The following is a 288,358-nucleotide window of genomic DNA, read 5'->3' as shown; positions in this document are numbered from 1 at the left end:
CTGCTAATAGAAAGCATGAATCAAAGGCGCTTTTGAGTCTCTGGTCCTCTGGAGGTCAGTGAAGGGGTGTCGCATCAAAGCTGCTGCCAAAGGAGCTCCTGCAACAGGAAGAATGATCATTAGCCTGGGCCCATTGTAAAATGTAAATAAGTGAGATTCAAGAAGTTTGAATTGGCTTTCCAGAGATGTTTCCATTATCTATAGGAACAGAGGTTTCAGTGGTGTGGATATCCTACAAAACGAAATATTATACCTGACAGTCAATTATGGAATGGATTCTGTGACACTTTTTGTTTGGTTGTTTTTAACTAAAAAAAAATTTTTTGAAAAACTGGTTATTTGACTACCTTTCTGACTGTATTTTGAATGGATGAATAGGAAGATCAAGTCTATACCTAGGCACACACAAGCTGGGTGTCAAATGGCAATGGAATGAATGTTGGCCTAGGATTGACAATTCACTGTGATGACAGAAGTGACATCTGCCCAGGAGTGTGGTGGTAAATGTCTAACAATTGGCTTCCTAAAAAAAAACGCCCTGATTTGTAGTGTTTGCCCCTTTTAGTGGTCTAAATAGTCTTACCATGGCTGATTCCAAGGTACCAAAATGACATCACTGAACACGAGCTGGGAAGAGAGGCAGTCTCAACACACCACTGCATCTACTGGAACAAGGTAAATCCAGGTGACAGAAACCAGAAGACCCACCAGCTTTAATGGGGGGCTGAATTTTACATTTTTGTATATCTCGTGTCATGGCTACATTCAAAGAAATTAATTTCCTTTAATAATAATTGGTATATTAAAAATAATGTCAAGTAACACCTTAAGGATAATTGTATGGCTTAGTTAATCATCTTGAAACAAAATATTTGTCAGTAAAGTTTTCAGATCGACATATTATTGATTTCTAAAGGCTTTCAATGACATCTGACATGTAGTAGAAATTACAGTGCTGAAAAATTGCACTAAAGTGACCTATCATTAACAGAACTCTAATCTCAACTCTAAATTTACCTTAACTAAAAACCTTAGAGATTTTGAGAATAACAAGAATATTTTAAGATCTCTTAACTAATATTTTATTCTCAATTTTATTGACTAAGCTTTTTAAAAGACTATGCCTTTTCTCATAGAATTCTCTGAGAGTATCTGATAGTGTTTTTCTGCAAAGAAGAAAGGTAAAGAGGCAGTTTCCTCTCCAGAAGTCAGATACAAATATGACTCTAACTTAGTTTCTTAGAATTCTAACTCAGAATTCTCCATTTATTTGTATTCTATATTTTTTGATCTGTAAAAGTCTCTTTCAGCTTTAGAACTCTGTGAGTCTCCATTTCTATTTGAAGGCCCAAGAAATGTCTTTTCAATGCAGTGCTAGCTGAAAGTTAGTTTTGGAAAACCTTTTCTTCACTGATGGCTATTTTCTCTGTCAGGTTCTATTGGATGCTGTGGCACCAAGTGCACAGTAAGCTCAAAATACATAAACGAGCCTCTCGTGGACCTTCTTCCTGGGATATACACAGGATTTTCCCTTTTCTAATCAGACGGTCATCATCAGAGATAAATTATCAGTCTCGTGCTGTTTCCTCTATGCCAGGGAATATATGATGTGTAATCTCTTGGAGTTAACCAGTAGAAGCTGGTGATGTGGAGTAAGTCTCTAGGGTTAATGCCCAAATGACTCATTTCCCCACCTTTAGCTCTAAGAACTAAAACTTCCCGGGCCATATGCGCCTAGGAAATTGCCTGATTCCTGATTCTATACTTCGCGTTGGGTTCTGTTTCCTCTCTCTCTGTCTCTGAGTCTTTCATTTGTCTCTTTACTCATCACTGTCCAGCCCCAACTCTTGGGAAAATTCACATGCTCAAGTGCTTAAATCAAGTGCCACCTCCTTTGTTAGCCTCTGGGAAAGGAAACCATTTTAGATCTTTGTGCAAAAGTTGTGTATTTCAAATATAGTTTTACGTGGTGAAATTCTACCTTAAGCTAGCATTTATTTAACTCATTTTTCTAACAAAGTCTGCTTCAGAAAAGCAGAGTTAGCTGATTCTCATCTAGTACTGGTTGCTAGGAAACCATTCTCCGGCAAATTAGAATCACATAGGCTCTGACTTCCCTATCTTGAGAACTCCTATAGAATTAATGTAGGCATGATTTATTCGATGATGAATCAGCACGATCCAGTGATATCTTTTCTCTCTTACTATTAAACTGTTATTTAAATAATTAACTTTTATCTACAATTTATGTTTTAGCTTCCCAGTTAGTCTTTAAACTTTCAGAAAATAAATATTTTTGCACGTATACCTTTGAATCCCTGCTCCCAAATATCTAGTCACCAGAGCATAAATTAACAAACATGCACTGATTGTACTTGAAGGGAAGTGGTCTCCTGGGAGAAACAGCTCCAGATTGGGGGGAAAAAAAACAGTCTGAGGTAAGTTCCAATGATAATTAAATGCATTCTCAAACCTATTTTCTTTCTTTGGTTTTTATATTTCTGTTTTCTGCTCTTAAATTTGAGGCCACAGAAGGGAAAACTTGCTGAAATGTTCAAGAAGTAGTTATGGGAATTGGTACAATTTCTTTGTAGAATAATTTGGCAATATTAATTAAAACTGGAGACGCACATATACTATGACCCATAAGTGCATTGCTTGATACATAAAATTATCACACTGCAGGAGAAATTCACCAAAAACTTCATTTCAACATTGTTCATAATAGATTAAAAAATGAAAACAACTTAAATGGCCATTAAAAATAGAGTAGATAAAATTGGGGCTACATTTCTTCAACAGCATACTATTAATACTATACTAGCAACACTATATTACCATGCTCTACTATACAACACTGTATCACACTATGACCTACTACATAATAGTTAAATGAGCTGGAGCTACATATGCCAATATGATAAATAAGTCATGAGCAAAACAAATCTATTTGCAGAGAAATGCATACCATGTGATACCAGTTATATAAAGTTTCAAATATGTCAAACCAAATTGTGTATGAAAACATTATACAGTAAAAATATACAAATATTTATGGGAATAAAAATCACTAAATCCAGCACAATCGTTACCTTTGGGGAGGAAGAAAGACAGACAGGTGAGGAAGGGCTACATAATTTTTCTATTCTTTCATTAAAAAATATATTTGAAGAAAGTCTAACAAAATGCTAGGACTGGACAAAGTTGAGTGGTAAGAGCATATTACATTATCCTCCATGCTTTTTAATGTTTGATATATTGCATTTTGTTTTCAGAAAATTGTTTTAGAATGACAACAGACCGAAGATTCTTTTGCTAGGGCAGGTCACCATTGCACAAAGTGGGCTCGACAGAAATTAGAGGCATTTTCAGTTCACAGAATTTGGCTCCAAGTTAGATGGATTTATTGCGTTCTATCTACACATTAGAAAGTTCACATGAATTAGATCTTTTAAATACTGGCAATAGAACAAAGAAATGTCAGACGACGAGGCATGAAATTTTTTAAAAATGGTAAATAAATCTTTCTTTGTTTTACTTTGTTTGAAGTTAGTTATAGAAGCAGTGCATCACTTTGGGCTGCTAAAAATGCCTAGAGCAATGATTCTGAAGCTTTAATGAACATAAAAATTACCTGGGATACTTGTTAAAATGCATATTCCCTAGTCCAACCCCTTACCTACCCCCTCCCCCAATCCCTCAGGTGCTAATTCAGTACCCCAGGGTTGGGGCCCTATCATTTCCACTTTTAGCAATCACCCCAGCTAATTCTGACGAACCTGGTCGGTGAACAAGGTGACCATAGAGTAAACTGGGACTGTCCAGGCGGGTTATCCCACCTGTGAACCAGAGAACACTAGTGATGCTGATTATGAGGACACACTGCAAGCATCGTAGGTGTCATTAGCTAATAAATAGCTCCTTGAAAATCCAAATTTATAAAATTAAAACATACAGCAAACCATTTAACACTCATTCATTCACCAGATACTTACTGAATGTCTTTTATGTGCACAGTACTTTTTTCTTCTTTAATTGTGCCCTATATTAATCTATTGACACCCATACGTACGTAAAATTTTACATAAATGCATAAATATGCTCTGCTGATTCATCATCTTGGCTTTCTTCCTCCATCTCCCAAAGTTGAACTGATGTGCCAGGAATGTCTTTTCTTTTTAAATGTGGTCTTTTTTTGTCCTTTTTATTTGTTTAACCACCCCTCCCACTCTTCTTCTTCCATCTATATTAGTTACCCCTTGTCCAGATAATACACTTTAATGACCTAACATGTACCTTTCCATATACTTCTTTATGTTCATATAATCTTATATAGACATATATGCACATACATCTAAACATAGCATATCCACATGTATAGATGACTTGACATGGTAAAATATATAGTCTCTCTCTGCCAGAAGCTTATCATTTCTTGGGGGAGACAATTCACATATACAAAAATGTCGAGACAAGGAAGACAAAGGAGGAAAGTTCACATAAGTAGTACAGTGTTATAGTCATATAGTGAAAAATATAAAGAAAAGGCCTATCATATGTCGTAGGCTTATGAGATGCAAAAAAAATAGAAACTATAAGGGTCACTGTCATTGCTTCCATGTCATGAACTACCCAGATCAGAATTAGTTTAAAATCTGGACTCTGTGTGTGCGAGAGATGTATTCTCCCAGGTGGAGAAGAGAATGTCTCACCCTCAGAGGACAGACATAAGGGGGGGTCCCTCCCTAAGGTGAAGCTTCCAGATACCAAGAATATCTCTGGGCGGGAGCAAGGTGAAGGTCAGGCAAGCAAAGGCGCTGTATTTAATTTAGCAAATGCCATGGTGATATTTGCAGGCACAATCATGCAAATGTTATTTGCTGTGAGGAATGCATTTCCAAAGCAGATGCTTCTCACCATCTATCCACTTGGCTGCCTCGAAATGAAGCAATTCCTTTTTCAGCCTCCCAGGAGATGTTAGAGTGTGGGGGCCTGGGCCTGGACTCGGCAGCCAACCTAAAGGAAGACTGAAAATCCTCCTCTTTGGCCAGTGAGGTGGACTTCTGCCCTGGGGATGGCAGGGCCAGAACATGCAGGCTTTGGAGGACACAAGTCAGTCCCCACCCTCCACATCGGCCCTGTGTCCTGAAGGGCAGTGAAGCTTTGGGTAGAAACTGACCACCTTATTAAAATCAGAATTAGAGCTTAAGGTAAGCTAAGGAGTACAAAAAGTCTAGAAAGCAAATGGCACAGACCAACAAACCAGCAAAACTCAAACGCAGCTGGGATCAGTAAGGCAAAAGGAGATGGCTGTCTGGTTGACGGTTCCAGTTCTCCCGTATGCTGGCTGCTTCGTTTACCCAGGGTGCCTTTTATTTTATCGAACCTCTTGGCAGAACAGGAATGTAGGGTCATAGGGCTCCCCAGTCCTTGGCTGGCCCAGGCATCATGGAAAAATAAGTCAGCTAAGCAAAGAAACCTACAGCATGATCTTTGCTCCCACTACTAGGGGTACCCCCAAACTCCCTCAGCAGGAATAAGAACTCACTCCAGTCCTCTGAGAAACACCCGTAGCAGTCTTATCAAATAAAGAGATATAATTTAAAAGCCATTGCACTTGGAATTGAATACCTAGAAAGACAGCATCTAGTATAGTGGAAAGAAAATGAGATATCAGTGGTTCACATTCCAGATCCCCCACTCATCCACTGGTGACTCTAAGTAGGCTCATGAAGCTCACTGAGTCTCCATTTCTTCATCTGTGGAATGAGAATATTAACATCTTCCCACTCACCTCACCTGATTGATGTGAGGATTGTGCATTGTGACGACTGCTAAAGCATTTCTGAAATACTAAATGTTATAAAATGACAAGGTCTTTATGGCACTATTTCAAATCTGCAGCCACCAAAGATGTGAGAGGAGCCCACGACGAGGCCTCAGGAGAGATGTATAACACAGGAGCTTTTAATGAAACACCAAGGCAGTGCCTAATTACCTGTTAAACAGGGTGGACAAGAAAGGGCCACAGTCATTCCGGGAAGCAAGCACTGACTCTGGTCTACAAGATACAGTTTTAGAGAGAGGTTGGGAGTTGTCAGTCTTTCAAGATTTAAATAACCGAACAATTAAAGAGTCTAGGTGAACAGAAAGCATACAGATGGCTTTATCAGAGAGAAGAATAAAATTGTCTTTACCCCCACATTGGAAAAACATCTGTGAAGTGAACCCAAGTCTCCCTGCTACTAAGAGGTTTCTAGATGTCCTCTGCTGACTCTCAGCCTCCACCTACATTAGAGATGAGAGGTAATAAAGCACAAAGAGCCTTCCAATTTTTCATGCCCTCATACTGCTTTCATTAGGTTTTATCTACACAAGCCCAATGTTGTGAAAGGTGTTCTATAATTAAAAGAAAAAACAAGCGGGAATTCAGCCACCTCCAATGTGCTCTGTAACAAGACAAGTAAAAATGACAAGTGTACGTGATTATCTTTTTTCTACTTATTATTTATTCAAAATACAGATGGCTGCCAACCAACTTTTCAGATTAGCATCAGATAACCAGTGTTACCACACCAAGCTAATAATATAGTTCTAACAAAGGCAAAGAAATTTGACATTTTTGTTAGCATGTGCATGATCATCTGTATAAATGTACAATTTCCAAGAGACTTTCTTAAATGTTGAAACCGGTTCAAATATTTCTGACGAGATCTGGAAGTCTAGATCTCTAGGCTGGCAATCACTTTTTTAGACAATAATCCCCTGACGCTCTCCTCTATCCCATACTCTCCAGCCAGGGGCCTTAATCGTCTCCTAGCGCAAGCAGGAGTACATGCTGAGCCTCTTCCAGGCCAAGAAGTAAAAGGGATGGATTGGATGCTCTCTAGTTCTCCCACTCATGAGGCTCATTCCTCCGGGACCACACGGCTTGCCTGGAGCTGAGCTGACGTTGGCATCCAGCCACCTTTTCTGCCTCCTGATCCACTTCTCTCTCTCTCTGTCTCTCTCTCTCTCTCTCATGTCCTGGTATAAAATAAAATTAATCTCAGAAATTCTACCACGGTTTTCTTAAAGCAGTATTGTAATGACCGAAGATGTGGGAGCCTAAGGAGGAATATTAGAAAATAAAAGTTGGAGAGCACGAATGTATTGCAACATCGCCAGTAAAGATCAAGAGAATACTTTGAATTCCAAAGATCAGTACTAATAAGCCAGGCAGAAGGATCCCTGGAAAAGAGTATTTCATTGGTGGAAATATCCCCTGAGCAATATGCGTATCTGCCCGGTAGTCTCCTGAGCAGACTGTTTGCCAAGAGAAACTACCATACAGATAGATAGCTGGCACGAGTTACCTGTAGGTGAACATCTGCATGCCCATGTCCTGAGTCCTCTCCAGGATCAGTAGGAATTCTCTCCCCCAGGCCCAATTTCCTGAGATAACTGACAGCAGACTTTCTAAATCTGCAACACCAAGACCCAGACCTTGGACCCAAGGTCCCTTGAGGTGCAAACCCAGTCTAAAGGTGGGGCCGAAGCAGCCTCTCAACTGCTGTCCTTGGGTCCCCTTATCTTCATGGTCGGGGGAGGTCCTTGGCATCGAGAACTCATGGGGAAGGCAGTAGAGTGCCGTGAGGAAGCACATGGGCTTTGGTCTCAAAGCCTGACACTGCTGTGTGACTAGGGCAAGTATTTTAGCCTCTCTTAGTCTGTGTCCTCTTCTACGAAGTGTTGGTGGTGATAATAGTAATAAGACCTACTTCAGAGGGTCATTGTGAGGATTAAATGGTGCTTAGCACAGCAGCTGGCACACTGTAAGCACTCCGTAAATGTTAGCTGTTGCTATTAATACCCAGTGGGCTTCCACTGTGTTGCTTGGCAAGGACACGGCCCTGTGCTTTACAAGATCCTGACAGTTTTCCCTCTTAACATTCCGTCCTTCAGCACCCTGGCCAGAGACAACAACAGCGTCTCCCATGATGTCGTTTTACTGAACTTTACAAGACAGAATCAGAGAACATTCTGCCTGCATCATGGTCTTAGGTGTACACCACCAGCTCACGGGCTCGCCTGTCTCTCTAGGGTACTGGGAGCTCAGAACTTCAATCACCTATAAATGGCACTAGATCAGGAAGCAAAACCAACACATCCTCTGTGACTGTGATTCTTCCAAGAGTAAAAAGCCTTTTGATGGCCAAGGGGAAGCCCTTGCTTCTAACCTCTGTTCTGGCCAAACCCCATGTGGTGGGGCCTCGTCTGCTAATGCAGTGAAGATACGAGATCAAACCAAAGAAGTGTGATTGAGAACTGCCCCGGCCTCTCACATCTCTTCCCTCGCCTCTCTCGGAGGGGAATCCAGGTTGAAAAACATGGAGTTAGTATCACACCCTGGTTTAATGAAGGCTCTCAGAGACAGCTGAGGTAGCTTCAACTCCACAGCCCTCTGATAGAAAGGGGAGCCAACACAATGCCCCCTAGGCATCATTTCAAGTTGTTTTCTTGAAGCTTCCAGAGCAGTCAAGCAATTACTTCTTTGCAAAATCCAGGAAAAGCTAGAGAGATAAACTCCCTGGGTAAACAGGACTCATTCTGCAAAAATGCAGGAATGAGATGAGCAAAGAGCATGAAAATTACCATTGGAAGGGAGCTATAGAGGATTTGTATTTTACAAATGAGGAAACAGACTTAGAAAGACTGCATTTCCCAAGTCACAGTGAGTCAGAGGCAGACATAAACCAATAATAGAAACAATATGGCAGCTAATGTTTATCTAGAGCTTAGCGTGTTTCAGGGATGGCATTTAGGGCTTTACGTGGACCTTGAGCACATCCTTTAACGTCTGTGCTTCAGTTTCCCCACCTGAGAAACGAGGATAATAGTAGTGCCTTCCTCAACCTTATAGGGTTAGTGTAAGGATTAAATGGTTCTCCTTGCAAAGCTTTTAGAACAGTGCCTAACACACCTTAATTGTAGTCTGTGTTAGTTCTTACTACTATTATTATGAAAACGACTATCATTACTGTCTCTCAGAAGAAGGGCAAGGTCTGTGGCTAACCCAAAGACAAAGGCAGTGCCTTCATCATCTAAAATAAGTGTGGTTAACACCTCTGGCAAGAAAATAGCTGTGACCTTTCATAGGAGGGCAGGAATGTCACCTGCCAAGAAGCAGGAGACTCCAGCCAAGCTGTGGCCACCACAGCCACTCCGGGCAGAGCAGAAGTTCCATCTGGCCAAAAGGGAGTCGGTAGCCAAGATGATGAACAAAAGGAAGGCCAAGGAGGACCCAATGGAGAGGCAGCAAGGGCGAGGATAATAGCGACTCAGAGGAGGGAACGCGGAGGAGGAGGGAGCTGCAGGTGTGACAGGACCCAGAGAGGCGAGATTTCCTGCTGGGAAAGCTTACTGTTCTACAGGAGGACAGGAGGAGTCAGGATGCTGAGGGATATGGCAGAAATGGCCAAGATGAGCTTCAAAGACAATTCAGGCAATCGGTATAGGAGTTTACCTTTGTGAATTTGTGTAGCGTTATCTCATTTATTAAAGCATTTTTTTTTCAGCATGTCTGTAGAATGTCCTTGATATCTGCTTCAGCGGCCTGCTTTGGGATCCATTCAGGTGCTTAAACTGGTTAAATGCTGAGTGGGGTGTCCCTGAGCCCATGCAGATAGGGTTTACTGCACTCTGCATCTGTGCACTGTGCGCCCTCAGGTTTTGGGGTGGGGCCTGGTTGGGTTACCCCATTTCAGTCTTCAAGCCAAATAGGGTGTTCCATTAAGGCATCAGCAAGCCGCTATGCCAAAGCTCTGTCCTAGACACTCTCTTCTGATCCCACAAAGCCTCCTCCTCATCTGGCAGGGACTGGAAGTCAGTTACTTCCCTGGCTGGAAGCAGAGACTCTGGCCTGAAAGCCTGGCTGTGCTGGCCCTGGCAAACCCTCCTGCTCTGCATCTAAACCCCAGGGTCGATTAGGGGGCATTTTAAGGCAAAAAGCGCCAGCATCCTGAATCCAGGAAGAGTTTCCTTAGCACCTCTCCACATATGCTTACGTGTCTGGGCATCTGCAGAGCAACAAAAATCCCAAGAGTCCACAGGGACCAGCCATCGATGTCTAGCAACTGGCATGTGGGCTTTAGGTCATTTTCTGAACCTGACTGATTGGAGGTGGTGTAAGTGGGAGGCTATATTTACCACAGGCTGTTTGGCACATGAAACTAGATATTTGCAAAAAGGCCGGAAACATTTAGACCTAAGGAGGATAAAAACAAGTACAATTTGATCTACGATAGCTTCAATGCACAGATTGCTATTGTCTTCGACCTTCTCTTCTTCCCTCTCCTTCTCCCTCCTTTTGTTTCTTCTGCATTCTTTCCCTTCACGATCTCATCCACTCCTCCACCTTCAACCATCATCTGTATACACACAATTCCCAAATTCACATTTCTAGCTCCTCTCTTTCCTTGATCTTGGTTCCACAATGCCAAACTTCTCCTGATCATCTCCCCTTGAATGTGGTGCCAGCTTCTCAAACTCATTACTCCAGAACTAAATTCACCAACTACTCTGCTGAAGCCTCTTCTTCTGAGCTCCCTTCTTCTACTGGAACTATCATACTCTCAGCTCTAAGGCTTGAGTCTTCTAAACCCTCTCCTCTCAACCCCCAATATTCCATAAACCTTCAAGTTCTGCCAATTTTATCCTTAAAAGATCTCTTGCTTCTGTCCTCTCCTTTCTGTTCTCATCATCATTGCCACTTCCTTAATTATGGCTGTTGTAACTTCTTACTGAATTATGGCAATAGCCTCCTAACTGGTCTCCCAGCCTCAACTCCTCCTTGCCCCGCATCCCAGTCCTTTCTAGGCTCTGTCATCAGATGATTCATCCAAAGATCATGTTTGATTATATCACCTCTTCAGCTGGGGCGGGGAGCTGTTTCCTCCAGTTGTTGTCTCCAGAATAAATTGCTAATGCCTTGGCCTTCAAAAGGGCAAAGAGGGATGCGGAGTGAGTTTTTCCTTATAAGCCAACTCTAATTGATTGGTGGTGGCTCTGTGAAATGCATTGTGGAAAAGGACTCAAGGCTGTATTCAGAGTTAATAGAAAAGATTCCCAGGATCAGTGGGTCATGTCTTTCATGAGCACTAGAAGAGGTCGATGAGACACCTGCCTTCCACGAGCCACCCCACTTTTAGCCCTGTCATCATTTGACCTGTTTTCATCATCTATTTAACATTAGAGCTCTCCAATCTCAAACAAAACAAAACAGAACAGAACAGAACAGAACAGAACAGAATACCACACTGTTCCCCAAACCTACCATTTACCCACCTACTTCTGTGGTTTATTCGTACTGTCATTCCCTCTCCATAATGCCGTTAAGCTGAGCATCTATAAATCCAACCTATTTCCCAAAGCTGTACTCAAATTCCATCTCCCCGCTAAAAGGTCCTTCTTTTTCCCCAAGCTGAACAAGATCTCCCTCAAACTTCTGAATTTGTAGTCTCTCTCTAATATTACATCTTTCTTTCCATAAGCAACTGGACAGCAGAAGCCATACGGCTTATCCAGTATTTTATAGATGGTGGACAAATATTTGTTAAATGAATGAATGGATATCCAAATGTGATATGTATCCCTAATAATGACGCCATTCATCACTTATTTTTCAATTAAGTTAATAACGCAAGTATCACAACTGAATTATTGGCTATTATTAGCAGTCAAAGCTATAAGCAAAATGCAAGCTGAGTTCTGACTTTCCTGCCCTTTATTCTTAAACCCTGGAAACTTTATTATTGAACATTCTAGTCGCTTCTCTTGCCGGGCTCCCTAATAGGACATGTGCAGAGGATAATTGAACCTCTCCAGGGCCCATGCTCTACCGAGGCAGACAGAGAAGGGCTGGAGAGTTGTCTTGGCAGCATGATGCCATTTGGGGAATTTCTGCTGATTTTGTTGCAGATGGTATGTTGTTTCAGTTTTTCTCCTACAAGTTCACATTCATTGTTCTCCCTCTGGTTTTCGAAGACTCAAATATTAGTTGACTCAGAGCGCCCCCAAATTAAAAAGAAAAAAGCACATAACCTGAGTAAATACACTGAAAAAACAGTGGATTTTGATTTTCAAGCACTAATTTAAGAAGGGGTCACCTATTGGTGTCACCTGTATGTGACACAGAGCAGACAGAGCTCAGTGGTTCCTTCAACTGACTGAGCATCAAAGTCCACTGGGGAAATTTTTTCTAAAAATACATAGTAATTCCTGAGCCTCATCCTATGAGATTCTATTTTAGTTAGTCTAGGATAGTGGCTTGAAATAAATTTTTAGAAAAATTTTCCTAGATAATACTGGTGTGCAGATATGTTTGGAAGCCAACTGTATAGCAGAGGAATGTGTAGAAAACAGGGTCGTTGTTTGGTTACAAGCCTACAGGTTGGCTGGGAGGTCTTCTGACCTTAGCTGGGCTCACTCGTGCACGGGCAGTCAGCGATAGGTGGAGTAGGCAACTCTCCTTACCTTGGCTGGGCTCTCATATGTGTCTGGAAGTCAGCAGGTTGTGAGACAATCTAGGATGCCCTCAAGCTGAAAAAATTGGGCACTCTCCCATGTGCCCTCTATTCTTCTGACAGGAAACAACACCATCCTGGACTTCTCCAGGTGATGGGGTTCCACAAAAGAGAGCAGAAGTAGTCAAGGCTTCTTGAAACCCAGGCTCCAAGCTGGTATGCCATCATTTCCGCCACATTCAACTGGTGAAAGAAGTCACAGGACCAGCCCTGATTCCAAGACAGGAGAAAGAGATTCCTTCCTTTCAAGAAGAAAGCTGCAAAGCCATATTAAGTATTATATATGAATATGGGTGAGGAGAAAATTGGGGCCTTTTTTGACAACAATTTATTTCAATGTGGAAAGATTCAGTATTGTAAAACAATTTTCTTTAAAAGCCACAAAACTCTCTTTGCAGTAAATTGCCATTATTAGAATGAATTTCTAATTATGTTAATGTTTGATAAGTGACTGAGTAAAGAGTGAGTGAATGAATGAATTTTAGAGACTTGCATTAAGCACCATTCCATCCCCACTCTTGCATAGTTCAGGATTTCATTCTAGATGCCCAAGCTTCTCCATTTTTCCGTCACAGAATCCCATCATAATGAAGATCCTGTGAACCAGGGCTTTCCCAAGGCCAGCAGGGTAAAGTCCCGTCAGCAGGAATCAGGCCCAGACAGTGTAACCTAATGCCAGAGAGATGCCGCAAAGTGCCCAGAGCCCACAGCATTAGGCCTCCTCCCTGGGGCTTCATAGCCCCAGAAGTTGCTGAGCCTGTAGAATAAGTACACGGCGATGTCCTTTTTAAAAACAAGTGGTACCAATGAGGCCAACAAGAGAATGTAGGACATTAATATGAATGTATCTGGAAACATGATCCTAAACTGTCTGAGTTGCCAAGGCAATGCCAGCAGGTCAGAGAATGGGGGGAGGGGTGCCCATGTGCGGATTCTAGAGGCTTCCGCACGCTCTGCCTTGCCCCCTTGGCCAAAGAACCAGAGACCCTTCAGCTGTACGATTCTAATTCGCACTCTTCAGTGTCTCACTATTGAACGGTTACCTCCATATTCTGGTTTAGCAGTGAACGTCCTACATTCCCAGTGTGGATGTAGGTTTTTAATCCTGGGGCCGCAGGATGGTTCCATCTAAAAGATGTGACTGCTCAGTGTACTACATGGCAGGCCTCAAGGGACCTGCAGCCACCAAACCCTCTCATAAGCTTGAAAACCTGCTTTCCCCCTCACTCACTATGTCCAGCCCCTCAGGGAACCTGGCAATGATCACCTCTCTCTTGGTGTGTATTTCTTCAGTGCCTCAGAGAATCTGCCCCTTGCTCCGAGCCCAGGCAGCTTCCCTTTTCTCTTTCTAAAAAGCCAGCAGGGGGGAGCAGCAAAGCCCCCAGAGCCCTGTTTTTATTTTTAACATCTGTCTCCTGCATACATTATACATAATCCCTTCATCTCCCACAGAACTGTGATCAATTTGTTCTTTTTGGAAACAAGACTGTGGCGAAAAAAAAAAAAATCCAAATACTAAATAATTAACTCAAGGACATCTTCCAAGAAAAATACAAGAATTCAAAAGAATAATCTTCCACCTGAATGATTTAGGCCTCTATTAATGATAACTTCTGAGTCATTGTAATTAATGATTGCCAGGATGGCATTTAGAATGGAAAGTTGGGAAAGACTAAAAGGGGAAACGTGTCTGTGATAAGATCTAACCATGAAATCTTTCCCAGGGGAAGGGGCAGGACTTCATTTCAGGATCCTTTTAACACAAGTCTTAGCAAAGCCTGAGAGAATACTCTAGAAAGAGCAATTGTCCTCTAGGGAGAGATCAGAAAACCCTAAACAGTTGCTTACATCTTGGCTTTACAAAGTGATTGACAGCTGTGAATGGTGAACAACAGCAGCAGCAAATATGGACAACACAAATTAGGAGAAAAGTTCATTTTTGAAATGAATTAATGCAACCAGCTTAACAACTTGTTAGGAGGGAGCCACTGGTGAGCAGTGACTACGCAGCAGTTTCATGTAGGGAAGCCTTTCCCTTGTGTTATTTAGATCTATTCCTTTATCTCTATGGGCCCAATTAACACATAATTTGGATCACCTGTTAAACCCACTACCGAATGTACCACATACTTCAGATGACAGTGTATAATTTAGGAGAAAATCCTCTGAAGATACAAGTGTCATGATCTGTTGGAACAACGCTACAGTTCCATGGTGCCTTATTGGGACGGTGAGGCACTGTTGATAACTCAGTGCCACTGAGAATGTCATGTACAAGATCGATTTGATATTTAGTGGCAACAATTGCAAATAAGAATGAAGTATGAGCACTCCAAAGCCCGGAAACTCTACCCTCTACTCAATTTCCCAGCAGGATCCCCAGTCTTTGCCTGGTTTCTGAGGGTTCCCTCACCATATCATAGCCTATTGGAGAGCCAAGACCCCAGAGGGACCCCTCAAGCCTGCACATCCCAGACATCCACATCAGCTCTCCAAGAGATTCAGTTACTCAGGTACTACCTCTGCCAGCAAGAAATGGAGGGGTCTGTGGAGATGGGAGCAGCATTCGGGGTCATTCCTCACTCGGACGTGGTTCACCCAGCTGCCTAGCCCCCATCTTCTCGATTTAGACTCTACCACTGCATTCGGGCTGCACAAGATACTGCTCAAGGCTCAGGGCACAGCTCTTTCCACTCACACATGTGTGGCCATTTTACCTCTGACACATTCTAGTCGCTGAGCAGGGCCACCCCAACCCAGCAGATATGGAGGGGGTTTTCTTCACTACATGCTAGTAACACACGTTCTGCTAAGCTCACCATAGAACGAGCCTCAATTCCCAAGGCCCGACCAGCAGAGCTTCTATCCCACCTCACCCCCCACCCGCACCGAATGGATTTCCTCTCAAAGATGGTTGAAGCCAGTCAAACAGTCAGATCTGGCTTTCTATCTTTGCACACCTCGGTATCAATGTTGTGTGCATGTGTGGCCTGTGTGTCGCGTGTCGTGTGCGTGTGTGTGTGTGTGTGTCTGTCTGTGTGTTTTAGTGGTGATGATGATGAGGTCAGGGCAACAATGGCACTCTTAGGACTCTAACCTTTTTTCTCCCAAATGTGTCTGCCTCCATATAACTAGATAGATGCAGACAGAGGCAATTCCAGCGAGCCACAGATGCAAACAGGTACATGCAGAATAACCTACTAAGAGATTAATTTACACTGGTTTTGCTTCAGTGGGAGTCAAAAAATGAGGAGTGTTTATCTCTCTCCTATCCCAAGAGGCCTTTGTGTTGGACAGCTGGGCTGCCTAGTCTCCAGGGAGCTTTCCTGGCATTTGCAGCTCAGGTCTACAACCAGAAGTTGCAGATGTCCAGGAGATAGCCATGCACGTGCTTGTGTGACACATTTCCTCTCCTCCCCCATCTATAACAACCCCCCTCCACCTCCGCCATATAGAAGCACTTGGTTTCAAAGACTAGGCCAATTAAGGAAGCCTGGTTCAAGGGCAAAATGGGGAGAAACAGCCTATTTCAGGAAGAGAAATTTCTTCAAGGACAAAGAGTAAAAAAAAAAATGATGTAATATTATCCATGTGGCATGGACTGTGCCGCCCTCCCCGCCCGCACTCCCACACAGCACCCAGAGGTGACTGGGCCTCTCTCTAAAGAAGTGCCATTGTGTAGATGCTCAAGAGGTGGACATTACTGTGAGAACTGCACTGTGAGAACTGCAGCCAAGATCCCACTTTGCCCAGAAGCCGCAGTCAACACCATTTCTTCAGCAGTGACCCTATGTGTGTGGTGACCAGAGGCCCTGCACCAGAAGATCATGCTCTGCCTGGGTCCTCTGGGATTTCCACAAGATCCCAGGGAGGGGTGGGACTAAACCATACCCAATCTTGACTTCTTACCACTGGTAAGTGGGGGCTCAGTGGCTGATTTGATTTTCTTCAGAACAAATAAAGTAGCGTGACAATTATTATCCTCAAAAGTGGTGGAGGAATTAGGGGAGATATGATATTTAACTTCGTCCACCCAAGGAGTCTGAGTCCCAGAACTGAGCACAGCAACTTGTCCTATCGCACGGTGACACTGAGCCAACTACTAGGTTCTATGCAGCCAATAAAAATCAGACTCTACCTCTTGAACCCTGCTGTCTTCCTTCCTTCCTCCCTCCCTTTGGCCCAGTTGGGTGGGCCTCAGCTGGGCCCAGGGAAGGGTAGCCAGAGAGGGGCTGGAATTAAAGAGGGGAGGTGTTCTGGCTTTAACTTCTTCCTCTCATCCTTCCTGCTGAGTCTCACTCAGAGTAGGCTCTCAGTGGGTATTGTGAGTAAGGAATTAGCCAATTTTTCTCTTTCCATCTTTAAAACCTAAGTCAATCTCCTTGCCCTTTCCCCCAGAAGCCAGCCTAGATGAGCCCCACTTCTCTTCCCTGCCTCTCCTCATCCCACCCTCCCCCACCCCCCCGTCCTTCATTGGACTGTCCAGGCTGCATTAATTTAGTTTCTCTTATGTCAATAAATAGGAGCACTTATAGGTATTTTTGACATGGTTTGATGTTGATTTGTTAGTTGACTATATGCTCCAGAAGGGCAAGAACCATGCCTTCTACCCTACTGACATCCCCAGCTGACACCAGTTTAAATGCTGGTCTCTATTTCCAAAGGCCCCAGGCTACCTCGTGTACACTGTAAAATCCCTCCCCGAGAGGCCTGGGGTGGAACTAAACACTCACTGTCTGCCTCCCCCATTCTCTTTGCCTTTACTGCTTAAAGCCAAGGTTCTACCACCTCCTCATGCAGGGTTGAGAGGAGTTTGGGAAATCAAAAATGCCTTAAATCAGTATTTTGTGGAAAGACTCAAGTTCAGGAATGGAAGCAGCCAACCAACGTCAGTCTATTAAGGCCCGACTTGCTTGGTTTGGTGCTATAAGTGAACAGTTTTCTCAGCTACATAGATTTACTGCCCTGCCAAGGACTTACACAGTGAACTCCACGAATCTCTGAATCCCTTTCTGCTTTTGAGTCACCCCAGGGATTAAGCCCTTCCTGTGAAGGAGATGAGATGATCTACTTTGTCCCCAAATCATGGTTCTAGGTATTTTGTTAAAGCATCCTTGCCATAGATGTCTTTGCTACAAGCATTTCACAACATAACTAATTGCCCATAAAGCAATTTTACTGTAAAAAAAAAAAAAGATAAAATAACTGGTTGACAGTTTGGGGTTTTTGTTTGGTTGGTTGATTGGTTTCATTTCTCCACTGATGAATCAAGTGCCGTAAAAAAGACAAATGACTGGTTGACAGTTTGGTTTCAACGGGTTGACAGTTGGGTTTCTTTTCTCTGCTGATGAAGTACAATCGCTTTTACATTATATAAAATCTTAGTTCCACGTTTCCCATAGAACTTCGGAACATCTATCAACAGACACGTGGCCATCCGCCAAGAACAAATAGAGTAGCAGCACAACGCAACACAAAGCTCAATTACAACTAAGCATCTCAGCATTAGGAAACTGATACTTCCTGTAATAAAGGAAGAAATTTTAGCAGAAAAAAAAAAGTGCAATTCTGAATGAGGAAATGAATCAACAAGCCAAAAAAAAAAGCATAATACTAAGAACGAAAGACATCGAAGACGAGTGCTTAGGTACGACCCAGAAAATAAAATGAGTTATTTACACAGTATTGCCATGAATCAACACAGATCTTAAATGCATTCAAACATTTTGTATTTTCAATAAAGTCATGACTTTTCTCTTTGGGGGCAAAATTGCCTCTAACCAATTAGTTAGGCAGCAAAAATGCTTATGGCTAAAATGCCGGACCCACAAAATCAAACTCTCTTCTGAAGCCAGTAATCTCCTTTCCGATTGACTCAATTCGCAGCCTGAACTTTTTTGCCAACCCATTTTTCCGAACATTATGTGCTGAGAGGAGGGGAGAGTGGGTCTAAAACCACATCCAGGCTCCCTAAAGATGTTTTCAGGGCACGTCATTTTCATCATTTTCATCCCAAGAAAGACACTGGTGGACCAGCGATTTCAGCAATTCAATATACTGAATTTATAGCACACCCCATGCTGAGAAGCTCAGGGCTTATCCAGTGTATTCCCAGCTCATCGGCATTCATTAGAAGGCTTTTTTTACACCTGACCCATTAAGGCAGTAAATCTCAGGTGACATCCTATAGCCACCACACATCTGTGTATTTTTAAAAGGCTCCCAGGCTCCCCGCAAAGGTGTCTGCTTTCTACAAATGAATTCAGCCCACCCTTCTCATGCTGGTCAAGCCAAAGGGAAGGAGAAACTGTCAAACAAAAAAAAAGGAAAAACAGGCGAGAGAGAAAATCCCCCACAGGCAGATTTCTCGTCCACAGTGCCCAGACGGATGCCAAGCTGAGCCTAGTGTGTGCAGGATTGCTGGCTAGTGCTGCCTCATCCTCCTTTTCGCCATGTCTGCTACCAGCTCTGCTCTACCAGGCGCTGCTTTGCAGGCTGCCTGCACTGATTCCCTTTCAGGAGACCGTGCATCACCAGAAACATGCACTGCTTGTGCATCTTCACGAGTAGACAATAGGTGCCTGGGGTCCAGCCTTCCCAGGTGGAGCGAGAGGACCTCTCTTATGCCAGACTGCGTGCTTGAAATGTCATCTCCCTGTCACATCTGTTGCCATTTCATAGTTTCTAATCTGCATGTCCCATATTTTTGTATTCTGTGCTCAACCTGTTACAGCCATATTGCCTCCGCCTTCTGTGTAGTCAGAGCTTTTGGTCTCCCAAAGCTTCTCCTGTCCTATGGGAATCATGCATGTGCAGTTAGCAAGCAGCTCGTCCATCCCTACTCCTGGGCCTGCAGACAGACACAGATCAGTTCTGACCTGTTACAGGGCCCATTCCTCTGGACACAATAATTGATGTTGGGGGTGATCTGGGTATTGGGACACAGAGGGCCATTTTCCTTCTGCATTGTGAGAACTAAGGACCTTGCAAGCCTAAAGATCCTAAGGGTGGGTGAGGTCAAGGTGGGGGATATTTACCACCAGAGAAGAGAGTCACACTGAGCATAAAACCAAGTCTGAGCAAGGTAGAGCAGAGGGTCGGAGAAATAGTGGAGTCCTAAAGATTCCACTTGAGTATCTAAAATGAGAGCCTCTCCTGGACATTCCGGTGCTATGAGCCAATACATTTCTTTTATGCATAAACTAACTAAGGGTGGAATTTCATCATTTGCAATGACTTCCTCACTAATGCATCTTCAGACCTAAAACCCTGGGGTCATGTCTGTATCACTCAAGGATCTTTCAGTTGCAAGTAACAGAAATTCAATTCAAGTTAACTTACACCAAAAATGGGAGAAAATAGTAAGTTGTAAGTAAGGATATGGCTGGCCTTGGGGACAACAGCTTTGGGGCATTCTTTCCTAGATAGCCATCTCTACTTCTCTCTGCATATCCCCACAAGGCTGGTTCCTTGGCTGCCAGCATTCTGGACTGAGGCCCTTACAGCCTTGTGAAGAAAGGCTAAGCTAAGGAAGACCTTTGATAACTCTGTCTTATATCTATCCTTTGACCCATCACAGCAGTTGGAGATAAGGGCCTGTGATATGTCTGTACTAGGTCACACTCCCATCCCTACAGGCAGGGAGAGGATGTCTGTCACTAGAAAAAGGTGGCAGGGGACACACAAGCATAGAAAACAATAGCTACCTTGACTTTCTCCCTCAGAAGTACTGGAACCCACCCTAAAACATCCCTGATAAAGCCGGATTTGATACCAGGCAAATGCCATTCTGCTGAGCCCTGGGCTGCCGGCTCATTCTGGTCATTTCATTAACCTGTCAATAAACCACCCACTGCAATTTACGTGATCAAATTGTTTGGACCACGCTTAGACTGTTAAAGTAGGGTTTACTTTTTATTTTAAAACCATAAAAACATTTATTTGCAGCTAATTTTTATCTTTCTGTTATTTGACAGTTTCTCTTAAAGAGAGTTCAAGGTGATCAGAGTGTGTGCTCAGACCACCACTGCTGAGCAAGCAGGCATGGCGCTCCACAGCCTGCGCCCACCTTCTCCTCCAAGCCCCGGCTCCACCGTCCGCCTTGACTCTTCCTCTCCGTTCAGCCTTCAGAACGCATGTGTGCACGTGCATGCACGTGTGTGCACGAGTGTGCATGGTATGGTGTGTGTGTTTCTAGACAAGGAGGTGTGTGGAAGAACAGTAAAGAACTGGCAGATCAAGGCAGGTGGCAGGAGGAAGGTGTATAGTCCCACCTCTCCTCACTGAGCATATTGACCAATTTGTCACAGACTGACAAGAGCTGGGAACATGGTGGCAGGCTCTTACGTGCAAATATCGCTCAAACTTTTGTATAAATATTTTAAAGTCAGGAAATGCGGGCCAGAGTTTACAGACTTTGTTAGCAACTTACTTGTCTTACTCAACCCAGAGCCTTTAAGCAAGACTAACAGAGTTGTGAGCATTCTTGCCAATATTTCACACACTAACTAGGGGTCTGGCTTGAATACTGAAATTTTAAACAAGCTTCTTTCAAGGGAAAAAGAAATTATAATGAATGAGGGCTGAAACACATATATGTCAGAGAGAGCAACATAAGACTAATGAAAAATTATTTACGATTACTGTATAATTTAATGAATTAATCTATTAATAGTACCAAAATAAAATGTTAATTTCTCAAGTCATTTGCAATCATATTTAGTAATTATCAGTATTCCAAGTAGTTAAAGTAGCAATTAATTCTCTTAGTGAATCATGTGTTAGTTTAATTGGCCTACTGCCTTGAAAAATTTATATCTCCTTACAATTAAAACATTTCAATTAGTTATAAGTGTTTTTTATTAATAACAGTTTAAAAACCAAACTTTAAATATGTTCTCATGTTAATCACAAAACTATTTTAAAGACTTTTAAAATTAATATCCAAGTCTTTACATTAGCCAATTATTCCTGTTGATATGAAAACATTCTAATTTCCTCTTGATAACAGCTGCTGATATAAAAAACATGCCAGAAAATTTTAATAAATAATATATAAATATTTTGTACCTTGTGCATGCAGCCTGTTGGCACACATGCAATAACAAGAGGTGGACACTAGAGGGAGGTAGACAGAGAGGGCGAGAAGGAAGGAAAAGATGGGATATCATATAGATACTGTACTTGAATGAAAAATGCATTGGTTTGACCCCTTTGATGCTCATTTACTGGAGGCCAGACCAGGGAATCTAATTAGAAATAGGACATGTGATTCATGTAACATGAATCTACTTCATTTGGAAAGAGGCATGAGCTCGTCAGGCTTGTCCCTGAAGAAAGCTCATTATCACGCTCCCTCTCCTCACCCAATACTTGTATAATGAATTCCAGTTTTCAAAATGATTTCATAGATAGTATCTTATTTTGGAGGCAATGTGGTATAGCAGAAAGAAAATTAGACTTGAGTCAAGAAACCCGAATTGTAGTCTGGTCTCTTCCAGATGCCGATGACCTTGGATGAGGTACTTAACCTGTCTGGCCAGAAGCTTCCTCATATGTAACATGCCACTGTTAGAACAGATGATCTCTAAGGTCCTTTCAATTCTAAAACTCTGTAATTTTATCATATATCCTGAGGATGAGCAGGGGGAGAGAGAGGGACAATCTATAGTGTGTGTGTATGTATGTCCTACCTTAAACAGAATTCTTTCAAATAAAAATACTATTCTGCTTCACTGAAAGCATTTTCTCCTTCTGCTTTGGAGAAATAATGCAAACGCCAGGGAACTCCCAAATAGTGAAACAGCCCCTCCGGGACTCAGCAAGTACCAAGACTGGGGTTCAAAACCTAATGTGAATGTGAAATGTTTCCATTAACTTATGAAATAAAAGTCCAATAAAAGCAGTGGCTTTTTATTATTATTTAGATTTAGATCATCCCCTACAGTGTTGAAAACCCAAAGGCCACCTCCTGAGTTTAGTAGGATCTCAGAATGAAATGAAAATGGGATGTAGCAAGAAAAACGGAGGCATTAGATATTATCACCTTACCTAAAAGTCAATTCTTATTCTTGCATTTTAGTATGTTTCTTTAAGCCCAGCACACAGCACTAATGCTGAAAGCTCATTAGAATTTTAAAGAATTCTTAACCTGCTGATTAATTTTAACTTTTAGAATTTCTGAATTATTTTTTATCTAAACTCTGGCCCCTCTGTGTCATTTTCATTAAATTAACACAAAACATCCCCAGCCCAGAAGAAATCCTTTAAGCTCTCTTGTCTGGGAGTGTGCGTGGATGCACACCCCTCTTCTCATCTGTGTTTCTGTCTCACAGTTCTCCAACTTCTGGCTCAAGGGAAAAAAAAAATAGAGACAGACCCTTGGATAGCTAGGAATTGGTAAGGAGGCCTAATCAAGGATGGGGAGGACTCCATTTCGTGGACTATCAGATCAAGGCATGGGCAGGAGACCAGGAAGCTCAGAGAACCCAGGCTGGGAGAGACCATTGCAGGGGTCCCTAAAGCAGCAATGTAACCTGGCCAAGGTGAGCTCCAAAGGGGAGGTCACTGGGTCAGTGCAACCCAATCTGGGAAGGTCGGTTGTAAGGTCGTACAGAGGGCATCTGGATTCTCAGTGCCGTGGCTATACAAGGATTAAATCGAAAGCATTCACACTGAAAGAAAGACTAGCAAGTATGAGTGTGAGAAGCATCGAAAGCATTTCAGGTAGATCTCTAGAGCCCTCTCTGCAAAGGAATTACAACTTAGGGTAAACATTTCATTCTGCGCTATTGGTTAAGCGCCTACTGGTGCTGTTCTAGACACTAGAGATATGTCAGTGAACGAGTCAGACAAAATCTCTGCTCTCATGGAGCATATGTCCTTGTGAGGGGAAAGACTGATGTATGAACTAAATACATGGTTTAATATGTTAGATTCTGGAAAAAAAAACTGCTTCAGAAAAAATAAGATAAGGGAGATAAGAATGATTAGGGAGCAGGGAAGGACTGAGTGCAAATTTGAAAGCATAGTCATTCACGGTCACTGAAAAGGTGACATTTCAGCAGAGTTTTAAAAGGCGAGGCAGGGGGCCAAAAAGGGTACATAGAGAAAGAATTTAGGCAGAGGAACAGCCAGTGCAAAGGCCCTGAGGCAGCAGCGGTATATCAAGGGATAGGAATGTGGCTGGAGTAAAGCAAATGAGGGGCATAGTATAAGGATATGAGGTCAGCCAAGTAATCATCATCAGCTCTGATGCCGTTGTGAGGACTTCGATTTTTTCTGTGAGTGAAACAAGGAACCATGAAGGATTTTGAGCAGAAAAGGGATGCGATCTAATCTATATTTTAATAGGATAACTCTGGCATCTATGTCGAGATTAGCCAAAAAGGAGCATATGATTAAATGTTGAATGGGACTTCCCATCCGAAATGCTCTCCCAGCTGGGGAACCTCCTAGAACCCCTCAGATGTATCTACAATGTCCCTGTCTCTTAGAGGAGTCCTCTGTGCCACAGCAGGACCACAGATCTCCCGAGAGGTGATCCTGCCGTGCGATGAGGGAGCTCATCCTTCTTGGCTGGAGCCACTCACTGCAAGGTGGTGTTGAAGCACATATCATTCCTTCCCAGAATAATTTCCATGCACTAGACCTTCTCCAGGGCAAGCCCTGAGCAGACCACAGCCTCAGACAGCAGCAGGCCGAAGGAAGACAGAGGGCGCTTTACCTTACAATGGAGATCCTTCACGAACTTGATCTTTCGTGAAGGCCCCTTTCCCCAGGCCTCCATCTCTCTTTTCTACTCCATCCCCACCTTCTTCATGCAGCTCTCTCCTTCAGATTCTCAGTCCAGCCTCCTCTTCCTCTTCTTTACAGTAGAAACCCCACCCATGCTCACAAGAAGGGGGTGCTATCCCCTTGGTCCCTAGCACCTCGGCCTTCAGCAAGATGTGTGGTCCTTGGTTCTCAAGCAGGGTGGGAGAATTGGGAAATGGGGAGGGGACACTTGGGTCAGTCACAATAACTGGGCACGCTATTGGCATGTAGAGCCTCAGGGCCAGGAATGCTAAATATCCAGCAATAGCCAAGACATTCTTGTTCCATCCTCAATGCCAATAATCCCAAGAAGAGTCACCCAAGCGCTTGAGAGCGAGAGAGAAACAAGAGCCAGAGCCTACATTATTCCCACCGATGAGACTTGCAGCTGACTGTCTCACTGATTTACCTAAGAAGCAACCATGTTTCTCCAACATGAACTTTAGTTGACTAGGAATCATTCTTATAGAAATTATACTCTAGTCTCATATGAAGAAGGCTTATTCCTCCAGATAGCATGCCTTTGACGTTGGCCTGACAGCAGTAAACCCCAGCATCACTGTGCATAGCACAGGAGGAGGCGCTCGGGTTCCAAGGTCGAGCTGCCTGATATGAACTCTCCCTGACTCTACCACTGATTAGTAGTGTTGCCTTGAGCAGGTTACTTAACTCAGTTTTGTCGTCTGTAAAATGGGGAGAATACCAGCCCCCACCTTGGGTGGCTGTGAGAGACTGTGTGTCAGGGCTGAGCCCTGTAATGCTCAGGAAATTAAATTCTCTCCTTGGAAAGAGGAGTGCTTTTGTTCATGCTGTCCCCCAAAGATCGTAATATGTAACACAAAATACACCAATAAATTGAGCATGTGTATTTTTCGCACTGTCTGGTTAGTGACTGGGACCCGAAACCGTAATTCAGTGTGAATCTAAACATGTTGCTATTTCGCCAAAGCTCATGAGGTTTAACAAGAGCAGATGGCTGTCAGCTGTGACACCTCCCAAGAGTTGCTCCATAATCACATAACAACATTCAAGGCATTCAGAAGAATATAACACTCAATGCGGTTTTTAAGGTGATACTTCTATTATGGTTCTTATCTCTTCCAGCGAGCCCACCTGAGTAAAACAAGGAGCCAACTTATCTGTGAAAAGAACAGACCAATAATTTCACCCAAAACTCTTGCTTTTTTTTTTTTTTTTTTGACATGCTGTTTCCTAAGACCTTTTGGCCAGAACTACAACCGAATAGCAAAGATGGTGGATTTTTTTATAAGTTTTTTGAAACTCTTCCCTGAATTGTTGCTTTGTTCTTTCTCCCCATTTAGTTCCTTGAACCTCTCAAATAGAGTGGTAAAACTGTATATTTTTTCCTCCCAGTGAAATCAAAACGGCCTTTCAGATGTTCAAATTATAGCAGACAGTCTCTTTTTATACCAAGTCAGCTGAGTAGATGAGAAACCAACCTAGATATGTGTGTATGTGGGGTACATACATGGGGAAGGGAGTGTATGTGTGTGTGTGAGCTACCTATGGGGAGAGTGCATGTTTGTGTGTATGGTGTGTATATGTATGTGTGTGAGATGTGTGGGTGTGGTATGTATATGGCGTGTGTATGTGTAGTGTGTGCATAATGTGGAGGTACACGGGGGGAGCGCGGTGTGTGTGTATGAGTGTCTGTGTGTTGGGCAGCACAGTAAGCCGGAAATGGAGGTACTCCGAGTCCACTGCTGATCTGGCTTTGATAAGAGCAGTGCCTGGCTTTTTCATGATTTACATACATTATCTCTAAACTGCAAAACGACTCCATAAGAATTATTTACAAATGAGGAAATTGAGGTTAAGGGTAGATAATGTGCCCAAGTAAAGCAGATGAGCTGGAATTCAAAAAGGCCGGGATAATTCCAAAAGCATACACTCTTTTCATGATCTCAGGTGTGTCAGTATTTCTTTGCCTTTCAGGGTTCCTTTTCCCTAAAGTTCTCTCTGCCCATTAAATGTTCCAGTATCAATATTTAGCTGTGTGAGTTGGTTTAAAAGGAGGGAACTAGAGCTGCTTCTTACAATCCTGGTTATTGTGGGAACCAGTCAATAATCTTAATTCTCCACTCTGGACCTTAAGAGTGAGTGAAAGATGATGAAAGGGAAGGAGAGAAGAGACAACTCACACAACCAGTTCAAGGAATTGCGTGGAGAAGGAATTGGACCCAGAGCAATTATGTTTGGTCATATTTATTTGTAAACTAGTGGTCATGGGACACTAGCCCCAAAGAACGTGGAATGGAGAATTTATGGGAAAAGATGATGAGGGGAAGAAGTCTGAGCTGAAATGAATGGGATTGGAAACAGAATGGCTGACACCTACCAGATGCTTGACAGATTCACGGAGGCCATTTGGCCTCAAATCTCTCACAGGTGAAAAGCTGAGGATATCCTGGCTCCATTAACTCATTCAAACACAAGGTCTGAGGTTTGGTTCCTTGTGGGGCAATTAGTAAAGGGAAGAGATGCAAAGCATCTGTCGACCACAGCAAGTCTCCAGCTCTACTCTTTCTCGCTCTGCCACAGAGGTTGTCACGCGGCCCAAGAGACCCCGGAACCATCTTGACTATGGGGATATAGCCCCAGGGGACAAGTGTTGAAGCACATTTGAAAAGATATTGGAAGGGCTTAAAATATTCAGGAAGAAAGAAAAAGCAGGCATTAGATACAGCTTCAAGTCCTAAGTGGCAAGAAGCATTGTAATCTGTTACTATTGAATGAAAGAACACATGCAAGGGAGTATTGAAAAGTATTTTGAGCTTGATAGAACTGCAAAGTAGAATTATTTTTCCCAAAGAAATCTGCGGTTTGGTTCAGATCACTTACTGATCCAACAAATATTTATGGGTGCCTACTATGCTAAGTGTGATTTCAGGGTTGGACATACAACAAGGACTGGTCCCCTTGCTCTTTATGTAGCTGATATGTCAGTTACAAAAGACAGAATACAAGTAAACATATAAATAAGATAATTCCAGCTCGCGTAAGTGCTGTGAAGAAAAACAGAGCAGGGCGATGTACCTGAGAGCAGAGGCGGGGAGAGACGAGCTCCTCCCACTGGACTCTGCAGGCACTCAATGTCTGGTTTGAACCCCAGCTCCACCACTTGTTTTTGGCAAGTTATTCTTTCAGGCCTTGGTTTCCTCTTCTCCAAAACAGGCCTAATAATGCTTGCTTTGCAGAGTGTTAGAGAGATGGCTAGAGATAAGTAGGTGAAGCACTAGCAAATAGTAAGACCTCAGAAAGGATGATGGGAATTCTTAGTCTCAAATAGAATTCACTCTGGAAAGTTTAAGCAGCAAAGGAACTTAATAAAGGATAGCTCGCGGAATATGTAAAGGGGCCAGAGAATTAAGCTTGCATTCTGGAAGAGGGCACAATTGCACCTCTAGACTGCTCCACTGGAAATCCTTTCTTGGCAGCAATCACAGTTGAGTTTAGCTGTAGGGTGCTACCATTGGGAGCTCCATCGCTGTGGCTTCTGAAAGCAGGATGTCTCTCTACTCTTTCACTAGACTAACACAGCACCTCCTTCCTTACATTCCTAAGTTGTCTTATATGTCTGACTGGTAGATCGTGACCCCTGTCTAAAATCTGGTTCCTTAGGAGGTTAGTGAAGTGGATTTGTGGTTTCAATCTAGAGAGGCAGAATTCATAATATGGGAAATTCTTCAAGCACAGGAAGGTTGATCCACAGTGCTGGTGCTATATATTTCAAAGTGTCCATGACACAAAGCAAAAGACCACATGATCGGTTCAATATAACTCATGCCCAGTACTGCTCCTTCTCTCTCCTAAGAAAATAAATCAGTACATAGATTATCTTTGCACGTGTGGCATTTCTTCTTCTGAAGTTTTTAAAGAAGGGGGCAATGGGAATGGGGAAAACAACAGATACCATTTTACACCATTGATGAGAAAAGAAATTTTTCATATGATGCCAATAGGAATGTGGATTGAAGCAGCCATTTTGGCCTGTAATTCAAAAATAACCAATGAAATTAAAGATGTTCATGTCCTATGACCTAGAAATCCACTCCTAGAGAAATTCTCAAATAGAGACACATGTAAGAATGTTCATTGCAGCACTGTTGGTAATACTGGAAAAACGGAAATAACAGAATGCACCATCAACCAGAAAATGGATAAATAGTGGCTTATCAAATAATAAAATACTATGCAGCAGTTATAATCAATGAACTACAACTACATTTAGAGCAACATGGATAGATAACGAACACATGAAAAACTGAGTAAAAAACAAGTCACAGCAGGAAAAATGAAAAGCAAATCACAGTCTGATATCAATTAAATAAAACTTTAAAATGCAAAACACTGCAGTCACACATTGGTGGATACATTTAAATGGAGCGAAAGTGTAAGTCACACTTTCTGATGTACTCCGCAGTCAGATGGTGCAGCTCTCTAACGAGACAGGGAAGGAAATTGAAAGAGGTCTTCAATTACATATATGAGATATGATATCTACATAAATATGCTTCTGTGTGTGATTAAAAGGTTTTACAACTGATAAAAACTAAAAGAGAGGGGATTTGAAATCACTCAACACGGTAGAAACTCTGACTCTTCCTACTTAATAGGAAAAAACATAAACTAATCTGAGCCTCATTTTCTTTATCTGGAAAATGGGGCTAATAATACCTATGAGGTTGAACTTCACGAAATCGTCTCTTTTCCAGGACAAAAGCAAAGGCATATCAGAAGTTTCATAGGTCCCATCTCACTTTACCCAGTAGGGCTGGGGTGAAGACTAAAGAAAAGTAGAGATGTAAAGGGCCACCCATTTGGTATTCAATATGCTGTCACCCTTACGAAAAGCTGAGACATTTGGTTGGAAAGTTTGGGTGTCTCCCCTGCCTAGAAGCAAAGGAAGATCCAGATGACCTCTTGAGGGCTGCTCATCTCAGGTAGGCAGGACCCTATCAAGTGGGCCCAGAGTCACCCAAATCATTGGAATATGGGCTCTGAGATGAGAGAAAGGTTCTTTCTATCAATTCTTTAAGCTTAGCATTTTCAGCATCATTGCAAATACACACACATATATGTATGGGTTAAAGGAGGCTTTTTAGAGACAAATGAGGCTGGTATCAGATGGAGAGGCCTGCAGAGACACATCTGTTTGGCTCAAGTGCAAGGCACAACCAGCCAGGGACCAGGCTATGATTTCAAAGCCAATCAACTTGGTCAACCTGCAAAAAGGGCTCTGAATAAGCCCTGCACCAACCTTAAAAAGAACACACTGGCACCTTCTTCATAGAATCAGCCTTCAAAACATTGAATGCATATCTTCATTATACTCAAGACTGAACAAATTGCCTAGTAAATGTTTGTAGCGGGTGCCAGAAATGGCAGTGCGTGGGGATTTTTGCTTGATTGTTTTTTTCTTTTTTTTCTTTTTTGAGGTGGGGATGACAGGAAAGAACTGAAGACGATTAATGATCAAAGCCTAGGAAAAAACCACTCCAGCCAATTTGTGCTGATTTTCTTCTGCCTGAAAATGGGGAAAACCCATGGATTATTCAAGCTTAATTGATGTTTTTGCAGCAAAGGAAATGAAAGGTGCTTAATTCATATATACACTCTCAGAGGTCCATTACCAAGCTGTCACCCCATCAGCCAAGCCAGCAGGTTTTCCTTGGGCTCTCCTGTCTATGCTCACACAAATCTGCTTCCAGCCGTATGTCAACCTCTGGGCAACTGTCTGGTCAGGTTGTTTAAGAGGAGAAAGTAGAGATGAGAAAGAGCTGGAAAAAATAATCTGGACAGAAAATCAACACCTTTGGTCTTTGCAATTTAACAATTAAACAGTTTAATTTGTTCTCTTCGAGCTGCAATTTCTCTGGCCCTAGCCCTGAGGTAGTATTTAAAGACTTATCCAAAGTCACAGCAACTCTGGTTACCAAACTCAAAATTCTCGGGCAGGTACTTAACCTCCCTGAGTCCCAGTTTCTTCATCCATCTACCAGGGACACCTGCAAAGTAGGGCCAATGCTCTCCTCAGAGTCGTGGTAAGGATCCTGAGTCACGGAAGATATGTGAGTGACACAAACTGGACGTTCCATAAATGTTATTCTTTTCTTCCTGGCATTTATGCAAACAGGTAATCTCCATGTATATGACCCATAGCACTTAACAAGCTCAGGAGGAGGGAAAAGGTACGAGAAAATGTGTAGCATGCAATAGCAGCTGGGCTTTGTTAACTACCTAATTCTTTCTCCTTTGACCAAATGAATGTAAGTATAATATCCTTGCATACTCAGAAACCAAAGGGTATACCCAATAAAATCAGCACACGAATGAACTACAAAATTTTACACAGTCGAGGTAGCCTTTCAAATCCCAGGTGAACTGTCCAAGTGAAGAACATGAAACTAGGAAGCGGCAAAGCCCCTGCAAGACCGTATTTTCTGGTAAGTCAATGCGTTTTAATTCCAGCTGTTGTTGCTGAAAGCATATTTGAAAGGGAAGGACAAAAAACAACTATAGAGGAAGGATGTTTGCACAATGAGAGAGGTTTTCCAGGCAGCACTCAGCTGTGAATGCTTGTTTCCCCAGAAGCCCCTTTCACTGGCAAAGGCTGTACAGAATGTATTTGCATTTAAGGAGAACTGCCCCTCCAGCATCTTCCAAATTGCCCAGACAGGCATTCATAGGGAATACAAACTTAAAATAAAAGCTTTAGAAAATCAATCGCATTCTACAATGGGCATGTATTTCTCTTGTAATCAGAAGACAATAGATCTCACAAAAAAAAAAAGAAATAAAGAAAGCCAAATTGATTAAGGCTACACTACTGAGGCAGAAGTCTATGTATATTGAAGCTTAATCTTAACAGTTGCAGACAAAGACACTAAGAGTACACAACAACCCTTCTACAAGTTTTGATGTAGGGAGCAACCAATATAGCGCTGACCAGCAGGGACCAGCAACGGACATAGGTCATTATGAGACGGCAACAAATAGTGGAGCTAAAGAGAAGACAAATGAAGAGATTTGGAACCAGAACAAAACCACCTTAGCACTAACACCCCCTAGAGAACAAAGGAGACTGGTTGTTATCAACAGAACTGCCCTACAGAGACAACACTTATAAACCAAATACCCTCTAGGTCCTATCCTAGGCAAGGTCACTTTAGTAGTTTGCACTATGTCCTCCAGATCAATTTCTGCCACCTACCCTTCTGCTTTCTCGTGTTTCCTTAAGAATCTCCAAAGGGATGGAGGGCTTTTGGATTACATAGTACTTCCATTTATAATCAGAGTCTCTCCCCTGCTCCAGTCTCTGTCCACTCCTCTACGCCACTGTGTGCTGTCACTCTGCTGGCCCTAGCTAGTGACACATGCCTAGTGCACCTCATTCTATCAGGCTGCCAACCTGGATGTTCTTCATGGCCACAGCCAATTGCCTCCAGAAGGCTAGTCTCTGCTCTACTCCATGCTATTACAGATCAGATGCCACAGTTCAAGACAGCTGATGCTCCTAACATTATGCCCAGTCCACCCACTCCAGAACCCTGATCCCCCTTGACTCCCAACCCACCTCACAGTCTGCTCCACCTGACACTGGTCCTGAGCTTTATCTCTGCAACTGCACTGCTTGCCTGTGTCACCGGCCAGTAAGGAAACACCGCCCCCTCTCCACACTCAGCACTTTCAGAGAGATTCCCAAACGGGAGTTGCTCAGACACCCAGTCATATGGTTCTTTTTGTTTTGTCACACAATCTTTACTGCAGGAATGTCTCCTACACAGATTCAGGGTAAACAAAGATGAAAAAATAAAAGCATCCTACCCTAAAGAAGCCCACAGTGCAGAGGAAGGAACAGACATGCAACTAACTGAATATGCTACGAAGTGTCCATTATAACATAAACAAGTTGACGCATCAGTACTTAGGCTAAATACATACATATACACACACATACATGCATATATAAACAAAACAAAACCTAGAGCCATCCTTCAACCTTTTCTTTGGATCCAGTCTATCAGCAAATCTTGTTTTGTCAGCCTCTGTTCCTGTCCAGGCCACAATCGCTCCTGCTTCTGCATATGGCTCCTGTAACCCAGTATCCAGAGGGATCCTACCCAAATGTGAGTCAGATCATGCTGCTGCTCTACTCAGAGCCCTTGAATGCTCCCACCTCACACACCCTCACTCTGACCCCCACATGCCCGCATGCTCTAGGCCTGCTTCCCTTCAACTTCATCTCCTGCTGCTCAGCCTTCCCCTGATCTTGGCACCAGCTGCTCCCCCTACTGCAGAGGTCCCCAACCCCCGGGCTGCGAACAGGTGCCAGTCTGTAGCCTGTTAGGACAGTACAGCAGGAGGTGAGTGGCAGACAAGCGAGGGAAGCTTCATCTGCATTTGCAGCCGCTCCCCAGCACTAGCATCACCGCCTCAGCTCCACCTCAGATCATCAGGCATTAGATTCTCATAGGAGCACTGGTCCCTGGTGCCAAAAAAGGTTGGAGACCACTGCTCTACTGAGCACTCTTACCAGATGTCTGCTCAGATACTTCTCACTTTCCTTAGGTCTTTGGTCAAGAATTGCCTCTGTGATCACCCTGTCCAAAATCTCTCAGTCCCCCCAAACATTTATCACTATCTATATTGCAAATTTATATTGTTTGTTGTCTACTTCCCTCACTAGAATGTAAGCCCTATAAGAGCAGGAGCTTTTGTCAGTTTTATTCACTATGTGTACCCAGGGTTTCGTAAATAATCATTGAATGAATGAATGGGAAAAAAGAAGGAGACATTTCAGATGGTTCTTGAAGGATGAGGAGATAAAAGTGTTCTGATATTCACACAGCTACACGTCATTACCAGTCTGTTCTTCAAGAGAAAAGGCCCAGAGGCTGCAGTTACTACTCTGGTCAGTTTTCCACAGTCCAGAATCTGACCCTCAATCTTTCAAGCCAGAAAACCATCTTCCGCCTTCTCTAAGGAATCAGGCTCACAGTGACCAAATTATAAAATCAGAAAACCCATTTATTTCCTTACGATTAAAAAAACAACAACAAAAAAAACCCCTCTTGTTTAGATGGGAAAAGTCTGTGAACATACGTTATCACGTGATCAGTATATTCACTCCCACTTGGACAACCAATGATAATCAGGAGGCAGCTTGGTAATAATGAAATGAAATCGAGGAATGTGAGGAGAAACAAAGGTGCAGCTGCCATCAGAGTTAGATGGCCTGATATACAAGTGCCATGAGACTATGGTTGCAAGTGACAGAAAACCCAGCCTAACTGGCTCAAGCCAAAAAGAGATCTACTGGTTCATACAACTGAGAAAGCCAGAGGTAGGTCTGACCTCAGGTATGTCTTAATGCAAAGGCTTAAAAGGATTCAATTTTTCTCTTTATATCTCTTATCCCTGCTTCCTTACGGCTGACTCCATTCTCAGACAAATCCTCTCTACATGGTGGCAAGGTGGCTGCAGCAGCTCCAGCCTCACACGCACAACTCCAAACTAAGAACAAAGCCTCTTCTTTAGTAGATCTGCAAAAGTCCCATGATTCACACATTGTAATCAGGGGGATGAAGCATGCTGATTAGCTTAGGCTTATCCCATGTTCTTCCTCCTGAACTGGGTGGGAGTCAGACCATACCTAAAATAGGTGGCCTTAGAATGAGGGAAGGTGAATCTCAAACATTAATGAGGACTATTAATGAAAATGGGATGAGCAGATACTAAGAGGAAAGATTAAAACCGTCACCTGAAACCTATAACTTACCCCTACATGTTCTTGCTGACGGTGTGGGAAGACTCATAGTTGGCTAGATATGCCTCCTGCACACCTGGTCTCCATGTTATGCGTGCCTGGATATCTGCTGGCCAAGCCCCCTCCTTCCTGGGTTAGTGTGCAGAAAAGTACACTCCTTTTCTGGTGCTCTACTGCTGACCAACCCCAGCGAACACATTCAGTCAATTACAGTCGAGGCATGCTGGCTGGGAACTCTTCATTCTCTCTCTCATAGATGACTTTGCATGTCTATTCAAGGTAACTCAAGTCCTTTATGGGAAGAACAAATCTGTACCCCATTGAGAACTGGGGGCATAGTCTGAGGCAAATCTTGCAGACACATTTACTTTTAAAGTCTTAAGTTCCATCTTAATTTTTAATTTAGATTTTGCATTCTGTTCTATAGTATTTTACTTACCTTTCGGGAAAAAAATGGAATCTCCAGGAATATGCGTTATGTCCACACACTGAGCTCTATTCCTCTGAGTCAGCTCATAGACTTGGATGAAATACCACCTCATGAAATCTGGCTCCTAAATGTAGACCAAAATGTAGGAGAAACAACGAGTTTGGTCTGGAGGTTTGGGGCATGAGGTTTATGTGGGACATGCAAGCGAATCTGTCTAGTAGGTAGTTGGAGATATGGGTATGTAGCTCAGAAGCGAGGTGGGGGTTGGAGGTAGGAATTCAGGAAGCATCGGCATGATGTGATGGTGAAAGCCTCGGTGGGGGTAGGATTGCCCGTGGACCGTAAGGGTGGAACTCTGAGTGTAGCCCACACTGGTGAGTGATGGAGAAGGAAATGGGACCAGGTGGGCAGAATCAGGACTATCTGTCAGAGGACAGAGAATGACTCAAAGACTCCAAGCAAGAGCCCAGTAAAGGCAAACGAAGCTTTGATGCTGGGTAATTTGAGATTTCCTGAGTCGGTGCAAAGCAGTAGCCAGTGTTGAGGCTGATCTAATAAAGCAGGATTTATGGCCTGCTTGGCACAGAACTTGCAGCACTCAATTTCCCAGTCACAGTGGAGTGCTGGGTTGGTGGGACTACTTGACATCACCTCCAGTTGTCAGTGATGCAGCTGCTCTGCCACAGAGGGGCCATCTTAGCTTGTACAGGTGGGCAGAGTTGCTTATGGGAGGCAAATTTCTGAGGGTCCTCTCTGCTGGCCTCGCCCCATTTGTCACCTGTTCTTCATTTGCCCAGATCAAAGGCCTGGAGAAGAGGAGGGAAAGATGAGGGCAGACTGCTGTTTGCACTCGTTTGCTAAAGAACCATCTCTTTAAAGATATCTATCTGCTTGTGAATTGCTGAACTGGACAAGTGACTGAAGGCTTTTTTAATTCTTAGATCCTCTTCAGAGGTGACACTCACCAGTGTGTTTATAATGAAGTCTTTCTCCAGCAAGGCTTCAGACCTTTCTTATAACTGAGCTTTGAACCACCAGAAGAAAAGGAGGAACAAACATAGATTCTGCGTGCACCATGAGCCTGGCCATATGAAACACTCCATGCACAGCACCTCGTTTCTCTGCAGAATGACCTGCATGGCAGGTGCTGTCATTATCTTCATTTTACAGATGAGGAACAAGGGCTCAAAGAACTAATAAGTGGAGAGCTACATCAGACAACATTTTCCAGTTTTTAATAACGACTTTAGAGTTGACAAATCTCTTCCACGTAGAATATTTCCTTTTGACTCAGAGACTCACACTGAGTATTAACCCCATTTTACAAATAAGAAAACTGAGGCCAGTTTAAATGACTTGTCCAAGATGCAAAGTTTGGGCCACCTGACCTCCAAGTTATTTTCACAATACTTCCTCTCCCCTGCTGCTTCTTATCCATTCCAAGAGAAAGCCTAGAAGACACAAACAGGTGATTCTCCTATGATTAAAGAACAAGTTCCTAAAGCAGAAGCCTCTTTCTTGAAAGACTTATTGGGACATTGTGAAATCCTCCAAGCCCCAGAGTTCTGTGAAGTTGAAGCTACAAGAGGGCATTAATAGGGAGGAAATGACCTCTGGGCTTAATGGAACTCATGGCATCTCCCTTCCTTGTTAGCCAGCCTGGACCTCTGCTTCTGAGAGACCCAGAAAGGTTGCCATTTGGCCGCTTACTATGTGTCCTTAAACCTCAAGCTTCATAATCTTGGCTCCTTACACCTCTGTCCCTACCCTCACAGACAACTCTCTGTCGCTCATCCATCAATTAACCATAGAATGCCCTGTAGATCCTACGTGCTTTGCATTATATTCTCATCTAACTTCCTTTTATTACTTGCTTCACGCTCAGGTGTTCTTCCCCAGCACAATCTCGCTTCCCTCTGCAACCCTGCATGGGTCCACACTTAAATTTTTTATCGATCTAGTCAAAAGTCAGATTAATCTTTTTACTATAATACCCATTCCTTACTGAAAATATCCTTTTTGCTGTTAAATGAGTTTCGATAACTTGTCAGGGAAAGATGCTGGCAATTTCTCTTATGACTCTCATTGCCATGGAAGTGTCTTCTGCAAGCAGGTTGTCATAATATTGTTCCATGGAGAAACAACTGGTCAGTTGTAAGCTCTGAGCTGCCTTGCTCTCTTTTGCTAAGCACCGGCCAGTGGCGAATAGCAGGTTGTTTAGTACCTTAGTGAGATCTTTAGTTACTACTTGGAACAATAACTATAATGATATTACCAGGTATTTATACCATAACTTTTCATTTTTTTAAGTAGCTATTGGATTTTAGAGCTGGAAAGAGATTGTGCCATATTCTTTCATTTACAGATGAAGAAACAGATGAAGCTCAGACCACCTAATATTCTGGCTAACCCTCACAACACTCCTTGTGGGTGGGCCAGCTCCTACTTCACAGGTAAGGAAATGGACTCAGAAAGTGACTTGTCCCAAGTGACTGGGTCAATTCAAAGCAGAGCTGGGCCCTGACTTCCAGTTTCCCCATCCCCTGGTCTGGTGCTCTTTTCCCTCAGCCATAGGTTTACTTGGCCAAGGAACCATTGAAAGAGGAACCTAAGAAAATGGATAATCTGTGGCACTGGGTCTGACCTGAGCCTGTCCCATTGTGGAGCCCTGTTTCCAAAGGCCACCCTGCACCAAGGGGTTGTCTCCGCTCCCACTCCCAGCCCCTTTTCCTTCCCAGTCATAAAGTGTGAAAACCCTCAATACTCTAAGCATCTGTTAGAGACAATGTTGAGTTGAGGGCTGAGTTTCCTGTCATTTTAATGAGAAATACACATTTAAGCTCCCCATAGCAGCAATTCCCATACATTTGAAGGTGTTTTAGCTCTAAGTGAGGGGAATCATTATGCAGCCCTGTGTGGCCCTGTTTGACTGGAGCAGCGAATGAGAATCAGGGACTCATCAGGAAGTGGACCCAGCTAGGCCTCCAGAGACAGTTGCTGGCTCAGTAAGTCAGTGAGGGCGCCCCCTGGTGGAAAGGTACAAGGCACTTGCTGTCCTTGAGACACGAAGGCACCAAGGAGAGCTGGTGAGAAGGACAAAGGAGGCTGGACTTCGGGGGTAACTTCCCAGCCTCTTCTCAGGCAAGTTCGTGCTGACGGCTGCTTCCCAAGGGCCACACTCTGCAGCTGAAGACCCAGGCTGACTCCATGGCGAGTGTTTGCCTTGGAGGAGTCAAGACAAATCTCTGTCCCAGGTTTCAGCTCAAGGAACTTACGTCTTGCTGGAAATTCAAGAGGTAAAATCTGGTATCATTTTGCCTGCCTGGCATCTAGTTTCCTTTTAGTAATAGCACCTTGATTTTCCCCAAGGGCCCCCCAACTTCACTCTCAGTCCACGTGATCCAGCTCCCCTCTCTTAGGCTTTCCAATCTAGACTTGGGAAGTACTCATGAGTCCTTTAAGACCCAGATAAACTATCTTAGTCCTCTCCTAAAAAGGCTTTCTTGACCCTGAAAAGCAGTTATCCACTTTCTACTGCAATATCCCTCATCTCCATCTTTGCGCTCATCACACTGTACCACAACTGTGTGCATATATGTCAGTCTTCCCTTCCACACTCTGGGCTTTTAAGAGTTGGGGGTGTCTTTTAATTATTTTTATATCAGCATCTTCTAGCACAGTGCCTGACACATGGTAGGTGCTCGATAAATGTTGGATGGAGGAATAATGGACAAGAGTCACTCATAAGCTATAAATAATCATGTAAGTATCATATAGGCACATCAGATTCTCCAGGCTCGTGGACATTTTATCAGTCTCAAGTGCCACAATCCAGGACCCGCAGAGGTTTTATTGCATTTATTCATGAGGCAAGATAAACCCCATCTGACAGATCTTCCTACTCATATATCAGACAGACAGTGCAAGATTAAACAATCAACCCTGGCATGCACCCATTGTGACCCTGAGGCCAAGCTACATCTGGTTCTAAGGGGCTGAGTAAGAGAGCTGCAGCCCCACAGCCAAATGTTCCTCAAGGTCTCACCCTGGATCAGGACTAGGCTGGGGAAGAGAGTGTGTAGAGAAGGAGGGTTGCACATCTGCCCTAAATGTTCTTGGTATCTGGTTTATAAAAACAAAATACTTGCTTAAGGCAACAGAAGACCTGCTGCTTAAAAAGAAAATTCTTTGCTATAAGAAACAGTTACACCATAAAAGAGATTTTGAGCAATTCAGGACATTTCTCCCCTTGCAAAATGCATGAATTCAATCAATAAACTTTCTTCCTCCACGTGTTAGCAGCCCAGGACAACCTTGCCTCAGTGGAAGAAATTCACCACTGGTAAGAAAGAGCTAACTCAGCGATGTTCTCAAGATAAGCAAATTCCAACCAAGATGCAGTTTTTCTTCCCCTTCCCTACTCCCACATCCAATTTAGAACTAGTACAAGCCTTCATACTCACTCATTGCTTATTCACTAATTCACCCAGAGCAAATTCCAGTCCAGCAAACTCAATTCACGACTCCTCGTTCACCCTTGCTTCAATATCCTCCTACTCTGTAAAACAAGCCTAATAGACAGGGGTCTTCTGGTCAAGATGGCAGAGTAGGTAAGTGGGTGCTCGCCCATGACCTCATCAAAATTACAACTAAACTACAGAACGATTATCATTGAGAATCACCTGAAGTCTAACCAAACAGAAGTCCTGTAACTAAGGAAATAAAGAAGCTACTTCAAGACTGGTGGGAAGGACAGAATTGCAGAATGGGCTGGTCCCACACTCACACACGGCAGTTAAAAATTGGGAGGAATATCTTAGCTGCGGAGGTACTCCCTGAGGATTGAGCCCCACACTGAGCTCCCCAGCCCAGAGCTGCAGGCCGGAAAGAGAAATCCTCATAATCTGGCTCAGTGGAGATTGTGGCTGAGTGAAATGGAGGGTTGCTAGAGTCTCAGGTATTCCTCTTAAAGGGCCCACACCCAGACTTACTCACTGATGGACTCACTTACTCTGAGCTCCAGTGCTGGGGCATCAGCTCAAAAAGTGCCAGGGACACATGAGAAGGATCTGAATTGTCTAGCTTCCGGGCAAGGGCCAGAGGGTCAGCTTTCTTCCAGACAGAAGTGCTGGCAGAAGCTATTATGCCTTTGTTGAGCCCTCTACCCACCAAGCATGCAGACACAGGGGGGGTGCCATATCCATCAACTTGGCTAACATTGGTCACCTTGTCCTTATGATTCCCTGAGACCCCGCTCCACCCAACTTGTGGGCCTACCCAAGCCGCTTCCAGTGACTTTTCCATAGAAAAAGCCTGTCTTGACTGATGCTATGGACTTTCCTAAAACCTCTCAAAGATTCACAAACCTCAAACAAGCACCATCTGACCTTGGCAAGCCTTGTACCTCTTGCTAAGCAGCCCCACTAGCGGCAGCCAGCCTCAGTAGTTTAGCCTTTCCCAGGTACCTTCAAGACCAGGACAACTGACAATCATCTGCAGATCACTATGTAGCCCATACCAAGTGGCCCAGGGCAGGATACAGGCAGCAGCTGATTTTGGCCTGCACCAAAGCTTCTTCCAAGAGGCCCCAGAATCAGCATATCCAGTGGCTGGCTTCAGACCACAGCAGAGCACCACTCAACCACCTCCACAAATGACACATCCAAAGGGCAGACTGGGCAGGCACCAGAGCCCCTCTGAAGTGAATCCTGCTCCACAGGATCAGCCCCTGCACAGCAGCTCCTTCACTGTAGTCACAACCAGTCCTCACAAACAATCAGCCTGAGGGTCAATCCCTCCCACTGAAGGGCCAAAAGCAATCAAGGCTCATTTATAGCAGGAGGGCACACACAACTCACACAAGGGCTACATCTGGAGCACCCAGCTCAGGTGACCAGGAAGACTGCACAACTGGACCTAAAAGATACCTTCTACAGAAGGCCACCTTACCAAGACTGAGAGACATAGCAGCCCTACCTAATACATAGAAACAAACACAGAGTGGCAGCCAAACTGAGGAAACAAACAAACAAAAAATCCCAAATGAAACAACAGAACAAAGCTCCAGGAAAAAAAAAGAAAAAAAAACTAAACAAAATGGAGACAAGCAATTTACCAGACGCAGAGCTCAAAACACTGATTATAAGGATGCTCGATGATCTCACTGAGAACTTTGACAAAGAAATAGGAAACATAAAAATAGCAATAGAAAACATAAAAAAGAACCAGTCAGATATAAAGAATATAAAAATCGAATTAAAAAAATATATATTAGCGGGTATCAACAAGAGACTAAATGAAGCAGAGGACTGAATCAGTGATTTGAAAGATAAGGTAGCAGAAAACACCCAATGAGAACAGCAAAAAGAAAAAAAGAATTTTCAAAAATGAGGACAGTTTAAGGGGCCTCTGGGACAATATCACATCATAGGGGTACCACAAGGAGAAGAGAGAAAGCGACGAATTGAAAACCCATTTTAAGAAATAATGACAGACGCCTTCCCTAAGCTGGCAAAAGAAATAGATGTACAAGCCCAGGAAATGCCGCAAAGAACAGCAAAGAGCCACAAACAAGATGAACCCAAAGAGACTCATACCAAGACACCTCATAATTAAAATGCCAAAGGTTAAAGATAAATCTTAAAAGCATCAAGAGAAAAGCATCCAGTTACCTACAAGAGAGTTCCCATAAGGCTGTCAGCTGATTTCTCAACAGAAAATTTCAGGCCAAAAGGGATTGGCATGAAATATTCAAAGCAATGAAAAGCAAAGACCTACAATGAAGATTACCCAGCAAATCTATTGCTTAGAATCGAAGGACAGATAAAGAGCTTCCCAGGTAAGAAAAAGCTAAAGGAGTTTATCACCACCAAACCAGTATTGCAAGAAATGTTAGAGGGATTTCTTTAAGAAGAAGAAAAAAGACCAAAGATGTGAATAACAAAATGGCAATAACTACATATATATCAACAATTACTTTTAATGCAAATAGATTAAATGCTCCAATCAAAAGACATAAGGTGGCTGAATGAATAAGAAAATTAGACCCTTACATATGCTGCCTACAAGCGAGTGATTTCAGAATTTGAAAGATGCACAGACTAAAAGTAAAGGGATGGAAAAAAATGTTTCTTGGAAACAAACAAACAAACAAAGCTGGGGTAGCAATACTTATACCAAACAAAATAGGCTTTAAAACAAAGACTATGATAAGAGACAAAGAGGGACTCAATAATTCCACTTCTAGATGTTTATCCAAAGAAACCCAAAACACTGATTCAAAAGAACATATGCACCCATACGTTCATTGCAGTATTATTTACAATAGCCAACTTATGGAAGCAACCTAAGTGCCCATCAATAGATAAATGGATAAAGAAGTGGTACATATATACAATGAAATACTACTGAGCCATAAAAAAGAATGAAATCATGCCATCTGCAACAACATGACCTAGAGGGTATTATGCTAAGTGAAATAAATAAGATAGAGAAAGACAAATATCATATGATTTCACTGATATATAGAATCTAAAAAACAAAATAAATAAACAAACAAAATAGAAACAAACTTATAGACGCAGAGAACATTTTGATGGTTGCCAGATGGGAAGGGCATTGAAGGGATGGATAAAAAAGGGGAAGAGATTAAAAAGTACAAATAGTCATAGGGGTGTAAAGTATAGCATAGGGAATATAGTCAGTAATATTGTAATAAGTATGTATGGTGTCAGATGGGTACTAGATTTATCAAGGTCATTACTTCATAAGTTATATAAATGTCTAATCACTATGTTGTACACTAGAAACTAATATAATATTGTATGTAAACTGTAATTAACAAATAAAAAGTATTTAAAAAAATAAAAAGAACTAGTGCATTTGCTACTTCCCCAAATCAGAATTCAGAGAAAGCTAAAGTAAAAGTTATTTCTTCATTGGGTTTCAATATTCCTCTATATCTACTTTTTGTTGCCCTAAGCCAAAGCCAGTTATCTTCTGATGGAAAGAAATTGTTTCAGTGTTATATGATTTGTATCTGGTAAATCCATGCACCCTGCTAATTATCATCATATTCCTGTCCTTTAGCTATTTTCAAAATGACAGTCTATTGATCCAGCCATTTCCTGGGTTTTGAAGTTCATGGAAAAGGACATCCGCACTGTATTGTTCATTCCCCGCTCTTCCTTACCCTGCAGTGTAGAAGTGTTGTCTTTCATATTTTATGTACTTCCCTGCCTCTTTAAATGAGGACAAATCACCAAGAATCTTTCGATGCCTATCAGGCACAATTCCAGGCACAGAGTTGGCCCTCAGGGCTTGCTGAGCTGAGTGGAATTGAGTATAACTGTCTCTTCCAACGTCTATTGAGACTTTGCCCTTTAAATTTAGAAGAGATAGCATGTTGGGGGGTACGGGGGGCAGGGGGGCGGGGGGAGAGCCTCCCTGTATAGGAAGTAGGTATAGCAGGACATCCCGCACTACCCATGCTTTCTCTGTTGTTTGAGCTTTACAACCTCCCAGTGAGGCTGAAAGAGAGAGTGGCTACTGTCAACAGTTTACAAGGGTGAGAATTGAGTTGTTTTGAGAGGTTCCGGGAGTGACTGAGCTGGGATTTGGCCCTGAGTATGCTGGCTCCAGGCCCAGTGCTCTTTCCTCTCTACCTTGTCCTCGAGTCCCTCTCAATCACCATTCCACTGCAGGCAGTGCAGCCCCACCGTTGCTTAAACAGCACCTTGGCTTTGCCTTTCAGGAGCTGTAGGAACTTGAGCACATTTTATCTTTTTAAGCCTCCGTTTCTTCATCTGCTAACTGGAGCTAACTGGAGGAATGCCCCAGTTAGCATTCCTCAGGGCTATTGTACTACTTAAATGAGATGATGCAGATGAAGCTTCTAACACAATGGTTATCCCAGAGTTAGTGCCCAATAGCTGTTATGCTTATGGTTATTGATATTATTGTTATTTGGCAAAAATTGTTCTGATTCTGAGCCAAGACAACTCATTCAACCAGTAGGTCTTTTCTCACTCTTGGTCTTGACATCATTGTTCTTCCATTCACATTCCCTTGTTATTCTATAAAGAACCCAGTCCTTTCAGCCAGAAGCATTTGTGAAATGTTACTTGAGCTTCTAAGACACTTGGAAAGCTTCTTCCAGGGAAAATCCTTAGAGGCAGAGAGGAAAAGGAAGATTCAGGCCAGAAACCTGTGCCATGAGGTCAGGCCTTACTTACTGAGACTCTCTTGGTTGAATCCCAGGAATCCACATTTGTAAAATGTATTGCAGGTGAGTGACACACAGCCAGGTGTAGAAACCACTGCCCCACCCAGCTGCCAGGTAGATCTGTGCCCGGCCCCCCGCATTCACTGTGCACTCCTGCCTCGGCACATGCCACCCTCTGTGTCGCCAATCCAGTCCCTGCCTGCTAAATTATCTCTGTCCTTCAAGGTCCACATTGACTATCCATTCCTCCAGGAAGTTTCTCCCGATGCCTCTAGCCAGAACTATGCTCCCCTCTTCTGAAAGCCCATAACATCTTGTCTCTCCTTCTCTGCCATTTTCTAGTCATTCCTTAAATTCTTCCCCCATTGCCTTATCTCCTGGCCCCTAGATACAAATCTGAGATGAAGCCACTCTCCATCTCCTCCCCATCCATTTGGGGATAATATTAGTCCTTACTTAATAGGATTGTTTTAAGGATTAATGAGTTATCCATGTACGGCACTTCAAATTGTGCCAAGAAATGTTGGCTATCATAATCATCACTGCCATCATGTCACCTTCATCTGTATTTTTATGGTACATGGTTATGATTAATTATGTGTGTGTGTGTGTGTGTGTGTGTGTGTGTGTGTGTGTGTGTGTGTGTGTGTGTGTGTGCTTTCTCCCTGGATTTCCTACTGAGAGCAATGAGTACATCTTGTTCATCTCCATTCCCTTCGTGGCAATTGGCACAATATCACATGCCTACAGGACTCAATAAATGTTGGATGGATGGATGGCAGACTCTGATATATATAATGGCTTCCCCTTCATCTTCTGTGTTCTCTCCACCTATCATTACTATAGTAATTCACCCTCGAAGAACTTATCACTCTCAGAATTTATAATTATATATATTTTTGCAATTATTTGATTATCGCCTGACATCTCCACCAGGCTCTAAGTTCCTGGAAGGCAGGAATTTTATCTTCTTAGCTCATTATTGTGTCCACAGGGCTTAGCACATAGTAAATATCCGAAAAGATTTTAAATTAATATATTAGCAAAACTTAATCGAAAATTGATTCATTAACCTATCAGTGGACTTTTTTTTAGTTCTCTTAGTTATGCTAATATAATTGATTGTTTTCTGACTGTTAGAGCAGTTGTGGTTACTGAGTTCTACTAGCAGCTGGAACTATTCAGTGATCCAGCTGTTCAGATGGGTTAGTCCGGGACACTGTCTTATTACCTGTGTGACTATCAACAAGTGAGTGACTTTACCATTCTCATCTATAAAATGGACATACAAGTAGATTCACTTCATAGTGTTACTATGGAAGTTAGTTATTATGACAATAAGAAAGAAAAAGCAGGCATTAGATACAGCTTCAAGTTCTAAGAGGCATAAAGCATTATAATGTTATAGACTAGCCTAATTAAACTTTTATGGGTTAAATCGTGTGCTTTAATTTTCTGATCTATAAAATGATGCACTTGAGTTCTTATTTATAATAAAAATGATGAGCTATTTATAGAGAACAATAATAATGGAAATTTAGGCCCCATGTAAGTACATCCTAAGCCCTGGCCAGAATATACTTACCTTCTAGAAAATAAAGCCATTACAGGTTTTACTTCCTTAAGAAAAGTTTAAGCAGATTTAAAATTTCCCTCATGGAAAAACTAAAATGAGTAATTCTAGAACTAGGACAAAAAAAAAAAAAAGGAAGGGAATGAATCAATTCAACCGCATTCATCTGCCTGCCCTTCTAGCTGTAGTCACTCACTTTCCAAGAATTTTGATGACAAACACTAAACATTATTGTGACCCTAATAAAATCTAGGGCCCTACACGATCCATCTATGAACAAAGTCACATTCAAAATCACACAATCCAGGGCCCACACATCATTAAAAGGGAATTGCTAACCTTCACTTGTATCTCATAAAGTACATTAAAAGTTAATCAATTCATAACTCACCACAACACGTCTCAGAAGCACCTCCTCTCTGCCCTAACTGATGCTATTTGGGCGACACTCCAAACCCTAAATTCTTTCTCAATCCCCAGCACCTGACGAGGCTTACAGACCTTTTCTCTCCTCCCCACTGACTCCCTATGTTGACTGACTTAATCCCTCTATCACTGCTCCCCATCCCCAACACTTATCCCAATCTTTCCACATCACAAAAGCCTCTGGACAGGGGCTGGTAGAAACTCTCCTTTACTGGGGATTGCCTGAGGCTGGGGTAGTCCAGGTGGGGGATAGGTGTTTTCTTCCCAGCATCCAGCTCTCCCTCTTTTAGCACCTACAAATTCTGTTCTCCTTTTCTGAGTGCAGGTCACTATACCAGGACTGTCAGCTACGCCCTGGCCAAGGGGACAGTACGTGATTCAGATTAGGTGGATCAGACCCTCCTGGGACCCTTCGTTCTAGCAGCAGCACCCCAACACCGCCACTGATCGGTTCCTGCCTTCTCAATCCCTCTAGCTGCCATTGTCCAAGCCTACCCAGTTCTTCAGTCTTCTCTTCGACCCTGTGAGCTGCCCGAGATCTTTCCAACGAGTTTATCTGCTTAACTTACTCAAGTTTATTTCTGTTATTTGCAACCAAAGAACACGAGCTGGTTACCTAAAACTCACATATTAATAAATCTTGCCACTCTCTCCATTTGTGAGAATATGGCTGTAGCCCCGGACCAATGAACCTGAACTTAATCTCATAGTCGAAAGTTAGCCTTCATTAAATTTGCTTTCTACTACTGTTGTCCATTCCCCTACAAAATCATTTGGACACACCCAAAATTCCTAATGAAGACAGGAATAATGGTTACTCAAGCATTTTGTAAAACCTATGTTTACCATCTAGAGGCTACTCATAGTAATAAAAATAACATGTTGCAAAGAGTCAAAATAGCCTCTCTCATTTACTGGCTGGCTATATGTCTTTGGCTTAAAATCGCTAAATCTCTCTGAGCTTCATTTGACTTCGTTTATCATCTTCATTGTGTACGAAAATGCAGGTAAATATGCCAAGCTTTTCTACTCCTCAAGGTTGTTGTGAGGCCAAAATTAAACAATCACATGAAAAAATTCCTTGGGAATCATTAAATCTGTGGCCCAGGCCAGTATTAAAGCCAACCATGGCACTGCCTTCTCCTGTTTCTTCCTCTTCTTAACCACACGGCCTTACAGAATCTGTCCCCTTCGTTTCTTCCCTCACAGTTGCTGCAGTTCATGTAAGTAAAATTGTCCTTTCTCGGTTGCCGTTACAGGTCTGAATAAAATGCAGTTCCAATAAGTCTATAAGTGTCAATGCTGTCATTCTTTTAAAATGCGAATTCCTAGTTAGACTGTGTCCATTCCCATTTTCCTCTTGACGAATTTGCAGGCAATATCCAGCCCAGGACCACAGCATGCGGGCATGTCCTCGATGCCTCCAGGATGGATGCTCAGGGGCCCACTCGGAGTGGATTCCCCCGGGTTAGTGAGAACTGAAATTGCCTCAGCTCTTCGCTTTTTCTTTTTTCCTAGTAGAAATCAAGCTGGAGGCAAAAGGTTCCTCATTCTACACGCTCGAAAGTAAGGAATCATTGAAAGTACACCTTGACTAGGTAGAGATCTTGACAAAAATCTGTAACTATAAATTATTTCTGCTCGAATTTCTGTTTATATATGTATACACAGACACACAGACACACAGACACACACACACACACACACACACACACACACACAGAGGAGCGCCTGGAGGAGAAAGGAGCTGAAGTGGAAATGTGAAAGATGTGGGCAGCAAAAAAGGGAAGATGCTCAGCCAGGAAGCAGGCCACGCTGCAGGGGTGTGGGGAACGGGGACAGAATTTCCACTGCTTTTTCTCCTTCCTAGTGACAAACTACTTAATGAGAGTGAAGGGAGCTTTTCCTAGATGCAGCCAGCAAATTGCCTTCCGGGGTGCTGCAGACTGTTAATAACAGTAACAGCTATCATTTCTGGGCCCATGTGGCACTAAGTGCTTCTTAAGGCCTTGGAGGTAGGTGCTGGCGCAGATCATAGATCCCATTGTTCAAATAATTACTGCCCTTCCCTGGGGGTGGTGGGAGTTATACTCTCCTCTCCCATTTACTTGGGCAGCGATCAGTGATAGTCTCCCTCCTTCCTTCCCTCCCTCCCTCCCCATCTTCTGCCACTGAAGGCAAAGCCCTAGTCAGGCCCTGCTCTGTCAGCCTAGGCCAGAGTGAACATGACATGGACCAGCAGAGCTGAAACCAACCCACGGTGAGCATGGACCATGGAAAAGAAATCAACTTGTGTGGGGGTCGTTTAACACAGCGTAACTTAGTTGAAGCCGGCATGATAACAAAGGAAATGGAGGCTCAGAGACTGTAATTGTCCACGACACTGCCAGCAGGCGGTGGTGGCCTTCTAACGGCAGAGCCTGAGCTCTTCGTTCCTACAGCCTCCCTTCGGCCTCTTGCCCTTTTTTGTCTTACCCGGCCCCCTGTGGCAGCAACGAGGTCCCCTGGCCAACGACAGAGGCAGCCTCTCACTTCTCCCTTGGTTGGCTTCTCTGTCATGTGGGCTCTGTGAGGCACTTTCTCATTCTCAGACGAGATAGTCCCGTTTGGGGACTTCCATGACCTGCGCCCGTCCCTGCCTCCTCCTTCAGCATTTCTCTTCACCCCCCGAGGCAGCCTGGCTTGGTAGTTATAGCACAGGCTTTAGAATCAGACAGAATCTGAAAGGTCAGATCTAGGCTCTTCCAGCTTTGTGGCCACAGGCAAGTTGCTCATCCTCTGTAAGCCCCGGTTTTTTAAGTAGAAGACTAGAATGAACACTATTCCCTCACAGGCAATATACTGTGAGCGTCATTAAACCAGCTGGCATAGATGAAGGAAACATGCCAACACGGGAGCACTCACACCCTTCCTTATTTGAGAATCTTTCCTTACGTGCTGAAGGCCACTTTGTTCCACTTGACTCTACCCTTCTCCCTCTATGGTCAGTTTGTCCACAGGCTGCTCTGGGACCATAAGATTCTCTTTCTCTCTCCACAAGTTGAACTAAAAGATCCGGAAACAAATCAGATCCATCAGCGATGGCTCGACCTTCAAACTTATCCAGAATCTGATCTCTCCGTGTCACCTCCTCAGCATCCACCTTAGTCCAGACCACCATCATCTCTCATCTGTACCACTGCAATAGCTCCCTAACCGCTGTCCCTGGTCCCACCCTCACGCCACAGTCTTTCCACACAGCGTCCGCAGCGCACCCATTACAACGCAACTCACACCAGGTCCCTCCTCTACTCCTAGCCTCCCGTGACTTGCAATGCTGATAGGCTTTGCATGAACTGGTCCCCTCTGCCAACTCCCAGAGCTCACCTCCTCTGACTCTCCCCTCACCCACTCACATAAAGCCACACTGGTCTCCTTGCTCTTCTGTGGACACCTTCAAGCAATGCCCCCATCTCAGGGTCTTTACCCATATTCTCCCACTGCCAGAAACACTCTTGCTTCAGATATCTGCATGGATCATTCGATCATTCACTTCCTTCAAGTGTCTGCTCTGATGTCACTGATCGGAGAGAAGCCTTCCCAGAGAGCAGTTACAGAAACAGCACTCTACCCCACCACCCCAAAGACACTTTCCAGACCCTCCCCTGGCCTTATTTTTCTTCATATTACTGCCACCTGAAATATCATATCTTTATTTGTTTAACATGTCTCTCCTACTACAATGTAAGAAACTACTTTGATATCTACTGTAACCCCAGTACCTAAAATTACTGCCCAACACACAGTAGGTATTCAATATATTTTATTGGACTAATGGTTGGATGGATAATATTGGACTTGAACTAAAAAGCTAGGGTAAGGCTGCAGAGAAGCAAGGAAGGTATCCTGTCTCTGGGGAACAGACACATAGAGAAAAGCGGAAATGAGAGACTTTGCGCCCCAAGAAAGATGGAAGAAGAGTCTGCCATTCTTGACTGCTAAGGTCACCACCCAGGTGGTCCAGCTGATTTATGCCCTAGGATATAACACTACAGACTGCACACACATGCGTGCACTCACACATATACCATACATACACATATATTATACCACATACTGCACCACATCCACCCACATCCACACACACATCCCTCGCACACACGTACTTCACTGAAATGACCTTGAGTGAATTTCTGAGTCTTGCTGCCTAATGATCTCAGTCAATGGCAGTGTATAAATACCCAACACAGAACCAGGTACATGATACGTGTTCACTGGTGTGAGTTCTCTTTCTGCCTTCGAAAGCCCTAGCTACGAGCAATTTCCAAAGTGGAGCACTTGCCTCAGAGTTCACTTCTCTGTCGTCTTTTTCCCTGTAGTCACCCCTGTCACAGCCCCAACGCTCCTCCACCAGGCTCCCCCACCCGCCTTCCCGCCTTCCCACCTTGCACTGCATTTCCAGTCCCTCCATCTGCCCTTTGAACTTGCCTGCTTCTCTGCAGCTTCCTCTGAAAAGCTGATGCCCCCTTCCAACTGTCCTGTCTGACAAGAGTGACTCTGATTTCCAGTTATTCTAGTCAGAAACTTAGCAGTTCTATGAACATCCATTTCCTTCTGTGTCTGTCCACATAGCTTGTTAATTCTTTGCAAATACTTCCTACAGTAACCTTTCTTTTCCATTTCCACAATTAGATCTTAGAGCACTTCATCCAGGAATCCGTCTCTAAGCCCAGAACAAATCAGGTCCCCAATTATGCTCTAATAGCCTCGGTGTTTTTCTTTCATAGCGTTGGCCATGGTTTGTAACTGCTTATTCGTGATAGTATTAGATTACTGTCGCTCTCCCTAGCTAGACTATAAACTCCACAAGGACAGTTCTCAATAAATGCTGTTGGATGGACAAATAGAGCTATTTTTTTTTCTCTCTGTTTCCTTGTCCTTGTCCCCATTTATCATGTAAGTTTCCCAAAGGATGGAGCTGTGTTTATTACTGCTTGTATCTCCCCCGCCCCCAGTGCTCAGCGCAAACCAAGAGCACACTAGGTACTGGATGAATAAGGGCATCCTGACTGCTGTGTCCCTGCCAGTTATTCAGACGTTGAGTTTGTTTGGGGAAAGGCAAGATCTCGTTCCCAAGTGACCGGTCAGGTAACCAGGCCCTGCTGGCCCCAGAACCTGATAACCAGAGATGTCAGTGTTTCCACAGCGGCCACCAGGCTGGCGGAGTTTCTTCCCTTTGCCTCCTGATACAGCAGTAATTAGAAACAGCAGTCATCACCGCGTTGCATTCCCCGGAGCACCCTGTTGGATGCGAGGAACACATGTAGCTGCGAGACCACCTGCTGGGAAGAGAATAGAAGAATCATTTGCTGAACATGGCAGGGGTGACGGCTAAGGGGATGAGCTGCTGCATAGCAAATAGCTGTCCCATCTTCCCCAAAGCCCTAAATAATTTCTCCACTTGAAAAAAAAAAAAAGGAGAAAATGCACAATTAATTTTTCATGTTGCTCATCCCACTTAGAAGCGTAGGGAAGGGCTGCGCATACAAAGAGCCAGACTTGAGAGGCCATAGTCAGCCAGCTTAGACAAAGCCGAGGAGAGAGAAGCAAAGGACGAAACTCTGTGGCTTTTACTGGTGGCACCTCGTGGACGTGGAGTGACAGAATGGAGGATGTCTGCTTGTTCTCCCTGAAGTCTAAGGTCCTGCTCTGAGCCCTGACGCGGTCACTTTCACTGCGACATTTGCCACAACGACACTGGGGGACGGACTTGTCCTCCTTTTCTACATGAGGAAACTGAGGCACAGGAAAGTCAGGCACTTCGGCCAAGGTCACCCAGCCCATGGGAGGCCGAGCAGGATTCCAAGTCCAGCAGGCTTCCCCTCCCGCACGCCGGCCCGTGGCTCTGATTCCCCGCAGGTATTTAGAGAGAAGCTGGGTGGCCATCTGTCAAGACAGTGTGGCAGGCTGGCCTTCACTCCAGCAGAGTTGCTCAATCCAGACTTTCCTGCACATGTTAACCATTTGCACTCTCTGCCTTAGCCCCAAAGTGAGGAAGAGTGGACAGGAGCAGAGGAGAAGACGCCTGGCCATCGGGCTAGGGGTCCCTTCCAACAAGACATCCAGCACTGCTGTGGCACGTGTTACCACAGAGAAGAGGGTCAAAGGAGCTCAGAGGCACACGCCCCCGGCTTTCATTCCCTCTACCACCTCGCGAGCTGTGTGACCGTGGGGAATGGCTTAACCTCTCTGTACTCATTCCCTAGGGCAGCCGGACAAAGGTTCTGCAGATCGGGTGTCTTAAAACAACAGACACTTATCATCTCACAGTTTCAGAGGCTAGAAATCTGAAATCAAGGTGTCAGCAAGCTTGGTTACTTCTGAGAGCTCCGAGGGAGAAGCCGGTACACACCTCTCACCACACCTCTGGTGGTCGCCCGCCCTGCTCTGTAGATGCATCGCTCCAGACTCTGCCTCCGTCTTCACGTGGCCTTCTCCCTGTCCCTCTTCTTGTAAGGACAGCAGTTGTGTTGGAGTAAGGGCCAACCCTACCCTAGTAAGACTGACTAATCCTAATTAATCACATCTGCAACCATCGTACTTCCAAATAAGGTCATTCTGAGGTACTAGGTGGTTGAGACTTCAGCATATCTTTTGGAAAGACATAGTTCAACCCTCTGCACCTCTGTGTCTCCTAAAAGACGAAATTAATAGCACACATTTCATAGGGTGTTTGTGAGGACTGACTTAGTACTTGGAAAGGACTCCTAGGAGTGCCTGGTACATTGTAGGTATGCCACAAATGTTACTTGTGGTTAATGTCATCATTACAATTTTTTTGTGGAAGGGATGGAAGCGTCCCTTTTTTCTCTGAGGCACTAGCCGAATGAACTGTATTTTCATATGGAAACTTGCTTTCCCCCCCACAGCTATATGTCTAAATATTTAGTAGCTAGGACTCTTGGTTGCATGTAAAGAAAATCTATTCCGGCCAGCATTGGCAGAAGGGGGAGAGGCAGTAAAAGGGAGGAAGGTCATTATCCTGGAACTAAAGCAAGAATTCCAAGAAGGCCGGAAAACCAAGGTCTGGATGGCTGTAGGGAATTCAGGAGGCGGAGTCCTCTAGCTTTTCTCTCTGCATGCCTTCTTTCCTCCTTCACCTGTCTCGGTGCTGATCTTTATCACCTGCATGATCTGGAGGCAATTTAACCTCTCTGTGCCTCAGTTTCCTCATCTAAAACAGGGTCGTCGTGAGGGTAAAGTGAGTTAATATATCTAAAGCATTTAGCATGGCACAGAGGAGCCGGTGAGTGTTCGCTGTTATCGTCTCTGCTTGGCTATTCCTTGGCTATTCCATCTCCAGGTGGAAAACACAGCTGCTGGCCACTCCAGAGGTTTCCCAATCATCCTCTCAAGAGAAGAATCCAGGCCGTGACTGAATCTCCTCTCGGCTCCTCGTAGTTGCTGAAGAAGTGCTTCTGACCAGCTTGGGTGCGGGACCTGCCCCTCATGGCCATGTGGCAGCCTGATCCATGTCCAAGATCATCTCCTCCCTCCTCCAAACTCCTTCTGCTGGAGAGGGCCCCACAAGTACCAACTATAAGTTTGCTGCCTAGACTTTCAATGTAAGGCAGATCCTGCCCCATCTTGACTGGTTTCTCACGACACCCAGATTAAGCCCCATATTCGTTACCCTAGATCACGAGGCCCTCCCAGATTTAGCCCTAGCCTGCTTCTCAGACCTTTCCCAGGCTCCCCTGGCCTTGCTAGACATGTTGGTCTTTTTCTGTTTCTTAAGCACAGCAAGCTTGTGGCTTCCCCAGGACCTTTGCATGTTCCATTCCTGCTGTCTAGAATCTCTCTCCCCAGCATTTCCACGTGCCCATGTCTTTCTCACTATTCAGATCTCTGCTCAAATGCCACTTGCCTCCCCGAGAGACACCTGCCCTGACCTCTTTATCTAATGGCTGCTCCTATCATCACCTCCAGCCACACTATCCCATTACCTGGTTGTCATTTCTTCATACTAGTTACCGCTATCTGATTTTATCTCATCTGTTCATAGGCTTACTTGCTTATTTTCAATCTACTCCCCACAGAAAACAAGCCTCATGATAGTAAAGACCTTGTCTTATTCACCTGGATGTCCCCCATGCCCAGGGCCAAGCCTGATATAGCCCAGAGACTAACAGATATTGAGCGAATGAACAAATCTATGAATAAATGAATTCTAAACCTAGTACCATGCGAGCGGGAGAGTCAGCAGTTTCTCTTTGCTTTGGATAGTGCCATTAGCGACTCTTCTGAGCTTGTGCCACCCACCCCAGCACGCCCACCAGGCGATGTCAGCCCCTGCTGCACTGTTGGCTTCTCAGACCCCCGTATTTATGCAAGGCTTATATCTTTTGGAAATTTAGTACCAGGTTTTTTACCCCTTATTTCCCTAGTTTTACTTGTTTTACTCAATTGTCAGTAGTATAGTTCTTCATTTACAATTTTAAACATCACTAATAACCTGTGAACATCAAAAGAAAGCTAGGCTTCCCCCGGCTTTAGTCCTGTGCAATCACAGAAATCCTTCAGTCTTTCAGTTTATTAAGTAATTTTATCATCACCCAAGAATGCAAGATGATTTATTTGTTTACATAGGTTCGGATTATTCAAATCTTCCTTTATCTGTTCTGTAATAGCCATTATTTTTCTATTGCCTTAATTATATCTTATTAGGCATTTTGGTTTTGTTTTATGCTATATGGCCTTAGGATATACTGATGTGTTTAAACATCCTCACACAGACTTGAATGTATTGTAAGTCATTGAAACTCATTGTAACTTGTCTACAAGCTAAGAAAGCAACATGGATTACTCTTTTGGGAAGAAAAGCTAAACCAAGTGCATTTTTCCTGCATCCTAGAGAATATACGCCCAGGCTTTGGAAGGCTCTCTTCCTGCTCATCTCCTCCATGCTGGGCCTACCCTAGCACCCTTCAAGAGAAAGAGAAGATGAAGTAGAAATCTCTTCAACTACCAAAGAGGTTCTGAGCAGCACAGTGGCCGGAAGTGTCCAGGCACCCTCAGAAAACGGTTTTACAAAATTGAATTGCAATGTTAATTGGTTTCTGGTCCTCATAGCATGGGAAAAAAAAAAAAAAAGCATTCTAAGGAATTACACTACCCTCGTCTCACTCTAGCTTATTTTCCTTAGCTACTTTTTGGAGTTTGGTCTCTGTGGGTTTGATTGTTGAATGTTTCCTCTCTGTGTAATCTACCTATAAAATCAGAGTTGAGCTCATGTTGGATTACTATTGGAAAGAAACAGACTCCTGCTAGAGTTGTGGAGGTCTCAGTACCTTCTGTCAGGAGAAGCTGTGCTGTTCCTGTGAATTCTTCTCCAGCCTTGCACCTCTCTGCAGCTTTAGTCCAGAGAGCCCAGGATGGCTGAGACCTCCTCAGGATGGAGTCACTTCCCTGAAGTATACGTAGAAATGGATGGGCGTCCTGAGCAGCCACCCCATTTCAGTAGAGAAGACCTGAGGCAGTTTAATCTGACCTGAAATTAAGTCCCTTCTTTAATGAATTGCCCAGGGGACTTTTCTTTTTCAATTTCCCTTCTGGTTTTCTGGTTTTTCTTTTAGATTCCTTTCTGTTCATTGTTCTCTCCATTCCCCCCCGGGTCTGGAGCTAGGGAAATTGTTTCTCTTCCTGCTGAATCCTCCCAGTTTATGGTCACTGGTACCGAAGCTCCCTGTGGCTCCTGAGTTCCCTGCTCGCTTCTTCCATAATAGGAAGCAGCAGGCTTAGAGTGGTTGCATTGTCTTCTTTCCGAGTCATAAAATTTTCTTCCTTTCTCTAGGATGCTGCATGGGTCTCCCAGTAGATAACTGTGGTTAAACCCTCGCACATGTCCTGCTATTAGGTTCTGTGTTTATGGTGACCTGTGACCCAGCAGACAAGCCATCACCAGCTGGCTTGAAGAAATTTTCAGAACGCTTAAAATATCCAGCTCTCGCAACACATCAGTGCGGAGTTGATTAATATGACTAACTTTAGTGTAACCGATAAAGGCCATCAAAGCCACGTAGGTCTGTGTGGCTGACCCAGGGCCCCGTCGTGTTGCCCAAAGACAGTCAGACGGTTTTTGCAGTATTGCGAGCTCTGTAGGAGGAAACAGGAAAAGTTTTATTCTCTCCGTCCTTGAGCCATTTGGAGTTTGTCTCTCTGTCTTTGCTCCCTTTGTTCTACTCCCTCCCACTCCCAACCTCCGCCCCGCCCCCCCGCCCCGCCCAACACACACACACTGCTGAAATACACAGGATGGAAAGCATAACTTTCAGTTGTAACTAACACTAAGAAAAATATGTTGATATGGATGCAGTGTTGTCTGAAGAGTGCCCTTCTTCCTTGAATGCAAAGCCGTTTCCAAAATTGCCATTTCCTTACATAGAAGAGGAAAATGGTTTATAAACGTGAAAAAAAATAAATAAACTAGGCATAGATAGAAGATAAGATAGCTCAAGGTCATATTTGGGCATCAGGCATAGAATAAAAATGGTCGCCGGACTTCCCCAGACTGCGATGCGTGTGGTGCTCGCTGCAGCGGCGGTGCCGGGAGCAGGCCAGGCCGTGGTTGGGGGAGTGGAGAGAGCTGACCTGGAACCCTTCGTCGCTTCGCCTTTTCTCAGGGCTCTTAGGGCTGTCGAATGAACCACCAAGTCGCCACTCAAACCTGGCTCGCAACGCCGAAATCATAATTACACCAACACAGGTTACCCTGGAGGACCCGGACTGGGATGCCTGACATTTACAGATAGGAATAGACTGACAGCTATGTAAATTGTGTCATAAAATGCGAAGGAATTTAATTATTTGCTGTTGCTTTGGCAGCAACACGAAATGATTTTTAACAAAATATTTAACAAGGATTTTTTTTCTCATGTTGAGTGCTAAGAGATTTATTTTCTGGAGTGGCTATCCATTCACAAACAGTTAAAAGACAATTTATGGAAATACAACCTAATATGCATAATTAAAACTGAGTAAAAAGTTGGTTTGAAAAACCGCCTTTTTAGTGTGTGTAAGCAACATGTAGTGGTGTATGCAAAGCAGCTGCTGTGCTCTATCTTGTTGACACTTTTCATCACAGTAGCATAATGAGTAAGATGAAGACAGTCGATGTAACGGTGCGAAGCCAGGTTTTGAGTTCAGTCTCCTAGGGTCAAATCCCAATTTGGACACTCATTAGTTAGTGATGGGGCCCTGGGCAGTGATGTGGCCTCCTTGAACCTGTTTTGTCTTTTGTGAAATGACAATAATCAACCTCTACCCTATAGCACGGAGGCTTAAATTAATTAATTTATGCGAATCTCTCTGTTCCACGCCCGTCACAAAAGCACCAGAGAAACAATAATGATGATTATGAAGAGGAATGTGACAAATTTCAAATATGCCCATGCAAATCACGACGGGGGGTGCAGGTCAGGGAGGGAGAATCTGCAGGCGGAGTGAAAGATCACCAGCTACACTGGGCAACTGTAGTTGGAGGAGAGGATGTTTTATCTATGAAATGTGGACAATGCAAGAGAAGGACGGGTATTGACTTAGAAGAAAGTACCATTCAGTAGTTAGAGAGACAGGCTGCCGAATTCTTTGGAAGCCATAATCAGAAGTCCTGAGGAGGTCTTACGGAGAGGACTCTAATTGTGTAAAAGTGAGAGAGAGAAAGAAAATGGGAATCATTGCTCAGACCACTCCAGCCCTTCACTGGTGTCACAGTATTTGTGTGGCATCTTGGCTAAAGCCAACATATTTGGAGACTTCTCTACTTAGGACTATAGGCTCCTTCGTCTATCCTCTGGAGCTCATCTTGGGAGCCTACCTGTCCTAGATGACCCCATCTTATATGGCTAGAGCTGGATGTCTGCAAGTCCTCATGTGAGAGGATTTTCAAGGATGTACCAACATCTCTTGCCCCATAGCCTACAAGTGAGGCAAAGAGATGCGCTATGGACAAAATGAGGTGCTTGAAGAAGGTTCAGAGCTCACTGGTTTGAGTTGGTCATGGAAAAATTTTCTTCAAGAGAAACTGATAAGAATATAAATTATTTTTGTCCCTTCGTTTAGAATTCTCAAAGTTAAATTTTATTCATCTGTTTACCACTATGTTAACCCCTGTGGTTAGAATATTTGCTTTTTTCTTTCCTTGGTCCTGATTTTCTATTTTCTTAGTCGTATCTTTTATGTCCTTGATTGTAAACTTCCTGGAATTCCTGTTGGAAGAGGTGAGATGCAAACCATCAAATAAAAATAAAAAGAAGACACTCCATAAAAGTTTGCTGAATTTATTGAATTGTCAAATGTTTCCTCATAAACCAGACTGCTTCTGAAAAACAAGCAAGCACAAGAGAGAGCAATAACTGAAAAACGTTCTTATTTTCTTGTTTATATATCAAAATTCTACCTAGGAAAGCAATCCCATTTCTCCTATTTCCTGAAGCCATAATGCAAATCCCCTTCTCCCTGTGAGAAGATCTGAGAATCTATGTGAGGGCAGATGCTTCAAGAGGCTGATAGTACAAGTTACACACCATCTGTTCCTCCTCTGCCTAGAGGTATGTGCCATTTCTTGTTGGAGTGAGCAGCTTCAACAGCTAATTTCAGTCCTAACTTTTATCATCCTTCTATCACTGCCCTGCCCTGCCTCTTGGGGTGAGGGGTGGGGAGGGGGACAGAAAAGAAAGAAAAGTACACCTGCATCCTCGAGGATCAAAGCGATCTCATTTGAAGCCATTCTTGAGGTTGCTATGGTGATGGACAATTCTGATCATTGGGGTGCAGGCATCACTGGTGCTGAGGAAAGCATTGACTGGCGGAGTTATGGCCAGATATGTGTAGAGAGAGCCAGAGTGGCTCCCCGTTTGAGAAAATGACTTGCTTGTTCAGCCCACTCTCCAGACTCCTGTAAAGCCTTTCTAGCGGAAAGTCAGCCTCTCCACACTCAAATGAAACATTACCTGACACTTCTCAGTATGCTCAGGGGCTCCAGTGGAGTCCTTTTTCCATTACTCTCTAATGGGCCCTACGATGATGCCCTGAAGAAGTCAACAATTTGCCTCTGAGGGTCCTGAATTCAGTTGATTTGAAGAGGAGCCAAATTTCTCCTCTGATAGACTCCTAGGGGACTGCCTTGCTCCTGCACTCCCAAAGCTATAAGCTTCTGAGTCTGGTTCACACCAGGACAGGCTTTCCTCGGAGAGTGAAAACAGGTATTCTAGGCTGACATGGTTCAACTGCACTCTGAGATCATCTTCCTTATACAACTGTTTTCTCATTTTGGAAAAGGTTTGTTAAATCCATTAGATAAAATTCACAGGGTCTAAAAACCGAGCCAACTAGTTTGTGCTGACGTAAGCGAATGGCAAGGTGAACAATAAACCATAAACAGAAGATAGACAGAGAATGTCTCAACCCCAGGGCTGTGGGCTCCCATGGAAACCCGAAGGTTGATGGAACTCAGTCTCCCACAAAGTTGGGAAGGAGAAAGTCTCCTTTTTCCCAGTCTCCCTTGAAAGTAGTAATGGTCATGTGACACCATTCTGAACAACAGTATCTGCTAGGGCCTCCCGGAAAATTATTGTTTTTCCCAGCAAAAAGTACCACCATTTTATTCCTTCTGCCTTCTTATCTTGAGTGAAGAACTGATGAATTGAGCACCCATGTGACAACCATAAGAGAAGTACCAATTGATCACTGAGGCTTTAGACCTGGCATTGTCAAACCTCTGAACCTATATCAGTGACAGCATATCTCTAGACTTCCTGTTTGAGAGAAAAATAACCCCTATTTACTTAAAGCATTATGGTGAAATTGTTTTTTTACTGGCAGCTGAATGCTTTCATCATTAATATGGGCTCTCTCATTTCCATACTCTGACTCTCTCAAAATGCAAATGTATAAGGAGAAGCAGACATCAGAGCTAATGAAGAGCCATTTCTTAAAAAAATTTAAACTCAAAGTTATATAACTTAAATCATTTGGCAGTGCTCGGGGATGTTCTATCTATCATTTCTGCTGTTTCTAAAAGTTGGCTAGTTAGGGTTTTCTTATAGAGCCTCAGAAAGTCTGCTGTATGCTGTAACAAATGGAGCAGTATTCTATTTTCTTCTGACCAAACCATTTTGGAAGGGAGGTGGGAAGAGAGACGGAAAGATAGCATAGTAGAATGATAAAGTAACTTAGCCCTACGATTTTCTGCAGGCATAGATGAAAAGCGTCTAGGCAGGGAAAGCTCTTAACCCCCCTCTACCCTTTTCTCCTCCTTTTCTACTCTATCAGGAATCTCCAAGACCATCTCAGGTTCAATGTTTTGCCAGGAGGACTCACATGATTCAGTAGTTGGTCATTTTCATGCCTAAGATTTATTACAGCAAAAGAATAAAAAGCTAAATCAGCAAAGAGAAACCAGGCAAACTTTCAAGAGTCCTCCCTCAGTGGAGTCATACAGGACACACTTAATTTCCCCAGCAATGAATTGTGACATGTACCATACAATGCTACCAGGGAAGCTTGCTAGACACAGTGCCCAGGGTTTTTATTGGGGGCTGGTCACGTCGGCACCTTCTGCTTGGCATGCCCCCCACGAAATTCCAGACTCCCAGAAGGAAAGCAGTTGTTGAGCATAAACCACAATGCTTCACACACACAGTGTAGGCACAGTGACTCACTCTTATCAGTTAGGGTGGAGGGAACTCTCCTGAAAGCCCGGTTCCCAGAGGCCAAATTTGTAAGCAGGGCTTTCAAAAGATAGTAGTCGTAGGCCTGCTATGTTAACTCTTCTGTATACCTTTTGGGGTCTGCTCAGTGTCCTCTGAAACAACACTCCCAACCAAGAGTCCCACTCAGAGGGCTGAGGCCACGGAGACCCCTCAGAAGAGGGCAAACAAATCTCATTAGCAAAGTCATACATCTACATACACATAAACTTCAAGTGACCTTCTCTTTCTAGGTGTCAGAGCTTCTGACAAGAATTCTTTGCCACATTTCACCCAGCCCAGCTTCTCCCTGCCTCCCTTCACTCCTCCACTCCTGGGGTCAGGCGCACTAGCTGGGTAGATTTGATGTTCTGCCTGGCTTCGGGGAGTGAGCATAGAAGCCCCCTGGGCATTCCTACCCCAGAGGAGGAAGAGTTCACTCATCAGGTATTTACTGGACATCTCAGGACACATAAATGGGCCACAGAAGTCAGAATGAGTGAGGCGGATACTGCAAATAGCCCTAGCAGGAGGAACCCTGATCTGAGTGTAAATCACTCTGGAAATCACACCTAGAAACATAAGGAGGGTTGAGGGTGCAACTCTAGGTCCGGGTCCAGGTTCTGGCCCTGTTCCTTGCTAATTATGGGACTCCAAACTCTATATTTGCAAAATAGTTGTGATAAACTCCACCTCATATTTGTTGGGAGTGTTAAATGAGACACCCAACATAAAGTACTAGTTTTCTTGCCTTTCATCTTTTCTTCTGTTCTAAAGGGCTCCAAATCATTCCTACTTCTCTCGCTAGCTAAATTCCAAGGTTAAAAATATTAGAAGACAGATCTGGAGTGTAAACAATAACCCTGCCTTGCCCTGTCAGCAAGGATTATCGACCCAGACAAGGTCTGTTTGCTCAGCAGGAAAAAGTTCGAATATAAAGGCTCTCACAGAAATCTCAGAGCCCCAGAAAGTCAGACTAAAAGAGAAAAGTTGAAATAAATTGAAGTTGAGAGTTGATCATAATCAACAAATATTTATCATAGCTCTAGTCCTTGGGTGGGTACAGTGGGGACTATAAGAGAAGGGAGTGGCGAGACCTGCTTATCTGTGCTCCTACAAAGGGAAGCCTCAGACACTTGGGGGTCTGAGTATGACAACTGTACAGAATAGAATAAAATCAAAAACTTGGTAACAGGGAAAACAGACTCTATAGTGTGCCAAAAGAATAGCTAGGAAAGGGGCAAAATGTTGGCTGGGCCTTAGTGGTGGGCAGCTTCTATGACAGCACCCAATATGCCCACCTCCTGGTATCCAAATTTGAATAATCCTGGTAATCCCCACTCATATGGGCTGGACTTAATGACTTGGTTCTGACAAACAGAACACAACAGAAGTAATGTCACTTCTGACACTAGGTTATAAAAAGACAATACCTTCCATCCCGAGTGTTCACTCTGGCTTGCTCTCCTATTTGGCCACTTGCTCTGAGAAAAGCCAGTTGCCATGTTATAAGATGCCGTAAGGAGAGGCTTGCATGGCAAGGAAGTGACGTAGGCCTCCTGCCAATAGCCAAAAGGAACTGAATACTGCCAATGACCATGTGAGTAGCTAAGAACTGGTCTCCTTCCCTCCTGTCGAGATGAGACTGCAGCCCTAGCTGACAGTTTTCAATCTGATGAAAGACCAGAGGCACCCACCTAAGCCACACCTTGATTTCTGATTCACAGAAGCTGTGGGATAATAAATAGTTGTTGTATTAAGCCACTAAGTTTGGAGTTTTGGGGTAGTTTGTTATGCAACAATAAGTAACTACTACGGCTGAGAAGAATGAGTAGGATTGCAGTTGTGGGGAGAAGGAAGTAAAGGGTTAGAGGGGTAAGGGAAGAGAGAGGAAGAGAGAGAAAGAGAGAGAGAGAGAGAGAGCGAGCGCGCGAGAGAGAATTATGAATGAATTTCAACTGAAAACTTTGGTAAGAAAAACTATGGAGGAGTTCACCACCTAGTTAAAACCTACGTGTGATTGTGTGAATTTTTTAGGCCCAGTCAATTACAAAGGCTTTGCCTGGCATGCCTGCGGGGAAAAGCCACCTTTCCCACAGCAGCCTTGGCGCACAGCCCAAGAACTTCAGTTTCTACAGGGAGGTGCAGTCAAGCACTCAGGTCCCCTTGTTGGTCATGCTCTTTACACATTTACATGCCTAGCTTTGAGGCACCTTCATTCGTAGAGCTATCAGAGGCTTGGTCTGAAGTCCTCTTCAGGTACTCATCTCTCCTGAGGCTTCTTTATGGGGTTGGAGAATAGGCATGGAAGGAGAAAAGGTGAAAACTTTTCCACTTCTAGCCCTTCTCCCTCATTCTGCCTGCAACTTCAGGGTCCATAAAACTAAAATCTTGTTCTTGAGCTTGTTTCACTTTACCCCTTGGAAATGCACGCCAGTTTAGGATCAGGTGATATCTCGTTATCTTTTCCAGTTTTAGACTCTTGCTTATACCATCGCAGTAGTTGATTAATCGCTTAATTCTTTCATTTTTGGCCTATTGCTTTAATCAGCTGCTCTGACACCTCAGTGCTCTCTCTCTCAGCTCGACTGAGCTCCTGACAACTATCACAAAGACATGGAGGGAGCAATGTTTGTGGCCTAGGCTGAACTCCAGCTGGAGAAAATGAGAAATAAGAGCTCCAGAAAAGCTCAGCCCATCAAGGAGATGAATCCCAGAGGAGACCCAAGCTCCTGCATGGGAATGATGAATACAGAGTATGTTCTTTGTCATCTAATTGTCATCTTCAATAAGTCTCCACTTGTTTTTTTTAGGGCTTTACACACTTATAGAAAGGTATATCCTCTGCCCTCTAGGACCTTGCCATCCTGATGACTTTGCTGTGCAAAATATGCTCCTTGGACCAGCAGCATCGGCATCACCAGGAGCTTGTTAAAATGCAGGCTCTCAGGCTCTAGTCAGACCTACTGCATAATCTGAATGTTAACAAGATTCCCAGGTGATTTGTGTGCATACTGAAGTATGAGCAGCCATGGTCTAAAACAGGCTGACAGATTCACACACTTAAAAACAAACAGAAGCAAAACCCTAAAATGATTGTTATTAAGGAAAGTTGAGGACTGGGTTCAATGAATTAATCACTTGTTCAATTATTTAATTATTTATTAAAAAACATATATTGAGCATCTGCACTGGATATACCAAGCTGAAAAAAATATGTCCTTGCCCCAAAAGAACTTACAGCTGGAAGGAATGTCTGACACATAAAGAAAAACAGGTGTTACAGGTACTACTATGGAAGTATTTACAGGTACAGAGGGGTACAAGGAAGGAGATATTCCACTCTACAAAAGGTGTGAAGTGTCAAGAAAAATTTGAGTTGAGTCTTATAATACAAGTAAGTGTTAACTGGGACAGGGAAGAACATTCCAGGCTGAGGCTTATAAAGCTTGACCCATTTGACAAATAGTTTGTTGTCGCTGGGCAATGGGAAAGCAAGGTGAATTAGGCACAAAAAAAAAAAATGATGCTTGAGCAGGATAGAGGGCAAGCTTATGAAAGCCTATGTGCCCATGCTAAGGAAGTTGGACAAAGTCTTAGGTTGCTTTTGCCTATAAGTGACAAAAGAGGGCCTATCTAAAAGTGGATTAAATTACAAGGACATTTAATTTTCTCATACAATAAAAAGTCCAGCAGAAGAAAGCTTTAGGAATTCATCTGTGTAGGGTTCAGGTCACCTTTCCTCTATGGTCACAGTACAGAGTCGTGGTCCAAGCATCATGGCTTCAACGCACAAAATCCCAAAGCAAGAAGAAGGGAATTTCTCTCCTGTGTGACTTTTCTGCTAAGGAGGAACATGTTCTCAGAAAACTTCAGACGTCTTCCCTCAAGTCCAGTTGGTTAGAACTGGGTCAATCCCTATGCCCTAGCTGCAAGGGAGTCTGGAAGGGGGAATATTTGGTGCTTAGAGCATCTTTCATAGGAGGCCAGCTCTGCTAGCAAGGAAGAACTGTGTCGGGAATGGCTGAGGAACATCAACTAATAGCATATGCCACAGATAGGTGTTAAGCAGGAGACTCAGGTGACAAGATTTGCACGTGGAAGAGGGCTCTTGAGGCAGCACAGAAGGACTGGAGGAGGAGGAAAGACGGTAATAGAAGGATAGGGATAATGTAGATCAGTGGGAGATGGAGGACTGTTAGTGATCCCTGGAGGAACAAATTTCTCCACGCACCCAAGTGAGACATCCCCTGGAACCCACAAAAATAGTAAAGGGGCACTTTCAGGCCCTGACGTTCTACATGAGCCAGTGACGTTTGTGGTATTACCACCCCTGTAATCCCATCTCAACCTGCCAGCAAAAAAGGCCTGGGGAAATTAAGACTACATAAGACACATCGGAATTCATTTTTCTTAAAAGTATAATTACAGTTAATACTGCATAGCTTTATACTGGAGAGCTCAAAAAAGGCTTCCTTGGGGCCAATTGATGTAAATGTTTAAAAAGGTTCACGGAACTGGATTTCCAGAAAGCTTTTCAGCCCAACCTTTCGACAGCTGTCATATGTATAAGTTACCTGGAAAGATTTTTCAAAAAGCTAAGATATAAACCTTTGGCCTTTGAGAGAGCTTGTTCCTTGCTTGAGGAACAAGACTTACACATGTGGATGGTACAAGATAACGTTCTGATTAGAGATCTTGTGGTTGTGAGGGACCAAAGTCAATACAAATAAAAGACAGAGGATAGAAGATTGTGAAAATCCACGCCTGGCAAGAGTAGGAAATGAAACAACACAGAAAGAGCCTCATGACTCCAGAAATCACCAAGAGCCGAAGCCTTTTTTTCCCGTTTTCTGGGGAACATGGTAGCTCATGCCCATGTGTCTCTGTATTGAGTCCATGCTCTTGCTTCTTTTAAAAAACTAGCCTTTCCTGCTTACTGCTTCTGCACAAAGCCCGACATGGCCACCCTAGGACCCAGACCTGTGCTGCCTTCCAAGTTCAGTGCCTACTGCCAACTAACCACAGTTTCAACGTTTGGAAGTAAGCCATGATATTGGCAGATGGCCAGTCTATGAATGGTGCTCTTTAGGGTCCGGTGTCTCTCTCTGCCCCTATCAGCTATACCTGGGGTCTCAATTAGAGTGGAAAGAGAAGCAACACCAGACATTCCTCATATAGCCAGCCAGGTTCCAATACATGTGGACATGGATATCCAGAAAGCCTAAGGAACTAGGGATGGAGAGTTTGAGGACCTGGCCAAGGAATCCAGGAGGAGTTTTCTTATGAACTCTGAAGTGGAAACATTTCTCTCATTTTCACATCATCTCTATTCTATGTATGTTTTTCCAAAATGACAGAGCCGTACCCCAAATGCAGGAACATGAAGAGCATCTAACGTCCCAGACCACAGAGGAGGATGAGTGGGGCCATGGGGAACCAAGTTTCTGAGTCCTTATTTTCTGAGTATCCAAGTCACTTCGGCCCTCTGAACCTTATTCACTCATCTAGAAAATGAGATGATCTCATTTTCTACACTGCATGATCTCTAAGGTTCCTTCCACTAGGTCGTTCTGTGACTGCGGGCTTTTTTTCTTAAAGAGAGGTGTTGGAAAAATAAAGACATGAGGAACAAGTCTTCTCATCAGAGAAAGAAGGCATCATTACTCATTTGCTATAGTACAATGTTTTGTCAGTATTAATGACCTTTCATTTTTAGAAAATAACGTAACCTAGAAGGAACTAAGATCTTAACTCTGAAATGTAATTAAAAAAATAAATGACCCAGAAGGAGACCTCTGTTCCTATTGCAGTCTTCTGGTGCCAAAAGAAGAAGAGATGATGAAAAATCCTCTGTATGTGACATCTGAAATGATAACCTTCCTTGGCACCAGCCAGAAAACGCTGAGGGCAGCTTCAAGGTTTGGAGCCGGAGAGAACTGCAGTTAATGAAGCTGGGTTGCTCCCAAGTGACTCAGGAGGTCGATGAAAGAACTGAGGACTGGAAAGATTGGATTGCAGTAAACTAATCATCAGGAGGGTTTATGGAGGGACAGTTATCGCCATGGGCCTCTGAACTGCCACTTGGATTCAATCTCTCAGCCTGAAGCAGCCAAGCCCCCTGGCTGCTTACCTAGAAGAAGCAGGTTCCTACCTCCGAGCTATTGCAACCACTTGACATCCATTCAGGGCCCAGTCGTCATTCAGGAGAAGCACACTGGACTCTGTCACACTGGAGTAAATTAGTTTGACCTTTAGGAGAAAAGGGAAATATGTCACCTTCGTAACACAGGCAATAAGCAGATGGCCCTTGTTATGAAGAATAACCTCATTGTATGTCTTTTCCAGGAGGTAGAGAAGGGCCCCGAAAAAGAGCTGAGAAGAAAAAATTGAGGTCGGAGCAAAGGCACACGGCGCAAAGTTTCATTCCCATCGGCTTTCCATGATCTCTCACAATACCATTTTCTTGATATCTGATTTGTCTCCTTTCCTTCCAACCTTTCTTGGACATCTAATTAGCTTAGAAAGAGAGCCAGAGTCTTTTGCATTATTAAATTGGAGTTGGCAGGGAGGCCAATAGTGCTTGACAGTTTGGGACATTTTAGGGCGTGGGATGTAAAAGGATAGCTTTCTTTCTAAGCAAGCGTCCAGAGCCTTTGGCGAGCCTTTGTAGGAATGAAGATAAAAAAAGGAATGTCAAGTCCGGTGAATATGTTCTACCCACAACCCCCTACTCAAGAATAAACAGCATCCTTCAGGAAGAACAGTGGGATCCAACCCTGGTCAGGAGTCTAATCCTTGTTTCAAGACAATCTCTCCGGTCTGATGAGAGACAAATAGAAAACAATCCCTCCGACTGGAAAGGCCTACCAACTAGTTTATGGCAGAGTGGCACTAAACTCAGGTTTCTTGATTTTGTAGTTCCTCTTTGTTACGTAGCATATATTGTCATGGATTATCAGTGGTCTTTTCATGTGTGCCTCATCTCTTGTTTTTTTGTATAGTATGAGGGCCTTTGAAGAGGCAAAGGAACCCTCTATAGGCCTGAGGTGAAAGGTTTATGTGATGAAAACTCCATTCTCAGCGTGGAGGTGAAGAGAACATCAGAAAGCCTCTGTGTCGCCTCCCAGCAAGACTAAGTTGTGGCAGCCTTACTCACTGATGCCCTGAGAAACATCAGATAAAAAGCTCACTTCCCTCTTCACCCTGGCCTTCTAGGGGGCCCCCATCTCCCTGTGGCTGCCTGTCTTTGTGTTATGTTTGGATTCATAATCTTGGAAGGCATGGGTTCCTCACCCATATCCCACTCATGGGAAGGGGAAAAAATGCCCCGCTCAAGGTCTGGTTTATCTCCTTTCCTGGATTTTGTGGGCTATTTCTATTCACTAAAGAAGAAAAACTGTTCTGGCCTTCTTTTCCAGAAGAAAAGGATTTACTAGTTTGATCCAAATGAATTCCATTATAATAGCTAATCTTTAGCATCCTATATGTTATAAAGACTTTACATATATTAACTCACTTTATCCTCCAACAACCCTCTGAGGAGAATATCATCATCTGATTTTACAGACAATGAAACTGAGGCTCAAGGATGTGAACTTGCCCAAGGTCACACATTTGGTAAATGGCAAAGCTGAGATTTAAATCCAGGTTGTCTGGTTCCAGAGTCTAGTGGTTTAAGTAGATACTGCCTTGCAACACAATGCACAATAATAACAACATACATCTTCATATGGCAGGACCCAAAGCTGCTTATTTTTCCACTCCGAAGGCTATTGGGATATTTCAGTTCTTTTCTTGAATAAGGGCCCAGAGAGTACTTCTGCATCTGGCGTCACGGATCAGGTGAAGAGTTAGTTCTTAAATGGCTGAGATGACAACTGACATTTTCTGAGCACTTACAGTATGTCAGGCACTATGCTTAGCACTTTACAGAAATTGTTTCATTTACTCCTTACCACAATTTTGTGAAGGAAATTCTGTGTAATTACCCCCATTTATGGATAGGGAAACTGATGCTTAGAGAAGTTAAATAACTTGTCCGAGCCTCCACGGGTAGGAAATGTCAGAGTCGTGCTCTGAGTGCAGCCATTACATCTGCCCCTTCCAGAGCAGCATGCTGAATGGCAGCATTAAGTCTGAAGAGAGAGTGAAAGATCCCATAGGTTCAGGATCACCTTTCATAAGAATGCTATTTTTCACTAATTCATTGATTTGCCCACCCATTTTCTGGGCTGGTTACCCAGCAGGAAGGGACAATGATGTTTATTATTGAGTGCTCCTCTGACTGCAGTGGAGATCAGGCAACTGATTCTAGCTATGGCTGTGACCTTGAATAGCATCACATGCCAAGAAGAGAGAACTGATTCAATGGGGATGGGCCAGGTCCAAGAGTAATTCCGTTTTGGCTATGATTCATTGAAGGTGGGTAGAGGGAAAGCAGTGATGCAGGGAGGCAGTATAATATTACAGTTTAAGTGTAAGGATTCTGAAGACAGACTCCTTGGGTTGTAAATCCTAGATCTGCTACTTAATAGCTGTATGACTTTGGGGAAATTATTTAATCTCCCTGTGCCTCAGTGTCCTCGTTTATAAAATGGGAGCAATAATAGTTTCTACCTAATAGGATTGGTGTGATGATAAAATGATGTCATGTTTATAAAGCTCTTAAAATATTATATGGCATATAGTAAGTACTATACAATGGTTGTTAAATAAGGATGGACAGCAGACTACATCGTAACTTAAAACTTTACATGCTGTTCTTATCATTGGTCTTGTTGGGGTGGAGGTGGGATGCTGTTGAGAGGGTGCAGAGAAAGGGTGAGAGAGAAGTAAACCAGCTCATGCTTATGCTGTGTGGCCATAAGGAGAAGAGTTTAGAAAAGACAAGCTTTCCTTGAGCGAGTCATTCCTCAAGTCATATTCCAAGCATCTAAGAGGTAAGAGTTGTGTTTCTTATGAGTTTTCATCCCTCACAGTAACTAACAGATGGAGAATAGAGTAGGTACATAGTAAATAGATGCTGAATGACTCTCTCTGGCGTTCTTTACACGCTCATGGCTTCTATCCTAGTTTAGTCCCACATTAAGGTTTTCCTAGATGGCTGAAGGTCTTCTAATTGACCTCATCTCCATGGGCCGCTGCCTCTGACAGGTGCTGAATACAGCTTTCCGACTAACCACTCCTTAGAAACCTTTGATGACCTGTCTCCGTCCTCATCACAAGCATCTTGAACTGGGATTCAGGCTTTGTACCATCTGTTCTCAGGGGACATTTCTAAAACTGTTTCTTTCAACTTCCCTTCTGGCAGCTATGTTCTAGCCAGTCTGTTAGCCACCATTTCCCTATTAGTCTTTTTCACTTTCCCATGTCTGACCCTTCATCTCCATATGTTCAAATCCTACCTTGCCTTCCAGATTTACTCAAATGCTCCCTGATCCCTGCAGCCAGGATGTGTTTCCTTTCCTTTGAATTTCATAGCACTTTGTATCTTGCCTTCCATGCTTATCATATCCTGGTCTAATAGTTATTTATGAAGATAAATTATCTTCTATTCTGCAAGAATGTAAGCTCTTCAGGGCAGGATGTATCTAATCCATCTGTGTATGTACTACAGGGACTAGAAGTGTTCCTCACCCATGCTAGGCACTAAACAATTATTTTTTGGATGGATGGATGGATGGATGGATGAATGGACATATAAATCCTCTTGATGCTGAAAAAGTTTCTGTGGGGAGTCCTTTCTCTTTACTTTTTCAGAGGACACTTTAGTCCCAGGATCCATAGTCAGTTATGAAGTAAGGATGGCACTGTGACTCTACAGTCTCAATTTTGCTTGGCTTGATCTTGATACATGAGTTAGGTAGCCTGCAAATTTCAATATGTGGCCCTTGAGGGCAGAGAAGTGAAAGACAACGTCTAAGTCCAAGACTTAAAAGAAACCCCTCTTTCCTGATCGATATTCAAACCATTTAGCAGGCTGCTCTGGGATGCTCAGGATAATGTGAATTGTCCTCTACCTTTAGAGGTGAGGAAATAGGTACACCGACAATTGAAATGATTTACCAGTTACTGAAACTGGATTTAGAATTCACAGCTAAAAGAGGAAAAAGAGGGAACTTTTATTGAGTATCAACTATTATTTTATAAAAACAAGTCATCTACCAACAAAAGATCCTTATGAGACAGGTATTATTTCCCCCATCTTACAGATAAGAAAACTTAAAAGGGTGAAGGGACCTGTCCAAAATCACATAGCTAGAAAGTGGTGAAACCTGGATTTAAACTCAACTCTGACATCCAAATCTCTGTTCTTTTCACAAAGCAATATGTTATTCTCTTTGTTAACATTCATCGTGGTCTCACCTAAGTTAGAAGACTATGTGCTTCGTTATATCCATACCTTGGGTACTCCATTGCTTTAGGTGATCTCTTCATGCAACACTTCCACTGAATTAGTCAAGGTAATTAACCCTAATTGCAGTAATAAACCATTCAAAATCTCAGCGCACAATACAATAAAGGCTTATTTCTCACTCATGTTATAGCTCAATGGACTTGGGCAATTTTCTTCCAAACAACAACTCAGGGACCCAAAGTTCTTCCACCTTGAGACATTGTAACCTTAAACACATAGCTTCCAATGTTACCTTAAAACAGGGAAAGGGTGAGGACAATTGCACAGGGGATTTTATGGCTAGGCTTGGAAGTGCTACATATCATCCATGGGTTAGAACCCAGTTGTATAACCTCAACCTAAATGCAAGAGAAAATGAAAAATATAGTCTTCCTATGAGTCCAGGAAAAGGAAATGGAATTAGTAAACATTAGTCTCTGAAACATCCATTGTATCTATTAGAGTTCTCACAGGAAACAGATGGCACTCCTAGCTAGGATTTTGAATTTAATGAAGGTACTATTTATAGACATATGAATGGGGTTAAGGGAATCTATAATGGACTTTGAGACGTCCAGGGACTAGCAGAAACAGGAAGCTTAGACCATCCCTAGTCCAAGGACAAGGAGAGGAAGACATATTATTAGAGCTCATTAATAGCTACAGCCATGGAAGAAGGGCTTCCTGACAGAAGCCAGAGTTGCAGAGGATACAACCACTGTCAGAACTGCAGTACCTAACCAGGAAAGGAACGGAGGAAGAAATACCCTGACTTCTCTCTCTTACCTTCAGATTTCCTGCCAAAGCCTCTCTATGGTCAAAGCCAATTGGAAGCCACAGGGCAAGAGAGCCTGGGTGATGCAGGCCATAGTGGTCAGCCTCCCAGGGTACAGAGAATGGCAGACGATGGATCTTGGGGTTAGGGATTCAAAAGAATAAACAGCACACTACCCATTCCATGTGAACATCTCCCTAGGAAGTATCATTCCCCCTTAGATCCTTCCCTGTGTGCTCCTTCCCCCGATTCTGCCTATGCAGATTCATTTACCCAAGCTGGGCACCCTGTATCACACACCCCACCCTCTCCCCTGCCCCTGGCAAACCTTTACAGATGGGATGGGGAGAATGCAGAATTACAAAGAATCCTTTGTTTTTTTCCATATGACTTATAGAATCCAATACAGTGTTTTATAGCAATTCATATTTCACTCCGTAAGCCTGGAACGCTCTGAGGAGAGAGGAGAGAACCAGGCCTGAGAACTCCCGCTCTTAGAGAGCTTGACACTTCAGGCCCTGAATGCCTCACTGTCACTCCCTTTCCTGCCCCTCCGTCCTTCTCCACCTTCAGTAACCACCTTCCTGGAACCTGCATGGGACTTGGCTGGGTGCTGACTGTGATTAACTGTGCAGATACGTTCACAGGAACTCAGTTCTCTTGCAGGGCTTGGAGAAAGAAGCTGTGGTAATTACAGTGGATTTCTGGAATGGAAACTAATGGTGCAGGCTCAGATCTAAAATGCCTTTGATCCTCTTCATCATTAAAAGGCCATTAAAGGTACAACACATATATTACTGGACATCAAATCTACATTGATGTAAAAAGAAATTAGGCCGATAATTGTACCCAAGCCCATTATCTCCAGTGAGTGAGGGCACGTGGTACCCCGTGTGGTTCTACAGAAGGACTTTCATTGACCCTGATCAGTTCAATTGAGACAACATTGATTAAGCTCGTTCTATGTGCCATCCTAATCAGATGTCTACTTCTGTAACTGCTCTGATTTAAACTGTGACTTTCAAGGACTTGTACTCTGGTTTATAGTCTGAGCCCCAGGGGAAAAGCTGGAAAAGTTTGCAGCAACAGCAACGAAAAGGACTGCTACTTAGTGACCCCAGCAAGAGAGGCAAAACCGTAATGTGAAAAATGATAAAATAGAGACTACAGAACCATCTAACAGAGCACTTTGCATGTAATGGGTAGTCAATCAATATCAGTTTAATCAAGAAATTAGCCAATGACCCAAAAGATTCTCTCTTTACAGCCTTCTTGTAAGGACAGGGATTAGGCTGTTCTTATTGGCTTAGGTCCTAACTACCTCCCCGGAACTACTACCAAAGAGATTCTCAGGAAGATTTACAGTAGGCTAAGCCCTCTTCACTTAACCATGTACATCCACATTCAAGATCATCTGGCAGGGCCCAGCAGATCCAATGTCCACCCCCTGCTATCACCATTGTACTCCCTGGCCTGGTTCCTCACTGTCACTACATCCCATTTGTCACCAAGGGTGTGAGGTTAGGTGACAACACCAGAGTCCTCTTTCCAGGCACTCCAAGATGGTAAAGTGGATGAGAGAAATGGATTCATGGCTCACTAACTTCTCCAGAGGAAAAACTGAGGGTGGGAGACAGCGCAGAAGTAAACAGTGGTGTAGAAAGAGCACCTCCCTGAAGGAACCGATTATTAAATACACGACACATGGCTATTAGCTCTTAGATCCTAGATAAAAATATCTTCAGAACCATGCCAGACCCAATCACTGCCAAAGAAAGAAAGAGGAAAAAGACTGTGACCAGAACAGGTTTGAGCTACAGGGTCTCTTGGAGCCCCTCAGCCTCAGAAGCGAAGGCCAAGACATGAACGGAGTTTACAGAGAGGGTGATGATTGCAAGCCCAGAAAAGACCAGAGGCAGGGAGCTCATTCCTAAAGTACAGGCCATCCTCATGTCTGGGGCCACCTCTAGAAGATATCATTGGGTTTAATGTCCAGCCATAGGGACTGGTTAAATATATGATGGTGCAGCTACAAATTATTATAATATCTACATATACTGACATGAAAAGATCACCCATAAAATGAGTATAAAATAAAAATTCGAAGAGGCATAAACATAGCTTTATACCATTTGTGTAAAAAAAGGAATGAAAAGAACGCATAACTTTGTTTGCCTATATATGCATATATTTTCTCTAAAGGATATGTAAGAAACCAATAACATTGGCTGCCTATAGGAAAAGGAAGTGAGTGGCTGGAGGTCTGAGGTAGGAGGGAGAATTTTCACTTTCATGGTTTTAAATGTTTGAATGTGACTATTATTTATTCAAAACATAAAATAGTCTAAAATTATTTTTTGTGAATGAGAAAGGAAATTATCATTTATTGAAAGTGTATCGGGAGCTTTACACAGTGTCCAATTTACTTCTCTCAGTCCTAATAAATCCTACTTTTTATTTTTATATAATTTTTAAACTTACAAATATAATACTCAGTGCAGAAAATCTGAGAAACTCACATATAATACAAAAAACAAACAAAAAAACCAAACCCAGATGTAATCCCAATTACCCTCAGAATTAACTACCGTCAAAATTTGGTATAAAGCCTTTCAGCTATATAGTTGTATTCATAAAAATGGAACCAGAGTGTTCATACTGTTTTGTAACTTGTTTTTCTTACTTCCCACCATATCATGAACATTTTCCCATGTCAATGATTATTCATCTACAAGATAATTTTAAGTTTATTGCTTAATGATATTGTTTAATATTAAGGCATCAAATTATTTAATGAATTTTGGATTTAAAAATACTGTTTATGAACATTCTGTTATGAGGGTGGTGGATTAGACTCCTCTCTCTTTGCATTCTACACATCCAATCTGTCAGCAAATCCTATTGGCTCTACCCTCAAAACATTCCTCAAATATGACCATTTTTCTTCCGCTGTGACTACTCTGGCCTGACTCACCATCATCTATCACTCAGAAAGTAATAATAATGTTAACAATAACATCAAATACAGAAGAGACATTTGCTATGTGCTGTTACAAGTGTTTAATTCATTTAATCCTCGCAATGACCCCTCTGGTCAAAGTATTTCACATTTATTCATTTAATACTTAAAAAAAAAAAAAAACTATGAAGTAGGTACAATTATCCCCATTCTTCAGATGAGGAAACTGAGACACAGAGAGAATATGTAGTTTGCCTAAGGTCATGCAGCTAGTAGGTGGCATAGCTGGGATTTGAACCCAGGCAGTTTGGTTCCTGAGACTGGTCTTCATATGTAAGTTCTATCACCCCTCTAGATGACTGCACTGTCTCCTAACTGATTTCCATGCTTCTACCTTTATCTCCACAAGCTGTTCTCAAGGCAGCTATCAGAGTAGTCACTTTTAGTACATAAGTCAGATGATGTCATTCCACTGCTGAAAATCCTACAATATCTTTCCGTTTTATTTCAGTCTTTATGCTGATCTTCAAAGTTCAGTCTTCCATGACCTCCTTTACCTCTTCTCCTGTCACTCTCCTTTCCAGTCACACGAGCCTCTCTGCTATTCTTTAAACAGGCCGGGCATGCTCTTGCCTCGGATCCTTTGCATTTGTTGTTCCCTCTTCGCCTAGTTAGCCATGTCCCTCACTCCCTTATGAACTTCAACTCTTTGCTCAAATGTGAGGCCTTGTATTTAAAACATTAGCCCTCTGTCTCTGCTGTAGTACTCTTCAGACCCCTTTTCTGCTCCTCTGCTTCCTTTCATAATTCTTATCATTTGACATACTGTAAGTTTCATGTACTTATTTATTATCTATCTCCCTCTTCAATTGTAAGTTCCAGAGGGTAGGAATCTTTTTCTGTCTTCTGCTCTATCTCTAAGGCTTAGAACAGTTCCATTCAGCTGTTCCTATGCTCTGCCAGCTCATCTGGGCAGATGCTCAAACATGGGCAGCTTTGAGAGGCCTACTCTGATGGCCAGTTGCCCCTCGCCCCCACCTCTCTCTTCTTTAATTTTCAGGTCTTTCTGTCTTTTTTTATTTGTTCTGCAACTTGCTAGCAGTGTGAGTTTGAACAAGTTATTTATATTCATTGAGCTACAGCTTCCTCTTCTATATAATAGAGTATATTAATACCTAGCTCATGGGATTGTTGTGTGGATCGAATGAGATGTGTGCAGAGCAAACAGTAGGTACTCAGTCAGTGAGTGGTGGCTGATGATGATGATGATGATGATGATACCAGGCATAGAAATAAGATAGAAGGGGCTGTTTGACAGAAATGACCTTAGGGTCTTCTGGAGTCTCACAGCCCCAGGCCATAGACAGGCCACTTTGAGTTAAGGCTGAGGACACCAAGGGAGAAATGCCTGATGATGTCATCACCCTGATTCCCTGCCTTGGTCCCTCTGCTACCACACATATGCTCTGCACTGCTCTGCACTGCTCCATCTCACATCTTTTCCTCTCCACTCCATTTCCCTATGAAAGCAGCTGAAGATGCTGATGTTATGGCCCCTTTGAGTTCAGTCTAATTGCCAAGCTCATAAGTGCTCAGCACCGTGCTGGCAAATGAGGCAGTGGGGATACATAACATTTAAGCTCTGGTAATAGTAATAAGAAGACACGGCCAAGTGATAAATAAGCCAACTCAAGATGAAAAATAATGTTAGGGAGAATAATATGGAAGAATAAAGGAAAGACTGAGGTAGAGAGGAGAGGAGTGGAATAGGAAGGTGGGCTGGGGTGCAGGTCTCGGCTTGCTTCAGTGGGAGCCTGCAAGGACAGTGGAAAGAGCACAAGATAAGGAGTCAGGCCCAGGTTTGAACTCTGTCTCAGACACATCAGCTCTGTGACCTTGGAAAAGTTGCTGAAACTCAGTTTTCCCATCTAGAAAAAGGAGACTAACACAAGAATATACCTCCACCAAACCTCTCTGAGAATTAAGTTCTGTAAAGAGCCCAGCACTTTTCCAGGAACATGATAGGTGCTCAGCAAATGTTATTTTCTTCTGCCTGCTCTGAATTCTCATAGCCTCACAGCCAGGCCCTGAAGAGGTGCCCTGGACCTGCCCAAACTCTTAACTTCATCCTCATCTTGAGACAGAGAAAAGGACCAAGCCTCTGAGAAGCGAGGCAGATAGGAAGGCCAGGAGGCAGCCATCAGGATGACTCTTTACACCAGACAGAGCCACTGTTGCTCACCCATTCAAACAAACTGCAGTGAGCACTTAACAGTACACCAGGCCCTTGGGACACGAAGACGAATAAAATGTGGAGTCTGCCTTAAAGGAGCCAGGTTGAGACGGAGAGACAGACACATAACCATAAGAGCTATGGAAGGAGTAAGGTCTTCACTTAAGGTATCTATTAATCCTGATTTCAAAGAATCTGCTTTATTGTCCCCACCACCTAATTTGATCTGGAGTTTTAAAAAAAAAAAAGGCCCTACAGGTTCATCAGAGGTCTGAGCAAAGTGCTGCAAAAGTGAAGAGCTGAGTAATGAATTCCGCTGGGAGAGTCAGGAGGCAGCATTCGAACAGGGTAACAGGATGAAAGCTAAAATTTATTAATGTTTACTGCCCACTAACATGTCAGGCACCAAGTGCTGAAGTGCTGTACACATATTAACTCATTCAACCTCCCAACAGCCTTATGAGGGAAAGACTGTTTATATTTTACAAAGACAAGGTCACATAGTTTGAAAGTGGCAGAGCCAGGATTTGGAGCCAGAGAAGCTTATTCGAGATCCCATTTATAATGTCTATGCCATATTGCCTCTGTGAATCTTGAAGAATAAATACCGTGGCCATTCTGAGACCCAAGGCCAGTTTACCCCACTGCAACTACACCCAGACCAATAGAGATTGGCTCATCTATTTATGCCATGTTCATTAGCACTTTCTCTATGTAAGGCTTAAAACTGGGGTTGTGTAGGGAGCAGCACATAGTCCCTCTCTCTACGCTTGAGCTCTGTTTTGCTGTAATTTCCCTTGGCTCCAGAGCCTAGAGAGTGAGATATTTAGAGTTGGGACAGTCAACTAGGATTCTTTTCTACCGCTGCTGCTGGTAGGCAGGAATGGTGAACCTGAGAGGTTTAAGACATAAAAGAGGGCCGAAGGTTTGGAGATTCAAAGGATCTTCTAAAGCAAGGGGTTTTGTTTGTTTGTTTGTTTGTTTTTCTTTTTCCCTTCTCTCTCCATTTCGAGAGTGGAACAATTCTCCAAATGCAATCTAACACTGAACAGATAAAGTGGAAAGGCTATGATATAAGTTGGATTGGGGGTTTTAGCATCCTACTCATTCGACATTTTCTGTGTCCTTTCCCATCTTCTCAGGTGACTCCTGAAGCCTCTCTATGAAATGCAGTTTGAAACCCCTGTCCTAGATAAGAGCACTGGCAAAAAGCTTGATGCTACTTGAAGCTTGTTTGACTTTAGGCAAGCTACTTATTCTTTCAGTTTCTCCCTCAGAGGGATGTTGTGAGGAATAAATGGGTTAATACATATAAAGCACTTAAAACAGTACTTGACATACAGTGGTTATTCAATAAATGTTAGTTTTATTATCATCGACATTATTATCATCTTCAGAGGTACTTCATTATAGATCTCATACCGCAAAAGGTCAAATAACTACTAAAAACCTTCTCCCATGTCTAGCCAGGCTCAAAACCTGGTTTGCCAGATTATGGGAAATTCGATACTATACTTAAATGCGCGTGCATGCGTATGCACACACACGTGCGCACACATACACACACACACACACACACAGAGGCCTATCTCTGTCACATCACAGTCTATTTCAGCAGAGTGTAGGTGGTGGTTCTGTTCCATGAAGTCATTCAGAGATCTAGGCTCATTCACCTAGGTTCCACTATTGCCTAGGAGTTCAGAGTTCTTCACTAATTTTTTACATCTAGCCTAGAGGGAAGGGATGAGAGGAAGCTTAGAGGATAATGCCGAATAACGGTCACACTTGCAAAAAACTTACATCACTTCTGTCCACATTCTGTTGGTCAGAACTTAAGTCACATGGCCCAACTACAAAGCGCAATCCAGTTATGTGCCTTGGAAAAAGGTGAGACTGTGAAGAACACTGGGCCAGTCTTTGCCACATCTTGCAACATTTTTTTATACAGAAGTCAGATATTAATAAAAACTTTTTATTATTGAATATATTGAACAAGACTAGAAAGATTAGTGTAACAAAGCCCCATGACATATTGCTCAGCTTAAACAGTTTTCATCTCATGGTCAATTCTGTTTCATCTATACTTCTACCCAATTCTTCCTTCCTCCCATATTCCTTTAAAGCAAATCCAAGATATTGCATCATTAAATCCATAATTATTTCAGCACAGTACATTTTCAAGCACTTACTGTGTGCCAGTCACTGTGTCTGCACTAGAAATACAATGATGAATAAAATATAATTTTTGTTTTTAAGAAGCTACAGCTGAGTGAGGAGCTTATCAACTAAAGCTTTTTGAGATAAGCTTGACTAAATCACAGTGAGAAGAGAAAACAGAATTCTTATTTGGAATGCTATATCCTCCGGCATGGGCTCAAAAAAACCCCTCAAAACAAACAAACAAACAAACAAACAAAAAACAAAAACAAAAAAACAAAAAAAACCTCACCATTGAAACAGCCAAAGTGACCACGATAGTTGATATCTTATTTTCCCCTGACCTCCCTACCTCAGCAGTGGATTTCCATAAGCATCTTTACTCTTTCTTGAGAAGCTGCTCCCCTGAGAGTCGTTTTAGCTTAGGAGCTCTGTGTATCACAGGGCATGAGCTCACCTGTCAGTAGAGGAGTCTGATAATGGAATGACTGCTGACAGAGGCCTTTTCTGGTCCAATCAGCTCCTGGGGCTTCCACTAAGCAATGACCTCGGGCTTTAACTCTGTCTTTTCTTAGAGGTGGGAAGGATAAGTGGCCTCCAGGGGTTACGAGGCAGACCTTAATCAAAAAGAAACAGTGCTGACAGCTCCGCTGGCTCCAAGCTCTCTCTAATCAGAGCTCAGGACACCTTAATGGGTCACTAACCTTGCCTCAGATGTCCTGCCACATATCACCACCTGCACACCAGTCATTCAGCATGCCAGACAAAGCCAGGAATAAAATACCATCCGTATCTTCAAACTCCTTCAGCTTTCCCCTCCTTGCAGAAGCCTGGAGTTATGAAATTCAAATGCAAGTGGGCTTGGAAATTAGACAAACCACCATTAGGTATAACACACATGAAATATCAAGCTTCATATTGAAACTATATGTATATATATATATATTTCCAACATCAATTTCAGGCATAGAATACTCACCTGAACAGGGAGGTGATCTGAAGCACATCAGGGAAATTGTTTCTGCTCAGAGGTGTATCTTGTGAAGCACAGAAGTCAAATAGAATCACATCTAGAGTTCCTCCTGCATTTAGGGGTTGGGTGATAGCTTAAGTAGCCATTTATTATAATCTAGCATCTCTGTGTGAGCAAAGCAGGCTGAGTTGAGAATGGATACTTCTAAAACTAAACTTCCTGTGAACACAGGCAAACAGAGGCTCAAAGAGAATGAGCCCGAGCAATATCTCCAGAGCACAGGGGCAGCCTGCTATCTCTCAACTCACAGAATCTTCACTTGTCTCGCCTGCTCATCTATTTCCTGTTATGACTATGGGTAGAGAATGAATGGAAAGGGCTATGGAATGCTAGTTCTAAAATTGTTAGAGAATTGGGTAAGGGAACAAGGTTGGTTGAAGAGCATGGATAATAAGTTCATTCTTAGAGTAAGCCTGGATGTTCAAACTTCAAATAAAATACCCTTAAAGATACATGAAGTATGGGTCACACAGTTTGGCTTGTCACTGGAGAAGGGCAAGATTGTACAGAGGCTAAAAGAATAGACTTAAAAGCCAGAGAGTCCTGGATGCAAGTCTTGGTTCTACTCAACCACCTATCACACATTTGCCTTGCCAGTGATTTAAGTCTGAGTTTGCCAAGCACCGATAGGTTGCAGATGCACCAGAAAATGCTATTGGTTGTAAATTCTCTTATGATAAAATATTTAAAGCAATATTTTAAATAATTTTATAACAGTTGAAGTTACTTTTGAACACTATTTGTATGGTTCCCTGTGAGATTTCTTAAATATAGTCTTTGTCATTTTGTTGCATACTTTACACTTAGTACCCACTCTTCTCTGGGCCAGAGAGTATTCTGAGTTGCCTATATCACGTATACCTCTCCTAATCCTCCACTGAATCATCTCAAATTATTAATATAGATGTGTTGAGTTTCTCACAAAGCCCCGTATAGGTGCCCTAAATACCCTCAAATTTATCCTGGGATGCCAAACAAATATTAGAATTTTCTGTGTGCAATCACGTGGGAAAGATTGGAAAGCACTAATTTAATCTCTGAATAAGTTTCCTCATATGAAAAATGGGAATAATAATAGTACATATCGCATAGTATATTATGAGGATGAAATGTGTTAAAATATATCAAGCACTTAGAATTGTATTTAGAACATAGTAAATGAATAACAAATGCTGGTTATTATTTTTCCTCATCTCTAAGATTGGGATAATAATAACTACCCTCATATGGCTGATGTGTAGAAGCATGTTTAGGGCTTAGTACAACATCTGGCATACAGTAGGAGGTCAGTAAATGCAAACCAGTATTACTAATGTTCTAATTATTCAAAAGTACATACTTTTTTATGTTAGATTGTAAGTTTTTAGTGCAGTTCACATGTGCACAACTTTCCAGTTAGATTGTGAGTTCTTTAAACTAATTTAATTCTCTTCAGGACTAATTACAGTTCTAGAACTATAGAAGCTGTCCAAAATATAATTGTAAGTATTATGTCTACTAAATTTCTCAAAATAACTTTCAACTCTTTCCATTTTAAAGATAAGAAAACTGAGGCCTAGACAGATTTTATGTGGCTTGCCTATGACATCAGCAGGTTAGTTTCAGAGCTGGAAGTAGAACTTAGGTCTATTGACTCCAAGTGGTGTTCTTTTTACCAGATCATATTACTATATTGGGCTGCTGCATACAGTTAGACAGAGGAGTGCAATTCATATTTTAGACATTATAGATTTGCATATTTATGAAGTAATTTTTATGGCAGATGGTAAGAGTCTTGTTATAAATATATGAATATTACAATAATTGTCTAAAGGAGCACCTTTATCCAGTTTGCACAAAGGCACCACATAGAGTAATACAGGCCTTAATATACTACTATTTCTAACCAAATTTTTCTGATGATTCAAATGGTATTCAAGATGTTGAGCCCCTTTAGACTGTCAATTTGAATCTAAAAGATAGGACTACTTATAGTAGGAGGTTTTTTGGGTTTTTTTTTCTGTAAAAGGCAAGATAGTAAATATTTTAGGTCTTGTGGGCCTTAGTCAGTCTGCCCAATCTACTCAACTTTGCTGTTGTAGCCTGAAAGCAGCCATAGACTCTATGTAAATGAATGGATGTGGCTGTGTTCCCATAGAACTCACTCAGGAAAAAAAAAAAAAAAGGTGGTGGGTAATAGCTTGCCAATTACTGACTTACAGAATTACGGTTATTTGAACTATCAATAAGAATTTCTTGAAAGAGCATTACGTCACTTAGATTGAACCTGTTGATACTCAATAGGTAAGAAGCCAAAACTTGAAAACAGAACTGATTTCAAATCCCTTGTTCTTTAATTTTAACACACATCAAATGTTCTCATTCTTGGTTTGGTAACCTACTACTATAAAGTGATCAATTGTGAGGTATGTTTACAAACAATCTCCAATGTTTATGGATATTACTTAAAGAAACAGATCCGAAGGGACTCACATTTGTTTTGATTTCTTGAATGGGAAAGAAGAAGTTAGATCTAGTCCAGAGGGTGATATCACCCCCACTCTTGATCTCTAAGGAAACTGACTCCTCAGTTCTCTTGGCTTTTGTTTCTACAAACTCCTCTTCCCTTAGTTTAGATGAAAACAAACTTTACCAGGAAACAAAGGTGAGAAATAAAAGAAGCAAGAGTTACCAAATTTAAACAGGTAGGTTTACAAAGCCTGTCACATTAGGTAAGAAATGAAGTTTATTGATTGAAAAATGGAGATCTATAAAAAGACCTAGTCACCTAGTCTACCAAACAGGCCCTTGTTCCTCTTGCTGCCAGATCAAGCTGTCCAGGCTTCTAATCCAGTTAGCTTCAGGTTGGCACCACTCATGACGTTGTTGAAATCTCAGTCTCTACAACATGACCATAAATCCATGATCTTTTTTAGAAATTTAGGGCTAGAAGGGAACTTGAGGTTATCTAACCTGTTACATGCTTAAGGTTCCCTTTGGCATCCAATTTTGCTTGGATTTCCCTGCAAGGACAGAAAGCTGTCACCTATATTAGCTTGTGTCATTATCAACAATTAGGAAGTTCTTTCATATGTTGAGTTAAACTTACTCTCATTGTTGCTACTTCTGCACACCACAGTCACATAAAACAACCCAACTGCTTTTTCACATAGCAGCCTCACCAATATCTGAAGATGCTATCATGGAGTACCAAGCACAGTATTCAAGGTAAGGTTCAAGAGTCCAATATCTTCCCTATCTGAAGACTTCTGTTTTTTATGGGGTAGGATAGAGTGGGAGGGGGAGTCACAGCACATTACTGGCAATACTAAGTTTATGAGCAACTAAATTCTTTAAGTATTTAGTTCCATCTCCCACAGTCTGAACTGAGGCACGCTTGGCTTTCTGGATCTAAGAATAAATGACATTTGTAAGCTGTACAGTATGTTAAGTACTCCAGTATTCATTATCTAATGCAGTGATTTTCAGCCCTGAGTATATGTTAGATTTACTACGGATCCAGATCCTCTCAAACAATATAATTTACTATTATCTCAGCTTTTGGTCACTAAAAAATATAATAACAATGTAATAAGAATAGTGACAATGCTTCACATTAGTTGAGCTTTGTGACAGGCACTGGGCTAAGAGATTTTTATATGTTAACTTTTTTAACCCTCACAAAAACCTTGTGCAGTAGTTACTATTATCATTTTCATTAAATTGATGGGCAAATGAAGGTATAGAATGATTGTTATTTGCTCAAGGTCACAGTGTCAATAGGAAGAGGACCCAGGATTTGGCAAGAGAACTCATACTTTTAGCTATATTATATTGTTCCCATCGATGTCCTTTTTCAAAGCATTAATAAACTATGTGTATAAGTAGGATAGTGCTTTATGGCAAACCAGCAGAGACTTGAGTTAATGAAAACTTTTGAATAAATACAGCTAATCTTAATTCAACTACCTATGCTCATGCAGTCTCAGTTATTCTCTCTTGTCCACAATAACGTCATTAATGCCATGCTGAAATCCTAGAGGCAAAATTCATAGACACCGTATTCCTTGAAGTGGTTAAAAGCAAGGTAATCTGCATCCTGGCTCTACCATTCTAACTTTATCATCATGGGCAAATTATTTAATACTTATGGCTTCAGTTTTCTATTCAATAAAATGAAGGTAATAATAGTATTTACCTTATGATTATGATTATACAGTAACTCAGGTAAAGTGTTTAGACAAACTCTAGGTACATAGAAAATGCTTAATAAATATTAGCCATTATTATAATTCTCATATGGAGAACAAGAAATGGTCTGGTATGTCTGCTTCTTACATAGTTAATCACTGTTAATTTTTTAATAATCTAATCTAAAATCTCATTTATGACTAGTCAAACTTATCAATCTATATGTTGGTAATCTATCTTCTCATTTTTAAAAAAGTAAATATCTGCTCATATTCAACCATTCAGCATCTTCAAGTCCACTATACTTTTTTAAATACCACCAAGAGGCCTGACACTGTTCTGTATACTGAGACCCAGAGACCTGAAGCATACTCTAATGTCCTGATATTTGGGTGCAATGGGTATAACAGTAGTAACTCCCTAAGCAGGGGGCACCTCACCTTGTGGCCTGTTGACATCACCAGTCTGTGAGCCTGAGTGTAGGAAATCAAGATTGGTGGTCAGGGCAGTTGAAACAGAACTACTTTGGATTGTCAAGGTCAAGTCTGAGAGGGGCCCAGGGTATGAACTACCATGGCACTGCTGTCCTTTAGCATACTAAGTTACTTCTGAGCCTAGGATGAGAGCCAGCCAAGCAGACATTTCCAAAAAATTGGGACATGAACTTGAAAGCATTGTGCAGCTGTTATCCATCTTACCAATCTTTTCCATGGACAGAATCTTGAAGTTAGAAAAGAACCTTCTAGATCTAGTCCAGAGGCTGTAAACTAAGGGACCATGGACCAAAAGTAGCCACAGATGTCTTCTTTGTCCTCCTTAGTGTTTTACATATTTTTGAATTAGCTAATTTAAAAAATCTGACAATTTGTCATAAAAATAGATCTTACTTATCTTGAAAAAGAAAACAAAGATTTGGCCATATTATGTCCTTAGAACAATAATCAGCTCAGTAGTAACTATCCACTTGAGACACATGGAATCCATCCAGACAATAACATTTGTGAACCCTGATTAAATCTAACCAATTCATTCCATAGATGAAGAAAATGGAGCTCTGAAAAATGATTTGACCTGTCTACATTTAATGGCAGTCAAAATTAGAAGGCCAGGTGTTCTGAATCCCAGTTCAGTGATCTTCAGTGTGTGCTGTTGATCTTTGCCCTAGAGAATCTGAGATACAGAGACATCACCTGCTTAGAGGAACTGTGTGAGACAAAACTGAGAACTGGGCTTGCTTTTGCACTCACTACCCTCCATTGCCTTTGTTGGGCCAGAAATTCCCAGGGAATGCAATCTACTAGGGAAGTTAGAACTAGCCAGAAACTCAGTCCCAGTACTCCTCAGGCTGCTGACCACACCCACAGTCTAAACTATCTGCACATTCCCAGCCTCCACAGATGCTCTCATACCCAGCTGGGTAATGAATAAGCATGCTGCTTTTTCCTTTGTCAATGGCCTTTTCTCTACCCACACAGGCAGTTAGGGAACAATAGCCTCTATGGGACATTGACTGGGAGGGGAGGTTATAGAGAACAGTTACAGATGACAGGAGGTCAGTAAGATCTCAGAATTCCCTTCCTGGCTTTCTTCTCAAAACATCAAATGACTATGGCTATGGCCTTCAATACATTGCTTTTAAAAAAGTGTAGACTTTGTCCAGATTGACATAGTTTTATACAAAAAATGCCCTAGCTATGTTCCCCTTAAGTGTAGTTGACACTGATTTGTGAAAATCTTTGAAATCTTTAGCCTAAATCGCTATGAATACATAGTATCTTAGCTTCATTATACCTCAGATCCAGGAATATCTTATCTAAAACTGTCCAAAGGGATATTTAGTTCCCTTTCTATGCCAATGACGAAACTAGTCTGTGCAAGTAATTATGATAGGAATTGCATGAGGAATGGAATACTATTCACGAGATCATCCTCTGTTAAGGTAGTAGGAATACAAAATCAAGATTATCTTATTTAAGGCTAAAGAGAGCAGAAAGCACATAACAACTGAACTGGATTGGAGATGGCAAGGCTGAGTGGGTACTGAGTCAGAGATTTTGACTTGTATAAAAAAACAAAAGGCAAGTGCTCAAACATTTTTAATGTCAATGACAGTTAAAGCCAAAAAACTTGCCAAGGTCTGCCTCTGACCTGCCAAGAATCCTGGAGCTTCTCCATGTTCCCACGAGGAAGACTGCTGCCAGGAACCAGTAAATATAGAGGCAAATTCTCCTTTGAGCTTCCCTCTGGGCAATGCATTTAAAAAAACCCCTAGAGCCTGCATCTGGCATAAATTAGGGTGGTAAAGCCAAGTTTCAAAATTAATCAAACCCCAAAACACACATCTATTTTGTTACAGGTGTACCAATCCTGGCTATTGCATGGCCTTCTGGGAGAACAAATGAAATATCAAGCAGTTAGCTACAGTCAAAGAGGACCGGTTTGTTTCCCCCTGAGTAAGGGTACAGGAGATTGAAGCATCATTTAGACTCCAGTACTTTTCCCTCTTCCTGAATATGCAGTGATTATATTTTCTCAGGACTAAATGATGATAACAATAATCACTCTACGAGATAAATTTTTAAATGTGCTTTTTCTCGTTTAACCCTCCACTCTATCAGAAGCTGAGTCTGTTCATGTTCTCAACCTTCTTAAGAGGGAACCCAGGAAAGAGGCGAGGCTCTGTATCACAGAAAAAAAAACAGAGAGGGAAGCAACTAGTCTCTTATTCATCTAGAACACAAAGAAATCCTGGACAGGGCTCAGACAGGCATGAACTCTATAAGTGCCACCTCAGCACTGAATCAGACTTGAGTGGTAGGACCAGGAAAGCCTTAGTAAGACCTTTTGTAACTGCTCTGTCATTAATACACAGGATTCTGCTACCCACATTCAATGAGCTCAGGCTAATAATTTGGTTTTATGTAATGCTCTTTTAGAAATGACCTTTGTAACAAGGAAAAGACCCAAATCTTCCTAATCTAGCACTGGTCACTCAATTCAAAACCATGCAGAGTTTTTAAGTTCCAGGTCCTCATCAAAAAAAGTACAACAGTGGTGAGAAAATGTCAGCCTTACCAACATGTATATGATGATTTGCAAAAAAAGTAGCTCAGAAAACCTTTTAAGTAAGATGTGGTCAGCAGTATTTATTAGCTCTCCACACCTGCAGGTTTATCAGTTTGGTTCATTCTTTATCTTCCTTCCTGCTTGACGCTACTGGCTCTTTTGCTATTAAAGCCAGAGTCTAAATGGAGGCTGTTATAGGACTAAGCTCCTCCTTCCCCTATAATGCTTTTTCATTTTAAGTCTCTGCCTCAGAGTTTCACTTCCTGTATGGTGATGTTTAAGTGCCTACTGCACAGATCTTCCAATGGATAACAACTACAAACGTTTGACAAAATACAAAAAACTTCTCGATGGTATTGGAGACTAAATAAAACAAGAAAAAAAAAACCAAAAAAAAAACAAAACAAAACAAAAAAAACAACCAAAAAACAAAAACCAGGTGAATTCTAGAGAAAGGTTGAAACTCAGAAGAAGGGAATGGCACAATGTGTTTCCCATTTTTATGGCTTTTAGACTGATAGAAAACTGCAGTCTTTCTGGTTGAAGCATCAGAGTAACCGCAAATGTTGGAAAGCAAAGGAGGAAATCTCAGAAGATAGCCAAAGAAAGAGAGCCCCAAATTCTGTGCATAAACTCTACCCACGTCTCTGGCTTTCTCTTGAAGCATGTATGGGACAGACTCCAACTAAAGATAAAATAGCTGAATTGAGATTTGAGCTGCTCCCCAAGACACAGTTTACAGTTTGAGTCCAGTGAAATTAAATGCCTGCTAACAAACAACAACAACAAAAAATCAGCACTCTTCAGAGAAATATGACAGAATCCACAAACATAAACATTTATAGCATTCAAGAAACAATCTAAAATTACTCAACATTTGAAGAACCAGAAAAAGTATTACTTTCTCTAGAGAAAAGACAAACGATGGAGCCTAACTCTGAGATGATTCAGATGCTGGATTTAGCAGATAAGGATTTTTAAAAAGTCATTATAACTATGTTCAATGAAGTAAAGAAAAACATACTTGCAATGAATAAAAACAAGAACTCTACAGAAAAATATAAAGCAGTTATTATCAGTAACCCACAGTTACCGATGTTCTGATGACAAGTGAGATGCGAATTAGAAAATGACTCATGTTCAAGAGTACCTCTGCTCGGTTGGAGATTTTTGTTTCAAATGACTTATTTCTACCAGAACTAAATTGAAAATTGCTTAGTGACACGAAAGGTAGTTTTAGCTCTTTGACAGAGTTGATTGGAAAGGGAGAAAGAATTTAGGGAAATTTGGTGGGGAGATTTTGCATACAGGTATTTTCATTTAGTGAGGATGTGAAGAATAGAGCTTTTCTCTCTGGGATTCCTAATATTCGACAACAGAGCTGTTACTGGTTCCCGCACAGATCAATTTTTTCTTTCAGAAGGTAGAACACACGCTATGAAATACTCCTGTCAGGCATCCAAAGGAGGCAGGGAGGCTACATAAAATAGAAAGTGTTTTCACATGGAGAAAAGTGATGTTCAGAGAGAGCACAGAGAGTGTCAGTTTTGTGTGCTGAAGTGATTCTAACTCAGAATCTCTAAAATGAAGTATTTGGAAGACCCATCTTGGGTCTCACATTGGTTCCTCTCTCCTTTGTTCACCGAACTCTACATACTGTGAGACATGTGTTTCGGAAACAGAACCATCTTCCCAACCCCAAAGATTCCTGGTACTCTAGGAAGCAGGATGTGATATAAAAGGTCCAAATTGGTTCCAGGATAAAACAAGAGGACTCAACTCACAAAAAGTGGCAGGAGCCATAGTAAGAAAGGTTATCAACAAGCCTGAAATTGTTAATTTGTAAATGGAGGTGACAGTTCCTCTGAGGGCAAGGAAATATGATTATTTAATTCAATTAAAACAAATAAACAATTTCCGAAATAAGAATAAAAGCTCCCAAAGAGTGTTCTTAGCAACTGTGTACTATGCACCAACTAAAACAGTTTTCAGTGTTAAAAATAGAGCAATGACTCTTTGATCTAAGACCTGATTAGTAACTCAAACAGAAACAGAAAAAATTAAAGCAGAAAAGCTATAAAACTCCTCTTTTACCATAGTTTTCCCACTATTAAGCTGACCACCACATCATCCAATATGTAAAATTCTAGAAACTTTACAAAATTCCTCTTTTTAAAATTTATTTTTTGTTATCAAAGAGAATGTCCAGGAACATTGAGTACTAAAGAAATATGTTCACATCATTGTTTTACAAAAGTTCCTGATGGAGTGTAAATATTTCATTTTGATGTATCCTTCACTTATTAATGATGAAATGGATGAACTGATGCAATTACTTAAAATAAAAAAATTCCTGACAAAAACATCCATTCTCATTCTGAATCTGCTCACCGGAGTGAATCCAGCAGTTACAATATCACCACTGGCTAAGAATCAACCTCCCCACAGTAGGGAGCTATTCAGGTTTTCTCCTTAGGTCACAGAGGTCTCTCAGATATAGGCACCATGTTTGAAGTCTCACACAAAATGTCTGTGTCACTTAAATTACACAATGTGGCAGTGTTTTTTCATGAGGACATAATCTGAAAGAAGGGGCAAAGTAGAAAACCGGTTTGCATGTTATATGTGAGTACATTATTGAACTGTGCATGAGTTTGAGGGCATTGTGGCCCTTGTTAAAGATGAATTCCACCAACGAAGCCTCTGTCAGTTCCCAGTTGCTCCTGGTTTTGAAGGTATCTAGTCATTTAACCATGTGTTGTTTGGTCAGGGCCTTCTTCATCTACTGTTTGGCTCAAATGGTTTGAACTGAGTTTAGTTGTCCTTCTCTTCCATCTTAAGCTTTATTTCTCAGCCTCGGGATATGTGGGATACTTGACCGTTTCTATCTTCTCTCGGACTTTATAGGAGGGATACAGGCCCGTCCTTCCCAGTTTTCTGTTGACACCTTTAGAATAGCCATCCCAGTGATTTCCAGCCACACCAATGATATCTCCAGGTTCCATAGGGATTTCGTCCGCAGTTCGAGGTTGGTGAGGATAAATGGCGATCTGGTTGTGGGCATTCTGGCCCCCAAAATAGTAGATGTCATCCAAAGAATGGAAGTTTGCAGAGGCATCAGGATGCAGTGTTTGCATGATTTCATAAGCAACTCGACAGACCTTGGGAAAGAATTAAAAAAAAAAATTGTTGGTATAAGTAAGATCTCCTTCAATCTGAAAGCCCTTGGCCAGAGGCTAGAACTAGATGGGGACTAGGACTGAGAGAATGAGAAATAGTGGATTTGTGTCACAAGTTTTCAGTCTATTGTCTCTCAGATGATGGTATAAATCATTCTTCATCTCTGTGCTTGTATCTTTTTTTTTTTTTTTTAGCATACAAGATTATTATAACTAAGGTCTCTGGGAGAAAATAAATGTATACAGTGCAAAGTACTTTAAGAATATGAATCAATTAATTTTAATAAACACTTATTGAGAGCCACACAGTGCTCCATGTTTGGCACTGGAGGTACAAAAGAAGTAGGGCATAGTTTGTGCTTTTGAAGAATCGAAGGTTCAGAATTAGGATTATACTCTATAAAGATGCTGCTGCTCCCTCACCTTCATCCAGTGTTAATCAATCACATACTCGTTCCTGCTAATGTGGACTCGGTCTCAGAACTATTCTCAACAGAAATTCATGTAATTACTGACAATCAATTAGCAATGGCAAGTGAGCTAAAACATATCTGCCATTTCTATTCTAAAGAGTTTTAAGTGTGCTATGTAGATAGTAGCATTCTAGGACTGAAATTAGATGGACTAAGCTTTGGGGAAGATGCATCTACCTGATGCATTTAAGGCTACTTAAAAGATTCCACTGTTCAAAGAATACCTACCATGCCCACTGGGAGGCAGCTGAAATTCTACAATCTGAGCTTCACTCTTTGGGCTTACTGCTTGGTGATAAAGTTAGACTGTAACTATCTCCATGGAAGAATAACATTTTAAGCAATTAATAAATACATTCATTATAGCATATATGGGTTTCAGAAACTTTTCTAAGAAGTGAAGAAAGATGAGGGAATATTATAATTTTGCTTAGAAAATCCTTCCATCATACATTGTGAACAGAGAACTCAACTCAGGTCGCATTTTCCTAAATTTCCAGTTGTGGTTATCTCAGTTAAGGAAGTTTTATTGCTCTTATACCAATATGCTTGCATTTATTTAAAATGATACTACTAATACTAAGTGTTAATCTGCTCGGAGCAATTTAGGATTACCCAGAAATCCTTTAAAATTTTGGCATCCATGAAGTCAAAAACTGAATGGAGATGCTCATTCCTAACTGTTATAAGCAAATGGAATCTGCATCTTAATCAGAATCTTAACTTCTTAAAGAATCTGAATTTTAGGAACTTGAGGGGTGCTTTTCAAAGGCTGTATATAATATAAAAATGAGGTTCAGAGAGTGTTTTTAATTTTGAAAATAGGGACTAAAATACAAGGAGATTAAATGATCTATCCAAATTCTAGTGCTAGAATTTCAACTAGATATAAGAACCAAGAAAATGACTTTGCATTCAAGTTTGCTACTTCATCAACAAACTAATTTCATAATAGGAATGTCATGGTACAATTAAAATAACTGGTAGAACACTGAGATTATAACAAAATGAGGCTCAAAAAGATTTGGAACTTGAACTTTAAATTCAGCCAAAGGCTGCAAACAAAACCAAGTAGAGACTCTGGAAAGGAAGAAACTAAATAATTAAAAAGCACTCCAATAATAGTGAAGTCTAATAAAAATGATAGAGGCTAATATTTACTGAATTTTTGCTGTCAGATATTGTTTTTAGGTATTATCTAATTCAATCCTCTCAGTAGCACCATATAATTCTATTATGGCCATTTTACAGATATCAAAGGTCAGTTAAGGAATTTGCCCAAGGTGCAGGTTTTGAACCCAGGCAGTCTGTGTGTGCTAGTTAACTGCAAAGCATATTTTCTCTTGTAGACCCTGTTCTCCATGTTTGGATTGTTAACACCAGAAAGATAAAATATGAGGCCAAGGCCAGCCTCAGACAAACCTGAGAGTCTTCTTTTTAGGGCCCCTCGACCCACTCTTCAATTATCCCTAGCCAGAAATGCATGACCTTGTATTGCCCTTGGGGTGACCACAACATCCACTGTGGCAATAAACTCTAATGTGTTTCCTTCTCTCCACTATTAAATATCTCATTCTCATAAAGAAAACATTACCCTCAGTCCCACACTCTTAGAGACCTCCTTTTGGGGGAATATTCCTAATTATCAGTTTACATTTTGATATCAATAGTTATTGATGTGTTAGTCTGCTGGATAACACATGTATTTTCCTAAGCCAAAGAAATAACAAATTGTAGAAATTTCAGACACTGAGGTGAACCTGTGTAAAGCCCTTTATCCTTCTCATAATGAGGATAATGATAGCAGCTGAGCTTAATGAGCACTGACAATGGTACAGGCACTGTTCTAATAGTGCACTTGCGTGTGCTCTCTCTTCAGACTCAAAAACTCATAAGAACACTATGAGGTGGTTATTATTATTATTCACATTTTATAGTCGAAGAAACAAGCCACAGAAAGATTAAATAAATTTCCAAAAAATTTTTTAAATGAAAAAAATGAGCTAGTAATGGCAGAGCTACAATTAACACTCTTTCTGGCTATCAACCATACATTAAACTGCCTTAGGATAAATACTTAGAACAGTGTCTGCCACATAATAGGCACTCAGTAAGTATCTGTTGAATGAATACAGCTCCATGCATAATACTAACTTAGTAGTGGAGATGTAAGTCCACAGGGAATATTTAAGATCCATATATAATATTCTGAGTACCAAATTTTCTCTATATTAAAATGGGGCAATTTATTGCAAAAAGCTAGAAAGGTTACTATAATGTTGATGTTTGCATTTAATCTTCCTTTCTGGGCTTTACAAATCCAAATAATGTGGCAGGTAAATGAAGGCTTTCAGCTGATGTTAAACTCAGATTTGACACTTGAGAGGTGGCATGACTGAGAGGGGCAAACTCTTTAGTTTATGAAGCAGTGGCTGGCCACATGTTATATGTTTTATTTCATTCTGTGTTGACATGGCACTATATTATTCTTAGAACACCACTAGGCACACAGTAATAGCAAAGAATAAAAATTCTGACAAAGGATAAAATACAGATATGACTATTAAAAAAAATTAAAAAGAGTGTGAAGTCCATTAGTCTGAATTTTATCCCCGAGGAGCAACCAGCTGAGTTTACTTGAGCCTCCAAAGCTTTCTCAGAGCAGATGGGATCTTACTTTTTTGTCAGAACAGACAGGGCCGGGAGGGTCTCCCAGTGTGAAAAGTTAGAAGTGGGTTCTTGTCTCAATGGATGATGATGGGATATCCGTGCACTTTTCCTGTAAACTCCTTTGTTTTGCTATTCAATGAGAAAACAGTATCTATTGTTGTTTCATGAGCCATACCTCAATGAAAATTCCTATCCAGAGCCACCTGTCTGGAATAAAATGAATGTACCTTCTGGTTTTCCCCTCTGCATTTTCTAAAATCTGATTCAAAGTGTAGTGAGGCCTGTTGTGTTGAGTGTGAATTTGGAATTCGACAATAGAAAGCATCATAGGGGGAAAAAAAAGAATTAAAAGAAAGTAATTTTGTCCTATGGTGACTTTAATGCTGGAAGAAGGAAAACAAAGCATAGAACACATTCCTGTAAGTCTCAGTGCCTACCTACCTGTAAGGTTGGTAAATGTTCCAACATGTATATATTTATTTAATTTTAAGGCTTATAACTAGAGCGATGTTTCTCAACAAGGCCGATTTTGCCCCTGGCCTCCATCACCCCAGATATTTGATAATGTCTGGAGACATTTTGGGTTGTCAGAAATTTAGGTGAGGATGCTATTAGCCAGGGATGCTGCTAAGTATCCTACAATGCACAGGACAGTGCCTCATAACAATTTATCTGGCCCCAAATGCCAATATTGGCAATATTTTAATTAAAACTATTAAATTTTAAAGACAAGAAATCTTCTTTGACTAGAGGAATAGAGGAATAGAGGAATAGACTTTAGACAAGCCTAAAGTCTGGGCCTACAGAAGAGGTGGCATATCTGGGAAAGTGACTCTTGATTTACTTATTCTAACAAGCATTCAAAAATGTGTGGAGGTTGTTACTAGTTATATGCACCTGTTATATGCATCAGGTAGGCACATAGCCAGATTGTTAAAACAGTTGATAGAGACCAAGTAGTTATTACCCCTCCCCCACAACCTGAGCCTTGAAAATGGTAAAGGGAGCTTCTCAAAGACAGGCTCGTCACCCCAATTAAGGAGAAACATCAGCGGTGGATGCCTTCATGGGAACTTGAAGGCCAATGAAATTTTCCCATCTAACTAGGATTGCTGCCTATGTGACTCCTGATCTGTGTAGCTCTCTTTTTGGGTAGTGAGTTGTTTTCTTACTCCATACTGAAGAAACTCGTATAGGCTTTGCTGGGGTAGGTATCCTTTCAAAAATCATATCACCATCCTATTGTGACAATGTGCACTGTCACATTATAGAAAACTGTCCATTTTTTTTTATATTCTCTGAAGCATATTCCCATGAAAATGATGTGGCTTTCCTACTCACATTTTCTTTTCTCTACTTCTTCTAAGCTTTTAGGCATATATCATTCTTATGTGATTTATATTTCTTGGTAATTGTTCTCTAGTTATTTCATGAGTATTTTTCTCACTAGATTCTGGACCAAGGCAAGATCTGTATCTTCATCTCCTTTGAAATCCCTTCTGCATCTGGTATAATTCTGAGCACACAAAATTTAACAAATTACTGAATGAACTAACCAATAATATGCACATAAATGAAGGAGCAGAATAATATCCACAGTAAACATTGCTATGCTGATATTCCACTGGGAATATAAGGCTGATTGTACTACTCATAAAAATACATACACCAAACCCATAACATGTAATTATCTGCAAGAATTAAACTCAAAGAATAATTGTAATATGGTATTGCTTAAATTTAATGTACAGTTTCTTGCTTGCTAGAAATGTAATAGGACTTGAGGAATTATATTTATTCTTTCTTATTTTCTATAAAGCAATCAAGTAAAACAAAATGCTGGGCATTTAAGCCTCTCAGTATCAGTGCATTGATGTGTAGAAATGGATGGATTCTGGTTACATACTGATTGTATGCAAAAATCAGAAAGTATTAAGTAAGCTTAATTACTTGCTGTTTCTGTTAAATGCTGTGAACAAGCCAAGTACTTTAAACAACCCCAGGAGCTGGCTTCAGTGGAGATGTATTGAACCATTACTTGTAAACAACTAAATATTCAGTGCACATAAGTAGCTATCTTGGGGGAATCTTCTCATGCTTTCACAAAAGGGATCATTCCCAAATATTAGGAAAATTGCACCTGAGTCATGATAACTAACATTAAAAATAAATACAAAAATAAACCAAGAACTTCCAGACCTCAGTATGACCAAAAGGTATTGGCCACTTAAAAATACTCTACTATCACTTACCTGGGATGAAAAAGTACACACTAGGAAGTCTGCCTGGGAGAGAAAGTGTATATCCAGAATCACACCCCGAAGTGAATTTTCCGTGTATCGATTGTGTAGTCCAGCTGACCAAGAGATAGAATTATCACTAATAAATTCATAATTGGGATACCTAAAGAAAAGAAATTTATACATAGTCACTGAAATCACAGTATTCCACCAAGAAGCAGTACCCCATCAGCAGGAGGCAGACCTGCTCCTGTGACCAAGAGCACCTCTCTAACAGTAAAGAGAGCTTTAATATTATGGCATTGAAGAGAATAGTCAATGAAGCATCTCTGAATCTATCAGTGGGGAAGAAACCATTCTGGAGTGCCTTGTATGTTAAATGTTATGGACATGTCACATAAAATACACATAGATGCATCAAAGTCCCTTCCTCATTCATAAAAGAGTTGAAAACAGAAGGCTTCTTATTTTCTTTATAATGAGTGACCTCTAAGAGGTCGAGCTGCTTTCATTTGCTCACTGAGCTTTCCTTTAGAATATAAATATCATGATTAAACTTAATTAAAATTTTTAATTCAGAATTCACCATAATTCAGACGCCTTCCCTAACCGCCATCCTTGAAGCACCACCTTAACCAATAACAGTAATGGAAAACCATTCTAATACATTTATGAAAGCAAATTTCTCGTAGATGTCCAACAATTAACATTTTTGTAGTCTTGAGATAGAATATTTAAAAAATACTAAAACAAGATGTCTTTAAAAAGTCCACCATGTTCAAATGATTGTACTCTGAATTAGAGGTTTAATTACACTCTAGTAGAGAGTGAATAAATTTTCTCAGTGCGTGACGTAGAGCTTCGGAATTAAGTTGCAAACTTTGGGAAGTTATATGAAAAGGAGATAATCATTGTACCTACTTTATATAATTTTGCAAGAATTAAATACATTAAGTAATGTAAAGTGCTCAGAAGAGCATCTGACATGTAGTAAATGCTCAAGAAATACTGGCTGTGGTTGTTAAATATTTTTCTCCCAGACAGCCATCTTGTTTTATTCCTTACTTCCTTTGGGTCACTGATCAAATACAGCCTGGTTAGTGAGCACTTTGGTAACTTCTATCTTTTTACCTGCTTAATTTTTCTGCATGGCCCTTATCTTATTATCATTTGACATAATACATATTTACTGTTTATTTACTGCCTACATGCATTCCCGACCTCCATCATCCCTAACTGAAGAGAGGCATTTCATCTTCTTTGTTCACTCTATTATTATCAGCACCTAGAAAAGAATCTGGAATACAATAGAGGATCAATAAATATTTGCCGGAAGAACAATAGTTCCTATTTATAAACCCTGAAACATTAAGAGTTAGTTTACATGTTTGTTTCTCACATGGCATTCCACTCAAATTGGGACTATATCTTATTTTTCTTTGCATCACAATGCTATGTGAATAAATACATGCTACCTGTGTCTGGGATTTTTTCCTAATCCCCTAACAGCTGCTTCAGATTTCATAGTCACCATAGATTTTTTCTCATTGCCTCTAATAATGAGTGTGAAGGCAAACTCTCTGAGCACTGTTTCAGACTGGTATTCAGTGTTCAGATCCATTTGGCCTCATTATTTTTGACATTTTGCCCTCCTCAGCTCTGAATTAGGGACATGAAGGAAATGTCACATTTATTCTAGAAAGAAAACAACCTAAAAGACTTTTAACGTGATTCCTGCAAAGTTGCATACACAGGCAGGGGCCAGAAAGAGCAATAAATACATATGAAAAGGCTGGAGGGTGAAGGAGAGGGGGAATTGCTAAAATATACCTTTATTCAAGGGTTTATCCTTGAATAAAGACCGACTTTGTCAGCAAGGGTTGGGTGCTTCAGTGAAACAAAGAAGAATGATCCTTTTGCTGAGAAGGGGCACTAACATTAATGTCCTTCTTAACTTAAAAGCCCCTCCCTGGAACTACACCATCAGAGCACTTGAGTTCCTCAGGCCTTATCTCTGTATGCAGAAGACTCTTGAAGAAGGACATTGAAAGTGGAAAAAAACAAACTGAAACAATGTGAATAATGAGAGAGGGAGATTTTGCATCTCCAGTAATGAGCATGGAACTTCCTGTACAAGCATACTTTTTTCTTGTCTTTTGCCCATAAGTATGTTAACAGAGGAATTCTTCCACTGTGAAGTTAAAGAGATTGGTAATGATAAAATTTTTTTTCTTCTTCCATCTTATAAAACTGTATTTTTATATCACCCGCAAAGGACTAACTTGAAATTATAAACTAACATCAAATTCTTCTTTTCTGAAATCTTTCTCCAGACTGAGGGAGATAGTCTTCTTCATGACTTAGAAAATTAAAGGATTTCCAAAGTGGAAAAATATGCATAAAATGCCACATTTATAAAAGAATATGGAGGAAACTGCTGCTGAACTACCATGAGGAGAGGAGTTACCAGCTGCTGACCACAAAAAAAGAAATTCAAGTTTTACAACTCCTGTAATCCAGTGCTGCCAACTGTACTACAAGGGTTGCTTGGTATAAATATATAATGCTGTTTTATGGCTCAAAGTTGTAAGAACCTCATATACTTTTATCTAAATACTTCCAAGTCTAGAAATCTAGCTTAAGAAAATAATGTGGATAATTTTAGGCACACATCATAGCATTATTTGTAAGAGTAAAAAATTAAATAATCCAACTATCCAATATTAGGAGAATGATCAAATAAGCAATGGCATATCCATATAGTGGATATGTAGTCATTAAAAAAGATGTTTAAAATGTTTTTTTAGTGACCTGAGAAAATGGATCTATTGTTCTATTAAGCAAAAAAGTTCAAGTTATGTAGAATACAATCAACTACTAATATGTGTAACTAAGTGACTGAAGGGGATATGTCAAAATTTAGACAGTTGTTGCCACTGAGTAATAGGATTATGAGTAATATTTTTTCCTTGCTTGTATTCTTACTAACTTATATATTTTCTAGAGTATAAATTATTTTGCTAATTAAATAGGAAAAAAGCTTGTGAGGCATTCAAGAACAAATGAGAGTCGATAAAATTAAAGTTTTCATATTTTTTTAACCAAGCTACAAATTCACTTTGCTATTTTAAAAGAAAGGAGCATGGTCAACAATTTCTACTTTGTTTCTCTTTAATAGGTTTGGGTATCGAATTGGAAAAGTATTTGTGAAAATTTTTATTGTGGTTTGTGACCAAATGTTCATTTAACCCCTGACTCTTATATAAGAATTATAACTACATAACTTGGTTTATTCTTGGCTGATGAATTTCTTGGCCCTTTGCTTATAGTGTGTGTGTATGTGTGTGTGTCTATACTCAACAGAGACTTAAGGGAAAAAGCAATTTATATATCAGGCTAATTTGAATCTTAGGAGGTAGAAATAAGATTTAAATTATTATCCAGTGAGTTGGATAAACACCTGCATTATAGTTCTCATTCTAAATTTGTTTTTCTTCCCATTTGTGACATAAAAAAGGGACCAAGAAATAAATTAAATAGTCAAATAGCTCAATGATTAACTGCTAATAAATGCTTTCAAATTGATAGGATTCAAATAAACATAATTCAATATTTACTGGGCACTAGTTACAAGAGCTAAGTACTGTTGTCTAAAGTATTTACAATTTAGTGAAAGGGACAGAAGTAAACAAGTGCTACACACTAACAGGAATACACCAAGGAGAGACACTTAGTCGAGCACTTGGGGATGATTTCTGGAATAGATGATATCTGAGCAGAGCGAAGACTACATTATTCTTCTCACTCATTCTCTACTTTTACATATATTTATACAGCCTTTATTTATTGATGGTAAATATAGGCCAACTCTAAGTTCATCCAGATCCTATGATAAATTCCCAATTAGGATTGCTGCTTTATGTGTTTTCATAACACCCAATATTAACTCTATAGTAGCACTACTCATACTGTAGAGTAACTATCTGTTCCCTTGATAGACTGGAATTCCTTGAGAACAGAGAGTGTCTTGCTCATCATGGAATCCCCAGCACCTAGCACTGTGCCTGAAATATGGGCAAGCTCAGTAAATGATGATTATTGTTCAATACATACTAGTATTCCTTTTTCTGCACTTACAAAACTCATCTTCTGATTCTGTACCTTTATTTAACATAACTTCCAAATTCCAGAATTTTTAATAAGATGAAAACTTCTATTTTACATATATTTTCAGCTTCCCATAGGTAAGCAAGGGCAAGCACCTGCTAAGTTTTATTGCTAACAGTCCTGTCCAGTGGTTAGTGTTATGGACTGAATGTGTGTCCCTGCTCTGTTTAAGCCCTCTAAATAGGATGGTATTTGGAGATGGGGTCTTTTGGAGGTATTTAGGGTTGAATAAAGGCATGAGGAGCGGGGCCCTCATAATGGAATTAGTGCCTTTACAAGAGACACAAGAAAGCTTGCTCTCTCTTTTAAGCACACAAAGAGGTCATGTGAGTACACAGTGAGATGGCCGCTACCTACAAACCAGGAAAAAAGCCCTCAAAATGAAATCTGCACCTTGTCAGCACTTCACATATGCTTTGATTATATTAACAAGTTACACAGTTGTTTGAATTTAAAAACCTCGATAGTAATAATATTATAACAAGAATCACAGGCCTAGGAATTAAGGATTCCTTTCAAATAAAGAGTCCCACTCTAGAATCACTAGTTCATCTAACTTACTTTGTTTTTGCCTCTTTTAATAAAGAAGGGTCATCTGTGGCCAAATATACTCTTTTTTTATCCACTTGCATTCTGCGAGCAAGAAGCTGAAAATGTTCCTCAACGTGCACCATGTATTCCTCAATGGGATGGAAGGCCGCTTCTGTTCCCACTTTGTCTGTGCGTCTCACATGGACTCTGGGGGGCAGAGGGAGAGCGTCAGATTCTGATGATAATGCTCTGATCCACTGAGTGCTCTTAGGGTACTCAACTTTATACCCCTATTCATGGTGGCATTTAGTACATTTTAAACCAATTTTTCTTTCATTTTCACCATTAAAAAAATAAAACAAATTGTTTAAGAATTCAAACACATATATTCTAAATACATTGGCATATTAACACAATACAAGAAAAATGAAAAAATAAGTAAAGCCTGTGAAGAATGCTTTCTTATAGAGAAAGTAATTGGCATATCAGGAATAAGTGGGAGATTCCAGAGTTATGCTCTATACTAGGCAGCAAAATTCCAACCAGTGTTCCAGAACAGACTGGATATATTTTTGATACCAAGATTCACAGTTGTTATTATAGAACATTGAATATATTGTTTGTAACATTTTAATGCCAAGTTTTCTTTTTCTTCATTTTACGCTGTATAGCCACAGTAACTGCCAACTGCTAGAATTAAAAGCTGCCCAAGGAAAACACAAACCTGCATGGATTCTTCCTATAACACAATCAAGCAGGCAAACCTTTTAAGGGTTCTTACTATCTTTAAGTCCATGGAGCCATTCCAGCCCTTTTGTTGTATGCATAATGAATTCCTTTTCTCTGTTTTTCACTCTATCAAACACAAGCAGATATAGATTTCATCTGTCCTATTTAAGAAAAGCTCCAAAACTGTAAAATTGAGGACAGAGGTTTACACTGTCCTGTACTGAATAAGGCATTGACTTTCAAAGTATTCTCCTCCCATCTCAGGGCTTCTGAAGTAATTTAATGAAAACAAAAATAATTATAATTATAGTTTGTTTTCATAAATTAAAACTCTCCATCCTCTCATACACATTTCAACCCAATCTTTACAAAAGTAAAAGATTTGCCATTTCTGTATACCCTCCTCCCCAAATTACTAAACTACTATTCATATGTTGAAAATGGAAAAAGGTAGATTTGTCCCTTTAGGTCAAGCAAAAGCCAGCTTTTTATTATGAATCTGGAGTGAGGAGTTGCTTTCAGTGAAGTCATTCTGACATCTTCATGACCAGTCTTTCCTTTGCATTCCAGACTAAAGTCCACATGTGAATACTATTACACGAATACATCTATCATCTTTTCCTCCCCACACCCTTCTCAAGCACTGCTTCTCTCAGAAAATCAGAATTGTTCACTGTGCTCCACAGAGATAAAGAGGGACAAAAATAACAATTACACTTTATTTTAATGAAAATTTTCATGAGAAGAAATACTATCTGATATTCTGATTTTACCACGTACTTTCTTTAGCTCTAGCTTTTCAAATAGGGGTCAATAACTTATATACATAGGAAGACTAACATGCAAAGGAAGAAGTGGGGTGGGAGAGATGAAAATAAAAATAAAATCGAAGAAGAGCTATAATAATAGAAAGAAGAATAAAAGGAAGAAGAGCATTTGAGACAGTGGCAGAGTATTACTAAGCAATTTTCTCAATCTTCCAAGTACTCCTGAAATTAGGTCTGGATTAATAATTTGACAGAAGACCTTAATAAAATCTCTATGGAAGAATCAGAATGTTAGACCTGCGAAGGATGTTAGAAGTCATTTAATTTAATGTAACTCTTTCATCTGACAGTTAAGGAAACTGATGCTTCTGAAGACAATAAAAAGACAACATAAGGTAAAGGGAGGTTGGTTTCTCTCATACACATTTCAACCCAATCTTTACAAAAGTAAAAATCATGTAGCTAACTGATTTTCACTATTAGATATCAAACTCTTCAAGGGCAAGGAATCTGATTTTATTTATTCCCATTGCACCAAACATAATAAAATAAAAGAGTGAATGAATGATGAGTAGATGCAAAAATCTAATTCTTTAGTATTGTTAGCAGAAACCTTATATACTCCCCCTCATCTAGTTTCTAAAAATAGTTTTAATTTAAACAAATGAAGAAAGGGTGGCAATTAATGAAGGCCCAGAATGATCAAGTCAGGTAAATTGTTAGTGATGAAAGCTAGATGGGACCCCCAGATTTCTGAATCCCAGTGCACCCTTCTTTTGTTACAGTACACTGCCTAATGTACAAATAACTGAGTTGTATATGGTATTTCAATTTTCTGTATTGGCCAATTCTCAGTATGGTGGATGGTCCAAGGAAAATTCATAAGGGTTGCTTTCTGATATGTAAAACTACAGGAAAGCCAAAGTTAAGAAGGTTCTGGAACTTTGGGCAGACATTTTCTTTCCTCACTTGTAAAATAATTCTCTCTGCCCACTTCAGAGGACTGGGTTTCAAGATTGATGAGATAATGTACTTGAAGGTATTTTGGTAATTTAACTATTATACTGTTATTTTTCTCCATCTTTCAAAATCCTGTTCAAACAATGTACTATGAAGCCTTTCCTGATCCAGATGGAAGTACATTTCTCCTTCACTGACTGCTCATAATATTTTTTATGCTTCCCTTAGGGTATTTATCGCATTCTACCCACATAATGTTAGTTGTGTAAGTCTCACATCTCATAGACTGCAATGAGCCGGAAGAAGCCATTTAAAAAAATTAATCTCTGTCCCCCACAGTAGCAGGTATTCAATAAATGTTCTGCAAATAAGTGAATGAATCAACACATGTGTCAATATTAATCAATAGCTGACTTTATCACAAACAGGATAAGCCACAGAATGCCATAGTCTGGTCTACAAGCATATTTTCAGAAATTATTTAAGCATCAGTCTCTCTGAAAGGTTATATTTTACAGTGCATTTTTTCTCACAGAACTGAAATCTTCTTTTAATCCTTATATTATACATCATCATTTTTAGGGCAGGTATTACATACCCTACTTTGCAGATGGAAAAATCAAAACCCAATACTATTATTAAGTTGGCCAGAATTAGGAAAAAGCCAGGAATGTTACCCAAATCTCTTACCTCTTAGTCCAGTATTCTTTCCATTAGGCAATGAATATTTCCCATAGTGTGAAATCTGGCATCAGGACCTGGGAAAACTACTCTTCCATAACTTTTTATGTATGTGTAGAGGAGCACATGCTTGTGAGTAAATATGCTCTTTTAGATTTTTCTTATTCTCAGAATTTCCTGACATATATCTCCCTTAACATAAGCATGAAACTAAATACACATGTATATTGTAACTCACAAGTAGGCCAAGAGATCATTCTAAATAATAATTTTAACATTATGTTACAATACAAATGATAGTCTCATTCTCAAAATAGCTTCCAAAACAGAAAAGAAAACACAATATCCAGAAAGCAAAGTAATCACCAGTGGCAATTTAATGAAGCCTAAGAATAAGATGCAATTAAAAAGGTATAAATGTGACAGCTATATCTCAAGGCCCTGCTACAGTAAGGCAGGAGTCATATATAATATCCAATAAAATAAAATTTTGCTGGTTTCCCCAGGAGAGACAGCTAATTTCAGAAATATGAGCTTAATATATTTGTTGAATGAATAAATAAAATAATGAATAAATAAATTGAATAAAGTATGGTGACTCAGCTATTCTAAGCGAACAAAGGAAGAATGGTCTCCCTGTGGCCTAAAGTGAACTCTAGATGCTCAGATTTTGGGTGAAGCTATGAAAATTAAACTATATATTGTAAAGCTCACGGTATATATTGTATAAGTATATATCCCTGCTACATATCACTTTGGGAGGAACAAATCAGATTCTTACCCAATAACTGGATGTTTGAAGCCAAGCTTCTTGGTGGCCTCTTCTATTTCCTTTTCCAGCCACGGTTGTGGGCGGATCAAGTATTTGACAAACTGAGACACCCACCACACTGCAGGATCTCCATGGACTCGAACAAGTCGATCTGCAAGGTCTTCTGGTACAGCCAGGGGTAAATATGGAGGACGAGGATGAAGACTGTCTACAATGGGGAGCTCGACCACCTGAACATTTTTGTCTTTTATTTCACCTGAGAGAATATCAAAACATCATCATCATCAAACTGTATTCCTTGTACAACTACCATTGAATGAGAACTCACTCTGTGTGCTTTCATCCTCATAGCAACTCTAAAGAAGTATTATAATTTTCACTTTACACAGCAAGTTTAGTAACTTGCCCAAGGAGTTAGCGCAAAAGTGGCAGAGCTGAATTTCACATTCAGGTTGGTGTGCCTCTCAATAGCCTTTTTCTATCATAATATGATGCCAATCAACACATCATACCCTGGATAAGGATGGTATCTACCACTAAAAGTATCTAATCAGAGAATAATCATATTGCCAGTTAACACAGCCAGCTAGGCAAAGTTCTGTTTTGTAATTGTTGTTTTTTTCATTAGACAATAAAGTGTTCTCAAAACTTTCAGCTTGTCATTACAGCAAATGGCTCTTGTATTACTTTTATGACAGAGCAAATGACTCTAGAGATACCTAAAGATTATAAGCTAAGTATCTGTATCTTTTAAAGAAAAAAATTAGATAATTCTAAAGTCCTTTTTTCTTGGCCAAAGTAGGCCCATTATATTCACAATTATGATAATAGAATCTGTGTTTCGCTGGAAATTAATTTAAAGTTAGAACAGAAATTAGATGCTAATTTTTGTAGATGATGATTACTTTCAGAATCCAACTTCTATATATCATTAATGTTACTATTCAATCAATTACATAAGATAATAAAAACAAACCAAAATGTGATAGCCAGCATCCCTAATGTTTACATATTAAAGACCACATATTAAAACTAGAAGACACAAAGATAGCAAGCAGAGAGATTTCATAAATATAAAATGTACTGAATTAAATTTTAAGTAACAGAAAATATTAACCTGTACATACAAAATAACTCTAGTTAAGATGCTGTCATTGTGCATAATAAATTAGAATCACAGTTAATCACTGGACCATTAAAGAAAAAAATGTGCTTATAAAGAATAAACATAGGATTTATTTAAAATGTATTCACCAAAATAAAACACAATCCTCAAGTTCTGTTTTTTTGCACATATGCAAAATGTTTTGAAATAAATTATACAATCTGAGAATATAATCACTCAAATAAACTGCATGGTTATCATAAAGTCAGTTGGTATAACTAAAAATTAAAAACATCTGGTTAATATTCTTTCTGTTATGTAAAACTCATTTCAGGATTCTTAGTAGACAGTCCTTGAAACATAAAATTTGGTGCATGAATAAGTGGCAATAAAAAAACTTACCACCAGTATTGCAGTTCATCTAGGGTGCCAGTTAAGAAAGAGCTGGGCACCTTTATCAGATGAGAAACTGTAATTCAGAGTCTTTGAGGAAAAAGTGAGGTACATTTTAAATTAAACTCTAAAGTCTCCCTCGGGCTGGGAAAACTGGGGTGCTTTCCCTAATGTGGAGATGATAAGAGAAGTAGTACATGAATCAGAGAGAAAAAAAGGAAGGGAGAAAGTTAGTTCTTTTTTATAAACAAAGAGAGAAAGAAAAGAAGACCCTAGTCTTTCATACATTACCATAAACAAAGGCAAAATTAGTACGGCTACCTTCCTTTTGCAATTTCTTCCTAACAAGGTTCTTCTAATGTTCCATGTAACTAATTCCAAATTATACTTACATGAAAGTGTTACCCTCTAATTGACCCAAGGCATCATCTTCCTTACAAGCTAGCCCTAGTGACAGCTTTCAGAAAGAAATGGAAACTACACCTATACCTTCAAGACAGAGAACTCAGTTTATTTTTGTTGATTCTTTGTCATTCATTCATTCATTCATTTGTTCAGCTATTTATTGAATATTACTATGTGCCAAATACTGTACTGAACTAAGAGGAATATACAGTGATAACATAGTTCCTGTTCACAAAAACCTCACCCAGAACTAGACGGCTTTCAGTGAAAGAAAAATAAAATAGAATCAGCAACAAACATGCCATAAAAAAAGATATCGATACTTCACTGCCTAGTAAAATATTAAGAAAAGAATATTTAAATTTATAAAAGAAAAAATTGGCATAGAATAAAAGTTTAGCTTCCTCGATAATGATATGTTTTGAAATGAAAGAAAATAACACAGTACATGCTAATTAGAAGGTCCTTTCTTTTACTTAGTTTATCGCACATTTTTTATCCAATTGGAATATACATTCAAAACAATTGAAATCCGTAATAGATCCTAGAGATAATCTTATTCAGTGTTTTCTAAACTTTAGTTATTTACATACCACCTTTATAATTGTTACCATATCCATGTCCCATCTGTACTATTTAATGTTTTAAGAATTCACTTTTTAAAACTTAAATGAATTTATTTTATAGATGGTAGCTATAAATATAACTACACTGAAAACAAAACCATGTTATTAAATTCTATATAGATATGTTGCTATTAAAGGGCTCTGAGCTCAAGCCAGATTTCTATTAAAAAAGGAGATTACTGGTGATATTTTAAGGGCTAATAATTGCTTTCTCCTTTATATCTCTTATGAGTTTAAAACTAAATGAGAAACAGAGAGGAATAAAATGGCAATCAAAATATCAGCTTGATTGCCAATAAGGATGAATTGAAGAATGCAATTTTTTTTTTTATTTTTGGCCTCTCACCCTCTTAAGTAGAGTTTGTCAACCAAAGCCTACTACAAGGTGGAGGAGGAGGGACATGTCTTCTGAGAATGGGCCACACCACGAGAGAAGCCAGAAAGGGCTGTGCCTCACATGTTTGGTTCCTCCTCTCAAATTTACCGGTTGTATAACACACTACTTTCCTTGCAAGTGGAAGGGAAATGAGGTAGACAGAAAGAGCAAAAAAGCACTTCCATATCTTTTCTTTCTCAGGAGCGGAATTTATTTTCTTTGTATGGAAACTCTTGAGGAATGAAAGATTCATAGTACATGCCCCAGCCCACTCTACCCCCAACCCTAATTATCCAGTATTAAAGAACTATTAAAGATATCTTTATACCAAACTGAGACTTTGTTTTTGGCATAATCAGAAAGACTGAAAAAGGAATCACTTTCTCAACTTTGTGATTTAATGTTTATTTTAATGTTTTATCAGGAAATTGCCTGAAATTATCTCATATGCCACCTAAAATCACCTCTAGTAATCTGTTTTAAGTTTCAGTTTGGGAAACACAGATTTACTTAAACTCCTTCATTTTACAGAGGAAACAGACTAAGAGAAGTTAAGTGAACTTCTCAAAGATAATACAGCTAATAAAAGGGCTAAGATCAGACTCTAGTGTTTACTCCATTACTTATATTACATTCTGCTTTCTGGAACCTATATATATTTTAAAAGTCATTTAAGTATGGTCCCTTTGATCAATCAAGAATATCCTGCCATTCTATGAAGACTTTAGTGTAGTAAAAAATATGCACTGCATCAACCTTCCAGCAAGAGAATGTTTTATAAGTTTAAGTCATACATAAGTCGACGCTATTAATTTTTAAAGAATCAGTGCAAAGTAGCCTGGTCATCACACAATTGAGGGCCCTGTTCAATTTGAACTGACATGATCCTTACCGATTATTTCAGGGACTCATTTTCAAGACACCTTCCTCTTGTTGATAATCCTGTTTCAATATGGTCATTCTCTTTGCTAAGGGCAGATAAGACTCAAAAGGCTTGTTAGTATACTTATAGCTCCCTTCCAGAAGCATAGATAGCTCTTGGAAAGGGAGGATCTCCACAGTTGCAAGCAAGTAACTCTAGAGAAGCGCTTTTCCCTACTACTCAATTCATAACAGCTCCACTTAAAAGCACTACTCTGTCATCATTTCCTGTGACAAAAGACAGAGACATTAGCCCTGGAGCTAGTCAATTAAAGTTATTAGTCTTCAGTAGACTCAACAGAAAGGGCTTGAGAAGCTCAATATCTACAAGGAATGAATAGATTCTGCTATAATGAAAAATGTTTCGAGGGTGGAAAAGATTTTGCGTCCCCAGTCCATGGAATTTCTTCTGCATTTACTGTCTTGTTTCTTCAGTTGCTACTAAGCAACTATTATCATTCTGATTTGTGAGAGAAGCAGAATTCCTGAAGACAGAACTCACAGAGCTCAGAATGATCAAGGCAGAGAGGTTTGTAATAGGGTTGCCAGTGGAGAAAAATCTCCAGCAAGACATCACTACCGGGAACTTAAATTTCACTTGCGGGAAGGAAGAGATTATGAGTAACTTTTTGGCAATACCAAACCAGAAAAGCTGTCTGTTTTTTGAACTCAAGCCTCTTAAAGCGGTTTCCTTCAATCTCCCCCATGGGTCCAGACTTCCTCCAAATAGGTACAGAGGGATAGAACGAGTTTTTAATTCCCTTTCTAAGAGTTGTCTTGAATGGTTATAGCTGCTAGGTGCCATCACACCTAAGTGCCATTCCAAGGACTGTGCCAACTGCTGAGACTCATGGCCCTATTTGAGGCTAGAGCAGGGACAGACATCAAACAAAATACAGTAAGCAAATGTCTATTCACAAAGTACCATGACTGTAATGCATAGTGATTATGAGTATGGACTTTAGAATCACAAAAACGGTGTTCAAATCTTCTATCATTAACAATCATTAACAGTTGTTACTTTGAATAAGCTATATTTAACTTCACCCGGTTTCTTCATTTGAATAATGTCATTGATAATAGCACCTTACTCATCGAGTTATTCTAAGGTTAAGATATTGCATGGAGAAAGCTCAGCATGATGCCTGATGCATAATAATTCTCAAAAAATATTAGTTCTTTATCCTGGGATAAATTCTGCTGAATAATTCTCAACAAGCTGGCATAGTTGGTCCAGGAAGTGATTTTTTGGCCAAAATAACATATTCTACAAAAAATATATCAAAATGCCCCATTTCAGTGAGCCAAAGATAAACTCCCAAATATATTAGATATAAGGAGATATAAAATATACACCCAAAGTAAATCTTATTCATACTGTTATCACAGGCAATAGAACAATGAGCAGCTTTTATTCTTTCAAAATATTCAACAAATGTTCAAATTGAAGAGCAGCGATTCTGAGCTATCTGAAAGTTCTGATAGAATTATCATCACTAATGATAAAAATTCTATTCTATACTGAAAGTACAGAATAGCATTAAGTTGTCTACTTCCTGCTCATATTATGGCAAAGAATTTGTATCCTTAAATTATATCCACAAAGACTATTGGGACTTCTGGCATTTACATTTTCTTTAACTCCGTGTGGCCAAATATGATGCTGATTAAGTTCTTACTAAACTCTCTGAGACTTGCTAGAAAAGACAAGAGTAAAGGAAATCAAGACTGAAAGCTAACTAGCTGTCGTGAGACCTCTAGAGGCATGGAGGAGCTTTCCTGATTTTACTTGGACACAAAAGATAGCTGTTAAAAAAAAAAATCACATAAATGTGTGAGGTCTCTTCTTTGAGATTTTAACAATTATGACATTAATATTTATATCCTCATTTAATGACTGAGCTCTGTTCTCATTTAAAATATGGAAGAAAGATATATTATTAAAAAGTGAACATCTGGGAGACTTTCCTTTTGTTTTTCAACCACTCTACTCTGACGGAGATCTCTTCTTGAACTTGAATGAGGAACTGTCGCCTGCCATATGAATTTTATCACTGCTCTACTTAAGCCAAAACTTAAAAGACTGTTATTACTGCCAGTTTGAAGCCTTCAACCGACTGAGTGAAAAGTTCTAAATTCAATCATATGAAACACAGTGCACTGTTAGCAACATTCTTGAGAATTAGCATATCACACGACGGGAATGATTGTGCAGTATTCTTAGGAGGTGTTTGCTGCTTTTACTAGAAAGAGAAATGCCTTGCAAAGGCAACTACACTCATGGTTCACTGACTCAATGATATTCTGACAGACTTAACTCTAGAAAGGAGACTAAAAGAACGACTAATGGAAAAAATGTATTATCTTAGTGAGTTATGCAGATGAGGATAAGGCAAGCAGGATGGTGTCAAAAGAGAAAAGACCAAAGAGATTTGTTTGCTTCACACAACTAAACAGAAGGCTCCCAGAAGTCATTCTTAATGTTTCTGAAAGAAATTTAGTCATTTACTTTTAGATATACATATATGTTACTTTGCCAAAAGGTTCCATACAGTCCTCAGACAGCTTGCTCATGAAGGGGATACCGTCAACAGTTTCTTTGATGATTCAGATTATATAGGCCCTAGAACTCCATGGTTACAGGGTTATGTTACATCTCTAGGGAGTTGTTTGTTTGTTTGTTTGTTTGTTTAATAATTTAGTACTTTCTCCTAACTTAGAACTTCCTTCTAACCTAAAGGATCCCAAAAAAATCTTAGAACAGCTTTTTCTCGTTGGCAAGAAACAAGAGAGTAGAGGAATGGAGAGTAGTGGAAAGACGAGGCTTAATTTCATCAGATTTATTAAAGAGCCAAACCCCAACCTCTCTTCTCCCGTTCTCACAAAAAATCACAACCCCACTTTCATATTCCTCTTATTCTTTCATCACATGCCATGTTCCCTTGAAAGAAATAGCCAAGAGGAAGGACCTCAAGGTAATAATGGTCTTTTATTCCTTGAGAATCTCTGAAAGGTGTAACTGATGTGCAGGTGTGCCTCCAGGATCTCACAGGATAGAGCTGTCAGTTCGCATATGCTGCATTCTCTTTTGCTTAGGGGAATTTTATACTAATAATTTCTCTGTTAAGTTATCATCTAATTATGTTAAATCAGGAAGACCTGATTTGGGTTTCCTGATGATAGGTTAACAGTCAATCCTAAAACCCTAAGGTACAAGAATCATACTAGAAATTCTGGCTCTACCATGAGAGAAAAAAAAATACAGAGTCATTTTGGAAGAAGGAAATAGCAAAACAGTTAAGACTTTTGTGAGATATGCAAAGAGAAGACAATCAAGTGTAGCACTTTGCTAAAGCACTATACAAAATGCTGATAAAATAGACATCTTAACCTACTGAAACAGGGATCAGAGAAACAAACCTCCCTTGTATAAGTTGTTTAACTTCATCTGTCAAATGGAAATAAGAAAATAGCACTTCATAAAGACTTTGTGGATTACCTGGGATTATGTATGGAAAATATTTAGTGTAATACTTGGCATATAGTTGCTAAATCAATTCATAAAGTACCAGCAGCTCCAAGAATCAAGGATGCTGCCATCATTCTCATCTTTAATTCTTGCTGCCATCTCAGACTATAAAATATGTCTTCTTTCCCAGCTGTCTCCTCTTCCACCATGGAAGAAAGAAGATGAGGGGTGGAATATGGCTTTACGTGCCAAGCCACAGCTCCTACTGTCACTGCTGCTCTCAATCTGGTATGTCACCTGACTTTCCTTTCTCCTCTTCTGGGTTATGTTACATCTATAGAAGGAGAGCTAATACTTTATAATCTATAGCCTCTGGTGTCATAAGTAAGATAAATACTGTAAAGACATTATTCAAAAAAAAAGGCTATATTTTACCCTTTTTGGTTTAACTGGGGGAAGAGAAGGGGATATCCATAAATGAAGAAAAAGAACTTTGAGGTAGAAGTCATGAAACCTTAACAAGTGAAGCATAGAATAGGGGAGAAGGGGGAAGATAAATGTAGCACAGGGCGAAGAGATATCTGAGATGTTGAAAGTAGTCATTTGCTTGTTACTGTTTTAAAAAGATAATGCTTTGCATAGATTTGATACTTTGCACTATTGTTCCCATGATATTTTTTATTTATGCTTAAAGCAGGAACAACACCGCCCCACCCTTCTTTAGAAACTGAACTAAAATTTGCAAAGAAATAACTCTGTCACTCCCTTGCCCGGAAAGTTATCTACTGTTTCTCATCATATGCAACATATTTTTCAACCTGTAGTTAGTGACTTATCAATAGGCCACAAAGTCTTACCTGGTAGATCTCCAAAAGAGGTCAATATTTTATACAATCTTATCTTCATTCCAAATCATAAAGATTCTGGCAGGAATGAGGGTCCAGAGTCTATTCTTTTCACATGTTTTAACTCCTTTTCAATGAGCTATGCTATAAGCCATTTTAAAAATAGTTTCTGCACCCACACCCTCCTGTCCCACCTCCCTATCAGCAACTTGAACTAAGAGCTAACATTTATTCAGCATCAACTATATGTCAAGTGCTAAATGTTTTCCATACATTGTCCCAATTAATCCACAAAGTCTTTACGAGGTGAGTATTCGCTTATTCTCATTTTACAGGTGAAATTAAGTAACTTGTTCGAGGTCACCCACCTAGCAATCAGAAACAGGAGTTGAAACTAGACATTCTGATTGTAGAGTTTAAAGTCTATCTCCAATCCTACTCTATTACCTTCAAGTTTCACATAAAGTCAGTCTAGATCTCTCTCTACAGTATACACTAGATATAGGAATTTAATATTAAGTGAAGGACATAAAACAGTGATCATGCGTACCCACAAAAATCAATTAGTAGATGTGAATTGTGGCTTAACAAAACAAGTTCATTCATTGTCATTTTGGGTTTGTACTGGGATCCTTGAAGAAAAAATAATAGCTACAGACAGCTTATCTCAAATTTAAATTATTGGTATGAAACAATTAGGGTGCTTTTTAGTTAACTTAAAGCTCATGGTTAAGAGTTAATAATACCTTCACAATTTGATTGTAAAGAGAGAATGTGAATTAGCCAACCTATGACAGTATTATTTCCTAATAATTATATAAGAAGCTTCCCGTAAAGGAGAAATAGCCTACCTTAGAACAAAGAATCTAGAAGCAAAGTTATCATAGAGATTTATTAAACTTATAAATCATTCTCCTTATTATGTCTCTATATACCTATTTAAATTATTAAACATTAAAGCAAAAATATTTTGCAATCTAAAATATTTTTGTCCTTAAAAATATTTCCTCCTTTAACTTCCCTTTTGATATATTTAGGGATAAATAAAAATACACAAATTTCAATTCACTCATGAAGACCTTGTAAGTTAAAGTATCTACTTCTGACTATACGATCCAAAATTCAGGATATAATAACTGACGGAATCCAAGATGAATCACACAATATTTTCAGAAACAAATTTGAGCCTTGATTATTATAATAATTAACTTTATTGGTATCAATGGAATTTCTAAACGATTTTTAAAAATTACAGAAAGGACTTTTAGAGATTATACAAAGTAATTTTTAAGTCAATTCAACATGAATGGGGATGATCACATTGTGTTTACATATGAATAAATTTGTATAATTCAATTACTACATCTCAAGAATAAAGGGAAATAATATTATTTAAGAGGAGGAAGATCTTCCAAATGACAACAAGATGATTCCCTTCCATCTAAAAAGATGAGAGCTGAGAGGGGATATGTTCAAACTATAAAATCATTAAAGATTTAGATAAGGTGTCCAAGAATGTGTTCTCCAAATCTTAGAATTAGGGATCTTTTGTTGATGCTTGAAGGAAGTAGTTTGAGAATAAATAAAATAAAGTCTTATTTTACATAACATGTAGAATTCTTACCAAGCTCATTATCCCAAGAGAAGGTAAAAGCCAGAAATTATATGTTTGTGCAAAAATATGAATGCTTAGACCTTGACATCATGGATGGCAATTATAACTCCCATAAAATGTCACTAAGAACTACTGTTAAATCAGAGTACTGAACTGGATGAATCAATGATGTGACCCAAAACGCCCTTCTTAGGCTTCAATGCACAAGAAACAACTATATGAGATAATAAGACTGTGTTACATTTTGTCTCTAAAGGATGCTTTTTCTTTGTGTACCAACAAACTCTTATTCCTTTTCCTTGAAGCATGGAGATAAGAGGCAGCTATGCCACAAAACAAGAAAAGGATAAGAGGATGAAAAATAGAATATTACTTATGCCTGTGGATACTGCTTGCTTGGTTAAAGTAGAATATAAAATTCATAAAATAAAGAGTATTGTAATTCTGAAGCTACTACTATATAGTTCAATTTTGTTAGAATAAAACTTGTACATGACTATTCTCTCAACAATATCAGGCAACCAAAAAATACTTATTGAGAACTGTTTTAGTCAAGGATCAGTGGTTGCAAGGACTAGAAACCTAGGCAAATTAGTTCAAGTAAAAAGATTACGCAAAGAATACAAGAGAATTGCCAAGAAACAAAGAGCAGGAAGTATAACTGCATCTTATAAGAAATAGGAAACCTGCAATTCTTACCATTTCTCTGTGGCCACATGGTCTGTGCAGGTCAGCTACACTTTCCTTTCTGCAAAGTGACTTCTCTCTTGCTCAGGGTCCATCTTGGAAACATCGGCTTCTGGCTACAGGATTTTATAACTTAAGTCTTACCCTCATATAAGCTAGAGTCTCTGTCTTGTAATTACACTAACATTTACTGAGACCATGTGCTGAGTGCTGTGCTAAATGCTTATAAATATTATATATATGTATGTATATATATATATAATATATATATATATATATCTTTTACTTACCAAAAGGACCCTATAGAGCAAGTACACTTATAGATGACCACAGAAGGAGTTGGAATCCAGATCCATCAGACTCCAGGGATGGTGTGCACAATCACAAGATTAGATTACCTCTCAACAGAGAATCTTATTGATATTGCCTAGCCTAAAGGATTAATTTCCCAGAGTCAGGTAATCACTTGACCTATACAGCTGTGAATATCTGTGTGTTTGAGGGAGAGGGGAAGGAGTGGTTACATGATATACGCAAGACAGCAAGGGCTGTATTCCCCAAACAGAAGCTATTAGATGCTGTGGGGAGTTAATAACTGGAATATAGCAAACCTTTGGCTTTCAGAAATTTAAATTTTTAGAATTTTAACTCTCAGAACATAAGGTAATTTTAAGAACCATCCATATATATATATATATCTCACTACATTTAGCAAACTGTATTATAATTATATTTTTATGTATATTTGTCTCTCCCACAGTCTGGAATGAAGATGTAAACCCTAACCTATTCGACCTGTTGCTTCAGCAACTATAAATATCCCAGGCACATAGAAAGCACAAAATAAGTGTTTAATTGAATGAATGAATTTAATATATAAAATACTGTAATTAACACAGATGCCACAATCTTTGGTAGGAAATAATCGCATAGTAGGTGAACTCACCATTCAGCAACACAATCACAATGTTATGAGTAAATTTTGAGATCTGAGAGTATCAACTGCTTTAAGATGCAAAACGATCGATACTACTCAAATACTGCCTTTAAAGACTTTTCTTGTCATTTAGATAACAAATATCTGGAAAATAGTATATAATTACTTGCTAAACTATATCTCTATAACACTTCTATTCTTCTTGTTACTTCAAAAAGTACTTCAGAAATATATAGGAATTCAGCCTTAGATCCGTTAACCAGTTTTTAAATCTGTACAACCTCAATAGGACATGATAAGAAATATCCTTACTTTTGTTATTTTGTTATGATTTCACTGTATGCTTTTCTAGGGAGCTGACTCTAGTTTCCTGAGCTTAAAGAATTATCTTTGAGAGTGACAAACACTATAGAATCTATTTTAGTTATTAAATAATATCAGAACTTATAGTTAACTTTTACATGATATGCTGAGCCTGATAAAAAGAAAATTATGCTAGGCATGATTTTGGCATGTTTTATTACTAGAACAAAGTCTATCCCTTCATTCAGAATTTTATAGGTTTCACACTGTATATTAACTTCAAGTAGATAATGAAATTAATTTATAAGAATCTCACTTAGAATATTTCTATACATAACAAAATATAAAAATAAATTAAACATTTTTCAAAACTAACATTTTCATATCTCGTTATTGCTGTTTGTAATCATTACTATCATTATAATAAAACATATTGTACCTTTTTTCATTTTCAGAGAATTTTCACATATTAGTTCAGTGTACTTGCAACAGCTCTCTGTTCTCCTTAAGGCTTACCATCAAGGGAAACTATTTTACTAGAGCCTAACCTATTGAGATTTTACAAAAGCCTAACCAACCAGAGGAAAGGATATACCAATCTCAGATTCACTAAAACACAGTCTTAATCATAGGAGCATAGAATACTTCCCTTTCCCCATACAATACCACCTATTAATAGGGCTACTGAATAATAACAAAGGATTACAGCTAAAAGAACTGTCTATTTATGAAGTCTACAAGAAAATCCCAAAACAACCGAGGAGACAAAAACAAAGATACTAGAGGAAATATTTAGCATCTGATACCATGGCTATAGCTAACAGTTAACACAGCCAAACTCCTCGCCAGATAAACATAAAACCTGACACTAAAAGCATATCTACCTCAGTTTCTTTTTACCTTATACAGCAAGTCCAGTTTTCAACAAAAATTACAAGATATGCTAAAAGACCAAAAAAAAAAAAAATAGAGGCTGTAGAGACAAAGCAACCATTAGATCCAGACTCATATATGGCAGCGATTTTAGAATGACCAGACTGAGAATTTTAAGTAACTGTGATTAATATGTTAAGGACTCTAGCGAAAAAAGTGGACAATATGTAAGAAGAGATAAGTAATGAAAGCAAAGAGATGAAAACTCTAAGAAAGAATCAAAAGCAAATGCTAGAAATCAAAAACACTATTACAGAAATGAAGAACGCCTTTGATGGACTCATCTGTAGACTGAACATGACCAAGGAATGAATCATTATCAAAATATCTGATAAAGAATTTCTGTCCAAAATATAAAAAGAGCTTTTAAAACTTAACAAGAAAACAAAACAAAACAAAAAACCTTATTACAACATGGGCAAAAGATATGAACATATACCTCACCAAAGAAGATTATAGAGATGGTGAATAAGCATATGATGACCAACATTATAGATTATTAGTGCATTGTAAGTTAAAACAGGATTTCAATATATGTCTATTAGAATGGCTAAAATCTAAAACAGTGATGACACCAAATGTTGAGAAGGATATGGAGCAACAAGAACTCTTCTTCATTCCTGATGGGAATGCAAAATGGGACAGCTATTATGAACTGAATGTTTGTGTCCTTCCCAAATTCATATGTTGGAACCCTAACCCCCCCCATGTGATAATATTAGGAGGTGGGGCCCTTGGAAGGTAATTAGACTTAGATGAAGCTATGAGGGTAGGACCCCCACAATGGGATTAGTGCCCTTACAAGAAGAGGAAGAGACACCAGAACTTCCTCACTCTTTCATCTGAGAAAATAGCAAGAAAAAGGCCATCTGCAAGCCAGGAAAGGGTCCTTACCAAGAACTGAACTTGCTGGCACTCTGATTTTGGACTTCTCAGCCTCCAGGGCTGTAAAAAATAATGTCTGTTGTTTAAGCCCCCCAACTATAGTGTTTCGTTATGTAGGTCAAACAGACTACAACAGCCACTTTGGGAGACAGTTTGGCAGTTTTTTACAAAGTCGAACATAGTCTTGCCATATAACTCAGCAATCTCTCTCTTGGGTAGTTACCCAAATGAGTTGAAAACTTTATTCATAATTGCTAAAACCTGGAAACAACCAAGATGTCCCGCAATAGGTGAGTGGAAAAATAAACGGTGGTACATCCACACAATTCAGTATTATTTAGCAATAAAAAGAAATGAGTTGTTGAGCCACAAAAAGACATGGAGAAACTTTTTTTAAAAAAGCAGACAGAAAACACTACATAATGTGTGATTCGAACTATATAACATTCCATAAAATGAAAATTATGGAGACAGAAAAAAGATTAGCCATTGCCAGAAGTTGAAGGGAGGAGGAGGGGTGAACACAGATTTTTTAGTGCTGTGAAGCTATTTCATATAATTATGTAATGGTGGATGCAAGACATTATGTATTTGGCAAAACTCATAGACCTATATAACATAAAGACTGAACCCTAATGTAAACTGTAAACTTTAGTTAATAATAGTTTATCAATATCTGTTCATTGATCATAACAAATGTACCATATCAACGCAAATGTTAATAATAAGGGAACTGGGCCATGGAGAGGGAGGGAAGGAGGAAGAAGAGGAGGAGGGAGTATATGGGAACTCTGTACTTTCTAATAAATTTTTCTGTAAACCTAAAAAATAGTCTATTAATTAAAAAAAATACATGCATTCAAAAAGGCTTAAAGAATTTGCATACACGCATATATTTAAGTAGTATTTTAATTTTGTTACATTTTTTACTCTTTCTGGTTTTTTTAGCAATAGGTATTAATTGCTTTATATTTTTAAAAAATTTTAAAAATAATTATGCCAAACAGAATGAAAAAAAATTGGCATTAACAAACTGATAATATGATCCAGATGAAATTTTAAATCCAGAAAATTGTGATCTCTGACAATGTTGTCCAGTTAACACAATCTCTAATCCCTGTCTTGTCATATATTAATTAAAAACCATGCTACCCACTCCCTCTTGTTTTCTAGAGAGAATAAGTGAGGGATGCTCTTTAAAAAAAAAAAAAAGATACCATAGAAACTGCTAAAAATTACTAATGATGAGAAAACATAAGGTGTTTCCTTTGACTGAAGAGGGAGCTAGGCCTGGAAAGGGTTTCAGTGAAACCTCTAACAAACTAACAAAGGCTAAACTTATCACAAATTAGAAGCACAAAGAGTTTTCTATTAAATCAAAGGCCTTTTCAGTCCAACTGTAAAGCGATACGGAGAAACAGCTTAAATTCAATAAAGTATGAATCACAGGTTACCTGATATCTCTCCCCTGGGCAGAAACTTGTTCTATCTAAATGTATTTAATTTCTACTTCAGTGTAGATATATATTTTCAAGTTCACAACTGTAAGAATTTTCTGGTCAATATTGATATGAAGGGTATAATTTGATATAAGTATAAATATAGCTTTTTCAAAGTTTTCTTTTATGGCAAACAGGTACATAAAATGTGCCCTCATACATAAGTTTCTTACTCTTTGCTTATTGATGAGATTTTAAGTCTTAAAATAAATATAATATATAATATATATTTATATATGACATATAAAATATATAATCAAGCCCCTTTCCCTATTTGTCTTCAGACTATTGTTAACAAAACAAAAACAACTCTTAACAATATTAATACAATATTTATTGAAATGGCTTTGGTGTAATAATATCTCATATCCATTAACAGGCCTCAACCTTTCACTTAAGCCCATCTAAGTAGCTTGATCAGTTTCCATTATAATAATGTACACTTTCTTTCATTCCAGCATGATATGGCACAGAGATTTATTTCATATTGAACTTTTTTTAAAAAATGGATTCAAGAACAGGTGTTTCAGGCTAGACTTGGAACTGCGTAAGTGAGCTTTGTGTCAGAGTATGATAAGAAAACATTTAAAATTTTAATCAAAGAATGCCAGGCACCAGAGGCAAATAGCATGCAATTTTTTAAAATGCTAAATAAAGCCAGCTGTCAAAAAGGGCAAACTCACTGCTGCTTACAGCTGTTCACCATCATGCAACAAAATATAAAGGCTCTCTATTTCTTGAGGTGTGCCTTATCCACGTGAGCCTCTGCATATCATTTCCATACTCTGGGGTTAAGTTACCATAGCATGGGCATAAGACTATTCAAAGTGAAAGAAAAGTGACTTTTTGGTTATCTATTGTTTTAAATTATCTACAATTATATCTCTTTTAATTAATTTAAGAGAGAGTCGATTGATCATTTCTTACTGTTCTATGCAATGGCCACTGAGAGAAAGTAAGCTCTTCCGTTTAGTGCCGCTAGAGGAAAATGTGTCAAAATCTCTTTTTTGAATTGGGATACTGAGTGCAGGTTGCAAACACGTGTTGTCTCACATCCAAATGACAAAAGAGGTTATAAAACGACAACTAAGGAAATAAAAAGGAGGCTGAGATTTTACTTTATTTCTTCCGGTAGTCACTAACCTAAACACAGAGAGGAGAAAGGACAGGAGAAAGAGCAGTGGCCTTTTATAAAAAATCCACAAACTGAAGAGTCTTCTCTAAGTATCTCTTAGCTGTGGTTCCTGATGCGAAATAGTATTTGATTAATTTAAACTAAACTAATTAAATGTACAACTGGATAACAGCATATTATGTTTTACAAAAAAAAAGCAATAGTTTTAACATGCTAGTTTGCCCTTGACAATAGTTAATTATGTCAAAAATATAGCTGTAAAACGATTTCTTTTGCTGTTATTTTTAAAGAATAACATGGCTAGATAAAGAGCTCAGGCTATTTTTTAGCCACAATGCAAAGACTGCATTCTAACCATCTCCAAATGATTCTTTTTTACCATTTTTAAAATCTGCTTAGTGTAGAGACCCAGGCAATTCATTTCAATGAGACAGAACCGTGAGGTGGGCTTTAAGAAATAGTATAGCAAACGCATTTATAGAAATGTTTTCTTACATCCATGGCCATTCTGTTTTCACTCAACTATATAGATAATGACACTACTAAAATGAAGAGAAATATGTATAAGTAAAGAGTTAAGGGCATATTACAGTTGTTGTAGTAAAACATATGTTAGTCTTTTTGTTAAACAACTGAAAATGCCATCAAATATACATTTTCATACAAAATCAATGTCAAACAATATATCTGCACCAACACAGAACACAGAGACTAAAATTATTATTCACCACTAAAGTATATTTCTTTTCAGACTAAGAAAAATGTTCAAAAAAGATTTCATTTAATCAAATGAGAAACATTTAAATTATATATCCACAGCAGACCAAGATACAGTGATTTGTCTATATATACGTTAATTAGTTCAATAATTACATATCAATATGATATTCAGAAAAAGTAGCTAAAAGCTTTTATATTTTTAAAGATGTCATGAATATACACATAACATTTATTACTCATACAATGAATACTGGTCTGCACAAACGACAAAACTAGGGAGTCTTATACCTCTCCTGCCTTTATTTTTGTTTGAAATACTGTTCAGTTGACAGGGGGTAACTTATCCTTTCCTCTCTTTGAGAAAAATGCCTTCATATCTAACCATTTCATTAATTATTTAACTGTCACATTCTATATTATTTTAGCAGAAAATGCATCTCTCGATGTGGTTCAATACTTTCCTGTGTACTTAATTTAGAAAGTATAAATATTTAGGGTGATATTCATTGTTTATATCCTTGCCACTGTTTACAATGAAGGGTCGAGTAATAATAACAATGTTAATTTTATATCATTTTCTCAATTCAATTCAAAATTTCCTAACAAGGAATTCTCTATTAACTTGACTATTTTTGACGATATTCTTCAAAAGCACAGTTGCATTTGTTTACCTTTTCCCCAAATCAGGTGCAATAAAATTACATGTTGAATTCCTATGAATAAGAAATCTATCATAAAAACTGCAATTACTCTCAATGTAAATGTTGGTTTACAGTTTTGCCTGTTCACCTAAGAACCCTCCATCAGATTTGTTTTGGAGTCCCTTGAGAAATGCAACATAATTAGCTATCAGACAGATTTTTAAGTCACATTCTATCAAAGGATAACTGAGAAGTAAATGATTTAATGCTCTCTTCCACATAATTCAGCAAATTAGAGGCAGAAGAAAAAAATAATGCACAGGAGTTCTGATACTTTGGCACTATTCTGTGTAAGATATGACAGGCACATGAAATTTTTATCATCATCCATCAAGCACCCCAGGTGTGCAAAATTCTATACTAAGATTGCTGGTCATTTTACAAGTTTTTCAAGACCAGTTCAAATGCCATTTCTTTTTATTTTTCTGGCTTGGATAACTGTAACTCTCAATCCTTTGGAGTTCTTATTTAAATCTTTATAAACATTACTAACCACATTTTGCCTCATGAGATAGAATTTTTAAATGTTTGTGCTAATTTCCTATTTAGACCGGGAGCTTCTTGAGAACAGGGACTGTCTTAACCATCCATACAGAAATTGGCAAACCTTTTCTGTAAAGAGCCAGATAATAAATATTTTATGTTTTGCAGGCCACATATATCTGTCACATATTCTTTTTTTTTTCTTTTTTTTTAATAACCTTTAAAAATGTAAAAGGCCTTACAGAATCAGGCTTTGGGAGTTATGGTTTGCTGCTCTCTGAGCATAATGTTTAAAGATCAGGTTCTGAAGTTAGAACCTGATCTTTAATAAGAAACTAGGGGTTTCTTATTACCTCTGGCAAATTATTTACCTAAAATGTGGATAATGATAGCACTTAACTATATAAGTTTATTGTGACTATTAAATAACATATGCAAAGTTCTTAAGCACTGTTACATAGTAAGGTTCACTAAATGTTAGCTATTGCTGTATATATTACTTTCATAATACCTGAACTGAGAAAGTATTCAACAGATGTTTACTGAATCAAAGATATCCAAAGAGATAGACACACATACAAACAGCTGAGATTTTGTGTAGGAAAATATTTTATGTCAGATAAAAAATTAATGTGTAGGGATAGACATAAATGGAGTAGTTGAACAGAATGGAGAGACCAGAAAAAGACTGATATATTGTCAATCAATTTTTGACAAAGGCACGAAACAATTCGATGGAGAAAAACAAGGTTTTCAAAAGAGAATTGTGGAACAGGTGGATAAACATATGGAAAACAAAGAATCTCAACCCTTACCTTACACTATACATAAAAAATAATATGAGAGGGATCACAGATAAAAACATAAAAGCTAAAACTATAAAGCTTCTGGAAGAAAATAAAAAAGACTATGTTTGTGACCTTAGGATAGACAAAGATTTCTTAGGACACAAAAAGCACTAACTTTTATAGTTACAAAAAAAACAAAAATCAATGAACTGGACTTTAACAAAGTTAAATTTTTTTGATCTTCAAAAGACACTGTTAAGAAAACGAAAAGGCAAGCCACAGACTGAAAAGAAATATTTACAAATCATATTTCCAATAAAGAACTTATACCCAGCTCTTTTCCACCTGGAACCATGAAGGGTGCAGAAGAGAAGAAGAATGTTCCTGCTGTGCCAGAAACCTTAAGAAAGAGTAAAGGAATTCTGCAGAGCTGAAGATCAAGCGTCTGAGAAAGAAGTTTGCCCAAAACATGCTTCAAAAGGGAAGGAAGAAATTTCTCTATGAAAAAGCTAAGCACTATCACAAAGAATATAGGCAGATGTACAGAACTGAGATTCAAATGGCTAGAATGGCAAGAAAAGCTGGCAACTTCTATGTACCTGAGGAACCCAAATTGGCATTCGTCATCAGGTTCAGGGGCATCAGTGGTATGAGCCCAAAGGACTGAAAGGTGCTGCAGCTTCTTTGCCTTCGCCAGATCTTTAATGACACCTTTGTTATGCTCAACAAAGGTTCAATTAACATGCTGAGGACTGTGGTACCCAAACCTGAAGTCAGTAAGTGAACTGATCTACAAGGGTGGCTATGGCAAAATCAACAAAAAACAAATTTCCCTAACAGATAACACATTGATTGCTCGATCTCTTGGTAAATGTGTTATCATTGGCATGAAAGATCTGATTCGTGAGATGTATATTGTTGGAAAATACTTCAAAGAAGCAAATCATGACACAAATATATAATAAGATACAATAGGTAAATGCACTAAATATACTTAACACATATATAGTTCAAATCAGTGCCTCTAAGATAGTCATTCATGGCAAGCCATAGTTAATCTTTCCTCTGACATAGAGACATTATATCATTTTTAAAAATGTCGAGATTATATTCCTAAAAGGCTTATCTAACCCTCTGAACTCAACCCAGATACTAATGACTAGACATTTCCAAAGGATACAGATGGACTGCCCTATAGATTCTAGAATCTCAATATGGGTGGTTCCATGACTGGCATTGGATATAATCTAGAAAAAAGGGACACAGCACAATTACTTTTGGCAATACTATCACTGGATATTCTGAACTGCATGGATCAAGATTGGCCAGAGGTAGCAGCAGAAGCAACTACTAACCCATTCTACCCCCTAATTCCTACTGTCCTACTGTCCAATTTCAGTGGACACAACAAGATAGGCAGTGGCAGCAGAAAAAGGAAATTGCTGGTGATTTACCTTTTATCAACTGCTTTTTCCATCATGCCATAAAATCTCATTGGACTGTTCTAGGCTAGTTCATTCCTAGCCATAACCTAAACATACTATATTCTCCTAGAATAAAAATAGCTTCGAATATAATATTTAATGCCCAAAAGGAGAGGAGCATGCTACGGTGCTTCAATACTATGTTTTGGGTTGCTTACCTAAACAAAATCTCTTCCGGTCTGGTACATGTAGTTACATCTAGTCAACAGACAGTTTCCAGAGGGATGGTCAGTTAAAGGCTCTCACTTTTATGGGTTTCTAATATTCAGATCCCTAGAATTTGCTCAACACATAGAGCAAATTTAGTATTTTGAAAAAAACTCCTCACTAAAGACTACTCTTCACTTTTAGGCAAGTTACCTGGAAATTCATGCCTTGGGTGTGTTCAGATTCCTAGGCATTAATTTTGACACAGCTCTCACAAAGTAGAAACTTCATAGGAATTTATTTAGTCTTGTTCCTTAGTATTACCTACATAGTAAAGATCCAAGATAGCTTGTTTTATTCCAAGTCTCCCTCCTGCCTCCCCAAATCATCATCCCGTCAGCTTGAAGAGCTATAGAATTAACTGAAGACTAAACACTTGTCAGGAAGTTCTCTGATTTGGGTCAAGGATGGCTCTAGCTAAGAAGGCAACTCAGTCCTCAAAACCAAAGAGGAATTGGTCTAGTTTCCTTGACCAGAGCATACTTCTGGTACCCAATCAGTCTAGACACTGAGATTTTACTGGACAATCTAAATAAACCCCAAGAGAAGTGGAGCTAAAGCTGGCTCTCTGTGGGAGAACAAGCAAAGGGGATGGTTATCCTCACCTTGCCCCTCTATAGTAATTCACTTCTCTTTGCATTTACATTTCTGAATGAATTTCACAAAAAGCCATCAAGTACTTCTAAGTTTCGTCAATGCTGGTTGCAAAATTTCTCAAGAGAAGCCTGGCTGAAATCCCATGACCCAATTGTGTTTTTATTGTTATTTTGTTCTGTTCTCACAAAACCAAAGTGGTAATAAGAACATGTTGGTTGATTTAGAATATATAAAGCAGTGTCAAATATATTATCAATTTGAATCCTAATGACAACTCTGTCAGGTACATAGAACAGGTATTAAGAAAGGTTATGGGACACTAGTTAAAGTCACGCAGCTAATAATTTCTGATTGCAAATCAATGACATTGATCTGTTCTTCTATAGACTATGCCTTTCCTCATTCTTCAAAGTACCAGCTTATGCTCCCAATAATGCCTTTAATTCAGTCAGGAACAGTTGCTCTATCCTCCGATGACCTACAAAACTTTATATTTCTCTTATGACACTTAACATATTTCATCTTTGTTACATTTACAGATTTATGGGTCTTAATATTACTCAATGCAAGTTCCTGAAGGGCAAGGACTGGACATTATTTATTTTTATATCCCCCATAGCATCTAGAAACTCTCAAATTTTTACTTGATGACTAGTGCACTTCCCTACATATGTGGGTGACCCACTTTCTTAGAAACTTTACACTAAAAAATATTATAAATATAAATGTTACACCTAAGTAAATATATATAGTAGTTGTGTAGTAGTTGTACTTTTAAAAAAATAAAGTTGGACATCAGACTTTTGAATTGTAATATATCTTTTGAAAAATTAATTTGATTTATAGTATTATTATTTACAATTAATTGCTTCCAGGGAATACAACCTGCATTGCTTAAAAGCTTCTTGTATTATACTAGTAAATTAAACGTTACTTGAATCAAAAGGAGCACCTCTTTAGGAAAAGGTGGGGAACTCAACTCTAATCCTTTTCAATACTGCCAGGAATATTTTTATTCTTTGAATTCTGAGAAGAAAACAGGAGAAAGAATCCTGATCTCTAAAGTAACACCTAGAGATGTTTGCAATTCTATCATCTGATTTTGGCCTTCTGCTAAAGGCAAAGAAAATGTGTGAGAAAGAGAGTCTATTATTTAAATAAGATATCTCTATCTCTATCTATCTATCTATCTATCTATCTATCTATCTATCTATCTATCTATCTATTTTATACCGTTGCCTAATGTAGAAACCTCTATTGAACTTTCTTATGATTAACATACTTTTAAAGGGAAAAAAAGGATATATATAATTCTCTTTATATATATATAAACTATTTCTCACTCCAAAGAATTAGCCTATATTTATATAAACCTGAGGAAGAATGATAAGGAATTCTAGATTTGTATCTTACTCAGAGCTCTGACATATAAAACTAACCAAATGGACTAGGAGGCATTATTAACTTTCTTTAGCTTTTCAATAATTATCTTTTTTGTAGAATCATTCTAAACTTGAATGTGATCTATGTGTTTTAAACAAATAATACTTATTGAAATGCTACTGAGTGATTGCATTCTTCCTTTTATATATTTTGATGTTTGAATCAAAAGCCAAATGTGACTGAGCCTCAAAGACTTACATAGGTGTGCCTCAGGAAAACAGAAAAATCCAAACATTTAAAAAAGGGAGGGGGAAGAGAAGGAGGGAGGGAACTAGTGATCAGAGGACTAATAGCTCATATTAGAAAACGGATTCTTTACTCTATGAAAGGATTTCCTTTCTTTACATAGCTCTACTAGACTGTTTAAAACATGATGATATATAATTCAATGTATAGCAAATCTTTAAGAAACATATTTGTAACATAAAGGTATACCAGTATTTCTAAAAACACTGATAATTTGTGATACAGGTAGCAAGGCTATGTGGCCCAGAAATCCCACAGGAAAAAGAGCACCTATATTCTATTTCTAGCTCTAGCAACCTTAGACAGGTTCTAAAAAGACTTAAGAGGATTTTCTGAAAACTTTTCAAATGAAATTGTTTCTACTCCGCAATAACTTTGATGCTAAATATATATTCCTACTTCCTAAATCATACCTCTTTTTATCTTTAAACTTATCCTACCAGAACCTTGTCTGAAAAGGGCAGAATATATTACTAAAAAGATTCATTCTTAGCAAGAGATTTTTTTTTTAATCTACAATTTAGTAAGAGTGCCTCACGCAGCTTGCAAAATAATTATTTGCGATGTGGACTGGGATACAGGAAAGGTGAGTTTTATGTTTCTTTTATTGCATTTATTGTGCTCTGGTCAAGTGCTTGGTATTGTGTAAACAACTGAGAACATTTAAGCCCTGTTGCCATCTGGAGACTCCCTCAAGATAAAATCAACAGCTAAATTTAAATACAGTTTTCCACCAAAATGTTTCCAATAGCAGAAAAGGGTAAACTTACACTACTGAGGGTAAAACCAGTGGGCTAAAGTTTGATGTTTCATCAAATTTTTTATTTAATGCCATTATCCTGTTTTAGTATTTGAAAATAATCTAATTTACATATCAGCAAATAAAACTGTTAATCCAGGAAAATATACTATGTTTATCCTGGAAGTTTGCAAACCTCTGATTTGCTTTCCCCGAGTTTACTCAAAACTTAATTTGAGAAGTACTTATAGGATAAACATGAAAATAAACATTTATAATTGTGTTTCAGAATGTGGCTCGCTCTGGGCAAGACTGTTGTGTGGACAAAGCTTCAGCTCCCAATTCACATATTTTGTAACTACAAATGAGATACCATAGACTTCTATCTCCCTAAGTGGGAAGCTGAAGATAAAGGAGATGTCATAGTGAAAAGCCACTTGAGTTCTGAGACATACATATATTCTAATTGGTATTTTACATTCCTGAAACAAAGATCCTTCTTTCTTATACAGACCATGAAGAGCAGAACAAAAATCTTATATAGGTTGAAACAAAAGTCCTTATGTACCTGCAATGATACTTGCTTAGATCAGTCATTCTCAAAGGAGTGGGGTGCAGGGCAGAGAGACCTGTTAGAATCTTGAAGCGGGGATAGCTGGCTTTTCAACTACATATGGTACCAACTCATTCTCCAGATCTTCTCCCTGTACCACCACTCTTTACCCCAAACACCACCAGTTTAAAAGTCACTAACTACAGAGAGCCATGTTATAGGTGGAAGCATATATACCTTCTCTCTCAAGTGTGCTCATATAGAAAAAATATTGAGAATTGATGGAGGTTTAGGGTAGCTGTAGAGAGACTCCCTGATCCAGAATTTTATTATGATTAAATAATAGATTTATTAAGCACAGATATTCTAGCGTCTAGAAGTTATTCTCAGAAGTTATTTCTTCTCTCTTGATCTCTTTAAATTTTTCCATTTAACTTTGTAATTTTAAAAAGAAAAAAATGTACATGAAGCTCTTATAAAGGCCTAATTTTTATCTTAGAGTAGAAGAATAATTTTCCTGTTGTTGCGGGTTATAATCTAATAATATATTCCATTATCATGTTTGTGTTTTAAAATCTGGAACTAAATATAGAGACAATGAAAATAAACTGTATGCGAAAATCATCTAAGTACCTTTTATAGCTGTTAATCATTTTCCCTTGGGATTATAGCCCTATAAAAGTGGATAGGGAGGCAGGTACTAAGTATCATGAGCTTTTTTTAGAGCTAAACTGAGGTTCAGAAGCTATAACTGAAGTTCACAAAGCTAAAAACAACAGAACCAAGATCAGAAATGGTAAAATTCAGTTCAGTATTCTTTCATCTTCCCTTATATTACCTACACAGAGAAATCAAGATTTTTTTTTCCAGCATAAGGGATCTAAAATATTATATGCATCTATTTCAAGTTTTTATTAATTAATCACCAAAGGCTGAAAATATTACTGTAAAAATATGACATGCAAGCATGTCCATAGCCCATCTTAATAGGTATATTATGCCTATAGAGTCTCAACCACATTATTAGTTTACCAATTAGTGCACCTAAGATTAGCCATTATTAACAATACAAGCTGGTTAGAATGTTTAAATAATTCCAACAGACAGCTTAGTAATTTTGTAAATGTTAAAAATATTAGTTTCACTGGAAAAATTTTAAACAATTTATTTTTGTGCTCTGATTGATAAAGATTTTCTTTTTGACATAAGTGAAACATTTGCTTAAAGAGATTAATGGTTAGAACTACCATATGATCCAGCAATTCTTCTGGGCATATATCCAAAGGAAATTAAACCACTATCTGGAAGAAATATCTGCATACCCATGTTCACTGCAGCATTATTTATAATAGTCAAGACATGGAAACAACCTAAGTGTCCATCAATGGAATAATAAAGAGAATATAGTAAGTATGTATGTACATAGATATCTATCTATCTATCTATCTATCTATCTATCTATCTGTCTATCTATCTTTTGATATATACACATGGCAACATTATTCAGCCATGAGAAAGGAAATTCTGACATTTGTGACAACATAGACCTGAAGGCATTATGCTAAGTGAAATAAGTCAGACAGAGAAAGACATACTGTATGATTTCACTTATATGTAGAATATTAAAAAAATGAATTCACAGAAACAGAGAACAGTTTGGTTTCCAGAGCATGGAGGGGTTGCAGGTGTGGGAAAGGGTTAAAGGTGGTCTAAAGGTATAAACTTCCAGTTAAATGATAAGTAAGTTCTGGAGATATAATTTACAGCATGGTGACTATAGTTAACAATACTGTATTGTATATTTGAAAGTTTCTAAGAGAATAAAAATTCTCATCATATGAAAAAAATCTGTAGCTACATGAAGTGGTGGACTGAACTAAACATATTGTAATAATCTTTTCACGATATACATATATCAAATCATTGTTTTATACTTTAAATTAATACAATATTATATGTTAATTATATCTCAATAAAACTGGGAAAAAATTTGATCAACCAAGTTTGAACACTGAATTACCTTCTTATTATCTCTATGTGAAACAGTAATTCAAAATTGTTGCCATATACAGATTATCCAAATTTTAAAATGTAGGAAAAACAGGTATTATAAAGTGCTTTAGGCAATTAACTTAAAAAATGTCATGTTGCTTTTTTCTGGATTGTATGAGTTTGTAGTATTTGTCAGCTTTTAAAAATTTACCAAGAGTGAACTCTAAAAGATATTAAAAATGAAATAAAACTTTTTAATAAAAAAAAATAAAAAGAATTTAATAGTTCCTAGATAACACCAAGAGCCAGTCGAAACGATTTGACTTCTAACTTTACTCTCTGAAACAAAAACAAAACAAAGAGCTTTTGACCCCTGATTTAAAACCTATTGTTTTTAGGGAAGAACAAAATCACACAACTATCCAAACGCAAACCCTATAAGTGACATGTGTTTGCAAAACAAAATATTAGTCTCTCAATATTCAAACTTACTATAAACTACTTTTACTTCCCCCAATGACTCCATGCTTTCTTGCCTCCCTTTTCACATGTGCCCACCGACAAAATTCTTCTACCACATCTCTACCTGGCTGACTCCTACTTATACTTTGAATCTTAGCTTAAAAATCACTTCTTCCAGAAGAATCCCTGATATGTATTAGCTTTGTGCTTCAAAGTACTATCAAACTTACCCACATCATAATATATTTTAATTGTTCTTCAGTTGTCAGCCTTTCCCCCTAGCCTGCCCCTATATTACTATGCTCATCTCCTTCATGTAGTCCAACATGGTGCCTGGCCAGGAAGTGTTTTTTATTAAATTACTTTTATTTTAAGGTTGCCTCCATGTAAGGATGCAAATAAAACTCTTTGACCAAAAGCTTTTTAAAATGAGATGTGGAGAGAAGGTAACCATCCAGTTTAGATAACTGAATATAGCAAATGGCAGTCTACCTAAATGTGTACTTAAATTAGGCGACTCTACGGTATTAAATTTTATCACATTTACGAACACTATTTTTTATTAGTCATTACTTTCATTTAAAAGAAAGTTTTCCAATTAGATTTATCAAATTGAGTAACTCAGTTCAATTTATTACGTATTTATTAAGACAGTGAGAAAAAGACAAGAAGGAAATACAAAATAGCCAAAGTGGTTTAACAGCTAATCTGAATAAATGTTCAATTTTTAGAATGAAAAAAAAACAGCAGAGAATTGAGTTTAAATGGTTGAGGTTCTCTATTGCTAAATCATCTATTCAAGATTATTTATATCAACTACAAAAGCATTTCAGAAGCTGGTCATCGTACACAGCCTACACCAGTCAATATATATATATATATATTTTTTTTAATTGATAACAATTAAAAGATACCTCAAACCATTAAATAACAAGATCCCCGTTCTGAATGATAAGGAATCTATTTGGAAGAATCAGGCCTATTATACACAGTTAGTTTAGATTTAGGAAACATCTTGTGATATAGAAAAATGAACTGACATTTTATCAACAACTTTAGATGACGAGGAGATTATTATTATTTTTAACTGGAAGCATAATTTTTAATATTTTGCTTCACTTAACCAAATTATTTATTACAAAGGATATGGTTTCATATACCGACATAAAGTAATGAAGACGAAATATAGAACTCAACCTACAACAAGATATGATTTAGCTTTGAAAGGATCAGATGTGCATACTAATTCCTGTACTGGTGACAGATTTGAACAGAATCACTAAATTCCTCCTGCAGGCACATCATGTCAAGTGTGTATGAACAATAATTTCATGACAGTGGTGCCAAGGGAAATATCCCAAGATTCTTTGTACAAGTCAGAACAATAACAGATGTAGGTAATTTATGGCTAACTAAAAGATTAATGTCAAAGAACTTATTAAAATTCAGTCTGTTTCTTCTAATTCTAGAAATAGATTAGTTTCTCCAAAAGGTACATACATAGATAATATATATAAACAGAAACAGAAGTGGTTGGCAACTATACTTTTCTAAGCTCAAACATAAATCTCTTCCTTCTTTTAGCTACACGATTAGCATCTAAATTATTTTCGTTATGATGAGTTCTGCAAGCATATCGAAAATAATCACCAGTTTAATTAATTAAAGGTGTCCAAAAGGCACAGTTCAATTCACTAGCATGAAGAAAAGTATATGTTTTTATACAATACCTGTAGTGATAAAGGAAAGATCTATTTAATTAAAATTCTAATTCTGTGCTACCATGATAAAACGACTTCTTTAATTAGGGACTATAAATACCATTGATAACTTTTCAGTACTGGAAATTATGTGAAAGGTCTGGAAAAAGTTATAAAATAGCAGGAGAAAAGAGGGTAGAGCTAATAAAATTAGTCATTTTATTTAGTTTCTAGATATTCAGGAGGTTCTGTGCCTCTAATCATTTTTTGCTAGGTAGGGTGTTTGGCATGTTTTTACTGGGAAGGACGTAGACTGGAGGTAGGCAGAAGTAAATGTACTAACCAGAGTTCTGTTATTTATAAACTGTATGATCCTGGATAAATCATTTAATGTCTATTAGGCCTTAGATTCCACACAAATAAAAGAAGGATGATTTCTAGAACCTGCTGAATTGTAACATTAAGAAATTCTGAATGTTTCCAATTCAAGCCATTTTTAATCTTCATATCCTACATATACAAAATGTACAAAGAAGGATTAAAAACCAAATAAACCAAATAACTAGTTGTAGCATATAGACAGGGCCAAACTGTGTATACTAAATATAATAAGTCCAGCGAGGCCAACTTTTACTTTTCTGTTGACTGACTACCACTCAAAAAGCTGCCTCTCCTTAGAAACAGTGAAACATAGAACTTTGCCCTGCTCTGGCTACACACTTCCATAATCAAAGAAGCTTGAAACTGAACTAAGTCCACAAAACGAAAACGTTAGCAGCTGTGAGCCTAACAGAGTTGCTTTTCCTGTATCTTCCTAACCTTAACACCTAATCTGTTTGCACCAGCTTTAAACTACACAGCAGATCAATGGAAGATGTAATCTCAAAACTAAAGCCCAGCTAGGTTCTAGATTAAGAGGTTCACTTATAAATTTGTTATAAGGAAAAGAATATGATGATATATATAGAACAAAGCTTCTAAATCATCCTAATGAAGACAAAACTCACGTCACAAGATAATACTTTAAATCCATATAAGATCTTTTATGTGGCAACTTAAAGCATTTTATAGAAATTACCCAATTAACTTTCCCGACACTTAACAGTGTCAGGAATTATCTGATATTTTCCAAAGGAGGCAAAAAGAAACACAGAAACCAAAGTTACTTACTTTGCCAATGACACAGCTCCCTATTCCACATCTAGTGTTTTAATTTGTGAAAAAAGGTGCTCAGCCCCATGAGAAATTATATTAACTAAAACACTTCGGCCTTTTGAAAAATGTTTGACTTCTCACAAGATGTGAATGCAGAGACAGTATATCATTTTGCTTAGCATTTCACCTAATAGCTTAGTTCAGTATCTTCCGCACTGTAGGCACTCAATGTATATTAGCTCAATGAATAAAGGCTATTAATGATAGCTATCAGGTACTGTGCTAAGTGCATTACACATATTATTGCATTCAATCCTACCAACAACTCAAAGGTAAATTATTACTCTCATTTTATTGATGAGGAAACCAAGGCCTAGGGGTTAAGTAACTTGCCCAAGATTACAAAATGATAAAGTCAGCATATTAACAAAGGTAGCACAACTTCAACCTTGTTTAAAGATCATCACTATAGAAAGAACAATAGACTAGCAGTAAGAAATTCTATATTCTCTTCTCTCTACCACCAAATTCTAGTTGAGAAGGGAAATTTCTTGCTGACCTACATATCTCTTAGAATGCCTAGAATAGCACTTGAGTCACATTGTTTGTCATCAAATGTTTCCTGAATAAAATTTAAAACTCTGTAAACAAATTACACTTCGTTGTCCTCAATTATAAAATGAAAATAAAGGTACTTGCATAGTCTGCTTCGGTGGTTCTCCAACTGTGATCCCTGGACCTGGAAACTTTGTCTGAAATGCAAATTCTCAGGCCCTACTCAGACATACTGAATCTGAAACTAGCATTTTAACAAGCCTTCCCGGTGATTCCCATGCATGCTGAAGTTTGAGAATCCCTGGTCTACCTTACTTATAGGATAATTAGAAAATCAAATGAGTTCAATAATGTGGAAGCACACTAAAAATAACTGGTTATGTAGCAGTTCAACCCAGAGATCTGACATGCTGCACGGGCTTCTTACCTGACCAGTGTCCAGTGGAGACACCAGTTCTGTCTGTGCAGGTCTCACTTACAGGTCTAAACACAGTTTCCCATCCACCAGTAGCATAGCGCCAATTCTGAGATTCCAAGATAAGTGTCCGCTGGGTGCCATATGCAATCATGAAGCAGTAGACCACATGATGGAGTTGACAGCCATAGCCACAGCCTTTGTTGATATTACACACTAGCTTCTTGGCTTTGCTGCAGTCCTTGGGATTCTGTTAGGGAAGAAGAGAAATAAAAGTGAAGATAAGCTGTACAGAGGGGCCAACTTCTTTTTACAGGTGACAAGGGCAAAAATCATGTAATAAACCAGGACTGATCCAGTACATTTTATAAAGCAAAGAATCCAGCTTTAAAAATCGAATTTCAGAGAATTCATTGAAAAATTTATGCACATACTTAGGGAGATGGCAGTGAAAAAGAGCAGTTACTTTGGAAACATTACCAAACAAATGTGAAATTAAGCAGTTATATTTAAAAGAATACTCTTTTCACTTCTCTATCAGAATATTCAAGTATGACCATCTCCGAACTCAAAGTTGCTTACACTGAGATCTTTATGAAAGAAGTAGAATTGTTCATTTTTCCAGCTGTACTTCAGCATTCTGAGCTTACCTTCCCTGATGAAACTCAAATCACCTTAAAGGAAAAATTATGATGATTTACCTATTAATTCCATCTATATCCAGAGTTCTAGATGTCACAAACAAAATCATTATGGAAGTAAAGCCACCGTGTAAAAGGATATCTGAGTTCAATAATTACAAAATATCAGTCATGGGACTTTTTAAAAGACCTAATCTTGATGGTAGCTACTAGTAATTTTCATAATATATTGTAGAACATGTTCTAAATTAGCTGTCTTGAGAATGTGATATGCCAGTTTTTAATCAGGAGATTTATTTTCCTGTTTGTATACTTTACTAGAAAATGAACAGCAAGTGGTTAAAACACTTAATATTATCTACCCATGGGTGCAATGGGGTTAGCTAATGTGAGAATTTCCTTTTTTTCCATTGTAAAGTTTCAATTCAGCTGTAATTTAATATGGGCTGTTGTTAAATATCCCTAGGCATCTTAGTTCTTCAAATAAAAATTTGTTTTGACAAGGACTCCTTAGCCTGAGTTTTTCAAGCTGTTTTGTCTGCAAGGGAAGAGAAAGAATGAGTGCCTTCAGGAACAGAATCTTCTCTCCAAGAAGCAAGGTAAACCAATTCTCCATCTATATAAGCCTTGAATAAAACTGTCGCCAAACTACAAATCTACCACCATTTCCTAGGGATATTATCTGTTTTGTCAAGTAGAGCTTTAGAAACAAAAACTAGGACACTGAGGTTATAAAATGATTCTGAAGGAAAAGCTGAGAGGGGAAAATGCAACACAGTTACTTTCAGAAGAGGTTATCTTTCAAGATTTAAATATGCTACTGCAGGCTGGCCTTTTAAGATCAAAGCAGAACCTATACCATCAAGAGCCTTTTGAAGAGTCAGACCTCTACGAATCCAAGAGACAAGATAAAATTCAGCAAGATTTGGTCAAGAGTTTCCCCAATCAAGTACTAGAGTTGCCAATTCTTTTCACTTGAGACTGAATTTGTGGAAGACTCCTACGACAATAAGCAGTCTCACTCTGGTTGTTACAGCCACAAAGGATTTGAGAAGGACAGAGGGGTATGATGTTATGTGGTACAGGGAGACTCATATTATTTACTTTCTGTACACTATTATACAAGGATCCTGGGGATAAATAACATTTTCAAAGAGATCCAAAGCTTTGTTATTCACTCAATAGTTTATCAAGAAAGCAAATAAAAAGCAGTAATATTTGTCAGATTTTTCATGCTTTGTAAGAAATACAGCACATCATTTAATATCTCTAAAATTCATATAAATGAAAAAGAAAATGTCCTTCATATATTTTTCAATAAACTTTTTCTTTTAGAACAGTTTTTTGATGCACAGAACTACTGGAAAGATAGTACAGAGATCTAATATACCTCACATCCAGCTTCCATTGTTATTATATCTTACATTAGTCTTCATATTTTTTAAGGAAAAAAAGTGAGGAAACATAATAATTAAAACATCTGACCTTTAGTTTTGAAACCAGTTTTTTTTTTTTTTAATTTAAAAGAAGACTCACTTCTGTATTTAAGAAAAACATATCTGTGTTTCTTACGAGTTTAATTAAAACTGAATGCTTCAAGCACAGGAACTAAGGCCTAAGAGAAATAAGAGGAGAATTTATGAAATGAAGCTTAATTCATGATTCTTAGTGTGCCTTAAAACAAGCTGAAGATAGAATATCTTAAACCTTTGTTAAGTCATAGGTAACATGGAGAAAAGGGGAAAAAAAAGTCCATTATGTTTGGTTCTGAAATGAGAAAGGTCTACACATACAAGGTAACCGATGAAAGACTTCAAGGAAGAGAGCGGTAAGACAAGATACAATTTTCTCTAATTCAGACTCTGTTCTCAATTCAATTGTGTCATTTTGCTTCGATTGGTTAATTTAAAATTGTGACAAAAATTACCTCCCTCCACAACCTCTCCCAGCTAACCCATCCTTCCTTCTTAGAGATACCGTCAGGCTAAATGACAAGGTTGGTATATGTCATTTATCCCCATAATCTCAAGAGACATTATTTTACACTGGATAAATGCAATATCTTTTGTATTTAGTGCTAAAAGGTGCCTCAATCATGGGCCCGTATAAGCTAAGCATTATGTAATATTTTTACATTTAAAATTCTGTAGCAAAGCTATCACCATACTATTTATGAATCAAGAAATTAAGACAAGATAAAACAGGGTTTTTCTGTATTCAGTTTTTTCTTCAGTTTTTTTTTTTTTTAAATAAACACTCTCTGAAACTGTCAGTTTCCAAGAATGACCCTATCTCAACAGAACTGAAAGCTATATTTGCTCTCACTGTCCTATAAATCAACGTTGGAAAGTATATTCAAATCAATATGCCTCTAAGATGGCATATTAAAAGAAGTGGCATCTCTTAAACCTAAATGATTACTGATTCACTAAAGGCACCATCATAATGCTCAAATATTTTAGTCTTTTACTTTGGTTAAGATATGAAAAGTTATTGTTGGACATATTTCAAGTTAGGAAGAGAGCTTAATTTCTACTTTTGAATTTTGAATTGACTAGTAAACCACAGTTATTTTTATATTACCCAGGCTCAGCTAGAATTTAGAAGATTCTACTGCCTTTGTATTTTAGTAGTAATTATGAATTAATGATGCAATATTACAAAATAGTACTGATAACATGGCTTTTAAATTAAGTCACAGATAAAGCCTTTTGCCATGACAATTTAGATTTTCCATACACACAAAGACACTTCAGAGGAAAAATTTCCAGCCACAATATAATTTTCCTCAGATCTCTGCCCAGAGTTAGTTACTACAGACCAAAACATTGCGGGGAGGGGTGGGGGGGGTGGGGAAGGCTAAACTAACAACAACAAAAAAACATTTATTTAATACAAACTGAACATAATATCTCCAGGCATCTATTAGTTCAACTGAATTACATGTACAGAGAAAATAGTAATGTCAAGTCCACAGTCACAAAATAAATTAATTGGCAAGCCAGTATTTAGAATCATTGCCAAGACCAATGTCAAGGAGCTTTTTCCCTATGTGTTCTTCTCATCGTTTTATGGTTTCACACCTTACATTTAAGTATTAAAAATCTGAGCCTCGGGGAATTTCCTAGCCCCTCTCTAACAACAGTCCTTCTATAAGGAAGAGTTCAGCCATATAGCTCCTAATTTCCAATAAAGAGAAGCCAGTAAAAACCAAAGGAATGAACCAGGTAAGCTAAGTTGTATTGTGCTCTTTGTCTGCTCTAATCACAAGACTAAATAGTTTTTCATGTGTTTAAAAAGATTCGTGACATCAAGCGTGTTGGTAATGAAGAAAAGAGTCATTAATAGTATGGTGAAAGCATTTCATTGTATTGGAAACGGTCTGATTTTATTTCTCTAAAATTATTTTCAAAACCAAAGCAGAAAAGGTAATGAAGCAAGTAAGAAAACTGAAGTACTACATAGTGGTAATTAAAATGAATACTCTGGGCATAGTTAATAATCATGAAAGAGAAAGTTAAAAAAATTCTCATTTTTAAAAGCCAAGACCGGAAATTATTGTCTTTTAACATATTAAACAAGAATATTTTCATATCAAAGCTAAGATAGTATCAAGGTGTCCTTTCCATTCCTCTAGCAAAGAACAATCTATTGCAAGTAGTAAGGACAACACAACAGCTGAGACACAAGTAAGCTACTAAGTGGTTCAAGAAATCAATTTCCATTTGGTACTTGATAAAATTTTAAGTGTGGAAACTTAATAGAGAAAAGATATTAAGATATATAGTTTATAGGCTGTTATCCTGACAGATTGAAGTAAAGACAGATAGTTATAATACAGTTATATTGAAGGAAAGTTTATCTTGGTGAGTAAAGCAACAATTGGCTTACTTTAAATGTACTTTTAAAACTTGCTCTTTGCCTACAAATCTCTATTGAATATTTCAAAGCCATTCAAAAAAGAGATGAAAATTCTATAAATTCAGTAGAATGAAACAAATAAATGTGGTGCATGTCTTCCACTGAGGGCCTTTGAGACAGTATTCTGTCATCTCTGAGTACTCCAGGTGGTCTCTAAAAAATCTCTACCTCAGGTTCAAGAGATGTGTGCACCAGAGCAACTTTGGTAATATTTCCTGCTACCATAAGGGTCACAAAAGGAAAGGCAGAGAAAGATCGAGATGCATCCAAGTCCAATTCTCTCATTCAAGACTCTAATGCAAACAAAACTCCTTTCAAGGCTAGAAAAGAGAAGTTAAGTTACCTGAGAAGCCAGATTCTGCCAATCCTACATAAATGCTCAGATCTCCTCGAGTGCTTTAAATTTTTCTCCGTAAGTTTATAGCCTGATACCCACGTCTCAGAACCACCTTAACTGGTCAGGCTAAAAACAGCATGCTTAAAAAATTAAGGTTGAATTTTAGAAAGGTTTCCACTATCATTTTACTTAACAGGATCTACTAAGCTCTCTTTCCTCAAAACCAAAATACAGGATAATATGGCAGGTACTCTTTTAAAAAAAGAGGGATAAGGGAGAAAGGGTGAAGAGAAAGAAGTATGGAAAAGGTGGGAAGAGGGAAGGAGAAGAAGGGAGGATAGGAGGAAGAGTAAAGAGGAAAGGAGGGCAGGGAAAAAGGAAGAAGGGAGAAGCGGGAAAGAAGAAAAGTGAACGGAAGCTCCAGAATGGCTAGCCCTACCTTATACAGGATCAAAAGGTGAAGTAGACAGCACACACAAAAGAGAAACACTGGTTGAAACTTTGCTCTTATGTAAAGGCTGGGCAGATGTTTTGTTTCATTTTAAGTAAAAGTCAGAATAACTTTTCCTATTTTGCCAGTTCTTCCATTCTGCAAAGTACCATTCTTTGGGGTAGTATAGGCACTTATAGTACTTTAGTCTACTCACTGGCTTTCGAATCAAACCATCAACGATAGTTAAACCAGAGGTCAAACCTTGCTACCTCTTCTCTCAGAGGTTTTGTTCTATTTTTCCATGCCACTAGCCATGCACTGCGAAACCACTGTTAACTGAGCATAAATTTCTTTGGAATCCCCGGTTCTTTCTTTTCGTTATTATTAAAAACAACAAAAACAGGAACAAAAACCCTCTTAAAACCACCTTTCTCACTGCTTCAGTTTAACAGTACTCTAAACCATTCATGTTATTTTCTTTACCTTTCAAAATCTTCAACACTGTTTTTGCTATTTATTTTTACATAATTTAAGACCTATGATAAATTATAAAACCAGTACAGAGTTACCATGTACCTTCCACACAGTTTTTCTCAATGAGGACATTTTACTTAACCACAGTGCATTATATGACATCAAGAAATGAACATTACACAATGTTAACTAAAATATAGACATTATTTGGATTTAACCAGTTTTTCCATGCATTTTTTTTTTGGTATAGTATTATCAAATTTTATAACATATACAGACTCACGTAACATCTACCATAATCAAGATACAAACTATTACATCAAAATAAAGACATTTTCTTACACTACCCCCATTAGAGTTACAGCCTTCCTGAAACCTTAATCCCTGGCAACCCCTGATCTGTTCTCCATGAGATAACTTAATCATTTTGAGAATGTTATAAATGGAATTTAGCCTGCTGAAAAAGGCTCTTTTAGCATTCAGCATAATGCTCTTGAGATCCATTCAAGTTATTGTGTTTATCAATAGTTCATTCCTTTTTATTACTGAGCAGTATCCTGTTCGTGTATTTTATCACAGTATATTCAACTACTGAAGGACATTTGGGTTGTTTTCAGGTTTTGGTTATTACAAATTAAGTTGCTATGCATGTGAGTTTACAATTTTTGTGTGGACATGAGCTTTCTTTTCTCTAGGATAAATATACAGGAGTATAACTGCTGAATCACATAGATAAAAGTATATTTAACTCTACAGCAAATTGCCAAACTATTGCCCAGAATGGCTGTACTATTTTATATGAGTATGAGAGCTGGTTGATCCACATCCTTCATATTTTTTATTTTAGCCATTTTGATAGGTATGTAGTGGTATCTCAACATGTTTTTAAGTTGTATTTCCCTAATAGTTAATGATGTTGAACATTTTATCATATGCGTATTTGTCATCCATATATCCTCTTTGGTAAAGTTGTCTTTTCACAACTTTTGCCTGTTTTCTAATTGGATTGTTTCTTACTGTTGAGATTAGAAATTTCTTAATACATTCTGGATATAAGACCTCTGTTGGATATGTGATTTGCAAAGATTTTTCTCTCCTAGTCTATGACTTGACTTTTTTCCCTATTAAACACATCAAAATTTTTAAATTTTGATAATGAAGCACAATTTACTGAATTATTTCTTTTATGAATCTTTCTTTTGGAATCATGTTTAAGAACTTTTAGTGTAAGTCATAAAGATTTATTCCAACATTTTCCTCTAAAAGTTTTATAGTTTTACATGTCACATTTACTTTATCTGTCAGATTTTTATTCCTTTAGATTTAATTTTACATAAAGTGTGAAGTTTAGGTCAAGTTTCAATTTTTGCCTACGAGATGTACAATTATTTCAACACCATTTATTGAAAAGACTATGCTTCCTCCATGTAATTGCTTTTGAATCTTCCTCAAATGCCCACTCATAGGTATAATACTCAAAAGAGCTGAAAACTGATACTCAAACAAATGCATGTAGAAGAAGCATGTCCATAGCAGTGCTATTCTCAAATAGCAAAAGGCGGAAACAGCCCAAATGTCCATCAACAAATGAATGGGTGAAATGGTTGGTATACACATACAATGGAATATTATTCAGCCATAAAGGGGAATAAAGTACTAAAATATACTACCACATGGATGCAATTCGAAAACATTATGCTCAGTGAAAGAAGTCAGACAGAAAAAGTCACATAGGTCACATATTACATGATTCCATTTATATGAAATATTCAGAAAGGTAAATCCACAGAGAATGCAGATTGGTGGTTTCCAGAAACTCAGGAAGGTAGAATGAGGAAATGAAGAACAACTACCTAATGTGTATGAGGTTTTCTTTTCTTTTGAATTGATGAAGTTGCACAGCCTCAGGAATGCACTAAGTACCACTGAATTGTTCACTTTAAGATGGTTAGTTTTATGTTATATAAATTTCACCTCAACGAAACAACAACAACAACAACAACAACAAAACAAGTTAGCATACCTGTGTGGGTCTACTTAGAACTCTTGTTTTGTTCAATTGATATATACGTCTACCACTCTTCTAATACCATACACTATCTAAATTACGACACCTATAATTGTCTTAAAATTAGATAGTGTGATTCCTCCAACTTTATTATTCTTTTTCAAAACTGCTTTAGCTATTTTAGTTCCTTTTTAGTTGCCAATTTTGTTGATCTTTTCAAAGAACCAGCTCTTAGTTTCATTGTTCTTTTCTATTGTTTTTTAAATTTCTATTTCATTTATTTCCACTCTAATCCTTAATTACTTTATTCCTTCTATTTACTTTGGGTTTTGTTCTTCTTTTTCTAGTTCTTTTAGGTGTAAAGTTAGATTGTTTATTTGGAATTTTTTTGTTTCTTGATGTAGGCCTACATAACTTATGAACGTCTAAGTCTCTCCTTTAACTCTTTTTATGCTGCATTCTATAAATTTTGAAAAGTTGTGTTTTCATTTTAATTTGTCTCAAGGTAATTTTTGATTTATTGTTTGATTTCTTCTTTGATCTATTTGTTGTTTAGTAGCATGTTGTTTTTAGTCTCCATATATTTGTATTTTTTTCCAGTTTTCTTCCTGTAGTTGATTTCATATCACTGTGATCAGAAAAGATGCTTGATTTGATTTCAAGCCTCTTTAATTTCTTGAGGCTTGTTTTCTTACCTAATATGTGATCTATCATGGAGAATGCTCCATGTATACTTGACAAAATGTGTATTCTGCACTTTTTGGATGAAATGTTATACAAATGTCTATTAAGTCAATCTGGTCTAATATGCCATTTAAGGCCATTACTTCCTTATTAATTTTCTGTCTGAATGATCTATCAAATAGGAAGTTTTCAGTTTTTCCTTCAAACCCTCACTCATATTTTTCTCCCTCCTTATGGGGCTCCAAAGATACAAACATAAAAAATTTTGTTACCGCCACACAGGTTCCTGAGGCTGTTTACTTTTTTTTATTCAATCTTTATTCTCTCTGTTGTCAGACTGAATAATTTCTATTTATCTAACTTCAAAGGCACTGATTCTTTCCTCTGTCATAGCTGTTCTATTATGAGCCAAATTTTTTCTTAGGTTATGGTATTTTTCAGTTCCAAAATTTCCCTTTGATTTTTCTTTATATCATCTATTTCTTTGCTGAGACTTTTTCTTTCTTTTCTTTTCTTTCATTTGTTTCCAGTCTATGATTGCTTCACTGGAACATCTTTTTTGTAGCTTCTTTAAAATCCTTGTCAGGTAATTCTAACATCTATGTCATCTCAGTGAGGTGTCTGCTGATTATCTTTTGTTTGAATTCAGATTTTCCTGGTATGTTGATGAGTGTTATGAGTTGAGACTCTGCTTTCTATTTTGGTAGGCAGTCAAACCAGGTAGACTCCTAGCTCACTTTTATGGGCTGTGGCTCAAATGTCCATTTAATCATTAAAGCCTTTTCAATGTTATTTTGCTCAGCCCTATTTGTGAGCTACCCAGAGGCTGGTCTGAAGCCCAGGTGGTACATTATGCCAGAGTGCAGTTCTCAAAACTTTTTCTGTATTGATTCTGATCAGTTCATGCATAGAATGTTCAGAGGTCGGCCTGGGATTGCAAACACAGATTTTAATTCCCTCTTTTTCTCTAATTCCTTTTTTTTTCACACTGCTCCCACTCTAGTTAGGAGAAGAATGGAAAGTGCCACATTATTGCAGTGTGGCAATGGTGGTAGACAAGGCTTTGTCCAAAGTCTCTGCAGTTCTGACACCAGTTGAGAGAGGTGGGGCTGCCCTCATTATTGCAGGGCAGAGGTGCAAATTTTGTTTATGATGTTTGCCTGGAGTAGGGTTGATATAATAAAAAAAATTTTTTTTCCAGCTTCATTCACTGGTATTTCTAGGATTCTCCAGCACCCCCAACTGGGATACACAGGAGGCAAAACAAACAAATGAACAAACAAAACAGGAATTCACTCTGTATAGGACTTCTTTTGGTTGTAATTAGCAGGAATAATAGGGTATAATATGTTTACATCTTATCCAGAAACAGAAGTCTGTATTTTAAGCCCAAGGTATTTTCAAACATTCAATGCACATTTAACTACATCTATAATACTACCTACTTATTGACAAACTAATGATTTTGTGTTTCCAGTGGCATTTGCTTACATAAGTTCCTTTTAAAAATGATAAACTAACGTTTATTCAACAACTTGACTCTTGAGAACAAACAGTCCTGTTCCTTATGTAAAAGGAAAGCATAACATTTGTTTGAAGGAAAGAACTTAGAAAGTGAATGCTTAAAGAGATTAGTTAAAGCCTCTAGGACTTTGAACCCAGGAAGGACTCCTTACATTTAAAACCTTTCTCTTGGGGTTCAGCTTTATTTCCTTTTTCATCCATTATATAAATACAAAGGACAAAGCAGTGAGTCATTTGGTTGCAAAGCCAAACATAGTATCTATCTTATCCCTAAACATAATCAATCCTCTCACATGGTATACATAACAACACTTTTCTCTATGTCTGATGACACCTGCAGCTTGAAGATATGGTCTACTTCACTAACTCTAACACTTCCAGGCCCAGCAAGTCCCACTGTAATCACACCAGACCATAAAGAGAATTCAGACCATAATTCAAAATATAAATAAATAAATAAATAAATAAACAAACAAACAAACAAACCCTCCAAACAAGCGAACAAACAAAAAACCACCAGCCTCAGGTAAACCTGAGCAAGACAAATATCCAAAGCCACAGGGCTATTTTATTGGCAGAAGGTTAACTAGAATTCTTCCAATAACTCTAGATAGCCTCTGATATGCTTTAACTTGATAGAAGAAATGATGGTGTGTGCATATAAAAATGTTGGATTTTTAGGTGATATAGTTTGTTTAACAAAGAATAATGGTTAATGTCTTTAAGTATGCTTTGAACTAGTTTTAACATCTTCTCTTTTTCCTTATTAATAAATTATTTCAATTTAAAAAAGAACTATGGTTACGCCAATAAAAAGAGAGAAGAATAAAAGGTACAGTAATTATGGGAAAAACAAGAAATACTTGAGAGAAAACAGTAACAATTAATGGTAAAAATAATGACTTGTCTCTATCCATTTAGATAGTAAGGAGTCAGTAACTCCTTACTTGTCTATAGTGAAATCTCTAGGTGCTACTTTTTCTATCTATACCTTGATCTTTCTGGCTGTTAGAGCCTTCTGTAATAGCAACCCAAATATACCAGTAGAACTTTCTCATAGAGTAAAACAGAAGAAAATTATGAACTAACCCTTTATTTTCTCCTTACCTCCAACATACAAGAAAACAAAGTAAAAAGAAAACTGATTATATTAGCATGGATGCATCAAAACCCCTCTTAAAATCTAAAATCAGACTTCGGCAAAGATTTTAAAAGAAGGAACTAAATTTGTGGTTTACTGAACATTATGCTAACAGTAAATTATATCATACTAATAATAAAGCTGAATAACTATTAAGAGACAATTGCAAAATGACAGCCATATTGGAAATGAAGACGTGTTTATTTGCACATGACATCATAATCTGTGTAGAAAATCTGACAGACTATAAAAAAAGCTACTAGAACTAATATGTGAGCTTAGCAAACTTGCAGAATACAAAATCGGTATACAAAAATCAGATTTTTCTTATGTTAAGGTAGTTTTCTTATGCTATTTTGTTGAGTGTTTTTATTATGAAAAGGAGTTGAATTTTGTCAAATGCTTTTTATGCATCAATTGGGATGATTGTGTGTTGTTTTTCCTTTATATTATTGATGTGGTATATTACATTGATTAATAATGAGTCAGGAATATAAACATCAAAACAAAGAACTGTAGGTATTTAAAAAATTTGTGTGTGTCAGTGTGTGTATGTATAATTCAGAGATCCTCTGAAAATGTTACTAGACTTTAAGCTTCCTGAGGGCAGACAGCATCCCATGTCTGTTTGATTCACCGTTAGTTTTTACTAATTCTTAGAAAATTACCTTTAATAAATTAACTTTTTTTACTTCCTATTGCCACTTTGTCCTTTGTCAACATCTAGTAAAGCAATCCCCTCATTCATGAAATGAAAGCTACCGTTGCCAGCAGATGGCAATACAAAAACCAAAAACACTATGTAACTGGAAACAGAAGATGGAGAAGCTATATTCTCTCTGCCAAAACAAGACCAGGAGCAGATTATGATACTGACCACAAACTATTTATATCAAACATTAGGGTAAAGCTGAAGAAGATCATTAAAAGAAATCATAGTGCAAAAATATAATGTAAGTCACATTCCTGATGGATTTAAAGTCCACATGAAAAAACAGATTTGCACTCTTAAACATAAATGACTGAGAACAAGAACTGTGGACTAAAACTAGAACTATTATTAGGGAAGAATGAGAAAAGACAATGCCATGTGTAAAAAGGAAAGAAAAATTGAGAGATGACGAAAGAAACGTTAAAATTTGTTAAAGACAGGTGAGAGACAAAGGTAGAGGTGAGAAAAGACAGGTTAGAATCCTGTACACAGTTTTCAACCATTATCATGTAGAGATAAGGAGAACTATTACAATAGTCAATGTGAGGAGATAGAATAGAACAACAAAAAAGGAAAAATAAGAGATCTCTATCAGAAGATGCAAAAAATAAAAAGGAAATTCAAATCTAGTTTAGGAATGCTGAATGACCAACAAGGAAGCACATTATCTGACTAGGAGAAAATATAAGGAAGGTGGAAACAGCATAGTAAAAATCTATACAGAAGAGACAAAAGGATACCTTTGAAGAAGATTTCTATGAGGAAGAACCTGTAAGTCTGCAGAGCAAAGTGAAAGTTACCCTGAGAGTATTGGAAAGAAACAAATCACCAGGAGTAGATAGGATACCATTAGAATTACTTCAAGTCGCAGAGACCGAAAATGTCAAAATCGTAACAAGAAAGTGTCAACAAATATGAAAAACAAGACAATGTCCTACAGACTGGAAACGGTCAATACACATCCCAATCTTTGAGAAAGGAAACGCCAACCAGTGCAGTAACTACAGAACCATTGCTCTAATTTCTCAGACAGGTAAAGTGATGCTCTAGGTGATGCAACAAAGGCTTCTACCTCACATGAAATAAGAAATGCCGGATATTGAAGCTGGATTCAGATAAGGAAGAGGCACTTGAAATCTAACTCCGAGCATTTGCTGGATACTGGAGTGCTCCAAAGAATTTCAGAAGGACAGTCTATATTTTTACAGACTACAGTAAAGCCTTTGACTGTGTCAATCACGAAAAGCTATGGGTTCTTCTGAAAGAAACGGGTGTGCCTTAGCACTTGATAGTCCTGATGCCTAACCTATATTGGGGAAAGGAAATCACTGACAGGATAGTATATGGAAGGACAGAATGGTTTCCTAGGGCAAAGGTATCAGACAAGAGTGCATTTTATCTCTCTCGATTTGTTTAATCTGTACGCAAAATATATATGAAAAATAGGATTACACTCTGGTGAAGGAGGACTAAAACATGGTGGAATATCAATATCAAGATATACGTCTTACTGGCAAAAAGGAGCGATGATTTGAAACAACTTCTGATGAAAATGAAAGAAGAAAGTGCCAAAGCAGGACTGCGTTTGAACATCAAGAAGACAAAAATCATGACTACAAAAAATATACAACTTTAACATAGACAATGAAGACATAAAAATTGTTAAAGATGTTTTTGCTTACCTTGATTCAGTCATTAATTCAAATGGAGACTGAAGCCAAGAAATCAAGAGAAGGCTGACACTTGGAAGAGCAGCAATGGAAGAATTAAGAAAGATCACCAAGAGCAAAGATGTGTCATTAGAGACCAAGGCTAAGATAATCCACATCATCTTCGTGTTCCCAGTGACTATGTACAGATATGGAAGTTGGATAGTCAAGAAGGCTGATAGAAAAAAAAAATGAGTCATCGGAGATATGGAGTCAGAGGAGAACTCTGCAGATACCTTGGACTGCCAGAAAGACAAACACGTGAGTACTGGAGCAAATTAAGCCTGAAATACTGTTAGAGGCAAAAATGAGAAAACTAAAGCTCTCCTACTTCGGGCACATCATGAGAAGGCAGGGTTCTTTGGAAAAGACAATAATTCTGGGGAAAATGGAAGCAGCAAGAAAAGAGGAAGACCAAATATGAGATGGATTGTCTCCCTAAAAGAAGCCATGGCATGAGTCTACAGAAACTTGAGTAGAGTGGTTGAGGACAGGACATTGTGGACATCATTCATTCATGGGGTTGCCGGGAGTTGGAGCTAACTCGAGGCTCGTAATACACACGACCTTGCCACCATATCCTCTTACCACTCCTTGTTCTTTCCTTTTTGAACTTGTTTACAGTTTTGATATTGGGGAAGTATTCTTTCTTAGTATTCTCTTTGGTCTTAGTTCTCAGAAACTCTTTGCTTTTCTCTATTTGATCTTGTCCCAAGCTAAAATTTTCTTTCAGACAGGGAAAGGTCCTGAAATTTTCTCCTTACTCCAGCTATTTTAAATATTTAATAAATATCTTAATATGGCCAAGGTAATAACTATTCCTAATGAGTTACAGTTATTACCACCTCTAGCTTTGTTTTGGTTCTCATCCCTGTTGGGCAGAAATACAACTGCTGTCCCAATCATTCGGTAGAACACACTTCACAACTCTGAGAACACTTGATGTTTGGTTTGATGTCATTGTCAGTACATTAGCAGACAAATAGTTTCTAGTTATATCCGGGTCATGAATCTATTTCAAAGAATTTGTCCTATCCAAGAAAAATGAGGTCAGACATATCCTCTGTTGGAATAGAGGGTTTCTCCACAATCTAAAATAGATGTTTAATAGCCTCAATAATGCATTAATAGTGTGACTTGGACACTTTCCATCACAAAGACCATCCATACAGGAAAAGAGAAATTTGCTATTTCTCCAACTAATCTGTTATTTTTAAATGGAAAAAAAACCCCTCTATCCTCGTTTAAAAAGTAAATAGTTGTTCCCCATTTTCACATCTTTTAGTTTTCTCTCTCTCAAAAAAGGAAAATTATTAATCTACCAATTTCCAGTAAAAGTCCTATTCAAAACATAAACAACACATAGCCCCCAAAACAAAGGAAATTTTTATTATTGCTACTTTTTATTTATTTTATTTAGATTTCACCTGAAATAGGCTCAATTTTGCTTAAAATGTCAACTTTGGGGCTACGTTAGAAAAAAATCATCCTGTACCAGAAGACAGACAATTTCAAGTTAAACTGGAAATAATCTATATCGCCTAACTAGGAGCTCTCCACCACAGTTGCCAACTTCCAACTTTACCAAACAAGTAAAGAAACTAAGTCATTGTGATTTCATCGTGCTTACTTAATATGAGCTGATTAGAATTTAATATGAGCTGGTTAGAAACTATGAAGTAAATTCTACTTTATGTCCCCATGACTATTTTGTAACTACCAATTTGTACTTCTTAATCCCTTCACCTTTTTCACTCATCCCCGACCTTCTCTCTCCTCTGGCAATCAACAGTTTGTTCTCTGTATCTATGAGACTGTGTTCGTTTTGTTTGTCCATTTATTTTGTTCCTTAGATTAAACAAATAAGCGATACCATGTGGTATTTTTCTTTCTCAGTCTGACTTATTTCACTAAGCATAATAACCTCTAAGTCCTTCCATGTTGTTGTAAATAGCAAGATTTCATTTTTTTTATGGCTAATATTCTATTGTATTATATACCACTACTTCTTTATCTGTTCATCTATTGATGGGCACTTAGGTTGCTTCCATATCTTGGCTATTGTAAATAGCACTGCAGTGAACATAGGGGTGCATATATCTTTTCGAATTAGTATTTTGGTTTTCTTTGGATAAATTTCTGAGTCATAAGGTAATTCTATTTTTAATTTTTTTGTGGAATCTCCAAAGTGTTTTTCATAGTAGCTATACCAATTTGCAGTCCCACCATTAATAAGAGCTATTCTGACATAAGTCAGGTGATATCTTATTGTAGTTTTAATTCACATTTCTCTGATAATTAATGACCTTGAGTATCTTTTCACATGTATTGGCCATCTGTCTGTCTTCTCTGGAGAAATACCTATTCAGGTCCTTTGTCCATTTTTTTAATTGGATTGCTTGCTTTTTTGCTGTTGAGTCATATGAGTTCTTCATAAATTTTAGAAATTAACTCTTTATCAGACGTATCATTGGCAAATATCTTCTATTCAGTAGGTTGTCTTTGCATTTTGGATGGTTTCCTTTGCTGTGCAAAAACTTTTTAGTTTGATGTAATCTCATTTGCTTATCTTTTCTTTTGTTTCCCTTGCCTGAGGAGATATATCAAAAAAAAATTACTAAGAGCAATGTCAGAGAGTCTGCTACCTATGTGTTCTTCTAGTTTCATGGTTTCAGGTCTTACATTTAAGTCTTTAATCCGTTTTGAGTTTATTCTTATATATGTGTAAGAAGGTGGTCCAGTTTCCTTTTTTTGCATATATCTGTCCAGTTTTCCCAAAACTATTTATTGAAGAGACTGTCTTTACCCCATTGTATATTCTAGCCTCCTTTGTCATAGATTAAATGGCCATATAGGTATGGATTTATTTCTGGGCTCTCTATTCTGTACCATTGGTCTATGTGTCTATTTTTATGTCAGTACCATGCTATTTTGATTACCATAGCCTTGTAGTGTAGTTTGATAGCAGGCAGTATGATACCTCCAACTTTTTTCTTCTTTCTGAAGGTTGCCGTGGCTATTTGAGGTCTTTTATGGTTCCATGTAAATTTTAGGATTATTTTTTCTAGTTATGTGAAAAATGCCATTGGTTTTTTGATAGGGATTGAACTTAATCTATAGTTTGCTTTGGGTAGTATAGACATTTTAATGATGTTGATTCTTCCTATCCATGAGTACAGTATATGTTTCCATTTATTTGTATCTTCTTCAATTTTGTTCTTCAATGACATAATTTTATGAGTACAGGTCTTTTATCTCCTTGGTTAAACTTATTCCCAGGTATTTTTATTTTTTCAATGCAATTGTAAATGGCATTATTTTCTTAGCTTCTCTTTCTGATAGACATTATATCTTAAACAAATCAGAATTTTTTAAAAAAATCCTTGTCGGTTACAATGAGAACTGATACATTTCAGTATGAGTAAAAATCTAGTAAAACTGAAAATGTTTTCAACTACCCAAACCAATCATTGAAAGTAAATTATAAAGTTTGAATTACTTACCAGGAATAACATAAGGAATAACATAAGTCTCCCAAACAGGTTTAAAATATTAAAAACATTTGCTTTTATTGTACCTTTTCCTTATTATTCCCTACTTAGATACAAATTATCATCTTTTATATAACTGCTGGCCGATGGGCTAAACAAGGAGAGCCTTCTAAAATCTCTACTAATAAGTTATATAAACTGCTTATTTTTATTTTGAATACAGGTATCAAAGGTCAAAGACTTTTTTTCTTTATCCCAGTTTTTAGCTTTAATAGAACAAGAGAAATTAGCACATAGAGGATCAAATTTGTCCACTTAAAGCCAAGAGGGAAAAGGAAACTGAAGCAGGTAGCAGGTGCTTGTTACAATGTGAGGGGCTGAACTATGACAAAATCATAGTTTAAATATAATTTTTGTTGGGTGAAAATTTAATGAATTTGAGGAAATGGAAGAAACTCAGAACCCATAGTTATTTCCATTTTAAATGAGGATGATAGTTCTGCACCACCAGCTGTTTATAGTTCATTGAATGAGGTTCTAGTTCATAGGAGATAATTATCTCTTCCCTACAGGAGGCAAGTGTTTCTCATTCTGCAGACATCTCTGATAAATGGCCATGGGAGTATGAGACCAAGACAGCATGCCAAGTTCAGTTTGGTTTTTAATGATCTCTTTAAACAGTAGATTTTCTACTTTTTCCTATTTAAAAAAATGTGTACCTTAAAATATACAGAATCGATTTACTGGCTATTATTTTGCTTTTATAAGACACCTTAACCTTAAAAGGAAAGCAGAGTGATTGTACATAGAAAGTATACCATCGACAGTATTAGAAAAGGATAGGCATGGTCATTTCAACTTTTTGAGTGTCAAAGACTTCTACTTACTAATTCATTGTTTTTCCCTAAAGACTATTATATCTTTAAGTGCCTTGTCAGTTAATGATGCTTCCATTTTCATAGTCATTTCAGGCCTTTCACCTACTTGGAAAGGCCTCTCAATTCTATTTTCACACTCTCTGTCAAATTTGTCTCTTAATTTCCAATGCAAACTGCCACATACTTCAATATTTCTCACCTGCCATATGGTCTTCAAATCCTAAATGGTCTCCTTGTTTCCAGTCTCTTCCAAATACTAACACAGTTCAACCAAACTACTACTCTCAGATTAATATCACTAAAGTACCACTCTCATCATGCCACTCTTAGGTGTAAAAAACTTTCAAAAGTAGGCTGTAACTCCAAAATAGGAAAAACCTTATAGCAGATGAAGCAAAAAAACAAAATTCAAAAGTAAATCGATTCTATCCTTATAAATATGTAAGATTGGGTATGCATATTAATAATTAGAAGAGAACATGAAAATGAAAAGAATAAATTTACGAGGGCCTGGGACTTGTAGTTTACCCTGATTTCTATTTCCTATATGTTGCATAATGATTTCTATGCAATACATAAAATATTTCAGTAACCACTTACTGTTTATGCACCAGAAAGCTTAACCTGCACCCAAGGACCTCTGCAATCTGGCTCCAAACCTATCTTTTTCCAGCTTATTTTCTATCCCTCCTTTCACATAATGCAAAACTCCAGACAAACTAAAATATCCCATTTCTCATTGGGCTCCTATATTGCTCTTTCCCAGCCATGGACTATTACTCACATCATATACTCCAGCCAGTGTGCTCTTCTCCTCTTCTATGCGTCTAAATCCCACCTAATTATCCTTTACAGCTTAGTTCAAATAATACCTTTTCCACAAAGCTGTCCCTGACGTCTCCTTCCTCCGATGAGCATTTCATCTGAATCTCTTATATAAAACGTCGCACTTTTTATTTTGTATTGTAGTCATGAGCGTGCGTCTGTGTCTGTGTCTGTGTGTGAAGTAGCTCCCTTTAGGACAAAGGCCTTATTTTAGCCATCTTTGTATTACACTCAAGGCATAAATAACATAGTCTTTCTAAATAAATATGTAAAATGAGTGAGTAAAAACTCTCAAAAAGAAAGGGCTAACAAGACTACAAACCAACAGCAACTCTTTTAGTTTCATTATGATTTTCTTTCTTTTTTCACTCAAGCTTAGTTCTTAACCAAACATTACCTGAAGATATGTTATTCTCCGCTGGACCAGCTCTGTCAGATCTTTGGCCTCCTTTTCCCGCCAATCACCTGCTCCATCTGTTTGGCTGAGGTAGTATAGATCCGTCATTATAGACCTATGAAAGGAAACAACACTGGAAGTCTTACTTATTTGTACTTCATCACAGAATTACACAATCATAAGAAGAGAGTCAAATTCTTCATAAAGATTGATGCTCACACTCATCTTTTACTTTCTATCAAGGCTGTGAAATTCAAGGCTGATGTTTACACTCATCTTTTACTTTCTATCAAGGCTGTGAAATTCAACAATTAGTCTCTAACACCCAAGATTTATTCCTATTGTAAATTTTTATTGTTGAGAAAAATCTACCTTTTTTTCCCCCCAGGTGAGTCAGGTATACCTATTCCCCAACACAAAGCACTACAGAGACCAGGGTATAGTGGATATCCATGGCAAAAAAAAAAAGGTGGATTAACATAAAGGAGAGAAATATGTTGGTGCCATTATTTGAATATTACCTTTTGTTTTCTCTGTCATTTCTTGTCCCCTCTTAAATTTTCTCTTTATACTTTAAGACTCTGAGTGGTTGGGAAAAGATCAGAGAATAATTCTGACAATTGTCTAAACCAAGGGTCAGCAAACTTTTTTTTTGTAAAAGGCCAGGTAGTATTTTAGGCTTTGTGGGCCTCTGTTGCCTTTATAGTAGGAAAGCTGCCATAGACAATACAGAAATGAATTCATGTACGTGTGTTTAAATAAAACTTTATTCACAAAAACAAGCTATGAGCCAGATTTGGCCCTTGGGCCATAATTTGACAATTCTTGGTCTAAACTAATAAAATGATTGTTAAGATACTTTCCCACTTTTGTGTGGAATCAGTAATTTCAATTATAACAGTACATTTCCTACAGAGTAAACTAAAATACCCAGTACACTAGGAAGAGAAATTTTAGGCTGGTGCAGAAGGTTTTATTTATATTGCATTAAATAAAAGCCATGACTTTCATTTAGTGATAAAGAAAAATAAAAATCAAGACTCCTTTCTTTCTGACAACCCCTACCAATCTATCAGCAAACATTTAGTCAATTTCTGACCACATATCACCGACTGGCTCCAGTGACCACTAAGCCATCAACTGAGCTACCATCTTTTCTCACCTGAATTATTATAGTAACCTCTGAATAGGTCTACACCCTGCTTCTACGCTTGCCTACCTCTACAGTCTATTCTCAATACTGTAGTCATAAACTGTTTAAAGGTCAGTCATATAACTTTACCCCTTTGCTCTTAACATTGAATAGACTCTTCATCTCACTCAGTCAAACTGAAAGTTATTACTTTGACCTACAATGCCCCAAACAATTTAGCCCTCTATTACCTCTTCGATTTCATCTCCTACTATTGTCTTCCTTGCTTACTCTACTTCAGCCACACAGCCTTGTCACTAAACCCTGAACCTGCCAGGCATGTTCCTACTTCAAGATGTTTGCATTTGATCCTTCTTCCTTTGAAATGCTCGTTTCCCAAATACCCAACCACATCCAAATGTCTTTGCTCATATGTCACCTTCTCCATAAGTCTTTCCCAAACTAGCTCACTTAAAAATTCCAGCACCCAATCACCATCACCATTCCTTGGTGTTCTCTCTCCTCCTTCCCTGCTTCATTTTTCTCTAAGCAATTACCTTCTAATATACATCATTACTTCCTTATTTTAGTATCTTTATCCCCCTACCAGAATTTAAGCTCCATGAGAGTAGGGGTTTAAAAAATAAAAAAATAAAAACTGTTTTTTAATCATTTAGAACAGTACTGGTCACATAGAAAATGTTCAGTAATTATCTTTGAATAGATATATAAATGAAAAGTAGCAAAAGAAAAACTGCAAAAATTTTAGATGATATGTTGATAATTTTTACATTTCACAAATCCAATTTCATGGTAGAAAGGCTTGGCGAATAATCCTTAACTAGTTATAGTTCTAGCTTCATCCATTCTCTACACTCTTCTCTACACTTTGTGTTAACTCTTCTGTTCAAGGAATGCTTATGTATTATTTGCTTCTGAAAATTATAAAGTTAGAAATTTATTTCTATTTATCAGAAAAACATATATAAATAAAATATATCATATATATGCTTCTAGAAGTCACTTATAATAATGGTATTAACTAAAAACATAAAGCATTAGCTGGAGGTTCAAAAAGTACTTACAGAAAATTTATCTATAATATTCAATAATAAGAACAATGAACAACAAAGGTATGAAGCTCTTACTATGGGCCAGACACCTATTTTATGTACTTTACATTATTTCATTTAATCCTCATAACTATTAGATAAGAAACATAAGGCACTGAAAGATTAAATAATTTACTCAAAGTCACAAATTTCAGAAGTGCAGAGTGAGAGATCAAACCCAAGTACTGTGATTCTAAAGCTTAGGTTTTTAACTACGACACTAACAAATATCAAAGTGAGGGGTCTGGAATACAAAAGCGTGAACTCTGTTCAATGTAAACATGCAAAATCAAAGTCTGAATAAGAAGAGAAAGAGCTTTGGGAGTCTGACAGACTTATTTTCCAGTTTGGGCTCTACTTCTTATGAACTTTGTGTCCTTGGAAAGTTATTTTGACACCTCTGAGACTAAGTTACTTCATTTTAAAATAAATATTATAATACTTTCCACATATTTTTTAAAAAATGATTAGTGACAATACACACAAAGTAGTAATATAGGTAGTGGCTGCTTGCCATGGGCTGAATATCTGTGTCTCCCCCAAAAATCGTATATTGAAACCTAACGTCCAATGTGATGATATTAAAAGTTCGGGCCTTTGGAAGTGCTTAGGTCATGAAGGTAGAACCCTTATGAATAGGATTAGTGATCTCATAAAAGAGACCCCACTGAACTCTGAAGCCCCTTCCACCATATGAGGATACAGTGAGAAGGCGCTGTCTATAGTCCTGAAAGAGGACCCTCATCAGATACCAAAATCTGCCAGTACCTTGATCTTGGACTTCCCAGTCTCTAGTACTGTGAGAAATAAATTTCTGTTGTTTATAAGCTACTCAGTCTTTGGTATTTTTGTTTTAACAACTTGAACAGACTAAAATACTGCTATTTATACTAGAATACCTCAGAGAGTTGTTTCAGAGCTTATACTTTGTGTCTGAAGAGGAGCTACTAACAATTCTATAACTAAGAGGAAGGATCCACTGGGTGTGGGTGATAGCATGAAAAATGATTGGATATCCAGTGCCTTAGAACATCCTGAAGAAGGGGATTAATCAGTGAGAACTCATTTAGCAGATGATGAAACTAGCCCTCAATCATTGTGACTTATTTAGGAATACATGACATAGTCTCAGTTCTTTTTTATTCCTGGTTCTTAAACCATCTAGTAACAAAGCAATGGCCATGAACAGGAAAAATTAAATCTTATTTACTATCATAGAAAACTATTAGAATTATACACAATTAACGAGAGAATACCTGATAATAGCCTCTTTGAATAAAATAAAACTATTGATAACATACAAATAAAATTCAAATAGCCAAAGTTTAGAATATCTACCTAAGTAATAGTAATAGAGTAGAAAAGTAATAGAATATCTACCCAAGGAATAGCTTTACACAATGCTTTGAGCAGGTCCATCTGTGAAGTACTTCAGTCATTCATTTAACAGTACACTTTGCAGCTTGACTATTTTCATGTTTACCCTTTTTAAACAGGTAAGAGTCTACCTAACATGTGATGCTTTATCTTTTGTATATTTATCATTCTCACTTGAGATCCAAAACACTTTCTTTTTATGAAAAACAGTAGTTTTATTTGGATAAACCAAACCTACAACTTACTGCCTCCTTAAGGAATTAACTTGCAGTCTTACACACTAAACTTAAGTTCAACTTTTAAGTTTTTCCAATTAGAAAACTGAGGCCCCTATGGACTATTATATAGCCTACAATATTATTTTAAAGTTACTGGGGGAAAAGTCATCATCCGTAGGAAATTGTGTGAGTCAATCATGGAAATATACAAGAAGTCTTTAACTGTAATGGTGTTATATGGACTAAGCTGGCAGTTCATTTAAATTATTTTCTCAGTTTTATAAGCCTTTCCTATCACTCTCAACACACTCATTATTTTTTATATATCATAGGTTTCATTATATTTTAATGTGGTCATTTGCTTTTTCCTACCCATCAAATGAGAGTGATCACAAAACTTGTTGCAAGCCTCAACTTTAAATAGCAGTTCTGTTTCTGGAGATGTAATACAGGGGGATAAATAACTGGTCTATCAGCAAACGCCTGTTGAAGGAAAAAAGGAAATTCAAAGTGTTCTGCACAGCTTTACATTAAATCAAACATACACATACACATAGACAAAAAACACTGCATTTCATTGACAATAATTATAAGGACCTCAAAAAGGTAAAATGACATTAGGTCTAATTTAAAAAGAAAAAAATCTTTGAACATAAAAAATTAGAACAATAAAAACATAAAAGTAAATGTTTTTACCAAGTTACACACCAGTACTAAGTCTTGGAATCAATTATTCAAATTCATCCCAATCTCTGTCAAGAAAGTAGAATAACCAAGTTTATAACTAGAAAGCCAAACACTGAAAAAAGTACACTAATTTTTATGCTAATGCAGTCAAAGTTTCAATGTAATTCTAAATATGAGTTATCTATTCCAATAGTCAAGTAAAATTAAACTTGCTTTTCAAATTTTTTTTCTTGGCCTCCCCACTGGAGATCATGTAAGGAAGACAAGCCCAGGAAACGACCTTAAATCCAAACTAGTTCTTTGATGATTCGATAAGCTTAGAAATTATCATCCTGCTAGATTTATCACCTTTTGGGCAAAGACATGAGAATAATCAAAAAGAAAGTTTTTGTCATGGCCCATTATTGGGAAACATGGTACAGAAATGCTCAGTTTTCAGTGACTCCATTCTAAATTAAATCTAGAAGTGTCCCCAAAGCCAGAAACCTGTCTGTCTTGGTTTTAACTGTGACCGTCTCAAAAAATATAGAAGCTGGGTGATAAATCTAAAGGCCTGGTATAAGACCAGGTAAAAGCCTGGGAAATATAAACTCAGGCAAAGTACCAGCAGAATAGTGCTAGTCATTTCAGGGTAGAGTACAGATGCCTGAAGACAATTGGTAGAGTAGAACAGAATCTATGACTCTGACAGCAAGCCAGCTATGACAGGCAACAAATCCTCTATTTCAAAAGCTGAGCTACATTTATGTTCATTGTATTTTCTTTTATTTTTTTATTATTTATTATTACTTATGCCTACAGCACCTGGTCTTCCTAGGTAGTCTCCTATCCAAGTACTAACCAGGCTCGACCCTGCTTAGCTTCCGAGATCAGACTTCGGGCTTGTTCAGGGTGGCATGGCTGTAGACCATAGACCGTGGCTCAGCCGGGACGCGAACCCAGGACCTTCTGCATGTAAAGCAGAGATGCTAACCACTACACTATGGAACCACTTGTATTTTCTTTTAATTTGCCAATTTTTATATTTTAATCTTCACAAAACTCTTTTTAAATGTCCTAGTCTGTCTAAATTATGCCATTGAAGAACTACAAGGAGAGTATTTTGTTTATATCTGATTCAAAATATTAAAGAGAGAAATTCCCCAAGGGCTAGCACAGAGCAAATGTACTCCAAGCAAGAAAATCCCAAGGTGAAAGAAGTATGTTTGATCATATATAAATTATGCCATAATTAAGTTGATTTAGAAAGAGGAAAAAAAATCAGCGTTTCTGTTAGACAAAGTTCCAAGAATGAAAGAAACCCCTTTGGAAGAAACAAAACCCCACATGTTTTTTCTCTATAATTAATGTCTTTCTGAACCAAAAAATGATAAGAGTGATTCATAGGGCAATCTGAACAAGAAAACTGATAAGACAACCTCTGATTTCTCAGAGAATATAGGATCTCAGAGAGTACAGAGACAACCCAGACACTATAATTTGGGGAAGTGTAAAAATAAAATAAAGATTTTTGTGTAATGTAAAAATCATCTGAAGCAAACATAAACGTCTGTTTTAATTCTTACACTCAAGGATCTTAATCTGTTTATATACTCATTAAAGGCTATTTCTCTAATGTTTGATTGTGCTTTGCTCATTATTTGTACCACCGCATTCTAATCTGGCTGCCTGGTGTTAAATTACTACCCTATGCAGTTGTAACCCAAGTTCATTATAATTTCTGCAAAAGACTGCAAAAGAAATTAACTTAGACACCTTGGGTACCTTTCCATTTCTGTTCTCTGTGAAATATTTAACACACACTAAAAGGTAGTATCAGGAATCATAATATATTTAAAACAGAATTTAACTTAAAAAAAATTAACATTGATTTACGTCAACTTTTCAGGGCCTGACTTTTTTCAATAGTACATCTATACATCATTTCTACACATAGTAGCAAAACATATGCACAAAATAATTCTTTAAATAATTAACTTAGAAAAGACATGAAGATTAAATTCTCAAGTAATTTGATTAAATCACTCAAACTTTAAAATTAAACATTCCATCAGAAGTCAACAGTCAAAATTCTCAATACTATATAATCTACCCAACAAGCCTCTTCAGATTTGGATTTTCCTATAAAACTGCAATAAGTAAAGCACAAAAGCACATAGCTCTAATTAACAGAATCTTGGTGCCTAGACTCAGCTTTAAGACAGAAAAGCATTAAGGACAGAATCAGTCAGCATTTGGTCTAATGGTTTAACCATGGCTTGATGGCAAGCTAAGCTAAAATATCAAAGGGACTGCTAAAAGTATGGCCTAATAATTCAATGCCCCTTGAAATTTATACTATCTTATTTCTGTAGAGTTATTAATGTTAAAATGATTCTAATAAACTGATAGATTTTATTTGTAACTCATTTAAAACAGTAGAGCAATATTTCAAAATCATTACAATATTGCTGATGATGCTAATATACATGAATCTCTTGGTTGTGTGGTAATTCTTTCCCTTTCACAGTGGTAGGTTGTGTTAATACAACAATTTTTCTTTCGTTATTCACTAATGAGACAGTAATTGCCATCATAACCCTACTGGAAATATAAATGTGTAAATATAATATGCCTAAGGACAGGTTTCACTGTATTTATAATGATTCCCAAACACATTTTGTTCTGCATGAACACACCAACAACATAATGTTTTCTTTTCTGTGGAATATAAACAGCATATTTTCGGAAATGCGCAAACAGAAGAAAGAAATTTAACTAGGTAGATTTCAGGTTCTTCTTTCTAGCAACTAAATGGAAAAGCAGTGAATAGAATACTCCCTTTTATCAAAAACCTGTTAACCTTTAATTAGAAACTCTAAAAAGAGACTATTTTAAAGTCTTTAATATTTCAATTAGAAACATAACTGCCAGCCTCAGTATGAGTTCGAACATACTATAATATAAAACTGTACATTCCATTTCAAATATCGATTGTATATGAAGGAAACTTATTTCATAAGTTTCAAAGTATTTCAAAGTATTATTGGCGGACATCACTACCTTCAAAGTTTACTTAGGGCATAAAGGTTTCTTGAAGTGTATTTTAAATATTATTTTTCAGTGATATATTTTAGTTGATGAACTACTTTGGCAAATATTGTCCTTTGAGACATCAGGTACTCTCTTGATCCTAAATATGGTAGGTATCATTTATCATTCAGTAGGAATTTATCAAAAGTTCCAGTTCACCATTCTTAGATTCTTAGACTATAATCTTTACTGAAAAGTCCTAAAAAAAGGAATGTAAAAGTAGTACCTTTCATGATGTCCTAAATCTGACAAAAATTCATCTGCATGTCTTTGGAGTTCATTTCCTTCTAAATTCTTTAATTTCTTCAATTCACTTTGTAGAAAAAACCAGAGCTCTTTAGCTCCATTTTCAATCCTCCTCCGTAGGAGTTCATGATCCTTCCCCAGATCTGCAGTCAAAGGACAGAGAATACCAGCATTTCCAACATTTTGATAAAAGGAAAATTTCAATTATTTGTGCTAATAGCAACATAGTGAAGAGGAAAAACACTGTAAAATCACCTACCATTTCTAGTTTGTTTCTTATAATTTTCAATCTGTTCTTTGGCTTTCATAAGCTGCTCTTCTAAAGCACGAACCCTTCCAGAAGCCGGCCCCTGATCAATGGGGCCTTCTGGTATCCTGTAGTTCAGGGAAAAAAATGTAAACATTTAGCTTATCAATTACGCAACAAAATATGTGGTTATTAAAGCTACATGCTAAAACATATTTATTGGTAACTCCAGGAGTCACTGAACCATGAAATATATTAGAAGTACCAATGAAATTCTTTCCAAAGGTATAGGATAAAGCACAAATAGTGGAATAATACCGAACAAAAACAAAAACAAAATCTAGCTCAGTGATCTCTGACTTTCTAGGAATGAAGAAACCTTTAGAACTGTTTCCTAAAAACCCTCATATCACTTAGAAAAATATCTATCAGTGACAAAGAGGTAAATTCTTCATTAGTGTTGAGAATAACAAAGGTGAAGGAGAGGGTGATGAAAAAGCTTAAAGGGAATTAGAAAGCACATATCTCAACATGTGTCAATGTTCAAATATCAAATAAAAATAATATAATATCAGGCTATGTATATCTGTGCTCCAATTCATGAACTCACGACCTTAAATTACTAAGCACTGGTTTCATAGGAAAGGGAAAGACAAGAGTAGAAGAGGAAGTATATCAGAAGAAAAAAACCTGAAGATTAATGTCCTGTTTATTTCTATCAGAAAAAAAAAAATCAGTCAACAATATAAAACATTAGAACATAGCAGAGGAATTCCAAGATCTCTTGCTTATCTTATCAACCTATCTGTAAAGCTTCTTTCCAAACTGTACTGGTTTCTAACACGTTTTGTTTTGATGTGACTTTTGGCAATAATCTATACTCCATTTTGGTCATAAAAGACATCTACATCCTAATCCTGAAACCTGTAATTGCTTCCATATATAACAAAAGAAACTTTCAATGTGTGATTAAGTTAAGGATCTTGAGGTGGGGAGATAGTCTTACATTATCCAGGTGGATCAAAATTGTAATTGCAGATGTTCTTATAAGAGAAAAGCAGAGGGGCATTTTACTACAAAAGAGGAGAACACGATGTAGCTTTTAGCTTTAAAGATGAAAGAAGTGTTCATGAGCAGCAAATGCAAGGAATTCATTGCTAGAATCTGGAAAAGGCAAGAAAACAGATCCTCCCCTAGAGCTTCCCTAGGGAATGTGGCCCTGCTCACACGTTGGTTTTGGCCCAGTGAAACTCCTTTAGACTTCTGTCCTCCTGAAATGTAAGAGAATAAATTTCTAGAGTTTTAAGACACAAAGTTTGTGGTATCTGTTACAGCTGCAATAGGAAACGAATACACACACACACATACACACACACACACATACACTTTTGCAAAATTATTGTGAATATTAAATAGTGGCTAATTTTTCTACCAAAATCTATTTAAATGAGAAAATGTCTATAATAGTACTTAGCACAGTGTCTGTCAATAAACTTTATCAGGACTACTATATCTGGGCTCAATCATTTTAGAAATGAGCTGTAACCTCAAAATGTTTGGAATATCTATTTAAACCATCACAATCATTTTAAGAGAACTTAATTTTTAAATTATGCTTGGTAGAACTTCAATTCAGATTCAACTTAGTCCTTTGATGCAAAGACACTAAAACAGAATTTTAAATACTTTTTCTAATATTTTTATATAACAGATAAAGCCAAATTAACTATTAATTACCTATACCACTTCAGAATACATGTTTAGTAAAGGAGTTCTTATCACAGCTACACCATAGTAAATAAGGTATTCTGAATTTTGCATAAAACTGTATTAATTAACATTGAACAGAAGCATGAAAAATCACTATGCTCCAATCATGAATGTCCCAGGCCACAAAATTTGAATTAAACAGCCCTCATTTTTATGCCCACAAAGTGAATAATGATAAAGCGAATAGAGTTTTTAGGTGCATGATTACCCAATTTATAAGCACAAATGTGTATACATTCATAAATGAAGCATTTTCTGCTGTATAGTTTTTAAAAATTAGCACTTAATCTCTTTCTGAATTAGATGACTGATTTCTAAGAAATAATTTGAAAACAAAATAAAACTACTATCTCTTGGAATTTATTTTGGCAGCAATATGCCACAGGACAAGGACATCCTTTTCTAGAACACACTTTAGTGATACAAAATTTCAAACAATAGAAAGATATGTCTGCATGGAGGGGGTCCCTCATGGCTTAGAGTTTCTCCGGTGGGAAAAAGAGAGCACAAGGTGGATATCAAGCTTCCCCAGCATTCTAGATGCTTCCTGGGAGACCCCTTAAGTACTGCCTCATGGGAGTTACTGGAAAAGTCAGCTAGAGATAGAGAAGAGGAAGGGCTCACAGCAACAATGCACGGATGTTGGCAGACTATGTTCCTGCCAGAGTGGGGCCTGAGTGGAGATCCCAACTAGTGGCTCTGATGTGCAGAGCTGAACCAGTGGCCCCAACTGGCCAAGGAGTTTGGTTTGTAGTCCTGCCTGGTTTGGGTCACCAGCCAGAGTGCAGTCTTGGTGGAGGAACTCATTCTAGAGCCCCACCTAGACAGGAAAGCAAGGCAGCAGGGCCTACTCAACTCAACTGCTGAGCATAACCTCCAGCCCCACCCAAGAGGAAGCCTGGCCAAAGATACCAAGCAGTCGCCTGAGCAGGAAAGCCCCGCCCAACTGCTAAGCATACCCTCCAGTGCCACCTGACCAGGAAGACAGGCCAGGGACCCAGGGTAGCCACGGAGCCCATTCTGCAGCCCCTTTCAGTCAAGAAACCAAGCCAGCAGCACCACCCTACTATTGCACACAACTCCAGCCCGGCCTCACCAGGTTGCCCAACCAGAGATCCCAGTCAGCTCTGGAGCCCATACTATAGCCCCACTCAGGCAGAGAGAAGCCAGCAGCCTTGCCCAACTGTGGAGCATGACCATTGGCTCTGTCTGACCAAGGAGCCCAAACAGTGACCGTGGGCAGCCTCAAAGTCCAGCCTACGGTACTGCCTGGCAGTAGAACCCAGCTACAACCCATTTAGCAGCACAACAACAGCTTACAGCCCCATCCAATTGCTGAGCACCCCACCCATCTATGGGGTACACCTGGCAGCCCTGCCTAACCAGGAAGTCCAGAAAGAGACAATGTCAAACAGCAGAGCATAGCCAATAGCCTATAATTGCAGAGCCCAGGCTACAGCCCTACCCAACTTTGAGGCACAGCTTGCAGTCCCATCTGACCAAATAGCACAGTTCCATTAAGCCAGAGGGCATAGCTTGGAGCCCCATCCAACCAGAGGTGACTGCGGAGCCCAGCATGCGACCCTACACAACTGCAGGGTGCAACCAGCAGCACCACCCTGCCCTGCCAGGGAACAGAGCCTACAACCCTGCCCAACCAAGGGTGACTGCAGAGCCCAGCAAGCAGCCTTGCTTAAGTTCAGATCCCAGGCAGCAGTTCTGCTTGAATGTGGAGCCTAGACACCAGGCCACCAGACTGCAGAATGACGACGCCCTTCCACCACCTTAGAGCATAGGCAATGGCCCCATCCAATTAGAACCTTTGGAGCAAACACATGTTTGCCCGAGGCTGCTACCACCTGCCTATATAGGGTCCCAGGTTGAGCTGACTGGTGAAAGTCTTTCCCTGCCAAAACAAACCTGTAAAGGCTGGAAAAGAGATGGTTTCCTCAAATGAGTAGATACCAACACGAGGATACAAGGATCACAAAAAAATAGGTAAATATGACACCACCAAAGGAAACTAATAAAGCTCCAATAACTAACTCTAAAGAAATAGAGATCTATTAACTGTCTAATAAAAATTTCAGAATAATCTTCTTAAAAGAATTCAGTGAACTGTAAGAAAACAGACAACTATGTGAAATTAAGAAAACAATGCGTGAACAAAATGGGAAGTTCAACAAAGAAATAGAATTCAATAGAGAGCATCAACATTAGACTTGGCCAAACAGAAGAAAAACTAGTGAATTCAAATACAGGTCATTTGAAATTATCTAGTCAGAAGAGAAAAAAAAAAAAAGTGAAAAAGAGTGAAGAAAGCCTACGTCATGGGATTGCATAAGAGAAATGAAACAACCTATGATTACTGGAATCCCAAAAGGGAAAGAGGAGAAAGGGTCAGAAAGCTTATATAAAGAAATAACTTCCAAAATCTGGGGAGAAAGATCATTTACTCCAAGACACAATATTATAGAATTCTCTAAAATCAGAGTCAAAGAAACAATTCTAAAGCAACAAGAGGAAAAAAGTCTTCATATTCAAAGGAACATCATCCATAGGCCATTCTTCACATTCAAAGGAACATCATCCATAGGCCATTAGTGGCTTTGTCAGCAGAAACACTGCAGGTCAGGAGGGAGTGGGATAATATATTCAAAGGGGCTGAAAAAATATATATCAATAACCAAGAATACTTTATCTGGCATAGTTGTCCAAAAATGAAGGAGGAATAAATACTTTCCCAGAGGAATAAAGACTTTCCCAGAGTGGTGAGTTCATCACCACTAGACCAGTCTTATAAGAAATGCTGAAAGGAGTTCTTTAAGCTGAAATGAAAGGATGCTAATTAGTTACACAAAAATATAAGAAAATATAAAACACAGTGATAGAGTACAGTCAAATTCAGAATACTCCAATACTATAATATGGTAGTGTTTTAATCATTTTATTCTGGTATAAAGGCTAAAAGACAGGTATTAAAAAGAACTATAACTTCAACTATATTTAATACCTATACAATATAAAAAGATATAAATTGTGACATCAAAAACATAAAATGGGGGTGGAGTAAAAATGTAGAGTTTTTTTATATGATCGAATTATGATCAGCTTAAAATACCGTTATATCTATAAGATGATTTACGTAACCCTCATGGTAACCACAAAACAAAAACCAACAGCAGAGACACAAAAGATAAAGAGTATCAAAGAATATCACCAAGGAAAATCATCAGTCACAAAGGAAGACAGCATGGGAGGAAGAAAGGAAAAAGAAAGTACAAAATATCTAGAAAACAAGGAATACAAAGGTATTAGTAAGTCCTTATCTATCAGTAATTACTTTAAATGTAAAAGAATTAAATTCTCTAATCAAAGACACAGAGTGGCTGAATGGATAAAAATACAAGATCCAAACATATGCTGCTTACAACAAGAGACTTACTTAGGTTTTAAGGACATACATAGATGTTCAGAGTGAATGGGAAAAAAACAGTCTATGAAAATTGTAACCAAAAGAGAGCAAAGGTAGCTATACTTATATCAGACAAAATAGACTTTATGTCAGAGATTGTAACAAAAGACAAAGAAGTTCATTATAGAATTACAAGCGGGTGAATCCTTCAAGAGCATATAACAATTATATGTATATATGCACCCAACATTGGAGCACCAAATACATTAAGTAAATATTACAGAGCTGAAAAGAAAAATAGATAACACTAAAATAATAGTAGTAGACTTCACTACTACTGTGGAATTCCACTTTCAACAATGGATTGATCATCCAAACAGAAAAATCACAAAGGAAACACTGGATTTGAACTAGACTAAACGGACCTCATAGACATATACAGTCATGCACCACTTAATGACAAGGATGTATTCTGAGAAATGTGTTGTTAGGTGATTTTGTTGTCATGTGAATATCATATAGTTATAGAAACCTGAATAGTATAGCCTACAATACACCTAGGTATATAGTATAGCCTATTGCTCCCACTCTACAAATTTGTACAGCATGTTACTGTACAAAAACAACACAAGATTAAATCAAGCATAAGAATATAATAATGTAATCAAGAGACATGAACAGAAAATGCATGAGGCTGCTGCTGGCATAACATGGCATAGAATACCTTTTTGTAAAAAACTAATTAATTAATTTTTTATGGTGACACTGGTTAATGAAATCCAATAAGTTTCAGCTGTACACTTTAATAGTAAGGCATATACATATTTACACTGTGTGTTCACCGCCCATAGTACTTTTTTCTTTTATAAGTGGAAAAAGTACACTCTAAAATAACGATAAGAAATCTAACTATGGGAGAGATGAACACACACATTTTAACTATGGGAGAGATGAGCACACACATTTTAAGAAAAATTAATGCCATTACTTCTCAAACTCTTCCAGAAAATCAGAGGAGGGGGACACTTCTAAACTGATTTTATGAAGCCAGCTTTCCCCTGCTACCCAAACCAGATAAGGACATTAAAAGAAAACTACAAGTCACTATTCTTGATGAATATAGATGAAAAAATTCTCAACAAAATACTAGGAAACCAAATTAAACAGCTCATTAAATGGATCATACACCATGATCAAGTAGGATTCATCCCTAGGATGCAAGAATGGCTCAACATACAAAAACCAGTTGCATTTGTATACATTAACAATGAACTATCAGAGCAATTACTATATTAAGAAAACAATGCCATTTCCAATTGCATCAAAAAGAAGAAAATACCTAGGAACAAATTTAACCACAGAAGTGAAAAATCTGTATACTGAAAACTATAAGACTTTGGAAAGAAACAAGACAAAGAAATAGAAAGATGTCCCACATTCTTGGATCAGAAGAATACTTCAAAATATCAATACTATCCAAAACATCTATTGATTCAATGTAATTCCTATTAAAATTCCAATGGCATTATTCACAGAAATAGAAAAAAATTCTAAAATTTGTATGGAACAGACAAAACAATATTGAGAAAGAAAAGAGTTGTAGGCATCAAACTTCCTTATTTCAAGCTGTTACAAAGTGATATAAACCAAAACAGTATGGTATGAAGATAAAAACAGACATATAGACCAATCGGACAGAATCAGGAGCCAAGAAATAAACCCTCACAAATACGATCATCTAACAGTTGACAAGGGAGCCAAGAATACTCAATGAGGAAAGAATAGTGTCTTCAATAAATGATGCTGGGAAAACTGATAACCACATGCAAAAGAATGAAATATGACCCTGATCTTATACCACTCACAAAAATTAACTCAAAATGGATTAAAGACTTATATGTAACACCTGAAACCATAAAAATATTGGAAGAAAAATATAGGGAAAAAGTTCCTTGACATTGGTCTTGGCAATGGATTTTTTTGTATATGACCCCAAAAGCAAAAGCAACAAAAGCAAAATTCAACAAGTGGAACTATATCAAACTAAAAAGCTTCTGCACTGCTAATGAAACAATCAACAGAATGAAAGGCAATCTATAGAATGGCAGAAAATACTTGCAAATCCTATATCTGATAAAGGGCTAATGTGGAAATATATATAAAGAACTCATGCAACTCAATAGGGAAAAAAAAATCTGATGTAAAAATTAGCAAAGGACTTAAATAGACATCCCTCCCCCACCCCAAATACATCAACAGCCAATGGGTATGTGAAAAGGTGATCAATATTACTAATCATCAGGGAAATAGAAAGCAAAATCATAATAAGATATTACCTCACACTTGTTAGAATGGTTGTCATCAGATAGACAAGAGATAATAAGTGCTGCTGAGGATGAAAGGGAGAGCCTTTGTGTACTAGGAATGTAAACTGATGCAGCCACTATGGAAAATGATATAGAAGTTTCTCAAAAAATTAAAAATAGAATTACCATATGATCCAGCAATCCCACTTCTGCACACAAAGGAAATGAAATCAGTATTTGAAAGGATACTGCACCCCCATGTTCACTGCAGCATTATTCACAATATGCAAGACATGGAAACAACCTGTCTGTCAATAAATGAATGGATAAAGAATATGTGTGTATACACACACACATACTGGATTATTGAGCCATAACAAAAAAGGAAATCCTGCCATTTGTGACAATACAGATGAGGGCATACTGCCAAGTAAAGTAAGTCAGACAGAGAAAGACAAATACTGAATAATCTCACATGTGAAATCTAAACAAGCCAAACTCATAGAAAATTGGTAGTTGCCAGAAGCTAAGGAATGGGGGAAACGGGGAGATGTTGGTCGAAGGGTACAAACTTCTAGATATAAGACGAATATGCTCTAGGGAATCTAATGCATAGCATATTGACTATAGTTAATAATACTGTACTGTATATAGTAAGTCCTCACTTAACATAGGTCAAAAGATTCTACAACTTTAAGCTACACGATATGCAATGAAATCAATTTTACCATATGCTAATTGATATAAACAAGAGTTAAATTCCTACAGCGTCTCATCAATGTTATAACGAAAGGAGGTTGAATGAAACAATGTTGACTGAAACTTTATCAAGGACCTGCTGTACTTTAAAGCAGCAAAGAGAGTAGCTCTCAAATTTTTCATTATGCACACACACAAAAAAATGGTAATTATGTGAGGAGATGGTTGTGTTAACTAGTCTTATTGTAATCATTTTGTAATATATATGTGTATCAAATCATCACAGTTGTATATCTTAAACTTAAACAATGTTTTATGTAAATTTCATCTCGATAAAGCTGATAAAAACTGGCATCAGGCGACGAAGGGTGGTGATTCCCAGGGAAGGAATACAAATGGTGAGAGCCCTGCTATTGCTCCAGTTTACTGCCTTGAGAGAGTTTCCAGAATACAGAGGTAGAGCCTAGTAAATTTCCTGAGTTGAAGACATAGAGCTAAAAGACTAAAGAGCAAGACAGCTAGAGTTTAGATGAAAAAGTACCATAGAGAAGAGGGATGAACAAAAAGCAAAATCCAAAAAGATGCAGAGGTACCACTTGAAAATCAGTGTATGCAAGGAAACTCCTCAAAGCTGGGAAAATAACTGTCTAAAAGGATCAGTGGGAGCAGTGTCTGGCATTCATACAAGGTTGGGAACTGTTCCTGATTCCACCAGCTAGATAGGAAAACTTCATGATTTATGGGCATTGGGTACAATGCTCAGAGGATTTGGCCTCAGTAGTGGGAAAATTAACCATAGACTAAATACTACCTGTGTCCTGCCTAACAATTCTTAAAAGAAAACCCAAAAGGATCAAACCATTATCAAGTAACTTAATACATCTCAGAACAAAGCTTAAGAATATTTTTAAGAATACAAATGTACCTAGTAACCAACAAGGTAAAGGTCATGATGGCTGGACTCCAACAAAAAATTACCAGGCATGCAACAAAACAGAAAAATGTAACCCATAATAAAGGAAAAAAATCAATCAAAATAAACTCAGAAATGACATAGATATTAGAATTAGCAGATAAAGAAGTCATTATGACCTTATTTCATATGTTCAAAAGTTAGAGACAAAGAAGATATAAAAAAAGATACTAGACATATAATAAAGACCCAAGTCAAACTTTTAGAGATGAAAACCACAATGTCTAAAATGAAAAATATAATCAAAGGAATTTATTGCAGATTATATACTGTAACTTCTACCTTAAAAACTAAGGGAAAAGAGCAAATGAAACCCAAATTCAGTAGAAGGGAAATAAGAAAGATTGGACAGAAAATAACTAAAATGGAAATAAGTAAAACAATAAAGAAAATCAGTGAAACCAGAAATTGGTTCTTTAGAAAAAATAAAATTGATAAATTGATTGTGAGCTCAGCAGTTGAGACACTTTTCCCTCAAAGGCCAAATAGTAAATATTTTAGGTTTTCCAGGCCAACAGGCAAAATGGAAGCCATTATGTAGGCACATATATAATCATTTAAAATGTACATTTAAAAACATAAAATCATTCCTGGCTTGTGGACCACTAAAAAAAAAAAAAAAAAGGTGGCTGGTAAAATGTGACCCATAGGCCATAGTTTGCCAACCCTTGTTCTAGTCAGACTGATCAAGAAACACACAAAGATTACAAATTAGCAACATCTGGAAAGCGATGACACCACTGCATATTCTACAAATATTGAGATAATAAATATGAAGAACTTTATGTCAATAAATTTGACAACTTAGATAAAATGGGCAAATAGCTTGAAATACAAAAACAACCAATGATCACTCAACAAGAAATAGATAACTATATTGCTTTATATCTATTGAAGAAATTAAATTTATCTTCCAACAAAGAAATCACTAGTCTCAGATGGCTTTGCCTGTGAAGTCTACCAAACATTTAAGAAAGAAATAATACTCTCACAAACTCTTCTAGAACACAGAAAAGAAGAAAATACTTCCCAACTCATTCTACGAAGCCAGTATTACCCTGATAGCAAAACCAGAGAAAGATATTACGAGAAAATAACAGACTAATATTCCGCATATTAGTACACACACAAACTTCTAAAAAAAAAAAAAGGTTAGAAAATCAAACCCAACCACATGTAAAAAGGATAATGAATCATAACCATATGGGGTTTATCCTAGAATTGCAAGATTGGCTTGACATTCAAAAATAAATCAGTGTAATTCATCCTATTATCAAAATTTTTTACAAAACACATATGATCATCTCAAAAGACTGAGAAAAAGGGCTTGACAAAATCTGAAATCCATTACTGATTTATTTTTTTTTTAAACCCTCAGCAAACTAGGAAATTTAGGAAGTGTCCTCAACCTGTTAACAAGCATCTATGAAAAAATCCGCTAACATCATAGTTAACGGTAACAGAATGAATATTGTTCCCCCTAAGATCAGAAACAAAACAAAGATGTCCTCTCTCTCTCACCACTGCTATTCAGCACTGTACTGGAAATTCCAGCCAGTGCAACAAGGAAAGAAAAAGAAACAAAAGGCATCTGGGTTTGAAAGGGAGAAAGTAAAGCTATCTTTATTCACAGATGACATGATTATCTCTGTAGAAAATCTGATAGAGCTTAAAAAGGTTGCAGAATACAAGATCAACATATAAAATTCATTGCATTTCTAGATTCAAGCAAAAAAAAACTGGAAATTAAAATTTAAAAATATAATTTACAAAATCACCAAAAAATGAAAAAATTAAATATAAATAGGGCAAATAGGTATAAGACTATATAAACTGAAAATTATAAAACAATGCTTGAGTGACTTTGTTTAGAAATTGAAAACTCAATTCTAAAATTCATATGGAAATGTAAAAACCCTAAAACAGCCAAGACAAATCTGAAAAAGACTTAAAAACTAAAAGATTTACACCATCTGATATCAAGACCTATTGTAAAGCTACAATAGTCAAAACAGTAAGGTTGGACAGAAAATAAGTAAAATGGAAATAAGTAAAACAATAGACAAAGAAAGACAAAGAGATCAATGAAACAGGATAAAGAGTTCGAGAATAGGCTCACACATATATGTAAGACTGAAGTTTAAAAAGGCACGAAGGTAATTTACTGGAGCAAGGACAGCTTTTGCAACAATAAAATTTTGGGAAGAAAACAAGAAATATACCTTTATGGTCCTCAGTTAAGCAGTTTTCTTAGATACAACAGAAAAGCATAATCCATAATAGGAAAAACTGATAGATCGATCTTTGTTGAAACTAAAAGCTCTTCTTTTTAGAAAGATACTGTTGAGAGAATAAAAACACAAAACACACACTAGAAAGAAAATATTTGCAAATCCTCTGTTAAAGGACTTGTAGCTAGACTGTGTAAAGGGTGCAATCATCAGAAAACAAACCAACCAAAAGAACAAAAAATTGACAGAAAGATTTGAACAGACACCTCACACAAAAAGATATAAATTATCAAATAAGCACATTAAAAAATGTTAAAAATCATTAGTCATTAGAGAAATGCAAGATAGGTATACTGTGCGGCTGGCCTGGTTTAGTCCTTGTATTTGACATGGCAGAACACAAAACAGAATTTGCTGCAGATGATCCTCATGCTCTATTTAGAAAGCCTTCAAAGCCTACGTGTTACGTTTTTATGAGATTTGATGTATATTTTAAAAATATAAAACTCTCCTGAATAAAAGATTTGATGAAAATCTTTATTCAAACATGACGTTGTCCTTCTAATACACCCAGACATAAGCCCCACTCTTCAGGGAATTCAGTGGGTCTGTCCAAAAAGATGAAAACCAATAAACTCCTGCTTTGCAGTCAGAATATGAAAAAAACAGTGAATTTATAGCCTAAGTGGAACGATTATACAGCTCTCTCAGAGAAATTAAACTTTTCTCATCAGAAATATTTTTAATAATTCATTTAAACAGATTGCCTTTCTTAAGCACTTTCGACAATTATGGCATGAATGTTGGAACAATAAAAATCTTAATTAAGAAAAAGGACCTAGGCACAAATAAACGACATTAGGAATAAACAAAGAATCATAAACACGGTTAATTTTAAAACTCATCACAAAAAACTATAAACATTTTCGGGTACTTACTTTAAAAACATGGAAAAATTAATTTCTAGAAGAAATTATATTATCGAAAGAGATCCAAGAAGAAACAAATTGAATCGGTAGCAAAAATCTATTTTTTAATAGTCATATGCAGCTTAACAACATGGGTACGTTCTGAGAAATGCGTTGTTAGGCGATTTGGTTGTGTAAACATAACCTAGATAGTCTAGCCTACTACACACTCAGGCTTTATGGTGCACCGTTGTTGTATATGTGGTATGTCTGTGGACAGAAATGTTATTATGTGGTGCATGACTGTATTTGAGTTTTACAAATCTTCATAAAAGTTACCTGAATCGAAGTTTTCTAGGGAATATGAAAAGACAAAGTTCTAAAATTCCATCCTGAGATTGGTATAAGATTGACATAAATGTAGTATAAAGGTCAAGAAAAGGAAAATTAAAGACTAATTCAATTAAAAACTTATTTTCAAAATTCTAAATGGTATATTAATAAATATAGCAATGTTGCAAAAAATACATCATGACTATCTAGACTTTATCCCAAGAATATCAGATTGGTTTATGATTAGAAAAGCTATTAATGTAAATTTGTTTCATTAAAGGAAATAAAATTACAATCTCCACAGAAACAGAAAAAAATACTTTTGACGAGATTTAATCTATTCATTATCAAATTCTTAACAAGGAATGGCATTCATAGTAAATATCACATCCCATGGATTATATAATCAGAAGTATTCCTTTTAAAGTTAAGAACATCGGAAGATCTGGCTGCCATCACTGCTTTTAATCCCCACTGTGCTGTAAGCTGTAGCCAATGTTATAGGAAAGAAATAAACCCTAAAAGCATAGGAAAGGAAGAAGCAATTGTTATTTGCAGATGATATGATCTTTGATGTTGAAAATCCAAAATAATCTACAAACTAACTGCACTAAGAGAGTTCAAGGAAATTGCCAGATACAATATAAAGGTATAAAAATTAGTTTAATGTTCCTAAACAATAACCACAAATTACAAAATGTTTCTTTAAAAAAATATCATTTAAATAGCAACAACAAAATGATAAAGTACTAAGGAATAAATCTAACAAAAAAGCAAAAAGATTTGTATAGGGAAAAACATAATAAATTTTCTGAAGAAGTAATATATCTCCAAATTGATCTATAAATTTGATGCAATTCCAACAAAAATTACAAAATAATTTGTAAATTAAAATTGACAAGGTGATCCTAAAATTCATATGAAAGACCAAAGTCCTCAAATAGACTAGATAATTTTGCAAAATAATAAACAGGGAGGATTTATTCGATCAGATAACAAAACATAAATTTATAGTAATGGAAACAGTATGATACTGGCATAAGATCAGATAAACAGAACAGAATAAAGTACCTAGAAACAGATCCCAGCATATTTGACAAAGGTATTCTAAATTACTAAAAGATAAATTATTTAATAAATGATTGCTGATACAACTGGCTTCCTACTTGGAAAATGTTAAAATTAAATCATATGACAGTCAAAACTTAAAAATTTAGAAGAAATTCATATTTTTCATGACCTTAGAAAAAAGAAGAAAAATTTCTTAAATAAGATTTTAAAGGCCCAAACCATTAAAAGACTGATAAATCTGACTGACTTAAATAGAAATAGGAATTTCTATGCAGTAAAGTTCACAGGCAAGTCACAGATGCAGACAAGATAATGGAAAATAGATCATTATCTAGATTATATAAAGAACTCCTTCAAATCTATAAGAAAAAGACAATCTAATAGAAAAATATACAAAGTATATGAACTAGCAACTTATAGATGAGGACTTTATTGATTAATAATTCTAGGAAGTGAAGTAACTAAGATATTCAAATTAAAAGATAACATTTCTCACCTATTAGATTGACAATTAAAAAGTGTGATATTGAGTGTTGGTGAGGCTATAGAGAAACTGGAACTCTCCTATTGTATTAGTTTGGTAGGGCTTTCATAAGAAAATACCACGAAGGGGATGACTGAAAGAACAGAAATTTATTTTCTCATAGTTTTAAAGGCTAAAAGAGGCCAAAATCAAGGTGTTGGCAGGCTGGACTTCCTCTGAAGCCTTTATCTTTGCCTTGCAGAAGGCCACCTTCTCCTGTGTACTCACCTGGTCTTTCAACTGATGTCTCTTTTGTGTGTCCAAATTTCCTCTTCTTTTAAGGACACCAGTCAGATTAAATTAGGGCCTGTCCTAAATTGCCTCATTTTAACTTAACACCTCTTTAAAAGCCCTAGTCCAAATACAATCACATTCTGAGCGACTGAGGGTGAGAGCTTCATAATTCAGCCCATAATGTATACCAAAGGTAGGGATATAAAATTAGAACAATACATTTACAAAATATTGTGAAATCGTTCAAATTTAAGATCCACATATATTAAGACTCAGCATGTGTCCTAGGTAACAACCCTAGAGAAACTTCAGCATATGCACACAAGAAGACACTAGATATTCATCAACAGAGAAATGGATATATCTACAGGTCATTCATAATCTTGCATAAGGATCACAATATTGAGAGAAAAAAAGTCATAGAATATGCACATGACACATTCATATAAATTTTAAAAACACATAAAACAATAACTTTCATGCATACATACTTAATAAAGAATAAAAGTGTGGACAGGAAATATTATACAACACTCAGAATAGTGATTACCTCTGGGAAGGGAGAAAGGAAAATGCGATTGAGACAGAGAGTAATATCTTTATTTTTTTCTGGCAATCTGAAGCAAATATGGCAAAATATCAACATTTTTTCAATATGAGCGATAGGAGCATGAGATTGTATTATTTTCTGAGCTTCATATATGTATTAGAAATACTCTTTAACTGCAGAGACATCCCTTAATAAAACGAAATGAAAAGCAGGCAGATGCTTATCATTAATGCTATTTAACTGGCATCATATAATACTATATATTAGAATATTGCTATAAAAATATCAAGTGGAATATGTTTTAATTAAAAGAGATTAACCAACATAGTTGTTCATCATTTACCTAAACTTTTAGTCATTGCTACATAAGACTAGAGCTGCTATAAGATCATTTAATCCAATAAAGAGAATTTAAAAAAAAAAGAAAATCTATAAAAAGAATCTATAATAGTGGCAGCCTGTCAATAAACTAAGACTAACATAAATATGGACCATTTATAAACATGAACTAAACTGGCTAAAAACTGGAATGCTACTCATTTACTTACAGATGCTTTTTTTTTTCCAGTTAGAATTTTAAGTGGCCACTCATGAGACAAAAATATTCCCAGCAAAAGTACAAAATATAATTATATTTATTCCGATGTCAAGCTTTGCCAAGAGTCTGTCAAATTAGATAGAAGAAAGAGCCGGCCTTCTATCTATTGAGAGAAATATCATTTTATTCAAATGAACTGCTTCTTGTGGCTATACTTATTCCTTTTATCTAATGTGCAAAAATTTGAAATGGAACCCAAGAAGTAGAAGGGTTAAGCAACAGTGTCAGTTTTAACAAAATAATCACATGAGATAATCTGTATGCAAATTCAGCTGTAAGATACTGTGGTATTAACATTAAATAGGTCTCAGGCTCAATTCTCCACAGAAATCTGTGACCATGTTTATTTTGACAAGTGAAAGTATAAACCAGATCATTCTTTCATCATTCAGCAGCCAAAAATAGAACAGTCTAGAGTGAGAGTTGTCCCTGCTCACTTCAAATATGACAACAGCACCCTTGTTAAAGTTTTTGGATAAAATCAACAAATCAGGGTAATGAGTGATTGTTTTAATAATTCAAGATTTTTACCTCCAAAATTTTTTTTGGACAAAAGTGTAATTGCTTATTTATTTGCTTGTTCGATGTACTGCTAGTTTTAAATCCTATTTACTTAGAGTTTCAATGAAGATATAACGCATGAATAGAGGTTTCTTTCTTTTTTAAGGTATAATATAATGAATAACAAATGAATAACAAATCCAGTCCCTATGGACCCTCAGTAGAGGCAATTACTGTTGACAGTGTCTTATGCATTTTTCTAGAAATGTTTTATGTATATTTGTGTGTGTGCATATACATATACATATGTATATATATAGCTTATATATATAGTCTATATATAGCAATTATATATACATGGCTACAAAATATTCATTTCATGGAAACATCATAATCTATTTAACCCATCCTCTACTGATGGTGATTTAGTTTGTTTCTACAACCAATTTTTTAATGTAATTGCTTGTTTGTCTCCTCTCTCTACTACATTCAAATCTGTCAGGGCAGTACTCTATATCTAGCACCTGACACGTTCTCTGACACAAAGTAGTTGCTTCATAAATATTTTTTTAACAAATGAACTAACAAACAAATCAGACTACTTATCAGAGCCAAGGAGGAAAAGAAAAATGAAGGGGTAAAGGCAAAGAAAAGAAACAAAGCTGTCATTTAGCCAGCTAAAGATCAGTGAGAAGTGAAAATAAAGCATTTGTAAAACTGAAATATGAATAAATGGAAAATCCAATTACTTATTCAAAAATCAAATTGACACTTTTTATAAACGCATGCTTTGCATCAATAAATGAATAGCTTTAAAGGAAAAGAAGTGCCTAAAATATAGGACATTTAGACATACTACACAAGGTTTTCTTGGTTAAAATAAGTGCCAACAATAGCCTTGATAAGTTATTCTACTTTTCACATCTATTGGTACGGGGAGAAATTTCTATATTTCAACATTTCTCAATAGTAATAGATAATTTTCTTCATGTATTCAAAAGGGCAAGAATCTTTGGCGAGAATATCTTCTAGGCATTGAATTTCTAGCAGATTAATCAATTTTTGTCAGAGCTTATATAACAAGTAGAGCTGATAAAATAAACTATTCTTGGAAATCTCTTCTTACAAATTGAGAAAGCAGTGAATAGCTTTATAAAGAAACAGAAAGACCTTGGTTATCTGCCAATTCACACTGCAAATCTTTTAGATGCAAGGTTCAAAAGTGGGATAAAATGATAACACTACAATTACTAGTTTACTAAGTGAAACAGAACCTTTAGGACAAAATGTTGAAAAGACACTTGGAAACCTTTCAAACCAGAGATCTCTGGATGTCTGGCCCAGGGACATAACCTCGAATTCTATTCCCTCAACAAGGTGGTAAGGTTTTTTCATATCATACAGGCCCAGACTTGAGTAGCTTGCTTATAACCCTGTAAAAGTCATTCCTTAACATGAGTAAGAATGTAGAGCTTTTCAGAAAATACTCACATCAAACTAAGACTATATTAAAATAAATAAAATTATTTTTTGGAAAATAAATTTCCTAAAGGGTACTTTTGTCTCCTTTCAGGCACATCTTCAATTTTTAGGAACTGCTTTAAGATAAAGCAGAGTTGAATCACTGTTAAAAGTGTGCAGGAAAGGAGGAAAAAAACAAAAGTAATTCTCAATGAGTTTAGGTTGTTTTCTTTTCTCCTCTCCTCTGATTTCTTTTCATAAAAATGATTATCTTATTTATATTACTGATACTAGAGTAGACAACATATTCTGAAAACATTTTTTTTTTCTATTTTACCAGTACTGATAACTGATTCTGTTTTTACTTGTTTCTCATTTATAAGGTGGGAAACTGGGCTTAGGCAAAAATTAAGTTTTGTGTTCAGAGGCTTATAAAAATTGTTAAAACAATTAAGTATTTGTAAATTTTACATTAACTTCTGAATAAAATATATCCTCAAACAATATTTCAGCCTTTGAAATAATTAAGTGTACTATTACAGAAACATATTATTTTCCTCCACAATTCAATAAACTAAGTTTAATTAGAGAAATGAGGATAAGACCTCTACCAAATAAAAACATTCGACTACATTTTAAAGCCTGGATTTAAATAGACTCTCCAAAAACTAAAAATAAAAATAAAAATAGAATCTCGAAAAAAAAACCAAAACACCAATGTATAGAAATATATACAAATATACGCACAAACACAGCTAACAGCAGAAAACACATACGCTTGCATTCATTATAGAAGTCTCTTAAGGTAAAAAAAATTACCTTAAGAAGGTAAGGTTTGTGACTATGTTTTTCGTGTAAGGATGGGGCTCATTAGTCCATCTGACTGCTTATCATCAAACTGCTGGTTTCCAAAGAGCTCAAGTTTACAAAGCAAATTTTGTGTTGTATTTTTAAAATTTATTCCCTACTCTTGTTTGTTCTAACATCAATAATAAAAAATGATAATAAAGTAATAACAGATATTATCACATATGGTACTCATATTAACTTCAAGGCACCATGTTTAGCATTTAAGATAATTATTTCATTTACAACAACTTACAATAATCATGAAAAAAAAGGGATCCTTACAGATAAGGAAATGGAAGTTCAGAGAGGTTAAACAACTTTGTTCAAGATTCCAAAGCTTATAAATGGTGTGGACAGAATTAGATTCCTGGCTTTTACTATTCTTCCTTTCCATCAGTTAACAGAATAAACTAAAACATATTAAGAACAAATTCACTATCAGATGGCATGAGTTGTAAATATCTGACTCAGTGTTACCCTGATTTAGTTGTCCATATTGGTCAGGGATGCTTGGGGCCAATTATCCTTAGCTGTTTTGTTACACTATCATGCCCTTTATCGCAAAGCAAGCCATCCCAGGATATACATTATTCTAATAAGTGTGGATAAATCAGATGAATTGATCACTATCACTGTAAAAATCAGTTGAATCGATACCTTTTTTTTTTAACTGCTGGTTAGGTGTATTATCTAGGACAGCAGAACAGAGGTTAAAACTACAGGTTTTAGAGGAAGGTAGACCTTACTTACTGGCTGTGTGACTCTAAACAAATTATTCAACCTCTCTAATCCCATTTCCTTATCTGTACTATGAAAATAACAATAGTATCACAAAGACCCCTTTTGAGGACTAACTGCTCTAAAATAGTAGGGACTCAACATTTTTATTGTATTCTATTGTGGAACAGCACAGAATACAGTGAAATATCTTCATGGTACACCCTTTAAGTTTTATAAAGATCATAAAGAATATGACGACAGCTTCTTCTTATGAATTATGTTGCTGAGCTAAATAGGATGACTGGTCTAGAAAAAAATTTAATAAAGTTCTACACATTAAAGTAAACAGTAAATGTGTACACAGGACCATGCTTGGAAAACTCAATATACTAGAATTAATAAGTCCTATGAAAGAAAATATCATAAATTTGAAGCTATGATTTTTTTTAGAGTCATCAAAGAATTGTGTAGTTTTTTTATCCGATTTCTTATTATGCTATCTTGGAGATGTTAGTTAAGAATTATCAAAAGAATAAGATTTAGTAACTTCCCCAGCTACTCTGTACACCCACATCAAGGTCTCCTAGGAAAATTTGAAGGAGGATGAAAGAATGGCTTTTAAAATTTTCAGTAACATTAAAATAGCTTATTATATAAAAAAAGAAGACAATCCTTCTCCAGAACAATGGCCTTGATAACTGCTGTAAATGAATTAACAGCTTTGGAAAGATACCATATAAATTATATGACAATACTAAGAATTCGAATTGAACATTGCTGTTGTCAAAGCAATGATTAATAATCTTTAAACTATGTATATTCACATCCAAGTAAAAAAATGCGGTTTTATTATAGAAGATCTATAGTTAAAATCATAACACATCGAAATTATAACTTTAAATTTTGCATATGTATGTGCATGTGATCATCTGTGTACACTTATTTAATCTAGTTTAAAAATAATCATTTCAAAAGGTAAAAAAATCAACAGACTCCAAAGGGTACAAAAATTAATTTCAACTCTACTGACAAAGACTTTAGATTCCAGACCACCAGTTTGCCAGGTCATTGTACAAACTTCATTTCCATTGTTATTAGATAAATTTATATTTTCTAAGCCCAGATGAGATATTATTTATGCTGACACTTTAAGAAAAATAGAGTAATTATCGGCCACAGCAGTAATGTTTTAGACTCAAGCTGACAGAAGAAAATGCTGCAGAATATAAATAAATCACTCTTACCAAATTCTTTTGATAGAGTATATATATCAATTCTACTTAATTCAAAGTGGCCTTTCCTCTCAAAAATCAGGTAATTAGTTTTAAACTGGAATTTTCAAACCAGACTGAGGTATATATATCAAGGAAATGAGGAAACATGATACCTTCCTTTTAAGAAGGATGAAGTAAGCTCTGGAGACAAATTTTCTTTATCATTTCATCTCAAAGAAAAAATTCTAATATTTGTTGCTCATATTAAAATAGTCAAATAGACAGAACAGGGTTCAAGAAAAGGCCATGTCTAAATACTTTTGAAATTTCGCTGATGAAATTCTAGTTATTAAATTCACACAAATTAACAATACTCAGACACAGGAGATTTAATAGTTATTAATTAATAAAACATAGTAAATATAATGTGCTAGATAAATGACACTAGCAAAATTAAGTATTCTAATTTATAATTTAAGAATTCACATTTGAAAGTGGTTTTTCACTTTATTTTCTAATTACTTTTAATAGAGATTTCTGAAAAGTCCAATGGGCACTATGAAATTCATTAGAAAAGCACATCTTAGACAAAGCACATCATCTCATAACTAATTTAATTCTGTAGTAATATAAAATTCCCTTACATGGGTATTAGGAAAACAAGTTTAGTCTATATCCTTACTCTGTGAAATATAGAAGCTCTATAAAATCTGAACATTTCAAGAACAAAAGAAAATCTGGTTTGTTTGCTAAAGGAACAATTATCCCTATTTCAAAATAAATGTAGATTCCCCACTTAACTTCAAGATTCATTTTAGTTAAGTTAAATTATTCTTTGTTAAAAATAGTGGATATTTTCTTTACCTTTTCACTTAAAAAAAAGTGACCAATTGCCTGAGGACAAGTTGAAAGAAACAAAACTATAACTATGACATGTGAAGAAAACAGAAAAGAAACTGCCAAAATACCATGCCTATCAAATGAATGATGTATTAAAGAATAACTAAAGATAGTATCCCAACAAGTAAAATAAAGGAATTTTTTCCGCAAAAGATAGAAACACATGAAACTCATTATTCCTGATGCTGAAAACCCACTCAAGTTCAAAGTTACAATAAATCAATAGGGATTACTTTAGGGGAAAAGGTGATTGAGTATTCCAGAAAACTTTTGAGGTTGTATCCTGAAGAAGAAACTGTCCTACAACAAACTGAATTGTCTGTTAATATCATTATTAGATAGAACTAAGCCATCTACACAAATGAATGGCATTCTTTAAATGCAAGCCCATCCTCTGATTGGAGCCTTCTCTTCCTTTCCACCAAAGGTTGAAGTTTGAACAATGCTTATATCTTTGATAATTAAGGAAGACCTACCACTTGTGTATTCATGCTCTAAGAGAACACAATTATGCCCTATAAGAAGCCATTGCTTGAATGAAGGAAATAAATGGTCATAGGTTGCTCCTCTTTCCCCCATCAAACCTAGTCATTATTTTGTCCATAAATCACAAATTATACTTTATTTCAAATCACACTCACACAATCATTTTTTGTGAACTACTTTCCAGCAGAGAAACAATTATGACACAAAACCAAAGTGAAAAATCCTCATATATATCCAAAGGTATTCAGTGCCTATTTTAAAAATGGAGCTGGGGTGGGGAGTGGGGGGACAATTGCACAAATGGCTGCAAATGCACAAAGCTGCAGAAAAATCTTCATAATTAATCCCTCACTTAATAAGCAACTGAAAAATTCTTGAAGAACTAGGAGATAATATCTAGAAGCAATGACCTTTTGTAAATATTCCCAGTTTTAAAAAAAAATTACCATCTTGCAATAGATTTTGTACCTTTTGGGTCACAATAAAGACATACAAAGACTTGTTATGACCAATGACTTGCCTGCAGTGTCAACCATATCAGTAAAGTGCTGCTACTAGATTCTTACTCATTCATTTTCTCTCTCCCTCCCACCCTCTCTCTTACACACATACACGTACACCACAAAAGCTTGCTTTAAAAGATGTGACTCACTTCATAAAGAATTCTAACTTCAAACTATACTACCTGAGAGAGTAAGACCAAGAGAAAGATTCTCCTAAGCTTTCTTCCCCTCAAGTCACCAATAAAAAAAAAAAAAAATGACCACTGGTTTGTAAAATCACCATCACATAGCACTACACACCCTTTACTAATATAACTACCTTTCCTCCAATGGTATCAAACTGCTTTGCTAATGCTAACTAAGCTACACAAAACCCTAGTGAGGTAAGCATTATCAACAACTGAGGGTTAATCCTTTCAAAGAAAGACTTGGATTTTTCTTGTATATCATCTTGCTGCTTAGCTGAGATAATAACACAGTTGTCAGAAAAAGGAAGTTGAAGTTCAAAGATATAATGTATTATAAACTTTCAGAAGTAGAATTTTACACCCCTTTCATGTACTTAAATACTTCAATCTAAACCTGAACTTTTTTTTTTGCCTTTCATTGACAATAATGACAACTGATAGGCCAAGAGAAAGCCATACGGACGATTAATAACAAGTTCAAACGTAAATGAGTTCCTTCGTATTGAAATGGGAAAATTTAAAGCTGACTCCACATTTATTTAAGTAATAAATGTATTCAACACAACTATTCTTATGAGGCAACAATTCATCATCTGCCCAAAGACTAGGCTTTGTTTCCCAAGTATCAAGAAAGCACTTTATTTTCTTCCATTACTATACAACATTCTACGCTATATATGTATGTTTTAACTAAATATAGATTAAATGACCAAACAGCAAGATATAACATTTTCTCAAGTCAATTAAGAAATGCTTGTGTTTGTTTTTCCCCTCCAATGAAATGACAAATGTGTAAAATTCCCAAAATATAGCATTAACGCCACCTCTTCTCCCAATGAAAAATTTTATCAAGCAGATGGAGTGGCCGAAAGAGGTGAAAGAACGTTACTAACCTTTGTCCTCAGCTATATAATTGTATCATTATTAAATGTCTGGTATTTATTATATGAAGTCACTGCCAATTTTGTTACCAATTTGTTTTAGCTTTTAATTGGCTGAATTTTATAATTAAGTGATATTTTTTCAAAAAGGAATCATGGGTATTTAGAAATGTCTGTGTTAAATTTGTACCTGAATGGTATCTTGACTAGAAATAATTTCTGGATCACATTTTCTTTATTTCAGAAGTGTATAGAATAGCTACATTGGTGTCCAGTATGACTGTTCCTGGGAAGATGTTTACTAAGAGCCTGATTCCCTGTCCCCACTTTGAAATGACATGCCCTTCTTTCTGGATATCTGGAGAATATCAAACTTCTATCATTTAACCTAGATATGCCAAGCAATCAAAATCTCTAGGATCCAAAATATTGTATTTCACAAAGCCAGCATTACCCTGATACCAAAGCCAGATAAGGACTCTACAGACTAATATCAGTGATAAATATGGATGCAAAAATTCTCAACGAAATATAACCAAATCTAATTCAATAGCATTAAAAGGATTACAACCATGAACAAATGGAATTAATCCCTGAGATTCAAGGATGGTTCAAATATGCAAATCAACAAATGTAATACACCACATTAACAGAATGAAAGATAAAAATTTTACGATTATCTCAATAGATGCAGAAAAAGCATTTAACAAAATATAACATCCTTTCATGATAAAAACACTCAAAAAAATGGGAATGAGAGGACTACATCTCAACATATTGAAGGCCACATCATGACAAACTCAAAACTAACATACTCAACGGTGAAAGGCTGAAAATTTTTCCTCTAAGATCAGGAACAAGACAAGAGTACCCACTCTCTTCAATTCTATTCAACATAGTAAGGGAAGTCCTAGCCAGAGCAATCAGGAAAGGAAAAAAAAAAAAAAAAGGCATCCAAATAGAAAAGAGAGAAGTAAAATTGTCTTTGCATATGATAGAATTTCCTATACAAAATATCCTATAAAATGCTACTAAAAAACTGTTAGAACCTATCAACGAATTCAGTAAAGTAGCAGAATAAAAATCAACGTACAAAAATCAGCTGTTTCTATACACTGACAATGAAATACCTGAAAATGAAAAGTTATTAAAATTTCGTTCACAATAACATCAAAAACAATAAAATAGAGTTGACCCTGAACAACTGGGTTTGAACTGCGAAGGTCCACTTATATGCAGATTTAGGAAACTTGCATTTAAATGGACCTCTGCAGTTCAAACCTATGTGTTCAAGGATCAGCAGTATTTTTCAATCCACAGTTGGTAATCTGCATATGCAAAGGACTGACTTAAGGTACATGCAATTTTCAACTACATGGGTAGTCAGTGAGCCTAATCCTCACATTGTTCAAGTGTCATCTGCACTTTGGAATAAATTTAACCAATAAAGTGATAGATCTGTACACTGAAAATTAAAAGACTTTGATGAAAGAAATTAAAGACACAAATGGAAAGATATCCCACATTCGTGGATCAGAAGAACTAATATTGTTAAAATGTCCATAGTACTCAGTCATCTACAAATTCAATGCCATGGCCATCAATATCCCAATGACATTTTTCACAGAAATAGAAAACAATCCTAAAAGTTGTATGCAACTATGAAAGATCCCAAATAAACAAAGCTATCCTGAGAAAGAAGAACAAAGTTGAAGGCATCATACCTACTAATTTCAAACTATACTACCAAGATACATTAATCAAAACAGTATGATATTTGAATAAAAACAGATACACAGAACAATGGAAAAGAACTGAGAGCCCAGAAATAAGCCCTCACATACACGGTCATTTGATATTTGACAAGGGAGTCAAGAATACTCAATGGGAAAAGAATAGTCTCTTCAATGAAACTGGATAAAACCATGTGCAAAAGAATGAAATTGAACCCCTATCCTATACTGCTCACAAAAATTAACTCAAAATAGACAAACACTCAAGAACTGAAACTATAAAACTCCTAGATAAAAACATAGATTGAAAGCTCATTTAAATTGGTCTTGGAACTAATTTTTTAGATGACACCAAAAGCACAAACAATAAAAGCAAAAACCAACAAGTGAGACTATATCAAAGTAAAAAGGTCTACACAGCAAAAATTAACAAAATGAAAATGCAATCTATGCAATGGGAAGAAATATTTGCTAATCATATATCTGGTAAGGGGCTAATATCTAAAAATATAAAGAATTCCTATAACTCGTTAGCAAAAAACAATCTTATTTTTAAATGGGCAGAGGAACTGCATAGACATTTCCCCAAATACATATAGGTAATGCCAAACAGGTACATGAAAAGGGGCTCAATATCACTAATTATCATGAAAATGCAAATCAAAACTACAATGAGATATCATCTTACACCTGTTAGAAAGGTCAGAGACAAGGAATGGGCTGGTCCCATACCCATGTATGGTGGTTGAGAATTGAGAGGAATATCTTGGCTGAAGAGATCTCTTCCAGAGGAGCCAGGGGTCCTGGCCCCACATCAGGCTTCCCAGCCTAGGGTTCCAGTGCTGGGAAAAGAAGTTCCCACAACTTCTGGCTGTGAAAACCAGAGCAGATTGTGGCTGAGTGAGAAGGAAGGCTGCTGGAGTCACAGACATTCCTCTTAAAGGGCCCGTGCATGCATTTATTTGCTGATGGACTCACTTGCTCTGAGCTCTTAATGCTGGGGCAGCAGCTTGAAAAGTACCAGGGACATACGGAGAGGAATTGTCTGGCTTCAGGGAGAGGGCTGAAGAGACAGCTTTCTCCCAGACAAAACTGCTGGCAAAAGCTATTGTGCCTTTGTTGAACTCTCCCCACTCCTGGCCACCATATATAAGTCTTCATCAACCTGGCTAACACTGGCTGTCCCCATCAATGATTCTCTAAAACTTTGCCCCATCCAATTTGTGGGCCCATCCAAGCCACTTCCAGTGGCTTTTCCACACAAATGGCCTGTCTTGGCTCATGCTGCAGACTTTCTTAAAATCTCTCAAAGGTTCGCAAAACATAAACAAGCGGCATCTGGCCTCAGCATACCCTGTATCTCTTGTTGAGCAGCCCCAAGCCTGGTACTAATGGCAGCCAGCCTCAGTTTGTGGCTTGGCCTCTCAAGGCATCTCCAAGCTAGCACAGCTGGCATCTACCTTCAGATTGGTCGGTGACTGACTCACCATGTGGCCCCAGGCAGGGCACATGCACTGCCACTGCCACTGCCACTGAACTTGGCCTGCTGCAGGGTCCTTTGCAGGAGGCCCTGGGGGCCGGCATACTCAGTGGCTGGCTTTAGACTGAGCCTCAGAGCTCGAACACCACCCAGGACTTCACTGAGAAGCACACACCCAAAGGGCAGACAGGACAGGCACCAGAGCCCTGCTAAAGCAAATCCTGCTCCTTAGGGTCAGCCCCTCACTGGCCTGTCCTCACAACCAATGATCCCAAGAGTCAATCCCACCCCCTCCCTGCCACTGATGTGCAAACAGCAACCAAAATTCAAGTACAACAAGAGGCACACACAACCCATATAAGGGACACACCTGGAGAACTCAGCACAGGTGAACAGGGAAGATTGCGCCACTAGGGCCCCAGAGGACACCAACTACATAAGGCCATTCTACTAAGACCAAGAAACATAGCAGCTCTATCTAACACATAGAAACAAACACAAGGAGGCAGCCAAAATAGGGAGACAAAGAAACATACCCCAAATGAAATAACAGAACAAAACTCCAGAAAAAAGAACTACACAAAGTGGAGGCAAGCAATCTACCAGATGTAGAGTTCACAACACTGGTTATAAAGATGCTCAATGAACTTAGGGGAAGAGTAGATGATGCAGTGAGAATTTTAACAAAGAGATAGAAAACATAAAAATGGTGATAGAAAACATAAAAAAGAACCAGTCAGAAATGAAGTACACAATACTTGAATGAAGAATATATTACAGGGAATCAACAATAGATTAGATGAAGCAGAGGATCAAATCAGAGATTTGGAAGATAAGGCAGTAGAAAATACCCAATCAGAACAGCAACAAGAAAAAAGAATCCAAAAAAATTAGGATAGTTTAAGGGGCCTCTAGGACAACATCAAGCATACCAACATTCGCATGATAGGGGTATCAGAAGGAGAAGAGCAAGAACAAGGAATTGAAAGCCTATCTGAAGAAATAATGATGGAAAACTTCCCTAACCTGGAGAAGGAAATAGATGCACGAGCAAGTCAACGAAGCACAGATAGTCCCAAACAAGATGAACCCAAAGAGGCCCACACCAAGACACATCATAATTAAAATGCCAAAGGTTAAGGTTAAAGACAAAGAGAGAATCTTAAAAGTAGCAAGAGAAAAGCATCTATTTACCTACAAGAGGACTCCCATAAGACTATCTGCTGATTTCTCAACAGAAACTTTGCATGCCAGAAGGGATAGGCACGAAATACTCAAAATAATGAAAAGCAAGGACCTATAACAAAGATTACTCATCCTAGCAGCACTACCATTTAGAATCAAAGGACAGATAAAAAACTTCCCAGACAAGAAAAAGCTAAAGGAATTCATCAACACCAATCCAATATTACAAGAAATATTAGATGTGCTTCTTTAAGAAGAAGAAAGTTAAAAAATATGAGTAATAAAGTGGCAATAATTACATATCAACGATTACTTTTAATGAAATGGATTAAATGCTCCAAAAGATAAGGTGGCTGAATAAATAAGATATCAAGACCTTACATATGCTGCCTACAACAGAGTCACTTCAGATCAAAAGATACACACAGACTGTAAGTAAAGGGATAAAAAGAGATGTTGCATGAAAATGGAAACAAACAAAAAAGCTGGGGTAGCAATACTTATACAAGACAAAATAGACTTTAAAACAAAGGCTATAACAAGAGAAGTCTGTAACAAAGAACTCTGTAATCTCACTTCTGGGTTTTTATCCAAACAAACCCAAAACACTACTTTGAAGGACCTATGAATCCATATGTTCATTACAGCATTATTTGAAAATAGCCAAGCTATGGAAGCAACCTCGGCATCCAGTAATAAATGAATGGATAAAGAAGAGGTGGCACATATATACAATCAAATATTAATCAGCCATTAAAAAGAATAAAATCTTGCCATGTGCAACAATATGAATGGATCTAGATCATACTGTGCTGAATGGAATGTTAGACGAAGAAAGACTAATGCCACATGATTTCACTTACATGTAGACTCTAAAGAACAAAAGAAACAAACAAGACATAAACAAGCTCATAGATACAGAGAACATTTTGATGGTTGACAGACGGGAGGGGGTTGGCAGGGTGAAAAGGGGGAAGAGATTAAGAACTACAAATTGCTAATTACAAAACAGTCATGGGAATGCAAAGTATAGCATAAGAATAGAGTCAATAATATTGTAAAAACTATGTATGGTATCTGATGTGTACTAGATTTATCAAGGTGGTCACTTCATAAGTTATATAAATGTCTAACCATCATGTTGTATACCTGAAACTAATATAATACTGTAAGCCAACTGTAACTGGAAAATAAAAAATTATTTTAAAAAATTAAAAAATAAAATTACACTATGTAGTTTCTTCCCACAGATCCATGACCTGTATGAAACACTTCAAGTTCTGATCATAGCTAACTACTGTGTCAAATGTGCTATTTGTATTTATTTATACAGATTACTGGATTATTATAGCAGATATCAATAAATATTAAACAGTCTCTATATGCTTATAAAGCATATATGTATTTATATATCTTAAAGATGTAATGATTCAAGTGGCCATTTATAATATTGGTATATGGAAACCTCTGATCACACTTAACAATTACCGAAACTAATTGTAATATAAAACAGGACATACTGTCCTGAGTTAATACTTAAAGAGAAACTTGAGAAGGTATAAAAAATGGCAGTGTTGGCAGTATACTGAAAATTAGATACAACTTCATAATTCCTTAGAAGATTCCATTTCTGCTTCTGCCACTGACTTGCAGAAAAATGACTAAGTCACTTAGCTTCTGTACATATCATGTGGTAAAAGAGATAATATTTTTGAAGTGCTATTGAATATAAACGAGAATTAACATTAAACTATACCTTTGAATGTCTCTTTTGTCTTTATTTATTTACACACATAGCATTCTATATTTATTAAGTACACCTTTCTCTCCAAACCTTATTAGAATCTCTTATGCATTTCTGATGTATAACATTTCTGCCAAGCAATGGCTTTTGTATACATTTTAAATAACAAAAGGACTGGATTAAAATCAAACTACTTATATGAACAAGCAATAACAATAACAAGAAAAGCATATACTTCCTCCTAGCCATTGTAATTCATAGGCTAACTCTAATATGTTGAAATCTTTTTATATTTATTCTCCTTCAGACAGCTTTGTCTAGAATACTGATCCATCAAACTAAACAACCACTTTGTTTCATGATTTTACCACAATGAATTATAAATGTCAATAAAAAAAAAATAAACCACCACAACTTCATGGTGAAATAAAAGTTTGCCCAAAGGAAATGTGAGAAATAGCCCAGAAAAGTTTTTTTCCTAAGCAGTTACTAGCAGATTATGTGCCCCCTATAATCAAGTGACGCTGAAATTGATGAATCACTATAGCCATATTTCCTGCAATTATAGTAGTCCCCTTTACCCATAGGGCATAAATGCCAAGACCCCCAGTAGGTGCCTGAAACTGCGGATAGAACCAAACCCTATATACACTATGTTTTTTCCTAAACACACATACCTAGGATAAAGTTTAATTTATAAATTAGATACAATAAGAAATTAACAAAATAACTAATAAAATAGGGAAATTATAACAATATACTATAATAAAAGTTATGCGAATGTGGTCTCTATCTGATATCTGATCTGGTAACTGAAAGGGCTAATGGGCAGGTAGTATTTACAGTATGCAAATACGAGACAAAATTCACACTCCAGGCAGGATGCAGCAGGACAGCACGAGATTTCATCACACTACTCAGAACCATGCACAATTTAAAGCTTAGAAACTGTTTATTTATGGAATTTTTCCATTTAATATTTTCTGACCACAGTTGCCTGAGGATAACAAACCATGGAAAGCAAAACTATGGATAAAGGGGGAACTACTGTATTTATCTTTAAGAAGTACTTGAAGCTATTACCAGCTTAGTAATACTAGGATAAAAGAATAAAAGATAAAATGTAAAGAGTGTTTAATCAAGCCCCTAAACCCAAATTCACACATCATAAAATATTTAATGTAAATTCACTTTGCCTATATGGCACTTACATATGGAAGAAAAATAAAGTTCTTCCACATATAAAAGTTAAAGTTTTTCTATTTATTTAAGATTTTAATATTTCTATTCATGTGATACCTTTCTCAAAGAATGGTGCATTCTTCCTTAGAGGCCCTTCTGGATAATGATAATGAATAATTAAAATTTTTATAATGCAAGTAAAGCTTAAGATGGGCAATTATAACTCCCATATCTAAAAGCATCAATAACCTAAAAAAAATCATATAATTCAGTCATGAGAGCCAAATTATAAGGCATAAATTTCACTGAATGCTCCTATTTAACCTAGTATATTATTTGACTATTTTGTCTCTGTAAAGACATACAAATTTATCGAATGTGAGCAGCTAGCCTAATTGACTTTCTCTATAATTTTGAATTCTAAGCTCAAAGAGGTGAAGTGATTTTTCACAGGGTAAACAGTCACTCTGAAGAATCTGCAATCTGAACTCTAATCCATTGTGCTAAATATTTGACATAAGACAATTCTATTAGAGAAAGTGAAAACAAGTATTCTGAATTCTATGAAAGAGTGTAAGGTCATGTGCTTTTTAGATTATCAACTACCATTAGCTAAAAATCTACTATTTATTGACAAATTACAAATACAAAGGAGTTCTTCTAGAAAAGCTTTTAAATATCGTTTAAAATCTAACATTGCAAAATGAAGATTATTATTGCAATTTTACAAGTGAAAAAAAATGAGGGTCAGAAAGATTAAGTGACTTTTTAAAAATGATTAAGTTAGTAAGCAGTAGACTTGAGATCCAAACCTAAATCTGAAAAACCCTGCTCTTTTCACTTCATCAGATTGTTCCTTTTCTAAACATACTGGATCTTTCCCCCTAAATCTCACTTTAGCCCTAAATACAAGAAGCCTTTTAGGAGGCAGATAGAAAAAACTATGGAACAGTTGAGCATACAATAAAAGCATAAAGCAAGAGGAAATCAGGGGTACAAAATAAGTGTGTAAAATTTACAGTATGTCTACAGCCATGCTACCCTGAACAAGCCAGATCTCGTCTGATCTTAGAAGCTAAGCAGGGTCGGGCCTGGTTAGTACTTGGATGGGAGACCACCTAGAAAGACCAGGTGCTGTGGCATAAAAAATAAAAAAACAAGGGATTGTAAACTGATAAGGTCCTTGCAATCTGTAAGGTCAACCAAGGGTTGCCTCGCCTAAAAAAAAAAAAAAAATACAGTAAAGTCAGCAAGAACCTAAGAAAAATATCAATAATTGGTCTTTGACTTCCTTTCAAAGCAGTCTATACTCACATGCAATATGGGTAACGATTCAGAGATTATGAAAGACAAGAACTAAATATGAGGACATTCTGGTTCACACAAACTTTTTGGTCAGCAAACTTTGTGTAAAGGACCAGATAGTAAATACGTTTTATGGCTACATATGGCTTCTGTTGCATATTCTCCTTGAATTTGTTTTTCCTCACACCATTTGAAAATATAAAACTATTCTTAGTCTGAGGGTCATTAAAAAACAACAAAAAATAAAAAACAAGGAAGGGCTAGATTTGTTCTACTGCCCATAGTTCGCCAACCACTCTTAAAGCCAAGCAAGTAAAAAAAGCAAAGATCCAACCACCTCTAGCACGTGAGTTATTTTAAGGATCCCTAGCAAAAACTAGCCAATTTAACTTACACTTGATTATTCATATGAAAGCTATACTTATTTCTGTTCAACTGTTGACAAATTCTGGGTGTATTTTTATCTATATTTTAAAAACTGAATTTAAAAGTATTCATCAAAAATACCTGCTTCCAAGGGAAAAGTGATAATCAACTTGTCATTACATGAACAAAAGGGCAGACCATTCATAACTGGTACTTTCTGCACTCATACTTATGAAATTAATGCCCATGTGTGAAAGATTATATATGTATATGTATAATTACAGGAAAAACTCAACACTACAAAAACAATTGAAATTAAAGGCAAGTTCAAAATAATCCAAGTACAGTAATTTAAAATAAGTCTTATCGCCTTAATCTTGCCATATTCAATTACACCCAAGTCAGACAGAAGGAAAAAAGGGAGGGAGGGAATCTGACCGTACAACAAAAGTAAATGATTTTTAAATAATGGTCAAATTTTTTTTAGACCTGCAAATATTCAGCCTTGAATAGCAATCCAGAGGTACTCCTGGTACATTAGAAATGGAAGGAAGGAAGGGAAGGGAGTGAAGGGAAAAGAGATGAGAACAAAAGAGAACAGAAGGCAAGAAAGAAAGCAGGAATGAAGAGGGAAAAGAATTAGCTTTATATGAATTAGGGAACACTTTATATTGAATAGCTGCCTTTGGAATCCAGCAACCAAAGGCATCATCCATACAAAAGAGTATAAAATATTAATTTTATAATATCTATTAAATAAACGAAGTTATCTATTCTGCCCTCAAGCCATGCTTATTATTCCTTGTAAAAGGATTTGTTTCAGAGTATTTGGTCACTATTTGCTCCTCAATCTATGTACTAAGAACCAAAGAAAACAAGATATTGAGCCACAGTAAATGAGGCTCACTGTGGCTGAAATGTTTAGTCTGAAATAGTGGTAACAAACAATAATCAGGTTAACATTCTCATCGATATAAAAATGCCACCAACTTCAACTCAGGAACATATAAAAACATAAGAAGCACTATTTAAAGCTTTTGACATTTAATAAAAAAAATTACTAAATTACTCTACATTTCCTAGAGTTAGATTATCTGGGTTCTTAAACTGGTTTTGCACTTACCAACCATGTGGTCTAGGGCAAATCACTTAACTTTTAAGATAAGATATGTAACATGTTCATATACAATGAGAACTTAAATGTTATTATTATTGGGCACAATAAAGCATGTAAAAAGCATGTGAAAAGCATGATCTGAGATGCCTCTCCAAATCTCTTTCTCCAGGTAGTTAAGCCCTTGAAAAATCCCCTGTGTGTGGGTGGGACCTGTGATTTGCTCTAACTAGTAGAATACAAGAAAGGTGATGGGATACAACTTCTGTAATTGTGTTACAAAAAAAACTACAACTTTATCTTAACAGAAGTTTCTCTCCCTTGCTGCCTCTGATGAGGTGATCTGCCCTATGGAAAGATCCACTTGGAAAGGAACTACGGCAGCCCTCAGCAGACAGATAACAAGAAACTGAAGCCCTCAGTCCAACAACCTGCAAGGAAGTGAATTCTGCCAATAACTATATGGACCTTGGAACTGTTTCCCCAGCTGAGCCCTGAGTTGAAACCCCAGACCTAGCCAACACTTTCTACAGCTTTGTGAGAAACCCCAAAGCAGAGGTACCAGTTAAGCTGTGCATAGACTCTTGAACCACAAAAACTAAGATAATAAATGTGTGTTGTTTTCTACCATTAAGTTTGTGGTAATTTGTTGCACAGCAATAGATAACTAATACACCTGTGTAACAGGCTACATTTAAATAATTGGATGCATTTTGTTTTTTAATTAGTTCTAAGAAACCAAAAATAAATAATTAAAAGAATGAATCACCAAACCTGACTCTTTTTTAACACAATTTATCCAGTGCCTTTCTTTAAGCTTTGCAATATTTATATTAATGGTCTACATATTTTGATTTAGGAACTATAAAAAATTTCCTTGACTCTATTTGATCTTTAATATCCTAAACTAGCTCTAGAAATCTTACATATTATTATTTTCCAAATACTGGAAGTTAATTTACTCTAATTTCATCTGCTTGTTGGTGATTCTAACATTATACATGAATATATTACTGTCAATGAGCAAAGTGATTATGACTCCAAATGAGAAAGCATGATCTGACCCTATATTTTATATAGCTGGCTTTTACTGAAGAATCTTTGTTGGAAGTAGGGAGTGGGTAGAGCTTGGAATGAAGTGGAAAAGGAATTTTTCTTTACAGGTTGGACTGCCAGCTGACCTTATAAATAAGAAGAAATTTCTACAATCCAAACCTTCTCCCTACTCCAATTCTAAATACACAGACTTCCTTGTTCATTATGACAAAACAACTTATAGGAAATTTTAAAGGTAACAGCCCCATCCAAATTACAGAGCATACAGCATAATAGCAGAGCTTTCAATGGCAATTGTGTATTCTGCTGTTGTTGGGTAGAATATTCTATAAATGTCAATTACATCAAGTTGATTGATGAAATGCTGTTCAGGTGAACTATATCCTTACTGATTTTCTGCCTGTTTGATCTACCAATTACTGAAAGAGAGGTGTTGAAGTCTCTAGCTAAAATAGTAAATTTATATATTTCTCTTTGCCTCACATATTTTGCCTCATGTATTTGATGCTCTGTTGGTAGGTGCATACATGTTAAGAACTGGTATGTCTTCTTGAAGAACTTACTCCTTTACCATTATGCAATGCATCTTCATTATCTTTGATAATTTCTCTTATTCTGAAGTCTATTCAATGGTAAATAGGGAGGAAAGGAAGCTAACAGGAAGTTGTCCATTACGGCCTCTGGTCTAGTTTTTTAGACCCCAACACAAAAAGCAAAGAGTGTTAGAAAAAAAAGGATTATGGCACTTTTTTTGTGACATAGCAGTTACTTTTACAGGCACCATAGCAACATGAGAGCCAGAGGAGAGAAAGAGCAATTAGCAGGATTGTTTTATAAACTATATAAATGTCTAACCAATGTACTGTATACTTGAAACTAATAATAAAATAAAATTTAAAAGAAAAAAAAATTTGGATTACAGAACCAGAGTGTCTGGGTTTGAACTCCAAATCTATCATTCGGTTATATAAATTTCAGCAAGCTACTTAACTATGTTTCATTGTCTACATCTATAAAATGGGGGTAGAGTACTTAAATCAAAGGCCTATCATAGAGATTCAGTTAAGAATATATAAATTGCTTAGAACATGGCTTGATACATAGTAGTACATATTAACAGCTATTGGTGTTTTGTTGTCTTGCTGCTCCAGCTGTTGATATTGTTGTTAGAATAATCAAGGTGCAGAAGCTAACAACTTAAGTCATTTCCCACTGAAATTCAACACTCAGCCAATGAAATACCACACAAAACATTGAGAAAGCATGAAATTACAACTTGTAGCTCTCTTATGAATAGTCTTATAAGCCATTCATTGCGTCTGTATACTATTGGACCTAGCTTTACAAAGTATTTGTAAGACCATGGGCAAAGTGGATTGTTATATTTTAAGCCCAAATTCATTAAGTGTTTGCCATTTTCCAAAAACTATTAGATTTTCATATATTGATTTTAAAAGTTATACTTTGCAGTGCATATGAAAAGGCGAGTTATAATGTTACATCGCAATGCTGTGTGTGTGTGTGTGTGTGTGTGTGTGTGTGTGTGTGTATGTCTGGATATGAATAAGAAAATTAAGATAACAAAAACTGATGATGAAAACAGCAATACATTCTTAATGTGCTGTTTTCTTACTAAGGTTCTGCCCTATAAAAACTACAAACGACAATAGTATGGAAAAATATGCATGATCCTGTGCTTCTGTGCCATATAATCAATTACTATAGCCATAAAACAGGTGCAGCTTATTTTAACAGATGCAAATTAATTAAAAAATAAATTTCCTTTCCATCTGAGATTGTTGCTGGCCCTGCAAATAATAGTGTATTAATGCTATTCCCATACTTCCTCCTCTCCGTGACAACTGTGGGTCACCTAAAATGTGCAGATAAATTTTTACTTTGTGCAACATATTTCTGGCAATCATGTCTATGGGGATGATTCCCAAAGGTAACTTCCTCTCTCATACTGGCTTTTTCCCTGAGTTCTAGACTCACTTTCCAACTTTCTATTGGATAGGTTCAGCAAGCACATCAAGCCCAGTCCATCTAAATCTCATCTTCACCTTTCTCCTAATAGAGTCACTACATCAGTCATGCAAAGATTATGGTTCACAGTGATAGTTAAAAAATTCTGATTCACCTAAACTCCTCCTTTCCTTTACTACCCAACTGGGGGTACAATGGAAGGAAACATTAAAACTGAATCAAAGGAAAACCTGAAAAACCAGAACAGCTCCAGGGATGTAAGTCCGGGAGCTAATGGCAGCAACATCAGGTAGAGCACTTTTAGTTGCAAGTAGAATGTAGTATATGATGGCAAACACTATTCTTGAAACACTATAATAACAATAATTTAACGAAAAATAGGTAACTTGTAAATATAACCTTTTTTTAAAGCTATCAGAGAGGTGAATAAATGCATGATTAAACTGACTGAAATTCCACAGGACAGTAGTCTAGGAGCCTCGTTCTGGGTATAATGGGAGGCACAGGCCTGGATCCCACAGAAGGCTGGTGTGAAAATTTGGAAAAGGCAAGAGCACTAAACACATACCCAATTTTGTCCATGGTACATTTGCTGAATTCTGGAGCTCCAAAGGAGGCTAGAGAGTGATTGTTAAGACAGACTGAAATTGTGATAATACGAGACAAAGTCTTGCTTGAAGCTTACCTTAATCCATTGCTAGTCTTTTCTTCAGTGTTTGCTAAACTTAGATACTACGTGGGGCAAGAGGACAGACAGCAAAGTTTAAAAAGTCTACAGAGCAGACAGTATTTCAAGTCTTAAAAGAAATCAACCTAGTTCCTAAATCAAAATCATGGAAGAACTATGCCTGAGTAACAGGGCAGAAGTGGGGTAAGTTTTACTAAAACCACAATGCAGCCATGACCCAGCTCAATCACTGACTTCACTGGATTAAAGTTAAGCCCAGAGATAATACATCTCTACCAGAGGGAAGCCTCTGTAACCTCCATAATACTTTTACACATAACATCTGACAAAATAAAAATTACTAGACAGGCAAAGAAACAAAAAATTTGACCGGTAATCAAAAGAAAAATCAATAGAAGTTAACCAAAACATGATCTCAATATTATCTAGATATTACCAGACAATATAAGTTATATTAGAAATATTATTTTAAAAAATTATAAGAAACATAAACAACAGATGAAAAAAGGAGAATTTACAAAGAAATTTGAAATTATGAAAAGAATAATCTGGACATCCCATAATCAAAATATATAAAAATTATTAATTGGGTATGTTTAACATCAGAATGCATGCAGCATAAGATAGGTTAAATAAATTAGAAGACAGTTCAAAAGAACATATACAAAATGAAGTACAGTGAGAAATTAGATCGTGAAAGAAAACATAAAAGCCATGCAAGACACCATTAAAAGAAATCTGCTTACACATGTAACTGAAGTTCCTGAAGGAAAAAATAGAAAGAATGGTCCAGAAGCAGCAGCTGAAGAGATAATGGCTGAGGATTTTCCAAAACATATAAAAGATATATCAAGTCCCAGAATTAGAAGCTCGGTGAATTTTAAACTGGATAAAAACAAATAAAACCAAAGCTAGGCATGGCATAGTCAACTATATAACACAAAAGACAAAAATCAAAGTCAAAATTAGCCAAAGAAAAAGATACATTTCATTGAAATTGCTGACTTCTCAACAAAATTATAAAAGCCAGGAAACAATGAAATGACATTTAAAGTACTGTAAAAAAAAATGCCATGTAAACCATAACCAAAAAGAAAGATGGTATAGCAATATCTGTAACAAATGTTAGACTTTATAGCAAAAAAAGTATTGCTAGAGATAAATAAAAACATTTAATAGTGTTAATTCACAGAAAATAGTCTGAAATTTAAATTCACCAAACGATATAGCTTTAAGATATATAAAACAAAAGTTGCCAGAGATGAAAGGAAATAGACATATAACCACTTAGAGACTTTTCTCATTAGCTGATAGAATAAGCAGATTAAAAAAATAAATCTATATAAATTTATAAAATATTAATAACACAATTAACCGATCTAACTTAATTGACATGTGTAGAAGAGCATACCCAACAAACAGAATATACATTTTTCCTAAAACTTTTACCAACATGTCATTTGCTGAGCCATTTAATAAATTTCAAAGAACTAAAATAATACAGAATATAATTTTATATAGTTGAAGAACAAACTAGAAATCAAAATCAGGAAGATAAATTAAATAGCCTGACTTAGAAATTAAGCAACACTCCTAAATAACCTGTGGGTCAAAGAAAAAAATCACAGGAGAAGTTCGAAAATATTTTTAATTGAATGACATTTAAAAAAGGACATTGTCAAAACTTGTGGGACACAACTTAAAGCCGTGGTTAGTGAGAAATTTTAAACTTTCCAGGCATATGTTAGAAAAGAAGCAGGGTTTTAAATCGATGATGTAAAATTCTTTTTGGAAAAGCTTTTAAAAAGAACAGCAATAAAACCTAGAGATTGTAAAAAAAAAAAAAGAAGAAAAAGAAATTATCAAACTAAGAGTAGAAATCAATAAAACACAAACGGACATACAATAGGGAGAAAAAAAAAACAAACTACCAACCAGAGATTAGTTCTTTGAAAAGGTAAATAAACTGGTATATTCTTAGGAAGATAAAAGAAAAAAACACAAATAACCAATATAAAGAATGGAAAAGGGAATTACAGATATTACAGTATGGAGAAAAAAATTAAAACGGTATTATTGAACAATTTTATGCTAATTCATTTGAAAATGTTGATAAAATGAACACATTCCTTGAAAAACACATCTTACCAAAACTAACATAAAAAACAGAAAATCTGAATAGACCAATTACTATGAAAAAGATTTTAAAACCTTCCCACATATCCCCTTCCTCTCCCCAATCTAACCTCCACCCTCTCCCTGCCCCCGCAAAAAAACAACTATAAGTCCAGATGGTTTCACTAGTGAAATTCTAATAAACTTTTTAAATAGAATGAATACTAATTTTATATAAACCCTTCCAGAGAACAGACTTGGACTGCATAACCTTGATACCAAAACCCAAAAGACATTATAAGAAGAAAAAATTACGGGTAAACATGTCTTGTTAACATAGAAAAAAGTTGGGTCTATGGCCATGCCACCCTGAACAAGCCCGATACCATTTCATCTCAGAAGCTAAGCAGGGTCGGGCCTGGTTAGCACTTGGATGGGAGACCACCTAGAAAGACCAGGTGCTGTAGGCATAAAAAAGTAAAAAATAAAGGATTATAAACTGATAAGGTCCTTGCAATCTGTGAGGTCAACCAAAAGTTGCCTCGCCTAAAAAAAAAAAAAATAGAAAAAAGTCCCAAATAAAACAATGGCGAATTTAATCCAGCAATATATTAAAAAGTTAATACAAACTCCAGGGAGAAAGTATCTGATTGTCAAATTGTGAAGGCTAGGGATCTTGACTAAAAATCTCACTACGATATTCTCATATCAGAGAGAATTTTCTCTAAGGAAAAATAAGATACGCTTAATAGAACAAGGAATAATGGATGCAGGGTTGCAGAAATAACAGCTATGTATAATGGAAGGTTATAGATAGATGGCAGGTGCTCTATACATTCCAATCCACCATTCATTTGTTCTAGAAATATAAATACACTGTACACATGAGATGAGCAGTTACAGAGAAGAGAGCCTAGAGGAAATTCTCCCTCCAATCAACCAACAAAAACAAAGGTATCCCCACTTTCTAATACCAGCTTGTATTTATGATATTACAGATATATTGTCTCACCTCTTAGAAGCTGATCTCTAGATTTGAATGTAGTAGTTGAGAATTTAATTTCAATGTGAAAAAAATATAAAGAAAATTATTTATGAGACTCAAAGATTATTTGCAGAAGGAACAAACCATATTAAAGGCAAGCTTTCCTTTATGCAATAAGAACAAGATACTTGGCAGTCAGAAATAATCCCACTGAAGTATCAGTATTAAAGTTGGAATTAGGAGAAAAGTGAGCAATTATTTATGAGCCTAAATTGTTAAGAGGCAAAACCATTTTGGGAGAGCAAAATTCCCATGGTGTAGAACAAGATTTTACAATGATCAAAGCATAGTCCAAAGTCAACCAGAGCCGCAGCTACTCTTGGTGATCTTATATAGTAAATGTTCAGCTGAGATTTTTGAATCATTGACTTTTCTCTAGTTTCTATTCAGAGAGGCAATACAGTTCATCAGAGCCCAGGCTTTTGAGTCATACTGCCAGGATTCAAACTAAGTGCATCACTTATGAAAAGTGTGACCTTGTGAAAACTAAATTACTTAATATCCTTTTGATTCCTCATCCATAAAATAGTTATGAAAACAGTACCAGCATCTCATAAGGAAGTTGTGGAATTCAATAAGATAATCTATGCGAAGTCCTTGGCACAGTACCTAGCATATAATAAACTCTTGATAAATGATAGCTATTACTACTAACCTATAAATTATCAATCTTTGGTTCCCATAATAATCGAGTAAGACTCTCCTGAAAGATCACACTATCCATGATCCTCCCTGGCTCTTCCCAACAAGGAAATAAAATGATTTACAGATTCAAGAAGTTATCTTTCCACTTTCTAATCCTTGACTACTTTGTATCTTGCTGAATGGTACTACTACTACAAAGGACAGGAGCGACATTTCATTCACTGTTGTAAAACTCTTAACACCTAGAATTGTCTCCATAGAACATCAAAAATTAAAAGTAATATTATGGTGAAGAAAAATGTTATGGAACTAAACAAAGGGAAAGAACTGATTTCTAAAGAAAGAGTAAAGTGCAGTGAGGGTGAGGAAGCAAGGGAAGGGGAGGGCCATGAACATCCTCTCTAAAGCCTCAAGGAATATGACACTGCCAGCTATATACTTCCGTCCCAAATGCACCTCAGCTTCCACAACATAGCTCTCTCCCCGCTCCCTCCTCACCTTCCCTGAAGGCTCTATGCACAACAGTATGTTTACGGTTTCCACTCCTTAATTCGTTGGTTTCTCAAAAAATTAACTTTGTGCTCTTGTTCTCTGCATTTCTTCCCATAGGATTAATTACCACTTCTAGAGTAATGACTCAAGCTCATCATCTTCTGAAATCTTGAACCTCTTTCTTGAGATGTAGCAAGCATTGAATACATGATTACCTTCATACGTAAATTGAAGGAATTAGAAGATATCACATAACTTTTAAACGCAATAACTTTGAACATAAATACAGAGATTATCTAACACTATATTCATTTGCTCCCTGAAAATACAAGACTTTGTTTTTCCAAACAGTTGATGCCTTCTAACATATACATGTCACATTTTTAATAGACTAGAAGTCGCAATGATAATAATTCTCTAGATTCCAGATCCAGTTATTTTATTTAAGGATGAATTTTTGTTTCTTCACTTTAATGTTATAGTTTAGACTAACCCAGCCTCTCAATTATTATAATTTTTTATTATAGTCTATATCATAAAAATTAACATACACTAATTTAAATCATATAAAGTTGGCATTTAATGTATCAAAATTATCAAAATGCTGAAGATAATTATAAATAAAAGGACAAAAATGGCATAGTTTTTCCTATATTAAAATTCATATACAAAATAAGATTTGCCACTATGAAGAAATTCTCTGTTAAACACATAGATATCATTGGTATAAAAAGTATCTTACAAAGATACTTAAATTTTTGCAAAAACTGTTTATAGAAACCATTAAGTATTTTTTTAATAGCTGTATGAAACCCTGCACCTAAAAACAAAGTACAATATTTCATCAGTCTTCCTTCAGTGTTTTAGAACCTACCGGAGAGATTCAGCCATTCGCCTCAAGTCTTCATTTTGCTGTTTTAAGCGTTCAAGCTTTGCCAGGATCTTGGACAGTTCTCGGCTAGAGTGATCAGGGTGGTCATTATCTCGAACCAAATGACCACCTATATAAAACAGCAAGGTCCCCCAGGCAAAAAGAATGAGCATAATCCAACGCCAGGAACCAGTCCATGGCCGCATTTTCAGATTTTCAGCTCACTCCCCTGACTTCCTGAAGCTCAAAGAATTGAAAACATCTTATCTCTGTTTCCTGTTAATGCAAAGGTAGTAGCCTTCTGTTGTTTCAAAACATGATGCTTCAGACAAATTAGTGTCTCTGGTAGTCCCGTGGTAAATCTTTCAAAGAGATCCTCCTGGTGGTATGAGTAGGAATCTTTATTGTCCTGTGCTTCATGGACTCTACATGCTGTGGAAAGAGTAAGAAATGTATTTAAATTATGTGGGATATGTAAAATAGCATACACTGAGATTCATGCTGAGATTCAAGGAAACACGTTGTTGATGGGCCAAGAGGCTGGCAAATGACCTAACTGCCTAATAATAAGTAAAAACCTTAAAAGCTTCAAGTCTGCATATTAAATCGACCATGTATGCCAGGATTCTACCAGATAAATTAATTTGCTCTAAGCCTGAAAATCTTCTAAGCATCATCATCACTTTTCTTTCTTCTTTACATCATTGTATAAGAGCTTGTATATTTATCTTTGAATAATCAATCAAAACCAAACAAAGTGTACTCAACTACATATTTTGACCTAATGTTTCCATTACCTCAAACAGAAACATGTTCTCTCTGTAAATGAATTCATTCCTATATGAACTCCACTTCACTGCTCAGCTGCCATTATACCACTTAACTTTGCAGGTGATAGGCAAATTGTCACTTTTAGGATAAATTCTAAAAATGAAATGTATATTAGCCAAGCAAAGGTTATCACAGTCATTAAGCAATTGGCAAGCACTCCAAAAAACACAAGCAAAGGTTCATATGGATTAGGCTAGATTATTCCTTCCTCAAATTTACTAAAAAAAACACCAACATTTGCATTTACAACAATGTAAATTCCATGAATTCTGTCCATTTACTTGATTGATGTATCCCAACTACTTAGAGAAGTGCTTGGCACTTGGTACCAATAAATATTTTTAAGTAAATGAATTAGTGAATTAATGAGTGAAGGATATTATACACAACATATGCCAGCATGACATATGCTAGCATGACATATGACAGCATTGAAGCACATCAGCTTCAATTGCATTTTATATCCCACTTAAGAAAGCAAATCCAAATGTAGAAAGTGATACAGTGCTCTTTTATGGGAAAAACAGTTCAAAATAAAATCATTCACAAACTTTGAGATTTATTATTGTCAACATATTCCTGACAAAATAACCCTTAAATGATTAAAATAAACTGGCCTAAAGGCCATAATATCAACAGTCTTATGGTTACCTTTTAACCATAAGAAAATAATGTGTCCTTACTTTTGTCTTACTTTCTTCATCTAGAAGATTCATTTTGCAAAGACAATGGGAAGACTGAAGAAAGTATATACAGCCTTTGATATAAAGCCACTCAATTTATTTATGAAAAAATTTATTAGTTAAAACACACCAAATTTATTAATAAAAATATTTCAACATTAACTATACGAGCTAATTTCTGACTATAATTTGTATAGTAATGTTTGCTGAGATTTCTTCTCAGAGTAGGTTGTTTTCAAGTATTTATGAATTCATTCCTGTTTGAGATTCACATACTATCCTTCATCTGCAGAATATTAAATGGATTGAAATGTGTCAGACTTCCTTCCACAAACTTATTTAATTAGTGAAAACACTTTTTTAAGGTGTATATATTTAAATGATTCATTTATTTTGGTATTTACAGAGACTCTTTGGGCTATATCTGTTTAATGTCTCTATAATAAAAAAATATATAATTTTTCAAAGTGATTTCTTGAACCTGGAAACTAGAATATAACGCCACTAAGATCAGGAGCTTTAATGGAGCTACTGTGAGGCTTAAATGAGGTTAATATATATAAAGCATTTACTATAATACTTGACATGTAAGAGATGCTCAATAAAAGTACTTCTATCTTAATGCTGACAAGATATGGAGATTAAAAATATGGGTGCCAGAATTGAAAAAACCGAGACTAGAGTCTTGGTTCTGCTACATCAGAGCTAGGTAACCTCACAGAGCTTCAATTTATCTGTAAAATGAATATAATACATACTGCCTCTCCCACAAAATACTGGGAGAGGCTTAAAATAATCTATGGGAAGCACTTTGCAAACAAGTAGTTATTACGCCATATATGTTAACAGTTACGTTATTTTATAGACCCAATTATGTTTTATATAATTTATGTAACATGTAGTATTGTAGGCAATTTCTAAAATGGCTGCCTATGATCCCTGTGTCCTGTATTCACACCCATATATAATCTCCTCCTCCTGTGTGTGGGCTGGACCTAGTGACTTGCTTCTTAAATAGGATACAATGATAGGATTTCACTTCTGAGATGATTCTAATGACTGAAACTTCTGTCTTGCTCGTATTCTCTCGGCTTATTCACTCTGATATATAAGCTATCATACTGAGAATTCTATACCCAACGAAAATATCTTTCAAAAATAGACTTTTCCAGAATTTAAAAAACCTAAAAAAATATTGTGTTAGCAAAACTGCACTATAAAAAAATATACAGCATGGTTCTTATCAACATTTAGAATGTAAAGCATCTAGAACAAATCTACCATGTATTTTACCTAAAATCTATATAACACCGTAATTCATTCACTCATCCATTCAAAAATACTTATTGATTCCCTATTACATAAAAGACACTGTCCTAGGCACTGGAGGTTATAGCAGTGAACAAGACAAACAAAAATCTCTGCCTTCAAGAGGTGACAGACGTTAAGCACACTTATTGTAGTGATCATTTCACAATATATAAAATTTCGAATCATTATGCTGTACACCTGAAACTAATACAATGTTATGTCAAAAAGAAAATTATCTGGTAGAAAGAAAAAATGTTGTGTTGATAAAAAAGAAAAAATTTAAAGCAGCCACTATTTACAGCACTTATCTTCAAAAATAGTGTATTACAGCTTTCGCCGCAGCAGTGTCACCTTATAGTAACAATCATCATGAATTGAAAATATTTCAGGTCATAAAATTCAAATAAAAGTCATCCATCATCATTAGCAAGAAAGCAATTTATTGGCTTCAGGGCAATTGGAAATCTACAGGTATTTCCCCATTTGGGCATTCAGCTTGAAAAAGGATTTCCCAGAATAAAACTTGTCATTAAACTTGAAGCAAAGTATATCAAAAATAACCTTAGTCATAGACATATGCAGAATTACCAAAGTATTTTTAAATATAAATAAACCGTAATTTGGAGGAGAAAAATAGTCACGGGGATAAAGTACATAACAAGGTAAAAAGAATTTCCGGGACCTTATTATCAGAAAAAAGCATAGCTAGGACAATAGAACAACATTCTTTTACAAGTACTAAAAGACAAAGAAATGGCAAAACTATACTTTGCTATCCGGTGAAAATATCTTCAAAAGTAAAAGCAGGCTTCCGTCAAAGTCAGTTTTCATTTAACTAAATACCAAGGAGTGGAATTCTTGGGTCATATAAAAAAATGTATGTTTATAAGAAAATGCCAAACTATTCCAAAGTGGCTACATCATTCTGAATTGTCACCAGCAATAAATGAGAGTTGCTCCATAATCTCTGAAGCATTTGGTATTGTCAATTTTTTTAAAGCAATTTTAATAGTTGTATAGTCATATCTCAATGTAGTTTCAATTTGCATTCAATTTTCCTTGTAACAAATAACACTGAATATGTGATCATCTTTTCATGTGTGTTTTTTTTTTTCCCCAACATATCTTCTCTGGTGAAGTGTCTATTGAGATTTCTTGTCCATTTCTACATTAGACTGTTTATTGTTGAGATTTCAGTTCTTTATATATTTCGGATACAATTATGAGATACTTGATTTTCAAATATTTTCTCCCAGTCTATGACTTGCCTTTGCATCCTCTTAACAGTGTCTTATACAAAGAAAAAGTTTTAATTTTTTTACAATATAATTGATTTTTTTTTTTTTTTTTTTACAAATTATGGTTTGGGTATTATATCTAAAAATTCATGCAAATCTAAGGTGACATATATTTTCTCCTGTGTTTTAAGAGGTTTTCATTTTAGGTTTCAAACTTAAAAATACACTTACCCAAAATTCCCACTCCTTAGATATAAACCTAAGAAAAAGGAAATCTTATGTTCTCACAAAAACTGATACTCAAATATTTATAGCAGCTTTATATATAACGGATAAAAACAAGAGGGAAAAAAATAAGATGGCCTTCAACAGGTGAATGAATTTAACTATGATATATCAAAAACAAAGGCATACTAATTCAATAATAAAAAAGAACAAGCTCTTGACCTTCTCAACAAAATGAATAAATCTTAAATGTATTTTTCAAAGTGAAGGAAGAGAGAACCAAAAGCTGCATATTGTGTGATTCATTTACATGACATTAAAGGAAAGGGAAAACCACAGGATGAAGATAAATAAGTGGTTGCCAACAGCTGAAGGTATAAGGAGGGCCTGATTACAAAGAGATTACAGGGAAAATTTTTACAGTAATGGAAAATTCTAAATGATACCAAAGAAGGTGCCTCATCTCTGTGATATTCATCCCAAAACTCATAATTCCAGTCTAGTAATCAGAAAAATACCAAACACAAACTGGGAGACAGTCAACAAAATACCTGGCCTCTAGTCTTCAAAATTATCAAGGTCATAAAAAAAATAAAACTAAGAAATTGCCATAGATTGAGGAAAACTAAGGAGATATAAAGATTAAATGCAACACAGTATCTTGGTTGGTTTTTGGAAGAGAAAAAGGATACTGTGGGAAAAAATGGTAAAATCCAAATACTGTCTGTAGTTCAGGTTAATAATACTGCACCACTGTTAATTAGATTTGACAAATGCACCATGGCTATGTAAGATGTTAACATTAGGGAAATCTGGGCAAAGAGTGTATGGACACTCTCTGAACTTTCTTTACAAATTTTCTGTAATTCTAAAATTATTCCCAACTAAAATGTTTTTAAAAGATAAAGGCAGAAAACAAAAGCTAAAAGATGCTTGTTGCCAGAAGATATACACTACAAGGTATATTTAAAAGAATGTTTTTCAGGCTGAAAGAAAATGATTGCAGACAGAAACTTTAAACAATGCATTTAAACAGACATGTTAAATGTATGGTTAAGTTTAAATAAAATTTTTTGTTTTAATTTCTTTTAAAATAAATTTGATTCTTTACAATTAAGATAATGACAAGTATTATAAGATTTACAGCAATGTCATAAAAAGAATATGGTTTTAAAATCTCCACATTATATTTCAAGAGGTATGATAGTATTTGAAGTTTGTTGAAACAGGTAAAAGGTTCATAATGTAAATTCTACCAATGTAATATAAAACAGGGAAAAACTGATGAAACCAAAAATGAGTTCCTTGAAAAGATCTATAAAATTGATAATATTCCAGCTGAATTCATCGAGGGGGAAAAAAAGAAGACATAAGTTGCCAACACTAGAAATGAAAAAGGGAGCATCATTACAGATGTTACAAAAGGATGTTAGGGAATGTACAACTTTGGATCAATAAAGTCTGACCCAAAATGAACAAATTTCCTAAAAGAAACAAACTACCAAAGCTCAATTGAGAAGAAATAGATAAACTGAATAGCCTAATAACTATTAAAGATGTTAAATGTGTATTTATAAACCTTCCCACAAAGAAAACTCCAGACCCACATAGCTTTAGGTGTGAACTCCACTAAGCATTTATAGAAGCTATAACAGCAATTCTCTAAAAGTTTTTCTAGAAAATGGAAAAAGAAAAAAAGTTTGACCATTCCTTACAAGGTGAAATATATACTTATTATATAACTGAACAATTCCACTCTTAGGTATTTTCATGGGAAATGAAGATATATGTCTATAAAAGACTTGTACAAAAACGTTCACAGCCACTTTGTTTATAAGCATCAAAAATTTGAAAAAATCCAAGTATCTACCAACAGGTTACTAGATAAACTGTGACACATTCAAAGAATGGAATACTGTTTAGCAGTAAAAAGGAACAAACTACCAAACAACATGGATGAATCTCAAAAATATGCCTGGTGAAAGATGCCAGGAACAGAAAAAGAATACACGTTTATACAAAGTTCTAGAACAGAGAAACATACAGAGTGACTAAAATCAGACCAGCGCTTGCTATGGAGCAAGCAGGTAACTAATTAAAAAAAGAAATGACAGTTACATGAAGGTATAGATTTAAGAAAAGTCATCCAACTGTACACTTAATATGGGTACATTTTATTGATATTAAATTATGCTTCAATAAAGTTAAAAAATTTAAGAAAAAGTTTAAATGATCTCCATTTTGTGAATGTAACTCAAAATGCCAATAACTGAAGAGTGCTAATTCATTAAAGGGCTAAATTATGTGCTTACATTTTGAATTTCAATGAAATAGATTTTTTTTCAAAATCATTGTACATTCTTACTTTTAATGAAAAATTTTCAAAAATAATTATTCTATAGCTATAATCAACTTCAATCCAAATGTTAATCTGAAAATTATATTTTCCACACATTTCAAATAACTAGTAATATAATTAGCAAACCACAGAAACACTGATGAATTTTCTTAGCAGTCTAACCTTTTCTCAGAGCAAAAGAAATGATCATAAATATTCAAAATAATAATGATTCCCTGAATTGTAATAAATATATATAGTTTAGAGAGTTATCATTTTTAGAAGAATTTATTTTCTTAACAACTGAAAAGAGTAAAAAGGAAATTATCATTACAGAGTGTTTCTTGTGGTAACTCAACTCAACTGAATGAACTGAAAAATTCAACAGAAAAATATAATCATTTATTCAACAAATTTAACAAATGACTACTAGAATATAGCAGAGGTTAAGGAGACTGTTATATTCTAAAGGCATCAGGTTGAAAAAGAGAAATAAAACTCTTAGAGAAAAGCTAATTATCAATTATAAACTACAAATAATTAAAGAGCTATATATATATAATTCAGTTCAATTCCAGATTAACCCAAGAACATATCTTTAAATAGCTTCTCATTTGATCTCAATTCACTTTCAAATAAAGTATTTTTATAAAATTTATTTAAAATATTTCTTACTGTCCATCCTCCATATATAAGAAAATGGTAGTTTATAAAACTGTATGTTTATCAATTTAAGAAATAAGAAAAAGCAAGTAAAAATAGTATCACAAATTAAACTAGCCCTTTAACACTAGTTGAAATCAATTTTTATTTCTATAAAAGCACCTGGTGAAACTAACTAAGCTGAAATGTAGAATGAAGAAGGGGAGGGAGAGATGGAAGAAGGGGAGGAGAGAAGGGCATGGGAGTGGAAATGAGGGGAGGGCAGAAGAAAAAGAAAAATTTCACATAGCCCCTACCAGGATTATAAAATCCAATTTTCATTCATTACTTATGGCGTCATCTATCATACTTTCACATTGCTTGTCACTAAAATCACAGTATATACACATATGAATTTAAAATGCCAAGCATCTTGAACACATGAGCACAAAATACTCTTTATTCACTGAAACCAGTGGATAGCTTAGAAATTAATCTTCCTAGTTAATAAAGTACAAACACATAATCACATTTATAAGGTTTCTATCAGGAATATCTGATTCAATTCAAGATAAACACACCAGGTGTGTTTACTGATATAATTCATACTATTCAAATGGGTCCAGAAATCTGGCTTGGCATCTTTACTTTCAGCCCTAAATAAATTTAATAGTGCCTAAAATGGTAATACTAATAAATTTAAATGAAATGTATACCTTACCATTTTATTTGATTATCAAGTATGTATACAACATATACTTGATTGGCAGGGTGATATAGTAAAAAGAGCAACCATTTCAAATCAATCACTAGCTGTAACACATGGGCAGTTTACCCAACTATAAAATGGGAATAATTGTAAAGATCATGTGAAATAATATATGTAAAAGTGATTTGTAAACTGTACCACAATTTATAATTAGTTACTATTATCTTTCTCTTATTCATTAGAAACTAAGTATACCAACCTTCTGCCAGTTTCTAGATTATGCCAAGTTCTCACCTATCATGGGGCCTTCATTCTTGCTATTTCTTCTATCTGAAAACTGTAGTTCCTTTGGCTTGTTCTTATAATTTAGATCTCTACTTAAATGTCACCTGTTTTAAGAGACAGTCCCTGAGAACTTGTATAAATTATGAAGTTATGATACGAATAAGAGAAAAACCAACTCAAAATGACTTTAAAAAGAAGAAAATTTTAATTTCTCAATTGAGAAAATGTAGTTAATTCAATTTCTCCATGAAATAGTCAAAAATTTCTTTTCATCTTTCTATTCTACCCCCTTAGCATTTGACCTCAGCTTTTGACCTCAAGCTAGCTCTCTTCATGGTAGCAAGTTGGCTGCCTCAATTCCAGCCACATGTAACCACGGGTAAAAGAACAACTGGTAATCTCTTCTGGTCTGTCCCATTTTAAAGGAAAGGAAACTATGATGGAAGTCTCCCCCAGAAGATTTTGCACATCTTAATAGCCATAACTGAGTCACCTGTCCCTTGCAAATTCAATCACTGACGAGTGGAATGAAATCAGCATTATGGCTTAGACTAATCAGGATTTATCCCTAAGTGTAGGCTCCAGAACAAAACTGAGAATCTGAAAGCAAGAAAGAATGAAAGAATGACTTCAGGACTCCACAAGAATGCTACAACACGTTATCTTTTTAAAAAAGCACTCACCATCCCATTATTCTCTATCAAAACACTTATTGACTTATTTATTTCCTATACTAAACAGTATTTACCAATAGAACAGGGACTTGGAATACAGTAAATAAAACAGAGCAACCCCTTTATTAATATTGAACAAATGAAAAAGTGAATGCATGAATATTACCCAAGTGTACATATACTTAATGCCTACAGTCAAAATTCTAGGCAAAATAAAAATAAAAACCAGCCTTAGAAGAATTAGAACTAAGATTCAAAGTCATTTTCATATGTTTATTCATTTATTTTTATATGCAGAAAATGTCAAAAGTAGATGCTCAGAGAGAAATATATCCAAATATAATTTCAAACCAAAGACTTGCATTCAAGCCAACTGTAAATAAACTGCAGTCTTCAAACATTACATTTAACAGTTAATAATCTCAAGTCACATACAAATAATGAATAAAGATGCACAATCTTTCTAGAGAACTCTTTCTAAAGAACAATATAAATTCAAACTTTCAGATTCAAACAGCTCTAAAACTGTTTCTACAGAATAACAAATTCAAAAGTGTAATAAACATTTTATGCTCCTGAAAATTTTAATGGGATTCATTTTTTAAAAACTACATTTTAATCATCATATAAGAGGCATGAAATCCTTTTAAAGGCTAATCTTTACTACTACATGTATGAAGAATATTAAAATGATATAATTGGCTAGTATTTGGTTCAGTAACACATGAGCCAGTTAGGTGGCATAAACAATTTATACATGCTAAAATAAGAGAAATTTAAATAAACTGTGGTACAACCATTGGTGAGATACTATTGCTCAATTTAAAATGTTAAGTATGAAGATAAATACACATGATATAATGTAGTTAATGCAGAATGTAGAGGGATTTGATGATGTTCATAGGTAGCGCAACACCTTGAAAAATATAAGCTCTAAGGTCAGGAAGAACTGGGTGTAAACCAATATAGATTTAGACTAGTAAAGAATCAGATAGAGCCTCTTATCTTCTGTGAGCTTGAATTTTTTCTTGAAATGACTATAATAATTCCTATCACATGAGCCTATAATTCTAAGTTGATAATAGCTACATTAATATAGTGCTTCCTGAATACTAGACAATTTACTCATTGCTTCACAATTATAATATTATTTAATCTTCTCAACCACCTTATGATGTAAGTACTATCATCCTCATTTTACAGTGGAAGAAATTAAGGCATAATGAGATTAAATAACTTTCCTAAGGTCATAAAGCCAGTAACTGGCAGAACTAAAATCAATGATAGCTGTTTTATTATTATTGTTGTTGTTGTTGTTGTTGTTGTTGTTGTTATTATTATTATTAAGAAAAACTTGCTGACTATAAGAATTGCAAGGGAAAAAATCTTTTTCTATACATACTTTTTACCCAAGAACAGGCAACTATATAACTACAATATGTCAAGTATAATTTGATCCAGAGACTTAAAAGCCTCAAACTTTCCTTCTCAAATAGTACAGTTAACTAGATAATACAAACTCCATCTGACTTCATTTTTTAATATTTAAGGCACAGTGAAGTGATTCCAGACCAAGATAGAGAAGACACACTTGTCCCTATCCCTTCCACTGAGAAACACCCAAAAACCCTGGACATGCTATATAAAACAAATACAAGACTATGAAAGGTGGAAAGAAAAGGCAGACCTGCTAGGGATCCAGGGACTAAAGGAACAACACGTTAGTGAGTTCCTTGAGTTTTCTTTTTGCTTCATTTTTCCCAGAAGGAAGAAACAACAGAAAGAACAAAAATATGGATAAATATAATAGACTTTCCCTTCTCGAGTTTTCCACATTGTTTTACAGGTGACAAAAGAAGTATAACACTGTGATGATTTTAAATATATGCACAGGAAATATTTAAGATGTATAAATGAAAGAAGGTAATGAAACTTACATAGGTAAAGTTTTTACACTTTACTCAAACTGGTAAAATAGCAACACCAATAGACTGTGGTAAGTTATATATTTTTAATGCAATACCTAAAGCAATTACTAAAACATCTACACAGATACAAACATTTAACAATAATAGTCATTAGAGGTTTAACAGAGAGTGAGTTTTAGAGTCAACTAGAACAATGTTTGCCCATTTCCTCTACTTTCCAGTTGTGTGACTGTACCAAATTACATAACTTCTTTATAAATTAGAGTTAATAACATTCATTGGGCCAATTAGAGTTAAAACATATTAATGACAATTATTATAGCTATTATTATATTTCGATTGAGTCAGACTATTAACGCTCTCTATTTATTTAGTTTTGCTAGTTTAAATGAATATATTAGTCTAGAATTTAGATAGGTATGTAAAGTGCTAGTCATAATGACTAGCATCTAGTATAGACTTGATAAATAAAAGCTATGATTATTTATTAGTAAATAAGAAGTTACTGTTAACCTTTCCTTAATCCTATAGACTCTACCATAATATCTTATAACCTCCTTGACATCAATCTTGGCAATGATTTTTTTCTTATTTAATACCAAAACCAAAGGCAACAAAAGCAAAAATAAATAAGTGGGGTACATCAAAAAAGTGCTTTCTGTACAACAAAGGAAGCCATCAACAAAATGAAAAGGTAACCTATGGGAAGGGAGAAAATATTTGCAAGCCATATAACTGATAAGGGTTTAATACTCGAAATATGTAAAGAATTCACACAACTCAATAGAAAGAAAACCAAACAATCCATTTAAAAAATGGGCAGAGGATCTGAATAGACATTTTTACAAAGGCTAACAGGTACATGAAAAGGTACTCGACATCACTAATCATCAATGAAATGTATATCAAAACCACAATGAGATACCCCCTCACACCTGTTAGCATGGCTATTATCAAAAAGATAAGAAATAACAAGTGTTGGTAAGGATGTGGAGAAAAGGGAACCCTTGTGCACTGGTGAGAATGTAAACTGGTGCAGTCACTATGGAAAACAGCATGGAGGTTCTTAAAAAAATTAAAAATAGAATTACATTATGACCCAGCAACTCCACTGCTGGGTATTCATCCCAAAGAAACAAAATCACTATCTTGAAAACATATTTGTACCTTCATGTTCGCTGCTACATTATTTACAATAGCCAAGACATGGAAAGAAGTGTCTATTGAAAAAATTGAAATGTTCAGAAATATATGGAAAGGAATTAATACATTCACAAAGAAAAAACAAAGGTAAAACCTATATAGGAACCACATTTGATAAATTACAATGAAATACATGACCTCAATAGTCTTTCTAGGCCTAGAACTCCACACTATTCCACACTAAATAAAATCAAATCATAAGTTAGGCGACATGAATAAAGAGATTGTAGAATTCTCAACTCTGGCAACTAAACTTTTGTCTATACAAAATTACTGAATTAAACGTGTCAAATTAATTATTTTGGTGTCACAGAAACCATTAAGAAGTGAGGGCCCAGATACCAATACTTTAGAATCATCTTTATATCAAAGAGTGGAAAAGAATCAATCATTTGCTATGTAGGCTCCAAAATAATCTTTTCTCAACCTCTTCCACAGAAAATGGCTAATTCAAAGTTTTCTAACTTTTTTTCATATTTGCCAATCCAAAATTTTGAGGAGACACTTGAACCGAGTGTAATTAATAAGAAGGATTTACCAGGAAAAAAAAATCTACATAGTTATAAATACTTCATTTAACAATGGCATAACAAGTTAACGATAGTAACCTATAAAAACTATTAATGTTCTGTACATTACAGAATACCCCAAGACAGCAGTAGCTTAGTTAAACAAGATTAATGTTTATTTTTTCCTTTTGTAAAAGAAATCTAGAGATAGGCAATGTAGAGATAGTGGTTGCAATCTCCTCAGGGACCCAAGCTTCTAACTTTCTCTTCCATCATTCCAGGTGCCTGGCTTCCATCATCAAGATCTCCTCATGGTCCAAAATGTTTGCTAAAACTCCAGTTATAATACCTTCAATAAAGGTCAAAAAGAAGAAGAGAAATGAATTGCAAAAAAAAGAGGTTTCTTCCAGCTAAGTTGGTACCCTTTACAAGCACACACATAATACTTCTGCTTTCATCTCTTTTCTCAAAATTTAATCACATAGCTGGAAAACATAGTCTTTTCTCAAAGGCATCAACGTGCTAAGCAAAAAAAAAAAAAAAAAAATCTGCATTCTATTACTAAAGAAGAAGGAGAAAACATATTTTAAGGTTGGGTAGAATAGTAGCAGCCTACATCCTATCTCCCTATCTGTTTTTCACAGTTTCTGAATAACTCTTGATTTTGGGAGAAGTTTTACATAATATCCTTATAAAAGGTTTTCTCAGTACTTTCTTGGCCATCCATGGAGTATGGCCTATCCTAAACTGTACTTTATCACAATAGGTACAGTAAGATTATAATTCTGAAGTCTTATTGAATAAGATTTTTCACCTACCATATCTTCTGTACCAGCTGAGATAGAAAAGTTGATTTGTTTCGTGCAGTGACTTAACAGAGTGCTGGAACTCACTCTGTGTGTTTTGACCAATTAGCAACAGAGTTCCAGTGTGGTCTCTTCCGTTACAAATTTTGGGTCTATGTTTATTCCATGGACACATCTGCTACATCATAATTACCATCAATCCCATTGTAGTATCATCACTTACTGAACATGTACTGGGTCCTTGTGCAAAGCATTTTATTTACTTTATTTATTCAGTCTCATAACAACTCTATTTTTTTATTGATCATGATTTTATTGAAGATAATAATAGCAAATATTTATTGAGTACTTATTGTTCAGGCTTACTCGAAGTGTTTTACAGATAAGTACTATTATTATCCCAAATGTACAGATGAGAAAGAAGAGGCAGACAAGTTAGTATAACTTGCTCCAAATCACACTTAGAAAAATAGCAGAGCCAGGATTCAAATCCTCACAAACTGGCTCCAGAGTCTGCTCAACTACTACACTAATATCAAATAAACCAGCAGAGTGTAAAGTAATTTGCTTAAGTTCATAAAACCACGAGGAACCAAGATTCACAGCCAGATCTGTATAACTATGGAGTCCTTGTTCTTGACTCCAAATGAATCAAAAGAATATGATTTGGCTGATCAAGGGATTATTACTCTTTAGCAATATAATTTGGCTGAACAAGGGGCAGAGTTACGAGAGAACACACTACCAAAATAACATACATACTCCATGAATTTCAATGGTTAGCTATTTAGGAGAACGAAATGTAGTGCGTCCGTGTTGCCTAGGCAACACAAGAGGTAAACCAATCTCTTTTAGCAACAGCAGACCAAAAACAAAAGCAGCTTTGACAAATGGATCTAGTGACTATCGTATATCAGTTTGAATTTTTCTCACAAGTGAATTAGTATCTAAAAGATCTTGAATAATTAGATGTTTGCATTTTATATATATCTACTAAAAAGAGTAAAGAGTAAACACTCTTTTACTACACCAAATTCAATGGATTTTTTTGAAGCAGTAATTTTTTAGGGGTATCAGAAACATTCTTTAAGAAATTATAAAAAGTAACAGAATCAAATTCAGACATATTGTGGTCATGCCAGAATTAATGCATTCATAGCTCTCTCACCTATAATTATAACCCTGACCCTCATCCCTTGAGATATATAAAAATTATGGCTATAAATTTCTTCAATATATTTCCTTAAGATTTACAATGTACAATTCTGATACCAGAGTTAAAAGTGTCTTTTGTTAAGCCTGAGCAGACAACATACAAATCAAACATTCCCCTAAGAATTTCAAGTATCTTCCAAGAAGAGCATAGATACACAATGACTACCAGGTAAGGTACCTTGCACCTAGTACAGTAACTAAAATGCTATAAGCACTAATGATAAAGAATGAAGCTCATATGACCAAATGAGTCAACTCTCACATGCATGAGAGTCATTAACTCTTTCATGAGCCCCTCGTAACCTTCAAAAAAAAAAATTAGGCCAGTGTATTGTTCTTCACCAAACACATCCTTTTTTCATAATTCGAAACTTAAATCTCTATAACACCAATTTATGTTTACATTCTACTGCCAATTACCAGTGTTTTTCAACTAACAAGAAATTTTAAAGAAATAATGATAGTACTAAATTTATACTATTTCGCTGTATCTCAAAAGTTGAAATATAAAATATTTTTTATTAATAAAAAGTACCTATACTAAGCAAGAGTTTTTAAGTTGATGTTTTTATAGTTATGGAATCCTGGTTTTTATTTTAGAAGGTACCATAAAACAGCCAGCAATCTTCAGCGAGGCACAGAAGTACCATGAAGAATCAGCTATTATAAATCATTAGAGTTACACCAACCTTAATTTAATGCATCAGTTGACTGCTAACTAATATTAGATGAAGAGCAGCCAAAGCAGGTTTTATTTACAGCTATGTGTGGAAGAATAACAGAAATGCTGTTACAAAGATAAATTTAATTTAGGCAACATTTGAAAAATAGATTTTTACAAATAGTATTTGAATACAATTTGAAATAGGTGAGATGTATCACTTGCTAAGAATATCACTGTTCATTGTAAAAGTGTTAAGAGGTCTCTACTTTCACCCATGAGGAAGTAACAGATCCAGAATTAACTTCCAGTAACAACTAAAAAACTGGACGACTATGTATCTGACCCTGGACAACAGGCAGCTCAAAAGTGATTCCTAAGAAAAAGGAAACAATATAGGTGAGCCTTATAATCATAAATTACCTGGGCTATCTTTCCAAAAGCATTTTTGGGACTTTGGTATGTAGGAGGAAAAACCCAAATGGAATCCAGTGCATTGCTAAGTTGAAAAGAAAAAGAGATCACTGTACAGAAAGGCCAAGGCAACAATTATTTGGGGTGGGGGTGGAGGGGGAACTCCCTGAAGTGAGAGAGCTACGCCAAGACTGATGGGGGAAAAATAATAATAACCCCCTTGAATACCAATCCGCATGTGCATTAAGTGAAAACCCAAAAGACTGATCAAAAACAACTTGGAAAGAAAAATTACCAAGTAGCTAAAGCTGAATAATTCCCAGAGCTCATACAGGGCCAAGAATCATTCAAGTTATTACAAGCAAGATGAAAAGTCCTTACTGAATCCTTGAGACATTCAGTAAAGACCCAAGAAGAGAGGTAGGTCTACTCTGTAATGAGGCTAAGAAAGCACAAAAGTAAAGGTTACTCTAGACCTGCTCTACAAAACCTTAAAAAACAGTAATATACACGGAAAGGGAAGAGGGAAGGAAAGAAATTAGCTGCTGCTGAGCATGTCTCGGAAACACTCGGTCTCAAAACTCTTCCACCCATGCAGTTCCACTTTGCATCACGTGCTACTTTGTATTGTGTGCCACCACAGGAATGGAGTCTGTGATGCCCCAAGGTATTGCCATGCCCAAAAATAAAGGTAAAGGAGGCAAAAACAAGTGCAGGGTAAGAATGAGAATAAATCTGAAAAAAAAAAAAAGAGTTGGTGTATAAAGAGGATGAGTAAGGGTAAGCTCAGGTCATCAAAATGTTGAGGGAAAAGATTATTAGAAGCAATGTTTTTTGATGGTATAAAAAGGTTATGCCATATCAAAGGAAAATTGAGAGAAATGATCTGAATAAATATCTCAGATATGGTATTGGTTGACCTGCCAGACCTCATTAGGATAACAAAGCTGATGTAATTTTAAAACAATGCAGATGAAGCTGCAAATCTGCAGGCATATGGCAAGGTTCCAAAACATGCTAATAGTCAATAACAAATACATTTGGTGCTAGAGAGGATGATGAAATCCAGTTTGATAATACTGAATTTGATGATAAAGACCATGAGGATATCTAAATTGAACTTAATGTTTTACATTCCAAGTTTTCTAAGGATTAACCCCAAAGGTGATATGGCTTCCTTGTCCTTTATAAAGTTAACCAGACTTCTACGTAGCTTAGCAATTTAATCTTGGCATTCCTTTTCTAAATGAATATTTCGACTCCTGATGCTCAAACACTCTTGGAAGCAGGTTGTCTTCCTGATCATCCCCCTCATTAGATAAAACTTTAACACACGTTAACAAGTAACTTTAAGAAGGAAGATTTTATTGAGCCCAAGTACGTCTAATACCAAAGTCCTGTGTTCTTAGTAACTCCCTTAAAAAAAAAAAAAAAAAAGGAAATAGTCTATATGAGTAGTATATTAGAAAATTAATGAGAAAAGTCCCACCATGCAAGAGAAAATGTTTATGGTGTAAAAAATACTGAAATGGGAATAACGATATCTGTCTTGCAGATAAGGAAACCAAGGCATTTAAAGTATTTAAAAGTGAAGTAAGGGGAGGGGGTTGGGGGGTTGTACTCAGCTAGCAAGTGTCAAACAGGAATTTCAACCCAGCTATGTGATTCCAGATTCTACTGCAAGGAAGTCTTCCACAGCAAGTGTCTTCCCATGTCTAGACCCAGATATTTGAAATCAAAGGATTCCCTACTGATAGTTAGGATAAGAGATAAAAATCTTTGCCATGCCAAGAAAGCTACTACTAATTAATAAAGATTTTTGGAAGAATCATTCTAACTAAAAAGCTCTTGTTTTCTTATGACCTAAAATGATGTTTGCAGCTCAAAATATTTTAGTAGTATAAACTTTAAAAAAAAAAGGAAGATTCCTCCAAAATTCCCCTTCTCCATTTGTGAATCATCCATATTGATCCACTGCTTCACTGCTTACCATGTATTTGTCTAGAACTTAATGCCAAGGATACAGTGATGAGCAAGACAGATAATCCTCACTGTTTCAATAGATCTTAGAATTTACTGGGAAAGCAAAAATGAAACAAATAATTACACAATTAATTTACATTTCTAAATATGACCCTGCACTCACCATAGGGCTTTTGAACTTGTATGAAACTCATTTGCCCAAATATCCACCAGAGAGCTCAATCTCTCATCAAATTTAGGTCATCGCTCAACTCTCAACTCCTCAGTGAAACCTTCCCTGACCATTCTATACAAAAATAGTACACTCTCCCCTCCAATATTCCCTAATATCCTGCCTGATGTATTTACTTTTTGCTAGAACACTTATAACCATCTGGCATTCTTATTTGCTTGCTTAGTATCTGTATCCCATTAGAATATAAGCTCCATAAGATCAATAATTTCTGTCTATTTTGTTGACTGATATCACTCAGAGTCTAGAACAGTGCCTGTAATATAGAAGACACAGGGGGTAATCTAGTAAACAAACGCCTGCTTGGCTCCTTCCTATCTACTATACTTAATTCAAATTAGGCTAAACTGAACATGCCAAGATTTCCTTCCTGGAGGAGGCCTTTCCATCTGAATGTCTTAGGCAGGAAAGGGGATGGAGGGTGCCAAAGGTTCTTTCTGAGACTTCTGTTGCATTAACAGTATCCCAAAAAATGAAACTAGTCCCTTCAAAACACTATTATTTCAAACAACAACAACAACAAAAATCAAACCTAAGTCATTTTCATCTCTCCTTTAAAAATTTTGGCAAGTTATCATACAAAGTATAATATCGATAAAAAGGCTACTAAATCGAATTAGAATATTCTCTTCCTTTATGAATTCGCCTCTGTTGTTTCTCATCTGCTTCTGCTCTTCTAGATCACTCGAAAGAATAATAAGGCAGTGAGACATCTCTAGCTTTATTATTCAGGAGCAAAGGTCAATAATCATCGAATATTGACCAGCCCCTGAGGGATTCATATTTCATAGTAGTTATCAAATTTTTGTTACATGGAGCCAAAATATTTATGTGGAACCAAAAGAGTTGTATGAAATATTCCTAGTAGTCCATGAATAAAAAATTGTTAAACTAGGCTTCATTTACAAAATTATGTAATCTCCATATGTCTTTCATTCATTATACCAAACTTAGGGCAAGCGGTGGGGGTGGGGGGGGTACGGTTAAGTCTTACCAAAAAGTCAGTTTTAAAATTCTTACCCTAGAATATTTAAGAGGTACAGGGGAGGCAGGTGACAGTTTGTTGTATTTTTTAAATGAGTTTCTTATCTTTCTTTCCTCTGATCACTTGTTTATGATGTAAACCCTACAGGAAAAAAAATTAAAGTCTAAAAAGAACTCTGAAATTTCTCAATAATTTCATTTTCATTCTTGAGAAGAATGTCTATTCTGTTGTTGGATGAAGTAGTCTACAGATGTCAATCACATCTAGTTGATTGGTGGTGCTGTTGAGTTTAAACTTACTGATTTTCTGCCTGCTAGATCTGTCCATCTCTGATAGAAGAGTGTTGGTATATCCAACTATAACAGTAAATTCATCCTTTTTCTCTTATCAGTTTTTGCCCCACATATTTTGATGACTTACTGTTAGGTGCATACACATTAAGGGTTGTTATGTCTTCTTGAAGAACTGACCTCTTTATCCTTATGTAATGCTCCTCTTATCCTTGAAAATTTTCCTTCTGAAGTCTGCTTCATCTGAAATTAATATAGCTACACTAGCTTTATTTTGATTAGTGTTAGCATGGTATATCTTTCTCCATCCTTTTTCTAATCTATGTCTTCATATTTAAGGTGGGTTTCTGCAGACAACATATAGTTGGGTCTTGCTTTTTGATCCACTTTGACAGTCTCTGTCTTTTAATTGATGTATTTAGACCAATGACATTTAAAGTAATTATTGATATAACTGAATTAATATCTACCATATTTGTTAATGTTTTCTATTCGTTGCCCTTGTTCTTTGTTCCTATTTTTGTCTTCTACTCTCTTTCCATCTTTTGTGGTTTTAATTGAGCATTTTATATAATTTCCATTTTCTCTTCTTTCTTAGCATGCCAATTATACTTCCTTTTTCACTTTTTTAGTTCTCCTAGATTTTGTGTCATATACTTATAACTAATCCAAATCCATTTTCAAATAACACTATACCACTTCATGGATAGTGCAAGTAAGTTATATTCCTAATTCTTCTCTTCCAACTCTTGTATCATTGCTATCATTCACTTATATGTTATAATCATTGAATATACCATTGTTATTATTTTGTGAAATTATGTTATCTGTTAGATCAATTAAGAAGAAAAAAAATAAAAGGTTTTACTTTACCTTCACTTATTCTTTCTCTAATGGTCACCCTTTTTTATAACGTAGATCCAAGTTTCTGGCCTATATAATTTTCATTCTCTGAAAAACTTCCCTTAGCATATCCTGCAAGGCAGGTCTTCTAGCAACAAATTCTCTGAATGTTTGTTTGTCTAAGTCTTTACTCTCTTTCACTTTTGAAGGATAATTTCACAAGATACAGAATTCTACATTTTTTTCTCCTAACACTTTAAATATTTCAGTGCTCTTGCTTGCATGGTTTCTGAAAAGAAGTCAGATGTGATTCTTACTTTTGCTCCTCTATAGATAACGTGCTTTTTTCCTCCCCTCTGGCTTCTTTCAAGATTATTATCTGTGTGCTTGATTTTTCTGCAGTTTGAATATGATATACCTAAGTTGAAGTTTTTGGGGCACATATTCTGCTTTGTGTTCTCTGAACTTCCTGGATCTGTGATTTGAAATGTGACATTAATTTGGGAAAATTCTCAGTCATTATTGCATCAAATATCTCTTCTGTTCCTGTTTCTCTTTCTTCTCCTGGTATTCTCATTATGAATATGTTACACTTTCTGTAGTTGTCCCAAAGTCCTTGGATATGTTTTTCCTGTTTTTTAGCTTTTTTTTTTAATCAATCTTTTCCTCTTTTCAGTTTTAGAAGTTTCTACTGATATTTCTTCAAGCTCAGAGATATTCTTTCCTCAGCTGTGTTTGGTCTACTAAGCAATCCATAAAAAGGCATTCTTCATTTCTGTTACAGTGTTTTTGATCTCTAGCATTTCTTCTTGATTTTTTTCCTTAGAATTTCCACTTCTCTAACTTACATTATCCATCTGTTCTTGCATGTTGTCTACTTCTTCCATTACAGCCCTTAGCATATTAATCATAGTTGCTGTAAATTCCTGGTCTGATAATTCCAATATCCTTGCCATATCTAAATCTGATTCTGATGACTGGTCTCTTTTTAAACTGTGTTTTTTGCTTTTTGGTATGCTTTGTAATTCTTTTGTTGAAAGCCAGATATAATGCACTGGATAAAAGGAACTGCAACAAATAGGTCTTTAGTAATGTGGTAAGGTGTGAGGGGAGGAAAAACTGCCATAGTCCTATGATTAGGTCTCAGTCTTTTAGTGAGCCTGTGCTTCTGGGCTGTTATCTTAAGTTCTTCTCTGTTTCCCACGCACCACCATCAGGAGAAACAAGAGGCTAGAAGTGGCTAGAATTGGATATTTCCCTTCCCCCACATGAACAGCTAGAACAGGCTAGACCAGGATACTTCTCTTCCGCCAGGCCAAGCTCTGATAACACCCTAACCAGTTAAGGCTCTGGTAAAATACTTTCTCTTGATGGTAGATCTTGGAATGAAAAACAGAATGCCCTGGCATATTTCAAAATGGTTACTTTTCCCTCTCCCTACAGGAAATACTAGGAGATTTTTCTTTGATAGTCACTATGAAGACCTGGTTGAGCTTCTGCAGGTAAAACCATGAAAGTGTGCAGATGACCTATTATTGGGTCCCCTGGAGTTTTCACCTCAGATTTCTCCACATTGAGCATCCAGCAATTAATCAATTACACTTTATGCTTTCCTACCCAGTACTGATTCCTTTGGAAATTTCTGCTCTGGGTTTCAGCTAGGATAAGTTGTCATTCTCTGTATTTGCCTGTTTCTTCAATTTGGGGGTTAACAGTATGGCTAGTGACCTCATTTCTCTGAAAGATCTAAGAAGAGATGTTGAATTTTCAGTTTGTTCAGTTTTTTACTTGTTCTTAGGATAGAGTGATAATTTCTAAAAGCTCTTTATATGCTGAACTGAAAATAAAAAAATCTTCATTTTCGATTTTTACCTTCACATTTACTAATTGATAAAGTGATATATAACACTCTTATGATATTAAGGAGAGAAAAAAATGGAGGTCTGAATTTGTCTCAGTGGCACATAAATTACCTAAAATATGATTAATCATAGTGTTTACCCTATATATAAAATGTCATAACGAAAATTATTAAACAATACACTGCATCCTTTCTTTCTGAAGCAATGAAAAACATTGTGGACAATCAAATATTGTAGGAATCACTTAGATCCCACATCATTATTACAAACTAAAATATTTTCTAAAAAAACACCTGAATATTAAGTTTCCATTAAGGGCTTTTTTAAAAAAAAATCTATCAGGAAGTACAGCAATCCACTGGTTACTCACACTGCTCGATTATTTGCATAAAAATAAAGCCTGTTTCTTAATTCTTAAAATAGCATATAATCCCATCTAAACAATTTTGAGTTTTAAGATTCTTCCTCTGGAGGAAAAAAAATCAGTAGGAAGCTAAAATTTGCATATGAAATTTGACATTTGGATGTCAATTCCCAACATTTACTATCATGGTAGAATTAACCTTTAGCAAATTTAATTTCCTTAGGAAATCTTTATCCACTGTAGAGTGCTATATGTTCTTCTTATAGCAAGAAGTACAGTTAATTTTCCATATCTTACTGTAAAACAGTTCATTACTTTTTATATTACTGACTTAGATTTTATTCAACTGAGTTTTAACATACTTAACCACAAGCAGGCTAGTTAAATAAGATTAACATACCTAATTCACCTTAAAAAATTTGAAAACATTTAGCAAAATAAGTCTCTAAACATATCAAGAATATGAGAATGGCAAAACGCAAGGGAGTATATTAGCGTGAGTTCACTTTATATCTATGTAAATTTTATTATTATTTCCACATCTGTGATGCATTAGGTGCAACAGACATTTCTGAGCCCTTTATACAGTGAACAGATGGTGAACCATTACAAAATTAGGAGCTAGGGTAACATTCTAAGGAATTATTAATAATCTTGCTCTTCAGCCAAAGGATAGCTACAGACTTGGATAAATAATTCTCTTAGGAGGATAATGAGGAACTAGGATGAGATACATGGGAAATAATTTGAGGATGGTCAAAAAAAGAATTGGGAAAAGTGACCATAGTAACAAGTAAAAGATTATAAAAAAAGCTCCTAGAAAGAAGATTGATCTGCCACAAAAATGTTTGTTAAATGAGAATGAAGATCGATGCTTGTGAAAGACAGAAAGAATGCTCTAAAAGTTCCACTCTTAATTTGCTAAACATAAAATATATTCCTGAGATCCCACATTCCTGAAACCCCAAAGTCATTACTTAAGTAACACTGAGACAGAGTACTTGACATAGTTTCTAGCTAAAGTAATAACCAACAAAATGGACCCAATTAGGACAGTTCACAAGAGATAAAGAAATGAAAACATCAAAAACAAAAAATAAAAAAAGTAAGACTTAGTCCTGTCAGGTGGTTATATGTGTAAAAATAAAACTATCCAGGTAAGAAGAGCTATGTAAAAGAGACAAGATAGCCTAGCAGATAAAGCACAGAATATAGTCCTGTTCCAAAAAAAGTCATATGATTTTTAGAAAGTCAGTGTATCATCTCTAGAGCTTAAATAATGTAGTCTCAGTGGAATCTTTGAGGAATAGTGATACGGCATCAATAAATAATAGTGTTTTCTATACCTAAAGAGAAAAAGGGTTCCTAACTTTTAAAAAGATTAAAATTTGATTTATTAATAAAGTTATTTCAATATTAACTGTGAAAATGGCTTACCTTCCTTCCCCTAGAATATCAGAGGCTGCTGAAACCACGATATTTCCAAAGAAGGAGATTATTGCTTGAATCTGGGTCATTGAAATTATCAACTGTTCAAAATGAGACAAAAGAAGGAAATAACATTATCTACAATCATATATTTTCCTTGTTGTTAACATGAAATATATCTCACACAAACCTCATAGGCCATTCTAATGAGATATATATCCCTAGGTTTGAACTCTCCAGGGCTAGCTCCTTTGAAACTAAGACTAGACAAATAGTTAACTCTATTTAAACAATTCTTGATCACTAAATGTCAATAACATTTTTTAACTAAAAAAAATTTACATATATTTACCATTATCACCCTACTTTAAATTTTTTCCCTATAAAAGAACATGAAAAAATTCAGCTAATACAAAAAGGCCCCACTGCAAAGAGGGGAGGGGAATGGGAGAGGAGGAGAAAAGAGGAGAGGAGAGGGGAAGAGAGAAAAACAGGAATATCCAAACAGCTTCAAGGACAAAAAGCATGTTCCACACCAGATCATATTTACAGTTGCTCATCTAGAATTCAACTAACATCCAACTGCAGCAATCAGCCAAGCTTAGCAAATTAAAATAACAGTAATTTTGACAGATTACCTTCTATAAATATTCAAATATGGACGTTTGTGTGCATGCAAGGGTCTCTATATGCCAATCAAAATGCTTTGCCTAGGATCCTCAAACTGAACTTTTTCCAACCTTCTTTTCTGTAGGAATCCCCTGAATTGTTAACTTTCATTTTAACTCCTTCACCTCAGCTGATGAAGAAATCAATCATTTCTCTATTCCGAGCTTAAATTACTATCCACAGCCTGAATTAAAAATTTAAGGATAACACTCATATAAAGCACCGACAGACAAAAAAGAAGGATCTAGAACCTTTGAAAATCTAGGTCTGTAAAGACAAAAAGAAAGATCCAGTAGCGGGTGGAAGGAGGGGGCAAAGAGAGGATCTTGAAAGATGGCAACTGAATAAAAGATTAACTTTTTATTCATGTAATCCAAGTATGCATTGGTAAAGTAAAATCCAAATGCAAAGAACAATTAACTTCATAAATTTGGGCTGTATTCAAAGTTCCATTAAGATGGACTACCATTTATGTGGCTCAAGGCAAGACTATATACTTTGATAACAAGTTTAAGTATATGAAGTGTCAAAAGTGTGGAAATACAATTACAGTTGATCCTTGAACAACAATGGGTTTAAACTGTGTGGGTCCACTTATATACAGAATTTATTCAATAAATACTGTAAATATATTTTCTATTCCTTATGATTTTCTTAATTACATTTTCTTTCCTCTTACTTTATTGTAATATAATATATAATACACATAACATACAAACTATGTTATAGTCTGCTGTTTATGTTATCGATAAAGCTTCCAGTCAACAGTAAGCTATTAGTAGTTAAATTTAGGGGGGTGGGGCTGGGAGAGACCCTTAACCCCCACATTGTTCAAGGGTCAACTATAGTATGAAATTCAAACCAAATGCAGTTTTTTAAATCCATAGATAGCGTATTTAATCAAAAATAATGACTTTAATAAGGGCAAGGTATCTAATGCATGAATTTGCTAGTTGTCCTTCTATCTTATCTCCTATTAATCAGTTTCCCTTAAACGCATACACAATTGCTGAAAAGCCTCAGATGATCCAGGAAAATTACAAGCGACAGGTAAGCCTCTGTATCCAGCGCAGCATCAAAAATATGGAAGAAAAGTCAATCTAATCAGAGGAAATTGCTCTTCTGTTCCCACCTAGAAAGAAACAGCTGTTGATACCTCTACTAAGATTGCTCAAAATATTTCTAGAAAGTTAGGCAGGCTTTCAAGACACTGACTTTAAGATCACTCACCATTCAACCACCTGAACACAGATCCAACAGTGGATCCAAGCCAGACCAGAAGTTCTCAAAGCAGGGAAAGAAGAAGAAAAGTCTGGTCTAGGGACCAGTAACTTCAACCTCCCCTGAGGGCTTTTTAGAAATGCAGAATCTCAGGCCCTATCCAGGGACCGATCAGAATCTGAATCAGAATCTGAATTTTAACAAGATCCCCAAATAATTCATATACAGCTTAAAATTTGAGAAGCTCTGCAGGAAGAAAAATATTATACTTAGAGAGAAAGTATAATCTTCTGTTCAAAGATTGGTTCCCACTGCAGGCCACTGTTGAGTCAATAAGCAACCAATTTTTAACCTCTGGTCTACAGCATCATTATTTCCACCACAAATTTTTTCTTTATTTTTTAAATAAAGAATTTTGAAAAACAGAAACCCCTGAAGACCCAAAGAAATGAGTATCTAATGATTAAATCTCAGGTCCCATGAAAGGCTGTGACACAGATATCTTAGAGCAAGTGGTCCTGTCTCATGCCTCCAAATCACATTAACTAAAGTTAATTTTAAATAATAATAATAATTCTTTTCATTCCAAATCCTAGATACTAAGAGCATGTGGGGTCCCAGTGGCTAAGAAAAGGACTAAGAGACCAAAAGCCTATGCCATTGTATAACCAGAAGAAGAAAAGGCTCTATGTACTTGTTATCCAGCTATTGTCTCTAAACTCTAAATCCACCCTTTAATGCTCAGCTCAGTAACACTGAAAACAGAACTCTGGAAACCATTTTTCTCTTCTGCCAGCTAGCTTCCTCATACTTCCAATAAGGGCATGAGGAGAAACTTACTTTTTACAGTCAATATTGCCCCAGGATAAACCTTCCACCCCAGCAATAGAAGCTGGTGACAGCCACCAGTTTTTTCTGGCACTCTCAAAAGTATCCCTCAGAAGTATCAGCTACATCCAAGCAGTACCCGCTCCAGAGGTTTTGAACACAAACTCTACTCCAAGCTTTTCTTTGTTCCCCCAGTCCAATGGATTGTTGCTGCTTTCTGCAATTAGTGTCTCTGTGTTACTCCAGTGTTCCCCTGTTGCTTGTTCCGCCCTCTAATACCTATACAACCCATTCCCTATATTAAATTTTCTTGGCAGAAATACCTAGTGTGAATAGTTTCCTTGTCCAGATTCTTACTGATACATCATGGCTATCTAGAAGGAATAAAATTCAGCGTGGTCTCGATCACTTTGGAAAACTACTTTCCAAAAACATGATAGTCCATGAGAAAATATTTACCACTTCTCGTCAAAAATAGGTGCAAGATGAGAAATGGATGCAAGTACAGTTGAGAAAGGAAGAGGAAACAGAACCTATGAGAATAATGCATTAAAACCAATATCATGGTAAAAAACAGGGGCTGTCAGTAAAAGCCCTAAAAGAATTCTAAATAACACAATAGGATAGCCAAAGTTCCCAGAGATAAATATTATTGTACTGGCAAAGAGAATGAGTTTAAAATATGCAAAATTATATCCTATGAATATTTAAAACAGAGCAACAATTTCTAAGATGTTTTAGCTTCATTCAGTCTAAGAATGCTCCTAAAAAAAGTGTACAATACCTTTTTCACGAACAATGACAAAGCCCCGATGACCTAGTTTCTGAGAATGAACAAAACTACAGATATTAAAAATAGAGTTCCTTTACCCATAAGAATTATTAAAGTGGATGCTGGAGAAAAATTTGGGGGCTAAAAATACCAGTGCAAAGACTGAAATGTAGTCTTCTGAACACCTGTTTAAAATTATGACCTGAAGCAATTCGTTGGTCCCTTTGGATGAAATTTTACCTGAAGAATCTAAGAAAGCTGAAGTCCATATGAAGCACTGTAGGGATGCAACTTGATTTCCCAAATTGTGAAGTAAGACTTTCCAGGAAGCCAACACAGACAAAACCCAAAAGAGTGTTCTAAGGAGGCAAGGCAACTATCAAAAAACACAGAAGCTAAGCAGTCCTGATATAACTTTTCATTAACTAATATGATTAAAAAATGACCCATACCAAAACTCCTTGCAAATTTCCATTGGGTTTTAATAATCCATTAGTTATGTAAATTATTTGTAGTTATTGTTTTCTTCTACTTAGCACCAGAAAACCACTCTCTTCACCTCTCCACTTAGCATCATAAAGTATGTTCTCAATTTGCCTTCCTTTCATATCCTATTCAAAAAAAACATATATTTATGAAAAAATAAAACCATTCCTCAAATAAGTAATAATAAATACTAGTTGAATGAATAAATACCACTAACCCTACTACCCTCATAACATAGGAAAATCATATTATATAATCATGTGTAAAAATTTAAATGGAAAAAATTTACCACCTCCACCACCAATAAAATAGAAAGCTTATTATATGAGAGAAAAATAACTATTTAAAAATCACAAGAATCATTTCTTCAGCATTAGGAAGAATAAATTAAAAAGATGATTCTCAAACTTCATAATGAATCAGAATTATGTATTAAGCTAGTAAAATTGCAGAATTTGGGCTTCATAACCAGAGATTCTGATTCATAAAGTCTGAGTTCCTGAGGATGAACCCAAAACTCTACATTTTAACAAGCTTCCTGAGTACCATGTAGATTATCCTTGACCTACACTTTAATATACATTTCACCTTCAAACCACTGTCAACTTTCTAATAAGTCCTTTAAGTCTGATCAGAATGTTCGGTTCTTTCTCTCTTCTTAACAGCCTCAACTTCTGATTAAACTACATGCTTGGAACTAACAAAGAAAGAAATAAAAGCAACCAGTTACTGGACATATATCACTATGGGCCGTGGACTTTACATAATCTATAATATACATAAGAATTAAATAATATACTGCATGTAAAGGACCTAACACGGTATCTGGTTAAAATAAGTAAATGTTCAATAAAAATAGTTACTAGTTTAAAACTAATGTCCACACAAAAACCTGCACATGGATGTTTATTCACAACTGCCAGAACTTGGAAGCAACCAAAACATCCTTCAGTAGGTGAGTAAATAAATAAACTTTGGTACATCCAGACAATGGAGTATTATTCAGTGCTAAAAAGGAATGAACTATCAAGCCATGAAATGAAGGAACCTTAAAGACAAAGAAGCCACTCTGAGAAGGCTACATACTATTTGATTCCAACTACATAACATTCTGGAAAAGGTAAAACTATGGAGACAATAAAAAGATCTGGGGTTATCCAGGGCTGGAAGCGGGGGTGGGGGGGGGGGGGTGGGGGTGGTAAGAAGAATAGGCATAGAGGGCAGTGAAAATATTCTGTATATGTATTATAATAATGGATACACATCATTATACATTTGTCTGAACCCACAGAATGTGCAAGATCAAGAGTGAACCCTCAGGTAAATTATGGACTTTGGGTGACTGATGTGTCAATGCAGGTTCATCAACTGTAACAAATGCACCACTCTAGTGGAGAATGCTGATAATGGAGGAGGCATATGATGGGGCAGGGATTAAATGGGAAATCTCTGTACCTTACTCTCAATTTTGCTGTGAACATAAAACTGCTCTAAAAAAAATTTAAGTCTTTATTAAAGAGAAAAAAACAATAAGCTGCCATTATCCCTAACGATAGAGATAGTACTTGATGTGGGTACTCATAATGACCCTAAGAAGTGATTGCTATTATTTCCCAATTGCAGTTGAGAAAACAAAGGTGTAGTTAACTTGCCCGGGGATAGTGAAGGATCAAAGAGAGACAAGATTCAGGATAATCCATATAACTCCAAAACCTGAATTCTTTAACTTAGGCTAACTTTCTGAAGCAGCAGGGCAACAGCAGATACGAAACCACTCCACTGTAATAACCACCCTTTACAAGAAAATTTTCCTGAGTCATCCCGAGGTCAATGATGTCTTAAGCATACTCTCGCAAATGTTCTTATATGACTAAGAGCTAAAGAAAGACAGGCATAAAACTGTGATGGGTGGCTAAGGACAGATCATTATAATAACTAAAATTAAGTATGGATTAATGAAGGAACTAGTTTGTATTAAGGAATGTTCTAATAAATATAATACTTAATATTTAAAGAGTATTTATTGTTTTCATGGCCACTCTAGAATTATAAATCAATAATAACTCCATGACAAGGATCAATATAGCTATTAACCTTCCAGCAGAAAATATGGACAGGTTAATGAAATCTAGTCTAAAGTCATTCAATGTTAACTTTTAACTAAAAGACGGTACAAACTAAATCTTGTGACTCTCCATATCTAAGACTGTGATAATTAGTTAAGAGTCTAAAAAGCCACAGGGGGGTCAAATTCGAAACAACTAAGAGACTTCTATATTTCATCCACACAAAATATGAACATAATAAATAGGAATTTCAAAGTTCTCTAATATGTTTTCTACCCAAATTCTATAAAATCTGATTATGTTGCTAATGACTAAGTTTTGTACATAAATCATTTATTTTTTAAAAAATTCTGTAACTTTTCTCAAAACATCTTTTTTCACCTCATCTTAAGTTCTTCCCAAGTGGCTATTGTATTCTTTCTTCCAAGTATGTTCCTAGCTTACCTGTTCCCATCACCCAGCCCCAAAATGGTAAGCATTGGTCTCCACAAATCTCCCTCAACCCCATTTAAACCAAGACCATATGTACAATAAATAAAACACAACTGGTCATGGCAAAAAGACTATATTCATATACTGATAACATCAGCATATCACTAAAACTAAAAACTCGGAAAATAGAAACTGATGATAAAAGTACATTCTGGTGTGTTAAAATGTACAGAGCAGAAATTGTATTTTAACCTGGTATCACTCAACAAGTTAACACAAGTCCTATAGCTGCTGTTTAATTTTATAAATCGTACAATTTTACAGATAACTCTCTAAGATTTTTAATTAAATGTGTCAAATATAGGCTCTTAGACAACATCTAATACAAAACAATATACAAATATAACATAGCCAGGAAGAACACATACCTGCCATTTGTTCACTCTCTCCTTAAAGGAAATAAAATCTTCACTACCTGTCCTATGCAAACCAAAGAAGCTCTGGATTCACTGGACTGCTGCTACTGCCCAGGAAACCCCAGTACTATAGGAGGAAGCCAAAGTGAGAATATGAGAACACTTCCTTCTGCTGAAGATCTGTTCATTAAACATGTAAAAGTACATATCTCCATTACCCAAATTTTTACAAAGAATGCATATCATACTTTTACAGTTAGGCAAGATTTACTGTCATTTTTTATGTGGTAAGTTTATTATTAGGTTTGTGTGGGTTTTTAAGGGGGATTTTTGTTGTTGTTGTTTCTTTTTTGTTTTTGTTTTGAGAAAAAGGCAGCTTTTAGAAATTCCTGCCTGAGGAATGTAACCTTAAACATATTAAATCCTATAAAAAGCAAATCAGTAACATGAAGGGTTCCAGATAGAGGCACAGAATCCCTGAACCAACCACATTTCAAGAGTAAGAACTGTGTGATTCTCCAGTCTCCAGACCCCTGTCTACAGAAAAGCACTATCCCTCTAACTAAATAACATCCACAGAACCTCAAACAGCAGGAAGCTTAAACATTTGGTAAATCTTTCCCCTCCTTTTCTTACTGAGTATAAAAAATGTGTTCCCCTCCTGAGCAGATTCTCTGGACACAACTGAATAATGATGCCTTTCAGCCCCAGACTGCCAGTCACTCTTTGTTTGCTATACACAGAGGGAGGAGAAGCCATCTATTTGTAATTCAATCAGAAACTGTTAATGAACACAGCAACAGCACCAATCTTTCATTTTCTAATGGTATATAAAGGCACTGTCCAGTTAGGTAGTCAGTGGCCAATGTGGCCAATTGAGCATGTGAAATATGGCTAGTTTGAACTGAGAAATGTTTAAGTGTAAAATACACACCAATTTCAAAGACTTACTAAGAATAAAAGAATGTAAAATATTTCACTGATATTTTTATAAGTTGTTGAATGCTTTTATATTAGTTGTTGAAATAATATTTTTAATATAGTAAGTAAAATATATTATTAAAACTAATTTCACCTGTTCTTTGTACCCTCTTTAATGTGGTTACCAGAAAATTTATAATTACATGCATGGTTAATATTATATTTCTATTGGACAGCCAGAGTCTATAAATTAGTGATCATAAGCTCTTACTAAACTATTCATACATCAAGTTTTCATGCTTATAGCATAAAATCTAGTCATTACAATAGCCTCACCAAAATTCCCTTTCCCCCAATTTGCAAAGTAAATTATATTCCATTTCTTTCCTTTCTAATACCTTCATTCAATCTTAAACTGAGTAATAAATTCTGTAATACTTCACATCCTCCACCTCCTCCACCCCTCCCAAGTTTCTGGCCTTACATATTCATCTATTATCTCTAATGGCCATCACACTTAAAGAAGTGGAAGCCGAGAATTTTACCCAAAGGGGCCTCCAGGTTATCTCTAAGAAGCAATATGTGGTAGTGTCAATGGTTCGGTCTCTAGAATCAAATAGCCCTAGCATAAACCCTGCCTCCCAATGTGCAAAGCACTATAGTTCAGTTCCCTAGTCTATAACAAAGGTAAATAAAATTATTATTTAATATTCAATTAATATTTCATTTAACTAATATGTATATTAAAATATCAATATCCTGGGTTGTTGTGAGATAATATAAGAAAAGCATTTAGAACAGTGCTAATAAATATTAGCTATTATTGTTATCTTTATTTTCTTTTATGTCCTGCTTCCTGAATCATTCTCCTCTTTGTATTCCTGGCTGCCCTCAAGTTCTCCCCTCAATCAAGTTCTCCCCTCAATCAAGCCTATAGCATATAGGCTATACATAAAATGTAAAAGAAACAGAACAATAGATGAAGAGGGGTGTCATTTGGGGCTGAAAAAAACAAAAAACTCCAAACACAAAAGTCCATAAGAAAGTTTACTGCATCACATAATAGAAAGATTGCTCAATATGAGAAATAGTCAAGCTAATTCTAGGACCCTGTAAAAGGTACCTTCAAAGGGGTTGCAGTAAAAGTTCCTAAGTACCTCTTCAGCCCTCTATGCCCCTGTCAAGTATGTTACAGTCTGGAACCTATCTCATTGAAAATACTCATCAAGTCTGAAAATTGTACATTCTTTATGGTACTTTTGATTCAGCTACTGACTACACACCTAAAAAGTCAACAAGCTCCTATGTACAGCCATTGGAGAACCCAAGTTTAGACTTTCACTACATGGCAACCCAAGTTAAAAATCTGTCCACTCACATCTGAAACTAATACAGTATTGTAAGCTAACCATACTTTAATAAAAAATAATAATAATAAAATGCTTTGGGGGGGAAAATGTCTACTCTTACCTAAAAGCTCAAAAAGCAGAAAATATATGTGAAAAGGTCAAAATGCTCACTCTGTCACTTGTAGCATACCAAGTCTCATAGACTTAGAGCAGATTCGGGTGGGTATCTCTTTAACTCAAGCCAAAATCTAGGTTGGCTGAACCTTTCATTATCCTTTTCATATTCTGCCGTATATTACAGACATTTGCATTATTTTATTTGCTTCTTCACCAAATTAGAAGTATCTTAAAGGCAAAGAGTATATCTTCCTGAATTCAAAAGTCTACAACCCTGATTCTGATATATTGAATACTCAAATATTTATCATGCTGTATTAAATCTATAGTTATAAAAACAATTATTAACCTTTGTGAAGTCTTCAGTTTTTAAAGCACTTTCATATGATTTCATTTGACTGTCCCAACAATCCTATAGTCACATCAGAAACATAGACTCATTTTTTGTGACGTAAATGAAGCTCAGAAGTCTAAGTAACTAATTCAAAATCATTCACTTTTGTATGTTTTAATGAGCAAACATTTAGTCCTAAGCCACACTGGTCACGATTGACAAGCTAGAATTGCACTGCACCACACCACACTAGAGCCTGTCTTGAAGAGAATCGTTAGGGGAAAGAAGATGAAAGACAGTGACGACAAATTTTGATGATGATATAAATGTATGGACAGTCCCTAAATAAAATTAAATTGCTTTTCATATTTCGTTTTTCCTATCTTATCGAAATCTCAAAGTTTTATTTTCCTTTCTAAAAGATTCTTCTTTATTCTCACATAATTAGTTGTACCTTCATCATCAAAATTATCCTCTATCTGAAATTTTACCTGCTATCTTCTCTCATACCTACAAGCCAATCTATGTTTTAAAAGTTACGCAACTTTTTAACATAGTTTCTTTTTCTGTCTTAATGTGTTTTACTCTTCATTTGAATTCACCATTGAATTATCTGAAATGGCTTTTGTTCAATTTTACCCTCTCTAAAAATAACCTACTATATAAGTCCACATTCTGCTGATATTCCCACTAGACTCATGAGAAAAGAACCAGCAGTTTCTCTATAAAAGTTCTTACAATTATCAATCAATCAACATCAGCTGACATCCAAGCTTATAAAAGCGATGTTAACTTGCTACCTGTTGTCTGTCACTCCTGAGTTCATATTTAGAAGTCCTATAAATCTCCTGTTTAATCAATGACTTAAGATAATTCACTTGACTTCTCTGAAATGAGTTTCCTCATGTGTAATAACAAGAAAGTTCATCTAGAATTTCTGAGGTTATCTAAAGAGTTCTTGAGTCTGGGGATTTAAATCCAATTTTATTTACCCTTTAAAAGTTGATTTATTATTTCAATGTACATATCTGCACCTTCTCTACCCACTGTCACTCAAAGGTAAGAACTGTACGTCTTTGCACCCTTATCCCTTTGAACATGGCACTATGCACGTACGGGCATGTTTCATTTGCTTTTCTACCTGAAAGTGTTAAATTGTTAGCTTTGGCAGAAGACTTTTGATCTTCTACGTGAGACTGAACTGCAAATAACCACAGTTTTGAACCAAATTCTGAGAAAGTAACACTGTAAAATTCTGGTTAGAATCCAAATTATGTTATTATAGCCCTTGATCAATAGTCAGCATAACTATCATCTGAAAAAAAGATGGTAATTAATTGAGACAGTGAGACTGGCTTCAAACCCTGCTCGTAGCCACGGTTTTCTACAACTATTATATTCAATCCCTGACTGATAAACTGAAAACCAGACCTTAGAATAACATCCATGTTCCTAGATCATAACGTTATAGGAAAGGAGAGTGAGGGCAGCACTAACATGCATGTGTATTTAATGGCTGATTTAATATAATAAAACTTGTTCCAAAAATTATGAGATTTACCAAATTTTCAGACAACGTTAACGGCAAGTTCCTACTACAGTAAAATCTGAAGAAATGCTTTTTTAAAAATAGATGTAAGGTTTTACAGATATTTCCAGCAAATACTAATAATGTCAACATTAGCTCGAATTTACATTGAAAAACTACTATCACTCTAATTAGTTTTAGCAGATGCTTAGGCCTTGATAAAAATCATTAAACTGTGTTTGGAATACATATATATTTATATAACGCAGAAACAAGCTGACGAAAATCATTTAACTGTGCATGTAGTATGAGAACTAAAAGGGTCCGGAACTTTAATAATGAGTCACAAATAATCACCACATCTGCACACAGTTAAAACATATGGCACTCCAGTTTCAGGAATCCTGAGCTTACCAAAACTTTTACAACTAAATTTGGGTTACCTGAGGTGAGGGAAAGAGATGCGAAAGGGGAGTGAGGAGCCTTTAAAAGCCCCTATTTTGACTAAATCTGCAGCTGTAATTACAGCTGTTCTGAAGCTTTTCTTGGAACTGCCCAGATACTTTTTTTTTAAATAATAACCAAAAGTGGCTTTTTAATAAACTGAAGAATCTGATAGGAATTCTTCATAGTTAAAAGCTATTTTTTACTATATAATTAATATTCTGTTGTTTTTGCTCTGTAACTAATAGATAAGAATTGTTATATAAATGTAAGAAGCAGTCTCGGCTTTCTTGGGTTTTGGAGTTCTTAATGTTTTTTAACATTAAGAAAGTACTTTAGAAACTGCATTTCTTTCCTTCGGTATTTTTGCAGAAGCTCACATTTTACATTTCTTCTCCCTCACCATACTATCTATTTTATGTAACTATGAAACGAATTATGTAACTATGACCCAAATTACATATATGTATGATGCCAATAAAAAACAAAACAGAATCCTTTTGATATCATTCTGAATATACTCCCTGATACTGTATTTACCCAAAAAAAAAAAAAAATATCATGCACCAATACAAACGAAGTTATACACATTTTGAGATTCATTTTTGTGTTACATTTTAGATATGATCAGCATCTCAGTTCATTCTCTAAATAATTATTCATTAAAAGGGACAATTATTTAAAAATTGCAATTCTGATTCTGGTCCAAGATGGTGACATGAGATGGTGACTCACTTCCTCCCAAGACACACTGAATGTACAGCTAAACACAGAACAAGTACCCCTGAAAGACATCTAGGAACTGGCTGAGCTGCTACACATGGTGTGAACAAGGAAAAATCTATATCAAACAAGAAGGAACACACTCTTGCCATAAACCCCATTCCCAGCACAGCAACAAAGAATCAGGAGAGAATTTGACCACAAAATTCTCTAAAACACACTCTTGCCATAAACCCCATTCCCAGCACAGCAACATAGAATCAGGAGAGAATTTGACCACAAGCTTCTCCCTGAAGAGTTAAGGATTTGGACCCAACAGCCAGTGTCTCAATTTTCAAGACGTCTACCTGAGGAATGTGACCCCTAAAACACCTAATTCTGAACAACAATGGGGCTTGCATCCAGGAGACCCACAAGATTACAGCAAACAAAGGAGGACTCACCATGTTATATAAAAGGGGAATAAGATTATCAACAGATTTTTCAGCAAAATCTGAAAAACTTTTACAGGGCAGGAGAGACTGGTATGATATATTCAAGTGCCGAAAGAAAACTACCAGCCAGGAATACTCTCCCTGTCAAAGCTGCCCTTCAGAATTAAAGGATAAAGAATTTTCCAGACAAATAAAAGCTGCAAAAATTCATCAACACTAGACCAGCCTTACGAGAAATGTTAAGAAGACTTCGCCAATCTTCAGCAAAAGAATGCTTTAATGTCTAAGTTAAAGTGTAAATCTCACTGGTAAAAATAAATAGTTAAATTCAGATTAATCTAATTTGTAATGGAAATAGGTAAATCACTTATAAATCTAATAGGAAGGTTAAAAATAAAAGTAGGAAAAACAGATATAAATTAGAACATCAAAAACATAAAACGTGGGGATAGAGTAAAAATATAGAGCTATCGTATGCATTTAAACACAAGTTGTTATCAGTTTAAAACAGACATACATGTTTTATATACACCTCATAGTAATCACAAAGTGAAAATCTATAATTGATACGCAAAAAAATAATAAGAAAAGAATCTCGGCATACCACCACAGAAAACCATCAAATCACAAAGGAATACACAAAGAAAAGAAAGGAACAAATAAATTATGAAACAGACAGAAAACAAATAACAAAATGGCAATTATAAGTCAATATCGATCAATAATTATTTTAAATGTAGGTGGACTAAGTTCTCAAATAAAAAACAAAGAGTGGCTAAACTGATAAAAGAGAGAAAAATGCCCAACTTTATGTTACCTAGAAGAGACATATTTAGCTTTAAGAACACACACAGGCTGAAAATAAAGGAATAGAAAAAGATATTCCATGCAAATGTAAATCAAAAAAAAGCAGCGGTAGCTACAATTGCATTAGACAAAACAGAGTTCAAGCCAAAGACTATAATAAAAGAAAAAGAGGTTATTGTATAATGATAAACAAGTCAATCCAGCAATGGGTTATATTTTGTAAATATCCACCCAACATAGAAGCACCTAAATATCCAAAGCAAATAATAACAGACCTGAAAGGAGAAAAAGATAGCATAGCAATATATGGGAAGGACTTCAATACCCCACTTTCATCAATAGCTAGATCGTCTAGAAAGAATATCACTATGGAAACATTGGATTTAAACTATACATTTAGACTAGATAGACTAAACAGAGATTTATAAAACATTCTATTCAACAGTAGCAGAATACACATTCTTCTCAAGCACATATGAAACATTCTCCAGAATAGATCATACATTAGGCCACAAAACAAGTCTTAATAAATTTAAGAAAGTTCAAATCATATCAAGCATCATTTCTGACCACAATGTTATGAAACTAGAAATTAATTACAAGAAAACTATAAAATTCACAAATGTATGAAGATTCAAGAGCATGCTCTGAACAACCAATAGGTCAAAGAAATCAAAAGAAAAATCAAAATACACTTTAACTTTACACAAATTTAAATGGAAATAAAATGTACCAAAACATAACACATAACAAAAGCAGTTCTAAAACAGAACTTCATAGCAATAAATGCCCACATTAAGAAAAAGAACTCTAATAAACAATATAACTTTCCACCTCAAGGAAACAGAAAAAGAATAAATGAAGCCCAAAGTTAGTAGAACAACAACAACAACAAATGACCAAAAAAAGTCCAAAGATGAGAGTGGAAATAAATAAAATAGAAACAAAAAACAAACAAACAAACAAAAAACAGTAGAAAAGTTAAATGAAACTAAAAGCTGATTTTTTGAAAAGATAAACAAATAGACAAACCTTTAGCTAGACTTACCAAGAAAAAAGGGCTCAAATAAAATTATAAATGAACAGAGACACTGCAACTGATACCACACAAATACAAAGGATCCTAAGAGACTACGATGAACAATTATACACCAACAAATTGAACGATCTAGAAGAAATGGATAAATTCCTAAAATCATACAACCTATCAAGACTAAATGATGAAGAAATAGAAAATATGAACAGACTGAATACTGGTAAGGACATTAAATCGGCAATTAAAAACTTCCCAACAAAGAAAAGTCTAGGACCAGACAGCTTCACTGGTCAATCCTACCTAACATTGAAAGAACTAATACCAATCTTTCTCAAACTCCAAAAAACAGAAGAGGCTGAAATGCTTCCAAATTCATTTTACAAGGCCAGCATTAACCCTGCTACCAAAACCAGATAGGGAAAACTACAAGAAAAGAAAACTACAGGCCAATATCCCCGATGAACATAGATGCAAAAATCCTCACCAAAATGTTAGCAAACCGAATTAAACAACACATTAAAAGAATCACACGCCATGACCAAGTGGGATTTATTACAGGGATGCAAGGATGGTTCAACATATGTAAATCAATCAATGTGATACACCACACACAAAATGAAAGATAAAAATCCTATGGTCATCTCAACAGATGCAGAAACTATATGACAAAATTCAACATACATTCATAATAAAAGAAAAACTCTCAACGAAGTTGGTATAAAGGGAATGAACCTCAATATAATAAAGGCCATATATGACAAGCCCACAGTTAGTATCATAGTCAACAAGGGAAAGTTGAAAGCTTTTCATTTAAGATCAGAAACAAGACAAGGATGCCTACTTTCATCACTTTTATTCAACACAGCACTAGAAATCCCAGCCAAAGCAGGAAAAAAAAATAAAAATAAAAATAAAAAGTATCCAAATCAGTAATAAAAAAGGAAAACTGTCACTATTTGCAGATGTCATATTTTATATGGAAAATCCTATAGATGCCACAAAAAAACTGTTAGAACTAATCAACAAATTCGCTAAAGTTACATGATAAAAAAATGAATATACAAAAATCAGTTGTGTTTATACACACTAGAAACAAAATATCAAAAAGAGAAATTAAGAAAACAATCTCATTTACAATTGCATCAGAAAGAATAAAATACCTCTGAATAAGTTTAATGGAGGAAGAGAAAGATCTGTACTTCTGAAAACTACAAAGACATTGATAAAAGAAACTGAAGCCACGAATAAATGGAAAGAACAAATAAATCCATGCTCATGAACTGGAAGAATATTGTTTAAATGTCCATACCCAAAGAAATCTACAGAGTCGATGGAATCCCTATCAAAATTCCACTGGCATTTTTCAAAATAGAACAAACGATCCTAAAAGTTGTATGGAACCACAAAAGACCAAAGTAATCTAGAGAAAGAAGTACAAAAGCTTGAGGCATTATACTTCCTGATTTTAAACAATGTTACAAAGCTATAGTAATCAAAACAGTATGGTACTGGCATAAAAAGACACACTGCTCAATGGAACAGAATAGAGAGCAAACAAATAAACCAACGCATATGTAGCTACTTAATTTATGACAAAGGAGCCAAAAATATACAAAGAGGAAAGGATAGTCTCTTTAATAAATGGTGCTAAGAAAAATGGACAGCCATAGGCAAAAAAAAAAAAAAAAAAAAAAAAAAAACTGGACCCCATCTTATGACAGACAAAAATCAACTCAAAATGGACTGAAGACTTGAACATAACACCAGAAACCATAAAACTCCTAGAAGAAAACATAGGGGGTAAGCTCCTTGTCTTAACGATGAATTTTTGGATTTGGATATACCAAAAGTAAAAGCAAAAATAAACAAATGGGACTACATCAAACTAAAAAGCTTCTGCACAGCAAAGGAAACCCACGAAATAAAAAGGCAATCTACAGAATGGGAGAAGTTATTTTCAAATCATATATCTGATTAGGAGTTAATATCCAAAATATACAAAGAACTCATACAACTCAATAGAAAGAAATCCAATTTAAAATAGACATTATTCCATAGAAGACCTACAAATCGCTGTCAGGTACATGAAAAGGTGCTCGACATCACTGATCATCAGGGAAAAGTAAATCAAAACCACAATGAGATATCATTTCACACTTGTGAGAATGTCTATCATCAAAAAGACAAGTGATAAATGTTTTCAAAGATGTGGTAAAAAGGGTACCCTTGTGCACTATTGGCGGCATCATAAATTGAGGCAGCGGCTATGGCAAACTGTACGGAGGTTCCTCAAAAATTTAAAACTAGAACTATCATATGATCTAGAAATCCCACTTTGGGGTTAATATCCAAAGGAAATGAAAACAGGATCTCGATGAGATATCTACACTTCCATGTTCACTGCAGCTTTATTCACAATAGCAGAGATATGAAAACAATCTAAGTGTCTATCAACACACAAATGGATAAAGAAGCTATGACAGAGAATGAAATATTATTCAGCCATGAGAAAGATGAAAATGCCAACATGGATGGACCCTGAGGGCATATTAAGTGAAATAAGTCAGACAAAGACAAATATTACGTGGTATCATTTATACGTGGAATCTGAAAAAAAGGGAAATTTAAGTCAAACTCACAGAAACAGAAAGTAGAAAAGTGGTTGCCAGGGACTGGGTAGTGGGGGAAATAGGAAAAGGTTGGTAAAAAGGAACAAACTTTCTCAGCTTAAGATGAATAAAATCTGAGGATCTAACGTAAAACAGTTACTGTAGTTGATAATGCTGTTTTTATATATTTAATATTTGCTAAGAGAGTTTAAATGTTCTCACACACACACAAAAGAAGATAAATAGGTGGGGTGATGGCTATGTTAATTAACTAGATGGTGGGAATCCTTTCACAATGTATACAATGTATACCACGGAGTGCGCTTTAAATATCTTACAATTTTACTTGTCGATTATATCTCAATAAGGCCAAAAAAAAGTGAAAAAAAATCACATATCTATGAAACTTTTTAAATAACCAGCTTGTTAATTAAAAACTATCCTAAAGCTGAAATTTTACGTCGCATGTTTTAATTTCTATTTATGGGTAGCAGGAATTTCTATAAAAACATCAAGAGTACATGAAGATACTACTTTCTTGAGAAGAGATAAAAAAGGATAAAGAAGACTTTAAGAGTTCCCAAGATTTAAAGATACTTCCCAGAATATTAAAGAAAGCTAGGATAGTAATGTTTGCTTCACATTAGCAAATGTTACAAATGGAAGAAAATGAGGTTTAAGGAGCAAAGTAATATATTACAAAGAATAAGTTCTTGCCAGTGACAGACTATTTAGTGGTAGGTAAATCTGTTCTCTAACTTCCTCTGAATATCAAAAAGAGAAAGCAACGTTATTGAAATTTTTGTAATATTTTACAGAACAAAAAAAAACAAATAACTTTCTCATAATTTACAGAAAATACTTAATTATATAAGACAATACTAAAATATTAATTCTATCTGACCCATTTACCTTGAGAGCCTCGCAGTAAATCAGATATATTTTCCATAACTATGATAATTATATACATATAGAAATAGCAGATACACTACCCTTCATATATCTTTTTTTCATTCAAGCTGGTTTAAAAAGAACAAGGAAAAAATAAGAAACTCACCTCTTTTTCTATATTCTAAAAAGATGGAAAGAAATGCCTCAATAATCCTAAATGTGGTGGCCAAATATTCATATTTTTCTAATTTCTGCACAGGCCAATGTCTTCCATGAATGCTAACTAATTGTGTTTAAATTAAAAGCTAAGCAAGCATTACTAGAGGAGCACAGTGAGCCACAAAGCAAGAGGTAAACTAGCAGATAATAAAAGGATTTACGTATTGAAAGAGGACAAGGATCATTTAATTTCAAAGCATAGATTATATCTACAAGAGATTAGGTCTAGTCGAAAAGTACCTCATAAAAGCAAGCACATGAAGCACAGACAAAACAATTTACCAAAGTCAAGAATGAGCAGTGTTAAACACTAGCTGCTAAAAACCAGTAATGCATTAAAAAGGGAAGACGGGGAAGTAGATAGGGATAAAAGGGGTCAAACATTTGGTGATGGAAGGAAATCTAACTTTGGGTGATAAACACATACTGTTGAATTGTACATTTGAAACTTATTTGATTTTATTATTAATGTCATCCCAATAATTTTTAATTAAAAAAAATATACAAGAGAATAGCTGATCCACTCCATCCCAAGCTTAGCTCTCTCCTTGAAAAGCACAGGTAGACACCAAAGTTTGCAAACCAGCTATCAAAAATGATCTCATTTGACTTCTACTAGAATCATCACCAAAGGATTAGGCAAAACTGAAAGTCAATTGCAATTCAAGTTGAAGATATGTCATCAACTAAAACAGCTACTGCAAATTCCTATTCTAATCTCCCTCCCAGACATATTTCTACTTTGAAGCTTTTCACTGTCATACATTACTGTTTCCTCTACTACAGACTATCTACATAACAGGGTTCGAAACACAATGCATTGCAAAATATGTAATTCCTTGTTCTTTGAAGTTTCATGAAGATATTGCCTTGTGAGATCAAGAGCTAGAAGCAGTCTAAATCATGACCAGGATAAAGAGCATTTCTACTTGGAGGAAAGGCTGGGGAAGTGGTTGGAAGAAGACTGTATGAGCCAATGATTTAAAAAAAAAAAAATCTGTGATGACACTAAAATCCTGAGAATTTTTTACATTGCCCTTCTCATGTCCTTGCTCTCCACAGCTGCTTCTCCCCAATCCTCTTGATAAAATCCAAATTGCCTAATGGCTGCTAATCTACAAGATCAATTCTCTCACGACCATCATTGACCAACTTTTCCCCAAATTAGCTGAACTATGACTGACCGACCCCTCCTGCTAACACCCTATAAAAAACTCTACCATACTTCCCCAAATTAGAACTCTCCTTCAGAGCCTTTTCATGTATTTTCTAATAGTCATACACTGACAGCGGCCTGGTTAACTTTCTTTCAAACTGTGAAAAGATCCAGGTCAACAGCAGGAATTTGCTACGTTTTTATTTTCCTGATGGATTCCAAGGTAAATGTGTACACTACTTCTCTGTCCATACAGAATCACTAGGGGAATAGGTAATCAAAAAGTAAAGTTTCCACTAGTCATTTAAAAAAATAATAGACAAACATTTATTAAATGCCTAACTCTACTGTTACATACTTTTATGTAATTTATTCTACTTAATCCTCATTACAACCCTTGGAATAAATATTCTTATGTTCATTCTACAGATAAGAAATTAGAAGCTTAGATGGTAAAGTTTATGTTGTGTATATTTTATCACAATAAAGAAACAAGAAGAAAGTATGATTGCAATAATCACCAAAAACTAGAAAACTCCCCAAATCTCTACCAGTTAGTGAATGGATAACGCCAACTATAGTATACCCACACAGAACATTACTCGGCAAAAGAAAAAAAAAAAAGTACTGGTACACACAACATGGATCAATACAAATGCATTATACTAAGCGAAAGAAACCAGATTTTAAAAGCTACATACTAACCAATTCCATTTAAATTCAATATTAGAAAAGGTAAACTACAGGGGCAAAACACCCATCAGTAGTTGCTTGGGATTAAGGTGAAGGGAGAGGCTGACTCCAGAGGCAACATGAGTCAATTTAGAAGATTATCAATGTTGAATATATATTTGTCAAAACTCCTAGGCTGAACACTAAAAACAAATAAATAAAAATTTTAATATATGACTGAAATCTTGACAAGAATGAAACCTTTAAAAGTCAGCTGTCAAAAATTTTAAGATGAGTTATTTTTAGCACAAATATGCCATACGATGCCAAAAGTACAATGTATCATATTCAGCTATAACTTGTTTTATCCAGCCCCTAACTTCAAAGTACAGAACTATTAAATAGAAAGTAAAACATTTTTCATCTTATGAAAATTCATACTGTACATAGTAGGTAGTCAGAAGTGTTTAACACACGATTCAACAGAGTTTAGATTGACTTGGGCTTTCTACTTTGCTAGTACATAAATATATAGCTTCAAACACAAAATTATTCATTTCTCAAAATACTAACATAATTTGAACAGAGAAGTGCTATCCACAAAATGTACTAACCTGAATTTGTTCAGTTAATCAATAAAGGCAATAGCACACTTTATCTTGAGTGAAAATACCATCGGGGTCATGGGTGCTCTCTTAGCAAAAGCAGGAACCTGGAATAAAAGAAAAAGATGAAATTCAGCCTTACTCAAAGCATTACTATGTACTTTCAGTTAGCATTACTATGTACTTTCTTAAAAATCCCCTTTTTCTTCCCTTATGTAGCCAGTCATAACATGTAAAATGTTTGTATATTCACTTATTATGGAAGCAGTGCTTTTCAAATCCCAATAAAGGAATGGGTTTTCATTTTGCAAATTACATTCATGCAGTAATATTCTGTGTCTTAATTTGCTTCATAGTTCATCTTAAAATAAGTCAGTACCTATAACACTTGTTTTGTGAACATGAAATTCTCTCATTTTGATTTCTTTTTAACCTATAGGGCAATATGAAACGTCTCTCTGCTCACATTAACACTCAACATCTTCTATATCTCTAACACCCCAATTAGCTGTACAATCTAATTTCTACTATCTTCTACATAAACTTTCATTCAAGTTGACTTAATTTGCTTGCTTTCCACAGAACAATTTTGTCATTCTCAGTTGTCACCCTGCAACACATCATTCCTTCTCTTTACAACAGGGATTTTTCCCTTATCCTCTTTGTCAACTAATGCACATCTGTCCACTTTCTCAAAATCCAGCTCCTCCATTTCTCCCTGACAGCTGATATAATCATTCTGTACTCCATTAATCCTTGCCAGAATATTTTGCTGCCTTATATATGTGCTATCTTGTTTAGTCTTCTGATTAGGGATCCTATCTCCTACTTCTTTTGTTGCTGCTTCTCCATCATCTAGGACCATTCCTGGATCACAGAAGGTAGTCATTATGATTGACTGACAAGCAAATTTTCTTCATAAAGATTTGCACCTCAGTATTCACTGAGTATGTATGTTCAAGTCACACACCAAATGTTCACTGAGTATGTATATGCAAGTCACTGAGTACAAAAACCCAAGAATAATATAGAGGCACAATACATTCTATGGAAATGTCTTTCTGCCAGTTACTTTACTGCCGTTACAATATGAGCTTATTCTCAGATTAACATTATTATTGATTGTGAGAAGCTATCTTTCTCCAATGACATCAAAGCCTACTGAAATCAATTTTTGCTTATTAGAAATAATATAGAAGCATCGTCACTAACTCCAACTCCTCCACAGCAATCCACTATTTTCATTTTAAACTCCAAGAGTCAAAAATCTACCTAAGATAGAACAGTCTATAAGAACTTTCAATAAATTACTCTAAATCAAAATAATAAGCACATTTATATAGTACTTTATGATTTATATAATCTCATCTGATAGATCTAGTTAAAAGGACAAACCACTCCCAAGTCAAATACTTCCAGGGCCCTTAAATATTCAATTCCATTAACTATAAAATCAGCAAGGCTCATAGTGATTCCTTCCTATAACTTCACCCAAAAGTCTTTACCAACCTCCCTCCCACAATAACCTATTAGTATGGGATTTATACTTCTAGCCATTATGGAGTAACTGGTACCAAATTTACCCTCAGACAGTAAACAACTGCGGAACTAGATAAAATATACAACACAACATTTTCTAGACATTGGACAACAATTAGTGTAGATCTGTGTTCCCTGATAAAAGGAAGCAAGCTAGGTAAGCCCTGTAAGCACCTTGACTTTCTGCCAAGAAACATGTTCTGGACACCACTGCAAGCAGAGATTCAAAGCAGAGCTTAGCAGTCTCACTAACTTGAAAAGACAAAGATAGGAGTTCAGAAAGGTATAGGTGGCAAAAATTTCTAGATAATGTATCAGAGAGGAGGAAGTTCTGCAGACAACAGCTCCAAACAGCTACGGAGGAGTCCACTTGAGTCTTTGACTTCATATTAATTTCCATATACTTAGGGTGAAATTCCATAAATCCACGAGGAAAAAAAAACAACTCAATGAACAAGAGTTAAGAATCCCTGCTCTTCTGCCTGCTTGTCAAAAAAATAAGAAGTAAACTAAATACTGCAAAAAGGTTAACATCTGCTTAATTTCAATGGTGGATAATGTCTGCTATATGATTTACTGTACTTTTTTTAATATGTCTGAAACATTTCAGAGGTTTAATAAAAACCTCAGTTGCAACAAAGGTAAATGGGGGAAAAAATAGGGGAGAAAAAGGGAGGAAATGAAGGAGGAAGAAAAGAGCAGGATGAGAAGAGAGCAAGGAGAAGGGATTGAGAAGAAGGATAAATAAGGAAAGAGGAGAAGTCAGGGAAAGAGTGAATAACCTCCTAACTCTACCTTCCACGAAGCTGGCTAGGCATTTTAAGTATAAAATATCCCTCAGCAAATTTTCTCTAGGCATCTCATATTTACTATGGCCTAGCCAAATAGTATTGAAATGAAGCATTTGTTAACTGAGAAAAACTTTCACAAACCATTTTCAGAGTTCAAGACCAAGAACATTATTCTTTTTAATTGTGCTTAGCTAGTTAACCTGAAGCTGGACTATAAACATAATGCACTACTTAAATTTTTATATTTATATATCATCACATTCATAAGGTTTCTACTCCATTTTCATTGAAATAGCTTTATAGGTCAATATTAGCCACTGATAAACTATACTTGAACTTTAAAGTATATATGTATTTTACAAGTTTACCGTTTCATAACAGGAAATAAAAATTCAGCCAATAACCCCAGAAAATAAGACTTCCTGCCAAAGCAAACGTTGCTGTATGAAATAATTTGGAGAATAAACAGCACATTATTTTATTCATTGTTTTTACTTGCTACTTGAGCTTTCATTAATAAAGTACTTAAATGCTGTTTATGAGCACTATAAAAATGTGAAAAATTAAAATAAGCTATCCTCAATTAACATAACCAGAAATGTAAAAATATAATTTCTATTTACTATTATGCTTTTTAAAACAAGTCTATGCTGCAGCTCAGTAAAATGCTTACTTTTACGTATGTCAAGTTGCTAAAGAACTAACTGCAAGGAATTAAGGGTTTAATGGTATGCTATTGAGTTATTAATGTGTACCAATGCCTTGACTAAGCCTTTATACCAGTTACTGTTAAATCATTTAAAATCTCATAACCACCCTGTAATTATCATTTCCATTTTATAGTTGAGGAAACGAATTCAGTTAATAAATGGTGAGGCTAGAATTTGAACTCAGATCTGATTTCGAAACCATAGTTTTTTCCACTTTTCCTAGTCACACAGATTAAAAATGTTAGTTTTCAGTCATTCATTAACAAAATGTCAGTAATACTATCATTCAGTCTCAATTATACAAAAATATATCTGCAACACATGGCTTAACCTGAAATTCAGATATATAATCCCTGATGATAACAATCTAGTAAGGGTGCCAAACATTTCATGTGTGGCACCTGACAAGCAAAGTTAGGTCCTCATTTATAAAAATAGGCTGGCCACCATGAATGAACAGACTATTCTAAAACCTATTTAGAACTCAGAATGCACTTACATGAAAACAATGCTAAAAATTGTAATTCTAACCCCAGGTCAGCTCACACTTAAATAGTAATTCGTCAACTATATCTAGCTACCATTTATAAATATAGGGAAACACACATGTGTGTCTGTGTCTGTAGTGGGCAAGAGGGTATATTAATATTCTGAGTTCCAAATGGTGATCTCAGGAATTCATTTGACTCCAGGTTTGTCAGTAAGTACAGAGATGTCACTGACACCCACGGCAGCATGGCAGTCTTGCAAAGAGGCAGGTATTCAGCAGCAGATTCTGGGGTCAAAGATAATTAATAGTACTTGCTGAAAAATCTGACCACATAATAGAAAGCATTCCTCTACATAGGGATTACTTATTTTCCAGGCAATTTCTATTCTACAGAGCACTTAAATCTAGAGTAAATCAAAGACTAACTGTATTACAAGTTAATTTGGTGTACTGTAGAAAACACATCTTTTTGTCTATTTCTACTTGAGGAGTATAACACCCTAAATACAATGTTTCATAATCAATTTGGCAAACATTATGGTTCAAATTATTAATACATGCAACTACCCATTTTCTACATTCATTTGCAAAAGGAAATTTATAATGCCAAATTAGTTCGTTTTTGTTACCCAGACTGCTGTTGGGCTGCTTTCACCCACCAATTAGTACATACACTCTATGTATTTGATTTTACATTGACATTAAATAAAATATAATTAGTTCAAGAAAACATATAAACCCAGTAACAGTAAAAACCATAGTTTATTAAGCATCTACCATGTACCAGCCACTGTTGATTATTACTAATTGATGTTAAATTATTTCAGTTAAACCTCAAAATAACAACCTTAGTTATTAACTCATTTCACAGACATAGAAATAAAAGATTGGTGAAGTTTGGTAAACTTCTCTCTTCAAGGTCACACAAGTAATATATGGTAGAATAAAGTCTGCTATCGAAGACCATGACCTTATTCACTTCACTATATTTACTGAGCACCTAGCAGCCAGGCACTATGAGAGGAAAAAAGAGGTACAAAATCATAGGACTTAACCCAAAGATATTCACATAGTAACATACATTCAACAAATATTTCTTGAGTTCCTATTACGCTTCAGGTATTGTTTTAAGGCAAACAGAAATTGTTTTTACTGGTGGCTCTTATTTGAGGCTCTCCTCAACTAATATTAACTCGATATAATAATCTCCATTGCCAAGGATTTTTGGAGAAATGGCTGATTCCACAGAATTGGAAGAAAATTACGAAATAAGCTTAGAACAACTTACCAAACCAGTAGCAAGAAAGCTATCAAAGACTAATAGGGTCAGGTATATAAAAAGATTCAGAAACCACCTCTTTAAAAGGCTCACTGGTCAAAGAGGGGACAATTTGAGCTAATTGACCATATTAATTACAACAGATTAAAATCTAAATGTCTGAATTCATGAGTTCATGAAAATCCTTAAAAAGAAACTGAAACATCTTCAGAGGTTTTTAGGAAACAAAATCACTGTTTTGAAAAACTAGTAAAAATAAAGAAATAAGCATTTATCCTGCCTTTCCTTATAAACTGCACTACTCAATAATAAAAATAGCAGATGAGGAGAATATTCTATGGAAGTATCCAAAGTCATAAATAAAAGCAAAATGATTTAGAATATCACCAATTTGCAAACCCCAATGAATTCTTGAATCTAGGCATTAAATATCAATAGCTCCTAACATCTCGTAAAAAAAGACGTATCCAGATACCAAGTGCCCCCTGATGAACACAACCCTTCCCCCGCCCCCGCCACAGTCAGTCTTGCAGAAGAAGTCACACCTGATTCTGATCAAGCCTCTGCATCCCCTGGAAAATCTGCAGGACACATAGAGAACAGAGAGACATGCTGAATTACACCACTAGTATGCAATCAGCAGAATCCAAACTGTGGGAAACTTGATAAGTCCAACAGTCCAGGGTTTACTAGCAAACACTGTACAGAAAAGAAAGAGATGAGAGGGGGACACACAAATTAAAAGGATGAAAAGACAAATCAAATTAAAAAATAAAATAGACAAGATCATATTATCTAGAGATACACACCTGGGTGATGAAACTATGGCTAAATATAAAAATCAAAATAATGGTTACTACTGCAGAGGAATGCAGTTATGACTAGGATAGAGTATGTGGAGAGCTTCTGGGGTAGCTGGCAAAGTTTTACTTCATGAACTGGGTGAGAGTTATAACTGTGTTCACTTTATAATACATTAAATACATTTGTTCTGTGTGGTTTTCTAAATATATGCTTTATTTTATAATAAAATGGTTTGGGGTGAAGTGGGGTTCTAAGTCTGACAGACATAGTTGAAATTCCAGCTCTATCACATTCCTGTGTGATCTTAGGCAAGTCATCTAATAACTCCATGTTTCAATTTCCTAATGTGTAAAATAGGGAAAATAATGTTTAACCATAATTATGAGCAAAGTATAGTTAAAATGTTCAGCAAAATGCCCACTGGATGATATTATTTCAATAAATGACAATTATTACCTATTCAAAAATGTGAAATCATACTAGGTAACCACCCAAATTCTTTGTACAGAATGATTATAGTACTAATTATTTTAATATAAAAAATTTCCTATATAACACTTTGCATACAAATCCTTAAACATTAAAAAAAATCTAATAAACATCAGACAGCACTGGCCAGTAGTTAGACCAAATGCCTTATAATGCAGACATGTATATATATGTCTTTGGTTTTACTTTTTAAATTAACACACAGTAAAATAGACTTTTGGGGGGAGTGGGAATATTGAGTTCTATGAATTTCAGCACATATATAAATTTGTGTAACTACCACCACTGGACTCAGGAGACAGAACTCAGTTCCATCACACCAAAAAATTCCTTTAAGCTATCTCTATAGCCACATCTTCTCCCCATCCATGATCCCTGGTAACCTGTGATCTATTCTAAAAACAGTCATATAAATAGAATCATGAGATTGGCTTCCTCCACCAAGCATAATGCCTTTAAGATTCATCTAAGTTGCTGCATCTATCAACAGTTTGTTCCTTTTTATAATGGAGTAGTATTCCATTGTATGGTGTACCCATTCACACATTGACGTTTGGGTTGTTTCCAGTTTTTGACAATTATGAACAGAGCTGCTATAAACATTCATATACTAGTTCTTAAGGAAACAGTCTCATTTCTCTTGGGCAAATACCTAGGGGTAGGATTTCTGGGTTTTATGCTAAGTGTATGATTAATTTCATAAAAAACTGCCAAACTGTTATCCAAGTAGCTGTACAATTTTGGATTCCTATCAGCAATGTGTGAGAGTTTCAGTTGCTCCACATCCTTGTCAGCTTGGTATTGTCAAAGTCTTTTGTTTGTTTTTGTTTTGCTACCCTATTAGGTATATAGTGGTATCTCTTTCTGGTTTTAATTGGCATATCCCTAATGACTAATGATGCTGATATACTTAGGGGATTTTTTACTATTACATTTAATTCTACTTGTTAAAGGGACTATGTTTAATATTTTAGCACTCAGCTTGTTAATGAAATGGTTTTATAAACTAAACTAAGCTCTATGTAGTCTCACAATCATTTACAACACTGAGGAGTTCAAATTGGCTTCACAAGCAATAACAGAAAGTTTATGTAAACATTTTCAATTCATTGAGTATAAAATGTATTCAAATAAATTCAACTTGTATTAAATTGAGTTTTTGTAGCTTTTTAATAAAAATCGAGAAAATTAAATAGCTTCTTTTTCAACTTCCTTCTATTCATCTTTCCAGAAGCTCCTTCCACAAAATAAACTAAGTGTAACATTATCACTCATCAAAAGTTTATTGAGTGCTTATTTTGTGCTAGGCACTATGCTAGACCTTAAGTATACAAATAAGTCAAATGACCCTATCCTCGGTTTTTAAAAATAAAGTATTTCTCATATCTTATACAGACTCATAATTTTTAAAAATTAACTATTTCTCATTTCTTATGCAGACTCTCTCTTTTAGAATAGTTTGATTTAAAAAAAAAATTCAGAAGACAGCAGAGTTCCAATATACCGCCCTTTTATTCAGTTTCTCGTATTATTAACATCTTACATTAGTATGGTACATTTGTTCAAATTAAACCATTATTAATATATTAATATTAAATAAAACCCATAGTTTATTCATATTTCCTTAGTTTCTAATTAATGCCCTATTTCTGTTCTAGGAGCCTATCCAGGATACCACATTATATGTAGTTGTCATGTCTCTTTAGGTTCCTCCTGGCTATAACAGTTTTTCAGACTTTCCTGCTTTTGAATGACTTGATAGTTTTGAGGAGCACCAGTTAGATATTTTGTAGGATGCCCCTCTATACTGTACTCATTTTAAACTTAAAAAACTTTACTTGTTCAATGAATCTCATTGTGAACCAAAGCTTGGTTCAAATTTTTTAATTATTATTCAACATGTACATTTTTCTAAAAATATATGAAAATAGGAAATGATCACTATTCTAAGGTGTAATACTATAAACTACAATTAAACTGACATCTACATTTCAATAATCTTGCTCACCTCTAACTCTACAACCATAGTATATAAAAGGTCTCCACATATCAAGGAAGGAAGGAAATGAAGTCCAAAAGTTATAAAGAAAACTAGTTACTGTCAATTTATTGTCTCTGTAAAAAATATCTTGTCATTTATCCTATATTATCATCTAAATAAGAAATTAACTACTAAAATTTCATGTAAAATATATTTCTTTTGTATAACTTGCTTACATTTATTCATTTTTCCGTCTTTTACTTAAGTGGCAGGTGTGATTTTGATTCTATTATAAAATACAGGTCTAGTTCTGTTACCTTGGGTCTAAAATAATTACTACAAGATTCCACTGTTATAAATTGCTATACAGGTTAAGTTTCTCCTCAGTCTCACTAAGGTCAAGGGTACTTCTCATCTACAACAAATGAGATAACTAGACTAGGACATATGATAAACCCTAATGCCTGTGAATTACATACCAGCCACAGGTGCCATAAAATCTAAGTTTAAAAAATAAATAAATAAATAAAAACTTTAAATCACCAGAGAAGTTAAGTCCGTGCCAGCAAGAGAGACTCTGGATAGATTTATCTCAAGGTTAGGACAATTTACTTAGGACAAGAAGTCACTTTCTGCAGCTCACCAACAAGCTTGGAAAACTAGGTTTTATTAAGGAGAAATAATACAAATCAAATGTGTTATAGTAAGTGCTAATAATTCAAAACCTAACTAAATTCTATCAGAACAAAACCACTAAAGTACAATTTTTTATTTCTTTGGCAAGGCAAAAGTATGGTGAGTAAAAAAGACAGGAGGAGACTGTTCTAGATTAAAAGAACTTAAAACAGATGTTACACAACCAGTTACAGTGAGTATACCTTTTGGGATCTTAATTCGAACAAACTAAATGCAAAATGACTTTTTGTACATAACTGAGGAGTTTACTATGAACTGAGTGTTAGTTAATTTTAAGGAATTACAGTTAATTTTTTTAGGTATGACAATGGCATAATGTCTATGCTACAAAAAAAATCTAAGTTTCATCTTCAAGTATTTATGGATAAAACAGCATGATTTCTGGTATTGTTTTGAAAATACACCAACAAAGAAAGCATTGAGGGAGGTTAAAATCAAGTGATGATACATTGAGATTCGATGTAATTTCTATTTTTTGTTTGAGGTTTAAAATTACAAATAGAATAAAATAAGTAAAGCTTTACTACCTAGTGATTAAAATGTCTTCCTTTCATGCTAAACAAGTTACTGAACTGCCTAATCAAAGAGGAGAATAAATAGACATACTTTTAAAATTTCAAGGAGGTGACATAAATTTCTAAGAAAATCTGCCTCTCTGTCAAGACTGGACAGCAGTACTGTGAAGTTTATGAAACTACGCAGTACAGGAGCAGGAATTACAAGGACAAAAGAAAAGCTATTTAAAAATACTCTCACTAAAAGAGAAGGCAAAGTTCAGAAGTACAAGGAAAGGTTGGCCAAGGGCAGCAGGAAAGAAAATTTGGTGTCATGAGGAGTGGAAAACTGGAATATTTTAGAAGCTAGTTCATTCTCAGGAGTAACATATCCTTAGGGTGATATCCAACAAGATAACTTCACACTTCATTGCCTTCTCCTTTCTCTGCACTGCAATCTAGATATTTCTTCATCCATTATATTTAAACTGGTGTGACATTATTAAAAGTATTCTGATCACTCTTCACAAATATTCTTTCATTTGCCTATCTATTGTTTTATGAACAACAAAGACTTTAGGAAAAATCTCTAATTTTAATTTAGAAAAGTATATGATGCCATTTAAGAAATCATAGATGATTCTGCCACGAAATAAATACTTTTTGCATTAGGAAAGAAACATAAAGTTATAAAAGACAATATTATCATCTATGGTAGAGACAGAGAAGTGTTATAAGTCCTAATCAAATTCTATTAGGTACCATCATACATTTCAAAGGATCAATATAGCCACTGAGACATAACTTTTCTATATAATATTCTTAAAATAAAAATAAAATCATTTTCTACTTACACAGATCCAAGAGCAGAACCAGAGTATAGAACATTTATATGATGGTTTCTTAGCATTAGAAAACTTCTGTGCATATTTTATGATTGTTTAAGACGGCATTTTTTTCCCCTTTAAAAATACTCTGCATCCATAAGGAAAAACTTGTAGTTTCTTTTTTTTCTCCACGAAACACTCTAGTTTACCAAATGAGTAATTTGCTTGAATAACTAAGACAATAAAATTTTTGTAACAGGCAAGAACTTTCTTCAAAGACCAAGAACACAAGTTCCATCCCCTTTACATGTTTTGAAATTTATTTATTTATTTATTCATTCATTTATTTATTTATTTTAATTTATTTATATTTAGGATTATGGCTTTGAAGAAACTTCTATCCCATCCTTGAAATTATGTGTCAACTGCAAATTATCAGAAGAAAAGACTAGATTGTTTCCCTCCATCTCTATTTCTGCTTCTCTCTGAGTATGATTCTAAACCAGCTTTTCTACAACATTAGAGCCTCAAGACTAAAGAGGACCTCTTTTCCTGCGAGGTGGAGTTTGAAAAATGCAGACAAGACTAGTATTTGCTAATTTCACATAACCATCCTTGAACCAATAACTGTGATGGTGACAAGAGTTGGACCATTTGACTACAAGCAGGATGAGTTCTCCAAAGAGGCAAGTAAAAAGAGGGGCATTAGTGATACAGACATAATTGTTGAAGGAGATGCTAGTTGACAATTAACCAAACCAGTCTATGTCTACCACCACGGGGGCAGGGGGCAGGGACGGACTTTAATGGCTACACATTATTTTTTAGAAATTATATCTTTTTCATTAGGAAATAAAATATCTGTAACTGCACTTACATTCTTTTACACTTCTGACTACAAGTTTTCTTTAAAATAATTAAAATTTCAGAAACTACCTAACTAGTATGGATAGCAGCTTCTAATTGCAGTGTTGTGCCTATGAACAAATATTATAGAAAACGTATAGAAGTGGAAAATGAAACAACATCTAGAGTTCAACTGTAGAAGAGTGATGATGTGATTTTGTTTCTTTGTTTGGTTTTCAACTGTCTGTCTCTAGCTTGGTGTTTTCTGTTAGACATGTTGGTTTCATACCTCTGTAGAGAGAGGCAGTTTAAAACCAAACAAAGAAACAAAATCACACCATCACTCTTCTATAGTTAAGACTTATAAGTTATTTCCCTGGTCCAGAAACTAAGCCTAAACTCCTCCTCTCCATACCCACTCCGTTGCTTGGTAAACGTCTCTCCTTAGTAGCCATCCACAAAGGAAATCTAATCTCCCTGGTTCTCCTTCCTTACTGTTCTAAGTATTTTCCTGAAATCACCCCAGAATAGTCAATGTTAAGAAACATCCAAACCTGTAGAGAATTTTTATAAGTTTATGTGAGCCAAACTGACAACAAATGCAGGGGAGCAAGATCTCAAACACTCTGCAGAATAACAGTTTTGCAGTTTCTTTTATTCATTTGAAATTAAGGAGGGAATGTAAGATTACATTACATAGAAGTAGGAAAAAACAAAGTGGGGCAGGGGTGTTGGATTACAGGATAGTTAAGGTTATGCGCTCTCTTGAGGTGGTTACAGTTTATTTCAAAGGTGTGTTAACCTAGATGCATAGAAACAATGAGCAAGGTTTGCTTAAAGATAAACCTTTCACTAAAAAGTTATATGCCTAGGGCATGGCTACCCACCATGACCTTCCTCATTAGTAATTTGTAATTAGATTGCCCTGTGAAGTTAGTTTCCGTAGAAACCCCCTCCCCATTTTTTGTCCACAGAATCATAAGAAGAACCATCATGAAGAAATATAAAGTTTTTTTAAGTCTTACAAAATTCCCTGGGACTTCAAATATCCTCACTTTACTAGACAGAACTAATAATGTCAACTAGTATTCATTCACATATCTCCTTGTCTCAAAAAAAGTAAATTGCTTTTAAGACCCTAAGCATTAGGTGATATATTTCAAAGGGTCTTTCTTTAACACAGGCATGATACAGAGGTGGTGGTGGTAGGACCAAATCAAGACCTTTTGGCCCTAAGAACAAAAAATATAATAGCATAACCCTTTATCACCCCCTACTAAATACTAAACAAGTTAATTCAATAAAATTATTCTTTTTGATTACTACTTCAAAAATTTTTTTAAATTAGGAGCTTTCAATTATTTTAAAATTCTTTTTCCTCTACTTTGCTGGTATCCTAAGCCTTTGTTAGATGTGTCTTTTGAGTAATCAACACCAAGTAGTGGTAAGAAATAGAAGTAAAAGCAGTTGCAACTAGAGGAGGTCTACTCTATGTCAGGTATTTTACATGCATTATTGATAATTCTTACGACATCCACAAAAGGGAGGTATTATCAACCCTGTTTTACTGATAAAAGAAATGGCTTCAAAGAAGCTAGATAAGATGCTCAAAGTCACTCATGCAGTAAATAGCAGAGCTGAGTATCTGAAATAAGCCTTTCTGTCTCCCAAGTCTGATCTATTAGATGTACTGCCTGCAGGACATTTCTTCAGAATCTACTCCTGGACAAAATTTCATTTCAGAGAGACATCGAAAATGATTTTTAAATACATCATTTGATAGCACTCAAATTGTCCATGAAATCAAATCACCAAAAACTAGGTAATGGCTGTAAATATATAGCTGGGATTGCTGCATTGCACCATTCCAGAGAGTTTTGTTTTTGTTTTGTTTTGTTTTGTTTCGTTTTGTTTTGTTGTGTTGTGTTTTTTAATGTGAATGGTCCTCTGGATTGTGTGATGTAGCAGCTACAACCCAAATGCATGTCAAAAGCCTTGTCAAAGTCATTTACTCTTCTGTTTTGAAAAAAAACTGCAATCATTTCTCAAAAAGTAGATAAGCATTCTCACAATGTTAAAGAAAGGTATGTTAAATCACATGAAAATATACCTCACTAGTCATCAAGAAAATGCAAATTAAAACCACAATGATATACACCTACTAAAAGAGCTAAAATAATAAATAATAAAAAAAAAACTGACAATAGCAAGCATTAGTATAGATGTGGAGCAACTGGAATTCTCATACATTGCTGGTGGGAATGCAAAATGGTATAGCCAACTTTGGAAGTTCGGCGGTTTCTTACAAAATTAAATATACAGTTACCATATGATGTAGTAATCCCACTCCTACGTATTGACTCGAGTGAAATAAAAACTTAAGTTCATACGAAAACTATTCTCAAATGTTTGTAGCAACTTCATTCATAATTGATGAAAACTAGCAATAACCCAAACATTTCTCAACAAATGAATAAACAAATTATGGTATATCCAATCATACTACAATTACTTAGTAATAAAAAGAAACAAACTATTGATACATGCAACAACATGAATCTCAAATATATTTTCTAAGTGAAAGAGGCTGACTCAAAGGTCTACATAACTATAATCCCATGTATAGGACAATAACCTATAAATGGAAAAAGCAAAACAATAGCCATGGAGAATAGATGTTTACCAGAGGGCTACCAGAGGGATAGCTGGGAGAGGCTAACTATAAAGGGGCAACAGGAACTCTGTGTCATGTTAATGGTGGTGGATACAAATTCTATTCATTTGTCAAAACCCATAGAACTGTATATCACAAAGTGTGAATTTGACTGCACATAATTAAATTTTTTTTTTAATTTAATGCATGAAAAATACAGAAAATATGCCAAATGAAAAAAGGAGTGAAAGAAAAAGGAAAGTTTTTTTTAAATTACTAATTCTAGAAATGGTTATCCTCTGTAGATAATATAGCTGCCTCCACTGGGCTGTGAAGATAAAATGTAAAATGTTTAACACAAGGTTTACTACACAGTAAATTCTCAGTGGATACTAGGTACCCTTCCCTTTATCCACTTCTCTCTCTTATATATGCATTTCTCTTTCCCTGTGTCTACCACTCCCTTCTTTTCTTTCCTCCTCCTCTGTAATGACTACAGATTGTTTCTGCCTACTTCATATTCCTTCCCTATTTCTACGGCTAATAATAATTAGTTCCCCCACACTTATCTTTGGGGGATACATTCCAAGACCTCCAGTGGATGCCTAAAACCACAGATGATACCAAACACTACCCAAACTATGTTTTTTCCTATACATACAATATCTATAAAGTTTAATTTATAAACTAGGCACAGTAAGAGATTAACAATAACTAATTTAAAAATAGAACAACTATAACAATATATTGTAATAAAGCTATGTGAATATCTCTCTCTCAAAATACAGTCATGCGTGGCTTAACAATGGGGATATGTTTAAGAAATGTGTCATTAAGCAATTCTGTCATCATATGAACATCACAGAGTGCACTTAGGCAAACAAAGACTACGTAGCCTACTACACACCTGGGCTATGTGGTGTAGTCCAATGCTCCTAGACTACAAACATATAAAGTATGTTATTGTACTGAATAATTTAGGTAACTGTAACACAATAGTAATTATTTGTATATTTAAATATATCTAAACATAAAAAGGTACAGTAAAAGGACAGTGTAAAAAATAAAAAATGGTACATCTGTATAGAGTACTTACCATGAATGGAGCTTGCAGAACTGGATGTTGCTCTGGGTTGAGTCAGTGACTGGCGAGTGACATTACTGTACACTACTGTTGACTTTATAAACACTCTACACTTAGGCTACACTAAATTTACTTAAATAAATTTTCTTTCTTCAATAATAAATGAACTTTAGCTTACTGTAACTTTTACTTTATAAACTTTTTAATAGTTTTAACTTTCAATTCTTTTGTAATAACAAAGCTTAAAACAAAAACACATTGTACAGATGCACAAAAATATTTTCTTTATATCTTTATTCTATAAGCTTTTTCCTACTTAAAAATTTTTTTTTTACTTTTTAAACTTTTTTGTTAAATACGAAGACACAAAATACACATTAGCCTAGGTCTACACAGAGTCAGGATCATCATTGCCACTGTCTCTCACCTCCACATCTTGTCCTACTGGAAGATCTTCAGGGCAATTACACGCGTGGAGCTGTTGTCCCCTATGATAAGTGGCTTCTTCTGGAATACCTCAAGGAACTGGCTGTGGTTCATTAATTTCAGAAATATGTCCTTGGTGGTCTGCTTAGTGTACTTCTTTATTCATCATATTCGCCTGTAAGCAAACAATGCTCCATGAACATTCCTATTAATAAAAACCTTTTGGTGTTGGGGTCCAGGCTTTCAAACTTTTTAAAGAGCTTGCTGAGGTCTGCAAAAGCTTCTGTTAAACCTTCACTGTGAATTTCCTTGAAGATTTTTCTTTTTATTCTCCTGCAGTTTCTTTTCCTCTTGCCTCTTCTTCAGCTATGCATTCCTGTTCCTGTTCCAACCACTCCGCATTATTTAATTCCTCAGGAACCACTTCTAGGAGCTCCTCAATGCCATCCTCATCCATACCAGGTTAAAGTTATTTGCCATTTCAACCACAGCCTTGTTGATTTTTACAACCTCTTCATTCCTGAAAAACATTCATGAAGTCATGGACAAACCATCTTGGCTTTCTTCTTCCAGATGTCATTCACACACTCTTTGGTGACATCACCCCAAGCCTAAGCAAGGTTCTTAATGGAGTCACAGATGCTGTAATTCTTCCAGAATTGCATCAGTGTCTTCCTCAGCTGAGTTGCAACAAAGGTCCTCCTCAGACAGTAGGCCATAAAGCTGTTATAATTTCTTGATCCACTAGTTGGATCAAAGAGGTGGTGTTGGAGGGAGAAACACCACTTTGACATTGGGATGAAGATCACCAATAAAAGGAGGATATCTGGGAGCAATATCAACAATCAGCAAAATCTCAAAAGGTGTGTTATTCTCCAAACAGTACTCCATTTCACTGGCATAGCAATTCAGTAGGGCAGCCTAGAAGAGGAGTTGAATTATCCAGGACTTCTTACTGCTCCTGCAGTACACTGGTGGTGTGTACTTACTGATATTCTTGAAGACCGTGAGGTTCTCACTGTGCCAGATCACAAAGGGTTTCAATTTGTAGTCTGTACCATTGCCTCTAAGCAAGACTGTTATCCTGTCCTTAAAAGCCTTGAAACCTGGCATTGAGTTGGCCTCCTCATAGATTAAAGTTCTTTCAAGCATCTGTTTCCAGAATAGGGAGGTTTCATCCATATCAAATATTTGCTCTAGCAAGTAATTTTCTTCCACAATCAGTTTACCTGATTCTTTAGCTCTCTTCACATGAGCATGTACATATTCATCACTCACTTTCACATTCTGTAATTCTTTATTCACTTAAACCACCCAGAGCTAGCAATAAATTCAACAGCAGAGTTGGATCCAGCCTTTTCTTTCAACATTACAAACTTTTTGCTTTGGCCATGACTGTCATGTTGCTCAGAGGGATACACTTCTGTGTCTGGTCTCCAATCTAAGTCATTAGAAATTTCTCCAAGCCTGATATAAGCCCTTCTCGAATTTCTGTTAGTCTCATTGCCTTCAATAAAGCAGATCCTTTAACAGCTTGTCATTTTGTTTTTGTTCTTCCTAATTGTAGCTATGGTGGAATGGGACGTGCCTGACTGGCAAGCAATAATCATCACTGATTTTCCACCTTTGTAGTCCTTAATCACTTTTAATTTCATTTCCAGTTTAATTACTCAACATGGCTTCTTACTGGCAGCACTAGCAGTAGATTTTCTACACTTAGGGACCATGATGAACAAAACAACACAAGATTAAATCAAGAACAAGAGAAAACTATGCAATCAAGAGACACAGTAAATACGAGATATATGAGGCTGCTGCTGGCATAACATGGTATACTATTTTACAGCAAACTTTTTGTTTTATAAGTAGAAGGAGCACACTATAAAATAACAATAAAAAGTATAGTAAATACAAAAACTGGTAACACAGTCACTTCTTATCAAGGATTATATACCACACATAATCGTATATGCTACAATTTTATATGACTGACAGCTCAGTAGGTTTACACCAGCATCACCACAAACACGTAATACGTTACACTATGACTTTACAGCAACTACTACATCACTAGGGGATAAGAAATTTTCAGCTCCATTATATTCTATAGGACCACCATCATATATTCAGTGAGTCACTGACCAAAACATCGTTATGTGATGTATGACTGTATCTTACGGTACTGTACTCACCCTTCTTCTTGTGATAATGTGAAAAGATACAATGCCTGCATAATAAGAAGAACGATGAAGGCATTGTGACATAGAGTTAGGCTACTGTAAGGGTTACTTGAACACAAGCACTATGATACCATGACGGTCAGTCTGATAACCAAGACGGCTAAGTGACTAATGGGCGTGTAGCATATACAGCGTGGATATCCTGGACAAAGCAGTGATTCACATTTGGGGCAGGATGGGGCAGGACAGAGCAAAAGAGAGATTTCATCACACTACTCAGAACAGCACACAATTTAAAAATTATTAACTGTTTACTTCTGGAATTTTCCATTAATATTGTCAGACCACCAATGATAGCAGGTAACTGAAATCACAGAAAGTGAAACTGTGGACCCTCCTATAATAATTTCCTGGCCATGTTTTTTCCAGGCTGCCAACGTTCAATGGGAGGCATCTGAAATATGTTCTAAGCAAAAAGAAAAAAGAGAAAGAGAGAGAGAGAGAAAAGGAACGAAGGAATGAACAAACTGTGGATAAGGGGGAACTACTATATTCCCATCCTTTGGGGAACTGACCCTCCCACGTTTTATGTGGTTCTGAGGACAACGTCAGTGACAATTCCCAACAGTGATTAGTCCAAGAATGAGCCGCAATAGAGGCCTTCCTTCAGAAACTGTTAAGTTCTCAGTGGTCTGAAACATGCATTTCTGCCATGAAAGAAGGCTTCTAACATAGCAAGAAAATAAGACCAACACAGAAATAAGTAAAGGCAACAAATAGAGAATATCCTGAAGATATCGTTTAAATTCCTGGATCTGCCTGTTTCTGGAATCCTCCACCTCTGTTCTTCCTACTTACAAAGCCAGTAAGTTACCTTTCCGTATAAACCATTTTAGAATTGTTGTTGTTTTTAATGCTTCCCGTTTTAAAAGCACGAAACGCTTTGTTTCTCTAAAAGCAAAAATAGTAAATTATCTATTTACTTGCGGTGGCCTTCATTAATTTATCTTCAGTATTAGTGGCTATTAATATAAAGATATTATACAGCCCTACTGTAGGGGAATCACACGTGTGAAAAGAGGTAGAAATGAAAAATAAAGCCATATATAAGTAGACTGAAAATAGCTGCCCACCAAAGATTTACATTCCAAGTGTCAGGAACTTAAAAACAGCTTTTAATGCAAATTTTTGTCAGACTCTAAGACTTCAATGCAGGTAGTGCTCACTTTCACAACTTACATTTTGCCACTCTACTCACTCAAAGCTAGGTAATAAAGATATGTTACTCTGTGTCACTCTGACTTCACATTGTTCATTCACTGATCTTTATCAATATCTGAAGAAAAGCAATAGCATATGCCAATAGAAAAAACACACACATGAAGTAAAGATTAAAGCAAAAGTCTTATGAGTTCACAACATATAATAAACTTCTAATAAGTTCTTTCTTTGGTTTGCCTGTGATGCCCCTACTTATTCTTAAATGTCACCTCCCTTAAATACAGCTTCCCCCACATTGCACCCCAGTAGAACTGCCTCTTCTCCTTATCATAGTAATTACCAAATTATAATTATTTATATGTTAGTGGTATGAGAACCTAAACTTCTGGTAAAAAATGAAATGGAAAAGAGCAGATAAAGTAGAGAAACACTGTAGTAACAGAATTCACAGGCTGAGAACTGAATGGATCTGATGGGGAATTCAATGATAACTCAGAATTCAAGTTTGGGAAATGGGAAGGATAAGGCAGTAACAAAGAAAGGAAAGTTAGATAGAATACATTTTAGGAGAAAGAAAATTCAGATTTGAGCATATCGAACTTGACGGCATGACAAACATATGGGGCTCTCCAGCTGGAAACAGAAGTTCATACACTTAAAGTATAGGAGTCATCTGAAAGAGGTACTCACTAAAGCCAAGGAATAAGGAAAATAATTGCGGAAAATGTATAAGGCATAACTTAAAGAAACAAGTTGACCTTGCAAATGAAAAGATGAGTGACTAGAATATACAGGAGAGCCAGGAGGGTGACGAAGTTATAAGGAGAATGGAAGAGGAAATAGGAGTTGACAGTGTCAAATCTGAAGAATTAAGACTGAAAAAAAAATCCTCATTTGGCAATTCAAAGGTCACTGGCAACAAAAGAGAGGTTTAGTAAAAAAGAAGGTCGCAAAATTGAAACAATAGACATACTGCTATTTCCTTTGAGGTGTTGTCATAATACACAAAAAGAAAAGAAAAAACAGAAAAGAGAGAAAAAAGAATAAAGAAAGGTATTGAGTGGTTTTTTTTGTTGTTGTTGTTGTTTTAGGCCATTAAAGATGCTGTTGGGGAGGTTGAAATAAAAATGATGAAGCAGTTAACAAATGAACCTATATATATTCCAATAGATCAAAGGGATAAAAGAAGTAGCCATGAAGTAGCCATGAAAGCCTAAACGACACATCCTTAAAACCAAATGGTAGAGAGGAGGAGAAATTACACAATTCAGAGATAAAGAAAAGCAAAGCTGAAGAAGCTTCTGTTTGATCATCTTAATCGTCTTATTCTTTTGAAAAAAAAAAAAATTTAAGTGAAACAACCCACAAAATCTAAGACAGTAAAGATGTTCCATCCCAATAAACCCATAAGCTGAAAATATCTTTAGTTGAAAATGCATTTAATATACCTAATTTACCAAACATCATAGCTTAGCCTAGCCTATTTTAAATGTGCTCAGAACACCTACGTGAGCCTACAGTTAGGCACTTTGTAGACATGATAGGATGCAAAAACACAAAACACAATTATCCAAAAAATGTTAGCAACACAGTACACTGTACGGTATCAGTTGTTTATCCTTGTGATTGCATAGCTGACTGGGAGCTGCAGCTGGCTGCCACTGTCCAGCATCACGAGAAAGTATGGTATCACACACTGGTAGCCCAGGAAAAGATCAAACTTAAAATTTGTTGTATGGTTTCTACTGAGTGCATACTGCCTTCATACCATCATAAAGTCCAAAAAATGTAAGTTGAACAATTATTAAGTCAGGACGGACTATGTACTGGAATCAGGGGCTAGGAAGTGGGTAGAATAGGTATGAAATAACCCCTGTAGAAAATCAATTAGAAAAGAATTGCCAACCAATATAAGTATTTTGGAGCACACTTTCTAATCACTTATTCATCTCATTTTCACTTAACTAGCAGAGGGCACAAGTTCTTTAGTCTATTGACTTGATTATTATTCTTTTTTAAAGGCAGCTTTCTATATTGTGATCTGAGGTAATGATGTTCTGTATTTCTTTTCCATTGTGTATTACTCCATTTTTTCTTTGCTGTCAAATCTTTTAAATTAATCATCTTAATGCTTTAATATGGTTTTAGTCTTGCTCTGATGTTTTGCTTAAATATCAAAGTAGTATTTGATTACTCAAGAAATCCTTAATATCTACTTTCGAAAAGACAAGTATTTGAGAGAACTATATAAAGAATAAGGACTCTAAACCTAGAAATAGCTATATCTTCTGACAGCTGCTCATTTATTATTATGATTAAAAATAAAAATGCCCTGGGAAAATATAAATGATGATCGTCTTTAATATTTTGAAGCTTCATAAGTTATAGAAAGAAGTGTCTCTTTTCCTTTACACTGAAATTTTTCCAATTACATAATTCATGCTTAGGTACTTCATATGTATTACAAATTCAGTGGGACATTTAAAAATAAATATGGCATAGCATACATTCAAAAGAATAGTGTTGCCATAAAAATAGTCACCTTAGAAAGCTCTATACTTATTCCTAGAATGCTGCCATTGTATAAAAAGCTTTGGGATTCAACTTTTGGAACTTCTTTAAAGTCTTAACACAATTTTTATAACATTGTCAAAAGTGACAAATCTTCTTTAAATATAGCTTTGATTTGGGGATATTTCTTGTTATCATAAATTTTAGATAGGTTTATCTAAATTAGAAATACTACTTTTGAACAGAAAGTGTGACTACAATGCATGAAACAAATTTTCTTATGCTGCTATAATGACACCATCATTAAAATATATTTATAGCTACACTCCCCTCCTCCACAGTGTCTGCTCTGTGGGTTACCACTCATATATATATTCTAGTATGTTCGGTAAAAATAAAAGTTCGATCATTTTATAGACACATTTTTTTCTATTATAATAATACAAGAAGCTCTAATGATTTCTAAGAGTCAAATTATTGAATATTTGAAAGTAGTTAAAGCACTCCCATTTTTAAATTTAGCTAGCTGTTATTCAATGCCTTATCTTTTTTTAATATTATATTAAAAATGCACATTACCCATTTGGCATATACCTGATATCAGCCTACTCGTCAGATGCCTATTCCTGTTACAAACACATACACACACACATGCACACCTCTATTTTTAATTCTCTATATACATATTTTTTTGCCCCAGTTTGTCACCTAAATGTTACCTATTGGCTTTCCCTCCAAATGAGCCCTAGGCGTCTTCCGTCGGGAGACATACATTTTCTTTGGTTCTTCTTTGAAAAACAGTCTAATCCCACTCAGCTTCCTTGAGCCCAACTTGGTTCAAACTTAACTAAAATAGTTTCACCTCACTTCCTACACCCAAAACAAACAAAAAATAACTGAAAAGAAACTTCAATCACTTTTGAATTTCTACCTCTGAGAATTATTCAACTTTGTCTTTGTTCTCTTCAAAAATCTTCATTATTAAGTCAGCATTTAAGATTATCTCTATTCTCAAAGTTATGCACAGGAACTAAGAAATGCCCAAGAAAAAGTTTAATCAGCCATCTTGACTTTTCGATTCATAGTGACTACATTTAAGGGGAACATTTTAGGTACATTCTAGGAAAAGGTCAGTGAATATCTACCCAGCTGTGAAAACTGAAATAGAAGAAAATCAAAATAACCCATTTTATGGAGAAAGCAGCAGAGGTCCAGAGGGGAAGTTTATACATTTGGTGGCAGAGCCAACACTAGCATCCAAGTCTCCTGATTTCAAGTTCAAGGCTCTTCTACTTTATTCATTCAAATTACTAAACAGAATTATACTAAATCGAAGGAGCCAGATACAAAAGACTACAGATTGTATGATTCCATTAATATCAAATTTCTAGAAATAGCAAAACTATAGAGACAAAAAGCAGATCAGTGGTTGTCCGGGGCTGAGGGTAGAAACAGGGATTGGGCAAGCAGGCAAGAGCGAGCTTTTTGCAGAGTAAAAGTGTTCTAAAAGTGGACTGTGATAAATGTTACACAACTGTATTAATTTACTAAAATTTGAAATATAATTTTTATGCTATATATAAATTAAACTTTAATAAAGCTATTCAAAAAGTTACTAAGAGGAAACTCAGAATTTAGTTTTAAGTCTGCAGAGTTCTTAGGAAACTATATGTCTAAATATCACTAAAACATGAAGAAACCAGCTTTTCTCAAATTTCGGATCCTTTTCCCCTCAGAATTTCCAAATTAGGGACCCCAACTTCCAACCTCGCATTTGCATGGAAACAGAAAGTGACAGTACTGCACAAATATACACATTAGGAAATATGCAAAATTCTGTGAAAACACTTTAGATATTGATCATTATTTCTTTCTTGACAGGATCAGCACTAACCTAAGTAAGCCTCTGCAGACAGTTATAGAATAGAGGATGTGTTCTTTTATCTGTTATCTGGTCTGACAAATTGCTTCAAAATAGAATTCCTTGCTGATTTTATTCTCATTACAACATTTACACCATTATAATTCAAACACTAATACAGTCCTTGTATTAAGAAGAATTATTCCTAATTGTGTATTAACAAGTTTATTTAGTTATTATTTGTGCAACCTTAGCTTACTCAGATTGACAGCACATTCTTTGTTTACTTACAAGTTAAAAATAACATTCTCTCTCTCTTTCTATGAAGGCTTTACATCCATGAGAAGTATTAAGTTGATCGTTCTACTGTTTGGACCTTAAAAATAAACATAGTTTTAATTAATGGAGGCCTAGAGACCTGTAGCTATGTCAGAGGAAGCAATCAGGATTACTCAGTAAACCTACATTTCTCATGCTGCCGAGGCTTAGTTTATCAAAGCTAAGGAAAGACTTCTTGGCCTCAAGAATTTCAATTACCACCTTCCTGAGCCCTAGGGTCTCACTAAACTTTCTAAAAGAGAAAGAAAAATCTGATACTTATAAAAAGAAAGCAAAATGTTTACCCTGGCCTAAGCTCTAATTTTAAATAGGTTTTCTCAATGTTACGATCTTTTGACATTTGCTAACTGAACTAAGTAGTTATTCAAAGAAATCAAGACATGAAAAATATAACACGATCTCTACTGAATATACCTCTCTTTCAGGTACAAGTATAATTCTACGCATTAGAGAAATTCAGTCAGATCCCAAATGATTAGGGGGCCTAATTATCAAACACACACTTTCTCCTTATGAACTTTTCACAATAACTGGCTTAAACCTGCTAACAGTACTTCCATGAATGGAGAACATTGCTGCTGATTTAATAGTTAGTTCTCTTCAATGGACACAGTATTTTTTTTTTTTTTTACATTATTGCAATGAGGCACACGAAGAAGGTGAAAAAATGTTCTAAAAAACCAATTTCTTGTAGTCCAAAACTCCGTAGATGAAGACAGAAAAAAATAACACAAGAGGCATGAAAATGCACTCCAGGAAATTGGAAGAAGAAATGATGATATTAAATATTAAGTAGAATATAACGTGACTGATACAGGACCCTTAACAATGAACCAATATATCCCATATCCTTTTTTATATAGAGGTGCAAAATCATTTTTTAATAAATAGTATTAAACTCTATACCAACTGAAATTCTTCCGTTCCTTGCCTACTGCCTCAAAAGGAAACTAAATCATTATAATAAACCTATTGTAACATAAAAGTTAATACTCTACCACGACATGTTCTGTGAGCTCTAAGGAAAAAAAAATCCTATAAAGACAGTTAATTCCTACATTTCCTACCACTGCTGGGAGAGGAAGGATGACAAACAGGGAGGAAAAGGAAGTAAAGGGAGAGAGGAAAACTGAAGAAATCTTCCTCACCTCCAAAAGGGGCAGGCTCATCAACCAGCACAATCCTCTGTCTCTCTCAACCTTGATTCTTCCTTTCCTTGACTGCTCCAAACATAGCTAAGGTCTGAGACAATGGATATAATACTGAAGCTGTAAATTATATTTTCCACCTTTAACACTAATCAAGATAGTACAATCAATTATGCTTTTAAAATTATAAAAATGATTTTAAAAACTAGCTTATGAAATGTAGACTTAAAGTCATTTAATAACTTTGGTATGCTTTTATAGTTTGATAGTTTGTAAATATTATTTTTCCTACAGGAAAGTTTATTCTGGTTCTAGCTATTAACGGGATTTGATACTTCATTTATGGGATATGATATAAATAACCATTTACCAAATTATTAAAAATTTAAAATTCACTCATAGTTCATTAAAATCTTGACTGAATAAGATTTACACAGACACAAAACAGGTTCATTTTAATTATATGTTTGAGGTAATTCGAATAGAAGAATCTCCCACTTTTATTTTACTTTTGTTCATTTATAATCAGAAAGTTACCGAATTTAAAGTTCATGTCATGTAACGTTTCTCATAACAGATTCTAAAATAAACATTAGCTTGATTTCTAAAATTGACATCAATATTTTATTATTTTATAACATGAACTTTATTTACACTAACTAGTCATCAAGACTGTGGCAAGTAGAACTGTTATATCTATCTTAACATAAATATCTTGTCATATTTATTCAGTTTATCTCACTGGGAAAATACATTTGAAAAACTTACAGCAAATACAGGGACCATATCAGAAGTGATCTCTCAAGTTTTATTCCAGTGCTTCAATGAAGAGGTTATACTACAGAACCAATACAAAAGAAAAGAGAATAATATACCAAAGGCAAGTTTGAACTACATCAATATTAGCCTTATATTGGTATAATTTGTCAATTAAAAAAAAAACTTAAAAATCAAAACACATTTTCCTTTCACATTCATTTTCTGACCAAAAAAAATATATATATATTACAAAAAGATATTTTTAAAAGTAGGTGAGTGAAGCATTAGGTATGGCAAAGAAAGCCTTTTCAAAAGAAAAGTTAAATGAAATTAATCCTATAGCTGTTTTTTGTAGAGTATGAGTAACTCATATTGAAACATATGGCATAATCCCATGGTTCTATTTGCTCTTCTTCCATTAAAAAGTAAACATACAGTATCATATAAAGTTTATATGGGTTATATGTTTAGAATACTGTAGAAATGTAGATAGTCATTTAATCAAAGAGGAAAAACCTATGTCAGGTGAGTGATATGGTTCATTGGATTGGTTTGGTTCCTAATTATTCCAAAGAAAAAACTGTGGGATGATGGAGGGTGAATGGAGGAAGGGAAGATGTAAGCGAAAGAGTAAAATGTAGAAAGAAAGTCGGGCTGAGAACTGAGACTGATCTGTTAAACAATATATCTTAAATGCATACACATCCCCATATCATTTTCATCTGTTGGGAAACTTTTAAAAAATCAATTAAACATGTTTAATTGTCTCAGTATAACAAACTACAATTCAATAACAATTCAAACTGCAAAAAAGAAACCATACACTTTATGATACATAAATATAAGCCAGAGAACCATTAAAAGGAGAACCAAAGGAAATCTTGTATTAGTCCCCTAAAGGCTACACCTACTACATTACTGTTAACTATAGAAGACTGGAAGTAGATATCTCACATGAAAAGTATCAAAGGACCAGTATTGATGCAGGGTATAAAAAGTACTATAATACTTTTAGTTTCAGAGTTGTTTAGAATCTTAGTTTTATTTTATTTTTAAGTCAAGAGATTTATTTACATATTTATATTTACTCTTATGATTATAAAATGGAGACACTTTTACTTTTATAAATGTGCTGTAATATGAAATGGATGTATTTACCATTTAATTAAGCCAAGAGATTTACTAAATGTAGTTTATAGTAAATCAAAAATAACCATTAAAAATGGTAAAAGAAAAAAGTAAAAAAAAATGGTAAAAGATACATAAAAATATTAACCCCCCTACATATTAAGGGGTTAATATGTAGCATTAACCCCTTAAGTACGGTAAACATCTCACTATTCTGTATCTCATAAATACTGTCATTCCTTTCAAAGAATCTACTTTTTTAAATTTTACCATCATTGAGATTCTATTTACACAATAAAGAGCAATGACGAACACAGAGCCCAACCACTATCCTCAGAAAACTAAATATTCTAATAATTTTGCTATATACATTATCAATTTCTGGCCTCAAACTTGAATATATGAACTGTGAGAAGTAAATTCACATACCTAACTGATTACAGTTTAGAAATCTAAAAGTGCCATAGACCAAAAAATATTCATATTCAAAGGCACAAATTCAATTTATTAGATTGGCTGGACTCACTACATTACACTGCAGGAGACAGAGGTTAAGAAGTGACCTTGGGATTCTGCTCTCCAGATGTCTCAAGTGTCTGTTTATTTATTGAAAGTACCTCTACTTTTAATAAGGTTACTAGGTATTTATTAAATTGGTATCTTTGCCCATATAGGACTCTATCTGAAGATTTTTGAAATTTTAGGACTGTAGCTATTATAATGAAAAAAATTTAAGAAGATGCAACATAAACAAAGAGTCAAAATCTACTCCTTCCTTTGTGATGCACTGCACAAAAGAAACTACTATCACATAAAGTTTTGGGGCATATTTTCAGAGATTTTAAATGAGAAATTCAATAAACCTTAAACATGTACTTTTTATTATTTCAGATCCTGAAAATTCTAATTTGTAATACATAATATATAGACTCCATAATATATGTATACTCCATAATATATATATAAACAACTACATACAAATATATGCCCATATCAATTCCCTTACTCTTTTAATTAAAAATTGATGTTTTTTTCTGGTAATGAAAATCTGGTTTGGGGTGTTTTAAAAGTTCAAACATGTATTAAGCTATGCTTTGCTTTGGCACTAGCTCCCTCTCCAGACCAATCTACTAATACAACTGCACTTAAAAAAATAAACAAGAAACACAAGTTTTTCCAAGCCACTAGCAAATTTCAAAATTCAGGACTTTAAAAGGCATTCCAATTCCTTAAATTAACTAGTTAAAATGTGTAACCAAACACTGCAGAATGTAATCATAATTATTGTTTTTTTCAGTTCTATACATCTCAAATAGAACTGGCTTGTAGGAGAACAACTTCAAGCAACTCTTAAATTTTAAGGACATCCTAAAACATATTCTATATGGTGCTATATTTTATTGAAATTATTTTGAATCACTATCCAAATAAACCACAACATACTCTTCATGTTAGCTCATCACTTGATCGAAGATACATTTTGCAACTGTTTCTGCAATCTATGCAAGTTTCGTTCCAGCTGTTCAGCTCTTCAATTCAAGTAGAATTCTCAATTTATAAAGCAACAAAAGGAAAATCCATGCTTCCAAATCACCCTTCTATGTTCCTTATAGCCTATTCATTTCTAACTCCCCATATTTTTACATACTAAGCTGTAAAATTACAATTTCGAATGTTTGAATTCTCATCTTATTCTTATTACTGTATTTCTAAATCAAATAATCAAGACTTTCTATGCACATTTTATAGTATAATTCACAATGCTAGCAACATACAGGGCCTTATTATTTAACACTGCATTTTAGGTTATTTTAAAGAAGGCAGAATACAACTTACTTCTTTCCTAAAATGTTTTCTATATGATGCGCCCTTCAAAAGAATTATGCATAAACACATGGAATTTAAATTTAACCAAGAAAATAAACATACACTTAAGCCCAGGAATAACAAGAGGAAGAAAAAAAAATTGGTATAATGAAACCTTGCCTACTGTTTCTAAAGAGAGCCAAGACAAAGTTCAGTTACTTGTGGTGAGTTTAATTGTAAACTGATTTTTAAAAAACTTTTGTTGAAATCTGTTCTGTGTTACCTCGAGGTTTGGGGTTATCTACTGGAGATTCTGGTTTCCTAGGTGTACCTTCTTGAGTTGGATCGAGTCAACTGTAAATTAATTCGATCATGGGAAATAGAAACAACACCTCTCCCTGCTTTTATCCAAGGCCTCAGTTAAAAGGCTAATAATATATGGCAAAAAGTTAAAAGCTCACCAGGGATAAACCCTAACGATGACATTGCCATTTAACTTAGGAAACACACTGCGTCTCTGACGTTCTGTGTAGCCGAAGATTGCAATCCCCACAGTGAGAGAACAGGTGCTGCGTCCGACAACCCTCACTCTTACAGGACAAACCTCTTGACTAATAAAGATGGACTCATTTGACCTTCCTAAATAACTTTACTCAAAAGCCGCCAGATCATTATTTCCACATTAAATGGGAGGACCAGGGGCACTCACGCCATTAAGTGCCCAAGCTTTGGCCCTCCTCTCCGGGAGTGGATCTTTGTACGGGTCCACTCCCTGACTGCTGGCCCCAGGACACCTCTAGAAAGCCCCCAACGCACAGGCATCCCCTTCCCCACAGTCCGTGACTACTGGGACCGAGTTGCCGTCGAGAGGGCAGGTAGGTGTGGAAAAGAGAAGAGGGACACCTCCCACCCTGCCCCCATCCCTTCTCCTCTCGGCTTCGGCCCCTGCCCTATGCAAGGATGTGCGACGCTGAGGGCAGCGGCGGCGCCGCTCCGCGTCCCAGCCCGGGCGACAGGCGCCCCTCACCCCCTAGCCCGCGCCCTTCGGGCCGCCCAAAGGCACCCGCCAGAGCGTCCCGGGGTGCCCTCCCCACTTTTCCCGGAGCCGCTAGATAAGCGGCAGCAGTTGCAGCATCAGGCCTGGGGGGAAAGAGCAACGACAGCCTCCAGTCACATTCCCGGAGCCTCATCAGATCCCGCGCTTGCCGAGCCCCAGACCCTCCGGCGCGCGGGGCCCGGCCCCCCAAACGCCCCCTTACCCGAGACGGTAGGAGAGGCAGTCTCCGCTGTTCCCCAGTCGCCGCCGCCAAAGCCCTTAGCCGCAGCTGCCCAGCGCTGGGGGAGTGGGAGGGGTGGCTGGGTGGAGGATGCTACTCCCGACTGAAGGGAAAGGAAGAAACGGAAACAGGAACCACCGCCGCCGCCGCTGCTTAACGGAGCCTTCGGCGCCAGTGACTGAGGGAGAGCGCGAGGCGGCGCGAGCCGGGCAGTAGCTGACAGCGCGAGACCGAGCGCGAGCCGGGTCCGGGGCGCGCGACCCCGAGTGGCGCCGGCCCCATTCCGCGAGGAGAGGAAGGGGACGGGTAGACTGGGGACTAGGAGGGGGCGGCCCGAGGCGGGGGCCTGGAGCAGAGGGAACCCGGCCACTCGGGTCCGCCGGAGATAACGCGCGCACGCGCCGGAGCGGCTCTGACTATGAGCGAAGGCGGGGAAGCCCAGGCTAGCGCAAGCGTGCGCGCGCGAATGGGGACGCGCGCCCCTCAGCGTTCCAGGCTGCTGGGAGGCGGCGCGCATGCGCCAGCCGCTGCCACCTACGGCGACCCTGGCATGTGCCAGGGCTTCTCCCCGCCCCCTCCTCGCTGCGCCCTTGGATAGCGTAGCCGCAGCATCCACTGCCCGGCAAATCCGCGGGCCACAGCAGGACCGGGAGACTTCCAGCAGGGCAGCAACTGCGCGCGAGCGCCGGCTCCAACACGAGCGTAGGCCGCCCTCTACCGCCTGAAGGCCGGAGGCTGAGAGCGGGGGCGCGAGTGTAGCCGGGCTCCCACTCCCGGGAGCGCCACCTCCAGGGAATGCCCTACTCTCAACCGCCGGGAACGGACCGGCCCGTGCCAGTTCAGCCCGCGACTCTACGGAGCAGTGGTAGTGGGGATTGGAAGCAGGCTCGTTGCTACTTGTTATGGGTGATCGCTGCTGCTCAGCTCCTGCAGACAGGTCTGGCCACTCGTCTGCAGTTTGCAACGCGATCATAGAATGGCATCACACCCACATGCGACTAGCGAAGCTCTACTTTATCTTGTGAGAACGGTGTTTCCACATTCGCCCGGACAGAAAGATCTCCCACGAGGGCCTGAGTTCGATGCCTGGCCTCTCCCCGCGAACCGCGGCTGCTTCAGCCCCTCTGAGGCGGAAGTTTATTCAGTACGAGAAAGAGAACACAGGACGGGATGGGGGAGTGGGAGCCTTTTCCTTAGGATGCTTCCTACCCGCTCGGACTCGGGAAATTCCTGGCGCCCGCGATGCAGAGCAGTGGGCCGAAGAGCTAGCTCACACCAGCCCAGACGGCGAACTGAAACCGAGTTGCTGAGCGCGCTGCCCCGGCACACAAAGTAGTCGCGGCCCGGGGTTGGGGGGGGCACGGTAGCCAATCAGAGACGCAAGCTGCGTGAGTGGAGTGCGAGCCGACCAATCAGAGGACAGGAGGATGAGCTTCCCGTACCCAACTCCCTCTGTCTTCCAGCCCAGATCCCAAGCCTGGGGTACAGTACCACGGAAAAGCGAAATTGTGCCCTAAAGACAAGAATTATTCCTCCGGACATGGGTATTTTTAAGTAAATACCTTATTCTAGAGCACATAGCGGTGGCCTTTTAAATGCGAGTGTGAAAAATCACAGAAAAGAGATTTAAGAGGCAGTGGCCTGCCAAGACTGCAATCTGCCTAATAACATTTATAAATTTACAGTATTTATTGAGATATTTTTATAGGCCAAGAACTGTATTATAGAATCCCAAATAAAATACTGCCAATTCAAAGAAGAAAAAAGTTCCCTGTCCCTCAAGAGCTCAGCTCCTGAGAAAGGTTTGCTGGACCTTGTGTCTCCCTTATTTATTGACAACCTTTTAAACAATAAGCTCTCCACGTAGTTCACAGTCATTTTTATGATTATCTCCCTGCAAGAAGAGAAAATTGAGAGAAAAGTAGAGTGACTTATCTAAGGCCACACAAAAAATATATTGGCAGAGCCAAAATTATGTTCCAGTTCAGAGAGCTTTGTCATCATTTAATAATCATTTATTAAATGCTAGGTTGCTATCTTCCAATAAAGAGGTTTCTTCACTAAGCTTATAAACAGAACAAAATTCTGTTATAAGGGCCATAGGTTTGGTTGTTGGAAATAAACAGAAATTTTAGGCTTATGCCATGGTTATGTCTTCTAGATAATTTTTAGAAGTCTGAAGAGGGGTAGATATTTACATTTTAGTTTAAACAGTATTTAAAAAAAATATTTTAGCAAACATGTTTAACTTTAAAGTTTACCTTGTATAATACTTCAAGACCCCAAGTTCAAAGCTTTATATTTACCTTAAAACATCCATAGGTTTTTTTGTTTTGTTTTTTTGTTTTCGTTTTTTTGGTCTGGTCTTTATTTTTCCTTTCCAGAAACCAAGAGATTAAAATATTTACCTTTTCTACCTTCTGCTCAAAAAGAAATTAAAAAATCTGTCGAAGGAATATTTGTTCAAGATTTAGTGCATTTTTATAGCACTGTGTAATATATATTAAAATACCAAATAACTGGTGCCTAGCTCTGTTGAGTCAATGTGCTTCTCAGCCTGTGACGGAGCATTGTTATCAAAACCCTTTCTAAGGCATGCCTAGGATTTAGCTGCCACCTCAGAACTCGAAGTATCAGTTAAACAACTGACTTTTGAGAACAAATCTTTACACATTAAGTTCCAGGCCAAATATGAATTTACAGAAAATTCATAACAGTCCAGCTTTTAAAATACATATTTTTTACTCTTTCCAGAGAGGAATATTACTGAAAATGCCTTTCTTTTGCCAGGTTAAATTTCTGAGAGAGAAAGTATCCCCAAAAGGTTCTACACATCACTGGCCACCAGAAGATATCTCTGTCAAAGAATGTTTTCTCAACAAGTTTCTGCCTTCCTCTCTGCTGCTAGTTCCTCTCACTCTCTTCTAACTCCAGGTGCCTGCCTCTGCCCCCACATCACTCCTAGTTTCAGATATTTGCTTAAGAAAGTAGAAGTGTTCCACCACTTCCTCCACCCCTCCCTCACCAACTAGGCTTTAGGCCTATCTTTGCTTAAGCGAAAACTTGAATATAAGTTCTTCTCAACAAAACATTGTACAGAACATTCTTCATATTTTATACTGAGAACTAATTGATCCTTGTCAGTACGTCATATGCTTTTACACATCCCTGGTCAAATTCTTAGTCATTGGCTAGAGCCATGGGGTCTTGTGGATGGGGCAAGGAGGAGTCAACCATTAGACAATAAAAAAATATCGAAATGAAAGTTAAGTGAGTACCTAAGTAGCCATTATATTGAAAGATCAGTTTGATCAAAGTTAATGAATATGAATACTATCACATTCCCCAAGTTGTGAACATTCTTATAGGAACTAGTTTGAAATTTAATACCATTTTATAATGACTGTAATAAAAATAATAGCCAATGTGTAATATTGCTCAGTGCCCAGCCCCATGATAAACTCTACCTCCATCATTTAATTCTCAAATCAACCCTTCAAGGTAGACCCTATTATTATAGTGGGGGCATCTGTGGGGTGACAGAGAAGGGTTGAGAAGGTTCTCAGGAGGTATAGCAGAAGCTATTTACCAAATACTTTAGAAAGTTTTCCATCTCTATTAGTGTAGACCAACCAGATGTCAGCCCAAAAACATTCTTAATAATTTTTAATTGTGCTTGTTTTCTGATTGTTGCTCTAGCTACATTTTACTTAGAGGCTTCCATTTTGCAGTAAATCATCCAAAGGACAGCACTGTTATTGCTACATGCAAGAAGGTATGACCTTGAAATAATCATTTTACCCATTTGAGCCTTAGTTTTCTCATCTATAAAATAAAGAGATTGTACGAGATAAATTTAGCTGTTTGACAGTTCTAAACTATAAATCTTGCCAGCTTGACAATAACCACAATAACGGAATTTGGAAAAACAGTCTATATTGTCAAATTCAATAAATGTTTTAAGTCACTTTTGAGCCAACTCCTTAAATAGAAACTGTCTATTTACACTCACTCATTAAAGAGCCAGAGACAGTCTTTCTAATCAAAAGAGTGAATGAAGTGATTGATTTAAAGGCTAATGAAACTAGCCAAACTATTTCCCCCTACAGCTTACCTCCATGGCTGAAATTTGTTTTCCTTTGCTTTGGGATAAAGTATCGTATAGTTCAAACTGTCGATTTCTTATTTAATATCTACCCCTATATCTTCCATGTTTTGTTTTTGTTTGTACATTTTCACAGGTACATCCTTGCCACCCACTCCCACCCTTGTAGTTGGCTGGATCATACGACTAGTTACAGCCACTAGTCTATAGTGGGTTATGGGTAGAAGTGATATGTTTTACTTCCAGGTAAAACATTTAATTGCAAGTATAAGTCCTTATAGTTTTTACTCTTCCTCAGCCTCAAGATCAGCATTGTTGAAAATGATAAAGCCTTTGTCAGCCTAGGTCCCCAGGAAAGTACAATATAGAACAGCCCACCTCCCACCTTCATCAAGTCAGGATGTATAAGTAGTTTGAGGGGGTTGGGGGGAAAACGCTTTTGTTTTTTAAGCCACTAAGATTTGGAGTTATGTTTTTACTACAGTATGACCTAGAATCTAAGTTATGCTAGGTCCTAGACTACTTAAATTAGTGTACTTGAAAACCATATAGTCCTGGGTAAACTGGCCCAATCAGACTAAAGGGAAGAATTTTTAGTCAATGCTTAGGGAAACAGATGCTCTCATTCTTACCAGGTATGAATAAGTCAACCTATAACCCAGATTGCCACTGGCAGCAAGCTAACCACCACAAGAGGAACTAACCTTAGAATTATGTCAATACACTGAGGATGGCAAACAGAGAGAAAAACCTTTGAGGTTATGATTCTGCTGATGGTTATATCACTCCTGAAGGCTACTCTTCTCCGGACTTCTAATTCTGCAAAATAATAATTGTTTGTTTCTCCGTAACAACTATATCTTATATATCTTTAATTTCATCACAGTTCTTAACATAGATCTAGCTTGAAAAGCACTCAAAAATATTAGATAAATTAGAATTTTTAAAATATAATAGCTCACTCTCTTGCTTTCAGAAAAAATATTACCTGCTTTAACAAGGGGAAAATGTAATTTGATTCAACCCAATCTTTTTAGAGATGAAGAGATTAAGACTCAGACACAGTACAAGATTTACCAAGTTCATATAGCTTTGCTATGGCAGAACTGAGGGGGGGAAAGCCTAATAATTGCTTCATCAAAAATGACCATAGTTTCCAACTCAAGATAGGGAAGTAATGAGACAGTATATTATCCTGGTAGTTAAAAACTTTGAACTTAACACAAATATAGTTTAACTTACTAGCTATATGATCTTAGACAAGTTACTTAACCTCTCTGAGCTCTGGTTTTTCCATCTATAAAAGAGGACAATACTATCTAGCTCATAGAGTTGTGAGGAATAAATGATTCAACATATAAAAAGCACTTAGCATAATGCCCGACACAAAGTAAACATTCTATATATTGCAGCCCTATCAAATGATGTTTATTCATAGCTAAATCAACTTTTTTTGCATAAGGGTAGATCCTGTTCTCCTTTATCAGTCATATAATTCAGAACACTGACCTGTATTTTTCCATCACATATATAATTATAGCATATCCTATACAACTGAGTAGCCAGCACCCACCTTTCTTATAGGAATTGTTCCTCCCATTTCCACACTTCTATTATTTTATGTTACCAAGAGAAGCTATGTTACTATTGACTGGCCCTTAGCCACAGCTAATTGGTCATGGGCTGGACACCTGAACTCAATGGGCCAGTGAAGCCCTTCCTCCAAGATTTTTAGATTTTGGAAGTGTCTCACGCAGATTTAAAATCTGAGAGATGTCAGTGGACATTTTTTTTTTGTCAAGCAGGAAAACACATTTTGCATTGAGAAAATAAAGTTAATGGACAGAAGGAAGCAGAAGGTATAGAGAAAGTGGCTTTGTTATACTAGAATTCTCAGTTCCAGGTTTTCTTGACCACTGACAGAGTCTCTGCCTTTCCTTCTGGTTAGGCTTGCCTCTTCTAAGAGTTTCCCCCATATCCTTCAAATATGTTCCCCATTTTGCATAAGCTAATTCCAGAGAGGTTTATTTGTGATGCAATTAGTACAATGATATGCTATATTATGTTATTGTAAAGTAAAAAAAATGAAAGGGAAAATCCTTAGATTCATTATCCTTATTAACAACTTGAGTGATATCTCTTAAGAATATGATTGAGTTTATAAAAATGAATCAAGAAGTTTTTTATCAAATGCCAACTATATATGAAGTACTTGTGACAGACTTCAGATTACCTCCCTATATATATCCTCTCAACCCCTAATTTTTAGATGGTCTTACCATCACTCAGCTAAAATCGAACACTTTCTAGTGTCCCCAGCATGGCTGTGGCCACATGAGTAAATTCTAGCTGTTGAGATCTAAGCAGAAATATTGTATATGACTTCTGTTTAAAAAAAAAAAGTCAAAAAGGAAAGGGATATACCTTTCTTATCACTTTTCTCCATCCTGTTACCCAGAACATGAAGCGATGACTGGAGAGCCCTGTCCGCCTTATTGGACCATGAGGATAGCCATACCCTGGGGATGGCATAATAATGAGGAAGGATCTGGCTCTCTGACAACTTTGTGAAACTTCTATATTAATCCTGGACTGATAACCTCCAAAATTATTATATGTGAAAATGAAATAAGCTTCTACCTTATTTAAACCGTTACTATCTAGGTTTTTCTGTTACATGCCACTGAACTGATACAATGCCATAGTACTTTGATAAATTATATTGAGTTAAGTTGGATCATTAATGTTCTACAAAAGAAGAAACAAATCCAAAAATCTTTGAAAGAAATGTAACAAAGTACCGGCTACTATATTTAAAAATTTTAAACCAAAAATAAAAATACAGACTGGGGAAGGAAAAGATAGGTGCAAGAGAAAGAAAAATTCAGAGAGAAAAATTCCGGCCAAAAAAATAATAATTTACTACTCTCAATATGTTTTAAATACTTGCTCCAGTAAGAATGAGCCTTGCTGAGGTCACAAAAGTTCCAATATCATACTTTGCAGTGGCAAAAACTCAATCTTATGAGTTCACCAGAGGGAAAATTAGATTCTCATGGAATAGACTAACTCTAACCAAATTGACAAAAGTCTAAAACACGAGAAGGCCCCTTGACGGCAGAGACCCTGCCTATCTGTCTTGATCAACACTATGTATCATATTTATTGAATGAGTTAATTAATTTTCATTGCATTATAACTGTCAGGAGATTTAAAAACTCACAACCCACAGTTTCCAAGGAAACAGCAGGAAAAAGTCATGGTTCAGAACATAGATCCTAACTATATTTGAATCCAGGCTCTGCCACCTAATAGTGAGGAAACCTTGGGAAACTTTTTAAACATCTGTCTCATTTTTTATTTATATAAAGTGAGAATGATAATATCTACTTTATCAGGTTGTCATGACTGTAAAATGAGTTATTATGTGTAAGACTTAAGAACAATGCCTGGCATAAAGTAAGCACACAATAAATGTTAGCTATTAATAGCTCTACAAAGACCCTAAACTAAAGCAAGCCTTTGTGAACACTATTATTATTATCTGGTCTAAATCCAAAGTCAAAATAACATGAAAAGAGAATCTCAAAAAGAAAAAGAAATAGGTGATTGACAAGATTTCCTGGACCAAAGGCTAAATGTCATTTCAGTTCTGTTGTATGTGCCATAACACAACTGTTGGTATTTAAAACAAAATGTAAGGGTCCTAAAAACAATCCCCTACAAACTGTGCTAGCACAATTTATAAGTAGACTTGTAAACTTATATAGAGAGGGTCAGTGGAGCTAACGTATTTATTTCAAGGCTGATCATTTAGTTTAAAATACACTCCCAGTCTTCTGAGCTCTTACACTGGCATGTCAAGTGGCTGAGAAGTCCATCCAACTTACTTGAGTTCTTTAAGGTACAAGGAATCAAGTAAGTCAGGTTACTTCAAGAAAAGAGGGACTTTGAACTATTTTCAGTTCAAAACACATGAACTGATTCTTACCTGGTGACCTGCCATCAAATACTGAGGCAACTGGAGACCTGCTCCTTTATGTCTCCATCTCTCTCACACTCTCCTATGTCATTTTCTGCTCTTCTCACAATACCAACAGACTTCCATTTTTTATACCACCTTTTGGTTTTTGCTTGCTCATAGTTTTTGCTTCTTTATAATTTCATCTTTTTCATGGCATGATACAATCTTAACTTTCAAATTCTCAGTTTTTTGGTTCACATTCTCCAGAGAGGGAAATCTTTCTGGGCTTTAATATCTTTCTCTACTAAGTTACATCATAGGCCTTCTGGTCTTCAATCAGGTATTAATTCTGGACCAAAATACTGCATCAAGGTGGTGGTGCCTGCACCTTCGGCAGGGACTATGGGCATGAACATGGCAGACTCTTTAGTAGAAGTAGGAGATGGACAGACACAAGAATTGACATCTCTGATATCCTGCTATACTCCTTTCCTTGCTTCCTCCTTCAATTTTCTACAACTCTCCTAATTTTTCTAATGTTCACATACAGATCTTACCACTCTCTTCTATTCTCAGTACTTAACAATTCAGCTCAATCTCAGCCTTCATATTGGCCTTTGCAAATTCTCCAGTGGGTTGTTTCCAGTCAATGTTGGTCTTGATTTTGTTTATATAAAGTCAAGTGGGCTGTGTTGGGTTCCTTTCCACATGGACCATCTAGCTTCTTACCAACTAAATGATTCAACCCCCCTTACATTACTTTGGTTACAAGGTGAGCTCAGGAGAAGTCATTAGTTATTTAAATGCAACACTAATGGTTCCTTGTAAAATCAGCAAAAAGGTGAAAGCCCTATGATAACGGGACAGAACTATAGGAAAGATAAACATTTTAAAAGCTAGTTTTTTTAAAAGCTAATGAGGCCACATGTTGAAACAAAGAGTTTATGAATGTCTAATATATAAATAGTGGATATAGGAGTCATAGAGCTCTGAATTAACAAGGGAGACTGGGAAATACAGGGGAGCACATGAATGTTTGGTGGGCACTAATGTCTGTGCTACATGCAGTAGAATGACATACAGAATCATTTGTGGTATGGCTCTGGATGCAATAATTGAAACAAGAAATAACTAGGAGAGGAAATGGATAGCAGGAGGCAAATGTCAGAAATTGTGAAGGATATGCTAACTGGTTAGGAGAAAAAAATGACTAAAGATGAATGAGAGTTGGGGCTGGGAAACTAGTTATTTGATATCATTAATATAATTCATGGCTCAGTATAATCACATTTAAAATTCAGGTCTTCTGATCCTAAACCCAATATTTTCTGTTCATTCCATCAGGCTCAATATTTCATTTACAAAAAAGCAAATTCCTAACGAAGAATTATTCAATCAGATGGATTCACCATTGTATCCTTAGTGTCTAGAATAGTGCCGGGCCTATGGGAGATGCTCAATGAATAGTTACTGAATGAATGGATGGCTGAATGAATGAATGAATGGACTTTATTTCAGCAGAAAGGATTTGACTAAATAAAACTACATGTTGTTAGGTACTGCAAATGGATTCTAAGAAAGTTCTAATATTTTTAACAGCTATTTTTAAAGTATCATGGGAAACCGTATATGTACTTATGTCCACATTCCTAAATTATAGAAGAAATCTAATTAACTTTGTCTCTCTTTTATAGAAATATTCTTCATTTTTAAAATAAAGGCCTAATAAAATAATCTGTGCAGCACTTTCATTTTTAATATTCTGTGTACCTCTAAGACAAAACGTGCTTGATTAGTTCTCCACAACTTAAAATGAATATATTTACCAGCTCCCCCCAGAGAGATACAGCTGTGGTAACCATATTTTTCTCACCAAATAGAGTGAAACTAAGTCTAACAATTAAATTAGTACTTAAAATCTGGATTTTCCTGGAAAATCTAAGACACGTGGATACTATAGTGTTACATCTGAAATATTTATTTAAACTATGTATTATAGTTATGATTCCTTATGACCTTCTACTTAAAGTGTCCTTGGCTGATGTTCACCAATATGGCAAAGTTCTCATTGGTCAAGGGTCTATTTTGA

General features: G+C 36.7%; 1 protein-coding gene and 4 pseudogenes across 5 annotated transcripts; 3 read left to right on the top strand and 2 right to left on the bottom strand.

Moving 5' to 3' along the window:
• Positions 1-89,202: 89,202 nt before the first annotated feature.
• On the bottom strand, positions 89,203-279,536 carry FUT8 (fucosyltransferase 8). 5 transcript variants are annotated; one of them, XM_039875252.1, is made up of 15 exons: positions 273,999-274,068; positions 273,231-273,324; positions 272,035-272,119; positions 248,871-248,968; positions 235,029-235,143; positions 228,136-228,227; positions 204,471-204,899; positions 162,159-162,274; positions 161,880-162,042; positions 154,056-154,170; positions 134,893-135,130; positions 104,516-104,762; positions 100,628-100,804; positions 95,912-96,015; positions 90,307-90,498 (listed from the first exon to the last, which is right to left on the bottom strand). In XM_039875252.1, the coding sequence occupies exons 7-15, from the start codon at positions 204,671-204,673 to the stop codon at positions 90,479-90,481; spliced, it is 1,383 nt and encodes a 460-aa protein (XP_039731186.1). In that variant the 5' UTR covers positions 204,674-204,899; positions 228,136-228,227; positions 235,029-235,143; positions 248,871-248,968; positions 272,035-272,119; positions 273,231-273,324; positions 273,999-274,068; the 3' UTR covers positions 90,307-90,478. The 5 variants fall into 5 exon arrangements, with proteins under 5 accessions (XP_039731183.1, XP_039731182.1, XP_039731185.1 ...); XM_039875249.1 differs by lacking the exon at positions 235,029-235,143 and having other exon boundaries at positions 89,203-90,498; positions 95,912-96,062; positions 273,999-274,067; XM_039875248.1 differs by lacking the exons at positions 235,029-235,143; positions 272,035-272,119; positions 273,231-273,324; positions 273,999-274,068 and adding an exon at positions 279,410-279,536 and having other exon boundaries at positions 89,203-90,498; positions 95,912-96,062.
• LOC120612735 (60S ribosomal protein L7-like) lies at positions 123,683-124,294 on the top strand (annotated as a pseudogene).
• On the bottom strand, positions 159,374-159,489 carry LOC120612829 (uncharacterized; annotated as a pseudogene).
• On the top strand, positions 193,809-193,927 carry LOC120612825 (uncharacterized; annotated as a pseudogene).
• On the top strand, positions 201,766-201,884 carry LOC120612826 (uncharacterized; annotated as a pseudogene).
• Positions 279,537-288,358: the final 8,822 nt, after the last annotated feature.

This window comes from Pteropus medius, unplaced genomic scaffold (assembly GCF_902729225.1).
Source record: "Pteropus medius unplaced genomic scaffold, Ma_sr-lr_union100, whole genome shotgun sequence".
Classification (NCBI taxonomy): domain Eukaryota; kingdom Metazoa; phylum Chordata; class Mammalia; order Chiroptera; family Pteropodidae; genus Pteropus; species Pteropus medius.
Note: the sequence above shows the minus strand (reverse complement) of the source record. Positions and strands in the feature narration are given on the sequence as shown.

Bases quoted from the DNA above. Each gene is read 5' to 3' on its own strand.
- FUT8 (XM_039875248.1), bottom strand. From the start codon at position 204,673: ATGCGGCCATGGACTGGTTCCTGGCGTTGGATTATGCTCATTCTTTTT. The intron at 96,063-100,627 runs GTAAGTTAGATG...TCTTTTCTTTAG, and splicing joins TTAAAAGAGGCAAAAACAAA to GTATCCCAATTATGAATTTA. The intron at 90,499-95,911 runs GTAAGTGATAGT...TTCTTTCCCAAG, and splicing joins TGTGTACTTTTTCATCCCAG to GTCTGTCGAGTTGCTTATGA.